The sequence below is a fragment of the Bombus pyrosoma genome, linkage group LG13 (genome assembly GCF_014825855.1).
Source record: "Bombus pyrosoma isolate SC7728 linkage group LG13, ASM1482585v1, whole genome shotgun sequence".
In the NCBI taxonomy this organism is placed as follows: Eukaryota; Metazoa; Arthropoda; class Insecta; order Hymenoptera; family Apidae; genus Bombus; species Bombus pyrosoma.
Genome location: NC_057782.1, coordinates 9,988,097 through 10,276,454, shown reverse-complemented (window position 1 = coordinate 10,276,454; position 288,358 = coordinate 9,988,097). Strand labels below are relative to the sequence as shown.

Genomic DNA, 288,358 nt, shown 5'->3' with positions numbered 1-288,358 from the left:
CTTCGGTTTCAAGTCTCGAACGAGTGCTGCTCGGCATTATCTCAATCATAACGTTTAAGAAGCGAATTTCTGAAATTATTTTTCCATGGGATACATCTCATAAAACTTTACGAGATATAAGGATTAGCATTTTTTAAACGTTTTATCGTGCAACTTAGGTAGGGACGCGAAGGACGAAATTTCCAGTATCCAATACCCGTAGAAGGGAATTTTTTTTTACAAGGATTACTTTACGTTTTATATGCGAGTTACGTACGACAACAAAGAACCAAAAGGTAACACTGTGCAGAAACTTGAATAACATGGAAAGTGATTATATCAAAGTTCACATACAACATTCAGGAATAATTTTTTAATACGTAAAAGAGTGAAATATCTTACGCTAAAAATCCACTGGTAGCCAAAAAATAATTTTTAACAGATAATTTTAACACGAGTCAAACTAAGTTTATGTAAAATAAGTAGAAATAGAATTATTCTCTCTCGCAGGATTATATTCGTAGTAATGTCCTCGAAATTTTCTACTACGCATATATGAATTTGAAAATATACATAATCTAATATTTTTCACATGCAAATTAGAATTTTCCGATGGTATATTTTTCGTATTCAGTCGAGAGAAATCGGTTAACGTAACGTCTGATTGCTGCTTTAAAAATAATAGAATATGCGTCTTTGAAATTGTTTCCTGTTCTTCGACTAACGTTTCTGCAACAATGGCTTACCTCGTTGCTCCTTCTCCTAACAGAAACGTAGCCAGTGGTCTTCCTCCTGGGACTCTCCCTCGTCCTCCTGTGCCTTCCATCGGCGCTCTCGCGATGCATATGATGATGATGATGATGATGCATATGATAGTGATGACTGCAGCTGGAATCGTCCGAAGTAGGAACATGGCCGCCGTCCTCAGCTTGTTCCACGCGCCAATCCTCTTTTTGAGGGCTCCTGGTAATCTGTTGTTGCTGCGACTGCTGCACCTGAACCGTTTGCTGCACAGTTTCGCGCTTTCTGTTGTTCTTGTGTGGGCTTCTGGCGCTCGTTGATTTTCCTCTCGGCCTATGACGATGGCTCGGCGTCGGGCTAACGTCGACGTTGTCTCCGTACAATTCTGCGCTGCGTTCAATGCCCGATGAGCTTCCAAGGAAGTCGAGGGTGAAGGTTTTCCTTCGTCTGCGACGCTCTTCTTCGGTCCAGCCGCGTAAATCTGGTGGAGACTCGGCGTAGCCACCGGAAGAGGAGCGGTGACCTTCCTGGAAGCGAGAGGTAATGAAAGCAGCGTAATCGACGTTTTAACCCCTAATTGGGTATCTTAGATAAATGGTAATTATTGACCTTACCAGCGATTTATTCGTTTAACCATTGAAGCAAGCAATGTGACGTATGAAACGTGTAAAATGTGTAACAGAGAAACGTATGGATTCGATTATTTCTAACCAAATAGGTATAAAAAAAGAAAAAAAATCCAGTGCGTAAAATATGTTCAAACGATCGATTACATTATCACCAGGTACGGAACCAAGACCGTGTAAAATCGAAATGGTATACGATACGATCCCAGCTGAGATTCGCGTTTAATCTTCCAGAGATCGTACCTTAACTGGAGCGAGACTAATTCGACGCCATTAACGAAGTTCGGAATTACTAAATCCTTGACGACTCTCTAATACTCCCTTGGAAAAAAGCAAATAGCAGAAATTCTCATTACTTATATATGATTTATAAGACGCCCCTGTATCTCGTTATTTTAGGCAAGAACATCCAGGAATATCAGGTTTTCTCTCGTAGAACTATCACGTTCTCCGGTCGGACGAGAATAAAAATTTGCGAGTCGTAAGGTAAGACACGATCGACAGATCGATTGGAATTAGCTTAATTATGTTCTTACGTCACGATCCAGTTCCGTCTCCGAGGTGTGTCCGCTCGGCGGTGCCGTCTGCTGCTCGAGTTCCTGACCTGGATCTGTCATCGCATCTTTCAGGTCGTAACTGCCCGAACTACTGCTGCTCGTGGACCTAGCTGGTGACGGGGGTACCTCCAATCCGAATGGACTTTCCGTTTCCTCCAATATCGGTGGTGGGCTGCATGGCTCTTCAACGACGGCCTGACGCGACACATCACGGAATTTCAATTTCGCATTCCGCAGTACTTAATACTTCGTCCTACGATTTCTTCGCTAGGTACTTACTCGGCGACCGAGCTAAACGCTTATTTCGTAGACAAAAACAAAAAAAAAAAAAGAAAAAAAAGAAAATTATACGAATTCGAATTTCGCCAACAACCTTCTGGCCATTGAAACGAACGTTCTATTTCCACGTAGAAATGCAAAGAACGCAGATGAATATAAATGCAAAGAAATTAATATAAAAGTTGTCGAGAAGTTGTCGAAAACTGACTGTTCTCGGTGCAATCGTATCGGACATGGAAATAGCAGCAATAAGTTGTGACAGCGATTGAGAAGAAACAGGGTACGAAGCAGACTTCCGGCGAGTCGTCTGTTCAACTTCTTCTCGAACTTCTCAACAAAAGGTCGCCGAGAGAAAGAATGGCGAAGCTTACCTCGCTGCGGGCTAGGCTATAAATCGAGCTGGCGCTCTCGAAAGAGCTTCCTTCCGCGGCAGTGGCTGTCGCCGAGGCCGAGGCCGCGGCGCTCGATGTTTGCGGGGGCTTCGACCAGGAACTGGTCGTTGCGGAAGTGCCTGTAGTGGTCCCAGTCTCGGTGGAGGTGTTGGCAGTGACATAGTCCTCGGTGGTCGAGGTTTCGGACAGGTCTGTGTTGGTTCGACCGCCCGAGTCCGTTCTGGTGAGGCTCAGGCCGAATTCGCTCGATGATTGCGATTGTGGCTGCGACAACGGCGGACCGGGACTCGGACGACGGAATCCGCTTCTCGGTCTGCCGTTCAGCGGCAACGTCACGGATGATTCGACGCTGAGAAGTAATTGCCTTTAAAAATCGCTTCAAATTTTACACGAGGTGTCTCTAGCACGGGCCGACGTTCGATGGGTGAAGAGATCGAACGATGAGGTGCTGCGGGTGATCTCGTGCTTTTACTTGGCGCCGGCATAGAATGCTCTTTGTGGCTTGTTTCGATGTTTTGTATTATAGTTGGAACGAAAATTATGCCTTTGATTTCTATGAAACCCAATGATTCGAAATACATTGAAAAATAAGATCTGCGATACGTTACCTTGGTGTTAAGGGTTGAATAGGTGTCGTCGGTTCCAGGCGTATCCTCGGGCTCGATGGACGTGACTCCATCGTCTCTTCGATATCCAACGCTTCGGTATCCATCGAGGAACGTTGCTGGTGCTGGAGAAGCAGAAGGTGCCTTCTCCTCGAGGACGGTGTCAAAAGAGCCAACGAGTCAGCCTGTAGAACCGTCGCCTGTGACTCGTTCCAAATTCCGTCGCTGTGGTCCCTCGTGACGTCGTTCGTTAACGAATCGCTCGATGCGAACGGAGATGTGATCATGCCGGTGATACTAGTTCCAGGGCCGAAGAGTAGCGGGCAAAGTCCGCTTTGCCGTAGTGGTCGTGTCGGCGACACGTAGTCCTTAGGGCTCTGTAAAGTCCTTCGTGGCGCTGCAATTTTAAGCATAATCAAGTGTCAATCCTGAGTACAAGAACTTTCAATTGAAAATGTTACGTAGTCCGAGTTTATTAACGTGAAGTGTGTAATAAATTTTCAGTACTTCGATCATCTTAAAGTTCATCGAATACGACCATTTAATAAGATTTCGAAGAAATCTGGTCTGAATATTTTAAGAAGAAATAAAATCGATCCAAGGCACTGTTGCGTCAGAATTTGTATCCTTCACTTGCTGTACGATTTGTTCTGCTAACCAGCCGGCTGACCTATACTTTCATCTTAAACTCGATAAAACTCATCGTAAAACTCATAGCTTGAAATTGGTCGAAGGTAACACAAGCGTAAAGACAGAAAGAGCGACTTAATTTTTGGAAAATCTCTCCAAACAACGAACAGACGAAAGGAACAAACTACGCAGAGGAACGTACATACGCGGTTGAAGTCGATCTATCCGTAAGTAGAATCTATCTGTTTGGTAACGATATAAACGAATTAATACAGTTGATCAAAAGTTTGTATTTTCGCATTTCTTCGCACATCTTTTTAAGCGCCGCCCAGTCTATTACGTTATTGTTCTGGTTCGTTCCTTTTATACAGATTTTACTTCAACAGTCGTAGAATTTTCAAAATATCCTACATAATTCAAAGAATTTTCGTTTGCAAACGTCACACGGTGCAATTTCTTCGAAACTGCTCGCGAGTGCATACATAATAAAAACATAGATCACATTTCGTACCTGATACTGCAGTCGGCGAGGTGGGAGACGTGGGAAGCGACCTCGGTAGCATAAAATCATCCGACGCCAAGCCCTGCACGCCATCCTCCAATGACACGCTTCTCTTACGGAACAGTCCTCGCCGGATAAGATTTTCGTGAAATTCCTAAAATAATATGCGTCGTACATTTGCACGTGCGATGTACATATCGAGAAAGAACATCGCGGTGACGCTACGTGAACTGGTTTTTCGACCGAACCCCGACGTTCCCGTTTTTTTTTTTTTTTTTTTTATTCTTTTCCACTTTTTCGACTCTGACAAACAGGAGAAAAATACAAGTTCGTTCGACGATTATCGATTTCTAGTCTCTTCGAGTTTCCAAGCTTTAAAGTCTTTGAGTAAGGTCGATGATGGGAGCCTGAGTAGTCCTCCGGCGTCCAAACTGGGAAATTTGTTCGAATTTTTTACGTCAGGGTGATCGAAACTGTCGAGGACCGAATAAATGTGATATTTTTCGAGAGCTTTACATGCCTCGTTGACAAAAAGTGTTTCGTTATTTTTTGAAGGAAATTGAAACATTTCTTTTTTTAATATGTAGATATTTTTGGAAAAATTATTTAACCGATCTTCGTTAATCGTAAGACTGTAGGTGTTAAAATCGAGAAGTAATCGAGAACCTGCTATTATTTCTGAGGAGGCGATCAGATTTTTTTATCTTCGCTTTAAAAAGTGGCTGTATATGTTCGAATAGGAAAAAAGTTACCGTTTCGTTCAATTAAAATAACTTTTCTGCGGGCTTGTTGAACCGTGATCGATTAGAATTCAAGCACCTTGCACAAAGCAGTGAATTCTTTAAGAACTTTTAATTAGTTCTACGATCTTTCAAGGAAGGAGAAAGATACATTCAGTGGAAATATTACGAAAATTTACCCTTAGAAATATAACCGAGGATTAAAGAGAGTTACGTGAAGTTAACGAGTAAAATATTCCTCTGGAAGAAGTACCTTTACCTCGATAGCAAAGAACAAAAACGACAGTCTCGTTTCATAGACTGCAATTGCAGTTGGGTAAATTTTAAGAGCTTCGGTTTAGTTTTAGATAATCGGCAAAGTTTTCTTAATGGTTTCGAAAATTTACGCCCGACCGACATTTGTTGATAGGAGAAAAGGGAATTAATTAATTAGGATAACAAAGGAACAACGATCTCAATTTTCTAATAAAAAGCTTTTTTAATAAAGTGGATCAAGGGTGGCTAAAAAAAAAAAAAAAAAAAACGAGAAGTAAATGAATTATTCAAACGAAGAGGTAAAGCCGAGTAGACGATCATTATCCAGGCGAAAATTTTTTTTAAATTCAAGCAATTAAGGCGGAGAAAAGTTTCAAAAGTGCTTAAATTCAGGATGCACTGCACACGTTATTAACTTTAAACTTCGATTCAGCTCCGAGGAAAGGGATCAGAAAAATTCAAGCTTTCGGTATTGAAATTTAGTTGGACTCGGAGTTCGTCGAACTTTTCGCCTCCTCGTTCACTTCGCTAATGTCTTCCTATCGAAAATCGAATATTTGTCCTCTTGACTCGAGTTTCGGTATCCTGCTTCGAAATGAAACGTAGGTAATATAAAATTACAATTTTTACGTCTGGAGGACTAATTTTTGAAACAAAAATAGCCCGAACAAATTGATAATAGGATAATGGCATTACGCGTCGGTTTCAAGGAGGGAAGAGTCATGCGAAAAGTTCGACAAATAGAGAGATTGGAAGATTTCGACGTAGCAGGAATAGAAATTGCACTGGCTCGGAGATTTAAAATGCTTCTGTGGCGGTTATCTCAGTGTTCCATACTGCGTTGTGCTTCCATGCAACGGTAGACGAAAGAATATTGAAAGAATTGCGTTCGATACGTGATCGTTGATAACAATTCTTTAACGTGACTCTACCCAGCTTTCTCAAAGTACTATCGGAGACATTGCATTTCGATAGCAATAGTACTTCGAATACCGTGCGACGTAAATTTATCTGCATGAGAAGCAAAACCATATTTATTTCCGACCGAGACCATCGGCAATTCCGTGCATTACGACTTAATGTCAGCCGAATATAAGAAATAGAAAAATCGAGAGGATACTTACCTCTTCCGGATGATCCTCTTGGGGCGAAGCGACCCTGAGCAGGGACAGATCCTCGGGGGTCGAGGAGAATTGGACGGTTGCTCTGACGGTCCTGCCCCACGAATCCTGATGATTCCTCCTGCACGTATGAGGGTAACTTGGCTCGCCGGCTTCGCCGATCAGCTCGCGTCTCTCCACGCGAATTTCACCGTCTGAAAGAGTCTTCTGTAAGGGCAGGAACCTTCGAGTCGTCTGGGACATACGGTTGAGAAGGGCGCGAGCGTCCGGCGAGACAGGCGCCGGCTTAAAGTCTATTAGGATCTCCTGGTCGTCCAAATCGACGGATCTTCGATGACTTAAGGACTGTAAAACGAAAGAGAGAACGTGACATTTTACGAAGCGAGTGAATAACGTGGAAGAAATATTCTACTCGGTCGACCTGGAACTTTTGTCGTTTTTTTTTTTCTTTTTTTTTTTCTCTTTCTATCAAACTCGAGCCAGTAAAACGTTTATAAACGTAATGCCAGCCTTATGACGCACGACACGTCGAAAATAATTAGATCGTGTACCTTCTTCCGGCGAGTCTGTCCATGCCAGTATATTAATTAAAATCATATCGTCAAAGAGCGACGAAACACGAAATAACGAACACACTGGAGGACGCGCACGCATTGGTGGTGAAACGATACGAAACGTATAATGTCATAAAACGATGAAACATCGATCAATAAGTTAATATCCGTAACGACGTTGTGTGTTCTTTAATTACACTCCACCGACAAGCTTTCGCTCTTTCACAACGTTTATTTTATTAATCAGATAGTAATTCGATCACACTACCATTATAATTCATTATAATCTACTATAAATAGCGTTAAAATTTGATCCTTGCCCGACCTTCTGGTTAATATAGCGTAAACGACTGTCCACAGACACTATTCGGATGATTTATGCGGGAAAATCCCCGAGAATAAATTAGTTAATCCCGTGCTATTTTATCTAACGCGTTAATTGCAATTTTTATTCGTTCGCATACGTGGACGGGATGGCCCGCTAATCAGTGATTTTTATCCGAATAGCAAATTGAAAAAATTGCAGTGCAAATTAAACGTGACACAGAATTTGGTCCAACTACGAAGGCAATGATTGCATAGACGTTAAACATTTATCTTGTATATGTTGCACGAAAATTCCATATGACAAATGGAAAATTTGTACGGAATCAAATTTCACTATGATAATCGTAAAATAACGTAAAACTCTATCGAAATGCGCGATTATACGTTTTGCTGTGCCGCGCCGTGGGATACATAATTCTGTTGTAATTGAAGAATTCACGGTTCACGCACGCTACAGGGTCTCGCGCATAAATTCGTCATTGACTGCGATCGATAAATCGTTGATAGTTAGATATAATTTCGTTGAATTGTCAACGAAGGATGTATAATAAAGTGCGGCAAAATTGCCAACGTTATTCTATTAATTGCTTTTATTCGCTTGCAGTTTCCACGTTATTCTCGAATATTACGATAAACGGGTTTCTCTCTTTTTCAATCGTCACGGCTTTCGAACGGCTCAGGTAACTTTAGTGTAGCCACGCACGCGAATCCTATACGATTTACGCTGTTCGAAACGTGAGCTTAAACTCGGTGAAAAAGCTGGATACACGTAAATCGGTATACTCGAGGATGGTCAGGTTACGTAGGAGACCGGCCGGAAAACCGAATCGTTGGCCGCCTAATCGATATCTAGGTCTCGCTACTATGACAGCGGTGAGATTTCATACGTGAAATTGAATCGGATGGAACGTCGGCGAGAGAGACGTTTGATGCTACACAGAAGCAAGCAGGATCGGCGAATAATTCGGCAGATTTTCGGACCGGTTGCTTAACCACCGTTCGAAATTGGAATCTGTAATATCTTCGCTGTCTCTGAATCGAGAGTGGCGTCAAGCAGTACCCTACAGCGATTCGAGCATCACGAGCCGAGGCCGAGTCCTTTCAACCGATTCCGCTGCTCTCCAAGTAGCAGAATCAATGCGATTCGAGTCGAATAGTGCACACAGAGTGTACCGGCAATATTCCAACGCGAATCTAGTCAACAGCTGCCTGTATGATTGCTTCGCTATCAAAGGAATTTCCTGTCGGGCACTTTGCCTGTCGAGCATCGATCAATCCACGGGGACAAGTGGCGCAACACAGGACGAAAGTCGTTGCTCGAGAAAAATTCAATTTGCCACAGAGGCGGATCGAGCGAGGATCCCGTGTCCTCTTTGTCGCGGTTATATCTGTAAAGAAAAGATCGTAGGACGCCTTGCGAGTGTACTTTTCCCGGGCTGTTGGTTTAGACGTCACGTTTAAGGGAAAGTTTTCTTTTTTTCTGTGTAACCCGAAGCGATTTTCAAGCAAACTTCCCATGTATTTTGATACGTTGAGAAAAGCGTCCGCGAGCTTTTATAAAAGACGCGCGAAGAAAATATCTAAACGAGTTATTTTTATCGCCGAAGTTAGGAAATACGTATTGCGCAAGTAAAACGCTACGAATGTTGCGGTGATTATCTCTCCAAGTACCATCTTTTTTTTTTTCTTCTCTCTTGCTACGTCAATTAACTTTTACGAGACATCGCACGAGCTTATAAAAGCTTCGTATCTCTTCTGTTAAATCGAGAGTTCTGTTTAAAAAACCGTACCGTGGCACGACCTAATATTTCGCACGTTATTCGTTTGTGAAATATTCACGAGGCAGGCTGCAAAGAGCTGCGCAAAGTACCGTAACGCAGTAAGTGCAACCATAAAAAAGATCTTTGAAAGAAAATAGTTACTTGTAAAAGAACACGGAATATAGCTTGTAATGCGTTTAATCTAAGAACTGTAGAGAAATATCAGATCATTATCCAAGTTTAAAACGCAACGCTATAAATCAGATTGCAAAGTTCTGCGAGCAAAGTTTCGACTAACGAACAAAGAAATAGTCAAGAGAAATTAAGTTATACAGTAGGCGAAGGAAATAACCAGGACGATCGAGTTATACAGTACATCCTGCGTTACAAAGCCGCGCCACATCTGTTTCTCACCGAAGCTTAGGACACATTGTGCTGACGCGTTGCGAACATTTAACTGGTTTATTGAATCATGATGACCTATCCAATCAATAGAATTCAAAGCGGGATTAACCGTGACACCGACTAATCGCTAAAATTTCACGTTACTAATTTTTTAATATTTCCAAGGAAAAATACCTCGACTAACTCTTTTACCAGTTTTTCATTTAGATCGCTAGCGAAAAAGGAAAAATGAAATTACTCTGAAAAATATTCCAGGATTAACGAAGAACCGAAAAGAATGTATAACCGTGACGACAAACAAAGAGGCAGGCGGAAATAATACAACGAATTGCATCAATAGAAAGAACAATTTGAAGGGTGATAATTATATTTTGGTCGATAGCGATATTTCGCTCAATTTTCTTTTTTTTTTTTTTATCGCGATCAATGTCTGTCGTATATCGCGAACAAATTCGATGTACTTAAGGCACCCTTTAACGTTCCACATTTTTCCACGACCCTTTAAATCCTCTTTCACCCTTCCGCCCCGAGAATTACCAGAATTCACGTATAACGAAATCTCCTGCGGGATTCACCGGTTTAAAAGACCAAGCAAATTCCGTGGTAACCATTAAAACTTATAACGCGTATCGGGCTATTACTCCATTTCTCATTTGGAAGAAGATCGATATTAGATTCACGGCTCGATACACGTACTAAATTATCAAGTTAAAACTAATAATTCATTTCGCGAATGAATGATTTCCATTTCCTGGCTATAATTATACTACTATTAAATTCTGCGGTGCGCTGGTTAAGCTACGTGATAAATAAATGATTTGTGCGATGAATAATACAAATAATAACGAACAGCTAAAACCTAGTCGTATCTAATATCTCTCTGGTTCTATTCGTGTTACGTGAATTATAAACTTGTTCTCTATTTAAAATTTTTAAATTGCCCTCAAACACAACGTGAAAATTATCGTAATATTTTTGAAAATCCGGAAGCGTATAAATATAGAAGCAATAAAAATTTATCGTCGAACGTACATAGTAAAAATTCTCCTTAGAAATCTCTGCAGCTGATGTGCAGTAATAGACGCAAATGAGTTGACATGTACGTCAACGTTCACATGGCTTTCGTAAAGTGGCTCACCACGAGTGTATCGCCCGCTTCGGACATTCCCACTCTCAAAGTTTATTTATTAAAGCCGGACGCACTTTGGTTACAAATTCTAGCGAATCGTTTAAAGTCAGAACGTACAGGAACTGCAGTTTGGACGCTGCTCGCTTTTATGAAATTGTGATACAGGAAAAGAAAATTTGTAGATTCCTTTATGAGATTGGATAGAAAAGTAGTCAGTTTTCCTAGAATTGATAACATAAGTCTTAGGTTTAGCGTCGATCGAGCAACGAACCCTTATATTTCACAAATTCAATTGCAACGTTGTGACTACAATAAGATCTCCATTATCCCACGTCTATTATCCAAATGTGCTACTATTCGAATCTTCCATTATCCGAATGCTGCATTATTCCAACTGCATATTCCCTTCATTGCTATAATATGAAATTGCTATTGCGCACTCCTCTCTAAAGAGAAACGTATCGTGTTAGCTGTTGATACAAAACGAGAGACGGAACTAGAGTAGAGAGCGAGTTTCGGCTCTTAACTTATTTATTTGCGATTAATCGTGTCGTGAGTTATACAAATTTAAGATTGACGTTGTGCTTTCTGAAACGCTATCAGGCCGTGAAGATACAGAATATGGTAAGCTACAAGTGAGAAAATTCGCATTTGGAATGGATAATGGCTATACCATAGCTTGTCTTTCCGCTTACCGTTTACCAATGTTGTACAAAATTTTATTTACCTATTAGATAATAAACAACAAATTAAAATAGTATTCCAATTGCTAATAAGAATTAAATTTCTTATTTAAATGAAAGTTATCTAAACCACGCCAAAAATATTACTCGATAATCGTCGCTAAACATTGATGCTCACCGCTTTATATAGATAAATACGCTAAATGTATATCTTTGTATCTTCACGGCCTTAAACTGGCTTTTTGCGTTTTCAAAGTTCAATCTGAACAATTTCTCAAACGAAACCACATCGCAACAATGTTCCCAAAGACTCACATGGCTCATGATAGGCTCGGAGATGTCCCCGTTGGTCAATGGCTCTTCTCCGAGTCCCTGAGGGGGTGGCGTATCGACGAGGAAGGGTGACCTCGGCGGTTCCTCGCTCTGCGTTCTGTGAAGAGGCTCGTGGTGCTCCGTTTCATCCTTTCCGTTTGCACCAGCCTGACCTCCGCCCAACGGTGTACCCAGTTGACCAGCCTCCGAGTAGCTCTTTGTCAGCTTCCTACCGTTGAACAGACCGTTCGTTTGCGCCCCTTGCGAGACCATCTTCACCCGGTGTATCGTCCTGGGGCTGAGGGTAACGGGGACTCGACCCCGGAACACGGCTGGAATCTCCGTCTGGGTCGCCTGGGTTTTCATCGTACCGCGCTTCGGTGGCTTCTCTGAAGCGAAATTCAAACTTAAGGTCATTTGTATTATCCGCACAGACACGTATATAGATATACACACAGTGAAAGCTCGATTATCCGACCTGATGTAGTCCGAGCCTATCTCGGATAATACGGAAATCGTACACGATCAAATCATAGAAAACATTTTGATAGTGTAATATTCTGTAATATTCTACTGTATTTAGATTTAATTCGTTATGTAATCGATCGAAACTTTGATTAACTGCTTTTTCAATACCTCACTATTTACACTTTCGTAGTCTTTGTATTAAAAATTCGGAAAAGATAAAGCTATGGTAAAGTTCAAAGCGCGGATAATTCAGATGATACGGAACGTTGGTTAAACAGAACTCGAAAAAACGAGACCGCACAGTACAACATTTTCATTCGATATTACATGTCTTTACGAATCACCTTCTGTTCACTGACTGATCGAATGCCAATGTATATGTAATCTGGATACTAGCGTCTGTGTCGAAATAATGCTACTACGAACAGCGATACCGAACCGTTCCATGTCGGGTACGATGAATATAAATCAACCTTAAATCGGCGAAATCGAAGGATAACGAGTGCTCCAGTCCACGGAAAAGACGGTTCGGTCTTGAGTCTGTGGAGGAGCGAAGGAAGAAAGAAACGTGGAAGAGGGTGGAAGGAATAACGAGAAGCAAGGGACGTGAACGGGAGGTGGTAGACGCGACAGAAAGAAAGGTGGCGTTGCTGGAAAAGAGCTTTGGCACAGAAGGTAAATCTCTTTAGCTTCGTTCGACTTTGCTGCTACTACGTTTTTGTCAGACCGAAGAGAGACTGCTGCTCTGTAGATGTTGTTCGAAAGATATGGTCTTCTTGTTGTTTGAAATGTGGTTTGGAGAATTGTAAATGTTTTTAATAGTTTAGTTTCAACGCACCTTTTTTACGAACGGCGAGGAACTCGTGGTACATCCGAAATAGGTATAATAATTCATCTATTAAGCGTATAAAAGGATTACGTGCTTTCGATTATATATCTATTACTTATTTCGTTATTTTAAATTCAGGTATAAAATGCAAAAAGTGATATCATCTAATTAATTGAAATGGGAAATGGTATAGCGGTGGATATTAACGAGAAATTGAATGGAAATTACAAAATTATTCTACCAGTAACACGTAACGGAATTTTCATGGAATGTTTCATTTCCGGTGTTCATTAAATGTTCAAACATTGTTTAATTAAACTAGTCGAATTTTTGATCGGTCGGTAGAGAATAAATGAAGATAATCGAGCAAAAATACCTGGCGTACTTTGAATATCGTCCTTTTTTCCTTCAAGAGTCAGTAAATAAATTAACATAATATAAGGAGATCGCGTCGCGTCGTTCAGATTACAAATCAAGCAATTTCAACGTGCTTCGCGTATCTCGTTCCCAGACGTAACATATTCTTGAGAAAGTCGTCACGCGGAGACGAATAAGAAACGGATATCCTCCGTCGTGGAAATTACCCTAGTAATATAATTTACATCAACGGTGTAATTGGACGTTCATTAGGAATTAATCGAGGAAGCGAAATTAACGCTTTCACCTATCTTGGCTCCGCGTAACTCACGAATCGAATCTAATGTCAATGCGACGAGACTACTCGAAGCCGTTATTATTTCCTACGAGAGTTCAATATCGAGTCTCATTCGACCGACTCTATATTGGCAATTTGTTCGCTAATATTGGACTAACAGCCGGATCGAGGGCAACAAGTTAATACCTCATAAGAGTTTCAAGGTCCTCCAGTTTACCCTGTTATTCGAATATTTTGATTCAGGATAAGGGTTTGATTGTGAAGTAGGCTTGGCTATTATTGCAACGAAATATTTTCATAACGATTACATAACTTATTCGGTTAAATGTTACATTAAAATAATTATAAACTGCTCGATTTGAATAAATAAATGATTTTTCTTTGAATTATTCTACCATCAAACTATCAACTTTTACTATTTAATTATCAAATAATTGAAATCTCTATCGTTAAATAACTAAAAATTTGTTTACTTAATCTTGATCCCAATTTTCTTACGATTTCTCTTATGCATATGTTTCGAAGTAGATATATTTATCATGGATATCAAATCTTAGAAATTTTATCCGAACATCTTCACGGTAATATCGAATAAAGCTTCCCCTTCAAAAATTCAATTCTCGATCATTAGAGTACACGATGGAAATATATAACAGTCGGCTGAGAAATAAACTCAATCTATTTCCCGTAATACAGGCTAAAATATGGATGATCACCTATTTGTAGATACCCCGTTCACGTCGATCTTTCTTTATTCGCCGTTTTATAGAAGAAAAATTGAATTTACGGTATTCTCTCGTACCTCTCGTACTTGCGATCATGCCCTCAACATGCAGCATGTATGTAACTATATTGCATTACTCTAGGAAAGAGAGCAACACCTCCCTCTTAACTTCTTCCATTGCACAATTTCCATATTGTTTTACGATTTTTTGTTCCGAGATGATAAAAACGTAGTAGCATTGTCTCTTCGTTGTTAATGGCGATGTATGCGCAATATTATTTTTCTCTCCGCGACATTATTACGTAGAGAATATAATTTTACGACACCTATTTTCCACGGCTTTATATCGCAGTTCGTGCTAGAACAATAGAACTATTTCACTTTGATAAGCTGTTTCTTAATCACGAATGATTGATGAAGTGTCATCAAGGTGTTCACCGACTTTTTCAAGATCTCCGTTCTCACTTCGTTCGAGAACAAAACTTGTGCTCGCGTTATCGTATATCGGGTTTCTCGTAATTATTAATAAACGAAAGGCAAGCTCCTCCGTTCTTAAAAATCTTTACAACACTTTGAACACTTAAAGTGGCAGTTTTATTCTGAATTATGGCGAAGCCAGAGAATAAACGAGAAGAAGAGTTTCGTGCTGCTACTTGCGAAACGGAGAAGCAATATAGGATGAGATTTCGTCGTTTAATTAATTTCATAATTAATTTAAATTCGAAATTAATGAATGATGGGAAAATATATATATATAAAGCTTCAAAACGAGTTAATAACGTTATTCAATAACAGAAAATTAGTTTGTTAAACTGTCTTTGCGCGTTTATGCTAGCACGCCACGCAATACATCAATATTTTCATAAAGTGCATTTATTAGCACCTTAATGAAATAATAGACATTTATTGTCTCGTACATGGACATATTAACTAAATATTACATTTCGTTGGACATTGGACAATTTAGTTGTACACAAGTACGATATTAATATCAGTAACGATATATAAATATGCGTATAAAATATAATAAATATCGAATATAAAATGGAGATTTTTGATCCAGATGCAGAGGTGTTGATCAATAATTAAATTTCATATCAAAGAGGAGGAGGAAGAGCTTTATTAAACTCTTCTCGGAAATTTCAAAAAGCTTCGGACAACTATTATTATTAATTCCGCTTCCTTAATTATACGAGTTCTAAATTTCATGGAACTTTTCGCTCGATGGTCCAGATGCGCGTGATTTCAGGGTAGAAAGATTTCAAACAAACCGCATCCTATTGAAACGTTTTCTCTAAAAGGCGCTATTGTTCCAATCTACAGCCTTAGCTTTAAGTTGCATCGTAGGGCGTATTTCGTTACATGGGGTAAATGTGTACGTGCTTCTGAAGGACCATCAAGCTTGCACAGTTCGCGAGAAAAGCGAGACGCGAGTAAGCCGTAAAAAAGTGTGAAAGCGTGAAAATTGACCTCCAAGGTGCTGTGCCGAGACTTGTGAAAAGTACGAGAAATTTCAATGAGACATTTTTATAGCACCGAATGCTGCGTATTATACAACAAATCATCTCTTATACCATCCCATGACAAGCCACTCGATCCTAGTTTTCGTTTATTTCAATCACAATTACCAAACGCTCGAATTATTTCAATTAGAAGTTCGAAATGGACTGAACGAAAGTTTATAACGAGTGTTTGAGCGTGAAAGCACTCTTCTGAAAATTTCAACTACCATCAAATTCTAAAAATATTCTATCACATAAAAATACTGTATCCTGATCTTGTACTACAAACTAAGGACAAATTATATTACTTTGATTAATTCACTTTACGTACGGTAAATACGCACGTAGCGAGTTACGTTACGCGCAATTACTGCAGGCCACGGCGTTAATTGCTGTATTTGCACGAGGGAAAAGGGACTCACCAAGGACAATAACTCGGGTCTCGTTGGCGGCATACGGGTGCATCAAGGGTAAGGCCGAAGGAAGCATCGCGTTCTGTATCGTTGGCTGCGAATCTATAAGGCGTTCCTGGTTTTGCGGCCTCGGAGGGCTTCTGCTCCTTGGAACGTCGAACGACGTAAGAGTGTGCGATCTCGCGAAACTCACGTGCTTCGTTTTTGGTACTTGCGTGGTGGGTGGCGGGGGTGCTGGGGGCAATACAGGTCGAGGACCCTCCAATTTCGTCGATTCTTCGTCCTCTGGAAGCCATGTGTACCTATAACGGAGAACAGTTTCAGAAGCTCGCCTCTCTAACGAAATAAAATGATTCGCGAATTATAAATATTCCCATATTTTTGTATCGTCTCTTTCCTTTTTTTTTTTTTTTTTTTTTAATAATTGTTCCGATTCCGAATATTCAAAAGTTTCATATTCATAAAAGCGCGCGTTGTTTGTTTATTGCTTGAATCTACGTAAACCCGCATTCACGGGGAAATTTTATTCACATTATTGCGAATGTATACTACGATGTATACGATTCTCGTTGGAAACGAACGGATTGTTCGACTCATTTGAATAAAATGATAGGATACATAAAAGGATACTGAAAATCAGAAATTTCGTAATTAAATGATAAAAGGGAACATCGAAATGTATCTCGTTATTCGAAATGACAGAAAAGTATATTACGTAATAGTTTGGTTAGTAGAATACATAGAACGCTGTTGCAATGGAACACAGAAATACCATTCAAGGTTTGCATTGTAATAACGAAAGCGAATTTACGTCGGGGTGTGAGCGAAGTAAAGCGCGAGTCCGCGATAAAACGAACGAATCCATAACTAAAAGATAATCAGATTAGTTTCGTGTTATTTGTTCGGGATCTTTACAAAGAGAAACCAAATACGAATCCATCGTGTCGTCGTCAAACACAACGCGATATTTCTTTTCGCAATTATACGAATTAGAGGGATGATGCCTCGTCTTGTAACAGAATTAAAAGCAGCAGCAAATGACATTACACACGCGTGTACGATGATCCAACAGGTGTCGCGGAAGAACGTTTCATAATCGCGAGACAAAGAGTGGGGCGCTAACGATCTAAAGAAAGCACGTCGCGCTTTTTCCACCGGATGACATTAGGATAAAAGCAGGCCGTTAGTACGGGCAGAAATTCCTTGCCGTGGATACAAGGCTTAATTAACCGGTTACTCGATAGACATTTATTTCTGCCCGGGGACATCAAGCTTTTTCTTTAACACGCGAGGGAGAACGCCATGCCACGGAGATATTGCCACGCACGCTGGTTACATTCTCATTTCCATTGTGTCGGCCAGAAGCCGATCCTCGCGCGTGACAGGTATTATCTTGGGGGAAAAGTGGGTGACGCCAACGTTGCTTCTGCGACACTGCAACAACGACCTAAATAAATTGCATTTAGACTCCAGCATGATGATCTCAAGGATACGTAGTAGTAGTAATCTTGCTCCGCTCTTCTTTTCGCTCAGATTTTAATAAAATAAATCTCGTTTCCACTTATTGCCTGTTCTTTTAAGAACCGTGTAATTTCATCTGACATGTTATATATCGCTTTCACGGTGTCGAGTGACATTCAAATTTACTGGCAACTTTCTTCGATACGCTGTCGGAGTATTTCAACTATCATTCTATCTATCATTTGTTGTAAGCCAAAGGCATTTGCGAGCACGCTTCGTGTATCGAAGTTGGAGGATTTTAAGTCCAGCGATCGAGTTGTCAATCAAAATGAGATGGAGCACCATCGTGCACGAGCCATACACGATCCGCGATTTCGAGTGGCACGCGTTCTAACGATAGCTCCAATTATCGAAGATAAAACAGGCGTGCACTTTCTGCGAATGCTAACTATAACACGTCGATACGTTTCCCTGCCATTAAGTTCCGTAATAATTTCTAAAATCGATCAGAGTCACGTGTCCACATTTATTTCCGCTTATCTTCGCATCGACGCGTAACTGAAGTCTAAATACGGTAGCGTGTACATCAGGGAACATAATTTTTCATCGATCGGTGACGGCCTTGAAGCAACGCCGGCGAAGGCTGCTCTCTGTACGCGGCAGCAATCAGAAATAAACCAAACCCCTTGAACACGCCATCAAACCCATAATCACTTGCCTTTCCCTTGCAACAATAACCTCGTTGGTAACGAGGTTTCGTGAAAGTGTCGCGTTAGATGGCTTGTTACGAACTTCCAAACATCTTCTTAAGATTCTATCGGAGTCTCCGTGTATTTTATGCGCAGATTCCGAGTGGTTAATTTCTCTCGGTGCCACTTCGGAATATTTACGCCGACGAATCACGGCACCGTGAACGATCAGATATTTCATCGGTGTGGTAAAACTCTTTTACGCCCTGAGAATATCATCGATGCTAAATTTCGTCGTACGACTAGATATTAACGAGTTACGACACGACGGACGCGTTCTTTCTCCTCCTTTTTGCTTTTGTCAGAATTTATGACAACTATACGAGTGAATGCTCCAAAGATTTTGCACGAACAACGGTTTACGATTGCCACGCAAGAGATATTTATTTTTTTATATTTTTATTTATATTTTCCTGGTTTGCATTCCGGATGGCTTGTGTCGGGTTTCGTTCTTTTTATAAAATGGCCAGCGCGAATGAAAATTAACGAATGTATCTCGACAAAGAGCGATATAGATAAACCGAAGCATGTAACTTGCATTTAGACATCGTTTCGTTATCAGAGGTGTATGAAGATCGATAGCCGCGATAACTCAAACTCTGACGCGTATAATGCTTACGAGAATCGAAAAACATGTAAGTGACAAATTTATTATTCTTCTAAAATACGATTACGCTAAATAAAATCTCTCCAGATCTCATTTTCCACCAATGTTTACAATGTTCTTGATTTTCAATTTTCTTCTGTTCGCCACCGTCGTCTCATCGTCGTCTCAACGTCGTATAAAACGTAACACGAACGACATCGTACCACGATGTATCTCAGTCGTAATATCGCGCGAGCGAAATTGCATCCTGAAATATCTCGTCTGCGAATATCAAATGTTTAGAAACTCACCTTTTTGGATCGGGGACGGTGCAGAAGGACCTGGGTCTGCGCCGGAAGTAGGAACTCTCGATCCAGTCGGCCTCGTCCTCGAAATCGTAACGAGACAAACCCCTCGAGTAGGTCGGATAAGGTTGACGGTACATAATCTGCAGGGAGCGTCGGGGGTAAGGGGCGTCACAGAGGTTCTCATCGCTGGGCACGCTTCTCACGCAGGCTGAGAGAATCGAGGTTCTCGCGGAGGCGCAAGGTGACGGGCCCCTGGTCGACAGGCATCCGAAAAACCCACCACCCGATTTCTCCACCGCGTCCAATTGCCGGCTGGTTATGCAATACTGCTCTTTAATGTCCTCGCGTGAATAAAGCGGGGTCGCCCTGCGATCCCAGTCGATGCTGATGCTGCCAGCAGGCGCCCCGAAACCACCGTGTAGATCCACCTGGGTCGAGACGTCCACCTGTCACCCACACAACGTTCGCTCTGATTAGTGGAAAATCGATGGAGGATGCCGGCTTCGATTCAAAGTGTCGGACCACGATTCGAACTAAGGTTAATTCGATATCATGGCGCTAGTTTTTAACGCGTTTGATGCTGTCGACGCATATGGTGCCTCTATTCAATTACAATGGCTATAAATAATACTAAAAGGTGGCCTTATTTTTCAACAAAACGTTCCTTTATCGAGTCGTACATTTCACGATAAATATAATGTTACGTAAATATGTACTCCTTATAGTCGCTGTATTTAAATATCGATCCTTACGTACTCGTCCACGCCTTTATACTTTTTTGGTAGATAAGAAACTAGCCATCGACGAGTAAAATGGCTACATCTTGTGACTGTGGTAAACGAGCGTTAAAGGATTAACGGACGTGCTGCATATCTTTACATAGAATGCCGACGCGAACGTGATATACTTTGAATAACAAGCTTCGATAAAAGCAATTTCAAGAAGTGATCGAAAAAGAACACAAACAAAAAAACGTTAAACGTCCCTCTTTCCATTTCATTGGGATCCGATTTCAGTCATTAAAACAGAGATCAATTAACAACTGACAATATCGATATTCAACTGACACCTCGGCAGTATTGCTCGTCCAGATTTATGAGCCCCATTTACGCCATCGCGAATTGCGAATCCTGTTAATTTGTCAAATCGATAAAACATCCCAGTTAACCACCAATTACGGTTCTTCTCTTCGTGTAAAAAGGGAGATATTTTTTTGAGAGGAGAAATTGTATCTATTTCGTTTCTCATTCAGAATGCGTTCTGCCTGTTTGCGCTTCTCATCTTTCGATGAAATTCGTGATATCACGTCGAGCTTCCGAAAGCCTGCGCACGCCGATATTCGATAGATCACCGATACTCGTCAATTTATAATTGACTTCGCAAAATTCCGACTTGCAGTTGCGTTGTGATTTTATTTCAGTTCGAATCGACAGCGTTGCAAATAACATACAGATTGATTCCTACGTGAAAGTTTGTTTGCCACTCTATATCGTGCATCGATTTCATCTCGATTTTCTTAAATCAAACTGTATGCTCTGTATGGTCGCTGGTACTTTCAGTGTTACGTTCGTAGGTTTCACACTCTTACACGTTTACCGCCGTACGATGATATCTCTTTTGACGTTGTAACGTCATTATCGAATTCCAGGCTAATCACTATCATCACACGTATTTCGAGCGAGCGCCGATACTCGTTAATTTTTAATCGTTCTCGTGGAAAACGGAAAGGGGCAAAAAGGAAAAAGAAGAGGAGAACGTTCTCCTATTCCGCGTTAACGCGTCTGTCCCAATTCGTCTCGTCCGAGCGTTCTATCGATTTTCCGGATAGATCGATATACCATGCGTGGAACAGAAACTGTAACGCTATTAACGTCACATGGAATATTGATACAGAGCGTGCGACTTAAAAGGACCGAGCGCGTGTTTCAAACGGCCGATGCGTCGACGTACCAGTGGCCATTCGAATAGGACATTTATATCGTTAGCGTGTCGACCCGAACGCACCATGTAACCTCACTCACTCTCTCTCAATCTCACTGTATTTTCAACGGCTGATTAAATTGCGAAACGGGCACGATGCGGGTCGGTTAATAGAGTACCTACACCACTACAAACGTTGAAGGTGGCTCGAGTGAAACTCGGTATGGAAATTGCATGGAAAAGTTTGGTAAAAGAGTTATAGAGATTTTGCATAGTTCTCATTCCATTGTTTCGTCTTATTATTGTATTATCGCTATATTATTTTACCTGGAACTTTCTATTTTACGCCGATATCCTTTGGAATTTAAACTGATCGTACTTTACGTACTACTTTGAGAAACCTTCTACGTACTAGAAATACCTATTCCTCGACATTTTCTTGTTTCTGTGTATAAGCATAATGTATTTGCAAAATGTTTCAAGCATAATTTTACGAAGTACAAAGATTGGAACAAACACGTTGTTGGAAACTCGTTCAGAACGTAGCCAATACCTTCGAAGCTTGCGTTTAATAATATAAAACGCGAAGCGATCTAAACTGTGTTGAAAGAGTTGCTGGCTCGAAGCTTACCCGTAACTCAGTGAAATGACGGGAGGAAAAGTAATAACAGTTAGGAAAGTTTAAACAAGTAGACAGTTGCTATCGTACCCTTTACGAATTCATTATTTTAATAAAAATACGAGAAAAATTAGCCGCGACTTGAGCTAATTATAGCAGGAAATTATAAACACAAAGATCGAAGCCTCGCGTTCGCCGATATTACAAATATCTGAAAACGTAGCGAGTTTTAAGTTAAATAAAATAAATTGCAAATATACGAGGAAAATTAGCTCTACTTCTGTTTTAAAACAAACACCCTGTATACCCTAAATCAGTAACACACACGTAACATTTTACCTTTAACGAACTTCACGGGAAGCCGAGCGTCGCGCAAACTTACAAACCAACCAATTCTCCATCGCTAAAGATCAATTTCCCATACCATTGGCCAGATTCCGCAAGATTAACGCAAATTGCAAACACGGAACGAGATTAACAGTAGCGTTTACCAGGGACCGATTGATCAAAGGTTAACAAGTTGATTGCCACTCGAACGACGAAATTCGATGCAACGGATTCCATTTTGCTGGAACGTTACCACGCTAAACGGCCGGGACAAAATCACCAAACAGAAATAGCGAGCGTTGGCGTGCCACGAAAGTGGCTACGTAGGGCGATAAAATGGATTTTCTCAGCGGTTTTCCAGTATCCGCTTATGGTCGATCGAAGGAAATTCGCTTCGCCGCGAGCGTCTTGAAAGTCTCTTTGTTCAAATGTCACAAAGGTCCCATTATTGCGGACCGAAAGAACGTTGCTTATCACGTTCAATGTCGGCGCATGTACGAACACGGCTACACACAGGATACCTCAGGGCAGATGATCATTTTATTAGGTCGTTTTGTAAGTTTCGTCGTCTTTGTTTTGATACTAAATTGTGAAGAAGAATTATAAGCTCGACCATCGACTTTCGCGATGTTCTTTCTCGTTTTCTATCGCACACCTTTCATTTGGGAAATATTTTTTTTTATAACCCAACTTACGAAATCTTCGTGATTTTACTTTGATCGGATATATCTTAGACAAAATTCCTCTGAACTTCGACAATCGATCTTTGACACTTTCTTCCGTCTAAACTTCGCGTATAAATTGAACTAACATTTTCCAAATTTCTTTAATTTGCAACTGAGGACGATTCATACTTATCGAATGGCATTAGGATTGCTTGAGAGTTTGAAAGGTTGCGGGGGAATAGGGCAGCTCGGAAAACGCATTTAAGAAGCTCGGGATGAAAATGCGCGAAAAAGAGCGAACGTGAAACGGGAGACGGGAGAAGTGGAAGAACTGCGGAGAACGGTGACCGATAAAAAACTTCTATATCGAATGAGGAAGTTAAAGTTCCTGGAAACAATAAAATTTTGAGCAAAGTTTATGAAAATGAAGGAATCGCAAGGGAGAAGCGAATCGACAAGTTTTACGTCGCAACGTGGATACAAATTTTTATAAAGTCGAATGGTAACCGATAAGGGTCCAAAAGCACATTCTATGCATCTCGGGATAATTTTTCAGTTACGCTGTTCTATAAGATTCAAGCGTCTAACGCGTTTCTTGCGTTTAACATTAAGTCGCCTTTCCACGAAATATCTACAACCTGTGTCTACTAAAATGATGTACAGCGACCGTAGAACAATACTTTACTGTTGACTCATCTTTGACCAAAACGTGCTATGGATCCTCATTCCCCAGCAAACGTAAATTTAGAACGTTTTGTTGTAAGAAACACAACATTATTCAGCGCGTATGTACCGAACATTCCGTGCAAGAAAGGGTACAAAAGCGACGACAGTAAGGCAAGAGAAATTACGCGAGTCTAATGCCGTCTCTGTTGTCGATTTCCGATAGGGGAACTGATCGTAATGAGCTAAATACGACAGCAGACTGTTTTGCATTTACGAACTTCACACGTATTAACTGGTTGGTGCTAATAATGGCGAACAAATTTTCGAAAAAAGAAATTATCCAGGAAACGAAATGCAAAACGGCATTTGTACTTGGGATATGTGTTACTTGAACAATTTGCGAGTGATTAATTCAGAAGAAAAAAGAATTAAAATAAAGTGGATTCGTTTATGCTGCGAGCAGCGTGCAAAGATTACACGTAATTCGTAAAAATTGCTTTTCAATGCCTTTGAAGATGTGTAATGAAATCGCTTGGAGCGAAATAGGCGTTGAACGTCATCTCTGGCGGTAGTTTAGGTGCACGACTTTTAACAGAATCGGAACGAGAGATCTAGAAGTTCGTTTTCAGTCAATGACGTTCGCCGTGTCGGGATTCAATTTTCTCGAAAATGCACAGAGAAAAGAGGCAACGAGGATGAGGACGGCGCGGCCCCTTAGCTGAAGATGTTACAAGTACACGATGCAAAATTGAAGCTTCGCGTTAATTCTTAATCCGCACTCCTTTGCTATCTCGTGCGCTCGTCGGATGAAGAGAAACGAGATTGTCGGAAAGAATATACGACGGATTAATACGCAGCTAAATGCTGTCGAACCTTCTCATGGATTAATTCGTTCAATTTAACGAAAGATATCGAGCTGTGAAATAATCGTTGGAAATAAACGATAAGTATTTTCCTGAACCAGCGATATCGGCCATTTATTATAAATTTAAGTTTTCAGATACCGTGCAGCTACTAAAACCAGAGACGACGTTATCCTCTTGCGTTAACGAACATCGAGGAACGACGACTAAATGACACAAACAGCCACACCGGCAGGACACGATGCAGGAAATTAAAATCGAGATACTGTACATATCGATGTGTATTCCACAGCTGCAATACGATGCCATTGCGTACACACGGACAGCCGCGTTCGCAGGACATTTTCATTTCACGCGAGACGCGTCGAAAAAACGATAATTGATCGTTAGGGACTAATTGAGAGTTTCTGCTTTGGTGGGTGGGACATACGAGTGGTCATGCTCGTTCCAATTACACCAACGCCTCGATCTTTAATTTTCGACGCCCGTGAAAACTGCGCATCGATATCACGCGAAATAATGATCACGATATTCCGGGCAAACGACCATGCGATGATAATGGTACCGCGTTGCAGAAACCTGGCCTGTTTTTAGACGCGTGAAAAATTCACACCTTCCGGTGACGTACGCTGATAATGCATCCAGCTGGAGATTCCGCGCGATTAATACGCGAATTATCGAGCGATTATCGAATGAAATTAACGTTCAAAGAGAATTTGGTTTTCGAAAATAGCCGAGCATAAGGAGGGAAAAATGATGGCGCGAAAATGGACCTACCGGTCTGCTGGTAAATACATTCAGATTTAACTCCGTTGCGGTTTTGAGTTAACTTTGAGCAATTGAACAATAACTTTCAGTTATTTTCAACTTTGTAGTCTTCTGTTTTCTTTACGTAAAGATTTGGCAAGTTTGTGGAAAATACAAAATAATGGCACGCTACATCTTCGCTTGAAAATCGTGTTCTGATCGACTCTCTAACTAATTGCAACAATATAATTTACAATACATCTTAAATGGGTGAAATTAATTGGGACAAGATTATGCAAAAATAAATTATTAAGCTTCTATTCTCTGCGTAATAATTGGCACGGTTCCAAGTAATTATCCTAAATGCTGTTGTCTTAAGTAAATGAATTGTAAATCGATTTTAGGTGCGTTTGTTACCAGCGCGTCGTAATATCTCTAGTATCTCTTAAACACAATGAAACAAATTTCATTTGGTTGCGGGCGTGAAATGTTTTCCGGTGAAAAAGTTACTATCGTTTCGACTGTAAAATGATGTACAGTTAATTACTTTCTGGGAAAAAGCGTCCTTATTTCGCCTTAAAGGGAAGGATAGGATACTGGTTTAAGAATCGAAAATGGCAAATTCGCTTTTGTCGTTTCCATTCGTTGGAAACAGCGTACAGACTTATTATTCTCTTTAAAATCGTTCCTCTGCTTTTGTTTCACAAAGACCAGACGCCGTGCTTCTACTCCAATAATTCTCTTTGTTGTTATACCGCAAAAAGGTGAACAAAAATGTTCCCTAACGAAGATCGATAATGCGATGTGATGTTCTTACGTGCACACCAAAGAAATTCTTTATCGACAAACGCGCCGCATTTTGCGACAGTTAATATACGGCACACGTGATTTAAAGATCACGGGACTCATTTTTTTCGTCGAAAAGTTCAGAATGAAATAAAACAATACCGCGCTGAACGCTACTTTTATATATCTCCCAGACGAATTTCTCATTCAGAATTTTTTAAATCCCTGGGAACCTTAGTTTTAATATGTTTCACTCGCTTATACGCTTCCACGCGATACACAGTGTGTTCAAATTTCACTGCTTTTAATTAAATAACGAAATATAAATAGGGTTGTGCTTGAAGATTGTTCGAGAGAAACATGATAAGTTCGTTTCAACGTATTCTCCGAGTTTGATGCTCTTTTCCTAGCTGAGACGGAAAACTTCGTTAAAAAGCATTTAAGAATTAAACCAATGCAGCCGATTATGATTTTATGCTGTGCTCTACATCTGTATATCTATACATATTTTTTTTTTTTTATTTGGTCATCAATTTACAAGCAATTCTCATTGAGAATCTTAAGTAACTTCATTTGGCATGGTACAGTAACTTGGATTATAATAATTATCTATACATATAATATCACATTTTCGCGAGACCGAAGACAGTGCGATAAAAATGTCTACATTTCTCTTCGTACGTTTCCTCGATCTTTTAACTGTCCAGAAGAGAAATACACGCACAACTCTAGATTTGCAGTTACGCGACGGAGGTTGTCAAGTGAGGAAAACTGTTTATATAAATGGACATTTTAAAAGTTACGAGTGCCCGTCGCATATGGTCCTCGAGAATACGCGACATCTTGCGAACATATACTTCCCCTCGTGACAGTAAAGCAACGTGCTGTTATGTGACCCAGTAAATCTTTGCCTTTTATAAAATATTTCACCTGTGAGAAAGGACATGACAATTTCAATCTGTATAAATATTTTCCCAGCTAGAGAAATTACGCTGCACAACGTTGTTATGCAAGATTTACGAATAAGCGGAATCGACCGCCTGTATGTATGCTCGGTCGTTTTAAAAACATCGATAAATAAATCACGGAGATCTTCGACTCTTCTAATTCCAACTACATAGAACGATGGCGGGAATCGACACAAGGTCATTGCTGATATTTCACTAGCGAATCGATGATAAATTCTGTTCCCGGACAGCGACACCGTTTTATTGAAATCCGTTTTATTGAAGATATCATCGATAAACGATGTTCTCTATAACCATACCGAGCATAATCTCGCGGCGGAGAAATTTTCTAATCCGCGGAAGATGCTGAAAATTCCTCGCCGCGTAATTCCATTTATTGGAATTCGAGCGTGAAAAGATCAACAAAAAGGAACCCTCGATGAGAAAATGGAACAAACCTCTCTCTCTCTCTCACACACACACACACACAAACACACACACACAAACACACACACACACACTTTATCATACGTTCGTCTGCCGCTCGCTCTCGATAAAACTGACCCACATTCGATCGGCGGGAAACGAGTCTTCGAGTGCATCATTGAGGCGTACCGTGCACTTATTCGAAAGACGAGAGGATGACACGAGGATGAGTTGCGAGTTTCGATTTGAGGTCATGCACTTTCCTATTCGTTGGGGGGTGAGTGGGCAAAGAGAAAGGAAGGGAAAAAAAGAGAAAGAAGAGAAGAGAAGGAGAAAAGAGAGAGTAGGTGGGCGAAGGCAGATGGCAGGGGTGAAAAGAAGAAACGAGAACTCCTCGAGCAGTAATCACGATTAATTAAAGGCTTTAAGCTAACTCGAGTTCTTTCTAGGCCTTTTATGACACTTTCAATGGTTGGCTCGCCTTAAGGCTGCCTTTCGAGAGATTCCTTGTGAATTACGCGGTATCATTGTTTATCGAATTTCCAGCGATAATTATCGATCCAGGTCGCACAGACCTTATTAACGAACAATCCTCTGCCGGGTTTGATTCGTCGCTACTGCGAGATTCCTGCTTGTAATTAATACTTACTGCAGGTTTTTAATGCGTTTGAATCTGTTGGGAAGTCGCTCGCAGGATTCATTACGACCAGGATGTATCTTAATTAAATGGTAATAGATAATTTTCTCTATTCCTCAAGTGCGGTTCAAAGTTAAAAATAAATTTCTGTGAAATTTTTGATTTTATCCTTTCGTATTTTCGAATAGTTTTGGAAGCTATGTACATTCCGTCAGCTTCTTCCGAATTCGAAAAATCTCCTAAAACGTTACATCAAATTTATCGTTGGTAAACACGTAGAATTGATAGTTTTATGTGTTATACATATAGAAAGGAAAAAGAATAAATTCGACTGCTGTCGAATGAAATCCAAATTCGTTTATACACACACACACATGCACATCGGTTTTCATTAAGCTGCTTCCACAATTTCAGCACGCTGAACGAAATTTCACAATTTTTTCCACAACTGAACGTCGAAATGGTTTCGAGAAACACCCTGCGGATATAAAAAATCCAATATTATTGGATTTTCTTGGGAATAATCGAAGTAAGCTTTGTTGTTTATCGAAAATGTTAAATGCATAAAAGGATACACGTCGCTTTAAACGCGATTCGGTCGGGCTATAGCAATCGAAGTAATTTAACAACGAATTGGAATTAGTCGAACATTTCGACCAGGTAAATTTAACGTTTAACAAATGTAAAACGTTCTACCGATAATTATGGACAAAGAACATTGTTCGAAAAAGAAGAAGGATAATATTAAGAATTATGAGAAATTAATTAGGAAAATTAATCGCACAGAGAAAAACCGTTTACGCCCTCGATAGCTAATATCGCGTATGTAGTTACAGTAACTGAGACGAATTAATCGTTCCTCACACTCTTCAGCCTCTGTATATATATCGTAGTATAGCAGAACTCTGGTTATCGAGATAGCTTGCAGCTCAAAATGTCTGGACAGTGTTATGAACTTTCTGGATAAATATTTCGACTCTTGATCTTGAGAACGCACTGTTTAATGTATAGACCACTTGCAAGTGATACAGACAGAAAACAGGTCGTTCCTCGTGAACGTAAAAGCCAGGTACATAAAGCATCTTGCTTCTGATTCATTATCTTTAATGAAACTTATCTTTGAAGATTCCTTTACTATAAATAATATGTACTACGACGGTCTCTATACATGATTATTTATTCGTTCAAAGTCTAAATAACGTTCATCAAGAGTTTGAGGTCATTAACAATATTATCGATGAGAATCAAGAACGCGTATCGAGTACGCTATTATCATAATTTGAATTTCCAACTCTTTGTGCGCGCTTCGATAATACTTCCCCTAATTATAAGGGGCTCTCGGTATTTTTACCAAGGGGAACAATATTTTTAGTGACACGCAGCTACATCTACGTGGGTACGGTATTAGGTCGAAACATAATAGATATTTCCAGTGATATTCATTGAACCGAATTTTAGTCAAGCACATGTATTTCGCGTATTCGGAAAATCGATCTTCTCGAGAACAAAGGCTAATAAATGTACGTGCGATCTTATTCTATATTTTCTTTTTCGCGTAATTGCTACAGAAATGAGTTGATAATTGGTGTTCGACGATAAAAAGTATATTCTCATTATTGGTAATGGTTAGTAATTAGAAGTAACCGCACAATTCTGTACTAATATTTATATAATTGTTGCATAAATGCATATACATTTAACGTAATATGATAACGATAAGCTATATCTATGGTGTATGAAAGATTTATAAATAAAATAAGAGCGTGAACAATGTAACTTGAAAGAATAAATTACCTGATCCGTATACGTGGATGGATATTTAAATGACGCGATTAATTCGCAATTTAAAATTTTCCTAAAGTTACATTGTTACACCGCACTATCTTCCGATCTTATCATGGACAAGAAAATATATCATACTAAAAGTTTAGTTTGTTTAAAAACTTATTCGTTTAGTTGTGGGACGCGTCGAAAGCTATTCAAGCTGTCTTACATTTTCACTAAAGATTTTATAATGAAATCCACGCGTTGAATATTTAAAGCATGATTTAATTAATTCCCCGGTATTTTATTATCTTCGAAGCTGTATTCTATTTGACAGAGAACATAATGGAATTAAATTTCCTAAAATTCTATTACGACGATAATTTAAATATCTTAAATGGCTAACCGTGTTTTATCGTAATTCTCTCGAACGTTTAATTTATTTTGCACAAATTACATTTGCATACCGTCAAGTTCAATTCTTCCCGTAATAAAGATCATCGTTGCATTCTCGTTTCGTGGCAATCTAACAGAATTTTTCATTTTTCTCGCTCATTTCGAATTCCGCTCAACGTTCGTTCGCATTTTCAACATCGATCGAAAGAAGGAAATACAAAGAATTAATCAGATTAATAGTCATCGATGAGTGAATTGCGAAGCGGAAATTGCAACATCGAGAGTAGCACAAACTGGCTCGTTTATGATCCGCTTGATGGCGATAATATTGAATTACATCGATAAAAAGAAGAAGAAGAAATAATCAAATAAGAGTATGGAACGAGAGGTCGAATAAATCAATGGATTTAAAAGATTACGAGTTTCTTAGAAAGGATCGCGGCATCCATTCATTCATGAATCCGCCCGCACGTTTTTCGAACCGCCCGCCGGCCCGACCTAATATCTCTTCGCTGAATTTAACAATAATTTATTTGCGACATCGAAAGCCTCTGGCGATCATTGAATTGCAAACGTTACGACGACAAAGGTGTGAAATGAAGAGCGACGAGGTAGGAGTTGTCGCTGTAAAGATCAAACGAGATTCTGCAAGAAATAAAGGAATAGGGTCGGTGGAGGCAATGCTCCGGAGAAATTCAGATCGAGCAATTTCGAAATCGCGTTACAACGCTCGACACCGGGCAAGAAATTGAATGGACGTTTGAAGGATCGAGCTGGATGAAAAAATATCGAAGACGCGTTAAATAGGACTCGAAATAGCACAGAAAGTTTAAAAAATCGAATCGGACAAGAAAAAACGACGGGGGGGGGGAGAAAAGAAGGAAAGGGATTTTCAATACGAAAAATGGGGTTAGATCACAACGAAGAGATAAATTTTTAGCAGTTTGAATTTTTATCGGTAGGTACGTAAATTTCGGTCAAAACGCATAGCGTGACAGTTTTTTGAAAAAGGATATTTTCCTGTAATTTTCAAAAATTGTTGTGTATGTAGTCAGAGTAATTCATTAACAGGAAAGCTAATACAATTATTGGAATTAAACATTAAATTAATGGAAAAGTAATTAATTCTACTTTTATTTTTTTACATCAATATAAAAAATTATTATTATTATCATGCGTATAAATCAAATAAAGGAAAGTCAAATTCCCCAAATTTTGATAATTAGAAAACAGTTAAAAATATTATTATAATATATATTATAAAAATATTATCATAAAGCAGCAGATACATGAAAGTTGGCTGAGTTCTAGAGGGAAATTTTGAAGATTCAAACAACATCTGGCAGCTGTTACTCTGTTTGAAAGACGCTCGCTACTTAATAGGCTTCGACTGATCTAATTATCTCCGCAATAAAGCATCGTAGTTAATGACGACGTAACCAGAGTCGACACTGATTAAACACGTAAACATGAAAAATTGAAGGAAACAAACGCGAAAAAGGTTGTAATATTGCCCTAATGATCGCAGAATTATGACAAATATTTGTCAAAAATAACTCTCCTGGTTCATTAACCGCAGTGAGAGAAAGGACAAAGCAAAAAAGAGGGTGACAATCGATCGACTGTTAACCATCATTACGCGTGTAATTTAAATAATCATCGTTTAATAAATTGAAACTCGCAATTACTTATCGAATAATCTAAAACAGAGAAATGGGAGTACAGCTGACAATAACAAGGGAAATAAAAGGATTATACAGAGAGACCGATTCTATAGAGCAAAAGATAAGAATGAAAGTAATAGAAACAGAAGATAAAGAAAGTAAATAAATAAGTAGAGTAAAAGCATCGTTCTTTAAAATCTTTACTTTCGTAAACTTGGCAATCATTAAGTCGCAGAATTCACCAATCAACGATAAAAGTAAATCTACAGAAATGGATCTTAAAGGATTATATCGTACAATCTTCTACAGGTCGAAACGTGACAGTAATTAAACCCGAGAAAAGGGAGACAAATATTCGACACGATCGACTCTCCTTTGAAACTCAATTTGCTCTTAATCAACGACCACGAAAAACAGCGTTCAAGCTTAGCTGGAAATGCGATTGAAAAAAATCGAAAATCTGAGTCGACACAAAGGGACGCATTGGCGGGGATACGATTCTCAGCGCGAAGAGAAATTGCCGTCGCAATCCCGACCCGTTCACCACACTCGGTCAAATTGTCTTCCTGTCGCGATACGGCAAAAAACGATCAAAACAAACTTCGCTCAAAGAACCTAACTTACATCGATATGGAAACAAGAAACAAATAAAGCAAACGAATCGCGCAGCGCATCGTTCGGCTCAACGGATCGCGGAACATTATCAAAAGCATCCCTGTGAGAAAAAGAAAAAAGAAGAAACAAAGAAAGGAATCGCAAAACGTTGATATACCTGAGAATGATATATAGAGGTGGCCTTGCCATCTGTTCGGATGCTGGGAGGTGTAGTGATGTTCGCGGTCGGCAGATTCCTCGGATTTATCGCGATTTCGGGGCCAGGGTGAATCTTCCTGATCCCCTGGGTACCGGCGGAGGGACCCATGGTCGGGGCTTTCACCATCGTTGGCCGCACCCCGTGTGCTTGGTCCTCGCTGGCCCACGGAACGAAATCCACGCAAGGAAAAGGAAAGCAGGCAGGCAAGCACGCACGCACCGAGGGGTAAGCAAAGGCGAGCAAGCAAAAGCACACTGGCCGCCGGTTCTATCGATCTGTCCTTTCTCTCTTGTTGTTTTCCCCGTTTCACGGTGGCAAAACGCGTGTCAAACAGAAGGAAAACCGAGAAATTGTCCCTGGTCCTGACGGTTGGACCCGAGGAGGACCCGTAACGGTGGCACTCACCACCCAGCGTCCTCGTCGACTATCACCACGGTCCGTTCCCTCCCTCGAACGTACATCGTCTCGTTTTGCCGACCTACCCCGGCCTCCTTGCCCGACGCTAGCGCCAACATGGTACATTCACGAAACTAGGCTAGATTCTCCGTCGACGAGAGAGGTCTCACCGCGAGCGGTGGCGAGTTCGGGGGCGGGCTGTAACGTCGGCCGGAGACAATTTCATACCCTCGTTTAATGAATGATGCGTGAATGTTATCGTTAATTCCGTGACGTGGCGAAAGATGGCTATTCCCGCGTAGACGTGTCGAATCTTTTGTATACACTTTTACACCGCTTGTTTCGGCCTGCTGCATGTCGTGAAGATTTAACTACTTTAGCGGCAGAATCTTTTAATCTCTGTACGTAAACGTTTGCAATTTTTACGACCCGGCACGAAGCTTTCATCTCTGTTTCAGATGGACTTCTTCAACTTTTTCTTTCCTAACTTCTTCTGTTCCAACTTACGTTAACTGGAAGGTGAAAATCTCAAGCCTGGCACTGCTCCTATATCTTCAAATTTCTTAAGTTTAAGAAACATATGAAAGAATCGCAACTAGCAGTCGTTCGTTTTCCTTATTCGCTTCTTTGTACAGTGTACTTTTGCACTGTTCATTTTTGCAATTTGTGGAGATCGAGAGAGCGTAGGAGTTTGCTCGTTAAACGGATGTCAGAATTTATAGGTTTCCGAATATGGGTGCGAAAAATTGATTGAGAAGGAAATTGTACAATTACACGTGGCGGCATGTGCGGAGTTACGCGAGACTCACGATCAGTTCGGAGACTGTTTCCCTTGCTTAAAATTTTATCCGCCTTCGCATCCAGCTTCAACTAAATTATTATTCCTATATCGGAATAATAATATAGATATCGAAAAAGTCGATAAAAATGTGCTGAAAAATAGAACAAAAATGTACGAAGCGTTGAAGTACGTATAAGAAAGAATTGATCAAGTATATATCTATCTTTGCTTCAAACAAATGAATAAAACATTAACCTATGAAGTTGCTGTATTTTTATTCATCATTCACTATCGCCCCCTTGCTATTGCCACTATCTATTACTTGCTTTTACATGTGTTCTCTTACATAATATACATACATAGGTTTTCAGATATTTCCTTATCTAACTTCCGCGTATCGCTTCACCTGTATCAATTGTTCCTAATCAAAATATTTTCGCAAGATGGAAAAATTTAAAACGGACGAGATTGGTTCGTTTTATCTCTCCTTCGTCGTTTTACAACGTCTATCTACGTGTAAAGTGTAATAAACCTGAAGGAAATATCTAAAAATTCATTTCTAAATGACATCACGCGGAAATATTTCCCAAAGAGTATGATTGGTAATCATTGAGAGATCACTATCACGGATGCGCTAGAACTTTTGCATAACTATATGTACGGACAGGTCGATTCTCTCAAATATTCCACTGTATAACGATGAATTTTACCCCCTGGCGACTCGCTGCTTCGAGTGTTCTCGACGAAGGTCGTGGGATGGAAAGGAAACGGAAAAGACCGAGAGAGAGATAGAGAGAGAGAGAGAGAGAAGCTTGAAGACTGATCGTCGCGGCGAGGGTGAACGCCATGTTCGTCCAGGGGAGAGTATCAGAATTAGGGAAGGGATGAATGGATGACGGAGATGGCAGTGGTTGCATGGAAGAAATTGAGACAGGCTATCGCGATGGCCGTTACCCGCCGACGGATTCACAGGGGGTGGAAGTCGAGCACGGGCTTCTCCGATTGCCTGTTTTCCTTTCTTTTGTGCTCACACACCCCGAATCGTTTACGCTGCTAACATTTTCGTAGTCTTTAGTTAGCGATAGAAGCTCGAGGGAAAAGTCTAAGGTTCGAAAGTTCCGAGCGTATTTAAGCCTCATCTAGCATCTTGATCTAACAGAGGATGCAAATGGAGCGCGAGTCGATATCATGCTTCAAGTACACGCTGCAATTATCGTGAACGCCAACTTTCTCGGAATAAGCATTCGCGAGATCAACTATACCGTACGTAGATTCCAACCCGATTGCAAAGTTTTAAACGCATCGCGAGCAAAGAGGATAGGGTAGAAACAATATTTTTAAATAATTTAGAATTTAGTCGAGATAGGTTCGAACGCTTTATAGATATTTTGAGACATGGGACAACATGACCAGGATGCAAGTGACATTTTTCTGATATCAGGGAAATCGAGTATTAAATTTCCACGTGTTTTAAAACTTTCAGGTAATATTTTCATAAAAATTGAGCTACGTTCCATAGAGAATAGATATAGAGAACACAGAAAATGGAATGAAGAATTGTGATACGAAGTAATGAAGCGAAACTTCTATATTTGAATTGATTTCGATTCGGGAGTACAGATATTACAATTAATTCCATCCTTATTTCCTAGTTGACTGTTTCCAATGTGTAATGGGGTAATTAGGGAACATTGGAACGGGTACTTTCTTGGGGAATGTGAAATTAACGAGAATCCGATTGATGAAGGAATTATACGAGGTATTGATTGTCCCAACAAGTATAGTATGCTTCTTAACACGTCCGCGCTGTTTTGCATTCAAGATAACACATACACTTTCATGCTATGCATATGATATAGACTCAATATATGCGGGACAAGTTAACAATCTCAAAATTTTGAAGGCGGAACAGAAGATCCATAATATCATGATTTAATTGGATACAGTATTATTATAGATAACATTCACAGTGATAATGAATGAAATCTATGGAACAAAAATTGTCTGGAAGAAAATTATATATCTTTCGATTCATCTAATGTCTACATTGACAAATTGCACAGATCAAAATAGAGAAAAAGTAGAGAAAAGATGCGCTATCGTGGACTATACGCGACAATAATATCTGATAGACTTGACAAACACGAGCCAGAAGTGCAAAAACCATTTGACTAGCGAACATCCGTCCCATGAAGACCTATACAATAATCCTCTTCTATTACTATTCTCTAAACGAAACCTTTCCAAATATCCGACGAACGACAAAGAAAGAGTAAAGGCAAGTTATGTCAAAACCTACATATACCTACACAACGATCGTTCGTCGCGATTGATTCGGCTTGCATCAAAGAAAGGAAAGTTTCTCGCTAACGACAACGTATCAACGTCATCGTTTCCCCACAAAAAGTACAGTAGGTACATATCACGGGCCGCCTACGAGCTGACGGATTGCCAATCTGGAAAAAAACCGTATCAGTCGAAAGATATTGCGAGGCAAGGGGGGTGGGAGAAAAAAAAGAAAAAAGGGGAAAAAACGAAGAAGAAGAAAGGATCGCGTTTTACGTCATCCAGCATCCGGAGGCAACAACACCCACGCGAAAAACGGCTGCGTACTAAGCCTATCAAAAAAAAAAAAGAAACTATTTTTCTATTTTTACAAAATAACTGTAATCAACATCCTGATAAATTAAGTTCAATACGAACCGTTAGATTAGACGATCTAAAATTTGGCATCTAAATGCTCTTGATAGCTTTTCGCTGCTCTTCGATGCCCTTTACTGACAGTAAAAACTCATCGCGTGTGCCCGATTCTAATTATCAAGCTTTCGTGAATTTATTAATCAAATGGAGATTTACAAACTTACCAAAAAGACCATGGAGCAACGGGTTAGTTATTGATATTGACATCGTCGCAAAGACCATAACTTTTAATCGTGTAATGGCTGTATTTCTTTCAACAATTCGTTTTTCCGAAGCGCGCTTTCGCTTACGTGATACATAGCGTTCAGCGAACCGACAGGCCATATTCTATCCTAGTTTTTGTGCGCCTGCGAGTAAACAACCCGGTCGCGTGTGTTCACAATTGTTCTTGACATCGGAAGATGCATCGTCTCGTTTCGTTGTTTTGGTCCAGTTGTTAGTAGCGGTCTCACGATCTCCGATAATCTTTTTGTAGTGCAGGATCTTCTGCATAGAGGTCGGACGTTTCGTGATTTAAAACGATGGTTGATAACAGATGTCGCTCAATGTATGTATCTCCACCGAATGTTAACGACAGAATAAACGTGACACGTCAGTGGTGACATTAAATAACGCTTTGTGTGTCACGTTCTGAAATACCGACTTGGAAAAAATTCGACGTGCTTCTTACGCCCTCTGCGATTTGCTATGGACAACATAGGAATCATATTCAACCGCAGAGGGAGTGTAGTGATTTGAATTACAGACGAGTTTGAATTAGAACCATTGCAATAAAGCATTGTTATAATACAGCATTAGTAGTAGTTAAAACTAAAACTAAATTTTCCTTTAAAATATGGGTAAAGTACAAAAAAGATACTTCAAGGTTGTAAACAAAAATTTAAGAATCTATTAAGAATCTGTTTCGCTGATCCGTATAGCAAATTATTTAATAGGAATTACTTATCTCCGTGACATATAACAATTGTATATCAACTGCTTATTACTCATGGTTCGACAAAGAAACAATATAAACGTATACATACATTTTCTGCATTTACTACAGCGAATCGAACACCAAATCCGTTTGATAGCCATCGAATTAACCATTAATTATCATGGCGTCCATAAATTTCTGTTCTTTCGAATTCATTTCAGTGATTGATCAGCTAGCTATCTGTGCAAAAGAGAACCAAATATTTGACATAAATGTGTAAAATTGAAAATGGTTACATTCAAATGAGACAATAAGCGAATCGACAAAAAGTCGATCGACAAAAAGTGAACCAACAAAAGTTCGAAAAACTAATGAGTTTCGGTACAATAATGTCTCATAAACCGTTAAACAAATGCGTATTAATTAAACGAACCTAATAGTAGCGTATAATAGGAACAGGATAGCGGTGGAAATACGACGTAGTTGAGGTGACGCGGTTGAAGCAGAGAGGTACATATTGACGCCACAATTTTCGACTGTAGAATGAAGTCCCGCGACGTAGCATCGCTTAGTCGATTCCTGATTGGTCGGCGCGCAACAGCGCCGCTTCCAATCAAATTCTCGCGCGAGATTCGAAATACTTATGCAGTGTTATATGGTAAAAATTGCAAAAATCAGTGATAATAACTGGAAGATAAAAGTATATATTTACTATTATTAAAACTTACTCGGAATTGTTATAACCGGTTTCGTGTTTGAAATATATATATATGTGATATGATATTTATACAATATATATGTTATATTAGAGTTTCGTAAATCCTTAAACTCAGTTACATAAGATGTATCTCGCGAAAAATAAATTACGGAGACAGCACTGAAATACTAGTAGACTATCGTATACCACAGAACTCTTTGATCTTTCATTAGTTTATATAACACCTTTCATGGTTTCTATCTTGCTCTTTCATCTCCTTCTTGCAAAACTCTGCTTATCGTCACTCCATAAAAGCGTACACCCTTATGAATACAATTTACACATTAATCGTATAATATATCGAACTAGATCGAACACGTTTACATTCGACATACCGAAGAATTTAATGGTTATCACTTAGTTGATTTTCACACGAATGAACGACATTTTGGAAATAAATATTTTTCAGTTCGTTTCTAAAATGGAACAGTCTCGTCGGTTCACGTGTCGATGGAACTTGAAGGTTCGCGACTGGCCACGCAAATAAACAGTGTCGAATTTATAGAACGAGAAATCGCGTTTGCTTCGTGGGTTATTCTTCTGCGTGAAACTCGAGTTCTTCGATCGACCGCGGTGAAACGATCGACATTTTCTCCACCAGTGGATCGTTCTGATCCTATGTGACTTTCAGTTGTAAAAAAATTCAAGTGTGAACAATTTTTTGGTCTCTCTTATACACTGCAGATAGATATAGGATATAAAATTGTACGTGTTATTTAAATCGTCGTAAAAATATGATCAACGGATGCGTAGTATATAATTGGTGAGGATTATTATTTTATCTTTTATTAAAATAAATTTAGTGGGGATATTGTATATTTGCCATAATGCTTGTGTATTTGTGCTTAATATGTGGAAACGATAATTTTACTAGATGCCTATTATCTGAAAGATCTGATTGAGTATAAAGTGCAGTGATCGTGTGTGTTCAAATCCCGACATATTTTTGACACCGCATGGAAAGCGCATCGAATTTCCTAAAAGCTAACTAACGCTATACTGTAACACAGCATACTATAGACTCGTATCATTAACATACAATTACAAAATTCAGTGACAAAATACTGAAAGAAAAAGTCAAAATTAAAATTCCTTCGAGTCTACAGAAAAATCATTAAGAAGATGTAAGGATTTTATGTTTGACTGAACGTGGTTTCGTTCAAATTGCACAGTTGACGGGCGGCTCGTATTTCCCCCTGGAACGGTTCTTATTTCCAACCTATTTTCCAATCAGTTTTTCCCGACGGCCAATCCTTCCCAAGGGTGTTGTAATACTCACTTCGGTCTTCTTTCACGTAGATTATATATAATAGAAAACTAGATGTCGAGTAATCAGTGGTCACGGCGAGCGTAATTGCGCGACGCTGCATTTGAAAACCTACCCCTTCTCATCATCGTAAATTTAATAACGCAAAGTACATATTGATTGCCTTCCCAACATCCTCGACTTCTATAGGAATATGAAAATATTGATCCAACGTCTGATAACAAGCAATAAAATAAGAGAATATGCATGCGTCTATGCCATCTTCTTCGATGTACAGGCAGATGCGTACATTGCGTTTTGTATATGTGTCCGGTGTGTGTTTGCACAGTGTGTAAAGTAAAGAACGAAGTATTTGCAAAATTTATCGATTGTTTGCAAAGTATCAGCTTTATATGGTTAATAGTATTGATAGACGAAATAACCACGTTTCTTACATCGTAACATCATGTACCGTAAACTGAGGGAATATCGGCAAATTTTGTTAACATTTTAGCGAGACTTTGTAAAAAAAAGAAAGCATCTTTGAAATTTACTGCGTACACTTGCGTCAAATTGAATTTTACGTTGGATCATTTTTACGGACGAACCTATTTGTGCCGATATCCCAAAAGTCATACCTTAAAAAATTGCATTGGAAGTCTATTCCATCGCTATTTCTTATCCTATATCAGCTACCTTAATTTAATTTTTCCGTAAACAAGCTTCTTTCACAATTTCCTTGACAAAGGAACCACTACGTAACAGTAGTGAAACAGTATTACATTACATCACACCGAAAAAGGAAGATAAAACCTCATCTTGCATCTTAGATAAAATATACATTATCAAGATTATGTAAAATTCATTTCCTTTTAGGAAAGCATCATATTACGTAAAATTCGTTTCTATTCAATTTGTATTATATAACGTCTCTCTGCGTCCACAAATTCCACCGCAACTGCATACATAGCAGTGAGAAAATAAAGAAAAGAAAAAAGAACAAAAAGATAGAAAAGAGAAAAGAAAAACGAAGATTGTTCAGCTATTTCCTTTACCAATACGATAAATTTTTATTTGATAGCTCTTACCATTTCGGCGTCTGATATCAATGCCGTCCGGAAGCCTGAGTTATCATTCGAGCTTTTCCTTCTACCATGCGAACCGTGGGAATCCAAAAGGATGAGAAAGCTAGATGACGGCAGATGGAACGACCGGGTGATCCTGAACGTAGGCGGTGTACGGCACGAAACCTACAAGTCTACTTTGAAGAAAATACCAGCTACTAGGTTGTCGCGTTTAACGGAAGCCCTGGTCAATTACGATCCTATTTTGAACGAATACTTTTACGATCGTCATCCGGGCGTCTTTGCCCAGGTGTTGAATTACTATCGTACCGGAAAGCTTCATTACCCGACAGACGTTTGTGGTCCGCTTTTCGAGGAGGAACTCGACTTCTGGGGACTGGACTCTAATCAGGTTTGCAATTACCTTTTATTTCAACCGCGAAACGACTTCGTTTTGTGTAAAATCCTACGTGATTACTGGGGTTATAACTGAATCAGGAAAGAAAAGAAACAGAAACAAGAATCGGTGACTCGCTATATTTGTTTGAACATTTATTCTAAAACTAAAATTCTAACGAGACACGAATACCACGATCAAAATATTTGATCGTTTATTCAGTCGTTTATTCCGACCGTTTATTCGATTCGAAACGCAACTGCATTATTTCATAACGTTTAACGATTCTGCATAATTAACGTTAGTTGCCTGCCCATTTTCCCGACTAGCAGCGCGAACACAAATATGCTTTGATATCGCAGGAAATGTCTCTTTCAAAACGCAGAAATCACGGGTCTGCTATCGAGTCACCGGGTTAGGAACGTTTGTCCGACGACAGTTTCTATTGCACAAACATCCAGCGTTTGATTTTCGGTTCTGATCGATTATACGCTTAAGTTGCGGCCAATTGCCAGACACATGACAAATTTGTTTTCAAATTATCGATTATTTGTCTAACGTGCTCTAGCGAGTATTTTTATTTCACGAAATATAAATTTAAGTTTCTATACTTTTCTACGCTGTTTGAATCATCTAATTTACCATTCGTAAGATATAATTGTGTAGCAAACGTGAAACACGGGTAATGGTAGAAACCGGGTCTTCTATTCGTTCGTTGCGCTTTCTTGCTTAATTAATGACGTAATCAATATCAATTAACCTTTTCGTCTTCGTCTGATCCTTTTTTCTCCAGGAGGATCCCACGAAAATCCGCTCACGCTAATTAAGGCAGCGTTATATTATAATTGATTATCTCTCGGCAATAACACAAAAAATTATCACGACCAAGAAATCGTTTCATATGTAACTCGAATACGAACTCTGTCTAGTTACGTGGTCTGCAATTAGCCAAGTTCTAATGATCGTCGGCGCGTATAATTTCCAATTATGCATACATTTCAGGTGGAACCGTGTTGTTGGAGCACCTACAGCGTACACAGGGACACCCAAGCAACGCTGGCAATTCTCGACAAGCTGGACATAGAGGGCGAGAAATTAAGCGACGAGGAGATCGCGCGACTTTTCGGTTACGAGGAGGAATACAACAGAGGGACCTTGACAAAATGGCAAAAACTACGGCCAAGGATCTGGGCTCTGTTCGACGAGCCGTACTCCTCAACCGCGGCCAAGTGCATAGCCTGTATGTCGATACTTTTCATCTGCCTCTCGGTTCTATGCTTCTGCCTCAAGAGTCACACGATGACGAAACAATCGAGAAACAATCAACGGAACGGTGAATCGTTACATTTCGAATCCAGCGGATACGCGGATCACGTCGATTCTTATCCGGTGCTATTTTACCTTGAACATACGTGCAACGCTTGGTTTACTTTGGAGATTACTCTTCGCTGCTTGGTACGTAGAAAATTGTCCTATTGTTGTTACGATAGCTGGGTAATTATGGTATTCGACAGCTTGAAACTACACTTCTTTCCCCGAGTAAAGGTATCGAAATAAAGTATTACTCTTTGAACGTTTGATGCCTAAAACCCTTGGAATTTCATTTCATCGAGAATTAATAGATAGCGTTTTCTCTCTTACTTTATGCAGTTTTTTTTAATAAATATTTATCGAACGATTAAATGTGCCGCAGCAGGCGAAAAGGTAAAGATCGAGTAATCAATCATTCTATACACGATCATACACATGTACGTGTATAATGTAAAGCGTACAGGATTATTTCCAACTAAACTGCAACGTAATCTGCAAGTGAAAAGGGAGAAAAAAATGTTGTAATTATAAAGGTGTGCTGTGGGCATTTTATTACATTTATCAGGAAATATCGAACGCTTTACAGAGAACCATTTGGTTAATTATATTACATATCTTGCTACGACACCATATACATTAAATGACATAAAATTATCATTAATGCAGTACTTTGCACATGAAGCTCTACGTTTCATTAAAATCAATTAATTGCCCTAGTTTCATACATGTTTATATCATATGAGATGCAATTACACAAAACCGTACTTGAAACGAGGAAATTGGAATTAAAATATTTCCCTTTCAAATTTTGATAGACAGTTTTTAACAGTTTCGAGTTGTGTTTAAAGGATGTAGAACAGCCAAATAAAACCTGGCTATTTAATGTAATTATTATATTATAATTAAATATAATCCAAGAAGGAGTGAATAACGAAGTAACCCCGCGATGTAATTACGTCCCTTTCAAGTGCGCGTGAGTGACAGCAGCAAAAGTGGTTCACCAGTGAAACACAATGGTACAACATTAGAACAAAGCACGTTTTTGCGCGTGCGACGTGCGGTAAACAAATTCAATTCGGTGCAAGCTAGTTCGGGTTAGCTTGCTAACACAGATAAATTAACGTGCCAGACCATTTCTTTATAAAACACCTTAAATGTGAATTGCCGCAAATAACGTCGAAAGAAAACATTTGCGAGAAAAGAATTATTGTTAGAAATAACATAAGGCATGATATTACGGTCGAAGAACGTGTTATGTTAAGCTTACAATTTTTGTTTTATTTATTTAATAATTTACATTCACAATTTGTCCAATTTGAACATTTGGTAGAATTTTTTAATTGTTTGATTATCATGTGGGTAGCTACCATCTTCGTGTTTGTTAGGTCGTATCCTTTGTGAGAGCTTACAATTGTACTTTTTTTTTTTAAAGATATATCAATACCGGAAAGACCAGTTGGACTTCTAACTTCCTGACTTTGTTTCTCCGTGTCCGTTAATAGATACACGATGTTTCAGATTTTTATGGAAGTAAATCAGCAAAAATCCCAGACTAGAAATGATTTACTGCTTCCAGCTAAACAACGTAACAAATCATTCGTTAATTATCCCTTTATCCAGGACTCGCTTTTGCTCGTATATAAAACATTATAAAAGTACTGTTTGATTTATTGGGTATCTGTATTTACTACTGTACTTTCCAACACGTTGCAACACGTATAAATTCAAGGAAATTGTAACCTGCCCGGTTTCACCGTGCGCCAAATAATATCCACTGCCACGAAATTTAAAAACCATTTATTTCTACCAAGAACTAAAGTGAAATGTCACGTTTGCTTTTAAACTGTCACATTATAATTTCATCTGGACGTTGATTAGTCGCAGAGTAATAGTTTCCAGCCGAGCAAGTCGTTGCTTTTAAAAATCAAAACGAATATTAGAACGAGATTTAATGACGCTGCACGCGACTCGCGAAACATCATTCCGTGTAATTTATATCTCGCGTGATGTTTGAAAGCCGGAATACGGATTTCGTGTATTGATTTTTTTCGGCGAGGAACGGTTGGGAACGTGCGAAAAATACCAACGATGTGGACAAAGTACCGAGGATTTTTCACTTCTACGCGAAATCCTGCATAAACCATACGCTGCGCAGTGATCAATAGCGCAATTATTGAATTCTCATTTACAATCTACAGTGGAACCCTCGGAATCTATGTGGTCGTTGGAAGAAGCGAATTTTCGAATTGAAGGAAACTCGTGTCCCTTTATTAAATTCGTATCGATAGAAAGTAACGAAATTTCCAATGTTGTAGCACGATCCGACATATAAGGTCTAATTCATTGATCGACTTAATTACAGGTAAGCCCAAGCTTGAAGAGATTCGCCGTGTCACCAGTGAACGCGATAGACTTAACCGCTACGTTGAGCTTTTACACGGAGTTCCTTACCAAGTCCAGCCTGTATCTTGAAATTCTGTCGATAGCTCGAGTCCTGCGGCTCTTCAAGCTGACGAGACACTCCCCAGGACTTAGGATTCTGATCCATACGTTCAAGGCGTCAGCCAAGGAATTGGCGTTGCTGGTTTTCTTCCTCGTTCTAGGCATCGTCGTCTTCGCCAGTCTCATCTTCTACGCAGAACGTCTTCAAGTGAGTTGATTGCACAAAAAGGAGAATCGACACCTCGAAAGTGCACTTCTCGAAAAGTGCTTACACTTGCTTTCCGAGAGTATACCAGGTGCAAGATTTCCAGGTTCTGTAAGTTCGACGATCGGAACGTAATAATTGGAAAAGGAGTTAAAATATTAAAGTACTACGAACAAGTTTCGCTCGGGAGAAGCTTTGATCTCCGAGCACGATCGATATTGAAACCTTCACTACGTGCGAACGTTTCAGTTCGAATTCCTTGATTACTTCTTTGAACAAGTTAATTTGAGCAGAGGATTAAGACCGCGTGTAAATCTTTGTTCATGGGATATAGTTTTGTAGGAATTCGAGCGAATATAAAACAAGTTCTCGTTGGGTTCTCCATACAGATATTATTTTTCATTTATCTTTGGCAGTAACAGCAACATACCGATGTATATTGTACTTGTAATAACTCGTTACTTTACCGTCAAATGCCAAGTACGATGCATTAACGTTTCACGGATATGTGGAACAATATCTTCGTGTTTAGAAGCGGTCCTTTCTCCCTTTGGAAACTGAAATATTCCTATTCAAAACTACAAACCTTAAAACGAACGTTCATACATCTTGTTTGACTGGTAGGAAAACCCGCATAACGACTTCGACAGCATACCGCACGGTCTCTGGTGGGCCTTGGTGACCATGACGACAGTTGGTTACGGCGATATGACACCAAAAACCTTTCCCGGAATGTTCATCGGGGGATTGTGCGCTATTGCGGGCGTTCTAGCTATCGCTCTTCCAGTTCCTGTTATCGTCAGCAACTTCTCCATGTTTTATTCCCATACGCAGGTTCGTACCACATTTTCAAAAGCTTACATTTCTTCTTTCTCCTTCGAAATACGTTATACATATATATGCAAGAATTTATACTGTGCTATTTCAGGACAGATAAAAAAAATGGAATGGGAAAATAAAATAAATGTATGGAAGGCTCGCCAGTACTCACTGACACAACGCAAGACAACACTCTTCATAAACTCTTTTAATACTTCTTCTTTAATATCCCCGCCTCTTTTAATATTCTCGCGTTAAAGATTACTCAGATTAAGCTACCTAAAACCTGAAACTACGAATCAAATTTAATTAAATCGAAGTTAATTAAATCCCTTATTTTGTACAAATTCGTGTCCCAGCCATAAAATTCTTTTGCCTTAAGCCTGAGCAACTTTTGCCCGAGCCATATATAATATTTAATAAACCTCGTGTCAGACACAGTTTCTTTCAACGAGACAGGAAGTTGACGCGAAGGTAACGCGCGAAGATTTTCCTTTTTTCATCGGATTAACTTGCCTTGGCTCGGGGACCAGTTCCTGTACACTGAATAACGTGCTCACCGAGAACACGGAAGCGGCGGTCCATTCAGCCTAGCAACATGCAAACTTTTGCACTTTTCGCTAGCCAATTTGAAACTTTCTATCCGGCGAAGAAGTTTCGCCCTGGTGTCAATTTTTTATGCCGCCATTAGAGCAACGGGGATACGCGTGCTCGATACGCGTGGCCGCATTGACGCCGCCATTCAATTAATCGACAACGGAATATTTTAAGCCCGATGTTGGCGAACTCGCGAGTCTATACATCGTACCGTTACCTGTCTAAGAAGTTCGCTATTAAACATTTTATCTCTGTCGAGATTAGGCCAGCATTCGCTACTTGAAAACCCGTGAGTTTAAGGAAACTCGAAAGTTTCGTCCGTGAGGGCGGGCATTCGGAAAGTTTTGCTGAAAACATCGTGAAAATTAAACGTTTCGAGATTGCACGACCTTTATTTCAGCCGCTTCGTAGATCTTTTCATTTTGACGAAGCATGTCCGAGGATACTGGCAGGAGAGTAATGAAAACACGAAGGAGGAAGAACGTATCGACGAAACGAACATGAGTCTCGCTGAAATAATTTGGAAGATAATTCTAATAAGAAGAGATCACAGTCGCGTTGGGTCGTCGATTTTTCATAGAATCTCTTTTGACGAATTTAAGGCAAAAATAAAGCAAAAATTGCGAAAATTAATTAAATAACGTAAAAATTGTTACAGGCTCGAAGCAAGTTACCGAAACAAAGGCGAAGAGTGCTACCAGTGGGAGTGCCAAGACGATCGAGATGTTTGAGTTACCAAGATGCCAACGATATTCAATCTCAACTTATTTCCAATACCTCGTCCAGGTCACTGAGACGGAGACCAGCAACCATAGGGTTGGAAAATGTTTTCAATCTGCAGGTAATGTGCTATACGTTGATAGTTTGAGGTGTGCGGTGATATCATTCTGTCAGTAAACCAGTAAATCGGTAAATTTTACAAGCGACAGCCCAACTAAAAGAATACCGGCTCCCTTAATTACTGTATAAAATTGAATTACATAATCCTCGATGCACCAGAGAACTGTCGTTAATGAATAACGAGACACTCTACGTTCGCGTCCATTTGATTTGCATATTGAGGAACCTGAATGCTCGTAAAGGTGCAACGAGATAATACAAACCCCGTTCCGACACGATTCATATGCCCGTGCAGTTAATAAATAAAGCTGCAACAAGATTTTAACGCATTAGACATTCCGGTGAGGGAAAAGGAAGTTTCCTTTTACAATTTATGAGAAACCAGCCAGATGCTGAAAGCAGCCCTCGCTAAGAGCTGTCTGAGCGTGTTTCGCAAAGGAAACAAAATGCAAAATGCAAGAGTACCGTGTAAAGACCGCCTCTACATTGAACACAAATATATTAATAACAATGTGTGTACTAATTACACTTTCAAAGCAACTTGTTCATGCTTTTTTGTTGGTATTTCCTCTTACACAGCCTAATATCGTGATAAATTTGCCGCAAGAATCCACCGTCACGGGAACCATAAATTCTGACAGAGTGGATTCTCCTCACCTTGCCACCACCAATCCCGTGAAAAATGGCACAGCAGTTGATGGGGCTACGTATGATACGTATCAAAGGGAGGAGGGCAAAAAGGCAAGTTGGTTTACAGGAACCTCCAAAGATATACCTCATACTTACATCATTGTGCCAGAGACGTTGGAAACGATGTAAAAGTTAATGCGCATAAATAAATTCGATTTAATTACTCCCCTCTATTTATTTTCCTATTAAATACGAGTGACACGCTTTCTCAATCAATTGGATTATTCACGTAGAATCAATGATCTCGTCAGAAAACCTCGTCAGAACTAGAACCGTTTGACTAAAGTGGCAGATTCACAAATCTAAAGATGGCACAGCCGCGTCTTCGAATAACCGACCTATTTACTGAATTGGTGATTGATCAATCGCGTTGAAATAAGAATGAAAATAGGCGAGAAAAGGCGCGTAATGAATAAGCAGTGAACGTCGGCGCGAAATCCTCGAGGTAAAATTCATTTAGTTCGACGCGACGACGCGACGCCTGGCTACGCATCGCTGTTTATGCGACAATGCTGGAAATCTTAATCCATTTCGCCTGAAATTATCTTCCCTTCGGAATAAAAGTTTCTTTCTCTTCTCCACAATGATACTCGATTCAATAGCGCGACTCGTATTTTACTCGGATTACAGCGGTGCACGTGTAAAACTTGATTCTCTGGATTCGTTTCTTTCTTACTGGAAAATCTTCTCCACGGTGTATACGCCCTTGTACGAGTGTCTATGCGATCCTTAAAATTTATGTAAAATACTTCTTCTCTTCCGTCGTAGTTTTTATCGTTGAATCGTAAATTTTATTAAATCCTCTGATTGACACTGTGATGCAATAGGGGATGGAATCCGCGTAGGAAGTTTTCGTTTTATAAGGTCCTTGGCTCGAAGGTAGAATTTATTTGATGAATCTCTATTAAAACTCCGATTAAGCCTCGGTTTAGTATACAGATGTGGCCAATTTATCGCAGAACGAATTTGGCCAATGATGAGACAAAATATCTTGAGACTAGAATTCTATCGATCATTTTGATCGTGCGTAGTGTAAAAAATTCACATTAATCAATACGCGTGTAAATCACTGTACACGGCATAACAAGTTAAAGAAGTGCATCTATCTATAACGTTTCGCGCAAAACTATTACGCGTGCTTGTAATTAAACCTTTGTACAAAATAAATTGACGCCCGAACACGCGAGCTCTTCTGCCACTTTGTTCCTGGTTCTCTCAATTACTCGTTCATCATTTTATAATTCTAAATTAGAGTAAAAAACGTTACACATTGTATATAAATTTTATAGAGATTTTAAATAAACTTCTTCGGACATTTCCTCTTATTGGTCGTAAATACTTCGAATAAAAACAATAAATCTGGCAACTAATCGTTCCTCTTAGGCCCCCGTCTTCTGGCATATGGCAATTAAACGGAATTAATTAAACCGAGTCTCTAAAATTCTACATTAAATTGTATAATTAACTCTGTGATTAAAGAAAAACTTCATGCGTATAGAAGAGAATATTTCTAATTTTTCTCGTTTCGTTGGCTTAACGTGCACCACGTCTGCTACAATTTTGTTGATGTGGTGAGTTAATTCTCGTTCGGCGGACGATATGGACGTACGTAAATACGTATGTATATGCGTATATTTAGTCCGTGAGATGCTTTATTTATGCCTGGAGAGGCGCGGTTGTGGAGTTTTTGCGAACGTGTCGCTGTTTCTTCCTTCTGAATATTTAAACGACAAAGTCAGTGAGTGCTGAAAGGATATGAAGACTTTAAAAAAGGGTAACTTGATTATACTAGAAAAGGAAAGGATTAGTAGGTAGCAGGTAGAAACATCTTTCGAATATTTATGCTATCACTTCTTTTAAAAGTTGCTTTGGAAATAAAAATACTTCTAGAAATTGTATCTCTTTTATAACTTAAATTAAACAATATGTGAAACCACTTGCTCGTGAACACATCCTTTTTCAAGCTGATCTTGTGTAAATATTAATAAAGTATCCCGTTGGCCACATGCTAGAACCTGCTCATTGATTATAAAGCAAAAGAAATCTTCGCCGTTTGTGAGATGAATACAAATGACGGAATAAAGAGAAAAAGGGAAGCAAAAACGTAGGGTCAAGGAATTTTTTCTATGAAGAAGTAAGAAAATGGCGAGTAACGCCAGCGATAAGCACGCAACGTGGCATGAGACCGAGAATGTTCTAAATCCTGAAAACTCCACCTATTATAAATAAAAAGTGCTTCAACGTTCAACGAAAGACTAATTGTAAATTTGTCGAAAAGGAGCAATTCAAACACGTTGAAAACTAGAGACCACCGAAAATAAGGATATGCCTGATTCGTATGGAAATGTACTCGTATGTATTCTATAACGTAATTCGTGTAAAACGGAGCGAAGAAAGTACAGGAACATCCCCTGCAGCGACGTAAAAAGTAAAATTATCTCGAAACAAGGGATGGTTCGAACAACGAGACGTTTACGAAATTAAAGAAGGGGCGTTGTATCTTAATTACAAACGCTGAGAGTTCTTTGCGAGAAAAACGAACATTTGTAGCCGAAGCAAGCCCGAAAGCACGAATCGAGTACGGTTCACGGTGCCCTTTCCGTCAATGAGAGGCACTTCCTGTGTGGCGGCAGAGTTTCCCTATCATCTGGCCGCAAAGGAAAACAGGGACGGCGGAAGGAACAAAAACGACGAAAGAAAGGAAAAAAGGGGTGAAAAGAAGTACATAGAATAAAAGAGAAAAATGAGGGAAAAGGGAAAAGGGCAGAAAACGAAGAACGGAAGCGAGGTGAAACTTTAATCACCGATTCAAACGCGGGGAGATTCACAGAGGGCGAAGGAAGGTTGACGAGAAGAGGGGGCGGCGGCGGGTATCAAGGCGCAAGCGTAAGGCATCGACCGGGTAGGGCAGTTTGCTCGGGGGTAGAGGAGGCAGAGAGAACGCCATCCCTCTCTTCGCCCTTTAGCCACCGTCATAGGCCCCCCGGGTATACCTTTGAACCTCTTCTAACGTGATGCGCGAGTAAACGTAGCTTCCTCTATCCCCGACGTGCACACGTATCGCTTCTAGCCTCGCTCCTTATGTCTCGGTTATTTTCTTCTTTTCCGCTCTCCATTCGCCGGTTCCGCGTCCCATCACGGACCCTGCGGCTGACCAGAACTTCCCCCGTAGACGTCTGGCTTTTTCTAAGACCGGCTTACCTTTTCGTCGCGTGTCTGTCACCGTGTCCAGATGAATTACGGGAACAAGGGAGCAGAGTCGGGGGCCAAAGACGGAATCGCCGTGATCTACCCTCCGTTTCGATTTTTCTTTGAGAAGCACGACGCTAGATCTGTCGTAACCATCCCTCTCTACTCTCCATATCCTCGTTTTGTTTTCTTCATCTTTTACCCTTCGAGATTCGTACGCTAGCCCGATATGAACACCTGGGAAACTCGATCACTCTGTCCTTTCTTAACGCTGCTAAGAATAGTCCGGGGGATCGCGGGCTTCCTCGCGGTGAATCTGGCAGGAGAATCGCCGGAGGTTAATTCGTAGCTGATTGTTGTGTAAAGAACGCGGACGATAATGGATTGTTGACGTTCGCTGATTTATTATACTCTATTACGATATGCCGCGCTTTCTCATAGGCTGATTAAGTTTCTTTTGAAATCAGAGGACGCAGAGTGCTTTTTATTAATTTTTAAGATGATAGGGAAATTTATTCTTATACAACGATACGATTCTTGAAGAATTTATCGTTGATATTAAAAATTATTTTAAGTCGTTCAAATTGCGATGTACGGAAGCTATCTCGGTCTCTCACTACTTCGAAAGCACGAAATAATGGATTCTTCCGCCATATTTTTCTCATCTGTCAGCTTTTTCTCCCTTCTCTTGTCATCTTCCAAATTACTAAGTTAGCCTCGCGGAGAAGATTCCACCGACCTCTTTCCCCGAAATGCATTCGTTTTCTCGCGAAAGCAAAGTACAGGACGTAGAATGCTTCGCATCTGTCTCTCGAAGTTCAAAAAGTATAATTTTCACTTTTGGTTTTAATTTTAACTTAGTGAGATTATAAGGGTGGGAAGATAGGTCTTGTGGCTAGGATGATATACAAGATAAGATAAAATATGGTAAATGGAGATGTAACCGGAAGCTATCCAAAGTGCAAATAAATAGACGTAAAAGAAGATGTAAGATCTAAAGATATGTCTAGAAATGTTATAATTTAAGGGCTATTTTCCGAATATTTATCTTGACACTTTTTCTTTAACTGTTTTTAATTAAATTCAATTTAAAATTAAATTTGATAAAATAAACTCTTGCAATTGATTAAACTCATTTTTAATTTTCTCCCAATTTTCGTTTTCACGCCATATCATCCTCTGTTATTTTCTTGCCGCTTAGCGTCATAATTCTCAAACTTTCGATTGTTCCTTTTGCACCGTCGTTCACAGGGAGACACTGTATGGACGCAAGGATAAGAGAAGGGTAAGGAGCTAAAAGTGCATTATTCATTGAAATTCACCTTCTTTTCTTCCTTTCTCTTCTGGCCACACAAAGGAAACGACAGCTTAAGATTTTGTTTCGTGCATACCTTGAAAACTTCCTCTCTTAACAAATCGTCCTCTGTGCGCGACACAATCGTGTTTTTATAAAGTCGTAATTTACTAAATTATGTCAAGGCAGCGTAATTTAATAATTCGGAATATGTTTTAATTTATTAGTACAGGTAAATTATTATTGCCTCGTCATTGTTATGCTATCAGAAATAACCACACGTTATTAATGTTTACCTGTAGCTAATCATTATATTCGTTGTATACTGTTCTGTATATTTCGTTTGTGTTCGTTTCATGGAAATGTGTTACTTATTAAATGTTTATTAAATGTCGATTATTAAATGCACTTCCTTGGAAAAGTTCAGATTAATGGATCTGTAAAATAACAGATAACAACTTGATGAAATTACGTTTTACGATCATCGATAACTTCTATTTTACGATGATAAAGTAACACACTAATGACCAGGAGCTTACTTGTCTCAAATGAATAACGATGCTGTCTTAAACGAGTAACGAGGCCAGAAGTCACCCGTTCTATCATTCTTATGAATATTATTTGTCTCTACAGCGATTTTTCACCGCTTCAATTTGCAGACGTCATCGATTAAACTTATTTATTTAACTGCAAATTGAAAGCGGATGAAAAATGTACTTCTCCATGCTTCTACTTTCGCATCAAATTTTCACTTCGCACATCATAGAATGGACAGTGCATTAAACTGTTCCGTGCAGCATATATGGAGCTCTAAATAATTGTAGGTATATGTATTTTAATTTGGAGTAGACCAGCTACCAGAAGGACTACTGTATGTATTTTAAACTTTAATAAAAAGAATGGCGTTAAATACACGGTACACGGTTAATAATACTCGCCCCTTCGCCGAATATATCTTTTATACAATTTCCCTCGCGATATTCCAAGATGATTTCAGTTATGGATTAAGAAAGAAAATTTACTTCTTCATCTTCTTTCACAACATTAATTAAATTCGAGGGGGAAGATGGAGGCGAAAGGTTTGAATACTTTAAGTGGACGATTCCTCACAGCCGAGAAACATGTTCTTCCCTGAATGTCAATTATTCAACACCGAACGAACGAGAATCCATTTTCTCGTCGCCGTGAGTGACAATTTGTATGTTTAAAAGGCTTGGAGGAAGCTCATTGCGAAACATGCGAAATGAAACGTACCTGTTCGAATAAATGATGAATTTTTAATTGACTTTCCAGGCAAGATATTACTCGCGGAGATAAAAATTGCAGGAGCTGCGTTTTTTTCGTTCAAGGGGACCTCTAAGTGGGTCGGATGAAATTTTATGTGACATTCACGAGTCTGATCATCGTTCTATCACGATCGGGACGTCGCGTGTGTACAGAGACGGGGGCAAACTAACTGTCGCTCGTTTCCGTCAGAAAATATCGATTTAACAAGAGCTGCAATTTCAAAGTATCTATGAACAGACAAGTGAAACGATTGTAATTACTCGTTTCCTATAAATCATCGCGCATATTTGTAGGCAATAAATAATACCGAATCGCGTACTGCCTTGAAACGAATTGTTAAAACGCAACGGGGTCGACGAATAAAAAGAGAAAGAATATCGCAGAATTTTAAATATAGTTTTGCAGATATTTGTTATTTTTAAAGAATGCGTGTGCATTTGTCACGTATTTTGTAGCGTTTATTTGGTATCGTCGTTCGTAAAGAAAAGTCCATAAATTGACAAATACTCGACTAAACCAATGGACGTTTATCAAGACTATTACGTTAGCAGTTCCATTCGCTCGATTCGTCATTAGAAAATACAGGTACAATTGCGACAGAAGAGAAATTTTTCACATAGGATGGTCGAGTAACGTTCCGTTTCGGCTTGTAATCGATTAAACGTTGCATTCCGCGTCGTAGATTGTCGGCTGGTTACACGTAATCGTCTATAACCGCGGCACAGATCCGACGGTTGACTTATCGACGAGTTCAGACGATTTCCATACATATTCTGGCCAGCTCGCCAGAGCACATGAATCGCTGATACACCCGGCAGTCGCTATGGGTTCGGTATTGCTCGCGAGGTGGTTCGAGGGTACCAGGAATAAAGCGTAACTTCGAATTGGGCATCAAATTCTAACAATCGGACGCAATTTAGGGACAAGTTGCGTTCATCGAGATATACTTTCATATGGTGGACATTTTACGTGTATTTAAATACTATTATGTTCGTTTAACATATTTTAATTTGTCTCGTTGGTTTGTTATTAGCGTGACACGATCGAGGTAGGGAAACTTCGGAAAAAATTGATTTGAAATCCGAACGTTGCTTCGACAGAATATCGATGTTCCGCTAGATTGTTACGTACAAGCCCGTATCCACCAGGTTTCGAATCGAATCATAGTAAACCAAGTCGAACGTCGACGTATTCGATCAGCCAAGTTGCGAATTTTTATGCGCTTGCTTGCTCGGTATTCAGCGACTTCGGGTTAGTTCATCGCAGTTCAGTGACTTCAATATAGCATGGTAATGTTTGTTTGGAAATACGCGACCGAACAAAAGTTCGAGACCGGTCGACTTATCGCTGTTCCTTTACGGCGTCTCACGACCAACACTATCAAACAAAATTGGTTTCTCTGGAGAACATGGAACGGTGCTGTGATACGGCTTTACCGCAACTAGAATTCGTAATGAATCAAGTGGAAGAAGATATCTTTACTAATAGTAGGAACAATTAACTTAGATATCGATATGTGCTTACGTAAAGCAAAATTCTAAAATACAGAGGTAATAATTGCCTGTATAGCAGAAATTGTCACATAAAGAAAAATGTCGCAAATTTTCTGAATAAATCTTTTCTTTGAATACGTCCATGAGAGATGATGGCTGATTCGTTAGCTTTTATATTACGAACGTAAGGCTAACGAAGTATAAAAATCGATGTAACAAAGTCTAGAGAATAATTTATCAGATTGCGTTGTGCAAACGCGTATGTCGCTCTAAATAATATAATTGTTCATTGATATCGATTCTGTCTTACGATACGGTAACACCCGCGGGCAATATCCTCGCTGAAGTAGAACAGAAGCATATTGCTTGTCACGATACCCTAACGTAATGTGTGTACGTATATGTATTGCTTCGGAATTGTGGTTTGGCAATTTGGCGCCATATGTGAAGCCAAAAGTGGCTCTTCTACAATAACAGGACACTCTAAATTAATTCAATATTTGTGACGTTTAATCACTGTTTTCCAATCGTAGCATTATATGATTGAGTAATAATTTTATTCAATAAAGTTCAATAATGGCAATAATTAACATTCTTTCAAGCTGAATCATGTACCTTTCTCTTAAACGCTGTACGCTTGTTATTTTGCACGGTCTGTCAACTACTAGGAAATTTTGTAAACAAAGAGAGATAATTTAATTTATAGCTCGCATAATTGTCTTTTTCTCCTTTCCATCTACTTTCGCTGAATAACAGCATTTCATTTGCCGTTGGAGCATTGCACAGTTTACATAAACAAAATGAAATATCCAGAGCGATGAATGAAGTTCTGAATTTAGCACGTATCACGTAATGCTAGCATGAATCTGTCATTACAATGCGTTAACACGCATCGAGTATGTCAATACACATGCGATGGTTAGCAACGGAATGCAAACATATTCGATTTAACCGTATGAGATACAGCTTTTAAGTATACTCATAATTTTCGTAATGCGTAGTCATTTTCAAGTCTTGCTATCGTCTCTTCGTCGCAATTTCCAAATTATTTGAGCCACGAACATTTATCTGTAATTTTCCTGCACATTACCCCTTTGAGGGATCCTCTCCCTTTGCCCAACAAACTTTCGATTCCCATAAGCCCGTTACAACATATTTATTCCTCTACGTAGAAACTAAATGAAATTTGACGACGTACGAAGGGACTACGATTCGTACGCTTTCGTTGTTTTTTTTTTTTTTTTGGAAGGATTTTACTTGGAAGTACCATAACAGTGCTAAAAGCACAGCTTCCAGAACTCTGGCGGTAACATCAAATTAAGGAAAGTAACCTGACGTGGGCGTAATAAGACGGTAGACTGAACCGCACTCGAACTCAACTGGAGACTGAGGAAAGGATTCGTTTGCTTTTCCTATCCTACAGCGCTTGTATGATGTAAACTGTCTGGGCTGTATAAATATGTTTTTAAACTACTATAAGTGTACGAATAATTATTCGAATTGACGGAGCTAAATTTGCAGAATGATTAATACGAGAATCTCGCGTAAAATGAGTTCGATTATATCGTCTAAACCGCTATTGTATCTGGAGTGTAAGGTAATCTCCTTTCTCAGAACATAATCGAAGCTATTTGAATACGATTCAAGTTCTCTGTGCACTGCCATAGAAACCGTACGAAGCGCCAAATCCTTGTAGAAGAAACTTAAAACCTAGTTTACGGAGACCATTCCCGTACGAAATTAACTATTGAAACTACTTTCTGTCTTATGAAACAATTAATCATATTTGTGGTTCTATCTGATGGGCTTTGGTCGAATTAAAGAAAAATCTACACATGTTCTTTTTCGCGATTTAATAAATTCAATTCGATAATTTCATAAAGTCTCAGAGTTTGGTAAGAATTTCCTTTCCATATACGTAGGAACATCCTTAATAAAATTATACCACCTTTATCGGATTCTTACTGTCGTAAATGTATTAGCTGCAATAGGGATTCATTCCATGTCTTCCATGCCAAATCACTTTTGGGATGTCCTAAATTCAATCTGAACCTTCTTGGGTTCCGAACCCCTGCTGGCCTCAAGCCATAAGGCACAGCACGCCTATTCTATCACTGATCAATTCGAAAAAGCGCAATAAATTTTCGTGAAATCATTCACCTTATTCTCTTAGTGCGTCTAATATATAGAGAGAAGTATTACGCGAATCTACGTAATCAAAACGTGTTTTGCAATTCTTTGAAAAGTTTAGGTTTAAGATAATTTACAAGGAAGATTATCGATATATATTAAATACAAATTATCGATCGAGTTAGAAAAATATGAATTATCAATTTCTTTTCTTAAACGCAAAATCGAAGATTCTCTAATTAATTTCATCAGACAACGATAAAATAATCCGTTGCATCCGCAAGATGCCATTATTTCCTTTGCATTCTTAGCGGCAGAAACGTGGCTAGCAATAAGCACAGAAGCTTTATTTCGCAAGCACATTTCCCGTCTTTCTGGACCTGATACGAAAAGAGCCTCGTGAATCGATCGTTGTCGCCCTCGTCATCGAGCAAGCGTTACTGGTAGCAGCCCCTTTAAGACGTTGACGCCTCGTTGGAAAAGAGAAGGGTTGGGATGGGAAAAAGCGAGAAAAAATGAAGGAAAGGTGAGACAAGTCAGAGAGAGATGAAATAACGACCCGAATGACGGGAGAAGATATGGAAACACACGTGTATTGTCGACTGATTTTAGGTTTCGAAGGGTAGACAAAAGATTGTAATAGCTCATTAGAAGAAACATTATAGATATAAATGGTGTAAGAAGAATACTATTACAAAAGTAAATGCGAGACATAAATATCGTTGATTATACATTAACGTATACATTAATTATGTAATTAACGCACAGGAATGAATGAATGAATGAACAAAGGGAAGCAAACGAAGTACGTGTCAATTAGTTTAATTAGAATTTTTAAGGATATAATTGAATATTAAAATAGAACTGGAAAAAGTAACAAAGACGGTTACGAAAAGAATTTCAAAAATACACCTCTGCAGCGCAAAAATAATATCGGTCTTTCCATTCGTACGATCTTTCTACACATTTACTTGCTGACGTTGGCATACTGTTATTATGAAATTCCCATATTTCCTTACGGACCTTCGTACTCTTCGTAGAAACGATCAAAACATGAAAACGAGTCAACGACAAAACGAAGATCTCATAATAAGCATATTCGCAAAGGTCAAGTTAATGAAAGATATCGGTACAATAGACGTGTTTCCAACTGTTCCACCTTCTTTGGAAAATTAGACCTTTCTGGCAGAATTAAAAAAATCATAAATTAAAAAAAATATGTAGAAAATCGAATACGATATACGTTAACTGTAGAAACGAGTCCTTTCCATTTCCCAGAAAAATCGGAGAGAATTCATTTCTGCACCTAATAAACCACGTTCGTCATTCATATTTTACTGCTCGGTATTTTACAATTTTGAGAAAGAATGCGAGAAAAATGTTCGTAACCATTTCTATAAAAATGTTATTGCTGAAATATAAAGTATAAAGCGTTACAAGAGGTTTCAAGCGAATAACTCGATTTGTTCTTTTGTTTTTACTTTTTAATTTCAGAAGACAATACTATTATCCATTTTCTGCCGTAGGTAGATACCACGATACAACTAGAAAGGACGCAATTAAAATACTGAACTCCTTTGTTCCTTAACAGGATCAAGCAAACAGTTGTCGGTTGATCCTTGACTCACCGACGACTGCACGGATTTACGAAAGATGGATGCCCCGATGGACAATATCAAGACAAACGTTAGCCTACCAGTAGCTACTTCGAACCGCTTTTGTATTTAGACAACGATTCAAGCTAAATACGAAAGGGTAAATGGTAAAAGAAATAGTAAAAGAGTAAAATCCGTAACAAAGAAGCTCGCGTTTCTCCACGCAACAACCGGCCGGTTTCTAAAACCGAAGCATTCCTTGAAATCGTTGAAACCCTAATTCCCTCGAAACAAACGAACATTCACGCGTATACATATACGTGTACGTACATACGTAGGTACGCTGATGGAAAAGCTGGGCAGAGGAGCATGTTGGGCAGAAGCAGGTTCGCGTAGCCACGGCTGAAAAAGATCTCACGGAACCCCGCACGAATGCCCCGCAGCCTGTATCGTTGCGCGGCATCCACGGCTATAGATATACCGCATAGAGCGAGAAAGGCAGAAACAAAGAGACATCACGAACGTAAACTCCGAAAAAATCGGCGCTCTCGCAGAACCCAAAAAATCCACGTCCCCTTTCGTGTTTAGCATGCATTTTTTTTATCGCGGTCGTGTTCGTGGTCATGCCCATCGTCTTTAGTCGTAGTCGTGACGAAGATAGTGGCGGTTGTAGCGACTACCCCAACGCATACGCACTCGGGGCTCTGCGCGCGCCACTCGTCCCACCACTGCGCCCTGTCTACACCCCCACCCCGCCCGCTTCGCAGTATCAGTTGGAAGACAGAAACGGCGGCTCGGTTCGAGGTTAGTTCTGTCCGCGCACGAGTCGAGATAACCGGAGAATTCGTCCTGATATCGTCACGGGACAAGTCGCGACACGAACGAGTAACGATGACCTTTCGCTCGTGTCGGGTGGTGGCACGGTGAGAATCAACCGGTAACCGAGTTTCCACTGGAAAGTCCAGATAAAACGAACGACGACTCGGTGGTGAAGAAGCGTATGCTATATCTGTGAGTAGAGGAGTTAGACGAAGGAAGAGAATAGAGAAAGAGAGGAAGAGAGAAAGCGACGGTGGACCCGGCTTCGTCGAGTGGTAGGTCGAAGCGAAAGAGCTAGTGTCCATTGTGCGAGTCAACGGTGTACTTCGACCAGCGCCATCGTCACTCGCTACCATCGACATGGAAGATACAGAAGCGGAATAGTGTCGTTGAGATGCTGTGAAGTAGTCCCGAGACATGAAGAGAGCGCGACCGTGGGTAAGTAGATTTCCCTTTACCTTTCACCCTTGGTGGCTGGATCGCTCGCGGAGTTATCCTAAGTGGATCCTCGCCTCGAGGGACTCTCTAGGCCAGCGTAACCTCAACCACCGGAGCGAACGTAGTTCGCCACAGCGACTAATTATATTGCCCGTGTTTTGTCGGCCGATTACTTTGCCGAGCAATCGCGGCCGACAGTTTCTCGAGTGCTTCAGCCACACCAGCCGTAATGTACGGATTTCATCCGTGTTTCGAGTATGTGTCTTGGTCGCGTTCTCGTTTTCGTTCTCCTCTGATTTCGTTCGCTATTATCTATATGAGAGAGACTCTGCAAAGGAAATTTAACGAGGATTTTCTCGTATCACGAGACCATTGTATCTCGCGTTACCCCATACCATTGTTGCGTCTCGTTCTCGCGTGTGCATATTTCCCTATTTCCTAGCGTCTACTCGGTCTACATTCCTACAATAAACGTACTGAAAAGTAGGTGGTAGGATTGTTCGATCAGGGACAGACTATTTTTAATATCACCTCTTTTCGTTGCTTTCTTTTGCTCCATCAAGCGGAAAATCCGTTGAAACGTGCCTTTAAGACTCTCCAAGAGTAGGAAGAGAGGATAGAGGGGCAGAAAGGGAGCGGAATTCCGCGAGTCGATCATTCTCTCGGTCTTAATCGCTTCTACCCTTATCAATCTTCGCGCAAAGCGCTGGTTCGATGCACCCGCCTCGACTAGTGCCCCTAACTTTCCTCGCCACCGGCGTCGTCGTATCCACCTTCTTCCGGTGCTCGTGTACGAGTATTTTCGTTCATTGATTTATCGGATTCGCTAGTTTCTCGTTTTCTCGCTCGATCGCCGTCGGCTGACCCGCACCACCCTCTCCGTTGGTTGCGTTGGTTCGATTTCGTTGCAGCTTCGACAGGTTAAGCCTAGCTCGAATTAGTTAGTCGAGTTACCTGAATTCGATCCACTTGATAAATTGCAAGCTATGATTTACTTAGCGCGTGAATGTTCACCTTATATCTTTTTACCAGCGCGGATCTGTTACTTACGCGACTTGAAATATCGCAACCCTAATCCAATTCACGCCTCTTTGCTAACGTTATTTACTCGACTTCAACTGCCCTAACTTAAATCTCACCTAAACTCCCTCGCTAATAACGATCTGTTATTTACTTGGCACACGTTTTCATCAAGCTTCGAGTAGTTCGCGTTCAAAAAATCTGAGACGCTTTACCAATGCGAATTTATCGTTCTCCTTCGTTCGAGATATTCTTTCGACTTTCGAGCTTCTTCAAGCTTTCAAGTTCTTTCAACTACGTGTATTCCTTGATTCGAACGAAACAACAGATATTAGGTAAGAGGTTATTTCCACCGTCGTGCTTGTTGATATCGGTTACCTAAACCGAGCCGACTGTTTTTCTGAACTTCGTGTTCGACCCTCCCTATACACAAAATCTTTCTTATGTTTACAACCGATACAGGTAGTGGCGTAATATGAGACGTAAAATCTGTAAGATGATACGCTTCCAAACAGCAGAACACATAATACGTACTCAAAAAAAAAAATAAAAATAAAAGCATTTGTATACATACTGAACTCGTATCTCGTTTCTGGCAGGAATACATTTACGCCACTTTTCTATAGCGTCCCGCAATCATAATACAACGAACGTTCGTGCAGATATAATCGCTTTCTTAGATTTTATATATACATTTTCCTTTAAGTATCCACTTGAATCCACCCGACTCGCATTCAGGTAAGTTGATTGATCCGAACGAAACTTTACTCTCCGCTTGTTTTTCTTCGTCTGACCCTCTCACCGCAGGATAACCTCCTTTCTTTTTTCCACCTTCGATCTTCTCCTCGACCAAGTTCTAAGCCTTTTCCTGATGCTTCAACATGGACGATCGAAAGAAGGAATCGCGATGGCAATGTCGTTGGGCGTACCGAGCGCTTATCGGCGTTTCGTGCACGCAGACTATCGATTCCACGCGACAAGAGGCCGCCCGCTACTGCCGCCGCTCAGGCTGACTTGTAAACCAGCTAGTACGAGCTCGTAGAACCGCCTCGTTCCGCTCGTGACAGCACGCGCCTTGTCTTTGCATACGCGCCTCCTCTGACTATCATGTTGCGTGGTCAATAACCTCTTCCCGAACCATGTCAAATGTATACACCCCCGCCTCTGGATCGTTGCGACGAAGAAGAGTGGTTGATTTGCGCGCTGGTTAACGACAGAAGAGTAATACCGATATAACGAGGAGTCGACGCGTCGTGATTTTCGTGATCGATGCCTACGTACGTAGTTGGCAGCGTGATTTCGGCGATCGTTATGGGATGAGGGGGGGGGGGATGGGAATTCTCGGCGGCTGCGGTCACGGATATATCGTAAGTTCCGGAATCTCGCGGTCACCTCGGCTGGATAGTTCCGCTAACCTGCAATTTCTGATTCGGGACTATTAATAACGCGGTCACCGATCATTGTTGTGTCGCTGGCTTTCCATTCTCTGAATTGATGATCGTTCCGTTGTGCCTCTAGATAGGTTTTATTTTATGATCGATGTTTTACGTCGTTGATCTCGTGACTTTGTCGAGTTTGCCGCGCTCGTTGTTTCCAAATTCGATATTTACGATTTATATCGTGTTCTGAATTTTTTCTTCCATGATTCACGTACTGTACGTACTAAGAGCTTCGTAAATCAAATTTATCAACGCTGTAACAACGTTACAAGGATGATTTACATTAACAACAATAGTTTCCCTAATTTCCATCGGGGATCAAGTAATGGTAATTACGTGCGTTAATCAGATTTTCAATTAATCTCCATGTACGATATCGGTACGATAGATTTCCAAGTATAATAACGCGTGCTATTTACTATCGCATAACCTAATTGGTTTGTAACCAATATATCGTATACTTTGTTCTGTAAAAATTATAATTTAAACAAGAGTTTCATTTTCAAATTACGGTAAGAAGAAAAAACGAATTGAGAAATAGTGATATTACGAATCCAATATACCAAGGAATATCCTGCTCTGCGAAAAATGTTCTTATACCACTTATTTTTTAATTCTACGCGCTAAGTACTTGCATAATCCTACAATTTCCGTTTATCCTCTAAACGTTTATTCGCCCTATTCTAATAGGCAGAATTTTTCCGTTTCTGAAGAGCCGTACGTCTTTCGTTTATATACCTGTGTTCGCGACCCTGGAAATTTTTTATCGGCTAACACGAGACAGAATTTTCAGAAAAATTATTTTTCACTGGTCGAACGCGCGTAGGGCCGAATTAACATGTAATTATTCAACGGTTCAACGTGGTCGCGTCACCCTTCCTCGGCATTAAACGTTTCCCTTTTTGTTAATTTATTCGTATGTGATGTTATTCTAGCCTTGGCCCGGCGCCATGCGAATTTCACAGGTAATATATTATCGCTTAGAGCCATTTATTGCGCTAATTACACAGATGCGCGCGCTTTCCACCTCCGTACGATACAAATTCGTCGTGGCAATATTTTTGCCAGCGATTTCTCAGCCTCAGATTTTTCATCAACCACCGACTTCTCTCATATGTGTCCGACGTTTAAAAAAGAAGACGCGATACGAGTTAAGTTGCTGAAAGCAGAATGACGAAATGTATCTCACTCGACCCCCAATTTTATCGTTAGTTCCCTTCTACCTAAGTTCGTCATCTTTTACTTTCGTCTGTTTTCGCTATTTTAAAAATACAAAAACGCACCTGGTGAGATATACATGCGTGTACGTTGGGATTCTAATGGACACATGCGTAGTCCTTCGCCGCGTTGCTCGTCCTTTCGAGCGTTAATTCAGTCAATAGTCGTTAATAACGTTCGATGTCGATGCGATTCTAAAGCTATAAATATAAAGGAAGAAAATATCAGAAATATTACAGAAATTATTCGATAGCTTTTGGTAAAAGTATCTCTACTTTAGAAGGACGCTGGATTTTTCTCTGTAGATTCGAAGATATTTCTTATTTAAGGGCAATCGGCCATTCTACGAATCAATTAAAATGTAATTGAGATTTATATCCCCTCTAAAGTAAATTTATCGAAGAAATCTGGCTTAAGAGAAGGAAATTGTCCGTAGAAATACTATAAACACGAAATTAGTAGAATAATTGACTCGTTTAGCAAATTACTACCTCGAGCTTCTTTTAAGGGTTATAAAGAGTTTACTTAATTGAGATGGCGAGATGTCTTTTAATTCAAAGCTGGTTAAAACGAAGTTTGATTTAAATGAACTTGATAAAGATCTGCTAAGTTTGTGCCGACCATACTGAAGCATACGAAAGTTTTTAATTTGTTTTTGATTTTAAATGGTCTCTGGTTTTAAAGCTACGCAACATTCAATACGAAATAATCATGTTCCTTCGTCATAGATCATTTATATAATGAGATGACAAACGAATATTTCGATGAAATGTATAGAAAATTAGGGTAAATTGCCATAAGAAATAGTGTCGTGGTCAAATTTTTCAACGACCAGTTTCAGTTCAATTATTATACATAAAATTCATTATCTCCCATTCCGTTCGAATGCCCTGCAGCAGTAGACAGAAAAATATTTTTGCGCGAGAAGTGGAAACAACACTCGGCGAGTTAAACAAGTCGACCAAATTGAAGTGCAATACGAAATCAACTTTAACTTATTTAGCAATTACTTTCCACTGAAAATTTCAGTTATCGAGGAACATGCGCCAATATTTCTGGTCAAATGTGCAAATTTACAGTTCGTTGTTCATTTCCACTGAGCTGCAATCGGTAAAAATCTCCATGAACCTGTCGTTATAACGGGAAACATGTTAATTCGTTAAAAAGTACGTTAATTGTATGTTGAATCGCAAGCGACCTATGACCATGGTCGCTTCTCGTTATTTCGCGCTTACACAATGGAATTTGTTATCGTGGGTTTCTTTTATCGCAAACATACGCGATTCGTCACAATACGCTGTGACATAGGTAACTGCTATCATCATCAATCTGTCCGCTTCTTCACAGTTTGCGGTCGCCTGTAATCCTCGTGGCGGATCGCTATTATAACTCCTTTCCTCGTCGCCATTATCGATCATCATTTTTCAGGCTGCCGCGCGAACTATCGTACAGCCGTGATGCAATCGAAGATTTACGTTTTCGTCCGAAAAAGACAATCGATGCTCGTGATATCTAAGAAAATATGGCCGTGGCGTGATCTCGTTTCTCATAAATATTGCAATCTTTTCTCGACTCTTCCTTGAGAAATACCACTATGAAAGATAATTTCTATGAAAATGACTTTTTCAATTTCCTCTCTTTTTTTCTCTCTGAACGAAACAGCATTTAGAGGGGAATTACTTTTTCCTAAAAAATTATATTTAGACACTGTAAAGATCAGATGAGAGGATGTATTTGTACGAACAAAATGGTCAGAAAGGATTTATCCTGCTGTTAGCGAGTATAAAAGGATCGTCACAGTTGCATTACCACAACCAATCGTGTAAACGATAATCGGCGTGTGAGCTACGTTTTGTTAGGTTTTCGACACTTGGATTTATGACAGGATTTCGCGTGAATCGCTGTTGCGTCTCTAATCCGATGACAACGAGAAGCGACGTCTATAAACCATTCTAGCCTAAAATTTTTAACCGTTTGAAAAGTCGATAATGGTTCAACTATCACGAGTCCGTGGAAGGCTGTGTGTCAGGTGATATACGTGTACACATCTCTGATATAAATCCGTAAGTCAGCAGAATATGGGAGGATTTTTCAAAACTGCGTATCAGAGCGTAGGAATCTTTATTTAAAAAAGCAGCTTGCTAAATGAAAGAACATAAAGAATCAATTCGAGATTAGCATCGATAGAATATGGAGTTCTGTTCAACAGTTAGGAGATAAAGTCGGTCGCCCGATTTATCACGATCAAGCGATTCGTACAAGAAACAGAGGGTCTCGGTTGATCGGCTAATAAAGATCAATTTCAGTAGTCCCGATCAGGGGACACATTAGTCAGTCTGACTCAGAACGCTCCAACAACCGATCTCATTCAGGAAACTCCCAGTCAATTAGGACTGGGTGGTCCTTCGGGTCCTAGACGGCACGTTGCCTCGCGTGCAATAGCCAAGGTCAGTAGGTAACAGGGTGGTGACCATGCCGTGTCTCCCTAGTAATAATTTTGGGAAGTCTTGTACAACTCTAGGTCACTGGGTATCTCGCATTACGTTGTATCCATTTCGAGGAAATACGACCCGGTTGACAAATACTGTCCTACATAGAATCCACGCGATATGCGCAGTCGGTCGCGTGTGTGTTCGTGTACGCACACGTGAAAATCTGGCACGATGATGACACAAATAGAGAACCGACCTAGAATTCGATCGCGCCACCGCCGTCGAGCCGGCCGCGTTTTCCGGCCACCTCGTCGATCGAACCTCGGCCAAAGCGGACCAGCTTTGGCGATCGTACATGACACGTGCACGCCATCGTCTAGATTTCCCTCGTCTATCTTCTATCGAACACGCTCGATCGTCATTCGCGATAGGTTCCAGTACGTTTCAACGAGTTTCGATCTAGGAAGTTGGAGCTCTGTTTTATGAACACGATAGGGTAGCAAGTTGGACATCTCGTGAACAGGAATTTTAGATTAATCGGAGATCGCTGCGTTAGTGTTTTGAGGGGCGATCGATACGAAAAATTTAAATTTAATTTATATGTTTGGTCGAATACGAAATATTAAAATACCTGATCTGCTTGGATCTATGTAAACCTCGGGTATTAAAGTTGATCTTTGTCGAGTTATTTGTGAAAGTAAACCTTCGTACGATGTTACGATATTGCACTTTCAGCGCAGGATTTCCATTGGCATCTTTTATATATCACATTATGAAAAGGAGAATATCGAGATGATAACCTATCGTTATAGATATTCGCTGTATATTTCCCTCGCTTGTCGAGGAGCAAGGAATTTCCCTTCGCCTTTATTTTTATCGAGGAAAAGGGTCGAGGCAGCTTTCCGGGAATCCGGTATTTCACTCTAAAAGTAAAACTCGATCGTCGACTTTACGATTCTGCGGAAGGCAGGCACGAAGTCACGTTGGCAGGTGGTTCGTGGCGAACGTTGACCGGGAACAAAGTAGTCTGCAACCCACTCGAGCACATTGGCTGAGGTTAGAACCACTTGTAGATTATTTTTTATCATCATTTCGACCGCTGTTATATTTGTTGTATACCACTGTTATATTCCAGTCTTTTAAAATTTGAATATTAATTTGACATTGAACAAATCGAATACCGAGGGTCTAGAAAATTTACGTCTCTTTACCTTATTGCTGTTATTTCGTTGGAATAAATTCGGGAGACTTAGAGAATGTTAGATTTATATCGCTCTTAATGCAAGAATTGTCAGAATTTTTTTTTTCGAATTGTCAGAAACCACCCTTTCCCGTTGGTTTTTCCATTTTCCTCTTTCGCGTTAATTCAAAGCGAACGCGTGATATAAATTGTTTCTCGCTAACCGCGAAAGCAGCATCTGCGATGTACAGACTAATTCTATCTCGTCAACGAGTTAAAAAGAGAAACAATGGAAGGATTGAGTAGAATTCAGTGAAAAGAATTATCACGCTTTATAAAACGCAGCGGACATATTTCGACAAAGAATTTAAAAACAAAAAACACGATCACTCCGCCACGGATGAAAAGAATTTGCGTTTGTTCTTACGGCTGTACGATATCTTCGGATCCGGCACAGTCATATTTGTATGCAATTTCGATGGAGCGAAGTTGCTTTCCATGGAAGGGGAAGAATAGAAGAAGATATCGTTTGCGTGGTTTGGATAAATCCAGAGAAGACACAATGGTCCCTCCGCGGAGGGACGAGGGTTTTCAAATTTACATTTAAAAAGTCAGTGTCCCAGATTCGAAGGGATAATTTAAATACCTTTAAAATTTTCGGCTAACGACCTTTCCATTTGTCAATAGGTTCAACCATCACGTTCCAAAGTGACGGTCGTTTTTCAGGATCATTAATATTCCGTTATCGATCCGCGTAATTGAAGGAAATTTTGTGTACAGTTTGGATTAACGCCGGGACTCTTCTTATGACAGGAAGGCGGTTTAAAGTTGTAAAGAAGGTGCGGAAATTTGATGCTCCATTTCAGCAGTTGAAAGTTTCAACGAGTACAGGAATACGATTTCCTAGTGTCATTTTGTAGAAATTGATCAAGTTAAGAGCATTGGGTCTTTGGGATATTCTATTTATGATAATTCCACTCGTTCGATACTTCGTAAATATGAAATTCCAATATAACTCATCTTACGGCGTGGTTGGTCAGTGTAAGTGAAACAGGTCAGTCATTAGTCAGACATCGATTTCGCTTTCTTCTAACGTTTAAATTTTCCAACTCTGTTGCATCATTTACTTACTTGACATTTTCTTATTCTATTTTACTCGTATACACCGACCTGATATTAACTGTCTGCCCTCGTAGTTCGGTTCTCCGAGCTTCATCGCTATACAGAGGCTCATCAAGAAGTCAGCGTTACACTTAGGGATCGCTGCTTGTTAAATCCACCCTGAAAATGTGAACCGCCAGGCAGTTAATTTACAATGCGAGTTTTGCGGCAATTAACGGTATCTCAGCAGTCTGTAACCACTTCCGAGCGCTGTGACTCACGTGTTCAGGTCGATGATTCTACAAGCTAGATTATAACAAGGCAATTGCTATTGAACAGGCGACGACCAAAGCCTAGTTAATTATTGGCCCTTCGCGGTCCGAATCGCATTCGATATTTCGTTTCAATTGGTTCGTATTCCAGTAATTTACCATCGATGACTATTTATAATTCGGCTGTGTAGTTTTATTATTTTTTATAATCGATCGCGTATCAACGTTTAGTATACACGGGGGAAATTGGGGCGGATTAATATTTCTCGAATTCGTATTTTAAATAACGCGAATATTTCTTTCGTCCATTTGATATTTATTCTAGAAGCTTTCGAGGATATTACGCAACGTATTTATTTCAAAAATATTGCTTGACGAATAAAGTTTTAATCGTAATTAATGACTCGACGAATACTTTCTACGATCGATTTATTTCATACGGGAATGCGAAGAAGTTAGAGTTCCTTGGTGTTTATGAGACAGGAACCGAGTAGTAATTTTCACATTTTTTTATTATTCCATTAATTGGATTACGCTATGTATTAGAGTTGCTCAATGATACAAACTAGAAACAGCGAAAACCTTCTACTAATATTTGCTTATCATTTGTGGGTTATCGTAATGGGCAGCACAGCCTTTGAGTCTAGTTTTCCCTTATCTGGAATTTAACGACCATCTACGGAGCAGTATTTCTCCCGTTCTCTATTTATACCTCGTTCGATCATTATCCGTCGTCTCTCTCTCTCTCTCTCTCTCTCTGTCTCTCTGTCTCTCTTTCTCTCTTCGTATTTCGTGTACTCTTTACTTTAGACATAGGTGTACACAGACACGGAAGAAACGCAAAGAAAGAAAGAAAAGAATGTAAAAATTCTAGCGGCTTCTTTTAAAGTTGAGAGCCGCACGTTAACCTATAAATCCGCAGTTGCTTGAAAGTGGGCATTGCGGCCGGGAAAAGGGGGTTGTGATTAAAGCGCGGCAGGAGCCACTGGAATCTCGAATTGTAAATCTACTAGGTAATCTGATAATTGCGGATTACGGTAATGAGATAGATAAGCGTTTAAGCAGAAAATAGGTTCAATGTACGGGTTAAACGTGTTGGAGTTCAGATCGCGTACATTGAGTTTCATGCTCGAGGAAGCGGTGAATATTTCAAGAGAGACTCGACCAGCCCACGAAAATTTCTGGATAGACTTCCGAATTGACTTTCAACCGTGTTAGCTACGGCTGCGCGGCGACATTTGAAATTGTAATATTTTAAGAATATTTGATACCCAGTACAAGTTTCCCAGGGCTGAACGAATAAAACGATCGAATAAATAACAAACCCGTTGAATGGCTTCTCGTTCAAGAGGAAAGTATCAAGCGCTCGAGGTAAGCCGCTCGTTAGACGTTTATAAGCAATTTGCTCTTTTCTTCTTGTTAACGTTTACAACGATTGCGAAGAGTGGATTTCGGAAGAAGAAAAGATTCAAACGTTTGTTATCGCGTTATGGAGATTAAAAGTTTGCACTGTACCTTTGTCGATGTTTCATTCCATAAGAAGTTCCTAATGTTTCCTGCGAGCTTTTGTTTGCGAATGAGGGCAATTTATATTATGTTATCTCGTTCGATCGGTTTCGAAGGAACCTAAGTGTTTATATTCAGTATCGTAGAATATTTGAAGCAAGGATTAACCTCTATCAGCATTTAAGATGTTTCAATTACAATAGTTAAATTTTAGAATTACGTCATTAGAACATTTGGACTATACGTGTTATGCCTTATATCTGCAACGTTGCTTTTAAACTGTTAACTATTTTGCACGATACGAGCACGAAATTCCATTACAGCCAGCTAATTCTGTATGCCCACGGTATCTAAAGTTTCTTACGATTTAAACTACGCGCTGAACTGAGAACCGCAGAAGCTGGCGGTCATATTGATTTACGAGGTCGTTTACATGTGGCAGAAAACCGCAGAAGATAATGAAAAATATAAACGAAAGGTAGAAGTTCGGGCCGAATACAAAATAATTTTTCGACCTACCCATTTACCGTCATTTATGCTGTTTACGATGTGACGTCAATGAAAATGGCGAAGTATAGTAATCGGGCTGCTTTTGTACTAAATTCGATTTTTACGAACAACGTAACAAACATTTTCAATACCGCGAAAAAATTCCATGTAAATAGGATTATCGTTTGCAATGCACGAAACAATTTGTAAAAAAAAATTCTCGTTGTTCTGCCACTGATGGTAGCGACGTAAAACGTTGGCAATAACCACGAATTCCGTATCTGACGAATCGCGGGCAAAGGTTAATTAAAAACGCACACATCGCTGTACCGTTCTATTGAAAGTTTAAAATATTCGGGAATATAGCATTAACAGCGTTTAAACCAAATTTATCCGAGCCGGAAGATTTTTTAACAATCTTACGTACGGTGTACGAGAAAAATAGCCTCAGGGTGCTTTTCTGTTGGCTACGGTGTATGTGCGACTCCTTTAAGAGGAGACACGAAAGCCCTCTCAAAGTTGCTGCCTGAAGAACACGTCGTGTCGTGAGCTGCTTTTCAGGCATTTTCCAAGCCAGTTGGAAAATACGGAAATTCCGTCTGCATTAAGGTACAAACTCGCGGTGATTACTTTCATATAGTTGAAGCACGAAAGTCGACTAGATTTCAAGTCGACGAGATGTTTCCTGGTAATAAAAAATATTTATCGCTACATTTATTTAATTACATTATTACTATTATTGCTAAAAAGACAGTGAAAATAATAGCTTTTAGGAAAAAGTTGTCAATTCAACATAAACGAAGACCGCCGCAGCAGTCAATTAGAATTTCACTCAAAATGCATTTTCGCTCGAACCATCCCCAACCTCTTCTTCATCCTTCGATCGTTTTATCCCATATAATATGTTCTTGGAGACTCCAATTACGTGTAACTGTACGACACATGCTCACCGAGACGATACAAGATGCTTAATCAATTCCTAGTTAGTTGTTCAAATAAAGGATCGATTCGGGGCTCGAAAGCTTGGAACTGCGAATACCTGGTTCCGTAATTGCTTCTCTCGAGCGAGCACGACGTGGTACGGACCGCACGAATGTCGTTATTCGCGCTATTTACAAAATCAGAGGTCCTTTTACAACGAGAAGAAAGAAATACTCGTAGGAAGGAATTGATTTCGAATTACTAGAGCAACGTTTCTTAAGCCTTTTGCATTGGTGACCCCAGTTATGTACGTAGATCGGTAATTAATCGGAGAAGCTTGATTTTAAACAATTCTTTGTTATATTTACTAGTCTGTCACTTATTTACCACTTACTAGAACGAAACATATCGACGAGATAAATATGCTTGTTTAGTTTGCAAAAGAATTAAATCTCGATTGAATATTTATTTGAATATAACGAGTTTTTACAAGTGCGTCTAGGGCCATTTTAGAAATTGCTGGAAATTTTGTACTAATTCGGAGTAAAAATCCATTTAACCGATCTTTTAGAAAGCTCTTATTTCGTATCTATCTCGATTGATAACTCGCTGAATTCTTCACGATCCTTTGGTAACAGATGATCGACATTTTTCATTTCGCTGGTGTAGTTCGTCGTGGCAGATGCACAAATTTTCACGGTCCGGTAATTCTGTTACGCAAGCCAGAGTTTAAGGAGCTCTGTACCGGAGGATCAAAGTTGAACTTTTACCACGGCCGTAGGTTGCATCGTTTGCGCCCAACAGTACCTCAATTAACTTTAATTCGATGAAACGACGGAATCGAATTGAGATAAAAATGGACGCCGACGCGACAGCTTTCGATGTGAAATATTTCAAACGAATCGACGTACAGACGTCGCGTCACTTCGTTTCGCACGGAATTGGATTAAAGCGAGGCCTTTCCTTTTTCCCTAACGAAAGTTCAGAAGAGAACGGAGAAAAAGTAAAAATCATTCAACGAATTTGAGTTACGCGATTCGCTTTTTGGCTGCTATCGGAAATCGCTTTTGATGCGACCTAAACACGGCCGAAGGATGAAAAACTGCGAGCTAAAGTAACACGCGGTGCTTTTCAAACTCGCTCTATGCGAAAGAAGAAAAATATGCAAACTTCGAGAGTTAATAATTTGATCTATGTATTTATTAGAATATGTTCCAATGATATTTCATTTTCTTATCGTATTCTTTATAAAAATTCTTCCTCAGGTGTACGTATTTAAGAAATCATATATCGGATCGGTCGACAGTTAATACATTAATCACGGTTGAACGGAATTGGAATGTCACTTCAATAGCTCCTTTGATACGGTTTCATGGAAACCTCCCAGAGATCCTGTCACGTATTATCAAGTCTGTGACAGTAATTCGCTATCGGCGGAGATCCCAGCATCCTTGATACTCCCTCGGAGATCTCTTCCTACCACGAAACATTAGTAGCAACGGAATTCGCTGGATTGGGAAAAAATTCGGGGCTCTTAAAATTGAAAAATTCAATTCGTATATTAATTTATTGTAACATCGTCGAGATACGATATAATTTCTTCCACGGTATATATCACGTTCAACAATTTATTCGTCAACGTTCGTGTGAAACGTAAGAGCGAAAGATCAAAATTCCGCATAATTCAAAACACCGAACCAAATACGGAATTGGTTATATTGAAGCTTCATCACGTCGTTGGTAAACGTCACGAGCTCTGAAGCGCATTCTCTCTTTCGTCATCGATCAATCCATTTGTCATGCGTTAGAATTAACAAACCAAATAATGTCACAATAGTTCGGAGGTTTCACAGTCCGTGCGAAACATCAATACTTCGATCATTTCGGAAAGCATTTGGTTTTCCATCGTGACGCTTGTCGGCAATACATTCGATGATCGTTTAAAATCATCGAATAAAAGAACGATCGTATCGTTTTCTTTAACGAGTTTCCATAATTTTATCTCTCGCGTTAACGTTGAAAATTGTACGTGCGATATTTAAATTAATTACGTAGCTTAGTTTCACCTTCTGCCTATTTATTCCCGTTGTTGCTTTTCCTATGCGAGTTTCGGAGATACCTATCGAACATAGCCACTTCGCTTTTGCTATGGCTATCAGCCAAGTTGGACTCATTTTTGTGCTAAATTAGACAGGGAGGTAACATGCATTTGAAGATGAGAATTTGGACACGATGCAGGAATAAAAAGTTTGTATTTTTAGTTTGTCCCAGTTAAGTGCAATTGTTAAATATGCACACGTCAATGGCGAAGTCACGAAAGCGTATAATTAGAAAATATTCGCGAGCCGTAAAGCTTCCGGGAAATTCGACATGTCACGGAGGAATATAAGAACACGTTACACGAGTCGTAAAACTGTGAAATTAAAAGAATCGAGACGACCAACTTGCAGAGCAATTTTATTGCATTTTGTCTCTCGATAAACTAATAACTTGGTATAAATACGATTATAAAAATACTATATCAAGTGAATTCGATTAATTTAAGAATATACTTTAACGCGTAGCTGAACGCTGCATCACAGATGTTTCTCCAAGCACCAACATATTTTATAATTCTCCACTGCTTCTTTTTCGTCCGAAACCAGAAACTCGACCAAGAAAGTTTAACCTTTGGATGAATTTCCCATTGAAATACGATGAAGTATACTGTGTACTTTGAAATGGATACTCTTTGCCGCTTCTATCTGCAGCAAACTATCGGTAATTGGCACAATTGGGTACAGGTTGATTCTGTGAGAAAAGATTAGGCGAAAATACAGAGTAAAATGTTTGAAAAGATTTTGTTCCATATTTTCGACTTGTTTTTTCTCGTAGAATCACTGCATAGTCAGTTGTACCATCAATTACGGACCACCCTGTATATCCGTTTACCTACAGTCCTATAGTCTATTGCAATAAAAAAAGAATAAAAGACGTTAGATGCAAATAAAATGTAGAAAATCTGGCGCATTAAAGTAAAGAATCGAGTATTACTAAAATGAAACTCACAGCTTGGAGAATGTCCGCAATTCTGCCATATTCCTAGCTTTTCGACGGAATCATCTATCTTCGCGACGTTCCATTCGAGGAGAAATATCGATATTCCGGTTGAAGTGTAGCCAGACAGTGAAAGAAAAAAAGGGACAGACGGAATCTTCATTTTCCACGCATTAAACACCTTCAGAATCGACAAGGCGCGGCTTTAACGTCGCGAAAAATGATCACAAATTCATAGCAATCGCGTCGTACTAGACGACTATACTCCGTGTGAAAAGGCTTGCCTCTCATTCACCGTGAAAAGAGGAGTACTTTCTGTCAAAGAGAAAATATCTTTGACTTTTCGCAAGTAACGAAAAATGGTGAGAAATTCGTTGGAATCGCGTCGCGATCGCCGATCATGGCCCGTTACCTCCTATTCACCTCCTATGGAAAAAAAGCTTGGCTCTCGTCGGCTCTGTGAAACAACGAAGAGTTTTCGACAAAGGGTCGAAGATTAAATTGCGCGTAATCGATGACCGATATCCCTATAAATCAAACCAACTGACAAAAAGTGCTTGGCGCGCGGACTTGCCCTTGATTCTCTGGTGGTCTCGTAAAGTTTCCATTTAACAGGGGAACGCGGCTGTTCGATATCGTAACGGCACGAATCGAACATGGGACAAATGCAAAGTTCCGTTTGTCGGAACACCGCGGTACTCGATAGAGAGTTTCGCTGGTTCTACCCATTCGTGACGATCGTAGATTTGCCGAACGCGTACGATTTTCTTATTTCCTTTTTGTAGCGTTCTGGCGAGAAGCGTTTCGAGAAACGTGGTTCGGTTGGGAAAATTGAAAATCAAAAGAGAAATTTGCTCGCCTTCGTTCTTTTTAAAGGGCCGTCCAAAAGGCTGAGCTTGTGTATATTGACATAACGAAGGTGGCGTGTGTCTATAGGCAATTCTTGTAATAGCGCTTTTCATAGCAGGTTGAACTTCTCTTGAAACGCGTGAATGAAAAATGATAGTTATTTTCGCGGAAATACCACGGCTATCTCAAAGGAAAGGTCGTATAGAAGATTGCAGTTAGAAATTATTTTATCTTGTGCGTACAGTAGATAAAATCTCGTATATCGAGTTGATGCGCATGAAATGTCGTTCCTCCTGAATACAATTTCGAAATTAGATATTTATATTACAATGCTAATGCATCCTGCACACGTCCCAAATTACCCAACGGTTGCCTTTTAGAAGCTCTTGGAAGTTTATGACACGTCGTTCGTTATTGACAAGTAGTAAGTAACTGTCGAAGGAAGTCATTTTCGAAACTCTAATTAAAATACGTAATTAACAAAAAATACCAAAGTGAAAATACAAATTCTTATCATCAAAAACGTCTACGAGCTTCTAATCGAATAGAAGATATTGTTCAAACTTTCAATCGGTTTGGGGTGACTCTGCTACAATTAGTAACTCAAATATTTTGAAAACGAATTACATGAGAACATCTCTACTCTACGTGTAAAAATACTTGTAAAGACGTAGAAAAAGATTTGTTTCGTTTAAGACTTCGTTTTCGAAAAAAATCGAGACATAAACATGTTCCATGGGAAGAGTGTTAATTGCAGATTATCCAAACTCGATCTTTTCGAGAACGAAGCCTGCAGGAAGAAAGATCCTTCCTCTTTTCTCGACTTATTTTTGCATATAGCATACGTTCTTACCATGTATTACCGACTATAAGCTTTTTCCGATAGCGAAAAATATACAGTAAAATTTAGAAGAAGTTTTCAGAACTGAACTTTACGCAATAACATCGGGAATAACGTAAAACGACAGCCTAGGACGTTTAAATTCAACAAAATTCCCTAGCCCGCCAGCTTCTTGCGATAGAATCACGATTTCAATCTCTTGGATTAGGCATCGTCATCGCAAGTGGCATTCGATTGTGCCATTTCGATGACTCTTGGCAACGATTCACGCGGAAATCGGCTTACACGGAGAATGGGGACATCGAACCTTACACAAGTGCCTTCTGGATTCGTTTCCAGTGAAAATGGGGAATGTCAGCAACGTTTCTATCATTTTAGTATTTGATCGAGTGCATCGAAAACAGATAGTTCTTTCATTGAATTCCTTTCGACTCTTGCAATAAGAGCGAAATGACGTTCGCCGTTTGACAGCGGATCTCGTTTCGACTGTCAAAATAGATGGAACGAAATGCGAAGTAGAAGATGTTTTCATTTGTCTAAGAAATAATAATACTCAATCTTATGAAAGAAATATCATAGCCGACAGTACTCGAACGATCTCAGTTCTTTGCTATAGTATCACGCTAAAATAAACAACGGTACACAAAATATGAAATTCCTTCTATTGTCAATATGTTAAAAATGCAAACAAAGATCCATCAAGTTGTTGGACATTGAACAGTATCAAAGATCTGAATAACTGACTGTAAGGTAGCAGATAGACGCAAGCCTATATAAACGAAAGGGGAATGGAATTGAAAGAAACGCTGAAGGGCTCTCCAGAGACAAGATATATATGTTCAAGGATGTACATAACTCGATAGGTAAAAGATTTTGAGTCTACCGGCAAACAGTCTCAGATTGGAGAGATCTTGCCTGTCCTCTTGCGTTAGTCAACGACGGATGCTTATCTTGTAAGTCTGTTTCAACGATTGAACAACTTGGTGACCGGAATTCTTTCGAAAATTATTTTCTTTTTTTTTTTCTTATTACGATAGTTTAATAATATAGATAACTACGTCCCTGTACAATTTATGATCGGAATTTAACTAGTTTATACGGCTTGGTGAAAGGCCGTATAAAGGTGAAGGAAAACAAAGACGACTATGAGGAATGGACTTTGCCAGACTGTCACAGACTTATGGTCTCTTGACAGACGTGAATCGATAAGCCATGGGAACCCGCAAACTGGCGCCCTATTGCGTGACGCGAGGAATTCCAAGCTCGTGGCTGAATATTCCACCCTCTTAGCACCGACAACAGTTCCATCAACGTCAACATCGTGTTTTCATTTTTCATTGCAGGCCGTGTGGGTTTCTCTGAGTCGGAACCGGCGATAGCAGAGCCGCGATCAAAATGAGTATTCTGAACACGGATTCGGAAAACCGCGTGATCCTGAACGTGGGCGGTATCCGGCACGAGACGTACAAGGCGACCCTGAAGAAGATCCCCGCGACCAGGCTGTCAAAGTTGACCGAGGCTCTCGGTAACTACGACCCGATCCTCAACGAATACTTCTTCGACAGACATCCGGGGGTCTTCGCCCAAGTGCTCAATTACTATCGCACAGGGAAGCTCCACTATCCGACCGATGTGTGCGGACCGTTGTTCGAGGAGGAACTCGACTTCTGGGGACTCGACTCCAATCAGGTGGAACCATGTTGTTGGATGACATATACCCAGGTATATAAGCATCGGCGCACATCTATCCAGCTTTCAGTTTTCTTTGTCGTGTTCACTTAGCTATTCGTAGATGCGGTTTTACCGATCGCGGGTGCATGATTAAGGGACGAAAGATCGTGATCTTTCAAATACGCGTTCGAGTTTAACACGTATCGTCGTCGTTGACGAAGAGTCAGCGGATTGACGGAGTTAAAATCGAGAATTGTTGGATTGTGTCAGATACAGTTCTACTTATCGATTAGAAGCTTTTTGAGTTTACGTGAATTTGACTCTACGTTGATGTTTCAGTGACATGATTTGTTGTGGTTAAATTATTCCCGATAGAACGAAGTAATTTGAAGGGACATGTAATTATCGTTTAACTATAAATATTGTTCCTTGTCCGTGTGCTTAAACATAGGAAATAGTACAGGAATATGATCGTATCGCTTAATCTGCATCCGCGATCGCACTAGTAAATACTGATTTCTTTACGACATAATGGGAATGTGTTTGTTACGTCTGTTTATAATATGGTTTTATATTCAATCTAGATCTATAATCGCAAATACGAAGCATTGCACTACGCAAACTATGTGACACAAGTGTCATCGATTTTATTTAATCATTAATAATACTATCGTTCGTTAATTAATAGTGTACATACACCAGTACATAGAAAATCACTGCTCGTATAATGCAATTTGTATAATATAATCGACGTGTATCCTATTCGTTTTATCGTATTATCGCTCGTTTAATCGAGAATTAGACACAGAACCACGATCGTGTAAATTTTCGTTTACACGATTCTAAATATTCGCCATTTGTCGGATGAATTTAATTTAATACCCTTAACAATTTTAAAGGAGGCGACAAATCGCATACACAGATAAAATAAATTATTTCTCTCTCTCTGTTGTCGTTATTTCGGTCAACCGATTCAGCAAAACAACGAGCCAGTCGAATCGAACAATTCCTACTTTTATAATGAAAAAAAGAATCATTTCCATCGATGAAATCGCAATGTCCCCATTTGTAAATTTTTTCACCATTTCTTGCTCCACAATTTCACCACTGTATATCTATCGATTTTACGAATATCAGTAACAATCGTGTTAATTTGCTGATGAAATTCGTCCGCTTTAACATCCCGACGATTATTACAAGTCAGACAAAATACCAAATAATATTATTTTAAAATCATCCTTCAAAATCATTCAGGAATTAATCTACTCAGAAACGTTGTAATACGTTATGAAACGATAGATTTAACATGGATGGAATCGACCCGCTTACGTGCTTTTTAGATTCTTCTCGTTCCTTTCTCCGTTTTAAATTCTACAGTACACGCACAATTATCGATTCGTGGAAACTAGCACACCGTGTACGAGGCGAGCGAATTGATGCATCCATTGTCGTGCACATTCATAAGATGCAAGCACGAAAGAAAATCGAAAGCTAGGAAAAATCTGTTAAAATTTCGTTGTTCCGGTCTACGAAATACCGATGCGTACCGATCGTTGTATGGAAATGAAACGAACCGATCAAATAAATTGCATTTTGTTTCCTTCGTCTCACTATTAACATGTGACACCGATATCAGATTCATGGCAAAACGTAATTAATTGTATTATACGATGCGACTATGAAACAAAATTGAATTTATCGGATCGCTTTACTTTTTCGTAAGTCGTACTATTTTTTCCTCCCTCTATCTCTCTCTCTTCTTTAATTTTTTTTTTTTTTTTTTTTGCGAAACAAATAGGAGAAATGTCAAAGTAAGCAGTCGGGCAAGTTTCCAAAGGATAGTAACTCGGTTATCATAATTCCAGCAAGTCTGAAATATTCCTTTTCGTTTTCATACCATTGAACTTCGCGAATCTTACTTCTTCACCGATGGACCGAACTATTACAAATTTATTCTCTTTCTCTTTGAATGAGACCGTTTCGTCGTCGTTCCTCTTTTTCTTGCCTCTCACCCTTCGTTTCACTTTCGATTTATACTATGAAGTAACTTACTTTCTCCTCGACTTCGTTCATTGAGTGTCTCCGAGCCTTATCCCGTGAGATTATCCATCTTGACCCATTTACGACGTCTGGACCAAACGGTGACCATTTGCAGCTTTGACCATATTCGATCCGTGTTAGTCGTTGGGTATCGGGAGAAAAAGATGAGGGGAAACGAGAGATTTATGTTGAGGCGTCTATAGAACGCAGGCCAAAGGACATCTTTGGGGTTTGATTAAACGCCATTGATTTGTGACGGTGGATATAAATAAAGTAAGAAGGTGCGATTTTTCCAAAGCACTGAATATTTCACTGGAATTTATATGGCTATTTGCTTCACGGGTAGTAGATCGCTTTTTTTTTCGAAATAATGGAGTGGAGGGTTTCTCGAAGATATCAAGACAACGAGGGCAAATAAATGTTAACAATGGGGGAAAGAATCGGACGTTAGGAGTTGATATTGTTACGCTATAGACGGAAAAATTGGAAGCAGTAATTTATATATGGGGTAATTACTACAAATAACTCTAAACTTTTGGCCGTTGGCAGCGTATGTACTTCATTTCTGGGAAAAAGATGCACATGTATCTTTCTTTTTGTTTTTATAGAGTCTTCCAATTATTGAAATATTGAAAAAGCTACTGATTCTAACAGGTATCTGTGAATAAAATTCTCACGTTCAGATAGTGTCTTAAAATAGTGGTTTTTTTAATAAAGTAGTTAAAACAACAGTAGTAAACATAATTGGTATAATATGCACATTATTATTTCCATCACACATGGCCATAAATCATGGCGACCACATTATCGTACGAGTGTGCACATGCAGCTGTCGTGACAATAGAAGATTAAGATATTATCTGTGAGTCGCTACGAATACGATAAAATCTCATCGTTCGTAATACGACACGTACGTAAACAGCGTTACCTTTGTGTGTGCGCCGGATAAATTTATTATTTAATTAGAGTAATGGAATTCATTTGTAAATGGTTGTCGAAACGTAAGCGTCGTTAATGTTCGTACAATATTGACGGTCCTCGGGAACAGTTTCCATTATTTCGCGATTCTCACGAAAGTACAAGTACAAATATCAAGTTTTAGACAGATATTAGAACCGCGACCCGATCTAGAAAGTTACTAACAATGTCTAAATTTCAAATATTAGTTAGGGTACTCTGAAACAGTAAAACATTAGCTTTGCCAGGAATTGTTTTTAAATTTTATAGTAGAAATCTTACGAATTCACCGTTCGCAAGCGAGCTGATTGTATAACGGAGATGTGTGGCCATTTTTAGTATTGTTAGCTATTAAATTATCGTGCAGAAGAGACCAAGAGAAAGGATTTTTATGGGAAACGAAAGAACATGGCGCGAGTCTCTGTGAAGGTTTGAAACGCGGTCCGTAGATCTATTGCGCTGTACGAGCGAGATTCGGTGAATCTCGAGATTAGATCCGAGAATATAATTTAGCGAAGAATCCCCTGTAACTCTGGCGAATTGCTCGTAGTTTTCCATTGTTTCGTAAATATTTAAAAATCTAACTGATCTTCTTAGCTGGCTGTTGCGACGTTTCAAAGACAAGCGTGCAAAATGCCTACTATGGCGGTGGACGCGTAGCAGCGTATGAGTTGACGATAATTCTAGAAATTAATGAAAAATAAGTTATATACGATAAATGTCAGATTATTAATCAACATTAGAATCAATCGTTAACGAACACCACGATCAAGCGAGGCTGTACTGCCATGTAATCGCTGACACGTTTCTCTTTAACGTATTTGCGCTTAAAGAGTTGTATTCCTCGGAGCCATAGAGAAAAGGAAGAAAGTTTTGATAAAAAAGAAAATCTTTTTAATTGCATGGATTAATATGGAATACAAAAATACATAACTACATAAGTATAAAGGTCCTTTTCTGCGACGTGAAAATTCGCGACTATCGCGAGTATAAAAGCGATAGAACAGAGTTCGTAAATTTATGAACACGTCGTGGGCGATTTTAATGATCGTCTAAAGGGATTTTCGATGTCGACAGGGGCGTTTCTAGCCGATTAACTGCACGATCGCGTACCCTATATCGTCTTCTAATCGAGGTCGTGTATATACGTCCTTCACGGTTTCCGGTTCTGATATATCGCATTCGCCAAAATCCAGTAACGACAAGCTTGCAGTAATATTCAAATGCTGCTCGCCACAATCGTAGCATACCATTCCACGAGTCTCTCGTACATTGTACATTATCCAAATTGTCAATCAGCGTGCAATTAGCTCCAAAGTAGTAATGGTACCTCAGAAATATTCCTGGAATTGCACGTCCGTGTTTGCCAATTCGATTATTCCGTTATCCGGTGTTTTCTCCCTACTTGCCTCGGGTTGCTCTGCATGTACGAAAAGCTGTCGTAGAGTTTGCATCTTGCGAGCTGTTATCATCCATTGAATTTGTTCTTACCGTAATTTATCATATCAATATTTAAGAAACAATTGAATATTAAACCATTCCATGGTTGGAATATGAAATCTTCTTGACCGATTGACTTCAGTTTTGCGGTGTAAACATCCGGTGCGCGTAAAATTTCTCAATTAATTCAGAAATTTCTACCGATTCGCGAAAGAGGCGCGTAAACGCTGATGAAAACCGAATAATATCCGCTGAAACGATAATTTCTTTGTTGCAAAGCGATAACGCGATACGGTCATAACTCGTAAAGCCGAGAACAGAAATGAAACGTGAATTATGGAAAAGTTAATGGGAAACTGTGAAACGAATTATCGATCTTCTTGCTCGATTAAGGCCATAGAACGAATCCACGGAGCTATTGTAAATAAGAAGATTTTGCGTCTTCTCTTTCCACGAAGAAATTCCTGCTACAATTTTTTACGTTACTTTTACATTAAAATGTTTCGAATTTTAAACGAGTATCAGAATATTGGAAGAAGTTGTTGGAATTAATGAATTTAATCCAGAAGTTTAATCCTTTCGTTACGATGGAATTAGCCGCCAACGCGCTTCCGCTGCAGGGAACAGTTCAAATTCGCGGAGCCGCAAAGCCGTTTTGACGCAAAAACAAGTATAACAACCCGCAAATTATTGGCTTTTTCGTGCACAGTGTTTCGAATTAATATATAAAGAATTATACAAACAGATGTACGTGTCAGATTAACCAAAGTTTAATTGAAATTGTTTAGCGCAGTATCGTACGGTAAATCTGAAAGCAAAAATTAGGATCGGTAGAAACTACAATTTCTGAACTTTTAAACGAGTGAAATTCCCAACGTCGTCCATCCTCGAAGCTATGAAATTAAATAAAGATAGCCAAGAAATCTACGTTCGTAAAGCAAGCAATTTAATTCATATTCAAAGAGTAGACCGTTAGTTTCGAATGCTCGTGAATACAAATAACATAAATAACGCAGAATCACTGGAATCTATCACCAAAGTCGTTGACTGGTGGACGATTCGAAAAAAAAAGACAGGCGAGGTTGGTTCCGATTAGAAGGTCGATCGGTTCCGCTCAATTAACGTAAACAATCTCGTCGATAGCCGCGGCGTGCAAACGAGCAGCGATTATAATCGAATTCCCGTTGGAACCCGACGAAACGAGGCCGGCCAAAAAAAGCGGCATCGAATTTCCCGGTGATTAGGATTAATCGTGAGACGAAGGTGCGAATCCCAATGGGGGCGAGTTCATTGAACGATGCGGTGAAACATGGCTCGTGCAACTCCATTTGCCTGGTCCGAGTTAATCTCGTCCCTTGATTTATCGAATCGCGAAGGATTCCCGTGATCAACGCGAAATACTCGTAATGCAATGACAAAAAGCTTCTTCGTGACAGTGTAATAAACGATAGCAGCTTCCGAGTTTGCTCGTACAGGAAATTTTTGCTAATATGACGCGTGTATGCTAAACGATGGATGAGCGTGAAAGTTCGCGCTTCGATGCAAACACAGGCGTAAACTTGGCAGCTTCGAGTATTTTGAGTTGATCTTTCTTTTTTTTCTTTTTTTTTTGCGCGTGGAGAAATCCTCATGGACACTCCGCTGCCGCTAATAACCGTAGCAGCAGAGTAGCGTCGGACTCCTACCGACTAAAACTCCACGCTGGCCGTCCTACGCGTATGACAGGGGATGCTCCAGGAACCTCGGGTGAATTACGTTTTGAGTTGATCTAACCGAGGTCGGATCGTCAATCTTTTCAGCGTAATACTTTATTTCTCCCTTATCTTCGGTTGCATTCACATTTGCAACAGTTAAAAGCAGCCTGATTGGAATTCATTTGTCTTTATTAATTTCGAATTTCGTAATTAAAAAGAGATTCTGGTTAGGGGACGACCCGTTTTAACAGTTTTTTTATCAGCCGGTAATAGGAACGTGGACCGATGATCCGCCAGGTGAAAGAGGAAACTGATGAAATCATGTGTCCCCTTGGGAAATCCTCCCCCTATCATTCAAATGTGCTGCTAGTTGTGAGCTACAATGAATGTTTGCGTATGCAAATTCGAAGCAAGGGAATTGGACGAGTTTAATTCTCGTGCTTCGATTGCACATTGTTACTTGCATTTGTTATACGTCCAATTTCTGGAAGAATTTGCTATAGTTCCAGGCTAGTTGCTCTACTAAGGTTGGATCGTCGTCGTTATCGCATCAAATGCGAGAATCAAATTAAAAACAGATACCAGATCAAGAGAGTAATTTAGATAGATGGGTGTATTCGTCCTTTATAGAGCAAAGAGATATTTCATTTTACTAGCAATTAAATATGATATGGTAAATTTCTAGGAATTAGATGAAACGCAAGTGACTTCGACGTGATAACGAATGTTGTGTAGTGCTTGTAAAGACGATACTGGTTTCGAAACGATCTTGTTTCATTAGGGTCTGGTCGAGAAGAAAGCATCGTTGGTCCGAAAGAGGGTAAAACGCGTATGAATTCGCAGAAATATCCACAGTCTGTCCTGTATCAACGATCGTAACGAATATCGTCGTTGATAGGGTCGTGCCTGGAGTACCCAGCACCGAAAAGGTCGATGATAAATCTAATAAAAGCCTCGTATATTCATTCAAACACAATCTCGGTCATAATTCCCCCGTTTCCTTTCGGCAAAATCCGGGACGTTATTTACAACCAATTTCGCGAAACGATCTGTAATCCCCCAATCTGTTGGCGAACAAAAGCGAGGCATCAAATTAGCAATAAGAAAGCGAAAGCTCGAACAAACGATACTTTATAAGAATCATGTCTTCATTGTCTCCGAGTGTTGAGTTGGTCCCTCGAGTCGTCGCCGCCCAATAAAGAAACACACGGCCGTATAATAACACGATGATTCAGAGCCAGGCGAAATCGTCCAGGGACTCCTTCGCACAAAGGAATCCAGGAAACTGGTGGGTTGGTTGGAAGTGTGCCGAAGAATACTCGGAGAGCCGCGAGAAGTCAGAGCGCAGTGCCATTTACCCTATGAAACCGGCAATTTCACGTGGCAGCCAGAACAAATGCGCCACGTGGGGTAACTCGAGACCACGATGCTTTCATCGGTCCTTTTCACCACCATGAGATACGTGCATATTCCGTGGCTGGAAACTTTGCTAGCGAAAGGAACGTCGGCCTCATTGGTCTCCATTGGAACGGGACTACCGTCCGTGACGTGACGTGACGTGACGTGACGTGAAAAATAGGGCACACGTATTTTTGCCATTGGCCAAATTTGTCATATATCTACAAATAGATCGTTTGGATCTATTGTTTGGAACAGTCGAGACACGTCTATGCCAAATAGAACAATAATGTCGTAGTCAATTTAAGTTCTGGTCCGCAAACGTTATTTGTGACATTCTTTCTCCTGTCGCTTCCTCTCCCATAACCGTTCACGTATTAGTATTTCCAATTACACGTTTCGGCATTCGAAATGGTGTAGCAGCAACTTTCCAGCCACGCATAATACGAATTACGGACGAGAACGTAATAGCGACAGAAGCAACGTAAAATAGAAATAACGAGATGTAACATATGGCGTGATCGTGAGTTTCGAAACCAGCTAGAATTTAGTCGTAGCCGAAATGTGGAATGACTTTCTTCTTCGATATGTGGACATTCACGTACGCTTTGCACGCGCTTTTTTATGTGTGTCCCGAGGAAAAGCACGAACAAAAAAAAAAAAAAAAAAAATACGCACCTTCGAGAGAACGAGAGAATTTCGCAGGTACGAATAACGATCGTTGTTGCATCCTTCCTCTCTTCCACCCCGACCCGCTCTTCTAGCATCGGGACACGCAGGAAACGCTGACAGTCCTCGACAGGTTGGACCTCGATACCGAGAAGCCGACCGACGAGGAACTGGCAAGGAAGTTCGGTTTCGAGGAGGCATATTACGAGGGCACTCTCACGTGGTGGCAAAAGCTCAAGCCCCAGATGTGGTCGCTGTTCGATGAACCCTACTCCTCGCTGGCAGCCAAGGTTCGTATACTTGTATTTTGTATATTTTGTATATTTTGTATATTTTTCATGTGTATACATTTGTTTTCTCTAGACAAGATGGACAATACGATAGAACTTCACCGATTGGAACAGAATTTTAATTAGTGCTGGAATAAAACTTCAACGACATTGATCGTATTAGATAAACATGTTGCAATGTGTAAACGTACGGTGTATCGATATTTCGGATGATACGTAATTTTAATAACGTCGATACATAACGTAGTGGTAGTAATCAATGCGTTTTCGATGTAGCTTTAAATTTCCAAGTGAAAGCAATTAATTGATTAAATGTTACATTAAAAGCGTTCGGTGCCGTCGAAAAAATGTTAAAGCCTGTAGTTAAGGGTTAACCGTGTTACGGTGTTCTAGTTTATACACCCGTTTCGATCTTGTTCTCGTTTAGACGAACAAACAGGATTTAAATATTTTATTTGGTATTAAATTCCAGATTGAAACGAAGCTTTGTTATTAAGCACGAATTTTAGTATATAAATGTAGGAAGAAAAGCAAAAAGGAACTGGTTTTGTCAGGTCCCGTTATTATGTTAGGTAGCTGTCAAAAGTTTGACGGTAACTTGTTTGACAGAAACCTCGGGCTAAGAAGTTTAAACATACTTCACTTTTGGTGGTTAACCAAGAAACGTAGTTCGTAAAATATACCCCAACAACGAACTATAAATAAGGTTAAAATTTATAGCGAAAGCTAGTCATTATTTTCCGTCGTGTATTTCATAATTAAACAGTCGACCCCGTTATATTTCGTATAAAAATTGTTGCTTTGTTATAATGAAACGTTCGTTGCGCAAATGCCTATGCTACATGTCATTCATATTAAATAAAAATCGTAACAAAATCTGTTTAAATATTCACAGGCGATTTACAAAACTAGGAATAATAGAACTGCTACGAAGAAACGAAACACGTATCTTAATTCTCGTGAAACGCTGAAGTAGCTAAACGTGGTTAATAAAGCAGTGGCACATTGTTACATCTTCTAAAAGTTCCATCGTAAAAACAGCTTTTCATTTATTTTCCCCCCTGTTGATGTTTATGACAAAGAGTGAGAAAACGAAGAAGTGGATCAAACTGAAAACTTTCAACTGTCGTACGCTGCTGTCAAAACGACAGAACTCCGCTGTAAACAGGTTTACGTTCAATGAAAAAGTTGTACACGATAGTAAACTTCTATCGGGTTTCCAATACGCGATTCATGATTCAAAAGGAATAAAATTTATATACAGGTTGGATTCCGGCTTCGCAATTGTAAGACCAGATAGTATTCACGGAATGGAAAAAGAAGATCTCAATAAACGTTTTCCGTTTCGGCTAAAAGCATCCTTGATCTTTGTTCTTTCGTTGTTAATAAAGGCAAGTAATTAAATTGAGCGGCGGAATGACAATTGGCTGTAGAAAAATTGTGAATTTGTACGTTGTGCTGAAATTCTATAGCCGTAAAACTTTTAATCAAACTCGGTAATAATTTACGATCTTTCGAGTGCGCGTCATCGTCGCAGGATATTCTCAAGGATATCTCTCGCTCCGTCGGTTATCGAAATTATTTATGATAAAAAGAGGAACTAACTCAACGGCAAAGAAGCGATTAAAGTGCATCCAGGAATTGGTAGTTGGAATTTACTTTTCATATTACTTTTCTCCCGGCTTTATTTTCATTTCATCTCGTCTTACCTGTGTTCTCTGTACGATCCCTTTCAACTATTATCGTCTTTCGCCTCTAGTTCTATTATCCTGTCCACGTGAAGTTGACGTGAAATTATTACAATACCTTTCTCAGTTCGTTCCTCAGGAACACGGTGATTATTTTAGATCACAATACGTAGCATTACGTCGGTACAAAGAAGCACAAAGGTAGCATAAAATGAATCGTGCGATAATTTATCCAGCTTGCTATTATCTCCGATAGGAATTCTATTTAACACGAGTATAGATTGCCTTTTTTTCGTTTAATTATGATTAACCAGTCAAATTCTCAGACATTTTGTAGAGTAACTGTAATGTTCGCGTATCACCAACCAACGTTAAATCGCTGCGTGACAGAATGGATCGTCTATAGCCTTCGTTAATATTGGCCACATTCAAAAAAAAAGAGTCATCGACGTAAATTCTCGTTCGCGTGGAAAGTTAGCGTAACTACTTGTTTCGTAGCGACGCTAAAAGCCGTTCCCAAAGAAAATCGATCGTAGAGGTAAGAACGTACTGATCACGCAGCAGCGCGTAACTTTTAACGTCGTTACAAAGAACAAAACACGGTGGAACCACGGTAACAGGATTTTCTATAAAAGTTAGTCGTGTGTTAGTACTCCTCTAGGCGATCCCCGCGATAATCTCAGTTTCATGGTTCAGCGTGATCCCTCCAGACATTTTATGGCCTATTCAGATTTTCGTGTAACATTGTCCACGTTCTGACGCTCATAATGAAAAGCAATTCTGAAACTTTAGTCACGCGTTAATATCTTTCTCGCGAGTAATAGCAGGGATTCGAATCACGTCCTCTTGACTCTTCGTTTCTTCATCCTTTTATCGCCGATCAATTTGTTGGAAGTGTTTGCGTTTAGTTTTAGGGCTTTGTTTGCGATACCCAAGAGAAGTGGGTACTTTCAATTATATCTTTGATCATAGTACGGTATGGATGATGCGTTTAGTTATGACCGTCTACGAGAAGAAGTTTTGATACGATGATAAATGTCTCAACCAATTCTCTAACACAATGCAAACTCGAACCTGACGATCAATCCATCTCTAATCAAATTATTCGAAATGCTCCACAGGTGATCAGCATAGTCTCGGTCCTGTTCATCTGCATCTCGATCTTGTCGTTCTGCCTGAAGACGCATCCGGACATGCGCGTGCCGGTGATCGTGAACCGATCGGTGAACACGGGGAACGGCAGCTCCTGGGCGGTGGATAAAACGCATACGAACGCTCACGACTTCTTTTTCTACATCGAGTGCGTGTGCAACGCCTGGTTTACTCTCGAGTTTCTAATACGGATTACCGCGAGCCCGAACCGGTGCGTGTTCATCAAGAGCTCGGTCAACGTGATCGACATGGTCGCTACCGTCAGTTTCTACATCGACCTGGGGCTACAGCGTTTCGCCTCGCATCTGGAGAACGCCGATATACTCGAGTTCTTGAGCATCATACGTATCATGAGACTGTTCAAGCTAACCCGTCATTCGTCCGGCCTGAAGATCCTCATCCAGACGTTCCGCGCGTCCGCCAAAGAATTGACCTTGTTGGTCTTCTTCTTGGTCCTTGGCATCGTGATCTTCGCCAGTCTGGTCTATTACGCGGAACGTACCCAGTACAATCCGAAGAATGATTTCAAGAGCATACCATTGGGATTGTGGTGGGCTCTGGTCACGATGACCACCGTCGGTTACGGGGACATGGTGCCGAAAACCTACATAGGGATGTTCGTCGGCGCGCTGTGCGCCCTTGCCGGTGTCCTCACGATCGCCCTGCCGGTGCCCGTGATCGTCAGCAACTTTGCGATGTATTACAGTCACACGCAGGCGCGAGCCAAGCTACCGAAGAAGAGACGCCGTGTAATTCCGGTCGAACAGCCGAGAGTACGGACTCTGGGTGCGCCGTTGGGAGCGGCCGGGGTTGCAGGCACTATGGGGCCACCGGGATGCACCCAACAGCACATGCAGTCGGGTGGACCTACATCGGGATCCGGTGCTCTAGCCCCTGGCCTTGGACAGACGCCCGGGGTCGGCTGCACTGGCGGCATGGGGCCTCAGAACAGACGGATGAACGCTATCAAGACCAATCATCCCAAGGATGTTTCGTTCGCCACGAAAACAGGTAAGTTCTCCATGCTTGATCGCGACACGTGTTTCTCGAGAATTAGGTTCGTCGTTTTCGTAAGTCCGCGTAAAAACGTATTTTACTCCGTCTCGACTGTCGAGTATATTTCGTTGTCTAGATAAAATGTACGTATTTCTTATCGTATTATTAGCGAGTACTGGTTAGTTACTAATACAAATCTATGGAAACGTAGTAATGGCATAAAAGGGAACAAGCGCTTGCCAGCGTAGAGTAAGATATCTTATCTTCGTAAAAACAGAATCCCCGCGACAATCCAATACGAAGAACGCAACAACGCTATTGTAGTAGTCGACTATTGACGGATTTCAAAGGCACTATCGTAACATTTTCCATCGCCCACTCGCGTTTTTATGGGAGGAAAATGGCATCGTAGGTTCGAGCGACGAGTAGCATTCCAATATAGATGGAAGTTTACCTACTCTTCGTCGATCAACAATTTTTTTTATCCTTTCTTTTGCATATATACCGTTTCGCGTTTAGAACGAAGGATATACTACGGAATACAGAGCGTAGAAGAATACTACAATAGTGGCTTCTTGTCAGTGGTTTGACAAAATATATAGATACAGACAAAGTCGTTGAAAGTTTTAACAGTTCCTTGCCACAGACACATTTATTTGCATATATATATATATTTAGCTTATCTGCACGCAATCCTACACGAATCTACGTACATGAAAACAACGTTCTCCTTCGTACTGCCCGCAAAACCTCCAGTAAAAGCCACCGACACACCTCCTCCAAACTACCTACAATCTTTCCCAAGCACCTGGAACGAGTCTTAAACCGCATCACAGGTGCACTCGCAGCGTTCGCCAGACCTACATTTCTTACTCGGTTGAGCCGAGTGTTTCTAGGAAGAAGCCGCGTGTATGTCCAGCAATTATCATGCACAAAGGCTGCTGGTGTACAAAAGGAACGTGAAAAGAAGGAAAGAAAGAATAAAGGTAGAAAAAGGGGGAAAAAAAGCGAGGGGTTAAACAGTGGTCTTGGCCAAGACGCAAGACAATTTTAGCTGTAATTGTCGCCCGAGCGGGAAGGTCTGTAGTGTCTTTGTTTTCCTGTTCTTCTTGTACGGTGGGTTCCAGAGGAGGACCGGAGGAACTCTAACCTGCGGACCAACGGGACCAAGACAGCCGGAGGTTTGGGTTAAAGCTGAAACCAACACTACTCTCCACCACTGCCGAGGCGCACTCAACCGGGGCGTCGGGACGACCTACCGAGCCGAACGGGAAAAACGGTGAGGGAGAGAAAGAGAGCCGGGGACGGAGGGGAAAGATTGCCGTAGGAACGAGCTCAAGACGGGTATCAAGATTGCATGGTCTATAAGGGAATATTAGATCGCTGCGGGTGAAACGTCGGATTTTTGCCGCAACCACTTGCGACGCCTTTCACTGCGACCATGCGTGGATTATTACAGCTGTCCTGGCTTCTTTTCGTTTCTCTTCGTTCCAGCACACGTATGCGTATGTATGTATGAGCATACGTTCGTAGCAGGGATTGGGAGAAATTTTGGCTGTGAAATTCTGGCTTGTTGCTGGCTTATAGGCAATCATTGGTATCTTAGTGGATGATAAATCTCTCGAAATTCGGCGAACGAGGGTTGCGCTCGAAAGGTTAGCAGGAGAATGTAAAACTGAAAGTGTCCTGTTCTTCTTTATTGGTGTTTTACTAGAGCTCGAGGATCTGGTGAATTTTTTCGTGATGTTTATGATAGAAGATGTATTTGACGTAATTTATCTTTATAACTTTTCAACTTTATAGATCTATAGATATATCCGTATGAAACAGGTATATTTATCACGTCATATTTATAGTATGTAATTTATAATTTATTGCGATATATTTAAATACATATTTTATTTATATATTTTTATACTGCTTTACCTTTAATTATGTATATAATATATGTATATAACTTAAAATGTGTACAGCACGAGAGAATATGTTTGACTAATGCGTTGGAAAGAGGAATTTTTGAAATTTCCAGAGATATTTTCTTGAGGTACGAACAGTCGTTGGATAGAAGAGAATATTTCTGGCAAATATACCGAGCTGCTTGTTTTCTTCTTCTTCGGAAGCTTTGTGAGTTCGTACGAAGCTCGAAATGACTAGATAAGTAAATAATCTCTGTGTTTTCATAAACATAGACGCACATTATATAATACACGATGGAAGAGAAGAAAACGAGAACTTTGTTGATATGATACAACCGAATTAGAAGATCGTAAATTTCATTTCGCCCTATTTTATTTCTACTAAGTGAAATTTATGAAGCATTGACGATCTGTTTAGTACGCATAATACGTATCGTGGTTAAGATACAAACGCGTGGATGTTCCATGAAATTATGCAAACATTATACGTTTCAATTTTGCAACAAACATTTCATGAAGTATATCGCATTAACATAGGACGAGTACTCTACTAATAAATGAGCAACTCTGAAGAGTAAACTGGCTAACTATACTATCTGAAAATAACTTAATTGTACCACGAGAATATATAATTATTGTTTGACTTTTCAAACCAAAATTGACAGCGACATAATTTCGTTTCTATGCATCTCCGATAAGGAACGTATCAGCCTTGCGTATCAGCCGAATTAACGTTTCACCTACAGCATGTGCAATCTTACGTTTTAATTACGAATCGTTTCTAATTACGTTTAACGTAGAAACAAGCAGCGTACGGTTTTCGAATCGTAAAACCGAAATGCTCGTGAAATTGTCAAGAACGAAGTACTTGCGTTGAAAGTGATAACGAAGGGCGTTCCAAAGCCTTAAAGCCGAACGCCAAAAACAGTGAGCAGCTTGGCCACCGGAAGTGGAGTCGCGTTTTAAATCAAAAGCTGCTGGAGGCAGCAATTAATTGGAGCTTTTAATTAAATCACGTCCGCACCAACCTGCTAACCTTTCAGAAAGCAACAAAAACGAGGAAAAGAAGCGAGGCAGGCGAGAAAAGAGGAGAAGAAAAACTTCACGACCAAATAAGAAGACAGCGGAGCGCCTTAATAAACGAGGCTGGAGCGCGTGCGCGCACCGAACATCCGACATTTTACCCGCACCGATCTAACATTATTCAGGGACTTCTCGCGATACATCAATTCAGCTAATGTATCTTTTTCACTTTCTTCGATCGTTTGCTCGAGCGATCGATCTCTCCTCTCCTCTCCAATTTCTCCTGTCCGTTCTTCATTCTCGCCGCAACCTCTTCACCTCCCTCCATTCTAGTAAACACCGGTCATTCGCTCGTATCATTCAGAAAACACCGAGAACGCGCCTGGATCAGCGAAGATCGCGCGTTGATTCTGCTAAATGTTGAAATGAGATTGAAACGAAAGAAAGATAGAAAGGAGAGTGGGGAGAAGCAAAGAAAAGGAAGTGGAGAATGCGAATGGGGTAAAGATAAGAGAAAGGAGGGTTGAAGGTGTACACGGGATGAATGCGCAGGGCAGTGTTGGGTGAACGAATGTTTGTTACTAGAATGAACTAAGAAAAGAAAGCCCGCTACTTGCATATTATTCGCTTTCTTTCAAACTATCCAAGCTATCCAAGCGTTTTCGGTCATTTCGCAAAGAAATTTTGTATTCGTCTTTACGCGCTATAAGTATTCTTTTCGACGGAGCAATGTTATTTCTTTTATTCGAAAATTTAGAAAGACGTTGACTAAATTCGTTTTATATGTTGTCCGAAATAATTGAAGCCCAACACTGGCGCAAGAACTCGTTTGAAACGACGAGGAATATTCGTCGATTGTCAAGTGGAAGCCGAGTGAAAGCCTCGTGTTGGTCAAAGTCGAATAATTTATAAATCGGAGAGCACAGGTTCGCTGCCAAAAATTCCTGAAAGTATCTGGTAAATGCTGCAGCAGCCGCGTAATGAGACTGGCGGCGTCTCGAGGAGCTTAAATATTTGCGTACGGAACGTTCGTAGGAATTTTTGTCAGGATTCGACGTCGTACCAAGAAGATCCCTCCTCCCCTTAAACGGATTCGACTTTCCATCTATGAACCGTCGTCGAAAGCGAATAAAAGGCCGCTCTTAATTTCTCGAGATTGCCGCTTTAAATATCGATGAGTGAACAATTTGCGTTTCTCATTTCCACCTTTCATCTGGAAACTTTCCTTTCCAAACGATATAAGGAGCGAAACGAGATAGCGAATAAAACCTCAATATGGAAAATCCTTGGAGAAATTTCGGTGTTCTTCTGCCTTTCGCTGCACGAAAAGCATAACATATTTATTTCCCGCCATCCTAATAACATCTCCGTTAACAATCATCGATCGATAATTAATCGAAAGAAAATACTCATCTTACTTATACTTATTGTTAGTAGCTGGTAAAATCCGAGCGTCAAAGTGGATATTAGTTGATGCCCTAATTGAGAGGACCAAATGTACACACGTGTCGCATAAAACGTTGATTGTTAACAAATTTTGATATACCATGATTTTACCCCTAGTAAAGTGTAACGTAGTGAGTAAAATATTTAATGGGCTGCCATTTGCCTCGATCGCCATCTGATCCTCTCAATTGGTTTGAAGATTAATCGGATAATCGTGAATATTTGCTTGCAACTCTTGTAATAATTTAACAAGGCTGCGTTAACTAGCGATGCATAATTTTCCAAACTAAATGCATAAAACGTTCCAACTCTGAGAAAGCTAATAAAAGTCTGGCGATACTCGCTTAACGCTAAGCGTATACCACCGATCGGAAATGAAGCAAGTAAAGGCCGAGCGTCGATTAAAGTCAATTGCGATAAAATTCGCTACGCTTGTTCGCGGCCGCTAAATATTAAGCGACGCTGTACTCAGCGGACGAGTGGCGAACCGAACAGGTTAAACGAATAAAATTTATTTCCTATCGAGACTTCGATGGCCAAGCTTTTTGTATATACGCTTCGTGCATATACTGCGTGCCGTTAATGTTGAAGTAAGTTTGTTAATAACGAGAAAACGACGATGCAACGAAAAGTTGAACATTTCTCCGGATTTTCCTTAAAACGTAAGATCAACAAGAAACGATTATAAAACTACTACGGTATTAATTATAGTGTATGTAATGATATAAAAATATCTTTTCGGGGATGAAATGCTGATAAAATTCGAGCAACTCGAGGACGAGGGATCTTTGATGTACACGCGCGTATACACGCACACAAGCCTCGAAACTGAACACTCATATACGTCCAAGTACGTGTAAATATTCGGATCAATCGCGATCCAAATACGAAAACCACACAGGCTGTTCTATACTCCTCCTTTGTTTCTATTTTCGGCTGTTTTCTGCGTAAACGATTCTTCGTTTCTTCTTTGTTCTTTGACGACGTGTATACACTTGCTTGCTACGACAGCTAAAATTTAAATTGAGATTTTTACAAAGTATGGGATCAATGCCAATTTGAAGTATCTTTTCCTCTAGTTATCTATTTCGGATATATTCTAACGCGTTTATTTTGAATCGAACAGAGAGAAAGCAGCCTTCGTCATTTAACGCTTAAGAAGCTCTAAAGTCGCGAATCGTCATATCGACACGATATTATTATCTTTAGGAGCAGTATTCCTTCTGAAACCAGTGATGTCGTTCCCGCGTTACATACAGCAAACCTTCCCTCGAACTTCGTGTCTACTTCTGACACGTTTAAAAAAGAAAAAGCTGACTATTTTATAAAAGAAAAAAGAAAAAATTGCGAGTAAAGAAGTTGGACGAGTCGTATGCACTTCAAATTAATCGAAGGAAACTAAAACGCTAAAGAATCGTTGAGATAAAATAAATTATATTCTTTACAATGTTTTCATAACGCGTTCTAATCGTAAAACTGTTACTTTAAGGTTTTGGAATATTTACAGTACTTCGAATGAATATTTGAACGTTGATAAATAAAATGAAACTGAACAATGTAACATGCTCAAAAATTGACTTAAGTACGATATACAATGTAACGGTATACTAATTTCTATAAGAAAATTCGAAATTAACTTCTCTCCTCGACACGGAATATCGTTGATTTCTCAAAATTATCGGTCTACGGCGTAGACTTTGTTTCGTCGTTAATACAGAGAAAATTGTACAATCGACTCAGTGCCGTCCATCAAGCTACTGTATTTACCTATGTACGTTACGTGTGTCTTTTATAAAAAAAAAAAAAATCGTTGTAACAGGTAAAAAGATAAAAAGCTAAGAAATGTAAAAAGAAATTCCGATGTTTCATGATAACGTTGTCATTCTTGATGGACGTTTAGCTCTCATAATTTTAGGATTAATAAAAGGCTTTGGATGGAGATGTTGCTCAAATGATAATAATTCGATACCGTTTTTTAATTACTTTCAATAATTCTACATGTATTCTATGATATTTTCATGTCTTTCTTTCATTTACTGTGATATCGTATACCGCGATCGAATACAAAAATGACATATATAAAATTCCTACCTTTAACGCGCCTATCAACTCAACTTTTAACGTAACGATTCTCCGTTCTGTGCTTTGACCAAATAACATGAATTTTTCTAATAATTTCATTTCCGACAAACACACGATCCTAGATACGAAAGACCAGAAAAGGAAGAAACGTGAACAAACACTACGCACCATGCTAACAAGAAAACAAGAAGAAAGTATACACGAAATCTAATCGAAATACGTCAACATGGAAAGAAGCGACTTAGGGATACGATAATCTGGTCGCGATGTTGTTAAAAATAATTTTCTAAGCAATATATGTATACATGTGACAATAATTTACTCTTAAAAACGGTTATTAAATCAACGGTTTTCTAAAAAGTAATCGATAGAAATGAAATAAGAAGATTAAACGAACGTAAAGTTAATTAGAATAATTCGTAAAGAACAATTGTCGAACTCTCAAGGGAGAACGAAAGGGTATGCCGGTTGCACCGATGAATAAAACTGAGCCATCCGACGTGTATCAACGCGAGACGATATCACTGGCGACAGAGGGTTCCCTGCAAGAACGAAAACATCGTGTTGCAGCGTTCGAGGCGCGTTCGAGGAACGATAAAGTCGAATTGCAGTCGAGGCTCGACAATTTCGACGCATTTATCGCACAAGTACACCCCCCACACACATGCATAGACACACGCTCGTCCACCTGTGACACATAGCTGTACACGTACAAACGCAAATATTCACCGACAGTTCATAAGTACTTAGCCATGCTGAAAAAATTACAGCGAGACAATACAAACCGTATTGTATGATACACGTAATACAGGGTGATTCTAAACGAAAATGAAGGGACGAATTGAAAGGCAAAGGGGATGAAAATAGACGACGAATGTCCGCTTCTTGTCTACATATAGATCAATGTCGACGAACAGAAAGCAGAACTAAGATTTTGGCCTCTTGGCTGTTATCGCTTTTTTTTTATCGAAATTAACAAACGTACAATGCGATTGTCAGGCAATACGATTATATATTTTTGGAATTGTATTTTCTGTTTTCTCGGACAAATACAGTTTCTTCGATTTTGCCGAACTTTTCCTTTCCTAATGTTTTCTATTGCTACGTCGATATCGGTTTGTAGACACTGCAACAGATGGGCATTTCTCGTCCATTTTTGTAACCCGTGGCCGTAATATTTATTACATTTTTAATATAAAAGCAGTTTAAGACGGTACTTGATCGACGTATGCTTTGTTAAAATATAGCGGATAATCGCGTCATTTCATTATCATGCTATAGCACATCGCTATAATATGTATGCTTGGCAAAAGACATTTTTTTACCTGCTAGAATGATATCGCTCGTTGTACATTCTTTCCACGATAACGTACCCGTTTATTCATTTAGATATAACGTTTAAACGAAAGAGAAAAAAGAAAAAAAGGCAAAAAATACCAGTCTCGAAAGCTACCAAAGAAACGTAGAAAATGTTGAATCCAGCAGAGCAAAAGTGATTTACAAGCCACCTATTCAAAATTGAAAAGGAGAAGAAAGAGTTTTCTAGTTTTCAATGCTTCGAACGAACATTGTATACGAAACTTCCGTCGCTAAATTTCAAGGCATTGTTATCTTCAGAACGACACATTCAATTACTACGAAAAAAAAAAGAAAAAAAGGAAAAGGAAAAGGAGGGGAATAAAAGAAGCAAGGGAAAAAACACCTAAAGCAGCATTGATCCAAGTATCCTCGCGTCGCGTTTCTCATCTTCCTCGAAGAAAACCTTCCGCATGCCTGCGACGTGTACGTCGCGGTGCAAGTGTTTGGACAAATAGTCGTGAACTTAAACCCGAGTAAAGATGCAGAAGCAAAACGACTGATAGAAAGAAAAAAGATAAAGAAATACAATCAGGGAAAAAGAGACTAAACGAGAAAACAAACACGAACAAAGAATACAACACGACAAGAACACACGACCAGGTTCACTTAAAGAAAACAGAAGTTCGATACGAGAGATCGAACATTCGTTTTTCCAGAGACACCAGCAGCATGTACATTCACGTACATGACCGTACGCATGTATGAAACGTATTCGTACGTGACACGCACACGATACGCACCCTGAATACCGCCGGGACCAATCGAACCACCCCCTGTACAACCCCACGCTGTACAATCCGTCTGACCTTCAAATTGCGTTTAAAGAAAAATTACACTGTCGTTTAGACTACGGAAGACGGAAGTGTAAGAAAGCGCTATTTGTATTTACGATTGTGTGTACAGGCGTTTGCACGCGAGAGAGAAAGGAGAGAGAGAGAGAGAAAGAGAGAGAGAGGAGGAGAGTTGAAACGGCGATATAAGCGGGGGAAGGGGGACTGACAGGGCCAAGTGGAGAACGTGGCAAGCATATCAAGCGACCAATAATAAGGCGCACTTTGATTCCTTCGTGGACAGGACCAGGTGTTTCCAGGATTTATGCGAGACTCGTAGGTCATCGGCAAACCAGACGAACAGAAAACCGCGAACCAGAGAAACGTGTTTGAAAAACATCTTTGTGAACGTCGGGGAGCGACTTTCATGCGCAAAGACGCGTGAAAGATCAAAGGAAGTCGAATATTTGCCCGCGAGCGAATCGTTCGAGCTGATTCTGATGCGATCAGCGAGGTTTGGTTGGAGAAACTGAATGTGAATCGAGTTTCGGGTGAATCGGAGGTGAAGTTGTTGGGGAGGAGAAATCGAGCAGAGAGTTGGAAGTTTTGTTTTTGTTGGCACTCCTGGACAGTTTTATGGTAGTGCCGTAATTTAGAAGGGGGTTGAAAATGGTTGGCGAAAAGCCAGAAAAGGGAGGAAAGTGGAAGATGAAGAATAACTGCGATATCTGCGAGTATCGAGAAATTGAAAATCTAGGGAATAGAATATGGACGTGATTTTATGAGTAATGACTTTTTAAACAATAACGAATTTTAATAAATAATGGGTTTATCGTTCACAGGAGATAATATAGTGGTCGATATATACGCGTTAATGGTTGAAGTTAAATGCAGCGTGACAAGAACGGAACGGGAAACGAAACTTTCGAGTGAATTTCTACTTCGATTTATTCGACATTCGTAAGAATGATTAGAACGAAACGAAATAATTATTTATCAAATATCCAACAAAGAAAATATCGTACAATGTGTCAAAGTTATATGCGAATACCTAATCGAGAAAATAATATCACTTTACTACTAGGTACTACTGCCAGAACCAAATATTAATCTCAAATAGAAAATATAAAAATGTTAAAATAAAGTTAATATTAAAAATATTAAAGTACTAACCTCGTAAACAGGAAGGAACATTTATTAAATGGTATGGAACACAAAAAAGAAAGTAATCCTACGGTACTACTAACTTTAGAAAGAAAAAAAAATAAATTATAATTTTTAATATGAAACGATGACAATTCGATTATCGAGCTCCCACTGTGATACGAATCGGTGACACTAAAAATTTCGCGGATATTCGATCGTACATCATCGGCAACTGGATAATTAACAACGTGTCTAGAAACGGGCAGAATTCTATCGTACGAACAACAATTTTTTTCGTTAAATCTGCCCCATGAACCGAAAACGTGATTAAATTCAGGCTCGATTCACTTCAGGAACCGTTTCTACGCGATTTGTCCGGAATTTTCCGCTCGTTGATCCGACGTTAATTAATTAGTGGCGAAAATTAAATGCGAGAGGAGTAAGAAGATACCGTGACCTACCCGGATGCAACGTTTTTCGAAGTTGAGGTAAAATAGAGGATATAGTGCAGTGGAAAAATGAAAAGTCACCTAAGGGTAAAATTAATTATATTTTACTTTTACGGTAAAACACGAACTTACGCTTGAACCGTATACTAAATATTTAGTAATACATTAATAAATATCGTTTAAAATATTGGAACAGTTATCGGGAAACATCGTGCGAAATTGTTGATCAAATTTGTATTTTTACGAGCACGACGGTTCGATCTTCTTTAAAGAACATCGCCATTAAACGTCTGCTTTTCAGCAGATACTTTTAATTTTAGATACAGCGAACTGGTTTAATCGAATATCGATAATTTAGCAGTGGGTTGTTAGCAATGCTGGGAGTGTTCGTAAATCAGCAGGTGAAAACGCGATTCGAATTAGTTGAACCGTAAGAGTCACTCGAATAGAATTTTCTTCGTTAGTTCAATGCACGTGAAACGACGATTTCAAGTTTCCAGGTGAGTTCAAGTTACCGCGGAAGACAAGGTGTACGATAAATTTCTTACATCTTCTTTTTAATCATTGCAAATTGTCTGCTGCAAAATACGGTGTATAAGTACAGGGCCTATAAATCAAAAAGCTATCGTTCATCGTAAAAATGATATGCTTCGTTCGATGAACAACGCAATTTTTTTTTTTTTTTTTTTCAAAAAATGGTACCTCAATTAAAGAACGTGAAATTCATATAATTTGTCAACTTAAATTTACGTCTGAAAATTTACAAACAAGGCCTACACTACCATTAACACTAAGTATAGCGTGTAACTGTTCATATTTTTGACGGAAGAGAATTGTTCTCGAAATCTTATTGTCGCACCTCGTAAACTAAAAGGTTAGTACGAATTGTTCTAGTCACAGCCGAGCCACGAATCTAACAAGTGGAACAAGAGAGAATCTGCAACGGTAAATTACTGCTGCTCAAACGTGATACACGAACCGCAAAAGAAATCTTTCAGCCGTGTGACACGAATCACCGGTGATCAATCTTATCTGAAACCTCTATCTATCCGATCCCTTTACGAGTCCTACGTGCGTGGATTACGCGTTGGCCACTCGATTCACCGCGAACAGATATAAAACGATACGTGACCTGTCGCCCGGACAGCGTGTACGACAATCCGCAAAGCATTCCCGATCTTATCTCTCTCCTTACGCGCCCCTCGAGGAACACAAAAGCCATAGAATATAGGCTGACGTTCTCCTCTCGCAAACGAGACTTCGCGAATCCGATATATTGTTCCGTTGACGGCGAATAAATCCGATCGAGGATCGGAAAACAGGTTCGACGCCGCGACAGGATTTCAATCGGTTACTATCGAGTCGGCTGTAATTGATAGATTTCCAAACGAGGAAATCGGAGAAACAAAGCGTACGGTGGCGGCACGACAGTCCGAACCCTTGTGTTATTAGCCGAGGATATGGGGTTGGTTAGGGAGAAATGGAAGGCAGGAGTTTGAGAAGCGGGTTTCGAGAGAAATGGAAATTATGAGCCTCGGCTGGGCTAAGGAGAAGAGAAAGGTAGGAGTTCGGGCTTCGTTAAAGAGGAATGGGAAGTTGAAGTTTGGATTAAAGGGAAGTGGAAAATGGAAGTTTTGGTTGGATTAAAGAGCAGTGGAAAATGGAAGTTTTGGTTGGATTAAAGAGCAGTGGAAAACGGAAGTTTGGACTGGATTAACAGAAAGTTGAAGGTGCAACTGTAGATTGTTTTAGTGCGAAGTGGAACATAAAAATTTGAGTTACGTTGTGTTACGGAAGTGGAAAACTAGAGTTTGGGCTGCATTAACGAGAAACGGGAACATTGGAATTTGGAGTAAACAGAAGTAGACAATGAAGGTTCGAACTGCAACAGGATCATGGAAAAATAATTTTAGATCGTTAATTTTATCTTGTTAGTAGATGAAGCTCCCGTTGAAGCGAATGATAAAACCAATCATTAATAATTACAATTAAACGGTAAACTTCCTACAGTTCCAAAAACGCTGATCTCCATTCGATCGTGATAAAGGTAATGATATGATAAAGAGATGACACGCATCGAAACGATTCTAAAAGTGAAACAAAAAGGTTATAATGAGATCCTGTTCACCGTAAAACGTCCAGTCATCGCTACATTGACGGAAAAGAAACCGGTCCGCGTTGTCATCCGTTCCAGTATTTAACCTGGTACGCGTTTATTCAAGTCCGTTAAAAGGAAACGCAGCTTGAGTTAAACTTTTTTTTTTTTGATAGTCGACCAGTGTCCAGGTATTATCCAAAGAAAAAGTGCTTCAAAATGTGCCGCGTGCAAACGAAGAACAGAATGACGGAAGCAATGGAAGAGCGTGAAAGAAAATACGAAGAAAAAGAGGGAAAAGATCGACGAAAAAAAAAAAGAAGAAGAACAAAATGAAAGGAATTGTACGCGTTTGCGGATGTGCAGAAAGAAAATAAAAGGTATCTCTACGAACGTATATATGTACGCGTTCAAACCGCTGTTGCCTGATATTAATAGTGAATCACAGCGACGGTACGCGTTGGCGAGAAAGATTTTCCAGGCGAATTGACGTTTTTCTCTTTAACACCGTTACTAATTGTCGTGGCAAAATTGTTCAAAGAAAATTGGAATGCGAGAAAATGTATCGAAGAAGAAACTACAGATGGAAAGAAAAAAAATGATCGTCCAGCGACAGAATTCCACGTAGAGACGAGTATCAATTTGCCTCTTGCGTGATACTACTTTTGTATAGAAGTTTATGAATTTGAAATTACCTCTCGACTTCTCGTCCAACGCAAATTAAATATTTAAAAGCCATGTAAAAAGTATCTCGATATTTAACAGCACGAAATTGTTACAAAGTGGATCATTATTTGAGTTTGCAATTAAAACGCGTTACCAGCATGAAATACCGAACCGGTTGATTTATCACGGTATATATGTATATATACTGGCATATTTAATCCATCGAGTCTTAGAAACAGCTCTTGTTATTTCATTTTCTAATGCGATAAGTACCAACTGTTAACACAGCATTTGTATTGTAATATAACGCATTGTGTAAAAGGCAGAATTCAGGACACAGAAATAAATTATTTCTGTAATAGGCTACGGTTACGATTATTATTCAAATTTATTTAACGTTGAATGTTGAACAGAAATACTCATAAAGAATGAAAATTTAAGATGTTAAAGATAAAGTTTTAAGAGAATAGTTATAGGTTTTATGGAATTTTAAGAAATATCATGATATCGATGATGAAAGAAAATTTGTGTAGAATAACATTTAGAACGAAACCTGGTTTTATTACATTCTCGCGCATAGTGTTTTCTTTTTAGATTATTTATTTTATACCAAGCGCAATACGTAATACGTAATATGGCTGAAAGGGCATAAAAGTTCTGAATATCAGATCGATCGATGCGTCGTAAATAAAAAGTTAATATCGAAACATTTTCACTCGTTGATGTGTACTTGATCACGATTCGCGTATAACAATGTAAGCAAAGGTTTGTCGTGAAAAAATGTCAAATGCTTTCAAATTTATGTGATAAATTTAAAAATCATCTTGAAACTTGCAAATTGTTCCAATTAAATTAATAACTTCTCATGCATGTACTTGTCTTGACGAATTTGTTTTGCTATTTATTTCTCATATTTTCTTTGGAAGGATTCGAACCAAACTATAATAATCTCAAGATCTCATGCATAATCTATCTACACGGCACTCTGAAGTAATGTTCGCCAGATAAAATATCTCGTTGCGTGGAAAAGGAAGATCATACTATTTTTCGTAGTTAAACGTAAAAGATGATATCTGAAATGTGCCCAAAAAGTTCTATTTTTCTGTTATCTGAGGTTCGTTCTCTTATTCGCAGTCTTGACGCTAAAAGTCGCTGTAGCCATAAAACAACAGAACATTGTGTCGAATGAATAATAAATACATAAATATCGGGCGCTTAAATCTACTACGTCTGTTTCTCAAAAAGGTTACACTTTATTGAAATCAATGAACAAATAAACAGAAATGTATGATATAAATACCGAACACGCATACCAGTCGTGCAACTAAGCATGGGTAGTAAACAAATTCAAATGAAGCCTATTCGACAAAAATAAAACAGAGACCAAGGAACTAGAAAACAAATACGATTACAAGGCAAACGTTCGTTTAATAAACATACCAAACGGCGAACATTTATTGAACAAACACACCACACTTCGAGTAGCTATTCAACGAATCAATCGCAGTATCGAACGTATACAATGTTTAAACAAATTTAATGGAAGATAAACATCCATCGAGCGAGCCTGTAATGTAACTTCAGAAGATTACAATTCAGTGTACCGAAGAGTTGGTCGTTCAAAGCGCAAAACGATTCAATTATCACCGCATTAAATCAATATCTCGAAGGATAATTTGAAAAACAGAAACAAAAAAAAAAAAAAGAAGACACGAAACATCCATTGAACGAAGCAAAATTAAGAAATCAGCTCACTGATCAAAGTTTATAGTTGCAACTACAAAGCGATTCAATCCCTCTACCTCCATGAATCGATATCAGAAAGGATAATCCACGAAATGGAAGTACAGAAAGCACGAAATATCACGACGGATAAACTAGAATAAAACGAAGATAAAGATAGCACATCGTAACAAGAAACAATTCGCCGATTCTTCTAAATAGTATACATATCATGACGCTTTAAAATAACTCGAGTACTTACTCTCTCAAAGAAAAGAAAAAAAAAAAAAAAAAAAATAAAGAAGAAGAAAGTGACGGGAGAGCTTTTTTTCTTTTTGTTTCATTAAGCCAGACTTCGAAGGATCAATCCAAGTTCCCGATAAGAGTAACCCATGATATAATAAAGAAAGGGAAAAAAAGGAAGGAAGGAAGAAAAAAAAGGGGAGAGGGGAAAAAAGGAGAAAGAAATGTACAGGAAAACCTTACTACGAGTTAGCGCAGTACGGTATCAGGGGAGCGACATGTGCTGTATCCAAGGACTCTGTACAAAGAAGAATACACAAACACACACGCATACACACACATATCTAAATCATACTCACACGCACAGACCTACATATGCACACACGTTCGTTGACCACCGCCCTTTTACACGTTTTATCGGTCTTTTTGACTTTGTAGATAGTGGTACGACTTTTCTTACACATGCCAGACGACGTCGACGACCTCCGGCCTCCGGAATACAGTTTTTGTCTATCGGACACCGGAAGTCATCGTCGTTCGATCACGACTACTGCTAATCTCGTTATTATTATTACTTATCATTACGGTTATATACATTTAAAGAAAAAGAGAAAAAAAAGAAGAAAAGGAAAGAACGGAGACGATGAAAAAAGGTGATAGAGGACTAAATCGAGGAACATACATAGATACACGACGATGATGAGGAGCTCGTAACGTCACGCCGTGTTCTGGTCGGAGCATCGTTTCTTTCGAAATTCCGGCGTGACGTCACCTTCATTATTGTATTTAATAGCATTATAATTTATTCTTGTAATATCATTATCGTTATCGCTGCGATTCCCGTGATCATCGTCGGCCACTTTCAACTTCCCAGCTCCAAGAGGGGGTGGAAACGCATTTCTCTCCCGGAGTTTAGAAACACGACGATCGATGAAATAACAAATTACTCGAGAGAAACGTAATACGAATGGGGGTATTTCCGCGAAGGAACGGACTCGAGGGAGGGTAGACTCAAGTTGCGTTTGCGATTTGGACTGTGGCGTGATGTGGCCGACGATCGTGACGCGTGATCGAGAGAGTGAAAGAGAGCGAGAGAGAGAGAGAGAGAAAGAGAGAGAGAGAATAGAGGCGAAAATGAAAACAAATTGAAAAAATGAAAAAGCGAATTATATATCTATTATTGTATCGAGAGTTGTGCGCTGCGTTTGCGATTTAAGCTAGTTCGTTTGTAAATAAAGACTATTTAACTCTTTGATATCAGTGTCTCTCGATCATTCTGAAACGATGTACGTTTCTGTCTATGGTTCTCTTTAATCCTCTGTAACTGGATACAATATCATGATCAGAGTTTGATATGCTTGCGATAGACGAAGGTTGCAGCGGAGGAAATAACATTTTCGAAACGAAGTCTGATGAATATAAATATTCCAAGTTACCTACGGCGTTATAGAGGATTAAAACGACTGCTGTCCCTGTAGGATATCTTCGTCGAAAAGCGAGGAAACCAGGATGACGGTGGATGAAGAACGCTGGATGGAGTCTCAGAATCTTAATTGGCCATTTCTGCAAGAAACTGCTAGATATTTGGGTTTATAATTGGAGTAGTCGGCCCACGAATCTTTTGATCCTCTTATACTTTTGCTCGCAGCGGAAGGTATCTACTTTAATTTCAGCGGCTTGCGACATTTTCTTTCCACGATGCGTATAAACGTACGAGCGGCCGAATTATGAGACACGTTTCTCCCCTTTCTAAATTGAAAAATTTAATTTCGTAGGAAATTCTGACCGGCATAGCTAGATAACAAACATCAAATCGTCCTCCTCAAGCATTAACCTTTGGATACCACGTGAATTCTCAACTTGTGTCACACCCCATACGTCTCGATTCGTTTCTCGCTCCAAGGCCATTCAGACAACGCAGGGTAGTTGCTCGTACACGAGACACATGCCAATATTGTCCTCGAGAGTGGTTCCCGTGTCCTGTCCAGGACCGAAAGCCACCCTAATACGAAAGGGCGTTGCCCAGGTCTCCACGCGGCAGTTACCTTCTTCGTCCAGCTCGTTTCGATCGCACAGAGAGTTGCCGCAGTGTTCAAGGTTGCAAATTCCGGCCTCGTTGTTGCCAGGCTGCAATAGGAAAATTCGTTGAAACGCGTCAGCAAGAGTCCGGCGTACGGCGACGTGGATGTCTACTCGGTTGAAGAAGAAAAAGGTTAGTCGAAACTCTATGGAAATCTCATTTTTAATTACCAGCATATTTTGTTCATTTTCTTTCCCTTCCTCCTTTGTTAGTATGTTTATTCTATTATTATTGTATTCCATGCAGAATATAATAGCGGAGAAAATTTGTTACACTCTGACTCTCTATAGATATATGTTGTTAATTTTTAATTACTTAAAATTATGATTTTTTTCAAGCATCTTTTTAGACACTCTTGTGACATAAGCACGCGTGAATAATATTTACGACGAGAAACGACGTTTCCCATTTTTCACACGCATTTTTAGACACGTGAGGCGTAATTTTTCGCATTGCAGTGCTTGCACAAGCTCGCATTGTGCCCGTCAGAGCTTTGCTCGTGTTTCTGAAAAATGAACGAAATTAAGAAAGAAAAACAGTATTTCCTATTTCTCTCGCCCTCATCGTGAAAAATTCTCTTCGTAATCTAGATTCTAATGCGAATAATTAAAATAATTGGTGTAATCGTAAATAGCAAAGTAGTTAATTTGCAGTCATACAAGTTACAGTCACGTAATTAAAAACATCGTAAATCTTTCACTTTCAAACATTTTTTACCACAGTTTTTTCTTTCGTGAGATTTAACTAGGTAGCTGATCCATAATTCGTGACTAAAATAAATTTCTCCGAGCAACATTTTGCAGCGTTCATTGTTGCATAGTAACAGTTTAAAACTACAAGACCAGCTGAACATGGAATCCGTTAAAAAAACTCGCTTCTCGTATTAACAAGGTAGTTGCATGCTCGTGTTTGCAACATGTTAGAAACTTTTCAATCGTCCAATGATTTTCCTACTTGCAAAAATTTGTTACGTTCACTCAAGCAAAAGTATCATGCACATCGCGAAATCAATTAAACATAGGATATTTTATAGTATCATTTCGTATTCCTATCTAGTAAACTTAAGATTGTCGAGGCAAGTTCCAGTTAGAACAATCGATGTCGTTCCTTTCAAAGAACAAAGACCACGGAACTTTCGGTCAATTTAATACTTCTCCTGTGAATTATTCATGTCATAAATTCAAGTAACTTTCAAATAGCAAGAAACAGTAACAAATCGTCCGTAAAGGCAAACGATAATTCGCAACACCGAGCAAAACAAGTTTAACAAGTACCGTTTCAGGCCACCGTTACCATAATCGTTAAACTGCAAAATTCGATAGTATAATCCACCGTGGTATCCGCCGAGTCCTTTGAATACTATACACGTTACGCTATATATACGATTTACCAAACCAAAGAAACAATCGAGCCACGATAAAAGTCAGCAAGACGATCTACCAAAGGTGTCGACCTACCAAAACCTAGAACCGACCTTCGAGATGTCTCGAGCTAATCAAATGCAACATCCCATCGACGGTCGCCCTTCGCAAACAAACTAAAAAACATTACCGTGATAAATTCCTCGAAGTCGCAGGGGATGAGCACCCTGTCTCGGCAACGTTCCTGTCCATAAACCGCTCCATTCGACGAACCGACTTCCTGTTCCATGGTATTACTCATGTTCATAGAGGTTCCACCTTCTTCCATCGGATTCGATCCAGATCCCTCGATATCCGTTCCATTCGTAGATTCTGCGACGGTCGTATTACGAGTAGTCGAGTTTGCATTAGGACCCTCGTCGATCGACGATCCGTTCAAATTCGTATTGTTCGTCAACAGCATCCTAGGAGGGCCGATCCGAAAGGAATCGGGTGAACAGGGTGTATAGGAGATTCCGCACATCTCTCTCTCTTGACGAATACACATTAGATAGTCTTGATCGGCCAGAAATCTTCCGTTCGACAAGAAGTTGAATGTTTTCAAGGTGCCGTTAGAACCTTGGAAGTATTGGAGGCAGCCGGTAGGTGCACGCTGCTCGAAATCTAACTGGACAACCCTCATCTCCCACATTCTCGATCGGAGATTGCTAGGTAATCGGAAGTCCAGTGTCAGGGACTGATCGTCCTCGTCCAAGTCTATGTATACTGGACGAAAAGGAAGAAGAACGAGTCTACAAACGATTGTCTTGCTTCCAAAGAGCTTTGTATCGGAGAAGATGGATCGATTCCTTAACGAAACTTAGTCAGGTCTTTCTAACGATATCGAGGGAAACTCATCGGATGGAAAGTATCGTCTTCCAGCGTACGATATCTATTCTTTTTTCGTACGTAGAGCTACAGTTTTGCAGACGAGATTGATTGTCCGGCGTAGTTCGGTGGAAATGCGATATCGGCGAGATTTTAATCGTAGTGGATTCCCCGCAAAGATTAATTACACGAATTTAATTTATCGATCTGAAAACCTTTGATGCAAACTATCATTAAGCAATTAAGATTTTTCATTCGTTCGATCGATTAGTCTCCGATACAAATGCGTAAAGATAGAAGAGAATATAAAGACGTTGATCGCGTGACGATATTTAATTTTTCCAGCGAAATTCTTTTTCTATCGTGGACTTAGAGATATGAAAGTTATAGTTTCGCCTAGTCGCGTGAAATGCCCTGTATATCGCATAACATATCCAAGGAATGGTATAAATTCTTCTCGAATAAAATAATTAATGAAAATTGACCTTAATAAAATTGAGCGTACAACTTATTTGAATATTTCTGAAACTCTTTTCACCGAGAAAACGAGGAAAGAAATAAATAAAAGCGAAGATCGAAGCACGAGATTGGAGCGCGAAATGAAAAGTTTTAACACAAAGCACAAAGGAACTCTTACTTACGATGCTGACCGCTGTTCCAACCGCACATTTGAAACACGCTCCTGCCATTTCTGATTTCCATGATATCTTCGTCACATACGCCAGTCCTGGGGTTGGGTTGACCCTACAACGATCGATAAGTCTCTTGAATGAACAAGTCGTGCAGTAAATTGCGGTCGATTTTTATCAGCCGATCAACATACACGCGTATAGCATGCTATTCGAATATTCGAATCAGCCAGTACATCGTGGCCGTCTTTGGTTCGCCATCTTCGTCGTTGAATCGAAGAATTCGAAACAAATTAATCGTCGTCCATAAATTTTTCCATCCGAGTATTTCCAATTTTGTTAAATAATTTGTTTCGTTTTATACATTTTCTCACAAGCATCTCGTTTCTCGTAATAATTATACGCGAAACATTCCAATGAAACTTTTGCTACTTCCGTTAATCGATCACAGTAAAGTAATGGTGGAATACTACGCATTTATCTTTTTCAAAAAAAATAGAAAAAGTTAATAAATCTAGCCAGATAATGGCTATTTCAAATTTCATCGCTTCTCCTATGATGTCCTGTTAACAAGTTTCTATACGAACGGGAAAGTGCTGCGATACACTCGCTTCAACTGGTTACTACAACACTATGTCGAAAAGAATGTAAAGTTCAAATCGCAAGCCGCTACGCTAGTACACGGTGAAGCTACGTTGGTGTCATTAACCCTCGGGGAACATAGCATAACCACCACGTACTACCAACGTACAATTATACTCTTTGCAATCTTAATTTTAATCTTCTGTATCGTACATTTTGTCTGGCAGCTTCTGTAGAATAACATCCCCTCGTGATATAAATCTAAATTACAAAGTAAAATTCTTCCATACAATAATCGTTGTTTCTCTTAAATGTGCATTATAATTTTATTGCGTGATCGTGACACCCCCATCATGACACCCCATGATCCTAATAAATATAGTTCACGTTTCGATATTTCAAAATTATTCAAACGAGCCATTGCCTTGCTAAATCATTTAACGATCAACGGAAAAACTAATCCCATTTCGGCTACACGAGGATGTTCCCATCGTCGGGATTACCACGGGAAACACATACTACAGCCGTAATCGGCATCAGCATAAAACATACCGCATCTCGACTGGCAAAGCATAAAAGAAGTCTCTCGAAACGATAGCTTCACCCTTAAATAACGCGAGGTTTTAAAAAATTCATCCCCCCTCTCTCTCTCTCTCTCTCTCTCCGTCGACCTCCATCCTGTCTCGCCGTCGACGGTTGCCCGGTTAATTTAAAACGTGGTAATCTTACACGTCAACGTAGATGAATTTTACAAGCGTGCCTAGATCCCCTGGAGACACTCATAAATGTCAACGGAGGGACGCTAGCTGGAACAGGGGAAACGTAGATATATATTCGGGTTACTGAACTTTTGCTTGAGTTCTCAATTATGGGTCAATAGTAGCACACGCCACCGTTCCTGTAGAAGTCGTGCTGCGTGTCCTGGCACTCCAATAGGTTAGCTTTTTGACACGAACCAACAACGATATCCAAGGGTGCGAGGCGTAGCGGAGAGAGACAGAGGTTGTAGTGTACAGTATGAAACCGTACATGGTGGGGTGAGATCGTAAATGCGTAGTATTCCAGGGGTTAATATGCCGTTAGTGGAGCAAAGAATGACAAAGAGCTGCGTGGCTTACTATGTTGAAATGGACGAAATCGATCCTGAGCTGGCTGACCTGCCTATCGATCTTCTGCACGACTACTGAACAGTTCATGGGCCAGTCAATGAGGTTGGGGAAACCAGGGCTGATCACGTAGGTCAGATTATTCTGCACCTCCTGCTCGCAAGTTGTCGTGACTTGTGACAGGGGAAAAAAGGAAGAAATGAATAAATCGCAAGGGGAACAGACAAACAGGGGAACGAAGAAAGCAACGGTTGGAGAAAGAGAGCGAATCGCACGAAGGTGGAATCGGCGAAGTAGCGGATATACACCGACAGCCAAGCTCTATTTCTACGCGCACGATAGAACTTGGTGCAGCATAAAGTATCTGTTGTACATTGTGTATATCGATTTGAAAATATCGATCGGGTTTTCGGTGTGTTACATAGCCGGAAAACAACGAATTCGAGTGCGTTCGTGCGGTGAGAAACCTTGTGTTCATCGTACGATGCGTTGATAACGATTCTTTCATTCTCTCCTTCTGCCGTGCCATTTTTAAATCGCTTTCATACCAGGTGAATCGTCCAATTCGCTGGTGACGGCAATTGGCAGAGATTCGGAGGTAACGACGATGAGCAAATAAATTCGTCGATTTCGACCGCTTACTTGGAATTCGTTCTCTCTTCATTTGAAAGAAATAATACGGTATAAACCAAAGGAAATAAAAACGGGCACGTGAATGTTATTTTTTGGCATAATGTACTACCCTAAACGATTTAATTAGGTATATTTTTTATTCCTTGGTGTTATAAACAAATTTTCCTGAAAAAGAAACAAGTAAAAGATTGATACTGTCGTAGCTATTTAACGGTAATTATTCGAGTGCCTTCACCTTTTTACGTGGTGTTTTTTTACGGTGAACAGATACGCTGGTATTTTTATTGCCATTAGGATTCTGCTTGATAACGGGTAAAAGCAGTTACTATACTCCCACAGCAGGGAAACTGTGATAACGGTACACGAATGAATTATGACGCGTGGTACGATACGCGGTACCTGTTTACGTGCGAAACAGGATATAAATTAATGCCAAGAAAGCAGCCGAAACTCGTATGTGGATCAATGGCTGTAGCGGGAAATCGAATAACAGGTATCGGGTATTTTTCCAATCTCTTCATACGCGAGTACGTCGAGAACGACACGTACAAGATATGCGATGTTCAAATCTTGATCTGTCTGTAACGCGAAATATCTTGATCCTACTGCCTGACTACTGAAAAAGGTAAAAATGGTTAATCAACCTTGGTCCTACTTTTGGCTGGCGCGTAAATTATAACGTCGTAAATAATTCATGAAGCAGTGAAATTTCGGGTCAAACAAATATGGAATTCAATATTTATCCAATTTATTAATTTATTATTAATACCAATACAGTTTACTAATTTATTATTAATTTAATTAAATATCTTTTCAAACGTTATACATTTAGCAACATTTAAGAAAATCATTCGTTTAAAATCTTGTAAAATGTAATTTACTACGTAAATTGAACTTTCAATAGGCTTACATAATGAGCATATACGGTAAAATAGTAAATTTCATTCGCGTGAGAAAAAAAGCTTTGTGCGATAGACTGTTAATGTTACTGAATGTGCTTGCACCGTGAAAATATTCGAGCTGCATCGATTTAAGCACCGTTAAATTGAAATAAATGAAAATCCAAAATCCAACATGGGAAAATTATTGTAGGGTGGAACAAATACAATGCAGATTATAAAAATAAGTAATAAACCGAGAAAACGAATATTTATTAAATAGAACAGGAAAATTGAAAGACGTAAAAATTGAAATTATTCGTTCCACTTCCATTTCAAACAAGTTAATATTTTTCATTAACCTTCTACTCGCGCGTTCCGTCATTTTTTCAAAAAGTTATCCAAAAACCGATCGTTCAGAAATTGAAAACGAGCATTTACGAAAAGTATCGACAAGAGAGAGAAAAGTGTACGAAAGAAATTCTTCATTCTCAAAGAGGAAAATATTTCTCGATAAAAAGAAATATCTCTGGATAGATGGAACAGTCGTGTAATTAAGATTTAACCCGTACGATGAATATGATATTCATCGGAAGAGTTTGGTGGTTCGAAAACCACTCGCCGAGAATTACAGCGGGTCATTCCAAGAAAGTTCGAAATTCCAGCAAACTATTTTTGAGGAGGGGGATTATTAATCGCGGTGTGACGGTCTCGTAAGCGGTCCCAAGCCCCGATAATGAGTTCTCATTCAGCCATTCAGCGGTCGTTTTGGAGTCACGGTGGTTCTATTCAGCTGGCTGCAACCCCGAGGAAATGGTTACCAGTTTCACGCAGACGTTTCTCGCCCATCTTCTCTCTCGGAAAACAACCAGTGGACAATCTTGAAAAATTCACGGAGCGGTGTCTCTGTGGCCGAACGATGTCTCGTTAAACTCTTAAGAACCTGACCGTTTTATTATTTGTATTCTTTCATTTCATTAGTTGCCTCATTTTTCGTTTCTTCTTTGTTCCTTCTTTTCTTATATATTTTATATATACATTATGTATATAAGAGGACAATGGAGTTATTACGAACAATAAAAAAATTAAGTGAAATCGGTGGAACTTGTAAGAGAGATGATAAAGTTAAGAGCGCAATTGAATTGTACAGAGACGTTTGTAAGAAATACTTTGTTGGGATAAAAGGAGAGCTTGGATGTAGGGATTTCTCGTAATTATTCTCTACTAATCCTCGTTAAAAGTCATTAATTAGACTAAAAATTCATATATTATAAACTATGTAACTGCGAATTTCATTTCGTTGCCATACACAACAAAGTTTCTTCGAAGCATTCGACTTTCTAAAACAAGACGTTATATCAAAATAACGCAGCGAGAGTCTTTTATTTTCAGTTTATAATATTCTAATCTAAAACCGCTTCTAGCGGATATGTTCTGAAACACACCAGACTCGCAGATGAAGAACGGCCTATCTGGTAATCAAGGCCACGGCGTTCGGAAACTGATCGAGGGTACGTACTCGTTTCTACGCAACATATTCCATATGCATCGCTCGACGTAAAACAGTTACTCCGATGGTCAAGATGTTAGTGACCGAACTGGTTGAAAAGCAATAATTCCCGAACGAACTGTTCTCCGACCGATAGGATAATTTCCCTCTCGCGTTAGGTCGATTTACAGAGACATAAAATTGAAGAACATCGAGATCTAGTGGAAAGATTGTATCGTCGCGCTATGTTTCTTACGTAGAATCGTTAATGAACGGCGTACTATCGGAGATGCAGGATTTCCAAAGTGTTTCAAAATACTCAGGCTGTCCCGTTGCACCTTGACCGTTATAAGATGTTAAGGAAAGTTTTTCGAATATTTACTTCACTGCTGGCTGCAATATTATCTTTACGCGATCAATCTGAACGCGCTTTCGATAGATATAAATACGATATGTAATACAGCAGAGAAATATTCAGATTGCGAGAGAATTTCATGGAGCGAAATTGATGTAAGTACGTTAATATATTCGATGACCGAAAATAAATTTCATAGACCGAGCACGGAGGATTTGGAATGCGCTGGGAACTTATGAATATTTATACAAGCTTGAGAAATTCGGGGTCGGGATGTCATTTAGGCGACAGCCTTCCTGACTCGACTACAGTATTTCTATAATATTCTGTTTTTCTCCTCTTGCAATGATCGTATCATATTAGATGGATATATCGTTAAATATCGTAATATCGTGAAAATATTTATATATAGTTTCCCGAAATATCGAAATCGGGGAGAATATTTATTCCCGTCGATATACTATTCCGCTATTTAAAACTGAAAACAAAGCACGAACAGACTTACATTGTCGAATGTCTGAGCGATATTATTCGATATCGCAATGCAGCGATCTTCGAAAACATTCAAATTTTCAGGTCACCGAAGTTTCCTCGTCGAGCTCGATTTAAAATCAATATATCACGGTCTACAAGACGATATGAACTACCACTTGCAAGCATTTCATGCGCTTCGAAGACGTCGGTTATATCGATAGAAAAACAAGAACGATTCAATAATTTATCACGGTATCGTAGAAAAAAGATAATTCGGTTCTCGAAATCGAGTGACCGAGTCGCATGATTGAACGAAAAAGAAAAAAAAAAAATAAAATTCAAAGTGTTTTGCATGACACGCGTAATGTCAATTACAATGTAAATTATAAAAAATGTTTGCAGTAGGTTGTCGTATATTTTGCCGAATCACGAGCATGTAACGAAGTTTGCATAGGATGCGGCGCGAGGTATCCGAAAGGTTTTCCTTCCGTATCCAACACAATATCGTCAACGAAACACGTCATGTACGCAACAAGAAGAGTCTATGCAGTTATCAAGTTATCCTGAAAGTAAGCACGTGCACACAATAAAAGAAGTACCGGCGTTTGTTTCACGAGTTTGCTCACGTATCACGTTCTCCTCTAAACGAGCAGCCGCTCTTCCGTAAAACGCTATACACATTTGATACGCCGAGTCGCCGAGCAATCGATCTGAATTCTATCAAAATGATACCGAATAATATACGCGATATATGCATAGCGTAAATATAAAAACCCACCTGCGCGTTTCTAGTAATTGCAAACGCGAAACCTCACTGCAACGACTATTGCGTTATTCGAGAATTCCCTCGTCTTACCGATCGTGTCCGCCTTGATTAATTCAGGTACCGTCGTGGTTCAATTTAAAATCCGATTCCTCACCAAGATAAAACTCGCAAGGTCTCGAGCGAATAGCTCGAGCGAGAACTACTTGTTTGTAGCTCTGGTAATCTCTATGAAAGTACGAGAAAAAGACGAGAGAGAGAGGAAAAGAGAGAAGACCGCGAGTTTCCTTCTCGCAACAGGATCTTAACGGGTAATCGACCGACGCCTTCGAACGCCATCGTCGAAAAAGAAATTGGCGGAAAGATTGGACGAAACGCGACTTGTTATGTGGGACGCGCGACCGAGATGGCAACCAATTAAATAACTGTATAACTTGTGCCGTACGTTCTTCCTTGGAGTTTGTAGCAAGTGTTCCTCTCGTTCCTCCAGTTTCTCTCGCGTACTCTTTCACCTGTTTCTTTTCTCTGCACGCTCGGAAACGGAGGCGCACGTTCCTCGAGATCGTTCCTTCGGACGTGCACGAGGTCTCCGTGATACCGTTAGCTAAAACCGCCGCACGATCTAACCGAATCGTCGACGACGACCTTCGAAACCCGAGAGCAACCCGATTAATCTGAGGAATGGGACCTTTACAGAGATACTTGTTGAGGGAATCTGGGGATAAACACCGAGTAATCCGTTGACATCGATGTAATTAATTGGACGTCGCTTTAGTTACATGGCTCGCGTTATACCGACTGATAGATAGGAATATTTAACCTTCCGTTGCGACACGCGACTTACAAGTATCTAGACGATCGGTATCACTTCTGCGATATTGTTTAAGAATGTCGATCTCTGTGCGAAACTTTAATCGAACGCGTTCGAAGGTAATAGAGTTATTTATGCAGAAAACGAATGAATTTCTTCCAAATCGGGAACACAATTTTTCCGCTCCAGCTTTTTTAACGCTTGACGTGAAACAACGATAATTCAAGCGATTTAGTGAAAATTATCAGATCCTTTTTATCAACAGCGGTATTAAATAATAGGATTAAAATCATATATCTCGTCAAACGACGTGCGAAAACATCGTGTCGCATTTATCAATTTCGTTCCCCTCGAGGAAACCATCTTCCCTGTCCTTTTTTATCGTAAATTACGCTACATTTCGTGTTTATATATCATGACGAAAGTTTCTAACCTGAAAGTGGTTAAAATCTTTGGGCAAGTTCGGTCTATCAATGTTAATAGAAGAGCTCATCGCGTGGTAAAGTTTCGTGCACGATATCCGCGAAACGTTCATGCGAACCGAGCATGGAACGCGTAAGTACTTTCATATCGAAGACCGAGCAATTTACGATTGACAGAACACGACGTGGATGGAAACAGACGGCGTAAATCGGATATATATCATTTTTGTTCAGACTCAAGTCTACGTAACCGTATTGCAAAATCTGTACCGAGAATTAAGTCGCGTGTTGCTCGGTCGCACGTGTAACGGGACTTGCGAATGTTAAAACGTAGCCGACGTTAAAATTCAGTGGACACGGTTTACACATGGCAAATTGTACCAAGGCAAATATCGAACTAAATATGTTTAGAGAAAAAGCTTGCTTTAATGGTATCGCTTTTCTAGTAAATCGACGGTACAACGCCGTTATTAACAGTTTTTTATCGGATTAACGGAAGAATCCAAGAGCTGTCACGATGGACATTGCCCGTAGAAAACGTTAGAGAAAAATCTTAGAAAATCTTACCCTAGGGAATTTTTTCATTGAACACAGATTTAATTACTCTCGTTCGAATACCCAACTTTGTATATTCTCACGAGCAGGACAGGCCTTTCATCCTTTGAAACTCTTGAAAAGAAAAACAAGTAGAAATATCTCCACTTGAAAATTTAACGATGTACCCTGGACGCGTATCAACGGTGCGCTGAAAAATGACGTGGTGTATAAAAAAGAAAGAAGAAAATAATATACAAAAAAAGCAACGAACAAAGCAAGGGGATGAAGAGAAAAAGAAATTAATTGCACGGGAGAGCAACGATCGTATCAACAAATTAGCAGTCACGGGGAACGGGCGCAAATCTCCGGAAATTTAAACACGTTCACGCACCGATCCTGTATTTCCCGGCTATAAAACTTCCACCACGCGGAATTTATGAAACGTTCGCACACTGGCTGAACCGGGAATAACAGGTCATAGCTTGAAGGTACTTACATATGCAGCATACGCCGAAACCGAGCGCGCACCGTCCATTCGACTTTCCTCGTTGAATGCGACACTCGTACGTGTTCATGCATATGCCCCGTCGTCGTTTGTCCTGCGATAGACACTCCTCTTGCACCGGGGTGGGAAAGAAGTTCAGAACTACAAGGGGATTACAAAGGAAAAGTCGAGCAAGATAACGAAACCGAGATAGCAAACCGCAAACTGGAGGAACACTGTCAGTAACGGGATAATAACACGGTCAGCTACGAGACCTTCAGCGAGATTTTCATATCTTTGACAAGAGGGTAGAAGAAAAATGAATGCCAGTGAACGAAGTAATTACGAACATGATTTATCCTTTCAGCGGTATGGCTGTGCATGTACAACCCCGCAGGTATCTTTTTCTCTTCTGTTCTCTTTCCTTTTTTTTTTTTTTTTTTGTTAAGACTATACTATTCAATATTATTTTTAACATTAGGTTAATTATATTTAAGAATTTGGTCAAGTTCCTTATTTCCACTATACGAAAGATATATCCTTTAATGCCGGTTCTATCTGGGCCAAATGGATATCGGTTCATTATCTAGTGAGTAAAGTGTGATGGATTTTTAGTCTGGAAAATCTATTACTTGTCGAAATTTTGTAGTTAATTTGATAATATGGAAGGACTGTAATATACGAAGAGACTAAGTTATTCCACCGTGTCTGCCGCTTCGTCATCAGGATCTTTGGTATGCGATTAATTAAATCTTCGTAGTGATGATTATTCGTGGAAAAACGTTAAGAAGATCTACCAATGCTACCCCAGTTTACGGTAGGTACAAAAGAAACTGGTTTGCCAGCGTTGAAACGTGTTTCTTTCGTCCTTGCAATCTGAAGAAAGTATAGCGATGATAGGAAAAGAATGGAAGGAAGAAGAAAATAGAACGCTGGAAAGAAAGATCTGCTTTTTTAACCCATTCGCTACAGCTGTCTCTGTGGAAAAGCAGTCGCACGATACGTCTGTACGAAGTTTATACGTAGAATGTGACCAAAGTTACTTTTATTTCCTGTAATGTTAAGCAGTGCAAGGCAATTCCAAAAATTTTCTTTCGATATCTCTCTCTGCTTTCTCGCACGCTGATAAGAGTTTGAATAACCCGTTCAGACGAGCGTTCGAGTATTACGTTAAGTATTTCATCACGAACAGTGGTGATTTAACGCGAACAAGAAACGTTTCCTCCGCGTTACATTTGTAATTCATGAATATTGTAATTAACGTTATACAGGTATCACACCTACGCGTGGACTGTGTGACTCGACATTCGAGTAGAAACGCATTTTGTTCAGAGTCAGAGCAATCAACACACGATGATGAACACGCAATTACCGCAGTAATTAATTCGTCGGTCTTTGGTTTCTCCGCGGTGGAAGGACTATCGAGTTACTCATACTTATCGTTACTGATTGCCAATTAACGCTTTGCGGGCTACACTCATAGGAATTTGCATAAGTAGTGGGATTTGCGAACTAGAATTTGACGAAATGTACGGGATAATCGGCAAAGGCTAGTATCATCGAATTGATTCATTCGATAAAACATTTAATTCTGTTAAATATTCCCGTGTATTAAAGATTAAAGATCCCTGTGAATGTTTAACTAGCCGGGCATCAAGAAAATATTTTAATTCAAATATTAAATTTACGCGTCGTATCTCGCGTTTATTTGTTCTGTTCCTGTTTAATAACTCTGAATATTTTAGCTATGATTATAATCATTACGGAGCAAGTGATAACTAATTTACTTATAAATATCAAAGCTGATTTTAATGATAATATTATACCCTGCATGTATGTATTTTAATCGTCGTTGGATTAATTTTCGAGCGACCAGCGAACACATATTTAATCTCTATAAATAGAAAGTAGAATAAAAGCTCTACATCTATTTCGATAATCAAATTTTCAATGCTATTATTGTAATTTAAATATGACGAATAAGGGACTATATTGAAGATAATATAGAGAATCCGTAAAGAAAGAAAGAGAGAAAGAAGGAAATTCGAGTGACGAATTAACTCGCTCGCGATCATTAACCGGTTAACGGATTCATTTTATTTGTGAGATTTTCGTCACCGTGCACCACGATAGAATGCCATCTCTTTCCAAAAAAAAAAAAAAAAAAAAAAAGCAGTTCCATTTTTGCAAACACGGGATGTAGCGTTGGTCCGTGAACGTCTTGGTGGACGCTAAAGAAACACGAAACGGCACTCCGAGAACTTACCCCTGGAGATTGGGTTTCCGCTCAAATCGAATCCATCGGAAGGTTTCTCGACGGTTTGGCCCGGCCAGAGATTCAAGCCGAGCAACGACCATTGCTGCGTGTTCGATGGAAAAACGATCAGAGTGCAAACACTGGACGACAACCACGACAAAACACTCCACTTTGCTTGCGACGCGAACGCAACGTTTGCGAGTAAAATCAATCGAAGAGAATAGATCGCGAAGCATCTGAGGATCATGTTCGACATCGGGGAGCGCGCATTCGCGCGTCTCGCAACAAGGATACCTTCAAAAGTACATCAACGGAAGACGATGACCGACTGACTGGCCTTATAACAAGCTGCTCGGATACGGCAACACGTGTTGGACCCCTTCTGCTACGGTTACTATTGCCGCGTTTACCGCTACCGATCCCTTTGATCGCCAACATCCTCTACAACACACCGGATCTCATCGATTTAACTCGATTAGATCGATGTAATTACTTATCTACCTTCGAATATAATATCAGCCTAATATTAAATCAACCTATTTTTCTGTCATACTTAGTGTGAATTTAATTGGGATTTTTTTTTAATTAATTCCAACTTGCAAAGCAAATGACGAAGCGCCGTTTTTCCAAAGTTTCCTAATTTTCATCAGGAAAGATACTCTCCAGCCGGCCCGGTAAATCGTAAAACTTATTACTAACGTCTTTCCGGAAACTGGATATTCTTCCAATTTGTTTTACCATTTCCTTTCAATTTATTTTTAATTCCTTCCATTAACTAAGGCATCCTAATTACGATGTTTCTTCAAAGTTTTTCAATCTCCTTCGGATTTTGTTGGAGTAACTCGGTTTCGATGCTTGGAAAATACTTTTAATGCGCGCAAATCGAAACGTCATATTTCATGGCAAATAAATTCGAATAATTCTGTATCGATAAATATCGTGCAGAGATTTATTTATTGAGACCCTTAACGCGACAGAGAAAGGTTACAAAGAACATTTCAGCGTGTTTCGGATTAAAAACAATTCCAACTTTGAAATTGAAAACTGAAAGAGTATAAAAGATTCAAATTTCACAAAGTTGTGACATAGTTTCTCAGCATCCGTTTACAAAGGCAAACATACCAAATAGCTTTTCGATATTTTTGATCTACCGATATATCTGAACTAAAATATTGGAAAACTTTATCGCAAGCATGGTAGCTCGGTAAATAATGTAGAGCTTTCAAATACGATTTTTCGCATCTTTTCTACAGTTTTATGAAAAATTGAATAACGAATGTATTATACTATCGTACATTCACATTTACATCTGTTTAATGAACGTATATACACATTTGTTGCTACCACATATTCGATACTACGAAATGCAATATTTTAACAGCATTATACAAATTTACGTCACTTCTATCGATAAGAAATTCAAATTGAAAACAAATGTAAGGAAGAAATGAAAAGGAACAAAAGAAACCTCTTTGATGGTACTTTTTTCCATATGTATTAACAGAATTGGAAATAGAATTAGAAATAGAATTTATTATTTATTTTATTTTCGTTTCAGATGTATAATTTATTTAAATATATACGTATTTAACAGTATTTTGTAGCATGATTCAACAGCGGTTTTCATTCAAATTGATTTAAAAATGGAAGCACACATCATTGACTTCGTCGGTATGCATACGCATAAATGTATATATTTATCGGATGTTGTAAAAACAGGAAAAAAATTCACGTTGGTAATAAGGTTTTCTACCAGCAATTAATTACCGAACACGACCTCTATATGCAGGCCAGTCATGCGCAGATCTTTGCTCGTTGAATATTTCTTTTTCGACATGGCTACCGAAAGGTTTTGTCGAAAACAAAATTAAGGAGCAAAAATCTACACGGGCGGAATTATTGAATATGATCATCGTGCATTGGTAATTTGGTAAGTCAAGCTTATTCTTTTTATTTCGATGTTATGAGAGGTTATAATTTAAGGGTAAAGTCATCGAAAGAAATGAAAAAAAAAAAAAAAAATAGCTGTGTAAAAGGGAGAATTAATTAAAAATCAAGGGTTCGCCATTTGGCTATGATCGCTTGATTGCCAAAGATTAGCGACGCGAGTGAAAAATACCACTGTATTATACTTTTATGGATTAAATCGATCGAACAGCTTTTTGGTTACCTGTATTACAGGTTGTTCCGAAATTTTCATCATGATTTTGTTATTCCTATTATGTTATTAGCAGCATAATTTGTTTAAGCAAGCACCGCTTAATAAAAAGACACACATTGTTTATATAAGTCTCGTTTATTCTCCTATTGACAACAAAACTCACAGCTTTATTCGTATTAGCTGTGTTCATTCTATATATAACATGATTTTATTTCAACCTGAATGGCTATGTTTTTCTCTTTTTATTATCAGTCGCAAAGTAATTTTAAATATTAACTTTGTGTGATGTTAGTGTCTTTACATGGTGCACTTTGTTTAATGTTTTGTGGTACTTGTGTATCCTGGAAACATTATTGGAAATATGAGGTTTCCTTCCTATCGGTAAGTAGCTAGGGATTGATTCCTATATTCCGAAAGAATTATAAGTAGTAGTAATAGTAATAATAACATAAATTACTTCTTATTTTAAAAAACAAATCTCTTTTAATATGAATTCCTTTAGGAGCCCAATTACTTTTTAGAGTTGTTAGCCTAAATATGTAAGTACATATATAAAAATTGATTTACTTTATGAAGTGTGTTATAAGAACTTGTTTAAAATGTATTTAAGTATTTGTGTTGTATTTTCTGTTGCTGAAATTATCTTATTCAGCAATATTTTACAGCACTTATAAGCAGTTAGCATTAAGCTATTTGCTTTCAAATATAAAGTTATAATAAACCTATTTAACATAAAATTTATTCAATGGAAACTTCACATTTAAATAATATTATATGTGTATATAAATTGTTTAAGTATTATAGTATATACAACACTAAGTGGGTAAGTATAGTTTTTTTAAATTTGTAGCCTTATTATAACAAACTTTGAAAAAAATAAATCACAAATGATTAAATGAAATTGCTGCTGCAGGGTTGGCTTATAAAATAACGTTATTACTCTGTGAATATATCGTTTCTACAGATATTAGCGAGCATCGACTATATGTAGATTACTTTTATAATTTCAAGTTTTCTTTAGAGTAACTATATATTTGTCTCCAATTTATTATTTATAATTAATCAAGAATTTATTTTTCTATACCATTAACTTCATGTACTTTATAGTAATTGTAATGCAATTAACTAATTCTTATACTTTCACGCCAGCCCTAATGCTGCATTGTTATCATTCTCAAACATGATAGCACTTTTATATTTTCAGAATACTCAGCAACAATTTTTCATAGACGTGGTCAACCATGCAAAACTTTGATGATCTTGATATAGAGGGACGCAATCCCTCTCATTTATCTGAAGCAGATAAAGAAAAGGTAATGCGCAATAGGAATTGTTTGTAAAAGATATTGTTATTTACTAGAATATAGATATATTGTAATACACATTTGCTAAAGTTAGATACATACAACATATCTAATCCGAAGCAGAATTCACAAAGGAAATCTGTGTTTCTGTAATAAAAAATCTTCTACTACTTTCATGTCCAAATTAATGTTATATATTTATATTCTGTGACATGTTATCCGCCCATTCTATAAAATGTTTATATTTCACAGGAAGAATATGATCGAAAACGTTTAATGAGGAGCAGTGTCACTGCCGAAGATGGCACTCTCAGACCTGTATATTCTGAGACAGAAGATGGTGATATATGGTGTCATATCTGTAATATCGCTCTATTTGGAGCTCATAAATTACTAAATCATAATATGTGTAGTCGTCACAAAATGAAATTAAACGAATGGCCATACCCAGTATTATTATGGTCCAAACGGTCAGATATTGTGAAAACAGCTCCGCCTGTTCAATCGACGGCTATCGGTGATGGCTTGGCACCTGGAGAACCAATACCACCTGGCATGGAAGATCAAATAACTAGAACAACTACAATTCAGATGAGTCTGGATCGACATAGAAGTTCACCGCTTGTTGGTCTTGAATATCTGCTTGAACTGGTCGATAATGACTCTTGTGAACCCAGTTATACATGTGTTTTGTGTGATAAACGAGGTGATCCTCGCACTGTTATGGCTCACATTACCAGCTATAATCACAGAATAACTTACCTAAATAGACATTTCCCAACAATATCGCGAGCAATTACGGAATTACCGCGTACTCCTAATTATAAGCGTGGAGCTAATGAAATATCTGTGTTAGTGGCAAAGAAGATCGAAGAACGATTTGGAAGATTACAACCGCAGCTGGTCGACAAGAATCAATTCGAAAAGAATAAAATGCAATATATCAAGAGGGTCTATCAGGATTATCATTTTAGGTAAGTCATGATATTTACCTTTCCACATTTTCGGCTTTCTATACGGTCGAACATTATACGAACATCGGTTCGCGTGATTTTACGAATGTTTATGAACGTGATTCAACAAGGTGCGCGTTAATGATCTTCGTAATTTAATTTACTTTTCCTTTAAATCAATGGCTGTTTCCTACGTGCAGGGAAACGCCAGAGTTAACATTTATGGATGTTTACGATGTGCGATGGGTAACAAACTTTGAAGAGAAGATGGCAGAAATGACTGGTAATAGTAGTTCAAAGAAAGGTGAGTATATGACAATCTATATCTTCAATGTATATCGTTTGTGTATTTACAAGTATTGAATCGTTCAATAATCTTGTATTAAGATTCTCAACCTGCCAATGAGAAGCAAGACAATAAACATAAAAGTGAAGATAAGAAAAATGAAAAATCATCGCCGAAGAAAACAGACTCGAAGTCAGATACTACTAAATCGTAAGTTAATGCTTACCTTTGATTACGAATTGTGTATATAACATTTTGATTTAACAGGATTCGTTTAATGTTTTTGTCAATATTTAATTTTTGACATTTTCTTCGTTTAAATAAATTTGACGAGTAATATGATAATCCAGAAACAATATAAATATATGGAATATGATCATATGCCTTCCTTCGTTAATAAAGCCACTCAAAATCAAGTGTTGAATTAATGTTTTGTCTTTTTTTAGGGGTTTCAAGATCCGTATTCTCACAAGGGATAAATTAAGTATTCGTAAACCCCTAGATAAAGACGAAGAGAACGTGAAAAAGTCCCCCAAACGCCCCTCCGACGAGACGAAATCTCTCTCGTCGCTTTCGAGCATATCAAGTAGCCCATCGCCATCGCGTTCGAGATCACGATCGCCTATTCGTAATCGTAAAGCCAGTTCAGTAGATAAAAGTGGGAAATATCGTAGTAAATCGCGATATTCGCGAGATCGTACGCGTTCTCACACTCGTTCACGTTCGCGTTCCCCAGAACCTCTTAGGGAGCGAGATAAGTGGGACAAATATCGAGAACAAATCAGACGTGCCGAAGAAACTCTTGATCGCGCGTTGAAGTTCCACGAGAAAAACCCAGAAAAGCATCCATCTTATCCCGACGAATGGAAAAAGTTTTGGAACAGGCGATATAAAGAATTACAAGCCGAAGGTAAAGATCCAAGCAAACATGACTTTAAACCGGAGTGGATCGAGTTTTGGAATAAACGAATGCGGGAAATTCATAACGAACAGCTGCAACAGCGGAAGGAAGAGATCAGGAAACGATTAGAATTACCGGAAGATAAGCCACCGGAAAAATGGATTCCATCGAGCAGGCGCGACAGATCGCCTAAAAGAAGTCGCCATCGTGTGGAGAGCGATGACGAAGTGGAGTATGTCGGTACGAAAACAATAAAGACGGATTATTATGATCGTCATGACATTAGGGAACGTGATTACGCTTACTCTTCATACATACGTGGAAGAGGAAGCATGTATAGAAGCACTTATTATCCTCGAGGAATTCCACCACGTACCAGACCGATACATTACGCGACACCATATCCGGTAACAGACAAGTCTCCGAGCCCTATACCAGACGAGGTATTGACCGAGGATTTAGAAGTTGTCGGTTTATTGCGATTGCTTACGGCACTAGAGGGTCAGTTAGGTTCTCTTGGGCCAAAGATAGTATCCCTTCTTTCGAAAGCGTTAGCAGCGGAAAAAGCGAAACCTAATTCTGCCGAGGAATTACTATATGACGAAGAAGTGTGTGTATTGTTCGAAACAGTTAAAGAAAAATTAAAAGGCCAATTATTCGCGGGAATGATAGAGAAAATGGCCATAACTCCAACAAAAACTGCGATACAAAACATTGCTCAATTGCTGCATAAGGCAACAGAAAACAAAAAGAAAATGGAGGAGGAGAAAAAGAAGAAACACGAACTAGAAGCTGCCAGATCGACGAGCTATATGCCTAGAACAGCTATCTACCAAAGGCCGGTTGAGATAATTACACCCGCCATTAAGTCCGAACCCGTTAGCGTACCTGGTGTCGGAACTGTAGATAAGGTGGCTATAGCTCAACAGATAGCAGCTGCTTTGGTAGCTCAAGGTAGATCTAACGTATCGCAAGAAGAATTAGAAACTCTCATTAACGCAGTTGTAGGAATGGCTGAGGCATCTAAAAATTCTGATAAACCAGTAACTACCGCAGATTTCGTTAAAGGACTATCAAGCGCAAGTAATACTCTACCTGAGGCTACAACGCACGCTGCGCCTACTGTTTCAACAACGGTGGATACAGTTGAACGCCAAACTTCTAGAATGGAGAGTTTATCGGATTCGGATTTGAAATCGCTTTTACAGAACTTTAAAGACCTGACCACTCAGGAACAACACGGACTTATTAATTTTTTAAAAAAGTTAGAAGTAACCGATCCAGTTCGAGTAGAAAAGTTAAGAGCGTTTGTTAATTTGGGCATGACGTCGATAGCGTCAGCAGTACCAAAAATAAAATCTCCAACGCCAGAAAAAGTGGAGATTACTTCCAAGTCGAATAGGAGTATTTCTCCATTCTCCGGACGTAAGGCAAATCAAAATCTCGTAGAGGAGGAAAATAAATGGAAACCTAAGATAGATATGTTCGCGAACGATGACGAGGAAGAACAACAGATCAAAAATGACAATGAGGATAAACAAAAGACGAAGTTAGATTTATCAGATGATGATGATGATTACACGTTTGAAGACATATATAAAGCAGCGGATAAAAATGTTAGTGAGAATGAAAAAGCAAAGAAAAAGTCACGAGCGTTTTCGAAATCATTGTCGAATTCACCGCGATCATGGACGCGCTCTCACTCACGTTCGAGATCACGTTCTCCCGTAAGATCGAAGGAATTAACGAAAACTAACGATCCAAATGCGATTTTAAACGAGACGAAGCGACTGATAGCTAACATAATGGGTGATCTTCCAAACAAATACGTGCCAAAATCGCATCTACCACTTGGAAACGATAATTCCGAGAAAAGTATGGTGAAACCGGTAGATACAATGTCTAACACATCAACAGCTTCAATGCCGAGTTTTTATAATCAAGAATATGTTCAAAATAATCAGCAATCTTGCTCCCGTCCACAAGGACCCTCTTTAAGTTATCCAAACATGTCCAGTCAACAATTCCAAAATTATCCTCAACAAGTTTATAGTGGTAATCAGGGTTACATGGACAATAGTTATAATTATCAAGGATACGGTGGTCTAGGGAATCAGGGTCAATACAGTGGACCGTCCATGACATCGAATCAATATCCGACTCAACAAAATTACGATACATCAGCTTACGTTGGACCGCCCACGGCTCATTCTTCCAGTTATTCACAGCAACAACAACAACCATACGGAAATTACGTGCAACAACAGCGTTTCTATTAACGTGATATTCGATTTACAGGCTACTGATAATATACAGAAATTTTACATAATTGTAAAGCTATTTACAATTGTTAGGGGGTTTTTACCTTAGACACTATTACCGTGTCTAATGTGAATGTTTAAATGTTACTAGTTCAAGAACTCTAATCAAGATTTAGAGATGATCAGGATTCTGTTAAGTTTATAATTTAACAAAATTGATGTAAATACGTTTTAATATAGCGCTCTTTTTCACTACTACGTTAATATAATAACTTTTTCACTACTACGCCAATCAGAAGTACCCTGATCATTTCTACAAGAAAGAAAAAAAGGTTAATAATACGCTTATTTCATTGTCACAGGACTTCCCGATATATTTCACATTTACATTTGTCGTTTCTCTTTGTGCAGAAAAATTTATTTCCCCGTCGTTTTTTATACGTTTATAATCGCGCATCTCTCCCTCGTCGGTAACGAGAAAATTAAATACATAAAAGAAAAAAAAACAATTAAATCTTTCTTAAAGTGTATCGCGTACAGGCGTGGAGTGAGTGTTTCTAAAGATGGAGTGTTTTAAAAAAAAAACGATCAATGTCAACGGGACGAAAGTAAGTAAAGAAAAAAAGAACTTGAAACGAAAAAACGACTACTCTATATTACAATTTTGTTATACTAATTTTAATTCGATCAATTGTTCATCGTTTTATAATTTAGCAGTTTCAGATACGTGTGATAAAATATCAAAGGAGTCGAAAATAATGATGTTATTTTTACAAGCACTTTTAATGTTTAAAAAATATATATATATATATATATATAATATCAAGGGTGACTATATGTAATTTTACAGTAAAAAAAAAAAAATTGTAAAAAAGTATTAGATTAAATGAGTAAACTATAATCTTCATTTGTAAATACTTTTAAGCGTGTAAGTTTTTCATGTATCCGCGAAACTACAAAGATACAAAAAATCCTTAAACTCGATAGTGGTACTAGCGAGATTAAAGCACATAAGTTTAATTGTATAAAGAAGGAAAAAAACACATAAACGAGTTATATTTCTTCTTACGTTTCGTATTTCTATTCTAACAAATACTACAAAAAAAGGCAAACAAAAATTACGCATTCCAGTCTTCATAAACGAATAGGAATCTGACTTGGACACAGAAATAATCGATATATTAATACCATGTGGCTGCACAGTGCACACTGACTAGAGAGTTACAAAGATGTCGGCTATTTCGTGCCTATCGATGCACACAGAGTACCATGTGTCGTATCACAACGAATCGTATAACTATATATATATATATATAATTATATTAATATATATAATTATATACGCATATATATATATATATATTAATCAAAGCTCACGATGCGGTTCGTACAATATTTACACGTTTCTTTACAGACCTTATCGGAACGTATTAAAAAATTGTCTACTTCGGTACGAGACCTCTCATCTTTGGATAAACCGGCGCTGGGATTTGAGGGATCTTTCCAACGCTTTTAGGTCGTATTTTCGCGGATTGTAAACGTGGTTTCGATCTAAGTTTCGCACTAGACGCATCGACGTCGATGTCTCCTTCGTCTCGCAACGCTTCTTCGAGAACAGCTTGAATCGTAGGTGCGATAGCGGGTCCTTGATAGTCTAGCGTTGTTCTAGCTGGCATATCTAGGTCTAGATTCAATATATTTTCACCCGCATAACGACTACCTCCTCCCATGGCTAGAGCAATTCGGGCATATTCCGAGACTGGCCTACGGGCACCAGGAATCGACGTGGGTCTCCTTATCAAGTCTACGCTGGATGGTTCCGTTTCCTTTACTACCCAACCGTCCTCTTCTTCGTCGAGGTGAATTCTCGATAGGATCTTATTCTTCTCTTCGTCGGGAATGAAATTCTCGATTATAAGATACTTTAGTTTTAGTTCCTTCATTAGCTCGTGTTGAGTTTGTTCTAAGTCTCTTCTGTCTCTGTTGAAGTCGTTAGTGACGTCTTCGAGTTCCTGCTTGAGAACTTGTAACTTATTGAAACATTTCCTCAGCTTCCTCGACTTCACATCCACTTCTTGTTGCAAGTTCGAATAAGTTTCTTTCACGCCTAGCATAGTTAGCTCTTCATCCTCCAGTTTCTGTTGCATTTCGACCTCTCGTTTCTTTCTCTCAGCAATTTCCGCGGCTTTCTGTTCCAGTGTTCTCTGTTGTTCGTTAGTATGGTCAATGATATTCTTACCACCGCAAAGCATCTTACTTTCTAAATCCTTTATTCTCATTATGAGTGCCTCCGTCTCTTGCTTCTCGGCTTTCAATTGTTCCGCGATTAATTTCTTATCCGTCTCTATTTTATTATCCTCTCCCCGGCTGTCTTCCGCTTCCGACTCTGAGTCCATGGCTTCGTCTCCCTTCTTTCTCTTCGATTTCTTCTTTCGTCTTTGCACAGTGCCCTTTTGCGCCAGCTTCTCCTTCAATCGGCCGATCTCTTCCTGATACTGTCTCAATAGCGCGTCCTTCGGATCTTCGTTTATTTTTGGCTTGTTCTTAATGTTCTTTGCCCGATTCGCATACCGTAGCGTTGTCAAAGACTCGTCGTAATTGTAACTAGCGGGCCCAATGTTTGCAACCATGATGGTCTTCGAGTTGCCACCTAAAGAGTCTTGCAGCAGCCGCGTTAACTTGGAATCTCTATACGGCACGTGCGTTGTCTTCCCGTCTACCAAGGCCGAGATTACATTTCCCAGCGCTGATAAGCTCAAATTGATTTTACTGGCTTCCTTGAGTCTCTCGCCAGAGGCTCCAGTCTTGCTTTGCCTTTCACTGCCCGCGAGATCTACCAGGTTCAGACGACCGACCCTAATCCCACTGCTATCATCGATCGAACCCATTTCAATAGTGATCAAAAATATCGCGTGCGACCTGGAACTATGTTCGTTCATATTAGTAGCGCCAATGGTTCTATTCTGATTTCCGGTGTTCATCAACTGCTGAATCTCAACGGCGCTCTTGCACACCGACGTGGATAGGTCTTTAACGAATACACCAGTGTCTGGTTTCTCCTTCAACTCGAATCTGAGACTCTGGTCGGGCTGCAGAAGGTCGCGAATCTCTTCCTGATATATTTCAAGGTAACTAGCTCTCACCAGGTATTGCATGTTCTCTGATCTGCCTATGTGATTAAAAATATGCTCGAACGATCGTGGAATTACACCGCGTCTCTCGTGATCGCTCTTCAGGCCCTCCATGGTGTACGTTTTGCCTGTTCCGGTTTGGCCGTAAGCGAAGATGGTACCGTTGAAACCGTCAAGAACCGAGGATACCAGTGGCCTGACCGTTTCCTCGTAGAGGTCTTGTTGGCTGGAATTCCAGTCATAGACCGCATCGAACGTGAAAACTTTCACATTGTCGGTGGAAGGATCGTCCCGCGGATGACGAATCTCGACCACTCCCCTCGAAGGGAATACGTCGACCACACGCGTATAACCACGGGCTAACTCCTTCTCGTCCATCGGTCTGCAACGCACGACCACCTGGACGCGCTGGGTCACGACGTCCGCCGAGCCGCTCGTCTTCATGCTCTTCTTTTTCCAGGTTTTCAGCTGGTTGTCCGACTTATCCATGTTGACGGCTGATACGGCTTCACCTGAGAAAAACGCAACGGTGAGACTCTGGACTCGAGCACGCACGCAACTACTTTGCAAAATCAATACTTAATCCCATTCGACCAATTGCAAAACCGGTGAAATTGTGAAATAACCGTATCGTAAAAAGTGATAGTTGATCTTGTAAAGAAAACGGATAATATCGTGTTTTATGAATTAATAAAGGTTTTATGCAAGTAACGTGACGTCTCGTTTGTTTAATTTTTGCCATTGTACGTGTACTTCTTAACAATTGTTGCCGTTAATGGAAAAGTGACGAACAAGACGCCGGTTGACGTAACTGTTTGTACTTGCGTGATCTTTAGTGTGTAGGAGTAGTGTGTAGGATCCGCTGCATGGTCGTTGATTAACCGAAACACAATTGTTTTATTCCCCCGAGGAAAGTTAAGTATCCGTTTTTTCGTTAACGACAAGGAGCGAGAATACTCGTAAGCATCTCGTAATTCACGCATATTCCGATTTCTTTTTAATTACGAATTAGAATTAAGCAGAGAAATCGTAAAAATTGCGTTGGAATGCGGCCGCGACTTTGTTAACGTTTAGCGAGAAACTTTCTTGATTTTTCGAAGCATTCTTTGACTAGATGCTCTGTTATTTTTAACGGGAGAAAAAGAAACGAAAGTACGTACACGTAGTACACCTTAACCAAACATCGCGTGACACGTTCTACATAAATGTCTGCACTGTATATTTTTCCAACAATACACACTTACCTTCTGAAGTTTCTCAAGACAATAAGCACACGCACGTACAAGACACGTTACTATAAAGGTACGACGATTTTTCGTCGTATCCGCATGTTACCCTTATCCGCAAAGTATTGATCCATTATTTGCTTTCTAGGATTTACACTAACGCGCGCTCTTTTTATTTCCACTTGTTCGAACAGTTCTAATTCGTGGCTTGGTCTGAGTTCCTCCTTTAATCAGAGCACGATGCTCGAGCGAATCATTAGAACGACTGACGATGCATTGCGATAAAACGCAGAAACAACCGCATCGTATTTTGACAGGAAAAACGTATTACAATCAAGCGTGCGCACTGTACTTCCCTCACTCGTTTCCACGGACTTACTGAATCGATCTCTCGTTTAATCACTGGATATATTTCTCAAGGTAGTCGTGTCGATGTTGGTATACGAAAGTTTGTAGAAAGAAATTTACTTTATCGACGAATCGCATTTTCATTTTTTTAAAACCTTGAAGGAAACAATAATATTGGTATAAGTTATTTAATTCACGTTGGAAAAGTCAATCGATATAATATTATCTGAAGAATACTATGACAGTAAAATAATGACTATTTTTATATAATTTTGTGTTCTTTTAATTAAAATATGTGAATGTGGTCGTATATATATGCATACGTATACATATATATATATACGTATATATAATTGTTTTATTCGGGAATTATTACGTTATGCATAACAAATATTTCACATTTGGGAAATATTAAGTAAATTTCATAAATTAAAAGGCAATTAAAATATTATTCTTATCTATAACAACGATCTTTTGATCAAGGAAATGACGTTTTAGTTTGTAGTTAGCTTCGTGGCGTGCAAGTCACCTCGAAAGGGTGCTGTGACAGTGTTATTACAAACATTATTACATTTAATTAGTAACTGGAATCAATGTTGAAAAGTTAGAAGAGTTTTATATAAATTTTCAGTGAAGTTAGTGTAATACATTAAATTGATAGGAGTAAACATTCTCGTTGTATAAAATCATTCTACTAAAAGCTTTTTCAAGCACTTCGTATTTTAGCCTGAAAATATAATTTTTGGGGATTACTTTTATATAATTATTTTAATAGCAGATTACTCGAAGTTACCCGTTTCAAACGGAATAAATATAGGATTATATGTATAATTTTTTTTTTTTAGTTTATTGTTTTAATGTCCTAACTCTTTGCTGCTTTCTCTGTTTCAGACAAAATGAAATTGTGGTTAGTTGTAGTTCACATCATCTTGGTTGCAACCAACATATGGGTCACAGCACATTTTCATGAAGAGCTTCCCGAAGACAATGAATTTGCAGAGTTTGAAGATTTTGAAGAAGAGAAGCCAGCTCAAACAATCAATGATCATAATATAGAACACCTTAAAGAATCAAATAATAATCAAGATTTCGATGAGGAAGATGTTTTAATTGTGGATGGTGATAGTGAGTTTGATCATTTCCAAGATGAAGAAGAATTTGAGGGATTAGATGCAGCTGGAGGAAATGCAGGGCCAAAAAGTGATGAACCTTCTACTTTAACAATCACAAAAATACCACTTCATCTGCGTGCAAGATGGGATAGCTTTTACTTAGAGATACTAATGATTATTGGACTATTAGTATATTTTATCAATTATGTAGCAGGACGTTTTAAAAATGCCCATATAGCAGAGGTGTGGCTCATGGAGCATAAGCAGCTTTTGCTGGATAATTTCTCTCTTGTTGGAGATACAGGAAAATCAAGCAAAGATATGTCTGAAAGTGGTTTGGTAAAAGAAAGTCAGTCTCATTATAGCTTGTATTGTTCAGGGAGAGTTGGGTGTGATTCCATGTTAATTGAATTGAAGTTAATTAAGAGGCAAGATTTGGTTGCGGTACTAGCGCAGCTTGTGAGGCCTCAAAATGATCAGGCCCATATACGTGTAGAATTAGCAAAAGATGAAACAGATAGTTTTGTATTAGCAATAGCTACGAAAAGGACTGCAATGCATTTAGTACGCGATATGGCTGATATTAGTGTTTATTGTCCAGAAAAGAGACCAGGGGAAAAATTTGGTCTTCCATCAGGTTTTTATGTAATGTCTGAAATTGCTGAAGCAGCATCAGCTATTTTAGATACAAGAGTTTTACAAGCATTTTCAAAGTTTGCACCATATATAGATTACATACATATTAGTGATCAATTTAGTGGTCCAAAACAACAAGAGTAAGTATTAAATATGTTTTGTTTCAAGAATAATGCTTTTCTTGCTTCATGTTGTGATACCTTTAATTTCACTTCAGAGATACTACTCAGCTAACAATGCCTGAAGTGAAAAGAGTTTTACTTGTTGGACTAAATATAAGTATTAAAGGACGTACCACTAATGCAGAAGGTCAAGAAAAATTAAAACTCCTTTTACAATTAACCTTCTATTTATTAGATAAATTACGTCGTTTTAAATTATCCAAAGAGGTTTGAATATATATACATATTCTTTTAAAATTATTATCACTATTCTAATTTATACTGTTGTTTTATTCATTGAAATTTCATCCTATTTTTAGGGTAAAAGCAAAGCGGATAAAAATAGATTAAGAGTAGAGGAAGCATTTTTAAAAACAACTCATGCAGCCAGAGCTGAAGCAGCTGCACAGCGAAGAGAAGAACGTCGTAGAGCTGAAAAGGAACGTATATTACAAGAAGAAGATCCTGATAAACAAAGAAAGTGGGAAGAGAAAGAACAACGAAGACTGGCTAAAAAACGAGCACCTAAAATGAAGCAGCTTAAGGTGAAAGCATTATGACCAAATAAAACTAATTATAGAGAATTTGTTAAAACTTTTGAAGAGCTATAAGTTGCTCAATTGAACTGCCTTCTTAATTTAACTCATATAGCAAAGCTGTATCATTTCAACCATATTTACGTATTTCTTACAACTATCAAAATTTCATTAAATAGCTTTAAATTGTCACAAAGGTATAGGAAGTACATATTACATACTTAAAATCGACCTCTGTGAGATAAAAATACTTTTATATTTTTTATTTGTGATATATATCTCCATTTTGTTTTCCTGTTGAAAATATATCTCATTACTGTTAGATATTTATTTTGCGTATAATTATTATAACTTGTCAAATAAGCCATAAACTCAACATAATATGTTATAAAGATCTTTGACTTGATAAAAGTGCAGCAACATATTATGGAGACAATATATATAATTGTTGTTTTGAACTGATATTAATATTACTTATTGCACAATTTTTGTCGAAATCCACCCTTTTATGTTATGACCTTCTTATTAAATATTTATATCATAATAGTAGACCATAACTATAACAAAATTTTCACGTATGTATGCTTTCAATCATATTGAAATATGATGCTCGTAAATCATATTGAAATACTTAAAGCATATTCTTTTGATTACTTAAATAATGATATATATATTAATCAAAGCAGTTAAAATTAAATAGAGTAAAATATAAGTGAAAAATGGAACAAAAATATTAAGAATATAGGATATAAGAATAAAATATTAGTATGAAATTTATATTGATTTATATAAATTAAATATTTAATAATAATGATATGATGTTAAATACTATTTCAGTGTGCATGAACTGAACATTTAAACGTGAAACTTTATTCACTATTTTTTAATCAATTAGCTAAATGTCATAAATGTTATTCTTAAAACATTTTTTCATCAATACTTTTCAGGCAAATCATTGTTATTTCATAGTATTATATTTATATAGATTAAAAATTATAAGTAAGGAACATACTGCAGCCATTGATATTATGATGTTATTAAACTTTAGAAGTTATGCGAGGGTTTAGAATAAAAATGAAATATTTAGATTTTCAATAAAGTAACGTGAACATGAATTTATTATACTATTTATTATATATACAGATACTTCTTTAGAAGTAAAATAAATTTTCCATTGAAAATGTATGATATAAGAATATCTTTAAAATAATTTTTCACAAACAGATTGCATTGAAATCGTAAATTTCATATTCAATTTGTATATACATATGTGCATTCGAGTACAAAATATTTCACATGGAATATTGTACATTGAAATACAATTTTTTATTAGTATCGATGACTGTCTTACAAAATAAAAAGTTGTGATCAGATATAAAATCAGCTATAACGATATTTAAGCCACCACGACCAGGTCGTTTTTTATTTATCCACGGAAGAATTGCTTTTTGACACGATGGTACTAAATCTCTCTGCAATGTACCGCATAGATGTTTCAATACATAAGGAATATCAGGTGTTAAGAGGCATTGTGATACGAAACCGATTTGTAATGGTCGCGTCTTCAACTCGATATCTAAAAAGTTTATAAGCTCGTTGACGTTAACAGTGTTAGGCCACGGAGTGCGCCACAGTCCACTTGGCCATAAATTTTTATAATTTTGTGCATACTCGTTTCTGTATATAACAATGACTTGGTACTTTTCCAGATTAAGCCAATGTAATGTGATGTGATTAAACGTAGATGCCACGGGGCATAATTTCGTTTGAAATATTCGGAAAATCGTCTCAACGAGATGGTGATGATCCATTTCTGAGAATGAATAAAAATGTTGAAAATCTAGGATTACGATCTCGTTATTGTGATAAGACAACCATTCTGCTATTTCATGGAGTGGCTGATATATTTTCGATCCGTACAAGCCATGAACAAAATAGATATTCCCATCCATTGGCTTCGTCGCCACGCGTAAGTCTAGATATCGAATTCCACCATCGAGCTGATCCTTGATGCTTTCATGTTGTGTAATGGACCAATTAAAAATAACAGGTTTTGAAACGAACGAACAATAACGACCAAGAGCTCTGATATATCTTGGCTCGTCGGGTCCCACGTCACTGTGCCGATTTATGGTATAAGTCATCGTATCATGAGAACCTATTAGAAGTTATCAATTTATATTACATGTACTAATTTTATAATTTTGAGGTCAATATAATTGTATGAAGCGGGATCAGTTGAAGTTTTTAAATATATCGAAACATATAACTGACAATGTGATTCAAAAATTTTCATTTTACATAAAATTTTGTGTACGTCGAAAGAAATTCTAAATTTGATATTAATTAATTCTTCTGAATCTAATAAAATTAAATGATCTCATTACAACTTCGAAATATAAATATTATTTTTCTAGCTTCTAATATAGATTTTCATAAAACGAGAAAATATTTTGAAACTTACCGGGTATCGCCAAACGTATTATGGGAAGGCTTTTCAAAGCTTCTGGTAGCCGAGTCATCCAGTATTCTAGTTCCCCGTCTACAGTGGAGTTCTTTCGTTTTGATCTGTGTGAAAAATTACTGACACCTTTAATTTCATATTCCATTTTATTATATATTTAGTGTCGACGTTGTAGAAAATTTCCTGATGAATTATTATAACGAAAGGACGGAATGATGTAGGTGACGTACACCTACTCGTCAAATGACTCGTCAGTAGATGTTCTCCATGCTTTATATCGCTTTTTCAAATTAACGTTCCCACGGTGATGGTGCATTAATCACCTCGCACCTTCTTCCGACACACAACTGGACGGTACAGATTCATAAAACCTAACCTCATGGTCATTCGGTTATTCAGCGTCCCTCTTTCTACAACCGAGAAGTTAACTGCGGGAATGAGTTTATTAGAAAAAAAAAAATACTGTTAACGATACGCTATCATGATATTTATTTATATAAAAAAATCTTTGAATGCTCTTTTTTATGAATTATTGTAGTATTCTCAATATGTACGATTTAGAAAGAAGTGTTTGACACAAATAGTACGATTATATTAAATAATTCTAAAGATAAAATTTGGAGAATTAATTCAAAAGTCTAAATAGTGCATGTGAAATTTTATTTTTCATTGAAATTTAACGAGAACAGCATTTTATTTTATGGAACTACAAACGATTATTAATTATTGGACTAGGAGCATGGTATCATGTCACGTGTTCTGAAATACAGAACGGTAGAAATATGGAATTCTATATATCCTCTACAAGAGTAATTTACAATTGCATAATAACACCACGGACGAGGCACTAGGTAATGTAATTTTGTGTATCAATATTCATTGATAAATTCCATTCGACAAATGAAATTAGAGAACGGATACCTTATTTTCTAAGACATCTATATTTCAAACTTAGTATTAACTTTATGCAATGTAATATGATATGTGCATCAGGCTTTTCTAAGGATTTGACGATTCGAATTTGGCGGATCGATTTTATATGTTTCCCGCTCGTCAAGTTAAATATCTTCACCAATAGGAAATCTCAATCAATAGAAATTTCCACCAATAGGATATCCGCTAGATGACGCCATGCCACGAAAGTCAAGTTGTTAGTCAAATGATGGAAGTTGTAGCGGTTAAATGTACCACTTTTGCTTTCTATACGGTATAACAGGTAATATGCATAACTTAATCTATTAATTAAACAATATTCCATAGCTATTTTATTACCGTTTTTACATTATTATTAGTTTCGTTAATTGATACGTGTATGTTTAAGAATTTATTGAACATTCGAGTATCTCGATTAGATAATTATTTGAATTCTTTCGCTCATTTGATAATTCGATGTGGCGGTATCTTACATTATGAACTCTTAAGACAGAATTTTAATTGGGTTATTGTTTCATTTTAATATATGTAATTGATATGGAAATACTGATACAATATTTCGTATTTTGATAAAGGTCAATCACAGTTTCTACTTCTCCCTATCTTCTGGAGAGGATATACCGATGCTTCAAAAGCCAGAAATGTAAGTATTATTACACGTTATGTTCCCACTAATTTTATTTTAAAAATAAATTATAGTATTCTACGTTTTGCAAACGCACGATAAAAGGACTACTTACTTGTAAATTGATATTTCAGATGATAGATCTTGAACGTACATGCGTAAAAAGAGGGTGGAGGAATTGCCAATTAGTATTATTTGATATACAAATACTAATTTCATCACTGCGAGATACAATTATGAATTTTATAGCAAATAATATATGACTTGACTGGCTGCAATCGTTATTACGTTTTTGTGTAAGTAGAAAATTTACTCAGTACTTAATTAACGTCTGTTTAAATTTTTATTAATTACATATAATTATTACAAAAATATAGTATCATTTACAAATAATTAAGTTGGGCTCTTTTAAGTTCGGTGTACTGTCCAGTTTAATAATTTGTAATAAATAACGAAACTATGATACATGAAAAATATTAATTTTTCTATTAATAATTAATAGTTTGATATCGCCTCATGCAGAGTCTCTTCGATTTAACAATGGGATATATAAATATGTATATATATATGTATTTATTTATTTTGATATGTATGTATTCCACGATTTTGAACTTGGACGTGAACTTTTGTTTGTTACATTAGTTTTACTTCCTTAAATTATTATACATATAATATTTTATTTTTGTAATCTTTGATAATTTATAATTAAATTTATATATATAATAATTTAAGAAAATAAAATTAATCAAAAGTTCAAGTCCAAGTTCAAAATCGTGAAATTACGTATCAAAAATATTATAAGATTTGGTACTAACTTTCTACTTTGATTAACTTTAAATATATTCCTCCTTTCGGCGCTAATAAGAAAGCAGCTGGATCAATTACATATGGAATCATAGTTTTCTCGCAAACTTCAACTTTATGATTGCGAAGTATCGTTATTAAACCAACTTTGGATTGATAAACTGCAAATCGAGCGCCTGAAATATATTAAGTATGATGTTGAATATATCGCAGTACTTCTTAAAATTAATGTAGTATCTTTGCAGCATTAAGAAAAGATAACTATAAGATAAAATAGTTAAACACGTACCAATACAATTTCTTGGCCCGTCACCAAAAGGCAAATAGTGCATGGAATCTCGTGATGCAACGGCGTTATCGTTAAATCTTTCAGGAATAAAAGCATCAGGATTTGGATAAATATCAGGGTTATGATGAATCGCGTACAATGGTATCCATACGAATGTCTTTTCCGGTATGGAAACTTTAGTGTTATTAAAAGTATAACTGCTCACTGACTTTCTTAGTATAAGCGGTCCAGCAGGATACTTTCTTAACGTTTCTGCAATAGATTTATGCAATAAAAATTAGTTTATGGTTATTAAACAAATGTGAGTCAAAGTTACGGTAAAAAACGGATAACGCAAGTTACGCACCTCGAAATACTAGATCCAGATATGTCAAATCTTTTATTTGGTCATATTTCAATTCACCGTTGTTTTTCTCAAAGTGTTCTCTAATTTCTTGCCGCAATTTATCTTGTATCTCGGGGTTTAAAGCTAATTCATAAAGGGCATTGCTTATAGCTGACGAAGAAGTCTCAAATCCAGCAACGAAGAAAACGAACGCTTGAGCCGTTAATAGAGTGTCCGTAAGCTCTGTACAAGATGATTAAAGGATAACGTGAACTGCTTATCAGAGACAGCTGTCGTGGGAATTGCTTAAAAATTGCTAATAAGGAAAATTTAAGGTACTTACTAATATTTTCTAATTTATCTGGATGTTTCTTAAGTTCCATAAGCATATTCACAAAGTCAGGCCTCACGATGTTGTTGTCATCCCTGTACTTCATCGTATCAACGATTATCTTCGTGAGGAACGTAGTAATTTCCAGTGGTGCCATTATGGAACCGAGTAAATTGTAAAGGCGAGGAAATATTTGTCTAAGTCGAAATCTCAAAATTTGCCCAAAGGAAGTGGCAAACACTTGTTTGCCCATTCGACGAAATTCGCTATTTTCATCGGATAACGCGTTCATTTCTATACCAAAGGCACAGCTACCTATTACATCCGTCGTATATTTGGCTGTTAATTCGCGACATTCTATGGGCTCGTCTTTCGCTACCAGGCTATCGAGGTACTGTTCCAAGTGTTTCGAACATTCTAATATCAGAGGAAACATCTCTTTGAGCTTCCCAGATGTAAATACTGGCGAGAGCCTTGTTCTTAATGGACGCCATCTCTGTGACTCCAAATTGAAGAGATGTGGAGATAGTGGTTCCGCCTATGATCATTTTTTAAACTGGTTCGATATTCGACAAAAGTAAAAAGGTCGCGGTATGTCATTAAATAGTTTAAAGAAGCAGTGTGCCATGGCACAGTTAAGATTCACGTCTTACCAGTCAGCTCATTTACCTTTTCGTGAACAGGAATCCCTCGGTCAGCAAATACAGAGAAATCTCTTATTAGGACATCTTTTATGAGCTCCGGATCTTGAAGAATTAGTATAGGCGTTTTTCTTGTAAATATTCCGACCATTGGCTCATCTTTGTACTCATCCCACAGTTTCTTCAAATACGCGCACATCGATGTCCTTAGCAACATTACATCTTTAATGTTACCGAACATTGGTATAGGTTTTGGTCCAGGTACTCCGCGGACTTTCCAAAAGTTGAAAGTCGAGGTAAGGTAGTAGTAGAACGCGAAAAGCAGCGCGATAATTCCGCAAATAATTTCAAAGTAGGTTGCCATTGCGCTACTCGTTGCTTCTAATCTGATGGACAAACGATGACTCATAAAAGTAAATTTTCTGCAAGATATTCTTACTACTTATATTTTCATAGTAAATTCAAAGTCGTAAAAATTATATGTTAGCAATGTATTTGACAATGTATTTTGGGGTGAAAATCAATTCTCAATTAAAGTTGGACATAATTGAATGAAAAGAATAAGATTAAATTATTTTTAGTTTCGACGTGTAACGTAATCATTTTATGTATTAGATAATTATCGTTCTTAATTTGTCCGGATGTAGAACAAGTCTATGTCTGTCGTGACATGTATTGATGAAAACAAAACTTATTTGAAACGAGGAAAATAATATCACGAATTTTTTAATTGATATTCTTTGTTTTTCGTACGTTAGTTAACAAAATTTACATGTGATGTATCTATTATAATGTAAAAATTAAGTACACAATTTTAACAAATCATTAAATTATTTTTTTTTTAATATCTTTAGTACACGATATTGGAGTTTTGTCGATTTGTCAAATTAAAAGGAAAATAGAAAACTCGTGCAAAATTAAAAAGCAATGATAGACATATATATATATATATATCATTATTACATTTGCAGACAAACTCATACTACTCGATCATTAGCAGCTTGAAGCTGTGTTTCAAGGTCGACAGGAAACACAACGGGAGCATGGAAGAGAATAATAGAGTGATTCATTGTATATATTATACTATTATTTTGCATATATTGTATAACAAGATGATTGTATGTAACGCGCGATAAACAAAATGCTTACGACACTTGACACGATGTAGAAATTCACTGTTTGACACTATTTCGGAGGCACTACCGCAACGGAATCTTCTCAGTGGAATGGAGTGTGCATGATTCGATAAAACAACGGGATGCGCAATCAAAATGAGTTGCATAAACGCAACGTTAATGACTAATAAAACAGTCACACAGGTCACATGTAGCTAGCAGATCGGCATTTTATTTGAACAGTATTTAATACGGGAAAGATAAGTCGATTAATGAAACGTAATATGTATCTATTTTGCCTGCGGTTATACTCGCTTGCACGTTTCTACCAACTAACCGTCTAGGAAGAATATTATCGCCAGAGTAGCGGCTTTAACTGGATCTGATCGATGCGCAGTAATGCGCAGCTCTGTAGGTGTCGCCGTCAGTATTGGATACCTACTGATTAAACAAAATACTATTGTAAGGCAATTAAAAATGACTAGAATACGTAGTAACAAGCAACTACAAAGCAAAGAATGGTAATTCAGATATTTATTTTGAGTAATAGCTAAACTGCTGCCTACAGTAGCGTTACAAAATCCGTTAGTAGATCAGACTCCTGGATGTCGACATTTTTCCTACTAAACCCAGATTCCATAGCGTTTATCTAAGTGCATATCATGAAAAAAGAAAACGTCATTCTCTAGGGGTAAAAACATTTCCATAGTTGGAAATGCCCAGTCTTTCTATTCCCATTAATTTCTCTAGTACTATAATGTGATTCTGGTAATACGATATGTATGGATTCGTCAAATTCTCCGGATTTTTGGAGAAAACATTTTTCTAATATTTCATTACATTGTTGAAATAGATCCGTTATAGATAATAAGCTTGTAAGATAATAAGATTAATAAGAAGCACATTTACTACAAATTATAGTAATCATTTGAATTAATTATTAAAAAATATTTCGTATTTACAAATACAATGGCATAAATAATTAGCATAGTAATAAACAGTGTTATTATCAATTTCTTCGCAGATAAATGATTAGAAGAAGTCGAAAGCTTAATTCGTTTTTATAATCTTTTTTTATTATAGAACAGTCGAAAAGTGCAAAATACAAAATCTTGAAGCGACAAGTAAAAAATATGTTACGTTACGTTTGAAGTTAAAATCTATGAATAGCTAGAGTTCAAGTAATAAATTCAATTTTCTACTTTGCTTATTTTCAAGTGAATTCCACCGTTGGGAGCCAATGTAAGGGAATTCGGATTATGTACATAAGTAGTTATCGTCTTTTCACAAATATCAACTTTGAACTTGTGTAATATTTTTATCAGTCCCATTTTAGTTTGATAAATCGCAAAACGTGCTCCTGAAACAATAATTAAATTCGTTACGTGGACACAAAACAAATCAAGAACAATTATTTAATTCAATATCTCTCTTTGCTTTACCAATGCAATTTCTTGGTCCATCGCCAAACGGTAGATAGCACATCGGATGTCTGGCAGCTACTGCGTCTTCGTTAAATCTTTCCGGATCGAATTTCTCAGGATCCGGATAGATATTGGAATCCCTTTGAATCGCATACACGGGAATAAATACTCCGGTACCCTTAGGAATCGTTACCTTTGTACCATTAAAGGTATAATTAGCGTTGCATTGTCGCCTTAGAAGCGTTCCCGCTGAATACTTTCTAAGCGTTTCTGTTTAACAAAGGCAGATACGCGCAATTTTAATACGCGGATAGATATTTTTATTTCTACAATTTTTATGGCGTAATTTTAATATTTAGTAATTGATTTCACGCGCTAATTTGGAGTTAAATGTATGAACATTCGCAGTTAAATTATTAATAAAACGTTTAACAACAACGTACCCTTGAATATTTTGTCCAAGTATTTCATTTCTTTGACCTGTTCGTATTTCAGGTTTCCATTACTTTTGACATGGAATTCTATTATTTCTCTCCGAAGTTTATCCTGTATAGCAGGGTTCAGGGCCATCTCGTACAGTGCATGCGATATTGTCGTCGAAGACGTTTCGAATCCAGCCGCGAAGAAGACGAAAGCTTGCGCAGCGAGAATTGTGTCCGTTAACTCTATAAAATTTCGTAAAATTTGATAAAACATGAAATATATATTGTAATGAATTAATTATTATACTACTCTAATTAATAATTCATCAGTATTCTGCGCTACAATGTTATCTATATTAAACGTAGTAATTTGCGTAATTAAGCAATCGAGTAATTAAAAACTCATTTAAAGATAAAATTAATTACCGATATCCGCTAATTTTTCCGGGTGTTTCTTCAGTTCCATCAGCATGTTTATAAAATCCGGCCTATTGACGTTATTTTCTTCTCTATATTTCATCGTATCCGCGACCAGTTTTGTAATAAATGTACTTACTTCCGATTGTGGTATCAAGAACCAAAGAAAGTTATACAACCGTGGAAAAGTATCTCGAAAGGTTAATCTGAGGATCGTTTTCAAATTTTGATCAAAGATTTTTCTTCCTATTCTTCGAAATTCACTCTCTTCGTCTGACAGTGCATTCATGTTGATACCAAAAACGCAGCTTCCAATAACGTCAGTAGAGAATCTCGCTGTTATTTCGCGGCAATCTATAGAGCCTCCCTTTTCTGTAATCTTCTCCAAGCATTGTTCCAAATTTTCGGCACACTCCAATATCAGGGGAAACATTTCCCTTAGTTTACCGGAAGTAAATACTGGTGAGAGTTTCGTTCGCAAAGGCCTCCATCTTCTCGCTTCTACGTTAAAGAGATTTGTAGCCAATGGATCAGTCTGCGATTAAAATTAAGTTGAAACGATTAATCTCGTGGAATCTTGATAGGAGAGTCTCGGAATATCTTTTTTATAATAGAATTATCAGAATTTCAAGTTTGCCGATGCAAATTATACAGAGTACCATTAGCTTAGAAGGTCTTTCTGAGTAAATGATAGATTTGCGAAAAGAATGAACAACATTTTTTTTATCTTTCACGATAATATCCTAAAATTTCGCTGGTTATAATCATATTTACAAGTTATCAAGATATTCCTACAACGTCGTTCGTGAAATACATGGACGCTATGTTCGATTACTATAAACGACATATGTATATTAATGTGGAATCGCCTTGTATCGTGGGTCATTTCACGTGTGTTTTTGCAATTAAATTATACTATGTTAAAAAAGATATCAATGTCCATATACCTTTGAACGATAGTGTACATTGTACATACCCGTTCAGGAACATTCAGTCCTCGATTGTCGAAGGTAGAGAAGTCTTTGATTAAAACGTCCTTGATGAGATCTAAATCGCAGAGAATAAGCGAAGGCGATCCTCTCACGAATATTCCAATCATTGGTTCGTTTTTATATTTCTCGTACAGGCGTGCTATATAGTCGCCTATACTGATTTTTCTCAGCATAACATCTTTGATATTTCCAAAACCTGGTATAGGTCGGGGCCCAACAACGCCACGATCTTTCCAAAAATCAAACGTAGATGTTAAGTAATAATACACAGCGAGAAGAACTGCGACGATCGCACTTAGTATTTGAAAATAGTCAGCCATGCCGATGTGCTGTCAACTTCTGTTCAGACGAAGGTTCCGTCGTAGACTGACGTCGTTAAACGAACTGCTGTGTAATTCTCTACCGAGAACACATCACTGTTGGAATTTATAACGCTGGCAAACGCACATTCGTATCAAATGTGTACAGACTAGATTTTTAGCTCTTAATGCTTACAGTTCACATATCTGTCACAAAAAGAACGTGAACTTGCGTTTTCTTGGTGTTAAGTATGTTAAGTAAATAGAGTTAATCAGGCTGAATCATCTCACGCAACATATTTCGATATGACTTGTATCTACATAAAGTTCTCCGAACATGACGATGGTTTTATTTATTTATTCATTACTCAAAGATATGGAAAGTTAATTTTATAAATAATCACTTATCTCTCCGCTCGTTATCTTGTTAATTAATATAGAAGCTATTTTTCTACGAATTTTAACAAATATTTGTCTCCCGCGTGTTTATAGTGACAAGATTTGTCATCGATTCTCCGTTTCTCCAAAGACGGTCGTTAAGCAAATTGTAATGACTTGCGTTTACGATGTCAATGCTCTGTTGTGTAACTTTCCTTCTAAATATACAGGGTGTTATACAAAAAAAGATCAATGTAATTAATGTAAGCCTTAAAATCAATTCTTTCCACGAAAAATACGGAAATTTTTCACGCTTACAAATGATATTCGATGCGTCTCCCCTCCACTTCAAAAGGAGGCTGTGTAACGAGTTTTTTCAAGTATTCCCTCTGTATCTCGCTTTTCATCATATACAATCTTGTATTTATCGTCATGTTATCTTCTATTCGTTATACATACTCATATATAATAATTGAAGTAAAACCATCTAAATACATTGAAACATGTTGTGATGCATGGAACAGTATCAGTTACGCTAATGCAGAAACGTATTATGGTCATGAAATAATATCTGTATGACTTCGCTCATTAATTACGCATGGTGACTATATAATGATGCGTAATCGGTACTGATGTTATTTCAACGTGTGTAGGCAGCTCAATCCCAAACACAAACGAAGTCCCACAAAGGATGCAAGACAAATGTAAATATTATTTCACGTTGATCGAAGAATCTGGTGGATTTGATTTCACATCGAAAATATTGATTGTATGAATGAAGAATACAGAATACTAGAAACTACGAAGTCTTGGATGCTTCTTTTTATGATTATTTCTTATCATAGATTGTACACTTTTTCTATCTCTCTGCTTCTAAATTTATACAAGGCCACGTTCCTTTATTAGATGTTTCACATTTGACATTTCACAAAATCTTAATCAAACTGATTTTCTTTTAATACATTGCACATCATCTTCTTGAAAACGGGAATTAAAGATATTACAAGAAATGATAACAAATATTCGTGGAATTGTATCGTTTACGTGTAAAATACAAATACACACGTTTCATAATCTGTTTTTCATAATTACGTAGGTACCGTCAATAAAATTGAAATTCTCTTTGTATTTTTCATCGGTTCGTTTTGTAATTAAAAGCAGTATCTTTAATGCATTCAAGATGTCATTTCTTTTCAAATCTGTAGTATGTATTTATATACAGAAAACAATGTTATATAAACGTATAGATTGGAATATTTAATAAAATTTGAGAAAAACACTGAATATTAGTGGGACGATATCGAGGCTCTGCAATTGAGTTCATGTCACTAATCTTATCTATAGAAAATTTTAGAAGGGAAAGCGTGTGTATCGAATTAACACATCCTGCGAATTGATAAGAAGAAGTGAGTCATTCAATAAAGGGAATTAATGATTCGTTGTGGTAGGACATTGGACTGGATTTCATAGAACAAGAAGTTCATTTTTACTACAATTATTAACAATTTTGTTATTGGCGTTATTTACGTCAATCTAATAAATCGCTTAAATAATATGTAATACGTAAATATAATTCTCTTAAATAATGATAATAACGATAGCAGCCACGAGTCAGTTTTCCACCTTCTCGTATTTTATATTTTTGATTCTCAACTTTTTAATAAATTGCCACGGACGCACAATTATCGGTATGTTTGGGATGTTAATTAAAATTTCTTCATTAAAATTTCTTCAACACGCTCAAAGATCGTCGAAATAGCTGAGATGGATGAGATATCGATATTTATCAAATAATTTGCAAGATCAATTATTGATTTGCATGTTTCAAATTTTTAGGAATTCCTTAAAATAGGCAAAAACACTTAGTTATTTAGTTATTTAGTTTATTAAAGGCACTTGCAAATCTTTTAGATTACAATTTTCATTTACATTAATAACGGTATAAGTTATTTAATCCTAATACTACTTTATAGTTAAGTGTGAAACAATGGAAAAATATGGATATATAAATAGATGTTCAAATTTACAATAAGAAATGAAAATTTATATATTACTCGAATAAACAGATTACTAGAACGATGATTCTAATCTAAATAACAAGAATACCCATATTTATTTCTTTTGACTAGAGACGACTTTTTTCATGTCCGTAACACGAACTAGGTTTTTGCGAAATTTACATAAATATATGTTGCTTGAGCAGATTTAAAAATTATCCAACAGAATTTTTCAGCACTCGCTTGATATTTTCGTTATCTTCAAGTATATTCCTCCTTTTGGTGCTGACACAAATGCACCTGGATCAAATTCGTAGGGAATTACCGTCTTATCGCACACTTCTACCTTGTAGTTACGAAGAATCGTAATTAGTCCAACTTTGGTTTCATAATTTGCGAAACGTGCACCTAGAAATCATACAGTACGAAAAATTGATTAATAGTTGTGATCATTTGTAATTCATCGAGGAGTGAATTTAACAGGTTACAGATGAAAGTAGAAAGGAACAATAGATTATTATTATTAAATATTTTTCATTCTTCTTAACCAATCAATTCTAAACTTTGTAAATCATGCAATAATAAAAATGGTCATCTAATTTACATACCAATGCAATTCCTTGGACCATCGCCGAATGGTAAATAATGCATGGGGTGTCGGGCAGCCACGGCGTCTTCGTTGAACCTTTCGGGATCAAATGAATCAGGATTCGGATAAATATCTGGGTCATGATGAATCGCAAACACTGGTATCCATATCAGTGTTCCCTGTGGTATCGTAACTTTCGTATTGTTAAAGGTGTAGCTCGATTTCGTTCTCCGCGGTATGGATGCTCCTGGCGGATACATTCTCAACGTTTCTGTAAAAAAAGAATAAATCATTAGAATTCGTACGTTTGTTAAAAAATGTAAATCCACGAAAATGTGTTAGAGCTGTCGATCGCTGTGTATCAAAATTATGGTAATCTAATGATATCAATGGTGCTTGTATAAATATAAAATTTCATTAGACATGGTAGATATATCGTATTGATTGGAAATAGATTCGATTAGATAAAGTCAGAATTAAAGAAGAATTAAAAATACCTTTGAATATTTTCTCTAAATATTGCATTCCTTTGATATCTTCGAATTTCAACTCTTCATCATTCTTGCAACAGTGGTCTCTGATTTCCTCGCGAAGCTTGTCTTGTATGTCTTGATTCAAAGCTAATTCGTAAAGAGCGTTGCTCATAGTCATAGAGGAAGTTTCAAAACCCGCTGCGAAGAATATAAATGCTTGCGCTGTGAGTAGCGAATCTGTCAGTTCTGGAAAGAATTGCGATCACGCGATCGATTTACATCGATTAACAAACATTCATCCGTTTTAAGTCTATTTGGCAAATGAATCATCGTTATAGAATTAAATGTCTGTGAGACGTACCGATGTTTTCAAACTTCTCCGGATGTTTCTGCACCTCCATCAGCATGTTGATGAAGTCTGGCCTGACGATGTTGTTCTCCTTCCTGTACTTTATAGTGTCAGTCACAATTTTTGTAAAGAATGGTGCTAACTTTCGATCGGGTATTATATAACCGAGCAAATGGTACAACTTTGGCATGAATATTTTCATCTTCTGTCGTATGACGTTTTCCAGATTCACAGCGAATACTTCCCTGCCCATTTTACGGAATTCGCTGTCTTCGTCCGCCATTGCGCTCATCTCGATACCAAAGACGCAGGTGCCAATTACGTCAGTTGTGAATTTTGCCGTTACCTCGCAACATTCGATGGGCTCTCCTTTCTCCACACGCTTGTCCAAATACTTCTCCAAGTGCTGCGAGCACTCGATTATAAGGTAAAACATTTCTCGCAACTTGCCGGATGTGAATATCGGCGAGAACATAGTTCTTAATGGTCGCCATCTTTCAGATTCCAAGTTGAAGATACTTTGAGATAGCGGTTCCGTCTATGGATTAATCAATTTGAAAAATTAAGTTATACAATAAATCGAGCTAAAATTGGACTTGTTTACTGCACGAAGGATTATATTGATATATTTCTGAAAATCGGACTTATAATTTCGCTTACCCTTTCATAGACATGGAATCCTCGGTCCGCAAATTTTGGGAAGTTCCTGATTAAAATGTCCTTGATGAATTCTGGATCTTGCACAATAAGCAGAGGCGTTCTTCTCATGTACAAACCAACCATTGGTTCGTTTTTATAGGTATCGTAAATTTCCTTGAGATAGCGAGGCAGTGATTTTCTCGCGAACATAAGTTCATTGGTGTTACCAAGGAATGGTAGAGGTTGTGGCCCAACTACTCCGCGATTTTTCCAGAAATTGAAAGTCAATGTGGCATAGTAGTAGAGAACGAGAAGCAACGCGGCCATGCCGCATAGAATCTCGAAATAGTTCGCCATTTTGCTCGATGATCTGAAATCAGTAGTTGCAAACTATTTTAGAGATGTTACGTTGAAGATTTCTAACGATTGTTATATCATTTTATATAGAATATGTATAATACGGTGTATTAACTTTTGTAAAATGGATAACTGTTATTAGACTTAATATAATAAGTAACATGTACTTGTATGAAAAATTATTTTTTCTTTTTCGTAGTCAAGTAGATAAATAGCTCTTTAAGATAAGTGCGAAGTGAAGAGTATTTATGTTTGAGAAAATGAGATCAGACAGATAGCAGAATAAGTCAAACACCGATCGGCGCGAAAAATGTTTGAATAATTGAGGTACTACCCATATCATATCGAGCAAATTAAATCGTTTTAACTCTCTAGTTTATAGAGAATGAAAGAAAATGTTTTAAGCAAATGATGCTAAATTTGACGGCAACAATTTACAAATAATAAAAAATTACTACGAGTCATGAATTAGATAAAACAGTGAGAACCTCCTCCTTAGGAACAGCATTTAATTTTGAAAATAATGTAATAAATATTTCTGTGTGAGATTGAGTAATGTACATAGTAATTAAAATGCAGTGAAATTATTCTAAAAATAGGCAGGTAGATATCACATTATTCTAAAAATATCTTATGCAGATTCGACCGTCTAGAAAAAAAACTTGACAAGTTAGAGTGATAAGTACTTTTATATTTAGAGTACTTAGCTTTTAGGAGATAATGTTTGTGTGATAATAATGGTAATTGTTTGAAGTAGTGCTTGTAGTATTTAGATCGCGATAAGGACTTATGATTAAACTTGACAAATATCGATTTTATGAATAATTGTTCGTTAAATATATATTTATTAGCAAATTTTTCGGTAAACAAAATCGAAGAAGCAAGTCGATAAATGAATTCCTAGTTGATTTGAAATGTTAATTAATTTAATATTAATTTAAGTTTTATATTATATTCCTGCATTCTTACATTTTATATTGTTAGAGTTTCTTATTTTATATTTCTATTTGAATTTGTATGTTATTGAGGTTTAAAAGAAACATAAGAGAGTTTGAGTGAGTAGATTTTAAGCCTAAATGTTAAATATGAGAGATGTTAAGCTTGATGATTCGAAAAGTAAACCATAAATGTAAATCAAAGAGAAATGTAACTGGAAGTTTAACAAATTACTTGAGAATGAGAGAAATCTTATGTTGTTTGCCACACATATCGCATAATAAATTTACAACTAAGCAGAAATATAAATCAACTTACGATAAACACACAGTCTTGTTATTTGTGTTATTCGGTAGAGAAAGAGAAAGTTAGGAAGTTGTTTCTTGAACACGTTTTTATAAGCAACTGGCTCCTGCAGTAGAAAGTCTCTTAGTCTTATACCTACACCGTCCTTCCAGCTATCGTTAATGGTGACTTGCAAATGTTCGTAGTAATTTGTTTCCCTCCCGGTAGTTTCTGAAAATGATCGCGGCTAACGGCACGTTAGTCTGCTAAATCCCTTATCGCTGCTTACATCCTCATTACTGTGATATGCATTAAGGAAAACGTATTTGTTTGTCAATTGTGTTCATATGTGATTACGTTGCAATTATAACGATTTGATACATCACCAACTAAATTATTAAATGTATAACTTAATTGAATATAAAAATAAACTCCTACTTTGAGAAATTTAAGGAATGTAAAACTAAGATCTGAGTATTTAGATCTGAGAAATGTAAAAGTAAGATCTGTGTATCTAACGACACTTGGAAATATGAGTTATACCTAAAAATATTAGATAAATTGCACTAATTAAGAAAAATTCTACTTTCTCCGGTAGAATGTTTATGAATAATATTTCGGAGAATATTTTATCTGTATAAGGCAGAGATACAGAGAGAGAGAGAGAAAGGGAAATTCGTTGCTTCGAGAGTCCCTTTCTTTGGTATCGGTCAGATTCGAACCTATTCATTGATTCTAATGATATGGTAGATTATAGTCGGTTATACTTTATACTGTCGGAAGGCACGTAAGTACAGTGCGGAGATAGAGAAAGGTCCTGTGGAAGGAATAAGGGCTCGATTGGTTGTTTTTAACAGACTCGACACGATCGGTGAGTTAAGCACATGTATCGGTGGAAACTGCCACACACACAAACAAAATATCATCGTGCGACTGTGAGCGATAAAGAGCATTATCTTCCTTGTACCTGTGCCATATCGCGATGCATGCAAAACGTGATGGGTTTAAGGATTATTATACTACAGATATATGTATCGCTTATTTATTGTTAAAATATAAATATGTAAAATTATAAAATCTAACTACATAAAATATAAAGTATAAATTAATATATAATGTATTATAAACTGCTTTGGTACAAAACACACTGGATACCGATTTTAATTAGACGATTAGAATCGATATATTTTAAAAAGTCATCGTAATTTTCAATTACGTTTATATTTTTGTTATCTTCAAACAGATCCCTCCTTTTGGAGCTAGCAGAAATGCACTCGGATCAAATTGATAAGGGATCATGATCTTCTCGCAAACGTCCACTTTATACTTGCGAAGAATCGTGATTATACCCACTTTGGTTTGAAAAACAGCAAAACGTGCACCTAAAAGAAAAGTTTTATGTGCGTGTTTGAAATTTGTATCAAGTCGAAATTCTTATCGCTTAATAATTTTGGTCGTCGTCAAGTAAATATCATTGATCTAACGTACCAATACAATTTCTTGGTCCATTGCCGAATGGTAAATAATGCATCGGATGTCGAGCATCAATGGCATCTGGAGTGAAATTTTCGGGATTAAAAACATCAGGATTCGGATAAATTTCGGGATCACGATGAATCGCGTATACGGGAATCCATATCATCACACCCTTCGGTATACTGATTTGTGAGTCTCGGAAGATATATTCAGAATTTGATTTTCTTGGTATCAGAGTTCCTGGTGGATACATCCTTAATGTTTCTATAGGAATAAATTGAGAAAAAAGCTATTTTATTCATTTTTCATTTTTCTTCTCAAAGCAAAGTTATACGCATACCTTTAAATACTTTGTCCAAATATTCCATATCTTTAATATTCTCGTAATTTAACTCTCCGTTGTGTTTCTTATAGTGTTCGTTGATTTCTTCGCGTAACTTCTCTTGAATTTTGGGGTTCAGCGCGAGTTCGTAAAGTGCATTGCTCATTGTCGTCGAGCCAGTTTCAAAACCAGCAGCAAAGAAAACGTAAGCTTGTGCGGTTATAAAAGAGTCTGTTAATTCTGTAAAATACGATTTAATATTGTGTCATGATTTTACCTTTTATCTAACAAATATCTAATGTACATATTTTATCAAATTTTTCGTAAACTACACAATTAAACGTACCAAGATCGTGTAACTTTCCTGGGTCTTCCTTAAGTTGCATAAGCGTATGTATAAAGTCAGGTCTATACACGTTGTTCTCTTTTCTGTATTTCATAGTATCTGTGACGACCTTGGTTAGAAACGGAGCAAGTCTTCTGTCTGGCACAATGTAACCCAACAAGTCGTACAGTTTCGGCATCATCAGTTTGAATTTCATTCGTATTATCGCCTCTAAAGATGGTTCAAAAATTTGTTTGCCGATTTTACGAAATTCGCTCTCTTCATCCGACAGTGCACCCATGTTGATCCCAAAGGCACATGATCCTATCACGTCCGTTGTAAATTTTGCTGTTATCTCACGAAAATCGACAGCTTCTCCCTGCGCAACCATTTTATCCAGATATTTTTCGAAATAGTTTGCGCATTCAATGATCAGATCGAACATATTTTTCAATTTGCCAGATGTGAACACAGTGAGCTTCGATCTCAATGGACGCCATCTTTTTGCTTCCAAGTTGAACAGATGCTGCGACAATGGTTCGGTCTATAAACAATTTATAACGCAATTTGAAAATTTTGACTATTCGACTAGCTATTAATTTTATTATTAAGAGAACTATTATACATAATTATATAACAATATAAAGTATAATTATGTTAATATATTTTAATGGATAATGATATGTAAATAAATATAAACATAAATATAAATATAATATAAATATATGGATAAATATTGTATAAAGGTTAAACGGTAACGTAGTTTTTACCTTTTATTTTCTTATTTAAAAACGTATCTGTTATTTAAACTTTTCATTTTAGTGGAACAATACTGACAGGGAAACATCGTGCTATAGCTATAATTTACTATATACATATGTTTGGTAAAAACGGAACATAAGAATTAACTCTAATATTACCACATTTAAATCTTAATTACTTATTGATATAGTAAAATTTCGATATTAAGTATTCTCTCCTCTCTATACTTAGCGTTGTGCTTTGTAGTTATGTGGTTGATGTGTATATATGTACTCCTGACAGCAAGTGTAAAATTTAAGATCCGTTTTAATTTATGTTTCATAAAGTTAAAGTCGAATTAATAAATAAGTTCATGTATGTTGGTTTAATATATTGATCGTAACAGATACACGTATCAGACATTCGAAATGCTAATTAACAACACTGATCTAAGATAGAATTCGTATAACGTATACATTGCAACTGATTTAAACAGAAAAGATATAATTACATGCAAATGAAGGAAACGTAGGACGAAATAGACGAAAGATACTTAGGTATTTGTCACCTAAAACATAACATTTAAGTTGGCCCTCAACTGAAAACCTCTATCAACACCTCCACGCCTCCTCGGTAGCTGGCCACTAAGTCTTTCAAGTTTTGTCTTGCTAATTGACCGCGAATACTCAGAAATAATAAAATGAGAAAGTTGAAGGTCCTTACATAATCCAAAACCTAAGAAAGATGTTACCAAATTGTTTCTACCCGTATTATTTGGGGATTATATCTTATGGACAAAACATCTAAATATGTTAAAAAATTTTATATTACTTTGCTCGCTGTAATGACTCAAAACGTATCCAAAAGTTCTAAAAATAATTTTCATACGTTATACGTATGTATACATACTCTTTCATGGACATTGAATCCTCGGTCGGCGAATTTCGAGAAGTCTCTGATGAGGACATCCTTGATTAACTCCGGATCTTTTAAAACTAGTACGGGCGTCGATCTCATGTATAACCCAATCATTCTATCCGTATAGGTTTCGTAAAGGCTTTTAATATATTGTGGCAAAGCTATTTCTGAAAACATGATGTCTATGACGTTTCCAAAGAAGAATACTGGTTTTGGTCCTGAGACTTTGCGCTTCTTCCAGAAATTAAATACTAATGTATAATAATAGTAATAAGCTAGAAGTACTGCAACGACACCGCATATTATTAACAAATAATATGCCATGGTTCTCTGTTTCAGTTACTGATTGGGACGAAAAAAATGATCTCCTGAAAAAAGAAATGCGTAATGATAATTTGGTATAGTCGATGTTCTCCTTTCGTTCGACACTTTTCAAGCCGATTCGATTATGAATATTACAGAAACTTGCCTTAATAAAAATTGGAAGAATAGAATTATACAATTTTTATTTATTTATTTATTTGTTTACTTAAGCATTGAATAATTCCACTTTCTATGCATCTACTTGATAAATATATTGATATTCATAAATACATGAATTTATATTTATTAATTCAAATACTTTGATCTCTTTTGTACTCGTCTTTTATTGACGTGATTCTGCTTTACTTTGTAATGATTCTCTCGCGACGGCTGAATTAGTACTTCAGTGCATCCTTAACTACAGCATCATTATATATCCCCTTCATGACGCAAAAATTTCTCTTGGAAATTTATAATGACGTACGTTTCCTTGTTTACTGCTCTCTGACGTATTTTCCCTATGTACGATTACATACATGCAACATTGTTAAATTGGTTCCTAACTTAGAACACGATACATGTTTTGATTTTTAGCAAAACAACTCCTAGCTTTCAGTGCATTATCTTTTCTTTACAGAATCATCAGAAGAGATGTGTTTTTACGACGATCGCCCAGAAATTAATACCTGTTTTGAAATAACAACAATACAAATGCCCTTTAAAAAGATCTCTCGATTTGTAACTTTGGCTTATATACTACGCTATTATTCGATACAACCACCAACTCTACTTGAACAGTTATTATAATGCTATACGAGTTTTTATATACTTTGTTAAACACTCCAACCACCAGTTTATATGGCCATCGTCTTGCATACATTATGTACATGTTTGATTTATACACGTGATAAAATGTCAATGTTAAATACTTAAATACAAAATTTTGTATGACTTTAGTTAATACACGACTGAAGCTAGTCGGCCTTCTATAAGTATTTTATTTGCATTGTTTTATATGGTTTCTATATGTAAACTGATAGTACTTTCTGGACGACCCTCGTATTAATAATAGTTGAACAAAACAATGTTTCCTACAATGGAAAAAAATTCATTATTCAAAGAATTAATTATTCTTCTCTTACAAATATATCTAACCTGGCCATGGTTATCTGAAGATCAATTAGCTAGTATTACCAATTAGCTAGCCTTATTAATTATTGTAATTATTGTAATATAAATTTTTGGAAGAATTATATTTTAATTATTAAAGATACTTGACGCGTACGTTTTTTCATCGACATTCATTTTAAAGGCAGCCTCTAAACTATTAGATTTAGAAAAATGGTTTAAATGTAAAAATTGCCCGTTCTTAAACGAAGAATTTAGCTACGTAAACAACATTTAAAAAAATCATTTGTTTAGAGAATATAATAAGTAATTATAATATACTATGTTTCGTTACATTTTCTTCGAGTAAGCGCAATTAGTACTCTACATGTAGCGATCGTGAGCATGAGCAATATTTTTCCAAAAATTACATCATACATAAAGATTTATTAAAGTGCACGATTTACATTTTTTGAGAAAGCTTGTTAAATCTTTACAATCATGGAAACGCTTCAGTAAAAATTCCATTCTTTGCGAAATTGAATCATTATCAATCAGGTTCGATAATGTACATTATAGGACGCAGAATGCTATGACTCATGAAATCACCATAAAGAAGATATTCCATTGAAGTCATGCTTTACGTTACTTTCGATACATAAGTGATATCCGAACATTTATTCACTTTTGACGGAATTCAATTTAATTGTTTACCATTATCATTGCGGATTATAAATTATAAATGTGGAAGAATATTATCATAAGCTCCGACATAAAACAAGTATAAAACTCATGTTTCTAGTTTAAATATTTATAAATATATATAGTAAATATATTAAAGGCAGCGATAGATTTGACATGAAATATTTTATTTAAAATGTGTACATCTACTATCAATAAAAAAAAAAGTCAGACATCGTATCTCGTAATTACGTATAGTAAGGATAGCTCTCTTCTTTCTTCTTTCTCTTTCTCCTTCTTTGCTTCTTTGCAGAAGAGGCGGCAGAGTGGTCATTCAACTGTACTGAACAAGTTGTATCCGCGCGAATCGGGTCAAATACGTAATTGTGGTAGGCTTTCATACATACTGATTCTTACGAAAGTTTCTTTCGTCATACATCAATTTTTTCGGAATAGTATCATATTTGTAGTTTCCGGTATGCACATATACGTATATATACGTATACCAAAAATTGTACATGCACAAAAATATATACAGAAAACATATTGGGGATAGTCTGTATGTAGCGGAAATCTTTAGGGAGGAGAATGTAGATTAGCTTCCACTGCGTAAAATTTCCACGATAGCCTATTTTAAAACGAGGAAAACTTGGAGAATTTCAGTGAAATACATGAGGATGCTATCGCAGAACAATATCTTGACACAAACCGAATATCATGTTGCATATGTACCGTTCGTACTAACTTTTAAACGTTAAATTCCATTATATTTGCATGGCAGAGAACGAAAATTGTCATGTCACAATTACAAAATTTATTTCGCAACACAAGCATAGAAAAATTTGTTATTCGGCGCTAATACGATTAAAATTAGTCTCTTTAAAGGATGTCTCGCTTTGAAATTATGCTTCTAGTTTCGTTAACTTCAAATATATGCCCCCCTTCGGCGTCAGTAGAAACGACGACTTAGTAAACTCGTATGGAATCATAGTTTTGTCACAAACGTCCACTCTATAATTACGAAGAATCGTGATTAGACCGACTTTGGTTTGATAAATAGCGAAACGTGCACCTAAGAATAAAAATGATGCAAATTGATAAATTGATCATTTAAACAGAAACAAACAACTTCAACAGAAATGCTCGTATAATTGAACATACCAATGCAATTTCTTGGTCCATCGCCAAATGGCAAATAAGTCATCGGGTGACGAGCCTCAATGGCGTCTTCGTTGAAATTCTCTGGATTGAACACGTCGGGATTTGGATAAATGTCAGCATCATGATGCAACGAATATATGGGAATCCATATCATTAAATCCTTCGGTATACTGACTTTTGTGTTCCTGAAAGTATAGGCGGAAGTAGATCTTCTTGGCAATAGAGATCCTGGTGGATACATCCGTAATGTTTCTATAGGAATAAATTGAAAAAAAACCTACTTTATTCATTTTTCATTTTTCTTCTCAAAGCAAAGTTATACACATACCTTTAAACACTTTGTCCAAGTATTCCATGTCTTTAACATGTTCGTATTGCAACTCTCCGTTGTGTTTCGCAAGATGTTCCTTGATCTCTTGACGTAATTTGTCTTGAATTTCTTGATTTAGGGCGAGTTCGTAAAGAGCGTTGCTCATTGCCGATGACGAAGTTTCAAAGCCGGCAGCAAAAAAAACGAAAGCTTGCGCAGTTAATAAGCTATCTGTTAATTCTGCAAAATACAGTTCGCTTGTGTTAATTAAATCATTACGTTGTACTAAGAAGTGAGTCGTATTATTTTCGTCCTAATTATTCGCCAATACGATACAATGTGATTGTATTTTCCTGGCATAAATTACGATGCGATATTAAAATTAAGTTGTTGCTATAAACTTACTAATGTCGCCCAATTTCTCTGGATGTTCTTTCAATTCCTTAAGCATATGTATAAAGTCAGGCCTGTATATGTTATGCTCTTTCCTGTACTTCATAGTGTCTGTCACGAGCTTGGTAAAGAACGGAGCAAGTCTTCTGTCCGGTACGATGTAACCCAACAAATCGTACAGTTTCGACATGTACAGTCTGAGTTTTAACCGTATTACGTTCTCTAAGTTCGTAGCGAAGATTTGTCTGCCGATTTTACGAAACTCACTGTCTTCTTCTGATAACGAGCTCATCTCGATTCCAAAGGCGCAGGAACCAATCACGTCGGTCGTGAATTTCGCTGTTACCTCGCGAAAATCTATGGGCTCTTCCTTCTCGGTCAATTTATCCAAGTATTTTTCGAAATGGTCTGCACATTCGAGGATGAGACCAAACATGTCTTTCAGTTTGCCGGATGTGAACATTGGAGTGAGCTTCGATCTTAACGGACGCCATCTTTTTGGTTCCAAATTGAAGAGATGCATTGACAGTGGTTCTGTCTGTGAACAGTTCGCGATATCAGTTTAAAAATCGATAAAATATTTTCCTTCAAGCGAACAGTACAAATATAATATTATCGCTGGAGAATAGAAGATTAGAATTAGATTCCTTCGTTAGGCAATGAATTATCTAAAAGATCTATTTTTATGTCTCGCGTTATGATAAAAATGTTTGTTTACTTCGCGATCGCACTATTAATAAACCATAACTATGAATAAGGAATATGGATAAAGAGCACGAAGTGGCTATTAATACTTTATCGCTCATTTTTTCACTTACAAATGCAGCGTAACATACCCTTTCGTGAACAGCAAATCCTCGATCGGCGAATGTCGAGAAATCTCTAATTATGACATCTTTTATCAGTTCCAGATCTCTTAGAACAAGAACCGGCGATCTTCTCATGTACAACCCAATCATTGGCTCGTTTTTGTACACTTTACAAAGATTCTGTAGGTAATTCACCATTGATATTCTTCCAAGCATCAGGTCTATGGTGTTTCCAAATAAGAATACAGGCTTCGGTCCTTGGATTCCACGACTCTTCCAAAAATCGAAGGTTGACGTGGAATAATAATAAAAAGCCAGAAGTAATGCGGCTAACCCGCACAAAATTTCAAAGCCACTCATTATAATTTCTCTTCTGAAAAAGAATTTATAATGTCGTGCTGTAAAAATTCTATAAGACATTTCTTTACGCCGTAGAACAAAAGAAGAGGGATTAAATTATATCGTTAAAACGGTGCTGGTCGAATGTTGGACCCTTGACGATATTTTCCTCTAATTTAAAGGTGTATTTATGATGTTGATAGAGATACGCGTGAATACGGTGATATTTTTGATGATTTTTGTTCTGAACAAACGCGCGTACAAGTCTGCTTAGCCTCGCCGCGCGTTTAGGGGCATGTCCTTGTTGAGCAACATATGTCGAATTATGAATAAAATATATTGTCTTATTTGAGTTGTTAATATAAGACATACATAATATATGAACAATGTCTGACTTGTTTGTTAATGCTAATTTCAGCGTTATTGAATATATTCGATGATTACATAGAAAACATTTTTATTCTTTGAAACTTTGAAACTATAAATTCTTATATACATCTGTTATCATCACATGCATATTGTATGAAAATGTTCTACTTTTATATTTTAGAACGTTGTTGTTTTAAGAAGTATTGAAATACGACGTGAATCAAGCAACATTCTTATCAACCAGATTATCAGACGCGTGAAGCTATCTGCTGCATTACTCGCAATATTTTTTCCCACGCGATATCAATATAATTGATATAATATTCGTTGCGTATAAAAAATGAGAAATATATGCATGTCAACGCTATTCGTTTTATTATTATGCTATTTAAAATTAGTCAAATTATGTATATTTACTTATGTAGTAGATTTCAGTTGTTAGATTAGTGTTATCCGTGCATAATTACGTTGAAATTGTTATCAGTGTCGTGTTGCATAATTTTTGACGTAAGTAAAACTAACATTGAAACTAACATTGAAACTGTTTGAAAGTATTATCCTGAAATATGCATATACATACACAATATAAAGCAATAGAATTAAAAAGTAGGTTTATAACGTAGTTAAAAGCGTTATATACGGTTCGATATAGTACTTACAAAGCAACTGATATCGCTTCTCATTATTTTTCCAGACGCACATAAGTACGTATGTATATAGATGTCTTATTAATGCCGGACGATATATTCCTGAGTGGCGAAAAATAATGTTTTCCCTAACATGATGTAGAATAGACTGGTGTTAATCTACTGACGTTTTCGATCTTTAAACGCATACTCTGATGATTATCGAAGATATACTCATGATGACTTGCAGATAACGAAAGTATTACGTCCGGTGATTCTACACAAATCAGACCCCACGCCGCAGGCAAGATGACAACCAGATGTCACATACCTTTACCGCTCATCCTCAATAGTCTTAAGGATCCACCATAAATCTTGGCATTTTCATACTTAAGGTCCTTTAGACTAAACAAATATTTTTTAGTTCAAGTGTTCATACACAACTCTCTACTAGTCGCCTAGTCGCTAAATCGCTGAACCGATCTCTCTGTTCAGATTTTACTTACTGACTTTCCATCCTTTGATCAGTCAACATTTCTCTACTAATCGCCTAGTCGCTGAATCGTTCATATCTAGGGCCATGTATAATTTACTAAAGCAACCTTTATCCGACTCTGATTTTTCTTAATTTATTTTATTCAATGGTAACAAATTGACAACAATGACAAACGATCAGTATAATAAGAAGTACGGATATATATTAATTCTTTCATTTAGCATTCTGTGCATCCAGTGTTCATTCGTAAAAGCTCAGAAGAGTATGTCGATACCAAGGTGAAAGTAGTTAGATTTCTCAGTTCTGGCGGAAATTCCACACTGTAACCGTCGCATCCTTTCCAAGGTATGTACTAAGAGAGCTGGGAGAGAATGTCAGCGATGTAATCAATTGGTCAGTTAAAGACTCCATCAACTAGTGCAAGTTTCTTCGTCAGTTCAAGTAGTAGTGATGTACCGATTAGGGTTTTGGTTAGCCGTCTAACTGGTTAATCGATCTCGATTAGTCGTCTGTGCCGATCACTTTCAAATACCGCAACAAAATGTACAAATTTTTGTCATATTTATTTTATTTAAAATTCTTTTTAGTATAATATAATAATATAATATATATTAATTATATATAATAAAATAATATAGAATGATAGTAATATAAGTATAAGAATAATTATTTGTTTTATGCCTTAGATATTTTCAAATACACTCCTCCTTTTAGCATCGTTAAAAAGGCACGATTGTCACTTTCAAAAGGAATCTTGGTTTTCTCGCAGACATCGACTCTGTGGTTACGGAGAATCGTTATAAGTCCAATTTTGCTTTGATATTGCGCGAAACGGGCACCTGCAAATAATTATAAAAAATTATATATTTATTTGGCTTGAAGGTTTGGGTAGGAAACTTTTCGCAGGAAATTTTGAACAAATTCCAACTCATAAGGATTTTATATATTAAAGATAGAAGAGATGCTTTCTAAATGGGAGATGATAGAAGGTAGGGAAAAGATGTTGACGATTTATCTTTTCCATAATGTCATGCTGATTGAAACCAACGATCCAAGCACATGCCAACGATTTGATACTTTATTATTTTATTATTTTATTAGCATACCAATACAGTTCCTTGGTCCATCGCCAAAAGACAGATAACTCATAGGATGCCTGGCAGCGACAGCATCTTCGTTAAATCTTTCAGGATCGAATTTCTCAGGATCCGGATATACATTTGAATCATTTTGAATGGCATATATCGCTATACATATATTTGTTCCTTTTGGTATGGAAATTTTCGTGTCTTTAAACGTATAATTTTCCATCGCTTGCCTATTTAGAATAGGCAATGGCGGATACTTTCTTAGTGTTTCTACGGAGAAAAGGCATAGAAAATATTACCATTCGTATTAATAAAATTATATCTGGATATTTCAATAATTTTGCGAGTTTACCCTCTACTACGCACCTTTAAGCACTTTGTCCAAGTATTTCATTCCTTTGATATCTGCGTATGTCAAAACTCCATTATTTTTATCGTAGACGTCTCTAATTTCTTCTCTTAGTTTATCTTGTATTTCGAGATTTTGTGCTAACTCGTAAAGAACATGTGCCATCGTTGCGGAAGATGTTTCGAATCCACCGATGAAAAAAGCGAAAGTTTGCGAAGCAAGCAACGCGTCTGTGAGTTCTGCAAAATACAACAAGATTTGTTACTATGCATTATTATGATATCGCAATATTGCAATATCTGCTGTTACCAAAGATCTAATTTTATTCGAAGCATAATCTTAAACTGTATTCTCATCCTCACCAATATTGTTAACTCTATCCGGGTGTTTCTTCAGTTCCATCAGCAAGTGCACAAAATCTGGTCTGATTATGTTATTATCCATCCTGTACTTCATCGTATCGATAAATAAATTTAGGAAAAAATCGTTGATTTCTTTTGGTTGGAGGTAAGAACCAATTATTTTATACAAGGATGGTGTAAATTCTCTACAAAAATCGCGAATTGTCTGTTTTACGTTAACTGCAAAAATTTGTTTGCTCATTCGAAAAAATTCAGAGTTCTCATTCTCCAGAGCATTCATGTTTAGTCCAAAAACACAGCTACCGATCGAATCGATCCCGAATTTTGCAATCAACTCACGGCACTCCACTGGTTCGTCCTTCTGTGCTAATTTTTCCAAGTGTTTCTCCAATTTTTCCGCGCATTCTATTATAAGTGGGAACATTTCTTTGAGCTTGCCGGATGTGAATACCGGCGAGAGTTTAGCTCTCAACGGCCGCCATCTTTCAGCTTCTAACATGATGAGATTTTGTTGTATTGGTTCTATCTACGCAAGAAATTGCAATAATAATTAGTTACTTGAAAAGTGTATGTAACGCAGGAACAATGAAGTTGTTAATTACTTTTTCATCAAATACTTTAAATCCTCGTTCAGCGAATAAAGAGAAGTCCCTGATGAGAACATCTTTAATCATATCTAGGTTGTTAGGTATCAGCAATGGTGATGTTCCTATGTATATTCCAAAAGCTGGTTCATTCTTATATTGGTCGTACAACTTCTTCGTCCAATCGGTTAGCGATTCTCTTTTAAGAAGGACGTCCAGAAAGTTGCCAATGAAGATTATCGGTTTTGGTCCAGGTATATTGCGACTTTTCCAAAAGTTGTAGCATGAAGAGTAATGGTAATAGATCGCAAGAAGTAGTACGGAAATGCCACACAATAGTTGAAAATAGTCCATGTCGAACGAGATTTCTTTAATTTCAATGAATAAGTATCAGTGTTTGTAGGGTAGTTTTTAAATATAGAGTGTGCAATTAAAAACGTATTCTTAACTATTAATGAAACGAAAATTTTGTACCTATATGATATTGTAACAGAATGAACATTCAGAAGGATAAAAAAATAAATAAATTGTTGACGGACAAGCTGAATACGACTAATGAATTTTGATTGGTTTTTAAAAACTTACCTCAGTGGATGAGATATTAATTATGGTGTAACATGTTGTCTCTATACTGTCTCTATATATTCCACAATTGTGATGAATGAATCGCAACAGCATGGAGTTTACATAATGATATTGTCAATAGGAAATTGAAAGACATGCGCTTAGGATTAGTGACGATACGACGCGTCACGATGGCAACGACTATTTCAAAGTAGATAATGATGATCGCGCTCGGACGATCAGTAGTACTAGCAATGAATCATGGAACGTACTTACTTGATGTTGTTTTTGCTACTTATACTCTATAAAACTTTTAATGAAATAAAAATATTTATAGCATAAATCTAAAAAAAATTTGTCAAATGTATAGCGTAACTTTAGAATGTTCGTGGCATTTAGTCGAGTTTCGGACAAGTAATTTGCTATTAAACTAAGAGCACTATCCGCATGTTTTAAAATTAATTGTACGAATTAGAAAATTGCACATACAGGGAGACTCTGTTTATATAAACCTAACCCCATCGACGGACGATTTGGTTCATACGACCAGGTCGTTTATATAATAGAAATCCATCTATATATTTCTCTCTATCGCTAACGATTTTTGGTTCGGTTAATAAGAATACATTTTCTCTTAAATACACAATAACGTTGCAAGCCTCCATCAGTCGTAACGCATGAGAACGTATCACACAACGAGCGCACCTATTATTTACATATTATAATTAGACATTGATATACATAACTGAATTGATGCGCAGCGATAGTTCGGATTATAGGAGCTTACCTAAAGTTCATTTAATCAGACACTATTAAAATGGCGTACGTAAACAAAGGTATCATAGAAACATAAACTAGGAAACTCTGTTTGGTGTCATCAGTCGAGTGACTATAGTGACTTGTCACCAAACTGATATTGTTATGGCAGATATTTTGCAGCAGATAAACTACGAAAACAAAAGTTCAGGAACACCGATGCCGACTGATAAAGATTTGATAATAACCTATAAGTAGCTAATATCCGAAAAAACAAATTAATCATTTTATATCCAGTTATAAATGACAGGTAAATCAAATTTTATCATAAAACTACGCTCTAATAAATTCTAACTCTTCGTTTAATAATAATTGTCATCACTGATGGAATAATTTACGTAGAGTATAAAATAAAGTAAATGATGCTTGTGTGATTATATACAGATATTTTCTGATAATTAATCTCGTTTCCTGATAATTCATCGCGACAAATAACACCGTTGCGTGTAATAAGCAAAATTATTACTACGTTTATTTGAAATAAAATAACTATCGCATAAGTCCGTGTATCATTTGATGATAAAAGCAAGGAATATGATGTTAACCTATAGAACATAACCTATATATACGTTATCTAACATTTTAACTTTGCGATGTATTTTTGCTGCTACGCAATTGCACAATCTGTATTTATAATCAACTACACGCTATATAGCCTACGTATTTTGCAGTAATGTGACCGTAAAATATTGTACACTTACTTGTTGAGATGGATAATTACATAAAGATGAAATCTTTCTGCATGAAAGAAACTGTTTGGATTGTATCTACGGTCAACGCCAAACTATACTGACTGAAGTCGCTTGTGCCAGAAATAATATGAATGTAAGTTTGCTTCTACCCACTCTCCACATGGAGCGGTTGATAAGTAGTAATTGGTTAACGCCTTGTTCGTACGCCGCTTACACGGCTTATTTTTTCTTACACTTTCTTATCTTCGAATAGTCGACAATTGTGTGGGAAATTGTCGATTGTATCGGATTTATTCGGAGTAATTTTTTAATTACAATAACGATTCATTTTTATGTGCTAACAGAGGTGGTTCTTTTATCGTTATCTTTATGATACAGTATAAATGGAAATTCACGATAACCGAAATCTATAATGATATTTGCGTCGAAATTTTGTTATATCCACGTTTCAAAAGTTTCAAGCTTTATCAATGAAATATTTTCGTTCTCTGATACGATCGTTTCTAAACAATTTGTACATAATAATACAACTTAATTTACGGTAATTGCAATATTCACGATGTAATAGCATAATTAGATAAGAAATATATTTAAATAATTATTTACATTAATTTTGTACTCTAGTTATCTTTAAATTTACCCCGCCGGTGAGCGATAACAAAAAGGCCTCTTTGTCTGGTTCGTATGGAATCTTGGTTTTCTCGCAAACATCGACTTTGTGATTGAGCAGAATCGTTGCAAGACCGACCTTGCTTTGATAATGAGCGAATCGGGCACCTGAAAGCAATTTTTAAAAATTACATCGATCCGGTGTCGTATAATTAATCGTATAATTATCATAGTATTAAATAATGGCATTATATAAGAATAAGGGAACAGGAAGATACTATATTGCGAGTACCAATGCAGTTTCGCGGCCCATCGCCAAAGGATAGATAGCTCATAGGATGTCTGGCAGCAACAGCATCCTCGTTGAATCTTTCCGGATCAAATTTCTCAGGATCTGAATAAATATTTGAATCGTGTTGGATACCATATATTGGTATCCATACTATTGTTTCTTTTGGTATGGTGATTTTTGTGCCTTTGAACGTATAATTCTCCATCGCTTGCCTGCTTAATATCGTCAGTATTGGATATTTTCTTAGTGTCTCTATGGAGTAACAAAAAATATTTCCTCCGTAAAAATAAAGCACGGGTTTTATTCACGAGAATCGGATCTATTCTCTCGTTTATAAGTAAATGATCTTTCTACTATCTTATGAGTAATCAAGTGTTTCCTTCTTTTTGTTATAAATTCTTATTACAGATTTCATTAGGTAGACGTACTTTAATATTCTTTGGCACACACCTTTAAACACTTTGTCCAAATATTTCATTCCTTTGATACCTTCGTACGTCAGAGTACCACCATCTTTGTTGTACGCATCTCTAATTTCTTGCCGTAATTTATCTTGTATTTCCTGATTTTGTGCTAACTCATAGAGAGCATGCGCTATCGTCGTCGAAGACGTTTCAAATCCAGCAATGAAAAAGACAAACGCTTGCGCGGCAATTAAGGAGTCGGTTAGTTCTGTAAAACACACAATTTTTTGTTATAAATCTGTTATCGATATATGTATTTTTCACGATTTCATTTGAGATATACTTTCAAATTCCCTACTCACCAACATCTTCCATCTTTTCTGGATGTTCTTTCAGTTGCATCAGCAGGTAAATAAAATCTGGTCTTGTTATATTATTCGTCTTTTTATATTCCATTGTGTCACGAACCAGATTTATGAAAAAGTTGTTCATCTCCGTCGTTCGTAAAAAGTAACCGACTACTTTAAACAGAGATGGTACAAATCGTCTGCATAATTCTCGAATAGTCTGTTTTAAATTGGGAGCGAAAATTTGTTTGCCCATTCTTCGGAATTCGCTGTTCTCATCTTCAAGAGCATTCGTGCTGATCCCGAATGCACAGCTCCCGATCACGTCGGTCGTGAATTTTGCAGCCAAATCACGACACTCTACTACTGGCACGCCCTTTTCTACTACCTTATCTAAATATTTTTCTAAATTTCCCGCGCACTCTGCTATAAGTGGGAACATCTCTTTCAGCTTGCCGGAGGTGAATATTGGTGATAACTTCGTTCTCAGTGGCCGCCACCTTCTCGCTTCCAAAAGGAAGAGATGCTGCGACAATGGCTCTATCTACGCAAGAAGTTATACATCGATAAATTTACAAACACTTTGATTTCGGGATGTTTCGCAATTGTTCCGTATAATAATTTCCGAAAAATGTTTGTACGATTATTTTATTATTTCCAAAACATCTCGTATATCTTTGAACTCAAGATGCTTTTCACATCAAATCAATTCAATAAATCTGTTTTCAATAATATTGTTGCGCAGAGCAATCAATCAAGGAAATACCTTTTCAAGTACTTTGAACCCTCTGTCGACGAATAAAGAGAAGTCCCTGATGAGAACATCCTTGATCAAGTCTAGGTCGTTAATAACAAGAACCGGTGATGTTCCTTCGTATATGCCAAAGACCGGTTCACTTTTGTACTCGTTGTAGAAATTTCTCACAATTGTGGCCAGGGCCTGTCTTTTAAGGAGAATATCCAAAAAATTGCCAACAAACATTGACGGTTTTGGCCCAGGCACGCCACGATTCTTCCAGGTGTCATAAACCGAGGTATAGTAATAATAGATCGCGAGAAGTATTGCAGCGATGCCGAAGAGAAGTTGAAAGTAGTCCATGTTGTAAGGTACTAAATTTCAATAATTAAAAATCACAATCAATGACTGCTGTCGTTCCTCTATTTTACTTATTTTTAAATGGTTTTACGTTTGATTTCAAAATTATCAATCTTCAGTTTATTATGACGGATTGGTGTTTGAGAAATATTTTTCTCCAATAATCGTATTCTATACGATCGTATTGATAACAAATAAGTGGAATTATTAGACAGTCTTTCGGTCGTATTTTTATTTAATTGCTCTCTGTCAAACAGAAGCAAGTATTTGCATACTTTTGAACGATAGTCTATGGGTATGCGAGGAAAATGTACTTCCGATGTAATGTAGCGTTAGTCAAGTAATAATTTTCCGTGATATACCTGAATTACGAAATATACTTCGTGTTGTTTTTATCATCTACGTGCACTGTGACGAATTCCCAATGTAGTGTAAAAAACGAAGTTACTCTTATCACGTTACCAATATCAAAAAGTCAGTGAAAAATCAATAAGTTATGCTTGATCGATAAGAACATTTAAATTTTACTTTTGAATTGTAAATGAAGTAATTAGTTGGTTGAATAATAGGTACGAAATATTTAAATTTACAAATTAAATTTCAACTTGTTGTCATACTTACATGGTTGTTCTTTAAATAAAGCTTCTGCTAAGTATGAAGAAACGTACCTGTCCGTATCTCACGCAGAATATCGAATGACGTTAACGATGATGCTTCAATTTGAGTTAGCTGAGCTACAGCAACAGTATCGTCTAAGCTACTATCGGTATTTTGTAGTCTGGTGTCATGCAACACACGCTATTTGTACGAAGGCAGGGATCAAAAGGCAGACTAACGGAAACTAATTTAGATTTTGAAATGAATCAAGCTATCGATATTATTTTCACGAAAAGTTTCAACTTCTTTTCACCGCCGTGAATATTCTCCTTCGCCTATCTAGAAAATACGTATATATATATATATATATATATCAATAGTTTGGATGTCATATTATTTTATCACTTTTCTTGAGAGGAATTTGATAACAAACAGTGACACAGCGTTAATCCATTTCATTATATAATATTTATTTGATTTATAGAAATATGGCCCGTATGACCATTAAATATATTTATAAAACGTATAAAAAATATGAAATATCACAAATGACAAAAATCAGTTTAAAGATATAATAGAAATAATGTAGGGAAGCTGGGTATATATATGTATATATAAAAACAGTATTTGTCGAGAGTCATTCTGATTGATTGCAGCGAAGTCCTTGACAGAGATTTACTCGTATCGTTTACGTAAATCATTCATCATTGTGTACCGTCGCCATGTGGCTTGCGAATATAATTACGAATTTACTGATACATATTGGATCGATATATCAATTATCAACAGCCTTGATTCAATCTTTTGCCAACTCATTCTGACAATGTAACGTGTCATGAATATAAAAAACAATGTTTATCTTACTTATGAATTAATTTATATGAATGAATATATTTACTTATAAATTAAGTAAGAGTAGTAAAATGTTAAGCGAATGAAAAATATTAAATTACTGTAAATGGAACAATCTGCCTTTGCCACTGATGTAATGATAGAAACTATTTCGCTCTAAGAAAACTGTTCAAGGGTTTTGACGTGTTAAATAGCACGGAAAATGTTCAAACAGACCAGACACGGAAAACGAGAAGAGTGAGAAATAAATTACCATCGGTAGTAAGCAATAATACACATTTTGATTAACGCAAACTTGTAATCGATACTGTAACTTTATTATCAATTTTAAGAGTCGTCATAAATGGCCGAATTAAAATTAGCTAGATATGTACATCATTGTGTATAACAATACAATTCTTTGGTATATTAATTCTCCATTTTGATTATTTTCAAATGCACACCTCCTTTTAACGTCAGCATAAATGAACTGGGATCACTTTCGTAGGGAATCCTAGTTTTCTCACAAACGTCGACTTTGTGATTGCGAATGGTCGCTAAAATGCCAACCTTGCTTTGATACTGTGCAAAACGAGATCCTGAAAGTAACGATTAAGAAGCTACCGTCATTCATGCTTTTTTTTTGTTAGAGGTAAAAGATACTTTGCTAGTGCTGCGCAGATTTTCTTTTCTTTTGCTTATTTTCATTAACTCACCAATGCAATTTCTTGGACCATCGCCAAAAGGCAAATAAGCCATAGGGTGTCTAGCAACAACAGCATCGTCGTTGAATCTTTCAGGATCGAATTTCTCAGGTTCCGGGTAGATATCTGCATCTTTTTGGATTCCACAAGTTGGCACCCACAGTTTCGTGCCCTTTTCTATGCTGACCTTGGTGCCTTTGAACGTGTAATTTTCCGATACCTCTCTCATTATAAACGGTATTAGCGGGTACATTCTCAGCACCTCTACATAGAGAAGAGTAAATAATTTATGTAAATCATTGTCTCGAATGTTGGAACAACTGCTTGAATAATTTCCTTCGGAAATCAAAGTTTCGTTTTAACATTGTAACGCACCTTTGAAAAACTTGTCTAGATATTTCATCTCTTTAACTGCTTCGTACGTTAAAACTCCTTGATGTTTGTCGCAAACCTCTCTGATTTCCTTACGTAATTTGTCCTGTATATGTTGGTTTAGCGCTAGTTCGTAAAGAGCGTGAGATATCGTCGTTGAGGAAGTCTCGAACCCAGCCGCGAAAAAGACAAAGGCTTGCGAGGTGAGCAATGAATCTGTTAGTTCTGCAAAGGACAATATCACCGACCTTTTATAATAATTTCATCCGATTAGAGTTATCAATTAAAATTGGAAAATTTCATCTAAGTATTTCGATAATGGAAATCAAATTTCGAAGCAAAAATTCATGGCTTCCTTTTCAATCTTCTGCACATTCTGCACATTAAAATTTATCAGAAATGGACAAATATTTGTAATCCACCTAAAGAAAGTCACAGAGGGTTGATTTTAAGCTGTATACCTATATTTTCTAATTTCTCTGGATGGTCTCGAAGTTCCATCAGCGTGTTGATGAAATCTGGTCTGACTATCTTATTCTCTCTTCTGTATTTCATCGTGTCTCTGACCACGTCTATTAAGAATTGGTCGACTCCTGGAATTTGCAGTAGATGGCCAAATATTTCGTAGATGTTTGGCAGGAATTGCCGACAGATATCTCTGATTTGCATTCGCCTGGTCTGTGCGAACAATTTTTTGCCTACTTCGCGAAATTTGCTGTTCTCATCCGAGAGAGCGTTCATGTTGATCCCAAAAGCGCAACTACCAATTACGTCGGTTGTGAATTTCGCAGCCAAATCGCGGCACTCCACTGGTTTACCCGTTTGGGCCACGCCGTCTAAGTATTTCTCCAGATTCTTCGAGCATTCTATTACGAGAGGGAACATTTCTCTCAGCTTGCCTGACGTGAATACTGGGGAGAGTTTTGCTCTCATTGGTCGCCATCTTTCCGCCTCCAGGGCGAACAGATGTTCTCCCAGTGGTTCTGCCTGAATAAAATCTTTTTCTGAATTTTTCTTTCTTTCGAGAAGTCAATATTAATATATTTCTTTTTATGCGCCAAGTGGCGTAAAAAGTATCGGGGAATCAACGAACATAAAGATAGAAATTAATTAAATTAATTATAATTTTCACGTACCTTTGAAAATAAGCGGAAACCTCGGTTAACGAATAGAGGAAAGTCCTTGATGAGAACATCTTTGACTAATTCTAGATCTTTAATAACGAGGATAGGCGTCATTCCTTCGAATATTCCAAACATTGGCTCTTTCTTATATTCCTCGTATACTTCTCTCAGCTTATCACTTAGCGACATTCTTCTAAGTAAAATATCTTTGAAATTGCCAATCAAGACAGTAGGTTGCGGTCCGGGTATGCCACGAATTTTCCAGTAGTCAAAGGTTGAGGTATAATAATAGTAGATCGCTAAAAGCACCATGCCAATGGCACAGACAAGTTGAAAGTAATCCATGTTATATCCGCTTTCTGTAAAAATCAAATTTCACTGATCAGAATTTATTGGTTACAGTAACTTTTGCTTCCTATAAAGTGAATGTTTAAAGCCGCACTTTAAACGCAGGAAAACAAGCTAACAATTAATAACTAGCAGACTGATATCTGCGATCTGTCTATGTGTATAATCAGCGATTGGTTATCGACTATCGGAGTCTCTAACGCTAATTTTCTTTTATCGCAAGCGTTAATCAAATAATTTTAAGTTTTTTTATCGATTATTAATTTTTATACCGTATCTAAGAACAATTGGATATCCACTCAAGAAGATCTTACAAACTAAAACTTAATCCCAGTCTTCTTTGTCGATATTTCTTCCTTCGTAATAAGGATTTGCGCTGTTTAACAAAATTATAGCCCCTTATCTTCTCGACTTTTTGTCAATTTGTTTGTCAAGTTGCTCGAATATGTAGCTCAATAATTTCTATGACGACACTGCTATGTTCCTTCCGTCGTTCGTACTGATGCTTACTTTTGTCGTCGCCCTAAAACAATTTCCATGCACTTTTCTTGTTACTGTCGTCATCCAATTTAAGCAGCTATACATTCAACTAGTACGATCGTTTCTTCTTCGCATGTGTCACACTTATTTGTCTTCTCGGTCATTCTAAGGTCGACATACACTATCGAGCGAATGTTTCAATCAATTTATAGATATCATTTATCTAATACGAACCTCTTTATTGAATTGACTGAAAATGTCCTTCTAAATTTCGACTTAAGTACGAGATGCAAGTATTTCGGGGCATACGCTATAATGTTAAACAATTGTAATATAGAAATAATAATCAGAGCCACTTTAACGTATTCTTAAATCTCTATATCGATGTTTTCATTCATTTGAAAAATACGTACCTTTTATTCCATATTACGCGAGATTAAAATTTTGTACTGGTAAAAATAAATCATTCGTTTTGGTAAAACTTTGATAGCTAGTTGTCAGCAACAAGCACTGTAACAAGTATACAATATTTTACAGCATTCATGTTCGCTTCCTCGTCTATCTTTATTTTATTCAGTATATAAACATGACTCACAAGGAAATATATTTCAATCTCATCCGTAAGACAGCCAAGATAGAACGAAACGATCGCGAAGAGAAAAACTAAGGTAATCAAATTGTCAAACCGAATGATGAAGCTAATCTTCAATGACTTTGAATAGCCGTGAACTTTAATGTAACGTAATGGCTTTGCTTTATTGAACGTAACGATTCTAACAACTGTACAGTAAAGTCACAACTGACTATTAACTAAGAAAATAAGCTGCTCCCTGCTTTTGGTCCGCGCCGGTTTCTGATATTTGATTATTTGTATTTGTTCCATTGGTCGAATTCAACAGACGCAAAATATTTCTTCGATGAATAGTTGTTTTGCTCAACCAACTCCATCAATCGATAAAGCTCGTGACTTGCAAGGGCGTAAAACTGTTATCTCATTATACACAATGTAAATTATGATTATTTTGTTACATCGAATACGATACTAATAAAGATGGGCGTTCTTTCCCGCATTTTAAATAAATAAGTACACAGACTGGTGTGGGTATTGTAGAAATGTAGAAATAATTATGCGAATTGTTTTGAAGCCCACCGAAACGCGTTGCAAAAAGTTATTTCTATTCATTTTGGTCAAATTTTGATACGTAGCTCTCTTAAAAAACGTAACACCTGAATACGAAATGTTTTTGCAACAAACAAATGTTACAACATTTATTTTCCATCTCTTTGTCTACCTTTACTTTATTTATAAATAATTTTAAACTGTTTGATAGATTTTTTATGATTACATGCGTATCTTTTAGATGCACTTTAATTAAATGTATTTACAAAGCTTATGGAACGTCCCATTTGTAAGCAGATAAGATTGCAGAGATAACAGTACTTGTGTAACGAATCGAAACAATAGCCTGGTTGTAAACAACTATTGTTTTCCCAACTCTAGGTGCACTACTTTTTCCACAAATGTATTTTTACGTGAAATTACAAATAATAGTAATTTGATTACATTTTGCAATCACATTGTATCGTGGTATAACACAAAAATGTTGAGATTACATTGAATGGAATGTTTACGTTCGTTCCCTTAGACAATGAGGTCAAACAATTGATACGAGGCAACCTTGAACGAATGTGACAATGAAATTGAATTATGTAACATTAGAGATAAAAAACAGTCGACATGATTATCGTCTAAATTTACTAATTATATACATTGTAAACGTATTCCATATTATAAACTTTAAAAAGAAAATTAGCTTGTTTCTAAAAATGAATAAAATAAAAAGGTAAGAATTTTCTCCGAACTTCTTGATGAATTATATACGATTAATTGACTTGTATGTTGAAAAGTAATTGTTGAATTAGAACAGTTTTTCACATTCATTCGCAATGAAGTTTCCTTGATACAAAAAGATCTTTACACATTGCTACTACTTACGTAGCAATCACGATCCTACGAAAGCTTGTTCCGGGTTTACGTTTGTTGTGTATCGTGGAAGGATGTCAACTGATACTGCCAGTTGTTGCGTCCCTTCTTAAATCGTGATGCAATTGAAATAAAATCATGCATAAATGTATAGTAACAGAGATTATACGTAAATACTTCTATACTCTACTTCTCTTATTTTGCGTATCACGATCAATTATTACCAGTGGTCAAGGAGGAGATTAGCATATGCGCGGAAAAGTACAGATTAAGAATAGCAACACATCCAAACCGGCTGGCTGCGGAAACGATCAACACAAGCATGTAAAGAAGACTGAAAAGGAAACACCCAGCAGATCTCACAAAGGATATAACCTAACAAACACGAAGATGGTACCCCGCTGGGGGTAATCATCCGCATGCTATGTATATTTAAGCTATAATATTTTGCCAAATGTCCTACTGGACAAATTGTCAAATTTAAACAAATAATAGAAAAAAAACGATCAATTATTACGCTACTGATATCGAATAAAACTAATCTTTACTGTGTATGGTACGTCGTACATTACTGTGTATTGTATAACTTACAAGTAATTGCTGAAATTATTATTATTCTTGTAAAAGCGATTATTTCAGTTTAACTCGTGCAATTAACTTGATCTAGAGAGAGAGAGAGCACGAAAATATGGTAGAAATTGGAAGTCACGAAACCCCATAGTGAACCATTAAATAAAACTAATTAATTTGCTCTTTCCGTAGACACAGACTGTGAATATAAAATTCATTAGCTGATAAATAAATGCATGTAAAGTTTTATCTTCGCTTTATCTCTTCTGCTGTTTAACGAGAATTTCATGTCAGGATCATAATAACACGGTTCCTTTGACTCTACAACCAACGATTGTACGATAAAGTTTTTACCGAAGAAATTAAAATGAAAGGTACATAAAAATCTATATGTATGCACAATGAAACAGAAAAGACAAGCTTTTACTTTTTAACAATCGGGACAACAGATTGCTAGGTATTTCATTTATTCTTCAAGAATTCTAAATAATGCTAAACACTGCTAAAAATGCTAAACAATTCTAAAGCTGCTATGGAAGTAAACACACATGTAACATTGTTTTGCAACACTCGCTGACATAGCCAGTGAAGAAGAATACTAATAGCAGATGGATATCGAAGAATCAATAAAAAGATTGTACGTGATAGAAAAGGAGCATAAACTGTAATATACTATTTATTCAAGTGGCTTCATTAAAGAAGAATTAATATTCACTGTTTATATATATTTATTATATACGTATATATTTCTATGATATTATTTCTATGATAAAGGAATTACTATAAAGAATATCATATTTTCATACCAGGTACATGCAACACATGAACATTCTGTATTGCTCTCTTATGCAGATAGAAAATTATTTCGAAAATTAGTGAATTTATTTTTGCTTTTAATTATGTTTAAATATAATCCTCCTTTCGCGGATATTATAAATGCAAAGGGGTTTAACTCGTATGGAATCGGTGTCTTCTCACAAACATGCACCTCATAATTATGCAGAATCTTAATTAATCCGATCTTCGTTTGGTAAATTGCGAAACGTGCACCTGAAATAAAAATAAATGAAAGAAGACAATGTCAGTGCCATTTGATGAAATAATAATTCTATGGAAATAAAGTATAATCGTGTTATAAACGTGCCAATACAACTCCTTGGACCATGACCAAAGGGCAAATAGTGCATAGGATGCCTTGCATCTACTGCTTCCTTGGAAAATCTCTCAGGATCAAACTTATCTGGGTCTGAATAGATATTTGGATCCCTGTGAATAGAAAATACCGGTATCCAGACTTTCATGCATTTTTCTAGTGATACTTTCGTGTTCGAGAAAGTATAATTGTCCGTTGTTTCTCTGGATATGAATGCCAAAGCTGGATATTTCCTTAATGTCTCTATAAACGGAATAAAAGGAGAAGATAAAAGTATTGATATAACGAATAAATTACGAGAACAGATTGGTAAGTCTTCGGAATCGCCGCTAGTACAATAGTTGCTATTTGTGATTGTTGTTTTCATTCCGGAAACTTCTCGCTCTGCCCTCGTATTGTAGTAAATCCGCGTACTAAAGGAGTCGATCCTGTTACGTCTCAACCTTTAAATACTTTGTCCAAATATGACATCTGCTTTATAGTCTCGTATTTCCAATCCCCGGCATTTTTCTCATCGAATTCTTTTATTTCCTCTCGCAGTTTCTTTTGTATCTCTTGATTCAGAGCCAACTCGTACAGAGCGTTGCTGATCGTCGTCGATGAAGTTTCAAAACCTGCCGCGAAAAATACGAATGCTTGTGCAGCAAGCAAAGTGTCCGTCAATTCTGAAAGAAATAATCCTGGTACAATAATAGAAACTATGGATAGATTCGTGTATCAGGATATTTTATAAAGCCGCATGTTGCCATTTGCAAACGAGAAAAATCAATGTCAGCAAAATGATAATTTCGACGCGATAATGACCCGAAACATTCCTCTAAATTAGTTAAGACTTTCCTTTCTTTCGAAAGAAAATGTTAATATAATTAAGCGACCGAGTCAACCTGCTGACTCGAACCCAATTGAACATTTGTGGGAAAGTTGAATACTTTACATATGAAGGTGAACTAATGCAAAAAATTATACATACATGGTGTGAAATATCAATTGCGTGTTGTGTTCGATTAATCGAATCAATGACACACAGAAAGTACGCGGTCATAAAAAATTATCCAATATCCTGTTAGATTAATTTTTGTTTAGCTTTCATTTGAAATAATTGTGTAATTGAAGCAAAGTTTATCTCAATCTTTTAAACAAATTTTTATTCAATTTGTTCATCCGATTCGTTATTAATCGTGGACCTTACGCGAGCATAATTAGAAAAAAATAACATGTTGCAACTTCGTACATGGTCTGTTATCTCTTTATTATCTCGCTATTTTCAATTTCATCCGATGCATTTCGGAAGATAAAAGATATACAGCATTTTCCAAACAATCAATACGTACAATAATTTATAGGACGAATAATGGCCTTTGCTAAAAACTTACTAATATCCTTTATTTTTTCGGGGTTATTCCGAAGTTCCAACAACGTATTCATGAAATCGCGCCTAACGATGTTGTGCTCTTTCCTGTAGTTCAACGTTTCGATGGTGATCCTCTCAATGAATACGTTCACCTTGTCTGGTGGAAGGATATAACCGAGCAAATCGTACAACTCTCCCATGCACTCCTTCATCCTGAATTTCAGAACCGCCTTCCAGTGTGTAGCAAAGATTTCTTTGCCCATTTGGCGAAATTCGCTTTCTTTATCCGACAACGAATTCACATCAATCCCAAAGGCACAGCTACCTATTACGTCGGTAGTATACCTGGCCGCAAGTTCTCGCACCTCGATAGGCTCTCCTTTCGCTATCGATATATCTAAATAGCTCTCGATACGTTTGGCACATTCGAAAATCAGAGAGAAGATTCCTTTGAGTTTACCAGACGTAAATACCGGGGAAAGTTGCATTCTTAATGGCCTCCATCTTTCTACTTCTAAAGAGAAGAGATGCTGCGAGAGTGGTTCCGCCTATAGCCATTGAACGAATTCACAATATTCGGAATGTTATATATTCGAAATATTTGGTACTTATTATATTATTTATCGTTATTTGTTATGTCTTTCATCGCTTATCAAAAGAATAATTATCTAAGAAAGAGATATTGAATAAAAGAACATAAAAATACATAAACTTTCATTCGCTAGATGTACTGATTATCAGTTTATTTTCTATTTTGTTTGTCAGCCTATTCTAATAGTTGCTTACTGTGTATAATAATTTCGTACTGTTACTAGAAACTTCAATTTAACACGTTGAAATATAAACACCTTTGCATGCGTTCACTTACTATTTCTTGCTTCAAGAATCCGCGATTCGCGAATTTGGAAAAGTCTTTAATAAGAACATCTTTAATAAGCTCAGGATCCTGTATAATAAGATAAGGCGTTCTTCGTACGAATAATCCGATCATAGGTTCGTCTTTATATTCGTTGTGTAGTTTCTGCAAGTATTCTCCAATCGATATCTTGCCAATCATCGGCCAGAATATATTGCCAAACACTGGTATAGGTTTTGGACCTCGAACTGACCGATCCTTCCAAAAGTTGAATTTTGCCGTAAAATAATAATACAACGCAATGAACACCACTGTCACGTAGCATAAAAGTTCAAATGCCATCTTATCTTATCGTTATTCAATCTTTCGTTGAGAGAGATCAAAGTTCAGCAATCTGCAAAACATCAATTTATCGTAAATCGTAATAACAGTAAATGATATAGGATTACTTAGAAGTATTAGAAATTGGAATTATTTATTCAGAAGTATTAGAAATTAGGATTTCCAATGGATTAAATTTATTGATAGATGGGGATCTATTTACAGTGGATTCGAGAGAAAACGATGGTTATTTAACGCGGACTAAATACAGTAATGTGATATAACTAAGAAAAGTAAATTGATAATTCGCAACTCACAACTAATAATTTACAACTCATAACAATTCCGCAATTTTCTTTCGACTCGCAAGTAATTAACTCCTCACAACTCGACTCTCCATTAACGATTCCTCACAACTTCGACTCTCAGTTAACGACTGCCGATTAATTCGTCTTTCTCCCTTAAGCATCCCTTTGTCTCTTCTCATATCCCCAACACGTGCGTGTTTCGTAATCGACTTACGTAATCGATTATGATCACATCGGCCTTCCTCCACGTAACTGTTCGACCGACGACACAGTGATGAGTCATTGAAGTTCGCAAATATTAACTTGATAGCCTGGACGAGAATTATGCTCATCTACCGAATATATCCACAGAGCTTCAAGTTGCTCCGTCAAATAGTTGTCGACATACAGTGGGGTTCTTAACCCTTGTCGCGGCAAGTACGGAAACGAAACTGTTCGAATAGTGGAATTTCCAGATAATAAAATAATTTATCTGACATTAAGTTATAATTCTTTCAACAAGAATAACTGCATGGAGTTACATTCTTTTTGTATATCAAACTATCGAAGCTCTTTTTTGAATGCCACGAATCCTCCGACGTGAGAGAGTAACTCTTCGTTACAATTTTCGTTTGCCGTTTCCATCTTTGTCAAATCGCCATTATCATCGTGTCTTTGTCGCAATAGAAGCATTTCATAACGTTAATGCGATAAATGTTCTTCTATCGTTGCTACCCTCAGGATGATCTACGCGATTTAAATAATTCTAAACGCTATACTTTTTACTTACAATGTCTGCGATTATCGTTTCTTCCAAAAAGCATGCCTTTTTTTCGGTAATTATGCAAATTTCTTGAATAAGTTTGAAATATGTTGTTATAGTTAACATTCTGAACAAATCTTTCCAATACACGTAACTGTCGCTCGGTCTTCGTTTACGAGATATTCGTAAAAATCTTCAATTAAATTTAGTTTCCATTACACTTCATTCTCGTACATAGATGGTACGCACTTCTGTATGCAAATTGCATTAAACTCTGCGAATTCCTCGGAAAACAAGGCCAGGCGGCGATAACATGTTTAAGAAAAGGTCATGCAGATTACTGATACTAATTGATACGTTTCAAATTCGTCAAAATCGATATCACTTTCGACTTTTTTAATCATGTTGTATTTTCTTTCGATAGTTAGAACGCTGTTAGGTTCATATTAAATTCTTACGATCATAATTCACTCGATCGACTAAAGGAAATAGTAGATAGACGAAAAATGTTATCTGTTATTGGGAAATACTATGTCTCGGTAATAGAACGTTCTCTATAGAAACTCTACTATTTCGCGACTGTCAATTACAAAAATATCATTTTGTGGGAAACGCATTTGGAGTTTAGTCTATTGAATGAGAGGTAAGTAAAATATAAAAAATCGTACTTACATTTAATTAATTATTGCAGCGCGATCACGGAACACCTTCTCCTCCTTTTCGTACAGTCTCAGTTTCGTACAGCAAATTAATTCTAGTCTCTTTGAATGTTACACTAATGTATGCGAAACATTACTCTTACTCTGCGATATAGCAATTTTCTTTAAATCCGTTTCTCTTTACTGCTTTTGTTAGCATCTACTTGCCACGAAAATCAGAAGCGTACTTGTATACCATTCGCGAGGCACTACGGTTCTATTACTAGCTTATCAATTTATTTAACGACCTTGAAAAGTTCTGAGAAATATTAGGATGCTTAGATTTCTATAAGTGCGAAGCCAATGTTTCGTAACGAAGCCAATAACTTCATTGATATTACAAATTAAGGCTTTAAAATGTTAAAACTCTGAAGAAATGCAACAAAAAGATTTCGTCACGCTAGACAGGCCACTTGAACTGTAAATGTTTCCTTATTTATCTAGAGAAGAAGCGGTAATACGATAATTGCAATCTCGTGAGAATCTAGCTTCCGTCATCTTCTATCTTAAAAACTGGAGGAAACAAAGATACTTGAGAGTACCATAAATTAAGCTCTCTGCCGCGTATACTGAGTCGTGTGTTAGCGAATGTAACAGTTTTCCAACTGGAACATCTAGTCCAATGCAGTTTCAATGCCAGGCAGCGCACTTCCAGACGGGCAAAAAATCTGGTGATACGAGGAAACAAAGTTGAAACTCGAAATCGCGAATTGATTATGACACATACATTATGATGAAACGAAGAAAGGACGCTTGTAATAAGAGTTTAGCCTCCTCGTTAATTACAGAATCATACATGTTATTTAGTGCTTATAGTTAATTGTTCAGTTCTGAAACATAATTCTCCTTCCTTAAGATGTGCTATTGTTACTTCGCACCGCCGATTTCTTTACGTCCAGAAAGCCTAATATCTTTCCGTATGGTCGATGATCTAACGGCGTTGAGCTAGGACATTCCATCTAAATCAGTTACGCAAGCCTCGAGAAAGGTCAAAGTCAACGTTAGATATCTATTATTTTCCATGTATTATTTATTAATAAAATGACAATCTCATTTTTCTTAATGTTATATTCTTAACTACCCTCGGATTTCGATGATTTTTGGATGTATTGCAAAACAACATTTTGAACAATTTTTTCCTATATATAAGGGGGCGGACTCGCTTACTTGCTGAGGTATTTACGAAAAACTACCGATATCACTGCAGCGAATTCTGCTTATAATTACAGCACCGTACGTGTCAGGAGCATGTTTTATTTGTAAACAAAGATTACATGAGATTACAAGTCCCGTGCGTGTATACGCGTAGATACAAAAAATATCTGCTTGATATAGTCTTTTTTTTTAGCACGGACAACCGACGCTATGATAACAAATTATATAAACATCAACAATGTTTTAATTTGATTATATCGATATATGTAACGAAAATATGGACTACTTGTTTCTATGAGTAAAATACTTGTAAACTACTAGTAAAAAAAATAAAAACAATATTCAACAGAACGTGTACCGCACCCCAATATTATATTAAATTTCATTTGTTACATTCCGACAAACGTTCATCGCATTAAATAATACGTCTATAAATTAAACAATTTTATAAATGCCCAAGTATACGCTAATAAATAATTTTATTTGTGTCAAATGAATGTTAAAATTCTGTTAGTCCTCTACCCTGGTTATCGTCAAATACAAACCGGTTGTAGGTGCCAGAACGAATGAAAATGGATTATATTTATAAGGAATCGGCGTTTTGGAACAAACGCTAACCTTGTTTTTATGCAGAATTTTTATTAATCCAATTTTCGTTTGGTAGATCGCAAAACGTGCACCTGGAATAAATTATCGAATGTCAAATGTAAGTAAGTTCATTAGTTGTATTTTTTAATATATGTATTATGATACTATATATACTACACGCAACTTTACTAAGTGTAATTCTATCAATTCTAAGTCTAACTTTCCGATGGCTGATGTATTGCGTTACGTTCGTGTAAAGTTTTAAGTAGCCAAGCCTACTTTTTTTTACATCTCGATCTTAATCGCACGATCTTTCCGCTTGCATACTCGACGCATAAAACTCCGCAATTCGTAATAATTGTTACAATTTTCATTTCCAGAAATATGTGTTTTTACCTATCCTCGTTCGAAGGATAAAATCATTTAAGGATATATTTCGTTTCATATCGCCAATGTCGATCAATTATTTGATAGTTGTGAAGAAAGAACCGATCGATTTTTTGCTAAATACGTACCGACACAATTTCTCGGTCCATGTCCAAAAGGTAAGTAATACATAGGATTTCTTTCTTTCATCTTATCCTCGGAAAATCTTTCGGGATCAAATTTTTCTGGATCTGGATAAATCTCTGGATCCCTGTGAATGGGAAAAACTGGCACCCATATCAACGTTTCTTTGGGAATTGTTACTTTCGTATTTTCGAATGTGTAGTCTTCGAGTGACTCTCTGCTTAAAAATGGCAAAGCTGGATACTTCCTTAGTGTCTCTGTATATGAAATAAGAATGATAATTACTGATATAAATGTAGGAAGTAGAAGATAAACAGGTAACAGCAATAATGAGAATTAATAGTATGATCATGGTATATAATAACTCTGAATTAATCCATCTAATCCACACGTGTGAATCGACGATCAAGTTCGATCTTAGACGCGAGCGTTATAATATTTACCTTGAAACACTTTGTCCATATATTGCATTTGCTTTATAGTTTCGTACTTCCACTCTCCGTTATTTTTCGCCGCGAACTGTTTGATTTCTTCGCGCAATTTCTCCTGAATGTCATGATTCAAGGCCAGTTCGTAGAGAGCGTTGCTGATGGTAGTCGATGAGGTCTCGAAACCAGCCGCGAAGAAAATAAATGTTTGTGCGGCTAACAAATCGTCCGTCAATTCTACAAGCGAAAAGATATACATATTATGGTATTTGAAGCGTGTATTTCACTCAGCAGCGATCTGAAGATAAATTCTTAGAGATATCCTTATCGCATCGAAGCTTTTTTGCAAATTATTTACGCTACTGTACTAACCGATATCAGCGACCCTTTCAGGATGCCTTTTCAGCTCCATGAGTATATTCATAAAATCAGGCCTGACGATCTTGTTCTTCTCTCTGTATTCGATCGTCTCTCTAGTGATTGCCATAATCATTTTCGTTTCCTCGTTATACGGCAGTACACGAGCGAGAAAAACGTGCAACGGTGGCAGGATCTGCTGTATTCTCATACGCAATATTTTCCAGAAATCGGTAGAAAAAATTTGTTTACCGATTCGACGGAAGTCGCTCTCTTTTTCCGAGAGCGAATTCATCTCGATGCCAAAGGCACAGCTGCCGATTACGTCAGTGGTGAATCTGGCAGCAAGTTCTCGCATATCGATAGGATCTCCTTTCTCTATCATCACGTTCAAATAACTTTCAAGATGATTAGAACATTCTAAAATTAAGGAGAATGTTCCTCTAAGCTTGCCAGAGGTAAACACTGGAGAGAGTTGAGTTCTCAAAGGTCGCCATCTCTTGGCTTCCAAGGAGAACAGGTGATTAGACAATGGAACTGCCTGTGTTCGTTAAAAACATTATACGATACTCATCACGGTTGCTTAAAAGTGATTCATAGATTACATAAGACTAAAATTAATTTGTTTCTGTCTCTATAATTCTATTTCTTTCGATTTAAATTACTTGCATTCTTTTATATTTACGCATACCCACCGGTTGGCTTTTCAAGAATCCTCGATTCGCGAATTTGGAAAAGTCTTTAATTAGGATGTCTTTGATGAGATCAGGATCTTTGACTATTAAGACGGGTACTGTTCTTAAAAATATCCCAACCATTGGTTCGCTCTTAAAATCATTGTAGTTTCTCGTTAGCAATTGTGGAAGCGATTCCATTCCAAACATTGACTTCATAGTATTACCGAAGAGGAGCGTGGGCTTCGGTCCGGGTACTCCACGGCTCGTCCAAAAATTGTAACGAGTCGTTAAATAGCAGTAGAGCACAATGAGCGCTAATGCGAGCCCGCAGAGTATTTCCAAGTTGATAAACATTGTAAATTATACGTCGATAAGAAATTATTTGCTACAAGATATAAATAACTTTTAACGATGCGCGGAATAGGAATCAGGAAGAAAATGAGTTGTAAAAAGGAATGCAAACTTCATAAAATATACAGAAAATATAATTTATACCTACTGAAATTTTTGATTTCAGATGAACTAAGCAGCTGATATATCAATCGGATTTCGCGGGGCGTTCTAGTTCACGGACAGCTCAAACATTTTTCGAACTGAAATGGAATCGAACTCGACAGAACTGAAAAAATTTATGAAAAGTCCAATACAAACATATAAAAAGTCTCAGATTAATTAATTTCATAATTCCTCTAATTAAAAAATTCCAAAAAGGCGATATTATTTATGTAAAAAGAAAAAGAAAATAAATTCTCCCCTTAACTCTAATTAAAAAATAAAATCTGGCTGAAGAATAACGAACACTCACGGTTTAAAATTTGAAGTTGAAAATGTGCTTGTATCACTATCAGCGGTATAATACGTACTGTTCGTGCTTTTATTTAGCAAAAGATATACATTTAATCGCAGTGCGCATAATGTACTGAGTCATGTTGACAAGTAATAATTCCTTAGACTTACATGATATCATTTCTTACCTCATGATATCTGCGAGCCCACCACAGTCTTTGTTTCTCTTTTCCCCCTTTTTGTTTAAATATACATGGCCCGAACGAGTAGCATGTAGTTCAATATCTGATATGATAAATTTAATAGCGTGTAATAGCATGAAATTTATCATACGCACGTACTAGGCCGATTTTTAACTAAATTGTGTTCAAACCCTATTTGCTTGAAAATAGAGTCTTAAATGGAAAAATGTATTGTACATTTTCAGCTTATTTTCGTGCGTAGAATGATATCCTGTCGATTATTTAGTCTTGTCCAGTCTGAAATTAGCCGCGTTTAAGTATACTCAAGATACAGAGATCATAACGTGCTAAAACTGAACATTTCGTGGATTAAAAATTTCACCTTTGTCCGAAGACTATAAACGATTCATATAGCAACGATAAACGATGTGAACGCTTTATAACACTTAATTATTTCTTTAGATTTTCCAAAGTTTCAACTTTTCTTCGACTGTTTGGTCTGTTATAAAGTATTATTCCTTAGTGATGTGATATATCGAGAAAAGACGTTCGCGCAATAAACAATCGTAATTGTTTCTCGATAAAATTCATTGACAAATTTTGAATAAGAAAGAAAAACAGATGAAAATCTCAGCACTGATTGAATTACGAAACGAACGTTATTCAATGCGTGTGAAACTGTGAAGCTGTTTGTATACAATAAGTTACTAAATTCAGATTCCTTTCCCCTCCTCTTCCTACACCTCTCAAACCGGTCTCGCAGTGAAAATTCGTTGAAAAGAACATAGTGAGATGTTACTTTTAATATTTTATTGATATTTTTGCTCTACTTTATGACCTTCATTAGACTACAAATAAATTAATAATTAATTTATTTCGATTAATACATTAAACATAGGTATAAAAAGTTATTTATTTCATAAAATAATCTTATAACAAAAATACATTCTTCTTTCCCCCTAGTACATCGTCAGAAAATATTTACAATAAGTTTACCTAGTCTGGTAATAATTTCCAAAGGAAACAAAGTGATATATTACGTTGAATATGATAATAATTACAAATAAATTATGAGAATATCATTAAATATTTTCCTTTGGCTTTCCGCTATTTTACTGTCGTTAATAACTGATTCTTAATAATTGATTTCTTTCAAAAATCATAAAGATCATTCATAAAAATGAAGCTTTATGCGAAAGAAAATTGCTGTTGAGTACAGACTATGTGATTTTCGTGGATTTTATCGAAGAGACATAGTCTTATTTTTACAACAGCTAACTTGAATATCGAAAGGGTTATAAAGTATTTTATTAACTTTCAACTTTTGTAACTTTCAGATCGAGTCCGTGTTTGGGTATTAGCGTGAACGTACGTGGATCATTTATATACGGAATTTGTGTTCGTTCACAAACATCAACCTTATAAGTACGGAGGATTTTTATCAGTCCAATTTTAGTCTGGAAGATAGCAAAACGTGCGCCTACGAAGAAAACATGATACGACATTAATATATCGTATTATCTTACAATTGGTAATCAATTTCAATAATATGCCTTACATAGTAGGTTTATCGATTTGTAAAAAATTTGCTTTCCAACGAACAACTGCTTAACAAGGTGATACTACATACCAACACAGTTCCTTGGGCCATCGCCAAAAGGTAGATAATGCATCGGATGCCTTGCCGCTACTGCATCCTCCTTAAACCGATCGATATCGAACACGTCAGGATTCGGATAAATCTCTGGATCGCGGTGGATACCGTATGCAGAAATAAAGATCCTAGTGTCCTTTGGAATTGTGAGCTTTATATCTTCAAAGGTATACTCCTCCGTATTTTTTCTCATTATGACGGTCACCGGTGGGTATTTTCTTAACGTTTCTAAAGATAAAGAACCTCTGTTAAAACTTGCAATTTTCTGCAATTCTATTAGCTCATTTTATTATTAACGCATCATTTTAGTCTACGAGCATTTATAAGAAATGTAAAGATTCATATATAAAATATCCAACAAACCTTTAAACACGGCATCCAAGATTGGCATTTTCTTAATATTTTCATATTGCCATTTTCCATCGTTCAACTCGTGATGTTCCTTGATCTCGGCTCGTAATTTATCCTGTATATCTTGATTTTGCGCCAATTCGTAAAGGGCATTGGCTATCGTTGACGAAGAAGTTTCAAAACCAGCCACGAAGAAAAGGAATGCTTGTGCAACTAGCAAAGGCTCGGTTAATTCTAAAACGAGAGAAACGGCATTTTCATTATATCACTGCCTTAAAGTAGAGAAAATCGTTCTTAAGACATCCTGAACAGTAACGTTTTATCACCGGTCTCGGTTCGTGTACTGTTCCCTAATTTTCCTCAACTTTTCTCACCAATTACTCGCGACAAACGATCACACCAAATTTCTACAACGTCGAAAAGTATACACACGTACTTATGCTCAACTTCTCAGGGTGATCCTGCAGATCCATAAGAGTGTTAATGAAGTCCATTCTAACGATCTTGTTCTTCCTTCTGTGCTCTATCATATCCAAGACGGCGTTTGTGAAGAAAATAGTGGTTTCGTCTCGTGGCAGTATGTAACCCAGAAGAGTGTACAATCTTGGCAAATTCTCACGAAGTCTGTTTTTTAATATCTGCTTCAAGCCAGGACCGAAGAATTCCTTTCCTATATCGCGGAATTTACATTGCATGTCTGACATGGCATTCATGTCAACTCCGAAGGCGCAACTGCCAATTACGTCGGTGGTGAATCTGGCAGACAGTTCTCGTACTTCGATGTAGCTTCTTGTCGATATCAATGATTCCAAATATTTCTCCAGAGTGTTAGAACATTCAACGATCAGAGAAAACATGTCTTTTAGCTTGCCCGATGTGAAGGTTGGCGATAGTCTTGTTCTTAGTGGTCGCCATCTTTCTGGTTCCAAGGAAAACAAATGTTGAGAAAGTGGTTCTGCCTATATCGAAAAATTCGAATAATCGAAAATAAATAATATAGAACTTAAAAAATATATATAATATATATAATTAATACATATTCAAATATATTATTGTACTATATTATATACTGTAACATATTATTGAATTTCTAGAATTCTATATCCATATCTACATTCGATATCTATTCTTAAGGATCAAATGTATCTGTTAACTGTATTTCTAATTTGATATGAAATAAATTAATCAGAACATTATATTATGATTAATATCGAAGTTTATCGTTTAATATCAGTATATAACACTATCTATGAAATCGGAATTACACATTAGCGATTATACGAATTATAGATAGTGTGCAGAGTGCAATAGTTACTTTCACTGAATTCTCGCTAACTTTATTCGTGCAACCTTCCTTACTTTGATCTTACTTAATTCTTACACAAAATTACTCCTTCGCGTACTTACCACTTCGTTCACAGCAAGGCCACGATTAGAGAATTTGGAAAAATCCCTGATAAGAACAGTCTTGATTAAATCAGGATCATTTATAGCCAGGATACGTTGCGTTCGTATGAACAACCCAAACACAGGCTCATGTTTGTACTGTTTGTAGAAAGACGTCAATCGATCACCTATGGATACCTTCCCAAATATCACGGGAAGAAAATTTCCAAACAGCAATTGTGGCTTGGGTCCAGGTATTCCGCGCTTCTCCCAATACTCATAGGGCTTTAGTAAGTAATAGTAAAAAGCAAGGAAGAACACGATAAATCCGCAAAGGATTTCGAAGGCAGCCATTGTCTATAAATTTTCGCCAAATTCTCAGGCAATCAAAAATCCACTGACGAGAAGCTGTAAAAGATACAAAATGTGATCTACGACCGTCGTTATTATTATAACTTTCATTTTTACTAACCAAAAAGTGTGCAAAACGTTCTCTGATCTTTAATCTCACTCACTTTGGAAAATTACAAAGGATATAAAACACTAACAATGTAACTAATAATGTGTGACAAAAATATGTACGATGCAATGACAAATTTGTAGAGCTGGTCTCTCTTCTATCCCTCTAGATCGTTAGATTCATTCACGTATTACGAATAATTTTACCGAATTTTTCGCAAACAATAATACCTCGTATAAAGGAAATAAACGAGACACTTAAAAAGTGGATGAAAAGAAGCAATATTGAAATACGCAACAAACACGTAAATGATGAACAGAAAGTGAGGAGAGCGCGACAATTTCTTTCAAATGCTCAAAGAACGAAGTTCTAAAAATTATGTACATACATGAAACACTGTAAAATTGTACTCTTGGATTGTCGAATAGAATCACTACGACGATTCGAACCGAACTAACTTCCTACCATTATCTACATGAAATTATATACTTCCCCATATATAACAAAACTATCAGATACAATTGCGTCACAGCACTCTGACGATGTCTATCATTCATCCTTCGATAAAGATAATATACAAATCAATCAATATGATCGTTGAAACCATACGATAAGATAAAAAATATACCATTCGATAAAAATTACATACGTTTTTTGAACGGTTTTTATTGTGTGCCTGTCCCTAATTTATTTAAAAAAATAATCGAACGAGTTAGAAACAGTGGCGTTTACGGAAATGCCGAATTCGGGTGGTTTCACTTTGACGTTCAGTTGACGATTGTATAAAGAATAACCGAGTACATTCGACGTCGCAGTCGCGAAACCGTTGAAGCTTGCTAACCCGTACGCTAGCAAGGGAGAGAGCATAATATACGGTACCCTTAAATGACTGCTATTTTTTTCTAGAACCAGAGATGATGGAACTCGGGCAATCGCTACGTGCGTTTGAAGGGGTCGCAATCAATCCCAATGGCATCTTCAAGCGTTGGCGCTTTCTCTTTCTACAGTCGAAAATGACGAAGGCCAGATGACTGCCCCGTTCGAACTTCCCATTTTCTTATACCTGCACGATAAATTAATAATTCTCTAAAGTCACATTTACGTTAAGCAACTACAGCTTAAATAACTTGTTCGTTTAATCAAAAATATTAATTTGTCAGGAGCGATTGGATTGGCCATCGGGAGTTTGGAAAAGTCCGACTAGGGATTTGGGCCCGTAGAATGTTTTCCTACGAAAACAGATATGAATAAAATTACAGTTGTAAATTATTTCTAACTGTCGCAAAAATAACGAGAAAACATGTATACTAGATATTTCCGATATTGGGGCTATTCGATGTAGAGTTTAATTAATGAACTGAAAGTAGAAGGCCAGTCAAAATTTATGACCCAAACCGTCCCTGACCGTATTTCATTAACAAGATATATAAACAATCCTTATCAATATTTCCATATCATTTTTTTTAGTTGTAATTTTCATGGACGTTCGAGCGAATATGACATTTTGACATTTGCTCGTGATATGCAAGATTCCGTACAAGAATAATAAAATCACGTTAATTCTCATTAAAATTATACTTAATTAAAGAAGATGTTAGTAAATAATATTAAATTAATCGGAATTTACTTCACGCAGATTTTAATGTCCCTTTTATTATTGGGTGATTAAAAGTTCAGAACGTCCCAACCTTTTGTAAAAATTAATGTATAGAAACTTAAGCGTTAAATGCATAAAATGGATGGTAGAAATGTAAAACTAACCTTTCTTTTAAAGTTATTACATGTATTTAATAAAATAGATTATCTAATCAACACTGTTTCCTTTTATTATCAATATATGCATTCTTTCAAAGTGCATAGTTTTTCACCTTGTACTACTTGATATATCATAAGAAAAAACAAAAACGTATTAGCGACCAATACTTAACAATTTAGTTTTATTAATAAACAATGTACTTGACTAGTGGAAAGCTTTGCTTTGATTGAAATTTACATTACGATTTAGCTTATTCCGCCAATATTACGACATTTTCAGATAGAATTGAAAAATAACTTCTTAGGTTAACTTACCTTCTTTTTCTTCTTATTGATATAATCAATTCAGTTATTAATGGTTCCTTCAAAATTATTGCCATCTAAACATCATTAATAATTATTAACAAAACGTGAAATGTTGAAGTATTATGATTAAGTTTGAAACATAAAGAGTAATCGAGAGTAGCTAGTTTCATTATAAATATTTATTCAGAAAAGTAGTCTTTTTTCGAATGAACTTATTATCCTACTATTGCTCGAACCTTTGAAAATACGAATAACGATTGGAACATAGTCATTCATTGACAGTGCAAAACCATGAATGGACGGAGACCATGTGAATTTTAGAATACACTACTCGTATAGCGAGTACTACTATTTGGTGACGTATTAATTGTGTGTGCAATATCAAGGTTTAACTGTACAGTATGAATTCAAATGTTTCATTAATATGATTCCTTATATACATACATACATATATATTTTACATAACACATTTTATTAGCAATGTAATAAAAATGTACTGTATCATTAGGTGCAAGATTTAGTTTGTAGTATGAAAATAAAGGCTATGTGTATTTTTCGTTCTTTCTGTGGATAAAATTAACTAAAATTTCATAATATTGTAAATATTAGGAACTATATCTTGTCAGCTTATAAAATACTTATAATTTGTATGTATATCATAAATAAACACATTTTTGTATTTTACAAAAGGGGCTGCGTTAACAAATTGATGGTATATTCAAGGAATTGTATATTAAAATTTATTGTAAAACGAAAGTTGCCGAAGTATGATTTAGGCATTTGAATGTTTAAAGGAAAACGAATGAAGAAAAGACAATATACTTAAAATATTCGTATGGAATAATAATTTTCGATAAACATCTAACATAGCTACATATATACATATGTGTGTGTATTATTTTATGTACGGACGTAATTTATCAATTTTATTCATTCTCGTAATCTTTAATCCCTATTTATAAATGAACATACGAATCTTCATAATGTCTCAAACAGTTAATGGCCGATATCGAAGTGACAATTGTTTTTTAAAGTTTTCAATTGTACACTTGTTAATACTTTCGTACCATTTTGCTTAAAAATTTTCAGTTTTTGTTATCCTGCTTTTTCTATGTAACAAAACAAATTCAAAAGGTGTTTAGGTAAATTATTAAATCAGTATTTTAGGCATAAAAACATAAAAAACATGCGCAGTTTCATACAAATAAAGTAGTACAATCTACTTTTTTAGGTTATCAATACTTTTTATCATATCATGTGTTTCTGTGTTATTGTTCGATTTCTACTCAATTAATAATTGCTACACAAAAACAGTATGTATTGTCAATTAGATATTAAGAACATCGCAGGTATTATTGTATTTTAGTATTTATCTCTTTTATCTTAATAATATATTTATTTATATACATCATTGTTATCATATATATATATATATATATTACATATACAACTGTTACTGAAAAATATGTATTTTGCAACAAATAATAAGATATATATGTTAGGAAAGGTTCGCATCAATCATTATGTATATCATCTGTAAGAGGAAAGTTACTATTAAGATTAACCTCTTAAATTGAGGAATGGCTCTTGGTATTTTGCAGTTTGCCTACAGGAATTTAGTCAAGTGCCCATTAGTTTCCACTATGGCTACATCAGTGTCAGTTGATGAACGTATGTTAAAAGGTATAAGAAAAATAATTCCAAATCTGAATAATACCAAATATAAAGGACAAGATGGTAGAATTGGAATATTTGGTGGTAGTATCGAATATACTGGTGCCCCATATTATGCAGCAATGAGTGCACTTCGTACTGGATGTGACTTAGTGCACATATTTTGTGTGAAAGACGCAAGCATTCCTTTGAAATCATTTAGCCCGGAACCTATTGTTCACCCAGTTTTAGATCAATATGATGCGATTAAACAAGTAAGACCATGGCTTGATCGTTTGCATGTAATCGTTATTGGACCAGGTCTTGGCAGAGATGATAAAATATTTAAAACAATTGTTGAATTAATTTCAATTTGCCGTGATATGAAAAAGCCACTAGTAATTGATGCAGATGGATTATTTCTAATTAGCCAAAAGCCTGATATTATAAAAGAGTATCCAGGTGTAATTCTTACTCCTAATGCAATGGAATTCAGTCGTCTTGTTAAAGGAGTACTGGACAAAAATGTTCAACCTACACCAATGGTTAAAGCTAACGATGTTAAACATTTAGCAGATGCATTTGGCAAAAATGTAGTAATTCTGCACAAAGGAGCGAAGGATGTAATTGCAGATGGACATAAAGGTACAGAAGCTGTGTCATGTGGACTAGCAGGTTCTGGGAGAAGATGCGGAGGTCAAGGAGACTTACTATCTGGCGCGTTAGCTGTATTTTGGTGGTGGGCTATTTGCGCAGGAAGTAGTGAAAGTGCTTTGTCACCTCCAATAGCTGCGAGTTATGCTGCATCTAGATTAGTAAGAGAATGCAATGCATCTGCATATAAGATAAAGCAAAGGGGAATGCTAACATGTGATATATTGGAACAAATACAGCCAGTTTTTGCTAGAATTTTTGAAACTCATTGTAACAAGTGAGCTACTTAGCTAAAATGATTATAATTCTGATGTAAAATATTTTTGTATGAAACAAAATTGTTTTTTCTTTAAAAGTTTTAAATATAAAATCTTTATGTATATGTTGTATAGATCAGTTAATAATAATTGATAATAATATTGATATTGATTATAGAACATCTTCATTCAATGGGAGAAGTCGAACACGAAGCACTGATTCCTGAATTATATTTATAATTCCATAATTTTTCATTGTACATAAAAATTTAGTATATATTTGATTTTTATTAAATCATAAAGTGATAACATTAGAAAGGAAAATTATATAAATTCAGGAATGCAAAAATCACCATGAATTTATTATAACTAATGATAGATCTTTTTAATGTCATTAAATGCATTACAAAATAAATAAAACATTTTATAAGCTTTCATAGACTTAATTCTACTAATTGTTCTTCTTTTCTTAGTTATCTTTATATTTACAAATGGTGCATTTCAGCAATATTTTACTGTGAACAAATTTTCATTTACAAGTTTATACAGAAAAATTATCGAATTTATGTTTACAAAATGAATCGTTGATTTAATTTAGAAATTAAAGAATGAAGTGTAATAATAACTTGTTCAGTACTGAAAATTGTTTACATTATTTTAGTGTCAACTAAATAATCCATGAGGCGTGATTTAAAACAATTCACAATTAAGTTTTGTTCTGTACTTTGTTTATACATAACTAAAAGTTATATGAAAACAAAAAGAATATTTCCTATTCGAGCATCAGTAATAACGATAATAATTAATGATCAATAATAGTTAAGTACTGTATTATTAAGTATCGTGTTATTTAAAATAAAGAATACTTTTGTAAAAACAAGTGAATCGTATCTTTAAGCATTTATATAAGTTTTCTATGGAATCAAGAATTTCAGTAACAAGAATTTTCTTAAGTAGGTACATAGTTCTATAATGAAAAAATATATTACTGATGAGAAGTAAGAAATATCTCCTCCTTCGTTTCTTAAGTATAATACTATACATTTAGATCAGTTAAAAAGACGTTAACATACGAAGTACGTCATACTATTATTAAATTATTTAGTTATACGTCATTAAGTTCAATGCATGTTTAAGAAGTCCATCGTATTCAATGAAAATTTAAATTCTACTTTATCTGTCTACTGTATTATATGTTAAAGATAATCGTGTTTATTATCATATAAAAGTCATTGATCGCTAACTAAATAAAACATCTCCACGCTTCAAAGTACAATACATTCTAAGAATAGTTGTAGTGTATATTTCTTCATTAGCGCGTCCTAGAGTCCTATAAGTATCAAAGTTATGAGGCTATTATTTATTGATAGTCCCATATATTGTTGTCTTTCATTTCTACGTTAAAATAATCTCGTCAGCAAGTACCACCGGGCTTGACGTTTAATGAATACTGTATAAAAACGAAAACAGATCGTAGTATCTATATAACTTTTGGCATGAATATACCGAATACTGTCTGTCCACATCAGAAGATGTCTTTGCTAATTGCGTAGACGTTTTCATGATGTTATTCAACGTAAATTCATCTAGATACTAAAATTATATTATTGTTTAAGAATAATGTCGGTGAACTACGAGTAAAACGTTAAGACAGAAGTATGATTTCCGCGTATCAAGAGCGTTGGTGGCATATCCTTAGTTAAAGCTTCCAGCCATGCCATGTAAAGTGGGGCTGAAACCGCTCCCTTTCTTGGCATTGGCAACGACCTGCAATTTAACAAGTTCATTTGTAAATAATTACTTGTTTGTTTGTTTATTAATTTTGTAAGTCGTCTAGTAAAACATGCACTTACATTACGACCAACGTGGATTGACTGGAATTCTCCAATAATAATTCTCGCAGTCTGAGTTGTCGGTACGTCTTATCTTTCAAAGACTGAAGTTCAATTTCTGTTACACAACATTCTGCAACGAGATATTGAAATTATCATTTCAAGTAGTCTGATAATTATTGACGTTTGAAATATTATCATACTGATACATTTGCTTCATAATAAATAAATGATCTTTTTTCAAATAGGATAGATATGTATATGTAATCTGGTAAAGTACCTGTATCGTCAGGCTCGTTTTTTCGGAAGTCAGATATAAGTTTATCGAAGAAATCTAACGTTTCTTGCTTTGGTTGAACGCTTATGTCGTCTACCATTTTCAAACTGGTATATCTTATCCTGAATTTTGCCATTATCTCGGCCATTCTGTAAATTATTAATATACATGATCGATAACCACATGGATTATTTCCAATTAAAGTTATTTTTAATTAAGAAATTTTTTTTCTTTTTGTTGAAGATACGAACAAAAAATCAGTTGTATTTAATCTACTCGATTATACGTATAAGTATATAAGTTTATACGATTATAAGTATATAAAATCTAAATCGAATCATACTTGTTTTGGACATTTAACTTACTCCTTCTCTTGGGCCACTATATCTTGTTTATGATTTGCCAATGCGAAAATTCGCATTTTACAATGCTCCCAATTTGAGCGTGTACTGATTATATACGGAAGAAGAATCGTCAAACCTGTTGAATAAAAATGTCTACCACTTAAAAATGAGTACACCTAATTGAGAAGTTAAGTAAATATTTTAGAGCAAGTAACGTGGTTCATTGAAGATTTTTGTCAAAGGCATCGGATACAAAAGCGACACGTTTTTAATACGTTTTTGATACTGCGAAATTATCAGAAGACTAATTATTCGAAAATTAATATTAGTCTCATTCATTTATCTGCTGTGATAAGTCAAAGGTATTTGTTGATTAAATCATTTAGATGAAATAGAAAGATATCTATATCATATGGGTTAATTAAATATAGGCTAATTAAATACGATCAGATAGATGTATTGATTAGTGATATTATTTGCAGACACATGTAAACATTTTGTGAATTACCTCCGTCGTCGTACAACCACCACACGTCGATCGTACCATTCTTGTGCTTTCTTTGGAAAATCGCTAAGCGTTCAGGAACCGGTATCATTGCGTGCCGTTTCTCCCTGTAGAGGTAATTTAAAATGTAAAATAACATTTTCTGATTAACACAATTATCAAAAATACAGACGTAACGTCTGCAGATGCTCATTGAAATTAATTTTTCACCTACATTAATTTTTCTATCGCGTGTTTTCGTTTGTTCTTCAAATGGTCACGAGCACTTCCGTGAGTAGGCGAATCTCTAACAATTTGTGGAGCGTCTATCGGCACGAATTGCGTCCCTGAAACAAAATTATATCGATCGGTATAATAAATTTCAAATGAAAAACGCTTCTAAACATCATGATAAAAGTAGCTAAGGAAAAGGAAGAAAGATTTTTTAACAAATCTAATGATAACCTAATCAATCAAACTCATAGATACCTATTGTTGGCACGCTTTGCACTCTTGGGATTTGGCTGGACATTGACAAATTGCTATCCACGTGCATCAAAGTGCTTCCAGTCAAATCGTAGCTACTTTGCGCTAAAACACCATGTTCGTCATCCCCATTCGCGGTTGCAACTTCCGAACAATCTAAGCCCTCCGCAATTCGTAACATCGCTACCGCTAACTTCTGATCGAATGCGTTACTAGAAACGGTACAAGGTTCCGTTATATTCTCATTATCGTGAACACCGTGATAAACGCTATCTAACTTACTGAAGAACATTGAAATATTCTTGCAGATCCTTGTGGTTACACGTTGACCAGTGTGTTTTGTAACCCATTAAAACAACGTTCGGTGCCAGCTTGCCGACACCTGTTGCTTGCATCAAAGCTGATGCACCCCGCTCGAAGCTTAAATCCTCCACTACATGGTAGAACGACTTTATACGTTGTTGGTGTAACCATGCGTAACCGTTTCTCAGTCGCATCGATCGTAAACGGTACGATAAACGAGTCTGGAAAGAGATGAAAGTCGTTTTTGTTAACCTTGGGTGTTTGAAAATCCAAGTTAGATTCTCGACACTAGTATGACAGTAGAAGATAAAAGTATCATCAGAAAATAACTGGTTGAAAAAATGTGGTTACAACGACTAATCGGAAACGCAGTATTTTAGGAATGTTTGAAAGTTAAAGTGCCTAAATCCACTTATTTGGACTACGTACTGGGTGTATTTCACAGGAAATCAGTAGCGAATGGTTTTTCGTGATGAGATTTGCCAGATGCAGTAACGCTGGTCTGGCGCCAGGAGCTCCGCTCAGTGCCAAAATTTGTGGAGCATAATTTTTGACATGTTCGTCGATAGAATTCAATCTGTAACATTTAATTTGAACGTACATTTGAGAATTATGTTATATCGCGAGGGAGTTGAAAATAGAAAGTACGACGTCAGATAAAATTGGTAAATAGCGCACTTTAAACGTGTCTATACGAAATGGTAACATCGCGTGCATGGTACATATTTGAATTTGAGTAGCTCAAGAAAAATAATGGAATTATAATAATATTCTTACCGATAAACGATAGAAAGCGCAGTCTTGTAGGTTTGTGCTTGCGTGCTGCTACCCCAATTCACGTCTGGTTTCCGATACACCACTATCAGATACAATGCGAAGATGATGACAAACGTGACCAGCGAAGTCACCCAATCAATGAGGAACATTATGGACACACATGTAATAAAACCGAACAAAGACAACCAGGTGTTGTAATACTGTAAAAAAGAAGCTTCACTGAATTTCCCTCCTTGTTTGAACGCCACTGATTGTTCAAGATGTGCTCGTAAAATATCTTTTTACTTTGGTTACTCACCCTGAATGTGGGTCGCCATCCGAGCGGCCGAATAAGCGCCGCGTGAAAGGTGCAAAAATTAATTAACGCGTACGATGCCAGATAAAAGTTTGAGATTAGAGGCGCGACCACGTTCAAGTTTGCTGAAAATTGAGATAATTTGTATTACTTTGCTATTTTTATTTAAAAGTTGCAAGTCTAATATCGGTAGTTGCAAATTTGTCGATACCTATCAGGAGGAACAACGCTGCTACGAAGAACGTGAGCACGTAGCCACGATAAGGTTCACCGTGTTTCCCGTAACTTTTGCTAAAGTAAATCAAACCGGGATAAATTCTGTCTTGTCCCAGCGCCTGTATCAATCGTGGTACCGATAGCAAGTTTGTCAGCGCTGTAGAGAGGGTTGCCGCGAAACAGCCGGCGTAGATCAACGGACCCCATACCGACATAAGTTGCATCACCTGCGAGCAAAGAATGTAAAACCAGACTGTAAATTTATTCGCTGGAAGTTCTTAGAAAAATAATAATCGGCTCACCCTGCGATCTATTTAAGAAATACGAAACTTCAAACTAAAGTCAGCCGAGTGATAAATTCGTAATTTAAACAGATAGACGATAGCAATTTTTCCAACTTTCATTTTAGTCGGATTTCATTTTAATTTCTTTCTCCATATAGTTTTGATTTTAATATTCGATTAATATTCGATTAATGTTAATGTGTTTTAAATAGTTTCACTGGAATTCCGTACCGAGTAACTGTTGTGTAATCCGTAAGTGCAGTTGACGTTCGGAATGCAGTTTACGATGGTATCATTTGCACTGACAAGCCCACTGGCATCCCTTAGGGCCGCTCCACCAGCGAAGAAGACAAAAGTGACATAACTGAGCATCGAGATTAGCAACGCAAGAAGCGTTCCGATCGGTATGCTGCTCGCTGGATCCTTTAAATCGCCGGAGATATTGGCGCCAGCTTGAATTCCCGTTACAGATGGAAAGAAAATGGCGAACACGGAGAAGAACGTTTGGTTGCTGTTCTCGGAAAAACGATAATCCGGGCCCAGGTTGTTCATGAATACTTCAGCTGAGAATTTAAGAAACCATTCGTTTAGAGATAACAATGTATAAATAGGTTTTTGTGTAATATACACTCTATAAAGTAATCGTATTCGACGTACAGGAAAATCCGAGAAATCCATATGCTTCTTGCGTCGTGTTCTTAGGTCCTATGATAGTACCGATCAGAAAATCGAAAATAGCTGCGATGATGATGGCTATAAGGAAGTTTTGAGCCTGAAAGAACTCGCTTTATCAAACATCTTAAAAAGAAAAAATATTTGGAAGTTACAAGCATTAAACTATTTATTACGGTAAAGCAACGAAGAGTGTAATACAGCAAAGCGAAACACGGACTTGTACGACACAACGACGAAAACGATTAATTTTTCTATCGCGATTGAGATACATAAAATAAATACCTTTGACTCCCATTCCATTCCAATCGCGCAAATCATGATCATAACGATCAACGCGATTATTCCAACGATTCGAACGTCGTTTACCCCATTGTCAATGATTTGCATGTTATGCTCTCGTAACAAATCGTTCAGGGAGTCGCAGAAACCAATGGTATTCATCGATGCCGAAACTGCATTTGCAAATGCAAAAACGATTCCTACCGAGGCTCCAAATTCCGCTCCCAGAGTCCGTGATATGATGAAATATATACCACCTATAGAAATTTCAACTTATACGTCATTGAACTTAACGATTTATTTAGAAATATAGTAATAGGATTTTCTTTCGTTTCTATGGAAGTAAATGCGTGTGTGGGGGGGGGGGGGAAGGGGGTAAATGAAATTCGTGAGGAGGAAAGAAGTTTCTCCTGAGAGTTTTTACGCGAAGATCATCGAATTAAGATTTAAAGCACGTTACATACGAAAAATTTCGACATTGATTTAAATATTAAAAATCTAGTTTCTTTAAACGTATAAATTTAAAAATGATGGCTCGTATTAGAATTCTGCCAGTTCTAATAAGATCGGAACGGTATTCCATAAAGGTGGATAAGACAAATATTAGAACAGAGAGAGATCTATCGGTGGGAAATTTCTCATAATGTACATATTTGCATTTTTATAGGCAAATCGTTGCAACTAGGATATTGCGCGGTTATTTTTCAAGGACGACTTTCCACTTCGTGGAAAAACCAATTGTCAATGTGCGACTCTGGCGAGGCGAATGTAACGACTACAAAGTACATGGCACCACTCCTTGGAAAAAGGAAAAAAAGAGGACGAGAAAGAACGGGGGACCCGTAACACACCTCCCTTTACTTCCCCATTAGTACTAATTGCGCTCAGGCTAAGCGTTGTGATGACGCAGACAGCTGCCGATATTCCGATTATGATGATGCTCTGCAGTATGCCCGCCTGTGCTACTACCCATGACAGTCGCAGGAAAAGCATTACACCCCATATATTGAGCAGACATGGTATGAGGACACCCTGGATCCATCCTAGTTTTATTCCCGTGTGTCCTTGCTGAGTTACTCCGATTTGACCAGCCTCTATATTCGGCTCCTGAAATTTCCAAATTCATCTCTCTATTGCCTAAATCGGTGTATACGAGGTGTCATTCTTTTCTATAAAATTCTAATCGCACATAATTTCATCGAGATATCATATTCAACGAAGTTCAATGAATATTTCCAAATATTAAATAATTAACTAATTTGTAATTCGTACATTTTAGGACTTGCATGTTACTTCTCCCAAATTTAAATCAGTTAAAGAGGGATTCTCGTGTAACAAGACTGAAAAATCGATTGTTTTTTTCTTTTTTTTTTTTTTTTTTTGATAAATCAATGGTACAACACTTGGAAAATATGCTCCTAAAATGTTGCAGTCGAATTCGAAGAAATTACGAATAAATAAGCGTAGTTGACGTCTCGTTTACACAAGTCGAATTTACATTGTTTCACTTTGAGGGAACAGTGTAAATTCGGCTTTAGTAACACAATAATATGCCCGCGATGTTTATGCAATACAATATTGAGATGGATGGACAACGTGATAATCTGTACGTATGTGATCGTTGTTTATCTTTGAAGATTGCGACGTATGCGATAGTCTTCGCAAGAGGATTTGGCAATACAGAGACCGATCTTGATAATGTTTCGAGAGTTCAGAGAGTTCAGAGAGCTGAGAGTAGTTCTACACGGACGAAGAGGATACCGACAATTGCGTACAATTTGCTATAGCGTTTAAAAGAGATAAATAAGAGAAATTTTGTTAGTCTATGAATGTATCTTTGTACCCGAAAAATAATAATCTCTTAATAATTTGCTGAAGAAAAATATGGATAAATAATAATCGGATAAACGAATTATGTCGCGTTTCATTATCGAACCTATTGCAATGACCTTCGAGAACGGCGGGGATTTCAAGATTGATATCTTTTCTAATTTCTCTCGCAGCTGGTATTTACTGCTGTGTAAACTTAATATACTGTCTCCCTCGCGCCTCTCGTTATGAGTTCGATCGTCCTTGCCGAGGAAGGCAGCTCCTCCGGGTGTTATTTGACTCTACGACGAACGAGTTGAGATTAGCTTCATCACTTCTAACGCACGCGTTATGCAACGTTTGTTTCATTTCCTCGAAAACAGTACGTCAATCTAAGAATTTGGAGTGTCTCGTATAATATTTCGCAATTAACTCTCCTCGCGTTGAAAATACCTTTATCCTGTTCGTTAGTGAGCACCGAACAGGAATTTTATCTTAAGTGTATAATGGAAATGCAAATGAGAAGCGGAGCAGTACGAGAAAATAGTTCATCAATAGTTCGAGTCTTTTAAGGAACACGACGATTCTTTAAACCGATTGTGAGTCATCAATGAAAAATACTCGTTTTCTACGAAGAATTGCACGTATATGTATCAAACGAGTGTTGTTACATTTGCATTTCTAATCCCTTCTCTGTCGCGCGTTTCATTCGCACATTTGCAAATGGGATACGTGACCTATATTCCTGCACGCGTTGTTAACACTTGACCGACGTGTATAAATTTACGTATTTTCGATTATGTCGAAACACGAAGCCGACCATACTATTTCATCCCCTTTATTCACATTGCGTTAAAGCGTTTTCTATTATAATATTTGTAGCAACCGTCGTTAATAGCGTTGACGTGTATGCAATTTAATAATACAGCGTTTTACGTTACTTGGAAACAAACAACAGATGATGGAAATATATTACAAAGAATAATTCTGACACGAAAGAGGAACGGAAAAATGGACGAATCTGTCGCCAGATCAAATTTATAGAATTTTATGTTCGCGTTCAATAATGACTCCGTCTTCCCGTTATGATACTTTGGAAACTGCAGATCATTTGCCGCGGAATTCTCGTGCGATCGATGAGATACATTATCATCGAATGTATTCTATTCTACGAATGAAAAAATAATTAACGCACGGTTACGAGAACCTCGACAATTAGGAGATATTTTTCGATGCATTCGATGATATTAGAAACGAGGGGTAGTACGACAAATGTCTACAGGGTGTGGCAATCTTACCTTTATAAGATTTCCTTCGTGCAGGGTGCTCAGCGATGGCCTCTTAGCACGACGACTCAATCTACAAACAGAAACGTGCCTGTGAATTTCGGTAATGGTATTAGTGAGTCTATAGCGGCTAATTAAGTTGGGATAAACTGTTGGACGATTTGAGGAATGGACAATTAGGTAATGTTCGGCAGGAGAATTTTTCACGAAGTTGGGAACAGTATCCGTAAAATCGTGGAATAATTAGCAAGTTGTCCCGTGTATTATTAGTAGCGTGTAATATACCGTACGATGTGAAAAGTACCTTTATCTCTTGCGTTTTATTATAATACCAAATATGTGGATATTTTTGTAGGCTAATAGTTCAAACGAGTTGACTTACTTCCAGAAGTATATCCATTGTTTTATCGCAAGCGTTTAAGATTTAATTTAACAAGAGTTACAAATTATAGTTGTGGTTGCAAGACTGCCATAGAAAGAAATTACAGAAGATCCGAGATATCCACTACTCGGTGGTCGTACACTTTCTGTCAACTTTCAAAGACATTAAGGACAAATGCTACGCGAGGAAATCGATCTCAGGGAAAAAATTTGTCGCAACTGAGAGGAAAGCACGTAGGAGGCAAGTACGTAGTAAGTGATACTAAAATAGACAGCGAGAGTTCCAACCTTGTTGAAAGCATATTATTGTTTAATTTTTGAAGATGAACATTTGATAGGAAGAACGACATACTTTAATTTGTTACGGAAATAATCTGAATTATAGAATCTTTGTTCGAATGAGATTTTTACTCCGTAGAGAATAACGGCCAGATCTTTGAAAACTATGAATTAAATATGCCCAATGATTTTTATTATCCGCAAAAGAACGAATTTAACGATAGGGGGATAACTAAGTAATTTTATTGTGTCGCTAAAAAAAAAAAAAAAAAAAAGGAAAAAGCAAATTATTTCCTCGTTTAGAGGAAACGAGCCTTTAAATAACGTTGCAAGAAATAGCTAATTAGATAGGAGATACGTTCCTCCGACCGATATTGAGAAATTAACTGTTTCGTTTCGTCAACAAAGTATCGGAAAATCATTAATCTCTTAAACGTGAAACAGAAAAAATAAATAAAGGTTATTGTGAAACATGGAAATAACTTTTTCTCGCTGGGGCAATAATAATGGTAAAATTACAATAAATTGTCGCCTGTCGGACAAAGAACGTTCGCACTGCATCCTTTAATTTAAAGTCGGTTCTAAACGCGTAACGTTATTTTCAACGGGTCACTGTGCATCGTTTCAGAATTCTCGAGGATTTATTTTTATATTCCATGTTATAATCCTTTTCCTCGGTTTCTTCGAATAAACGCATACAGGTATTATTTTTACAGTATAGTTTCGCACGCGCGCACACACACATACACATACCTGTAATGATCCAATCGCGGCACCACGTCCCACAACCCGCTAACGTTTAGGGTCATTGGTGATCTCTTGTTATTTTGGCCTCCACTAATCACCTCATCATCCATAGTTTTAAGTAAAAATCAACTGCGTCTGGTTGAATCTGCAATGATAAGGAAAAAGCGCTTTTAGTTTCAATTATAAGCCTTTATAACGAGATGCTTGTATCGCACAATAGACGCAGATAAAGGTGAGAAAGATGTTTGACAAATTGACCGAGATCGTGATCATTTTGTGTTACGTAATTTACGCCGTTGATGTACATTCTGTACAAATCTAATAAAAGATTTGTCAGATTGCTGGGACAATGCCAGTAGAATTGTAACCGAGTGCGTGTGTCGTTTGAGTGACGAAAATATGATCACCTGTGAAATCTAAAATATTTGGCAAATTGTCATGATAAATGTGCCAAAGAGCGAGCGTGCGACGATAAGTTTATTATCATTCCCGGAAATAGGAAATTAGCAAAATCGAAATGTTCCTGTAACAGTAGCGTAGCGCGTGCACTTAGCGGATCAACTTAATCGTTTGAAAGGAATTCGCGTTTCGTCGAATCGTCGAATTTGACCCTTACTCGCTACCGTGAATCAATATCAATGGAGTTTTCAGGAGACGTGAAAAATCAAAAGAGCGTTTTATTCTGCGGCGTCGACCAACTACGTGCAAATTCATGCAATACGAATACCGTGAAAAGTATTTTCTAATTGGCATGATTCTTTGAGAAAATCCTAGCATTATCGTACTTCCTGTTTAACGTCCGACGAACATTAACGCGAAAATTTGCAAGATTATAGCTCTGTGAAAATCTACGTATCCATATTAAACGAAGAACGATCGTTTCAACATTATATACTACGGCCATTTTTATCTTTCTGAAGATGGAAAATGTGAAAGGGTCGAAGAAGTTCAGCGCTCCGCGCGTTCCAAGCGTCGCCATCGATCAACCAGAAATCGCAAAAACGTATCAGTCAGAGTCGAAGAACTCGTGATTCACCGTTTCTCCTCATCATCCATTATTCAAATCTACCAGCTCGCTTTTCTCCTGAGATAATGAAAGAGACGAAAAAACAGAAACAGGACGGTGCGCGCATACTCGCTGGTTCCGCCGCCTGTTTACCCGCTCATCCTTGTAGCCTTCGCGTATTTTTGAAGATCGTCAAGTCAGAGAGGCAGAAAGTGGAGTCGCGTGTGCGCGGAGGTCGACGGAAAAATAGATTTTCGAAGAAAGCCGCATCCGTTGCCTCCAAGTTCGAGGGAGCGAAAGCGTTCGAGCCCTCGCGAAATACCTCGCCTCTTCCGTTCGTCGTTGCGTCGTCGCGAGAAATTCTCTCGAAACTATTTGGCCATGATCCCGGAATTCGTAACGCCTCGCGAATGGCTAAACTCGAGTTTCATTCATCCTGACCCTACCGAGAATATTGACGCTACGTTTTCAGAAAACTGTCCTGAGAACGCAAGGCTGGCGCCAATAAACGCCAGCACACGTTTCTAAGTCCTGTTTAGATGAGGTATCGTCGAATCGTTAAAATCCAATCTGATAATCTTTTATAATGATTTATCGACGCGTACAAAGACGATTACAAATAGCACGATGTTCCTCCATGCAGCTCCATTGACAGTTTTAAATATATACAGATATAGAACCAAAGGGGATGAAACCACGTTCGAATGAAAGTCAGTTGCGCGAACTGAAGGATCGAGGTAAAATCGACATTCGAAAATAATTAAACGCTATCAAACGACACGGCACTTGAATTTTTTTAAAAGTTAATGCTTAAAGAACGTTCGTAATTAGTTCAGTTATTTGAAACAGGCATGCAGCCTGTTGTATATATTGAAACACAAGTGTCGCAGGCGAATAATTAAGCAACATTATCGCTACTTTTAACGCATATCTTTGCGCGTCATTTGCACATTTTTATTCATTACGATAGCGAGCTCAAAATATGATGACGCATACGGTGAGTCATTTGAAATTACCATGGATAATTTCTGAATTGGATAATACTGAAAGAATTACTGTATCGAGTGCTAGTTACTCGTCTTGATACGAGATATTTATCACGCGGGTTTCGTCTGAGAGAAATTTTTAAGAACGCCGTATCCCTAATATCAAATTGATCTACCATTTAAAAACATCTATTAATTATGTTGCTTCGCTCAGTTATAACTGCACGGTATCATATGGTTTCTGTATCTCCGTATATTCAGTAAGCGTCTTTTACATCTACCTTGAATCGTGTGATGCGTTGCGATGCGATGCCAAAGCAAATAAATTTTCGACACATTTTTGCTGCCGTTTTCTAACTTGCTATCTAGAATTTTGCCAAACAGCTCATGCCCATGACCGTGATCGTGAACGCAAACGTCAAATACGAATAGAGAAATAAAACGTATTTCAAAATAAGGATAATTTGTATGTATGTCTGGCCCGTTGCGTTAAATTTAATTTCATTACCGTTGTTCCTTCATGTTCCATGAAATATATATCTATACTACTGCAACGTAAGTTTATGAAATGCAACAGATAATAGCGAATTATCTTCAAACCTAATCTTTGCAAGAGTATCATTCGATCGATCTTCCAACACACTGTTAGGCTATTGTTTTTGCGCTTTACAAAATTCTTTCGATCGACAACTCGATGTTGCTTGTCGTTTCAACTTTTCAATTGTGCTACTCTTTGTACCGCAAATGGAACATGAAAACAATCTGTATCGTTGCGTCGTAATTCGCTTTCTTTGTACAATCTTCCCTTCGTCCATCTTCTGTACCATAAAATATTATAATTATCACAAGTTCGATGGAACGATAGCATCGACCGATCAATTCAAATTCATTCGCAGCAGTCGAACTGAATAATCGAGTAAAATCAGTAAGCGTGAACGAAAATAACGTAACGTTAAATGATGTTGTTGATCGAAGAGACTTTATCATCCCTTTCCATGATGTTTTCACAATCCTTATCAAAACAATGGAATGCTGAGCTCGAGTGTCTGGAAAGGAATGCCATCTAATCAATCGGAATAATAGTGCAATGATTAGGATTTTTAATAAGTGTGTCATTTATAGGAAATTTCTAACGGATGATATTGATCCGATAAATTCGAACTTGAAGAAAAACAAGTTTTCTTACGCACCGATCTGATGATTTGATCGACCCCTTGATGAAATTTGAAAAAAGATAACGTCGATAATTAGTCATCGATATGATCGATCATACGTGAAAATAATATCGCGAAAACAGTGCGAGGTCTTCTCGAGGAAATCGTAATTTACCATATCGTTTTGTCTCGCAAACTGTTGGTGATTACTAGCACGACAGATAAAAATAGTGTCGCACTGTTCAAAAGCATTATTTAACAAGTCAGAAATTCAAGGCAAACTTCGGCTGTAGCAACGATATCATCTACAGTTCGCTGTATATTTCTACGTGAAAATGTTGTGAAATTTCTCACTGAAAAATATCTAAACTCGATCTATCCGCGTTATTATTTTCGTCGATATTCTAATCTATCAAAATTTTGAAGCTTCGAATTTACGTATGTATTATGTGTGAAGACGTTTCTTTCGACGAATACAAATGCTGGAGTTTCTTGGCTTTCGAATGTCAAGCATCAAGTTGAATAAAATTAAGCAAGCCAGAACCAAAACCGATCGGAAATTTGGCTGATTGTGATAGATGGAACTGATGGAAAATCATGATATTCGTAAAATTTGTCCGATCCTCTTCGAATTTCATCGGAATATAGATACAGAGATAAGAATTTAAAAATATGGAAGAAATGGAAGAGAACGTGGAGACGACAATGATATAAATAATAACGATAATCATATCCGAGGAAGAGATATAATTACGGCAATACAGAGACACGAAGAACTGGAATTAAAATTTGAAGAGGCTGGAGTTAACATGTGGGTTAAAATTCACGGATACCGTGGCAAGGAAAAAGTTCGTCAGATTTCTTATTCGAAAGCATAACTCTGCGTTTAGCAACACGCAGATAACAGTTTACGCTAAAAAATTCTTGATTACGTTACGTTCTCTATGTATGTACGACCTTGTATACATTGTATACAGACACGTCGGAGGGTTTATAGCGAACTCAACTAGTTTCGAGTCTTGGTTTAAGTGCGTACGCCTGCAACTCAACTTCAAAGTTGTGTTTTCGTATACGAAACGTCGTGAAATAAGAATTAACACTGTAACATGGACTTATTTTTCTTTGGTAAATCGTTCTATTTTCGTTCCTGCCATAATTTTCGTTCGACTTCGGTATCGCTGATCGCGTGGGCGTATAAGGATTCTGTTCGAACTAACCCCGTGTAAATTCGAATGAACGGAGTATATTTATTTTAGCAACGTTGCTCGCTTTAATTGAAATTCGTAATTTCGTTCTTGTTACTAGAATATTAATTATAAACTGCTATTACCAATTTTATAGAATAATAACTAGAATATAAAGTAAGTAGAATTACGATTTGATAATGAAGAATTGTATTCCAACGAACGTGACGATTGTTTTCGCTGTAATGTGTCAAGTGAAACCAAACGTAAAATAATAATGATAACAATTGAAATAATTTCTTACGTTTCTCGTGCGATATACAACGAGTTTGAGAATATTCGCGACAAACGGAAGCGACACTTTCATTTAAAACGTATTCACGTTGTTACAGTGTACAGTTATCGAGAATCAAACCGAGTACATAAATGGCTCAAATTAGCATCACAAAGTTACCTTGTCCCACAGTAAGAACATCTAATACGTAAACCTCTTCGCTGTGAAAGTAATCGGGAATTATATTTTACGCAATCTGTAACATTGTTTGATCGTAAGAAGAGATAAGAGCTAAGCTGAGTTAATAAATCAACGAACGCAAAGGAGATTTCAATATTTATTAGGAATCGTAAACTAACTTGTCAAATGGCATTAACCTAAATATCATAGGTGAATTTCTTTTTCCTGCTCTTCAAAATAATTTTTCCTACTCGGGATTAACGTATTCACTGGATACGTTCCTCTTACGCTCGATTGTTCTTTTATTTGCGTTATACTTTACGATCTTAAAAAGACACTACGCGGTGTTTGGATTAATTATAAAAGTCTAATTACGTAGACGATTCTTTCTTCGAATGTAAACCTAGAGATACGCTCTCGGACGAACAACGCCATTTTACTTATCGATAAATTACGTGAAACTGTCGCAATAGAAGAGCACCATACACCTGTCCACGTAGCCATAAGAGATTTGCACGTGTACAAAGAACGAATAAAGAACAAGCCGCATCCTTTACGTACTTTCCAGCCAATTTTCACCCTGTTGCGAGGCACTATATCGGGTATCTCTCAAATATCTTAATAACGTTAGATCTACGATGGATCGTAAACTCAAAATTACAAAAAAAAACTGCGATATCCCTCTCACTTGACAACGTTCTATAAAGCCGAAATTCGCGAGAGAGAAAAAAGAACGAAGCATCCCAGCGTTCAAACTTCCACCATTTCTCCTCCGTGCACTATGAAAAAATTGAACGTACACGTTCCAAACGGTTTACGAAACGAACAAAAGAGCACAGCACACTCGTCGATCTATCCGATCGCATGCAAAAGCACAGTGCACAAAATCTGTGGCAGAAACGCGTGAAAAAAAGAAGAAAAAGGAAAATAGAACGAGAAAAAAAAAGAGAGAAAGGGTATCCTTTCGAAAACGGATGGCAAAACGGAATTGTCACTCACGGGATGCCGAGGCTGGCGATCGAAACGGGAGCCTAGGAACACGATCCACCGATTCACGGATCGCACGCGATCCACTCGGCGGCGGTAAGACCGATCAGCGGAGATCCAACGCGAGCCACTGAACACACCGTGCAACACTCGAATCCCTCGAGCCGGCCGACATTAAGGAAGGAAGCATGCGTCGTGCTTCCCTTTCCCCATAAAATTCTTTCAAACACACGCGTGCACACCTACTTAAATACACACATGCGCGCGCGCGCGCACACACACACACCAACGCCACCACGACGCTGTGTAACACACGTCATACGCGTGTTCACACGCGGGGGCTTCGGCTTCGCAAACGCGCGAAAGAATAACGCGCCCGCGGAAAGGAGAAGGAGAAACTCGGTTTATTGGCAAACGAGTCAAAGACCCGATACTTCGAAATCGATTCTGTATCAATTAGTAACGTTGTATCGGCGTCGCCGAACTTCGCTAGAATCTCGAAATGAAGACAGGAAGGATGAGGCTCGTGTCACATCCGATCAAGGATAAAGCAGAAGGGAGTGGAAGTGGAGAGTCGGGATTCGATTTACCGCGTAGAGGGTTCTCTTTTCCCTGGCAGCTTAGGGTTGTTTGGGCATTGCGGAGTGATTGACATTTTTCGAGGGTGCTACTGAAGTACTTCTTCGTGAGCCGAATGTCTTCGTTGATCCGAACCTTTCACCCCGCTCTTTCTTTCTAGGGTTGTTCCTTATATACGATACTATCGTAAGGTCGGATTTATTAAGATGAGAGAAATATCGTCAATTCTTATATTTGAAGTTCGTTTTAGGACGCAGGAGGCCAGTTATCGGTAGGCTGCGCATTTTTATGCGTTTAAGGGTAATTAAAAGACGCGAGAAGATACAAAATTCACCTAGTATACAGAGATAAAAATTAGATATTCAAGGTCAAGTAGCTGTTTCAACATTTAACGGGCGAAATAAATCTTTACGCCAATTCCAATTATTTATTTATGCTAATAAGGATATTAAATTCCATAAAAGTGCGCGGTATAGTTGTCAGGTATTAGTTAGCTAGCTGGTAAACCGTGTTTCGTAAACCTCCACTGGCGATATAAAATATATCGATTCGATTGCGTAAAAAGATGCTGGATATTAATTACACGGAGAGGCACTAGGCGAAAGTTCGATAAACGCGTTGTTGTTGACGCGTTGTTGTTGGCGCGTTGTTTAAAATACGTGGATCGTTTCGTGATACGTGCTCCGAGCGTAAGTCAGATATGATGCGATGAATGGAATATTGTTTGTGAAATTTATGGGGGTTCATTTTCAAATATCATAGGATGTTGTTTGAACGTAAAAACAACATTTAAAACTTTCGAGGTTATCGCGTGTTGGCGTTGATAGTGGCATAACTTAAAACAGAGTAAACATCTTAAACATTTTCGAATAAACCTTTTATAATTTACATCTATTAGTTTTCTACGTGTACGGTGAATGATATTCGAGGTGCGGATGACGGAAAGGATAACGTATCTAAAACGCGTTCGTTTCTTTCATCCCCTGTTCGTTCTCAACGATATTTTGATACAAAGCAGAATTTATTTGTCGAATAAAGCTGTTTACCCATAAAACACCTGGTTCTACGTTCAATCGATAAATTTCTAGACATCCTAGACGGAGGATGAAGCATTGTGAACGCAAATTGTGACGTTGAGCCTTAACAGGAGACACACCCACGCTTCTAAGTCGACCTTGAAGCGATACGTTATCGAACCGTAGTAGAAACATGAACGTAATAGAATTATTTATCATGGAAGAGGACCGATCGTCGATTATCTTTCCACGAGTTTTTTAGTTCATCCTGACACCCAGTTTCCCTGGTGTAGATTTCTAAATTGTCCGGGCTACTTGACCGGAAACCGTTGTTTGGCTAACGCATCCGGACGGCAATCTCGCGAATTTCGGCAGCGTTAAACATCTACTAAACTAGACTTATCGCAATATGTTTCGCGATATGTCTGACTGATAGTAATGCAATTCGTTTTCATTCGATAACACTTTGTTTTGTTTTCTTATGCTAATCGTTTGATAGCGTCGATTTACTTCCTTCCATGATAATACACAGTCACGTGTGTCACGCTTTGTTATCGTTTATTCCAATGTATCTTTATAAATAAAAGAACCTTTTATTAAATAGCCGGTATGAAATGTAATTCTGCGTATCTCGTGTCTCTTTAAATTTCAGGTTCCGATAGATTCTCTCTGCGAAATTTTCAGCAACGTCAAACGATTCTTGACAAAATTACCTTCCACGAGAATGAATTTTCAAGAGGCAATGTCTAAAGTACAGAAGCTAGTGTTTAATATTTTACGACCGTTTAACTATTTCGAACGTAGCCATAACGTTCGAATGTTACTGTTCGAATCAATTACGCAACGCCTCGGTTTTCTTTGAAACTGATAGACAGAAAGTCTGTCAAAACTAACTCTTCGATCGATACTTTTCTTAATAAGCTGTTTTTTCATCTTCGATTCTACGTAACGATTAGTTTTATATAACTGTTTTATCGCTTTCATTTTCCAACGATGGGAATCCCAAGTTATTGTTGTAGGAAAATTCATTGACTAATAAAACGCAAATTGATCGTCTGACGGAGAATTTGCGAGGTCTTCGACGGCCATCGTCTTTCCCGTATTCCGATATTCTTATATAAATGATACGAATAAAGAATCGAATAATTTATTATTATAAAAGTCGTAATCTTCCAGCGATGATCGCTAATAAAATTAAAGAATTCTTTTCACGACGTGACTACAAAATAATCGAAATTAACACGTCGATCACTTAGCTAATTAAATTTCTGTCTTCTTTGAACTTTCGGTTGCACAATCTGTCGGTCCTTAAAATTACAGATATTTATCGTCTACGTTTATTATACTCATCTTACGAAACTTTCGCTTATAAAGGAATTAAGTTCGAATCGATTAAAATCGACTGTATGAAATCAACGGCGTGTCGATCGTCGCGATTAAAAATAGAATTTTATTTCAACGATCGTTGCGTTTCACGACGATCTTCGCCTCTTGCAAGTATCGCACAGTTGCTTCAGAGGATACGATTAACTTCGTTCGGAGAACGAATGCCACTAATTGGCATATTTTTGATACTTTTGGCCGAGTTCCCTTTTTTCTTGAAAACGTAACGTACCGTCATAAACGATCTTCTAGCTACAGAGATCAAGTAAAATTCGTGCAAGCATCGATATAGACGCGTTCGCGCGATACGTTTCAAGTACGTACAGCCGTACAACTAACACGATGGAAGATGGACGAGAACGTTAGAGCGTGGCTCGAAGCAGAAAGAAAATAACCGAATATTTCCGGTCAGAACCGATTTCTGCACAAAGATGCACATGCCAGTAACTTTTTATTTTTTTATTAGCCAAGTGATTCGCATATACTAGCCGTGACTTCATCACTTAAGTCGTTAACAACCATATTTATAACGTCTCCATTCCTTGCCTTGCTTAAAACTATTGTCAGAAATAAGAATAAATTGCAAGAATGCTAGACCATTGCTTGGAGTAATTAGACATTGTCGCGTATGAAGAATTATTCACGCTGCGACGATAAAGCGAGGGTAGAATCGCGGTAAAGCAAAACACTTGTTGAGATGAAATTTTACTCGGCGCCGCGATTTATTGAACTTTTGCCGACCCCTTGTCATCGGAGCTAATGCGGTTATACAAACGTACACGAATCATTTCGATAAACATAGACGTTTATGATCTTTTTTAAAAGAATCGAGTATAACTCCGTTAAAAAATTACAGATAGAGAGACGAACGTGGCTGTGAGGAACATTATGGTTTACGACAGGTCACTGCCATTTTTGTATAAAATAATATAAAAATAACGTTATTAGAAAAATTGTAGTCCGCCATACGTAATATCGTTCTTTGAATAATTCTTTCTTCCGTGATTATTTAATTCGTACGTCATAAATGAGATAGGACAGATTATCCTAAATTGATAAACAGGTTATCGTTGTTAGATGCTAGAACGATGCCATTTTTGTATAAAATAATATAAAAATAACGTTATTAGAAAAATTGTAGTCCGCCATACGTAATATCGTTCTTTGAATAATTATTTCTTCCGTGATTATTTAATTCGTACGTCATAAATGAGATAGGACAGATTATCATAAATTGATAAACAGGTTATCGTTGTTAGATGCTAGAACGATGCCATTTTTGTATAAAATAATATGAAAATAACGTTATTAGAAAAATTATAGTCCGCCATACGTAATATCGTTCTTTGAATAATTCTTTCTTCCGTGATTATTTAATTCGTACGTCATAAATGAGATAGGACAGATTATCCTAAATTGATAAACAGGTTATCGTTGTTAGATGCGAGAAACGATAAGAGCATCAGGTATACGCAAGACAGTCTAAGCCTTTTAGTAAACAATTGACATTTATAGTGTATCGTCTGCGCAAGAAAGTGACAAGTGTTGCGTTTCGTCGCTAATTTATTCTGTCGTTCATTCGTAAACTTTTAATAACATTCGTGTACCGTTACTGTAGTTCAGCGAACTTGAATATTTACAAATTGCTTTCTGCGCGTTACTACTTGCTGCGATCGAATTTAATTAGCCGAGCGTAAAAGTCTCCTGCTTTAAGTGGAGAACTGCGAATAATAGGGAAATCCAATGAAACCTTATTACTATAAATGATACGATAATTCAAACTGTTTCGTCTTTATCTCTTTACTTATCGATTTATATATCTATCGAAAAGGATTTTGCGTTTAAAAAATGAACAAAAGTCATTTCGAAGCAACATCGAAGCACACAGAAATTAAGTGGAAAATTCACCTGAAACGAACACCGATCTCTTGATAGTCACCGTCGATTCGACTGCTGCCAAATTGTGAGCCGTAAATTATCGTACTTGTCAATGGGTAGACTCATCTCAAACCTCGTAGAGTTCAATCGTCGCTACGCGCGTCACCAATTAAAAACCAGTTGTCTGATTCCATCGGTCGCCACGAATACATTTACCGGACAACGAGAGATGTCGTAAGTTAGAACGGTCGATTGTTCTACCGGTTAAAACTGATACGTACTAGTCTATTATCGTTTGAAAGTCAAAAGTATTGTCCTCGATCACACTCGACGATAACTGTTCTTCTTTTTCTTCTGTTTTTTTTTTTACACAAGTTCTCCGGTCAACTGCTCTTTGTCTTTGTCATACGATCCTCGTTAATCCTTTATGTTTGTTTCCCACGACTTGACGATACGTATCTTTGGTGCCGTGTCTCCGATCGGTTGCGATCTCGCTCATTAAACTTATTCATCGTTGCAATTACACGTAATTAATCCGCGGTAACGCAATTCAGAGTATAATTATTTAACGCTAACATCGCGCGTGCAAGTTACCGTCCAGGCCGATGGATTCGTTCGGTAACTATTACGTTACTTGCAACCAACAGGCTTGATCGTGCGTTGTGTAATGGAAAATTATTTGATCATTGCACTGTTTACTTGGAAACATGAACGGCAATTAGATTACAGTGTAAGATCTCACACCTTCTTTTTGTCTCAGACGATAATTACTGGCTGGTTATGCGGTAAATAACGCGAAAGAGTATGTATATCGTACGACTAATTATGCGAGTCGATGTCAATATCGGAAATTCCGCGTTACGGACAAGATTTTCATGCGGCGATCGGTTGAAACGAACATCGACGATCGACCGTTCCTTTGGACAGAGGGGAATCGTCGTTTCTATCTAACGATTCGTTATTATTTAAATCGATGTTAATAAAACACAGCGTTGTTTCTTTCTGCTTCTTCGTACAAGTTATTCGATAAAGTAACTCTGACATAATAATAACAGCGTGCAAAAATAACCGCGTCGATTACGAGTGCCATTCTCGTTCTCGTGTCATCGGTTAATCTGGACATTAGAGGCAAAGTTTCGTTCGATGACGCGATTTAATCGAGATTAAATTTCCCAGAAACCTCCAACCCTGCCGTATAATGGAGATCACGAGCACGCGTTTGTAGACAAGCCAGAAATACTCGTTCGATCAGGCCGAATGGTAATATCCGGAAAATGTTAAGCGCGCGGAGGGTAGGTACCGCGAAGGCCGGATATGCGGAAGTTTGACGCGTTGCCAGTAACGCGAAATTGCCCGCTGGAGGAATCCTTACGATTCCGCGAGTGCTCATTAAAATTAGCCGCGCCGGAAATAGGAAGTCCACTGGTTGCGTTGTTTGTCACCGAGTAGGTTCGCGAATGATTCATAATGCACGCGAGGTCACTATGCCAAAAATTTGCCTCTGGCGCTCGTGCCTTAGGAAACGATAGATAGACAGACAGATGTCCGTTTCCCCTCGACGCGCTCCGTATTTGCTTCGGTTCTTCGGATTCGAGATGTTCGAGGTGGGGCGATATCGAGCGGAGGAAATTTTCGAGTTCGCAGAATCTTCTCGTTGAAGCTGACACATTTTCGGAAATCCTTCGAATAGAGCTTTTTCTACGCGATAATTTCATCGGGCGAACGGTAATCGTCAGCTTTAACGAGTATACAGAAAGAGATACGCGCGTACATAAAGCGTGACGACTGGGTATATTTTGTGATGTCGGAGAATGTTAATAAGGCAAAGTTGAAATTCGTATTTCGATGGAACAACTTTCCCACTAATCTGATCCTTTACATATTTACATAGAAAAATATTATAGTATTTCGAGATCGTTAACCTCATTCGTAAATGGAATTCATGAATGTAAATGCGAGTCTATAAATTTAATTAACGACGAATTTAGTATTTATAGTTATAAAAGGTGAACGAAGGTCCTAGTTGATGGGAAAGCGATTGTATCGGTTCAATAGCCGAGAAAACGATTCAGATCTCGTCCTTCGTCTCGTATACGTTTTGCAATTAGCCTTTTCTCTTCGCTATGTCCTTCTTATGTTTTAAATGGTAGCTAGAGCTTCCTCTTTATATTACTTTTCCTTTGCCTCTTTAAACGATCTTGCGTAGTTACAGTCATTGAATTCGTCGGAATGCGAAAGTTCGATTTGGAGGCAAAGACCTGTTCGCTGTTAGAAAAAATAAACTCAACAGAAGAGATAGTTCGCCCAAACGCTTCAAGATCGCAGGTTAACGTTTGTTCAACGTCCAAGGAGAATTAATCGCCTGGATAGAAGAACTCGTGGTGGATATGTATCGCGGATTAATTAATAATAATTAATAATAATTAATTAATAATAATCGGACGAGAAATTTGTGTTGCAAATATTTTCGTTCGGAGGGATGCACTTGACGAGCGATTGCAACGGGGACAAGCTTGCGGATAAATGTTTAAGCCTCTTCAACTTTATGCTCGGTTACGCGTTTAAAGTTTCTATGTACACATGGCCAAGCGCTATGCTCGTTTTATGCGTTTTCGAGGGGATTCTAAATAAAGCAGAAGGAATTTGGTATAGCGAGTTTAGGTTGTTCTTTCATAAAAGACGGACGCGCCGTGTTCGTCGTGTTTACCAGCGCACGTCTTGATCCGCTTGAAGGTATTGCTGACTGCATCACAGTCAGGCATTTGTCACATCCGGGAAAAACCTCTGGATGGAAAATTTTTCCGTGCAAACGGCAATAATTTTTACGATATGTCGTTACGCTTGTTGTTTTAATTAACGTATTAATTTCGTAAACGTGTGCATTTAGTCACTGTACGTACGTACTAATTTCACAGGCAAATATATTCGTGAGCAAAAGATAGTAATTTTTTCCTAATGTTAATCCTGGTTACGTGAAACCACGCGATTTTAGAAGTTTTTAGCTATGACTTTTAAATCAATCGGCCGAGTCGAAAGAAAGTTAGAAAGTTTGCAAAATGTATACATTCTATAAATATATATAATTCCAAGCTGGACAGGGCAAAGTAGACGACACGGAGGTCACCCTACGCGTGAAAATCTATCCTACGTGCCGAGAACGTAGAATATCGCATTTCGCGAGACGCTTTGTTTCCGAGAAAGAAAATTTGGAAATTTATCATACGCGTATACCAGACTTAACTAAACGCCTTCAACCTGCATTTTCTCGAACACGAAGCCTTAAACGTAAGATTACGTTGTTCTATGTTTTCGATTCGGAATTTGTTATTCGACCGGATCGAGAAGGTGGCAAAGTTCCTTTCGAAAATTTCAGAAGAGTAACGTTAAAAACAGAGAACGCTCGTGTGAATCGACAGGCTCGAATTTGTTCAAGCGTTTGTAAAACGATAATTTATAGAGATAAGAAAGCGGCTGTTGTAACGTAGGAACATATTTGACCGTACGTGTGACAATACGATCGATTTAACAAACGGTTTCGCAAATAGATGAGATAATGGCACGCGTTTTAAGCATCTTAACGCGCGTTTAAATTAAACTCAATTTGGAACTGGCAGAAACCTACTCGATCTAGAACTGATTCGAGTTTCATCTGGAACTTGATGCTCCGTAATGAAACCGTATTTAACTGCGTCTCGTGGATGCCAGTAAAATATAAAACACATTTTCTCGCTTCAGCTTGACACATTTTATACGATAAAACTGTTTCAACGATATTGTTAGAAAGTTTAATAGATTCGAGTTTTCATATCGCGGACAGTTTAAATTCGTATCGCAACGAGTGTTGCATCGACAGAGTCCTCGGCTACGTTTATAAATAATGTTTAGTGTAGCGCTCACTTGAGAAACGCGTCGATATTAAATCTCACCTGTCGGGACTGGTTTCAGAATTAGTCGAAACTGGCCCATATTGCCAACCATAGTTCCTGGGAAGCGATCACTTTGAGGAAAACTGAAGAAAAACTGAGTTACAACGCGACGTTCCGTAGCACATAAGACGGGTTATAGCTCAGCGAACATTGGTAGAGGAAGAAAGGATTAAAGTTTGAGTTTGCTTTGCTATAAAAGCGTCGCTATAAAATAACACGTGTTGCGAGGATCGACTGTCTTTGCTTTCGTATTAAATTTCAATCGCCTTTTCTTTCTTCTTTCATTTATTTTACAAAATATCCTGCGAAACATTTCGAAAACATTTGGAAATCTATTTGAATGAAGTAACGTTTTCTATACGTGGGTAGCATATGCTTAAAGTTACGTTATCCTTCTTCGTTTCTATCGATAATTGATCAATCTTTTTCATACTGCGAGAAATGGAATTACGTATTCGGTTCATGGAAAAGTGAACAGTTAGCGTAAACACGTTAATTAATCGACTGATTTCGAGTAACGCGTTACGTTATCCGCTCAGTATTCGCAAGTAACGTTTCAGTTTCGATAGAATTACCGTAGAAACTTCACGCTATGTAGTATCAAGGGTTGTGATCCGAATGGATAAGCATCGAATCTCGATCTATTTAAAGAATGCTGAAAAAAGATTGGCATCGCGTAACGCATAACCAGATACTGCTTGGGCCATGGTTGTGCATATAAACGATACTAATAATTGCGGAAACACAGACGTTCGTATAAAAATGCGTCAGAAGTTTAACATTTGCAATTTGATGAAAAGAATTGGCAGCAACCGACGTCTGAACCATAGCTTCTGCGTAAACGATTATTTCGCGAATACGCGCGGATCAATTTGCGAGTATATATTTCCTTCTACGACCGAGCAAAGTAACCCGGACATCTCGAGATCCAACAGCCCCAATCCAGTTCGAGCCAGTCCGATCCAGCAGACGATCTTGTAGACCACCTGGATAAGAGAGGGCTTCGACTACGATAAAACTTCGATGGACTCTTCTCTGATAAATCAAACGCGTGACTATAACAAGCGGAACTAGTGGAGCATGATGACGATGCGATGACGATGGCAACAATGCGATATCGTACATCGTTGATCGTCGTACGATACGTAGTGGATAGAGCACGATGGAAAGAGCGAGAAAGATGGCGAAAGAAATGAAAGGAAAAGAGACACGCACTTGGGATACTTTCATCGTAGGCGAGGCGAGAAACAAATATAGAGGAGATTAAGAAATTTCTTTAGCGTACTTGTATTTACGGTACACGCGGGCAAATTATAATTTTCGTTGATCGTTCGATTTAAATCGGTTAATTTAGTTTCGCTCATATTATTCAACGATAATGTACCGTATGCTTGGACGTGTTGTAAAGGGAACAGGTATACGAATAATATCGCGATATTTTACATATTACGTTCCGTATGGTGGCAGGAGGAAAATTTCAAGCGGAAAAGCTTTGTTACAGACAGCGTATTGGTCTAGAGATTTAGATTATTCTTCCACGTTTATGACAGATTTTCAGCCAGTTCGGATTACGAAGACGATTTTATTTCTTTGAAAATGACACGCGTGTTATAATTTCGCGATACAAGATACAAGATATGCAAGGTCGAATGTGGAAGTAGCGTGTAATTTAAGAATTTCGTAACGCTTTTTACTGGATATTGTTCGGAGAAGATGAAATTGCGTGAAGCGCGTTGGATACATCGTTCGATGTTACTCGCTAACTTTGTAGCGTATTATACAAATCGTAAATAATTTTTTCCAACGTTTGTTGCATCCTATCTATTACATTACTCGCGACTTATTCAATTCGCGTGATTTAAGAGATAACTTACTGATCACTCTAATCAAACTTTGCGTACGATTGTTAGAAAATGATATCTGGCGATATTAGACCATATATTTCCTCGTTCCTTAAACTCGCATCTTCCGAGATTTTTATTTGCAGATAGTTTTTTTATTGGAAAGTGGAAGTCCTACGTACTTTCAAATAAGTTATTTACCATTCAAAGGTGAACGAATGCATAAATAAACGAATGCGTAAATAAACGAACGCGTAAAATGATGGAAGAACCACGGCATAAATTCTCTTAACTTTTTATCACATTTCTTTTCACGTATTCGTTAAAAATAGTTCTCATGGTATTGATACGAGTAGCGGAGATGTAAGAACAACGAAAATTAAATTTTAAAAAGCTGTTGCAAGTTAAAGGACACAGTCGACGATCAAATGTAAATTCAATATTAAGATATCTAATTTGAATATTGTGTGACTACGAGGAAATTGTGTCATGGCGAGAATAATGTCTCGACGAGAACGAAGGTTACAGATTTAAAGACCTCCGCGAGTTTCGTAAGAAGTATTTACAATCGCTTATTTTAAATAATTTCACATGTATTTTATACCTCTATGTTAATTTATGTTTACAGGATCATCCTTTTAGCTGCAAGTGTTTACTAATAGCGTATTATATAATTAATGCTTACGTATCAGCGACTTTTATCGTACCAAGATCTTCGGACAATATTTGCATAGTGAATCTGCTACAACGAAAGATTTTCGCCTGGTCAATTAACCGGCAAAGCATTTACCCAAACTTTGCTTTATCTTCGTGTTCTTCTATTTCAACGTAGCGTTCGCTTATTTTTCGATAAATCGTGAATTCCATTGTGATCTCTTTCATCCTACGTTAGAGTCTAGGATCGGATCGAGAAGAACGAGAACGACCATGAAAAAATAGATTGCAAATGTATTTCAGGCATAATCGTTAACTTTTTGATGTTATGGATACTTCTCGGTGTCTGATAAACGTCGTATTTGGGGCATAGTCTGTGTTGGTTAAAAATAGCGCGTAAAAAAACGTAGCTTTCAACGTACTGTAAACAGTACTTCTAGTTACAGCCACGAACTTTCCTCTTTCGATTAATGGATTTTCAGTATATTTACTGCTTGATTTTTTGTTAGTTTTGCAAGTCTTCTTGGAAAGAATAACTGCACCGAGACTTTTGCAAACATTCACCTGTTTTTCCAAACCGATTGGTACGCAAAAGAACGTTTCTCCTGTTTCTGAGATTCGAGACGTCGTCCAGATTTCTACGTTACCTAGGACAAGATAGAACCATACAGAGTGTCTCTAGTAGTCGGGACAAGCTATGAGTTTGTTCCAAGCGAAGTTGGAGAAAAGCCATCGAGGCAATCTTTGTACTGTTTCTTCTACAGCTTCCTTCGCGGACGCAGCGGTTCGACTACAAAGCGCAGACGCGCTCTTTCTTCCTTTTTTACTGCAACTCTATATTTTTTTGCTCTATAAACCACCCGATGCATTTTTTCATTCTCTGGAAAAATATTTCGAGATGGTCGAGTCGAGAAATGATTTATTTAAAAGCCGTTTCATACGTCGTAGTTTTGCAAAATTTGATAAAGAAGGAAAAGTTTCCCTGTCTTTCGTGCGCTGAACTTAGTGAAATTAAAATTGAGATATCCTTTAAACTAAGCACTTTCTGACCCGAGTACCTTTCTCGCGGAGGATTAAAGCATCCATTTGAAAGGAAACAGTGCGATCTGCACTGCTTTGCAACTGCACCGGTGCGTTTGCGAGGAAACTAGTACGGCGACGTGATAGAACGTGTGAAACAAAGCAGAATTTACCTCTGCGCTTTTTCGCTGCTTTCGTTAAAGCCTGACCCATTTACTAGAAACACGAAATCGGCGTAATTTACACATTTTTGCTGACTATTTGTGCTTTTCACGTCTCTCTTCTCGCCCTCGACGGCGATTGATGTACCATAAATTCGTGAAATCTTATACTCAGCAATCTCAATAGACGCATAACCCTTCGAAGTCCCTTACATGGTTGTTCGTTCCGCATAGCAAACTCGGAGGGTGCGTGTACTGCGAGAAGGGAAATGGTTACAACACGAGGACCGTTCTTCTTGCGTTAAACATTCTATATTTTCTGCTTTAACCCTGCGAGGCTAACAATTTTTCATTAAATCGCGGACAAGATATGGAAGGTTTGTCTCATCGTTGAAATTTATATCTGTACCAATTGATTTTCATTATAGATCTGCTTCTATCGTATGGAACAACAAAATTATTTATCAGTTTCTCTTTAGAATGCGATTAGCGCACGAAGCTTAAAATGTATTCTCTGGTTAGAAATTGTATATACACGAATCTCGCCGGAAGTTTGTATATTTGTACTGTAAACGAAGAAGAAGAAGAAGAAGATCGTACATAAACTAATTTTCATTAGAGGTCTATTTTTATCGTACAGAAAAAAGAAAATAGTACGTGAATTCCCCATTAGAGTTTGGTGCTTCGTTCGAACGTGAAAAAGAACGTGAGATTTATTTTATTTCCTTAGAAGTTATACGCGAACGAAGTTTCGTAAGTTCACGTACGTGTATCAGATACGAAAAGGATCTGTTGTACACGAATATTGTACATCGGTGGATTCTTCGTTTCTACGTGAAATAAGGCAGTTGAAAGAACAAAACGATCGTCGAACAATTACATTTATTTTGTTGGTCCAGCTATGCAGGTGCAATCGACACAGCTGTCGCGATAACTACGCGACCGAACACCATTAATTATCGTGTTTCGTTCATCGGCTTTCAATCTCTGCGATATTATTACACGTATAGTTTTATATTGACACATGCACTGGTTTTCCCATTAATTCTACACGCTCATTCGTCATCCTCGAAGGTATCGTTACGCGGGGACATTTTTCTCTAACTTTCACCAAACGGTCTAAACATACATATTCCTCTTATAGTATCGATACTGAACATTTATATTATAATCGAACGTTTAAATTCTTTTTTTTCTTTTTTGTTTTTTTGGTACGTTGGTTTCACGCATTGCATCGTGCTGTAAATCTTGTCCATTTTGTTTCTTAAATAACTGTATTAACTTATTCGAGATATTATCTCTCTCTAATACTTTTCTACTATATTATATTAATTGAAGTAACGGTTAAACTTTGGCAAAGAGATATTCGTAATAGCGGTAGCTTAAAATATTGTTCGACGAAATCCCCTTATAATGCGTAAGGTAAGTGTTGGGGGATATGTACGTCATTCGTACCGATAAGATATACGATATTGATGGGAAAAAAGAAAATATTTTAACCGCGATCGACTACGTTTTAAACGTTATAAAATCCTCCGATCTTCCGCAAACTTTGCAAACTTTAAAAAACAGTCCTTTGAATGTCAGAAATCGAAGCTTCCAACCGAGTTGTCGTCGTTAAATCGAAAGAAGAAATGGACGATATACTTGTAAAGAACAATTCCTCCCAAGAAACCTCGATATCTAACGATTAATATAATTAAATGGGATGTATATTTGGCGCGTTAACTGGTTTTGTGTAGGTCGGATATATCTTAATCTGTTGGAATTTTCAAGTGGACAATTCCTTCGGCTTCCACATTCGATATTACATAAAACGATATCACACACAGAGTCTTCTATACGATTACGACGATTGCCAGTTATTAATTAGCGGTTATAACATTAAGTAAGACAGAAGTCCTAACGTATATCGATTACGAGATATATATTTTGCTCCATTATATAATACTATTCGGGAAACAGGGACGCACGTCTTTCCAACGCTCGAATACAATCGCATGGTTCACGCTGGAAATAACTTTGATAAGAACCATTCTCGTAATTAATAATGGCGTGGCGCATGAAATTTCTCCTTCGCTCACATCGAACAACTATCAATCGAGAATTCACTTCGTTCCAAGCATCGGCAAATGAGATCATTGCGCTTAATATTCCTACTTTCTCTTCGACTATGTCGACTATTTTTAATCTCTAGACACCTAACCGTCTTAATCCTTTATAAAGGTCCTCTAAATGTAATTAATTCGAACGTTTCTAATCCTTTACCCTATGGCAAATGTTTATGCATTGTTACACCGACGTACAGTAATATCGTGCGAAAGGCTCAGGCTGTTTCTGTGAAAAAATTATATTTTATTTTTCATTTCGCAGAGACTAAAACTGACTAAGCGGCGTTGCTTCGAAATTTCCACGAGAGAGGCAAATGCTTCGGAGGCAATCTTTCGCACGAAACTGTACGAAATGTTTCTTTTTCTTTTCTTTTTTTTTTTTAATATTGGCGGGAATCTCTGTGCCCTTAGACGTGTAAATTGTCATTGTCGTTTAATTCCATAAACGTGTATGTTCGATGTTCGTCGCGTTCCTCGCTGAAGCGTATTAGATTTACAATTTGAAAAATTTCTATCGTCTCTGTTCGATGATATTCTCGAAAGATGATGTACCATGAGTTACGTACTCTGTAGCCTCGACTATACGTCGATTCGTTTACCATATTACAGTACTATTACAAAGTTAGTTATTATGGATGTACTATACGTATGTGCTTAAATAGCGGGCTCGATAGAAGCTACGAAATAACCCTGTATTCCTGGTTTTGTTTTCTCACACGCAGCTTAATTTCAGCTCTTCGTTCCAGTTCTTTACGTGACGTTTCATACAAATTGGCGAAGTCGGTCAATCTCGACTATCGGTTGGGGGAGTAGAGGGGGCAATTTTCGTATAAAATTTTCTTTCATACGGTTCATGACACTGATAGTATTATACCAAAAATTTTGTCGATTTAACAATCATCTCACGATGATTTGTAATGGATAAAAAGCCAGTATATACATCTGGTTTTGATTCTCTTTGATTTGATCTTGAAATTATTTGATCATTTTACAAGTTTATTAGCCTTTACGTTTAGAGAGATGGTAAACATAACAAACGGTACATTGCGTGTACATTTACATAATATTAATACGAAAAATTGGAAAAGTAGAATAGAAATAAATTATTATTTTGGTTAACAGTTCGCTGACGTTAAAAGATATTCTATACAAATAAAAGACGAAACATTTAATTTCAACAAAAGTCGCAGTTACTCCTGTACATGTATAATTGACATACAAATTGGTTTAAAAGATACACGGGATGACGGAAATTATATAATTCGCGTGTTTCGCAAAAGTAAATTAATCCTTGACGAAAGAACCTATTTCTTAAGGCACACTCAGAGAAAGATCGTCGGTCAAAAATAACCGGTCGAAATGAATCATTAATACGATTGTTTACGTTCGTCGCATCATCTGATTGTTTTCAAATGCTGAAACAAAAATGCCTGATGGTTCACAGAAGCTAACTTTAACAGGGTTTAACGAAACCGACAAAATTTATGGGACAATTCGATGCGCTCCTGAAACGTGTTCGAAGTCTCTGAGAAAAATGGCGTGCGACTACGAACACGCTCGTGTAATTCGACGAGAATTCACGACACTTCCGTGTACGAAACGAACGAAAAATCTAACAGAATCTAACGATACAATTAATCTTTCCGTGTATTATTCGGGTTGGTTTCTATGTACAATTATAGAGAGCAACCTGCTACGAATCAAAGTATCTGTACAATGACAACAATAACAATAACAATAACAACAATAATACGGTAATATATATGTATATATATATATATTATGTATACATATATCTATAGCTGGGAAAAGAAGAGAGAAAAAAGAAGAAGTCGATCGTGCGATCTCTCTGAATCCTTACAAATATAACGTACGTGGTGAACGATTGCAATACTAAAGAATAATTAACATATTTTGTATACATACATATATTTCTTTTTACATCTTTAAGACGACACTAAATACACGCACAGAATTCTCCGAGAAAGGTCTCGCTTTTTTCCTTTTTTACTCTCGTTTAGTCATACAATGTTTGTATGTATTCCGGTTGCGGAATATTTTATCGTAAGAAATAATCCTTCCGTGATTGCCATATTCCGGGATAACGCTATTGACTACGAAGTATGACGCATCGACATTAAATATTCAACTATACCTAATCGTCATCTTATTTATAAATATATGTACGCAATACGTGTAATATATATACATATGTATATTAAAATATTGACAAAAAGAGACGAAATCTACGGTAAAAAAAGCTTTACGAAATTGAATAGGCCTAAGAAATACGAAGTTGAATACCGTTGACGGATGGTCCGGATATCACAAATTAATTTTCGCCTCTTCGTTCTTCGCTTGAACACGTTACCATCCAATTTGTCTCCTCCTCTCAGTCATGACGTATTTAGAATACAATATCGACTTTAACGATACTCGACTGGTAGCGTTGGATCATCGCTGATTGCTTCACGTCTCATTCCGATTAAGTTACTTAATTTTTCGACTTAAATTAAGTAAGCCAATAAAATTGTTATGGCTCATCCACGATACGATAATATGAATTAAGAATTTCTTACTTGCAATTAAATTCTATTATTCTTTACACACTTTAAAACATTCTGCTTTCATACGTGGACGAAATACCATGCAAAATTTCATTACAAATTGACGTATATTTGACAAATATTTGATGGCAACGTTCTCTTAAGAAACACCGAAACGTCGATCGAGAGAGGTAGACGAACGGATGGTAAGAAATGCTTTGAATTTTCTTGGCGAGATTGTCGGACATCGAGAGGACCAAACAAAGGTCTCGAGCGAAATACGACCGTCGCTATGGTCCACGTATCACAAGTTAACTTCCTTCGTTCGATTTTCATTAGCTTCCTGTCCAGATAAAACTGGCATATCGTACGTCGTACAATCTCGCGGTTTCTTATCGTCTTCGGTGATGTTTATCGTTCACAGATAAAGCAGTTCTCTGCTACGACTTAGACTCGACGTCTGAACAGACGTTTCTTCGAAATCTCGAGCGGTTCACGTAGATTCCAGCACACCGCCGGCAAGTTTGGTCGCGTACAAATTTAATGCCTGAAAAAGTAAGATTCGTATTTATCTGACAAAATACCTCCTCCAACCAATCTCTGAACAATACAGAATAATCTTGATAGATAATTCGTTTTTAAATATATTTCATTAAACAAACGAATCGTACGTAAATATCTTCCGCGCGCAATTGTCACAAATTTCTTAATGGAAAAATCGAGTATCTCTATGATCCCTTACACGCGATCAAATACACGAAACAACACAATTCGTCGAGGTAAGCAAACTCGAAAACAAAGTACAGGCAAGACAATTTAAAAAGCAAATTACCTTGTAAATGAAAGCGTATTGTTCTTTCGTCTTGACAGCTCCAGCACGGTCCCGTCTGATAGTGTAAACGACCCTTGGCACGTCCACAGTCCTCGTAATCTCATATTGTCTAATTCCTAGGTCAAGAGCTATTAACGTTCCCGTACGTCCAGTGCCAGGACTACAGTGGACCACAATAGGTCCAGGGCCACCCCTTTGGAGTGCCCTCGCCTCGAGAAGCACAGCTATTAACCCGGCACCGTCCGACTGCACCCCGTTCACCGGCCACAGATACCAAATATGATACACTTCTCGGAACGTGTTCTTCTCCAAATTCTGTAAAAGTCACGTTTCGTGTTAGCTTCGCCTCTAATTTTTACTTGTAGCAGTCGCATCTCTAAATGGTCGACTTCGCGACAACGATGGACCCACCGATCGACGAACGCGTATACCACGTTAAAATGGTTGAGGGAAGAACTGCTACAAAGTGTTACATTTAAGAACTGTCAACGACCAAAGCATAAATCTTGCAACAAAGAAATCAAAAGGAGAAGAATATAGGGAACCATAATTTTTATAAGTTCGTAACAATCTTTGATGTTCCTTACGTTTAAATGAAGCGTGGAAATGGCATATTTCTCTTTGGTTTCTCTCTTTTTCAGAGTAACTTGGAAGTCACCGTATAGCCGGCGACAGTCGGTAACTTCGGAGGGTGGGATGTACTCGGTGCACTTTTCCACCCCGTTCTCCACGAGATCGGTCAGCATGATGATGACTTTGCACTGTTGCTCCCAGATCATTCTCCAGAAGTCGGTAACGGTGGACTCCATCGGTGCTTGGCAAGCGACGTAATATTTCGTTGCGTTCTTCGGTCCCTGAAAATCATTTTCGTCACTCGGTTACAACGAACAGTTATGCTCTGCTGGCTGACATAAAAATTATAATATTTATATCCGTTTCCATCTTTATCGTTTCGCGTCTATTTTAGCGTCGTTCGTCTAAGAAGGAAACTCATAACTGTAACGCAGAATAATTACATAGGATTGGGATTAATTAGCGAGATGTTGATCAACGTTAGTTTGAAATTAGTTCTGGGATAGAATTCGCTTATTTCGAGCCGAATCGATCGCAGTTAGAATCAATTAACGGGCGCGATAATTGCGTTGCGCCTAGGATACGATATCGATCGATATTATCGATGAGGAAGGAACAGTCCGGCGCTAATTGCAAGTCCGAGAACGTTGCCCTCGGTACGTTCAATGTTCGTCAATGGTAGCATGCTGTGTAATTGCAACACGCGCAGAGTGGAAACGTTGAAAATGTTGGACCGTCTGCATCCGTTGGTTAAAGCAATTCTAATGAACTGCTTGTTATTTCTCGAAGGACCGTAAACGGTCTTTGAACGGGACGTTACAGGGTAGGATGACGAGACGACGATAAGATTTTAAGTTGCTTATAAATGGAAATCGGCTGTTTGAACGTGAAACGTTGGAATAGCCGATGAACACAGAGTGTTTGTACTGTTATGTAACAGTACTAACTTCTGGAAGATGATAAATAAGCGACACAATGAGGAATAGATGAAGTAATCATAGGCAAGAGCGCGGTCAACATACGTATGTACGTACATGTGTCTGGCAATATGAAATCTCATTGTGTTTTCATTCCATCTTTCAAGAACGAGTGGACTAATTGATTTAATTAGCAATATTACAATTAAAAATATCGCCTGCTTATTCTCAGAGCAACGATCAACCATCGCTTTTCTTGGTACAGTGCATTTGTTTAAATGCTCTAGTAGTTCGATGGAACAGAGGTGTTGACGTTCGTCCTGCTTCCGCGTACTGCCGTGCTTCGAGCTTACGCAACAGTCATTCGTGTTCTTTGTAATGCATTATGCAACATCCTTTTTCTCACGCAGACAAAACGCTGCTTTAACCCTTACTCGCGTACGATCAGATCGCTCGAGATACGCAACCAAGTGTTTTTATCAAGCTGATTTTCCGAGATCACGCGGATGATTTGCTCGCTAGAACAAGAATGAATGAACAGGGCGCGTGAAGTACTCGCACGAATGAAACGTAAGAGCAGAATGAAAAGAAACGTTTCCTCGTAACGAGATTACATTATTTCCTTCTCACCTTTGCTCGATATACCATAGAATCTCGTGGGCAATTGGTTTCTTGCAATCGTAAGCATTAAAATCTACTTAGGAATCAAAGTAATATTGGAACCGTGGTTAAGGCAGCTTACCCGAACGTAACTGGCGTTGATGTACTCCGTAAGAGGATCGTTGTTGATTTTTTGTAGGAGCACTCTGGTCTCCGGAAGCGGTATCACATTCGCGTATCTGTTCTTCACTTCCGCCCCAGCAGGCAATTCGTCTATCTTCGCTGAAACTTGTGGAATACCGGAGAATTCCTCGTTGATTGCGTTAACGTCGTTACAGAAGGATGAAAGGGCCGCGAAGTTCAACGGGTGAGACGGAATGGCGCTCTGCAACGAGGACACGCGTTTTGTAGAAACATGATTTTCCTATATTTTACTGCAACGTTAACCGAATTGAGCGGAGTCTCGTCCGAGCTTTCGGACGTTCTAACTACCATTCGTTTTCATCCCCCATTCCCTCGTCAATTTCAGTGAAATTAATTTCCTTCGTTGGTTTAATCGTTTCATCCCATCAAAAGATGAATATGCAGAAGAAAATTTAATAATCAAGAACTAACGATTTAAGAGACGTCGCATCCTCCATACTCTCCCTCCAACTCGATTAACGTTAAATGCTCGACGATACTTATTTCGTTTCTTACAACGCTACTACACAGACTTTTATCCTTCGAAAGGTTTAAACGTTTGTCAAAGATTACATACAGTACATTACTTTTCCCTTACAAGGGTGTAGTTCTCTAATTGCAACGTCTAAAACGACGCTACGTTATTTTACGATAATTCGGTGGGAAAGTACTACGGAGAGACAATTTTGTATGTGATACCTGGAGAGTTAATTTCTATTTACGAGAACGTGTTAAACGTATGCTGCAAAGAAAGAGAGACACGTTTGGCTAGGACACGTTGCATGTAAGACGGTACAAGATTGAATAATCGATCTATTTTGGTTGGATAGAAATGACTAAACTATTTCGTTTTGAAGATTTTAAACGATGAAATTCCATTTACCCGGAAGTTTTTAACGGAAAAGTGGAGAAAAAAAGGCCGCGCGAGTAAAATATTCTCAATTTATTGCTGTCCTACATTTCGAGTTACGACACGAGCATAAGTCTGTCTTCGTTCTGGTTGATCTAGCTAATAGAAAGTTGAGTTGTAAGAAAACAAACCAGTTCGTTTTTTACCACTTTAGCGTGGGTAAGTAATTGTACCATTGGTTTCCTGCATTTGCTCTTTTATGAAAGGAAAACAAAACCTTTTAAACGGAACCATTCGCATTGATACTTTTATCCGTTTGCCGTTTCGTGCAATATGTACTTTATTTCTTAGGAAATACGTTCTTCTGTTTAACAAAAAGTCATAAAAAAAATCTTACCGAATCCTCGAAAGTTGGATTCCCATAGCTTCTTTTCGAAGATCTCGTCACACCTTTGCGTCTGACGCTGTTGTAAGCGGAAACACTGTCAAGGCTGTAAGCGTCCAAAGACACGGGACGACATCGTTCGCCATAGTTGAACCTCGTTTGCCTCTTCCTCATGATAAACTGCAAATAATTTTCCACCGAATTAACACATCTGCTCTCTGAACTTCCCTGAGAAATATGATTCTATCATTTTGCAAACTAACCACTCGTGGAACAAAGCGTTCGAAAGAAGGTGATTTTAGCGACAGTACAAAATGCACTCGAAATTTCTCGCGAGTTTCTGGCGTTAGAGTATGAAAACTTTTATTCTCCGATCGTAAGCTCGCGGTCACGGAGTTTACAGTAGCCGTTGTTCTCTACCAACGAAGAATATTACGTTCACTTCGAACGAATATCATGAAAACAATTTCCAAGGAAATTCATAGAAAGTGCAACAAATAAATATCTCCGTTTATTAACAAGTCTCGGTAGAACTCGTTTTCGTTGCAATGGCGATTGTCTCGTAATTTCAACGTTCTCCGATATCAACATGCTTCGTCTTAACATCAGACATAATCCTGTCATATCTTAAAAACGATCATCGAGAAGAACGTTATTTTGAACGAGACATAGAAAACCGAGAAATAATATTTGCCGATTCCACAGTGGACCTTTCTAATGTTAATTCGCATTGTTCTTTACGTGAGAAGCAAACAATCTTGAGACATCGTGCAGCAAGCTGTGTGTTTCTTCTGTCGAAACACGTCCCGACGATCGGTTTCGACATGGAAACACGCGTGAATGAAATACACGAGGCGAAAACCAATGAAGCGGTGATGGTTGCTCGGTCTAATAGCCGATTCAAGGACGAGCATCGTGTCTTTTGTAGCGAACAAGCGACGAGGTGCATCGTGTTTTTCTCGCGGTTGGAACCGCAAATGATTTTGTCCATTTTTTTCTTTTTCTTTTTTTTTTTCCACGACGAATTTCACGCTCTACCGGAAGCAAATCTTTCAAATACGAAATTGAAACGCGTTTTCGCGATTTCTTTCCCCTTCCTTTGATCTTGAGCGATCGTAACATCGTAACCGATCAAAGTGGCAGAGTTAGATTGATATGCAATTTTCTTGTACTATTCACGAAAGTAGCACAGTTGCCCTTATTTGCCAAGACAAGATAAATTATCCTCATCTTCGTTACGCTCTCATTGCTTTTTGTATTTTTACTTTCCCGATAATTTCATTGTGAAGAATGATTTATTACAATTTATCTCAAAATCGTGATTCCATCTTTCGTACACATAATTCTAATACTAATAATGATGCTACTAGCTGGTAGATGATGCAAAGATCTAATTCGCTGTAGAAAGGAATATATCTCTCTCTTCGATCGCAAAGATTTCTAAGAAACTTCGCGTATCTGTAGTCATCAAGTCCGGTCTACAGCTTGAAATGTGTTACAGTAGATGCATCGACGTTTAAGATTCGCGAAATTCGCATCGATACCAACGTCGAAACGCGCGTTTCAAAACGTCTGATTTTTCCAACTCCAGTATTATTATCGTTAACAGGGGAATTATAAAAAGTAAAAGGTCAAAGACTGAAACTGATTTATCGAGGAAATTTAATTCAATTCGATATTCTGATGCCTGCATCGATGCAAATTAATTAAACAGATCCACGTACATTGCGACATGATCCTTTTTACACAATTGAAAAAGAAAAAAACGCTGTATCTTTGCGGGAAAAAGCGGGACGAACACGGACGTACAAGTACAAACACTCACACGCACACGCACATATATTTATCATTAGATGTTACGTACACTGGAAGTAAATCACAAGTATGGACGGATGAATACGTAACACGATGCGAAATGAGCTTAATGCAAGCACGAGGAGGCCTTTTTCAGAGAGTATAGATCTTTGCTGACCTGCGTAACTGGGAATCTCGTTTCATTAGTCTCTTTTCTTCAATGATACTTTTTCGTGCGAGTGGTGCCAGCCGATAAGCGTGCGACGAATGATAACATAGTTTCGCGTTCTTTGACTCGCGAACGAGATAATCATCGATTCGACGTGAACGTAAAGGAATGACTTGGTTTTGGGTGAACAGGATATTCATCCGTCCGAAGGTGACGGCAGATCGTACAGTACGAACGAGAGTGTTTAACAAGCAAAACGAAAAAAGCCACTTGTTCGTTAATTATCGTTAATTATCTCGAGCTAGAAAAAATTGAAGAAATAAACGAGATTCGGCCGTATCGTAATCGACAAGGCGCGAATATCTCTCCATAGAATTCGAATATATTATCGAATATTCAAATGAGAAGCAGAGTGCGTTTTATTTATCTTCGACGAAAGTAAAAAGTATTGATTAATAAAAGAAATCGTTACCAGAAGACCAGTGAGAAGAACCAGGCAAATCAAGGCAACGGAGGAGACCACGACGACCGCTATCGCGTTCCCGGAATCTGGACCCTTTTCCTGTACCAGAAGAAATCTGTGTATCTGAAAAGAGTGGGTCAATCGGCGGAGCACGTTAACTAAATTGTATTATGGGCATCGGTTAATTATCTACAATGTGATGCTCGACACTGAACTCAAATTTTGTTCACTTTCGTCCAAGAAGACGAGTATTGTGTGTATTTATACAAGTAGAAATAAAATTACGCCGTTCAAATATAAGATCACAAAGTTCAGAATCGTTTTTCTGAGAAAACATTAAGATTTTGACTCTGTATAAATCATCAACGACAGATATATGCAAATACACGTTGTAAATTTTTATCGACAGATTTCTTACGGCAGATAGAAACTTACGGTAATCGGGAACTTGATGTGGTCCCGCGAATCCTCGTACAAACTGGGCAACATTTTCGTCATAGTGCTGTCGAACTTGCCAGCTTCGTCGACGACGTAAATCAAGATGGTCATCATGGGCATGTCGGACGACGATGGCGTAGTATTCGGTGGCTCCTGACACGGATTTTGATGGAAAATAATTTGTTTGTCGGATACTGGCCTGTAACGGGAGACGACGAAGATACTATCTGTTAAACGTTAAACATATATCGGCAACGTCGAGAGGAAATTATAACGTGTATTAACCTCAAAGCAACGCACGGTTCCGGAAACTCTCGGCTACGTGCCGCTGGTTATCGTGAGATTTACTTTAGACCCACGATACTGCGAGTTTCTTTATAAATAAATTTACTCTATATCGAGATACCGATGAAAATCGACTAGGTCAGGTACTTTCTATGCTCCGAGTCTCCCTTATTCGACAAATTTATCTACTTCACGTGCACTCGATTCGTTGCTTCGTGATTCGATTCGTAACTCTTCCTTGCGATAATAAAAAATTGACAAATTTATTCGACAGCGGGAGAGCTCTTTACTTATCGAATAAATAACGAGGAAGAAATTTCAACACTCACTTTTCCATGCCGGACGTCAAAATGTTCGCCAGGGTGTGCCTCAATTTGTCCACTTGTGGGCACACGTCGAACCAGGTGCCTTCCACGTCGATTCGAACTAGCGACGTAATCTCCTCCTGGTCTGGTAACACTGTGGTGTCGTGCGCCGTGACCGACGGTATGTCGGAAACGGTTGCTGGGCTCGTGCTACTCGAAACCGGGGTCCTTGGCTCGAGACCGATCGGGACAAAGGGGCTGGAAGTAGCCACTCGCGTGGCATCTGTCGTGTAAACGTTCGGTATCGACGTGAATTCCACGGGGGACTCGGTAACGTTCGCCATGAAATAGGAATCCTTGGAATCCTTTGAAATCGTCTGTTCCGTTCTAATCGTGGTCGTCGCGACATTCTCTTCGCTCGTGGAGCTCCAAGAATCCGTCACGTCTATCGTTTTCTCAACTTCGTCCAGGCTGGTCGAGCTGCTGCTGTCAGTTTCCTCGTCGACGAAACTCGGCCGAGTCGTAAACTCGTCCTTAGACTGTATCGTTTGGCTCGGTATCGACGTAGGAACGATCGTCCGGTCCGTCATTGGATTACTCGTGGCAGGAATTTCAGTCTCGCTGATCGACGATATATTCTCCGTGGTCGATTCGTTGCTCACCGTCGTGGTGCCTTCGTTGGGCGTATTTTTTGCGAGTAAATCCTTAACCGTGGGCACGACGGAAGTTTCGTTTGGTAAATCGCGACCCTTGGATGGTTCCTCGGTAGCGTTCCGCCAGAGGAAAGTGGTCGAGTCGGACAGGCCAACGAACTCGAATTCGACGCTGGTAGTGGTAGGTACGAAAGTTTCCTCGGGGCTGAGAGTGCCACTTACACCGGAAGGGATTTCGTTGGTTCCGTTAGCGTCCGAGACAGTTGGTGGTTCGGTGACGTTCCCTACGGAAGTTTCTTCGATGGTGGTCGTGGGCAAGACGGTGGCACTGTCAGTTGCTACTTTGACGGTGCTCGTGTCCGTGGGTGAAGTGGGGTATATCGGCAACCTCTCGTCAGAAAAATTCCCTTTGATCAGTGGATACTCGGTGGAGAGCTCGGTGGCGTTGAGCGTGGATCGTATCAGCAGAGAACCAGCTACGTTCGTCTGCACGTCCGCGTTCGAGAGCATTCCGAGGTCCGTTTGCGGTTCGACGGGTTCCGTTGTTAAAGGTGTGGGCGTTGTCCGAACCGTAATCTCCTGCAAGGAGGCCTCGTAGGTCCGTTTATCGCCATTCTCGGGCTTCACACTGACTTCCGTTATCCCGTTTCCAGTCACATCGACGTTCCCCATCCCAGAGGTCTCGCGGCTCTCAGCCCACCGAGAAACGTCATTTCCCGCGCTCGTCGATTTTTCTCCGCTCTCGTCGATGCCCTTCTGTTCGCTTGATTTCTCCACCACGGTCCGATTCGTCGGTTTAGTTTCCTCTAATCTAACCAAAGGCGCGGTCGTTATTTGAACGGACGGGCGTACCTCCGTGCTCGAGATGGTCGATGATTCGTTGCTTACTTTCTCGTAATAGTTCGGCTTAAACTGCTGGATGCTATTCTCCAAGACGTCCGAACCTTCGGTTACGACGAACTTTTCTTCCGACTGTCCCTTGCCGATCGTGTTCTCCAAAGCAGACGCTTCTTCCGTGGTGACGTCCGGCTGGTTACTGGCGTTACGGAGCGACTCTTTGGGCGATTTCGTGTAAGGATAGGGTTTCTGTTCCACGAACCTGTCAGTGGCGTTCTTCTTCGCAACGATCGTTCTCTTCGAACTTGCAGACTCGAACGCTATAGTTCTTCCTCTGGGAACCGGACTGGAAATTCCTTGAACCGTGGAAGATTCTTCGCTCGTCCTTTCGGTGGTAAGCCGCGCCAATTTCTCCTGATTTTTTTCCTCTATTTCCTGCTGTTTCTCGTGACTGGTCTCGTTAGCGTTCGCAGAATCGCGCAAAAAGTCCTTGTCCCGATTCGACGTTCGATTTAATTCGTTGGCAAGGCCAGCGTCCTTTGACGTCGAGTTTTGGGATTGTCGATCGATAAACCGCTGGATCACGGGCTGAGTCACGTTCCCGACGACCTCCACCTCCTCTTTCGGATGCCGCGACTCGTGAGTCACCGGAATCTCCTCGGTGATAAAATTTGTCGCGTTTTCGAGAGACGTCCATTTGTCAGCCGAGTCGGTCTCCACGCTCTTCTCCGTCGAGATTTTCGAACGGTGGCTGTAGTTGACGTACGTGTCATTGATCAACGAGACGGACACGTCTTCCTCTTTTCTCTCGTCGGCCTCCTTCAAGTCCGGGACTTCCGAGTTCTTCACCGGACCCTCCGCCTTTTTCTTCCTCTGCTGAAACTCTCCGAGGAAACGAACTTTTTCCGGAGCTGACTCGTTCTCAGGGTTAAACGTTTCTGATTTTAGCCCGGAATCCGTGCTCGCCTCCTTCGAGGAACTCGCCGCTTCTTCCTTCGTGTCTGTCACGCGTTCCTCTTTCAGCTCCAAGCCATCTTCCGAGGATTTCTTAGTTTCTCTTGGTTCCTGCCTCGAGGTATCGTTGGAGCGTTCAACGAGCTCGGTTTTGTTCTTCGTCTCGTCGACTTTCGATTCCTCTAGCGCTGGTTTCGCGGTTACCGTGGTCAAATCGTTGGTTCTGGATAGCCTGTAAGCGTCCTCGGATATCGTTTTCGTGCTAGAACTCTTCCCAGAAGTTCCATAGACGATTTCCTCGAGCTTGGATCCGCTGTTGGCTGAATCTACGGTCGATAATCTGTCCACTTGATCGCGCGACCTGATTCCTTGCAACTCGGTATCCTCGTCGATCGACATTGGCACTTTCTCCTTGTCCACCGTTTTGGCATCTTTTACGAGCTTATCGTCTACCGTTTCGAAACCTCTTTTAGTCGAGTTGTACGAGCCGACGGCTTCGTTTTTCGTCTCTGCTAAGAGAAACTCCGACTCGTCTCTCGATGGTATTTTGTTTAAGATCGTCTTGTTCTGTTCGAATATCGATGTTTCCGATACGTCGGGGGTGAGAAGCTTCTCCGAACTCGACGGTGGGTCTTTCGTCGCGTCCACGGCGACCGTGCTGAAGAGTAGCAGGAAAACACCTGAAACACACATCGGTTAATATCGGACGATCAATTTTAAATTGTTTGGAAATTGTCGAGAATGTTTGTAACTTTAAAATGTGTAGATCGCATTGTAAAATTGAAGACATTGATTTAGACAGCGTTAGGTATCGAGGTTACAAACGAAATGATATCAAAGTAAAAAGAGAATTACACCAGATCAAATATTCTGCCACTGCATCGTCTATCGAGATTTCCAAATATTCGCGTAAATTATTTTGTTATTAACCAATGCCAGTGGTATTTGATTTTCATATTTGTGTTATCTACAGCAATTACGTAAATCAAACTAGTAGCGTGCTGCAGTGTATACGTACGCATATGAGTGACTGTGATTACAATCACGCTTATGGTTACTGTAGTTGAATTAAACGGGATAAACAGGAATTACAGTAAAATAATAACAAACTGAATGGAACTGGAAGATAAGAGGTTGCGCGTAAATTTCGCGTAAACCTTCGCTTAAACTGTCTTAAATCTTCACAGCAGACATGTTTAAGCGATTAGTAACGTCGCTAAGTATTCTTCAACAAAATGTGTTAAATGGTTCGGACGTGTCTGCAAGGTATATCGAAATTTACGCCAACATTATACGTAAATTATATTATCTTCTTTCTTAAACGAAATACCGTTTGTTACGATAAAGATCAGATGTTTTAATAACAATATCAGCAACAGAATGAGAATGCGTACTTTTAGCTTGTTCGCAGTTATTCATGACGTTACTGTTACCTTATTTTTAGATTTACGAACATTTGAAAAATTGCTGGAAAGAACGTTCCACGCAGTCAAACGTTTAACGGAATTAAATTATTTTTTAAGGAGAACTATGAACGAAGGCACTGCCACGAGTTCGTTTCAAGAGCGACTGGATTCTACAACCGATAATTCTAGTTAAGTATACGTGGAGTTAATTGCTATGAAATTATCGACCGTTAAGGGTTAATCGCTACTTTATCTTGAATCCAGTAAACGAGGGGCTGATTGTTGAATCGGTGAACCGTGAACAGTGTCGCGGACGATCGACGTATCAGCGATGAACACGTGCAAACGCCGAGCCAGGCGATGGATATTGACAACGGTGACTGGTTCTCACAGTGAGTTGAAATAAAAATGACCGTGGAGAGCGTGGACGAAGCTCTTAATGGATCTAAAAACCGGTTGGCCGGGAATTGCTCAGCCAGCCATCGAGAAACGATTCATGAACCTCTATGATGTAGTTTGCCGCGCATTCTACGCTACGACGGATGGAAAAATGTGTATGCAACGCGGTGTGTATGTTCGCGTGCCTCTGAATGTTAAACAGACCACGGGATTATGCAGAAGATTTAAGTATGCGCACCTGACCTCTACCGATGTGTACAGGTTACGTGAAAATGTGTACATGGGCGGGTACGATTACGAGGTTTCTGTCGCGGGTTTCAATCGTGTTCGATGGCGTTCTTTCAGCATCCATTTCAGCAAGACGATCGAGTGTTGCGCAGTTATAGTTGTAGAAGTAATTCTGTCGATTCTGCGAATTCCAGCTTGAAACTTGCTTCTAACAGAGGAGCGAATAACGAATGAAGTGTGAAATGGCAATGAAACTAGGAAATGTTGAGGCATATTCTACGGTAGTTGGTTGGTTCGATGCTTTGGAAACTCGTGATTAACAAGCAATGAGACGGAATAAAGTAAAGTAAATTAGAAGTTACTCGCACACAGATAATTCTATTCCAATTATACGCACAACACTGGTGAATTATTTATCTCGCGATTGGATTAAATCGCTCTTGACAATTAGAAATTAGAATATTTGGAAATTAGAAATGTTGCTTTTGTCAGTGAACGTTCTTCGAAACGGTCCAAAAATCGTTCTAACGTAAGCATCGAACCACGCGCTTTCTAATTCTTTAAATGATTCGATTCTCGTTTTGCATTCTTCGCGGAGTCATCAGTTCGGAACGGATCATCCGGTAATAATACGGATTCGGCTGGAAACGCCGAAAGGAAACTTTCGATTTCGATTTGTATACAATGAACGGATATAGGAGACTTTCGATTTCGACACCATTATTTCTTTTTCACGTCGATCCCGCGATCAACTTATTAATCGGTGATTACGTTCGTGTAACTTTCCCTCATACGTACGTATAATCTCCTATTGATAGCCAGCTACGTTTTCAAAAATTGCTCGTTTCAATCTTTGAGAACGCGATATGAACTCACCGGGCACCCGGAGGAAAGTTGAACGACGTGGCTTGGTTCGAGCGCAACGGTAAATTCGTATTGTCAAGGCAAGTGTTACGGTTTCAGCCTGCAGTCCGGCACGGCATGGCGATTCTAACAGTACTTGATGGCCGAGCAGCGTGGTTCGTGCAGTCGCCCTCGATTGCCAGCCTTTACGCGATGCAACAGGATGCATTCGAGCGATTCGATTCTCGGTCCAACGGAAACGCGGATCGTGCAGTTACGCGCGCGTGAAAGTTATGACGAAATCCTTGCTGCGCGACCATTTATTTCTCAATCGTGACAGATACGCTCTCGCGGAGCTCCGTAGAAAGCGCTAGATTAAGAAAAATCACCGAGGTTAATGAAATCTTGATATTGCAAGAGAATCGTTTCCGACAGAACGAGTACGTGCTTAGCTGTCGTTCGATCGCATAGAAATAACAATCTCAAATTGGTAATACTGATAAATTACCTGTGCAGCCTGTGTACGTTTCTGTTCGCCTATATTCTATCGCACTGCACATGAATCAGATTTCGTACAGCGTGTCGATGATTTTTAGTATCAGAACTATCGACAAATGTAGCGTAAAACTTATATTAAAAGATATTAAGATGGCAGGTAATTGGAAACGTACGTAATGCAAGTACACGTTATGCGTTTAGCGGTTAATGAATTACGCAAATCAACCGATCGATTCAGCCTTGTTACGTATCCTTACCTGTGCATACTCTTAACACGAGTGGCACTCTTCTTCTTCCAGTCATCTCCACCGTTCGTTAGACCTCCTCGCGGAATCTGCAACGAAAATTACAGTTCGATTTACACCTACTCGCAAACGACGTTTTACCTTCTGTATTATTTATTCTAGCAATTGGAGGATAGCGTGCTACCCGTTACATACTCATATTCGATAACGCGTCGAGTGAGAAGCTGAGAAGCGTTTAAAATCCTACATTGAAATCTTACTGAATGTTACTTAATGATAGGAAACGATCCAAGTGGAAACGTTGTAACGCGAAGAACGATTAAATTCTTCGTTCGCTTCTGCTCAAAATGCCTCGCAGTTTATAGTTTCGCTGATAGCTATCCAATCAATGGTAACGAAGATGAACGCTTTGTGGTTTCTCGTACCGGTAGCTCTGTGGTTTCCGGCAAAAGTGGCGCGATTTCAATCTCGCAGAATGCTTACTGCAACAAATTGAATTCTAAACGTTCTATAGAAACAAAATGATTCGTGCGAATGACTAGCGAATGCGTGCTCTACAGCATTCGGTAACGATCGATAAGAGCGATTCGCGGGATAAAGCGTGAAGTAAAATCTGACAGACCCAAAATCAGCAGCGATGCAAATTTTCGTCACGATTTCCATGAAAATCGTCGGGGAAAAAAGAAGAGAATAGTTGCAGTGGAATGCAATGTCGGAAGTAAAATTCGAGCGGAGCTTCTATCTCGTGTCTCGTTCATTCAAGTTCCAAAGCTTCTATAGTCGAATCTTCTCTAATTTGACGTCGGAATTGGAATAACTAGACGTCGTCGTATTCGTTACACAAATCCGATGTCCCTCCGATTATCGATTTATAAATCGTCGTGTCCGTGTCACTGCCACTCATCGTCATTGACCAAATGATTGCCAGACCCTCCTACCGACGGCGCGTGCGGCCGCTCCGATCTGATCACGCCGTCACTTTCTACTTACACGCTATCGTTTCCGACGCTCGTACTGCATTTTCCTTTGCAAAGATTCATTTTTAAGCGCTGCACATGCTGAGGCGGTAACCGTAATACAACCGGGCAGTGACTGATTTCACCTAAAAAAATAAGTAGAAAATATGGAATACAATTTTTCTACGGCGCTTCGTTTCTGAAAAGGTCCGGTTTGGAAATTTGTCAAGTATACTTCAACTTGGCTAGATGCCGGCTAGGTAAGAAGAAACGATCAGCAACAGTTTAATTACGAACCTTTTAAATTGATTCTTCCCGATAATGAAGCATTTTACGAAAAGATGTTATTCTACGTTTTCGACTTATTTTCAAACGTAGTTTAACACGAGATTGACAAAATTTCAGTATACTTGTCAAATATTCAAAGTCGATTTCCTCGAAAACGAAGTCCCTGCCTGATCGTCCTACGATAACGGCATCGCCTCGCGTGCAAAGAAATCTACGCTATTCCTTTGCCTCGATATATTTTTTATGAATAAAATGACAGTTACAGTTATAGCTTAGGGACATACCTCACAGACGAAAATGTTCGTACGATTTCGGCGATCTATTGTCCCTTTGAAGATAAAGCTCGAGCGAAATGTGGGAGGAAAAAGAGAAGGAACGCGGATACGTGTGACCTGGTTCGCGACACGATTCACCTCGCTGGCTTTAATCTATATACAGTTGAAGAACCAGCTGGAATGTTTTATAGAAGCATCTGGCGATCGTGCGATGAGTTTCCGCCCGATTTCGACTTTACATTCTGGCGCATAAACCTTGGTAAAAGAAATTTTAGTTAAAGCCTTATACTTGGCAACGTTAGTGGATTAGAGATCGAATTCGAGCAGATCTGAGAATATTTCGTGGTATCTCGAACGGAGGTAGAGTTTCGAAGCGACGCTGATTAGGCAGGAAATGCGAAATCATTCGGAGAAACGTCGTGAAAATTGTCCGCTTCCTACGTTTGATTTTATTTATTCGCCGTATGTTTCGAAGGCAGCAAGACCGTTCGCGACATAAGTCTCGACTTTCTTTTTCTTCCTAGTTCGTTCTAGCACTTGACACTAGGTACTCGTCTCAACACCGGAGCTTGTTTTAATTCTGGACGCGGTCATTTTGACTTTCCTTCGTTTTTTTTCCCCCTCATTATTTTCCTACCTTTAGTCCTAAGACTTTTATGACTTCAATGACTTTCTCATATTTCCGTTGGGATGCAGTATACGCTGCTGTGTTTACTGCAAATATTAAGCAAAATTTCTCGATTACAAGCGAACGATATATGCGATAAGACTACGTAAGCGTAAATTTCCAGCTTCGTTTCTGTAACGTCGTATGAAAAACGCCTGTCTGAAGTACGGTTAATTGGCATTACAAGACACATGCATACTACCGTACGTGAATGAAGCGGCACACACGTGGACGTGTACTATACACGAGCAATCCAGTTTCTTTGCCCTCGCCGACCCGTATCTGTCCTCCCACACACGAGATCGTTACTAATTAAGAATTCGTGAATTCAGCCATGCCACGACGACCAACAATAAAGGACATTGTGTGAATTTAAAAGAAAAAAATGATGTCAGTCTGAAAAGCTAATTATATTCGATTGCGGTTAGCTACTTAAGGCTATAGGCGATTTTGTCGCAAATAAATATCCCACCAAATACGACTACGCATACACGCGTATCAAATTGTAAAATGTCGTTTCTTGAAATATATAGGTATAGTACTTTAATCTCGATATTTTACACCTATAGTTTGCACCTGACACGACATTCCGCTGAATTGTGATAGATAAGGTTGGCTATCGAGATCATAGGGTTTATGACACGGACGCCAAACTAGGCTATTTTCGAGGAAAACGTTAATCAATACTTTACAGAAGACTGTTCGAGCCAGATGTCAGGGGCCTAGAAATGGCTTTATGGTCGCGGAGTGTCAGCATTTCTAGGTACTAGATGAACGGCTGGGCTGGTCTTGGCGTTTGCACCCTCGGTAACGATGGACGTGTCATAAACCCTTGAAACCGCGCACCAGTTCGTAAACACGAAAGCCGTTTCTCCTTCGACCTAGTCACTCCATTCACTTGCGCTACCATCTTACTAAATTTTCAGTCGTTCTAAGGATCTAAGGATCTAGTCAAACGTGAATCGTTAATTTCTGGTAGATTTGTTCTTTGACGTGGATAGTAATTTGTTGGTAATAGAAAATTTAGAAAATAGCATCGACCAGTCAAGTTCAGACATGGAAGAAACGACATTTCATATGCAGATCTTTCCTTGAGACGAAAGATCGTCTAAACTATGAATTATTTTCAAACTAAACGATTTTGAACATTTTCTGGGACAATGAATGATTCTCGATGCAAATAGTTAAACAACGAGTACACGATGGAATGCAATTAAGAATCGGTTAATTAGAGTACATTTACAGACAGTGAACGCAATGGGAGCACGTGTATACGTCGATACGGTGTATGTGTTGAAAGCTTTCGCACCGTCGTCCGTATCGTTTATACCTGATGACACGATACTAAATGGAATGTGAACCATTCGACGTTTCGTCATTCGACATTTGTCACACTCTCCTTTTTCTTTTCCCTTTTCCTTGTTTCATTGGATTCTGCGTTTCTTTTGCCGCTCTGCGGGGACAATCAAGTTTTACCAAGTGTCAGGAATGCTACGAATTCCTGATATTTGAACGTTTCCACTAACATCGAGAGGTTCTTATAAGATTTAACTTTGTAAGATTTCCATCTTTTCAGTGTGTCTAGGTATATAATAGCGTTAATTCTTGAATCCTTTCGTTTCCAAAATTACAGCAAAATAAAAGTTCCTGGTGTTTTCTACCATATTTTGTAGCAGGGAATGATTCATACGCACACAAGCTACATCCTCAATGTACCTCGTAGGAATCATTTAGACGGTCGTTCAAAGGAGGTCGACCTCGAGATATGTCAATTAAATTAATACAAGTTAGACCGGCCGGGGAACGAGCTCTCATTTCGTGCGACGTTCTCTCGTACGAAGAATTTTATTTGCCTTCTTGATCTGACAAACAAGATCACTTTTCATTTGGACACATTTCTTCATTACGCTACGCGACGTATATTTCACAATTTGTGACCCGTGTATCTCGGCGCTCGTTCCACTCTTAAATTGGTTGATTATGCTACGCCTAAGTAACGCAGACGCCAAATTTATTTGTTATTTTATGCTCATCTCATTTCATTTCATTTGAAGAGCATACGAAAGCCAGACCCGATTAATTTATGATACGGGTATAAAACGAAACGAAAGCAGCAGGATTGCTAATAAAGCACGATTACCTTTTATTCCTCTTTTTTTTTTTTTTTTTTTAATGCATTGAAAATACTCGCTACCTGCTACGGTATATCTTTTTATCGTTTTCGTTTGAAATTCAAACTCTCGTTACGTTATTACGTTATTATATTATATCTTCATAATTAAAATTTTATTATACATTGGTTGCACACTTGCTACGTTAACAGATAAAATCTTCTCGCTATATGGAACACTTCATTATGTAAATTAGAAACGCTCTTCGTATTTTATGTCTCAGCAAGTATCCCCTGATTCAGTATCTTTTAATTTTCCTCTTAACGGTGTTTTCCTTCGTAGATGGATGTTACAAGCTCTTCGAGCGCAGTTATTAATAAAGATATATCGATAAACATTATCGTTAATGAAAATATTCCCCGCATTATGGAAACGTGGAAACAAAAGCTCGAGAGGAAATAATGTTCTCGTATCGTCTCTTATTTTAGTCGAACGATTACGTTTTTCGTGGAAGTTTAGAAAGTGCATTGTTTGTAACACGACTCATATTTTCGACGAAGATACAGCATTCGGTGTTCCCGGCCAACTTTTTTCATTTCGGCCAGCTGTAGTTGCACAACAGTCGTCATTGTATCGGATAACTGTTCAATCGGCGTGCTTGTGAGAACTCTCGACTTAGAAGCAGCGCATTAAAAGCTGCCTTTTCCGCCTCCGCCCTTTCACTTTCGCGCTCTTTGTCCCCGCCGATTGGATTGCTCTTCTCACGATGATAGAAAAAACCATTGCATTCTGAGCCTGCCATTCACTGCCGGAGAATTGGGCCACAGTGGCATTTATTTCGCAGCCTCTTTACGAGAAGTGCGAGCCTAGTTTCGTGTGTGTCTCTTGTTCTCTAATTTGAAATCTAACGAAACTTATCTCTCTTATTTTACAACTCGTTTCATTTACGAAGAAGCTTCTTAATTATGCACGAAACGCAACACCTGTTATTAATAAATTCTACACGTTATTTATTCCAGAATACCAGCGGCCGTATTGAATTGAAATACAACGACGTTGAAAACGTTTTGCAAGGAATTGCAATGTCTGTTTAACATTTTTTTTTTTTTTTCTCTTTTAATTATTTTTCCCAATTTGTTCGCAGCGATTCGTTTTCCATTTATACAAAACGTTTCTATTTATATCCGTGAAACTGCAACGCACGGGATATAAAGCAAGTGGTTCGCGTGATTAAAAGAGAGAAATATATCGGTTTTCAATTAGCTCGAAAAATATTGTTCGTAATACGCACGGCGTGTCTGTTTTTCTTCATTCTGCATCGAACGGGATATCCACGCAGCGAATAGAATTTTTCCACGGTCGGGCTGAATTTCATCGCCAGATCACAAAATTCAGCAGCTCGAACCGATAAATTAACCGAATGCATTTTGAGTAGACATGGAATAATAAACAAATGGAGAATTTCCAATCGATATGAATTCGACTCTGACGAGTGTATCGTGTCGTATCACGCAGAAATGGAATTCAATGCAATTGAAACAGAGCGCCGTTCCTTCGAATAAATTCGACGATGATAATTAAATCACGATGTGATCAAGGGGGCTTATTAACCGAGATACCGATCGCGATCCACAGAAATTAATAGCGAACGAACAAAAGAATTCTCTACGCGAAACGTATGGTCTATTGAAGGAAATAAGAAAGTAGCATGCACGAACGATATTATTATTATTATTAGCTATACTTCGGTATAATTGTTGAACACGGCTATCAAAATCAGGGTACAGTTATCCGAAACAGCGAATCACGCGTGTACAATAACGTCTCGTGAAACACGTGTCACCGTGATCGCATCTCGTCCCCCTTTTAACTCTACTTAATTATACGCCTTTCTTACTGTCGCGATACAAGATAATACTGCAACGTTGAGCCACTATTTTCTAATCATTCTTCCACGAGAATTTATCGAATAAGCAAATTTCAGCTCCCATGTTTTACAAATAATAGTGTTCGTTGTTCGAAACGCGCGGAAGAAACCATAATAGTCTGCGTGTGAAACTTTGATAGCGCGATTAAATAATTTTTATGAAATCCAATCAATTCAAACTGAATCTTATAGTTTTACTTTTAATTCCGAGTACTTGTATAAATAAAGCAATCCAGGTACAGGATAATGTTAATTAATTTCAGTTACACGTTTCTCTAGAATATCGCAACGCTTCGCGAATCTGAAACGGTGTACGATAACATAGAAGGCAATTAAATAACAAATGACGGACGATGACCACCACGCTAGCACGAATAAGGATGAACAACAGTTACGAGTTCGTTCTCTACAGGTTTACGAGAAAGAAGTGCACGGTAGAACGGAGCGCAATTCAATTCGTTACAAAGCGACGCGAGCTTTATTTGCCGTGAAACGTTTCCAATTTGTCGCTGATAAATTTGTTTTATAGTACTTATGGTAAAGTGCGTGGCCATTTCATCGCGCTTTATTCTCCCTGCGGAACACGTTCCCGCGTTTTCACTTAATTAAATTTATCCATCGATGCCGCCTTAAAAAAAAAGAAGAGAAAAGGAAAACAACGTGCCAATTCCATTTCGTTGTCTCGGCAAACGATACGAACGCGTCAGAGATATCTGTTTTATTCGCCGTTCTATTTCATATTATCTATTCAATGTGCGGAAGTTTCGGAACGCGGAGCCAGACGATCGATAAAACCATTGTAAAAAAAAATTGTTATAAAATCAGAACGAAATTAGTAGCTCGCGTGATTCTAGCACCAGCTATCGGATTAATGGCCGTGATGCTATTTTTTGATCCGTACTTTTCCGCAGAAAGTTTCTCGTTCTAATAAACCGGTTTACTTCGATCTCCTTTGAATATGCACAACTCTCTCCGATACACTCTTTTCATTCAGCTTTAATAGACAATAAACTTAGTCATAGACTATAGGAAGCAGGGGAGAAACAAATTCGAATAATCTCAATTCCCAGCCATTCCTCTTTCCAAACCCGTGACGAATCCCTTGAAAAGTCTGAACCAGAGTTTCAACGTAACACGTACAACACATATTTCTTTCATTCGTGTATCGACAGGTATGGAATAGCCTGAAACGATCGCATTTTGTCACGGATATTCCGAGGCGAGAGAAACGCGGTACTCTCTCTCTGAAATGCATCCATGATGCACGAGGCAAAGCACATTCATAGCCAAGATGGCGTGTCGATACGTACGACACGTCGATCGATGGGTTTCTCGTCGAAAACACTGTGTACCTTACATTTTTCCTTATCTCATTCAACTTTTATACGCCTGTATCGCTAATCTTTTTCCCTTCGACTCGAGTTTCGCTATTCTTTCCGTTCTGTTTACGACCTTCCTTCTCCGCTCTCTGCGCCTTCGTTTTTATCTATCCCCGTTCTATTTGTTTCCCTCTTTTTCTTTATTTTCTCTCAATTTTTATAATTCCACTTTCTTGACGAATTCTACTTTCTTGCTCGTGTCGATATCGCTCGCAGTACCTGCTTTGCATAATAATTACTTTACACGCGTTTCTCCTCGTCCTTGTTTACTTTTTCTTGGCAGATCTCATTCACGGTTAGACGTATTTTCTTATATTTTTAATTCAATGGATCGAGTTGTATAACATCTTCGCGACACTTTCATCCTTTTTTTTTCGTTTATAGCTATAATATTTTACCAAATGTCCTACTGGACAAACTGTAAAATTTAAATAAATAAATAAATAAAATTATCATTCGTTCGTTCCACGCTCGTCTCGTTTTTCAATGTTTTCTAAAAAGTATTCGCGTCGTTTAATTATTCATTCGCGTCTGTTGTTTCGGCTTCCTCTATGCCCGCTCACTCATCTTTGTAAGCAATTTTTATATCTTCCAAAAGTTCAGCTCTTTCAAAGAAACGCGCCCCTCCTTTGCCTTTCGCGCGGTAAATATTTTCTCTTGCATTCTATCCACCTTTAGCCCCATCTTTCGTCCCCCTCCGTTGCTTCTTTTTCATCTTCCAGCTTCATGCCCCGTCTCTTTTTTATCGTTTATTGCAACAGTGTTTCATCTACGTACGAATCATTAATATTTATGTCTCCGATATTTAGACTCTTCTTTTTCCCGTTTTCTTTGTTACGTGACCAACGAGGTACGATAGCTGTACTATAGACGCTAGTCATCCAGACTTGTGCAGGTATTTTCCGACCATTGTAACTCAGGTCGCCCATGTCTAGCGCAATAAATCGACTACGAAGCTGACGCGTCACTCGAAAATGTACGAAACCCCGGAAATCCGACTCTCGACCATTTTTTGGCGTCCAAGTGTCGCGCCTAGCCTGCCTAGAGGTCTAGATTCGGCCAGGCACGCGATAGCGCATGCAGAATGTCCTGGAGATGGCCGGCATCTTCGTCAGTTTCTCTTTTCCACATTTCCATGAATCCGAGGACGAGAGAGGAAAATTTGCTTCGAAAGGAACGCGCTCTCGAATCTACCGCGATTCCACGCTCTAACGTAAATCTAATTACGATCCGAGTCTAGTTCTAAGTCTAACTTTAAACCTAACTACGTAAAATCTAAAGTTAATTACGTAAGTAGTTAATAAGCACCTTTAGGAATAAACTTTAGCTCCGGCACGGACACTCGGACCGACCTTTTAAAAAACTTTCTTCCTCAATGCTGTCGTTTCCTGTCCAAGTTCCTATATCCCAGGATAAACCCTTCGAATGGATCGCGCCGAAATAAGAGACACAATGTTACTACGGTGCGTAACACTCCGATTGCGTTTACATAACGTTCTTTAGATAATAAATCGATTGTATTATAATTTCATGATACTATTTCATTTCCTATCTTAAATCAGAAATGGTTGACGAACGTCGATATACAATAGGCGTATGCATATTTAATTTTCCAGGTAGCTTTGTCCAGCTAGCGACTGAAATTCTCGGTATACATAGTTGGAAGGGTTGGTTTGTGAAGTGACCCGTAACGTCACAGCTTGGTGAATGTGAAATTCTTAGCTACAGAGTGACGGTGTGTTAAGGGCGTGGTGTCACATTCTCCCCGAATCTCTAAAATTTCACTTCCATTCTTCTACCTTCACTTTCGCTATCTTCTCTTCTCATCGCGATTCTCCCTTACTCCTCCACTTCCTCGTGTTCCTCGTTATTCCACTCTACTTCGCCTTTCTTCTTCGTACTCTTCTTCTTCGTTTTCTTCTCTTTCGAGTTGCAGCTTGCTCTGTTCGTTCTGTCGTGTTCCGTCATCTTTCTACTCTCTTTCTGTCCATCTCTCTCTCTTATATTTGCTTGCACGCGGTGTAGAGCCGCGTTACTCGACTTCCTCAATTTGCATGCTAATAGAGGCGCAGGCGAATCGCGGATAATTAAAGGCCCATTGTTGCATGTCGCGGAGCAAGCTCGCGCAACCGTGTAAATTTTCCTGCATTCCGTCAGCACACTTTCGCCCTAATCCCTCGCCATCGCCAAACCATCCGACGTTCGTAGATGTTCCATGATTCGTTCGATCAACGTCGAATCACTCGCGCGCGTCCCATTAACGATTTGGTTGTTCATAACAATACGAAATACGCGAGAGAAGACGACCGATGTATCTTTCGTATATCGCGTAGCTGGCTCGGTCAAATACAACGTGCGTGTTCCATAAAAAATCAGCTTGTAGAAATCGGCATCGTTGTATCACGCTATGCCTACTGAAGCTACCTGCAACGCTGATAAAACGTCCAGATAAAATTCTTAATGGCCGCGGCTTAACACTCCGGAAGCCTCCAACAGCAGTACGTACTTGCACGGACCCAGGGCGTAAAAACCAACGACTCTTTATCCTCTATAAAACGGGAAAATGTCGAGAAAAAGGGAAGAAATTTTACTGTTTGCTACGACGAAGTTATCTCGTTGTGTCCAATACCTCGTATCCAGTTACGTAAAACACTACATGCGCAGCTTGCTAATACGAACTTTTCTGCCCTAGAACATAAAGAGTAAAAAGGAAGGAAACTTTCTTTCTTCTCTCTCATCCAACCGAGTTATTTTCCCTCCTTCCTATGTACCCACTCCGTGTCATAAAAGCAGTCATCGTCGGTTCGTTTATTCTTTTACAACTTTTTACAACTTTGTCGCGGTAATAGCCGAGCACTCGAACGAGACGATAAAAAATATCGGAGATCGTAAATTCGGAAGGCACCTTGCGCTACCTTAGCCTAGTCGCTAAAGGTGCATGATGGAAGATCAACGGCTCGTGACCACCTGTTCCACAATGGTGTTCCATTGTTGTGTTCGTGGCAGGCCAGAAGTCGCAGTTGTTGGCTGGTATGGTGTTTCGCCGGATACGGGATGCGGCTACATGCTCCACTAACTTTTCCGACGTCTTTTACCATCGCGGCCTTTTCAAATACCGATACTCACCCAAGGGCTATTTACACGGAGATAAAAACCATAAGCGTTGCTTTGGCTACTCTCGCGACTTATTGTGGTATGCGATTATTGTAACATGGTGTTTCATTTTATGACCACACAGATAATTAGATTTCCTCGTACAATTTCGTTAAGGAACTTTGTACGTCGTCCCAGTTTCCTTTAACCTTTTCTAACAGTATTTATGTATCGTATAAATGACGACGATACGTTTTTAACCGAATAAATATGATCGCGTTATCAACGTGTTTCAGGTGTCGGAGCTCGTAACAAAAGTTGAATAAACCGATCTTATGCGAGTAAAACCTTGATTCAATATTAATTATAACAGACCGGATGAAAGCGGTAATGGAATCTTTATGAAAATTTAATTAATTGATTTTGTGCGAGATGGGTATTAAATTGAATGAATATTAATTAGATAGCTAGTCAACTGGAAAGCGCTACGTGCTAACCGAAAGCAATTAACGAGAAGAAGAATAGATCGACGTTAATTATTTTGAAAAAATAATAATACCGATAGATCGACATTGAAATATTTGACCAATCGGGTAAATCCGACAGAGATGGGCAGCTAAGAGAAGCAAACCTACGTATATAATTTCGAGAATATCCACTAGACGCGCGATGTGTCGACGTTACTCTATTACAATGAACGCGAACAAGCGTTTTATCTAACTTTGCTGAGAGTTGCTATTTTAATATCTGGTAAGCTAATTCTTTTTACGTGATTTATAAGAAAACGACTAAATTTCCTATTTGAGTAAACATTAACTATTCCTATAAGTATTACGTTATAAATATTAGCTATTCTCATAAGGACTCTAATAACACATAATTATGCCACATAGTAAAATATAGCGGTATATAATTATGTTATATAATCTGCTGAAAGACGAATTTCTACCAGTAGTTATCCCATCAGTCTTCTAGACCTATTCGCTTCCGCGCTATCGGTGGCAGCTATCATCTTTCTCATACGAAAGTCCGCTTTCTCGAGATAATGATATTCGAAGAGGAAAAGGCAATCCTGTCGCGACACAATTCTAGTCGAACGCCGACGAAAAGGGTTGCTCGAGCCTCGAGACGCGATCCAATTACGACGCGGAACAATAGGCGAAGAAATTGGTCTGAAATTTTGATGCGTTCCTGTACCCTTCTCGTCCGGTGAGACAGACCGGAAGAATCGACAAAGGCTACCGTTTAAAAATTGCAAGAGCTGCGAGACTACTGGCTGGCACAATACGTTATTGTGAAGGGCGATCGGAGAGAAGAAGCCGAACAGCGGTAAAGTTCAGGGAAACCATAGCTACTCGGCCAGCGAAACGAAGGCAATCGAGTGCACAGCCCAACCAGCTCCGACTTCCGACTTCCACTTCCTATATAAATTATTGTGAGAGCGCTTCTAAGGGCCCTCGCTTTCAACGGAATTTGCGAACTCGAGATCGCTTTACTTTGATTCTCTTTTCACGTTTACAATTCGCCGTTCGCGTGAATTTTCGTCCGGTGCATAGATCGGACGATTTTGCGAAAGTTCAGGTCTATGATCGAACTGCGAATGGCATGCAAATGCAGTGGGTGTAGAAAATATTTGTACGGTCTTCAGGAAGGAATAAATTTTCTTTTTTAATTCGGCTGAAGGATACGAATGTTTTTGAGAAGTTGGGAAGATTAGTTTACTAGGTGAGGTGGGTGAAAAGAATTTTGGAAAAGTTGCGGGTGATCGAAATCGCGAAGAAGAAAGTAACTAAATCATGGTTGTAAGTAAATCAATAATGAAAATGAGAATGAATCGGCTTGAAAATCCAAGGACGATAAATGGGAAATCCCTAATGTGAAAGAAATACTTGTTCGTCTATGATTGTACAATTAGGGAATAAAAGATTTAATCGATCGCAGCTTAAGTCGCGTGTAATCGATCGTCCTTGTTACTACAAGAACAGGCTTCACAATGCTTCGAAATAAAAGCCGAACTAAGCGACCGACAAAAATAGTTGATTAATGGATTCTTGTTACATGGATTCGTTGTGATGTAATTGGTCGCGTCATCGCGATGGAAAACCGACTATACACATCATTTTGGGCATGCATTTTCTTCCTCACGCATCTATTATGTAACTTGTTATAACGTAAGAGAAAGCGTTTGTTCTAATTTGATTAAATCGAATTGTCTTAACACGATTAGCGCGGCTTTATCGACCATACATCGACTCTCTATGGCAGCTCAAATGTTACAGCTTCTTTGCTCACACTCGTCTAAAATTAACTGAAATACGTCACGTTAAACAGTAAGACAGAATCGCAAGATCTCAAAAGAATTTATCGATCGCGGGACATAAATGAACGTTTGAAGAATTTTAGAAATTCTGTACAGTTTGTAGTAAAATTCTTAAATAAAATTCTTTCAAGTACCGAAATATTAAACGACTAGTTTTTGAAGAAGGATCATCAAGATCTCTTTGAATATATACAATTATCCATTATAATATTATAAATGTGATTCACGTCCGATGAATTATGAAATAGTATTGTCGACAAAATTATTTTCATTCATCGAGAATTCCCCTAGAGATTGAAACTTGTATCTACAGATTTATCGTTAATCTAGCCTATAAATTACTCTAACTCGTCAGTGAATGGATGTGTGTTAGCGGTGCGTGTAATTATTATATTGAAATGTACACTCATCTACTACTAATTAGTAACTATACATCAATGAAAGATTAAAACCCGATACTAAAGTTTATCCATCTAACATTCCTACATAATACTTCTGTGTTCCATCTTCCTTTTCGCAGAATTATTATATAAAATTGAGTCTTCTTTTACGGAAAAAATTACCAGACAGATGGAAGCTCGTTGGTTTGATCTTTTTATCCAAAAGGTTAATAAGAAGAAAGCGAGATCCGAACATCGATATGTTTAGCGTCGTTAACATCGTATGGATTTAAGGGAGTTTCCAATATTAGCGGGAAAACGTCGATGAAGGAATCACTCAAACGTTCTTTTTCACGAGATGACGTAGATGTTTCGTGGAAAAAGGATATTTCATCTCCCTTATTCCGGTCTGGAACGCGAAGGGGAAGTTCTTCTCGACAAGTTCTCTTTTCGAACGCGTGTAATTGACGCCGTTTCACGGAAGAAGTTCGAAAAGTGGCTGGAAAAGCAACGATCGTTCGACCAAAGGAACACCCATCGATTTTCCATTATGTTTGCTCTTTTCACCGGAAACACGTTCTCCGATGGTGGAAAACTACGCGCTATTTTCTCGGTAGTTTGGCCCGGCGATCCTGCAGTTAGTTACATCACCGAAGAACCGATGTAACGGCGGCTTTATTCACTGAAACGTCCAACTTGATCTCTTTCTATTTACCCATCAGTGGGCTCTTTCAATTGCACGAAAAATTCCATACTTTTTCGCTGCCGATTCTCGGTATCAATTGCAATCAAAGATATCGACCGAAACGGCAAGAACTGGTTAGGGTTATCGATGTATTAAACGACTGGTCCATTTGACTTGGTGAATGCAGCCATTTAATGCTCCGGCATTTGCCCTTTTTTGCTTGGAAATTGGACGGGTCTTTCGAAAAAGTGGCTTTGACGGAGAGCACTTATTTAATTATATTTGAAATTGTTTTAATTCTTTCCAATTAAAATTAAAAATCTTTTTTTTTTTTGGAAAGAATAATTTCTAAAGGCGAACGAAAAAATGTTGTTCGATAGCAACGTGTAGATGCTGCAATGAATGGAGAAGGCGATAGATATTGGGAAGAGAGTAACAAAAAGGTATGTAAAATTTGTGAAGAAAATGAAGAAACATGGCACATTCGACGAACGAATGCAAAGTAACGAGAAGACTAGGTAAAGACGAAGGAGTAATATGAGGAAGAGGAGATGGGTTAAAATGGACGTTAAAAACAAAGATAATAAGGGGAAGGAGAAAATAAACGAATAAAAGAATAGAATAGTAAGAAGAAATATCCCGAGAAGGGAGTCATTATTTTAAATCAATAAAAAACAAAAAGCTGTAATTATAAATTGTAATTATACGTTCGATTTGAGATAATATCCAATAATTTACGGGGCAAAGTGTAATTAACTGTTTAATTTATGTGCTTTGGTAGGTTCGCGTGTGAGCAAATAATGATACCGGACGATCATTATACGAAATTCAATTCCCCGTGTTTAAAACGCGCCACAGCAATTAACCATTAAACATGTTATCACGATACGACAAAAGCAAATTAATTATTAAAAATGCAGAAAGATGACACGCGTCAAGCTCTTAATTAAATGAAGCGGCATTTTCCCAGATACTCGATGCCCTACATTTAGCGAGGACATCGACTTCCATCAAATTCTCATCAAACTGATCAAATTTTCCTCAGAAGCATTGAAGCTTCCCTACTGCATAATAATAATAACAACGATATTAATAAATCGACTTTATCGTGCGCAAAGAGAATCATCGGCAAACGAACAGGTGAAATTAAAAGGAAATAGGACGCGAGGACGAAATTCGCTTCTAAAACCTGCCCTAAATACATTGCTTGACATTTTCATTGGCCGATAGCTTTTGTTGCGAACAATATTTTGTTACGACATATATATATATATAAATATATACAATGTGGTAAGATGATAAATAGCGAAGAATGTATATGGCAAGATGTCATCATTGGTAATCCCCGTATACATTTGTATCCACCTAACAACGCAGACTTTGGACTTACAGAAGCGACACTAAGAAAAATAAATTTCATATACGTATATTCGTGTATTCACATATATTACTATCACATATATTGTCCAGGATTATTACGATATTATAAAACAACGTCGAAGAAACAGTACATTTCTTCATACGAAATGAAATCCGAATATTTTATTTCAACAGTGTCTTTAGAAAGTGCGGCTGTAAAAAGAAGAAAGGTACTAACGCAGGGCAAGTAAACTGGCTGAAAATATGCCGCATGAGATTATGCAGAAATGCTCCGTATACAATTTCGTATAAAACGTCGACGGAGGAGAGCGACTATAAAATTCTAGATTTATCGTCAACCGGTCGAGCGAGACGAAAAATTTGTTCCCAATATTTGAAAACATCGCGTTAACATTTTTCTATACAAATTTTAGATCAATTACACGCGAAAAATATAAGTAGACATCCTCATCGGGATGTGTCGATCGATGGAAACGCGAACGTTTCAATATCTCGAAACAAAGGAAAATTGGCTCGTACCATTTTTAAAATAAACGGTCCATTCTTTACTCACTTTCAGATGGCCCGAATATTTGCATCAATTAAGACGGCTATCGTGATCACGTTGATAAAATTTGAAGCCAATCTGTGAATGTATATCGGATCAGAATCGACGTTGCCGCGAACAAATCCGTGCTCATCTTCGAATTGTCCCGTTATTTAAACCTAAGCAGTGCGTTGTTGTGAGTGTTGCGCTGGTGGCTCCAGTTCGAAATCGTTTCGAGCCATTATTCCATGAAGAGCGTTGCATCAGAGAAACATGCGTGGCTATGAATACGAATATCTGCCGCGGGTGCAACTGTCACTGTCCAATTATCCAATGACGAACCACGGCCTTGTCGCGCCTTTTCGAACAATGACGTCCTATTACGCTGTTTTAGTTTGTTTGTCGTGGAACGACGACGTTTCGTTTTGCCCCGCCCGTTTGCTCGCTCCCTGTCAAAGTCGTCAACGATCCAAAACTGCGAGTTCACGGTACGAAAATTCGCAAGAGATTCACATTGGACTGATTCCTGTACGCCAACTCGGCAGATCGATTCGATCGAGAAGCGAGAACGGTAAACGATGTCAGCGATAGAAGCAAAGATTTCCAATTAAATCAAAAGACGTATTTTTGTTAAGAGACGGCTTACTCGGGACTTACCGCTTTAATAAATTCAGAGGGACAATAAAATACAGATTGATCTGTAACGAATTAAATATCCCATTTTCGACAATTTTTGTTCATCGATTTTCTATAAAACGCGAACCGAGCCATCTGCTATACCTTCGAAATCAACTTCTCTTACGTCCCGATCGATCCCAACGTTCCCAACGTACGAAAATCATTCACGGTCGTTTTGTTAAGGTTTCTTCCCTCGCGATTCATAATCTCGTCACTTTCGCTCCTTCTTGAACGCACGTACACTCGCAAACGTTACGTTATACCGTTCGAGGGTCCGGGAACGCATTGTGTCAGAAGAAGCCTGTGAGATTACGTCGCGCGGGGCCAATTGCAAAACGGCGCGATCCGCTCGCCGAGAATTATTCATACGGTGGTCGTGTGGTTATTGTTGTCTGGGAGCGGGCCAGGTAACGAGGCGCGAGTCCGTGGAAATCGTTCCGCGAATATTTCCACGGCTACCAGAATCGTCTGATTAATCGCAACGCGTAATCGTCCCGTAGATTTGTCACGGCTGATAAATCTTGCTAATTATAGGCCGGCGCGTTTCGCGCCAGCTAACCTCTGGCAAGAAACTGTTCCGACTGTTTTCGACCGGTGCGCTAATTAACGGAACAAGCTAATTACGCGGAAATTATAATCGATCGGACCGCTAGTGTAACCTGCCGATTCAGCTTGCAACGATTCGGTTGGGTCACGAAAGGGTTGATGCAAGTGATTTAGTGACGCTTGCGTCTGTCTGTAATCACGTCGGATAGAGAATTAACGGCGTTACGTTACGAGAAGAATTCACAAGTTGATATTATTATACTTTATACAATCGATATATGGTATACGTTATACGATCAAGAGTTTATAACTCGCATTTATATCCCCGGTGACTAATGTATCGACAAACGTGTCTCAGAACGTGGATAGTCCTTCTGGGGTTTTGAACGTCTTTGCCACTTAAAGTTGACAAAGTAGTGGTGTAGGTCAACGTGGAGACTAGGCCCAGAGGGAAAATTAAACCCGTATCACGAAGTAGCGTGTCACGAGTTTACAACGCGTCTACTGGTATCCAGTGTGCGGATACTGCAGCTCGCTTGCTCAATAACTTACCAACTAATATTTTATGTTTGATATTTTTCATGCGCCAAAAGATACTAACAAATGCAACGAATCAAAAAATGACATTTAAATATTATTAGGACGTGATTGGTTCGTTTTCTTCTTTACACAGTCACCGACACAAGATTGAAAAGCATGAATCATGCATTATGTGAAGCAGCGCATCCATTATGTAGACAATGCGAAGTGTCTGCTTTAACTTGCTGCCGGATTTTAATTTTATTTATCAGTTACGGCCTACACGGAACCTAACATTTTTACATTTATTTTTTTTTTCCTTTTACAAACGCGTTAATTTAAAAAGTAAAAGTAAAAAGTAAAGTATCTGCTCACGATTCGTATCTTTCGTTCAATTGTTTGTCCAGAGTGGCAGAGTACTTTTATCCGAACTCGGTAACTGATTGCGTCACGTGTTTATCACGTAATCAAAGTTTGATCGTGAATGATTTATGCTTTACATAACGAACGTTTAACAAAACCAGCCAAAGGAGAATAATGGAAGCATCGGAGATGTTGACGCGTTCGAAAACACGGAAGCTGTAATTCAATTGTTGCGATATGTAAAAATCTCTGCGCAGATTAAAAGCTAATACGAGGAATCGCGTTATACGGTAACCTGTCAAGCAGCTGCAAGAACAGTGTCAAACAAATGTGTACATTAGTCGTTCGTAACGCATTAACAATGCGGAATAAAATTTCCACGTTGTTGGTGATAAAAAAAACAAGCGTGTTGTTACAGTCAAACATGGATCGACGTCGTACGTATTGTGTCGCAATGAATTTTCAAATGGTTTTAAATGATCTTCCTTCTTTTGTGAGCAAATATCTTTTATACCATTGAAATGTACATCCTTCTATAAAAATTTATTCACACAGTTACTTGTTTGATAATGCGAAATAATATCTTCATAAAGACAGAAATTACTTGAATAATAAAGAAAGTATCTGATCGCGGAATAAGAAAATACGATCGATGGATAAGCAAGTCGCTTTATATCGTCGTACCATTGATATTATATGACGAAATAAATAATTTAATTTATAAATATCGGATTATGGAATAATAAGACGCGACAGAGCAACGGAACGGTGTTAAAATATAATTTACATCATATTTTGCGTTACTGCCTTGCTAGTAGATACTCGAAAACTCGAATAGGAGATATATTACACAAACTAAGTACCACGGGACACCATAAGAAAGACCGCTGTATCGAAAAATTCAAGCCCTTTTATGCAAACTTGACTCGGTCATTGCACTTGAGAGCTAAGTTCTCGGCTCTGGATGAACCGCAGTGTCTAGTTGATGTATCGACCAATCGTTCAACAACCAAGTTGCTGTTTATATTAATCTTCAGGATATAGAAGCTCGAAATTTACAAAGTTGCGAAATGTTCGGACCGCATCGTGCAACGAAACCAATTTGAATCGCGAACACAGCACGAAATTTGCGCTAAATCCTAAAGCGTAACGTCGTAGAACTTGAAAAATTTATGAAATTAAACGGAGGATCTTAGCGAAATAGAAAAGCCTTTAATATTTCGTACTGCGATAACGATTTCGCGATATCTCTGTTATATCTGAAGAAAGAAACACTGATAAGAAGATCGATTAGACGCGAACATCGACGCATTATCGTAACAATTGCATCACGAGTATCGTTATTATTTGTTATTACGATTATCTGGTTTAATTGTGGTAAGAAGAAACGGAATGGCGATCGGCAATTCGATATCCAGTCACGGAATTGTCGCGATAAAGTCTGCATGATGCGGCCAATCTGCGTGACTTTGGAAAATTAATCCAAATGTTGAACGAATCGATCGAAACGAACGCGTAGACGAGCGCAGAGCGCGTATTTTATCGCAAAGTATAGGCATATCGTCGAACTGAAAACACGTATACTCTGTTCGAAAATTTACATGCGGTAAATGAGCCGATTCGCAGAATTATATAAATATCGTTTAATAATTTCTCTCCGAATAGAAATCTGCAAACGAATGATCAAGTCAAAGTTTTTATAATATTCCTCATAAACTTTCCTATTAGCGTCTTATTTTTGTACTTGAAAATTGCAAGTTTGCCGGATGAATAACCGTGATATCAGGTGGTGGTGTACGAATTGTAGAAAGCAATCAGGTTTCAAAAGTTAGTCACGAAGAGTACAATTTTTCCAGCCAAAATAGGTTAATTGAGCAAAGTAATAGCGCGAGCTATACTACGAAGTGAAAGGTCCGGGTTCGAATCACAGTAGAACACACTGAACTGTTATTTTAGATTTACCATTATCCCGAGTTATAGAATGCAGAATGAAATAACTAGACGCAATAGAAAGAAACTACGGTTTCATTTCGTTCGGCTTATTATCCGTCGCGCGCAGTGGAGAGAAGCTTTTAACGGATCGTCCCACTTCATTCTGGCCATTTACATATTTGCATTTATTACCGCTCAATTTATCATGCGGAGTTGAAATTGTTAATCTTCCTATTTACATGCATGCGATTAATTTTCACGACTTTACTGTTCAACAACTCCGCTTCGTTTTACATAATCTTTTTCTTTCGATTTTTCCTCTTTTCGAAAACTACTGTGAAGTTGCGGTATAGCGGAGTTACGCAATGGTCATTTTTATGATGCATTGGGAAAACCTGGATAACGCGATATCGATCATGTTCTTACTGAGTAAATGATGGAATATGATACTTTATGGTTTCGTTGGTACGAAATCCGAATTACGTTTTGTACGTGAAACACGATAGTAATAATATCGATATAACGATAGTGCGTTAATTTTATCACGAATATCAAAAATAACGTTGCTCGCTGATACACTTGCAAGTTTTCTTTGAGAAATTCTTCAAGCGTAATTACACTTTCATAACGAAATAAAAATATAACTCTATACAATTTCGATGAATATTTTAGCAACTGTGTATTTTGCGGTTGTTTCTTGTTTCATAAATATTCGGATCTCACTCGCGGTTAATCTTCGCCAATGCTAGAGTCAATAGAGTTTATGCCGTTTTTAAAAGTGGCGGATATTGAGAAACGGACGAAGCAAGAAGAAAAGTAGGTAATTCGACGCTTGATAGAAATTGCCTGCCGGGGGAAAAAAGGGGGAATGAAAAAAAAAGTTTATGTCATGACTCATAAAATATCGACTAAACGGCGAAGAAAACTTGCAGAAAATCGTTTACGGCGGTTTACCATAAATTACAAAGTTGCTTAAACTATCTACCCACTTGTCTTTTCTCCATAGAACGTAACGCTATTTTCTCCACGGTGCTTCTAAAATGAAAATAAGAAGCTAATTGAAGTAATTCGTTATTTCAATAAATAAATCATCGCGAACGTATTCTTTTTACCTTAGAAGCGACATAGGAAAATTTCCATTAAGAAATCAATCTTCCGAAGGTAATTTTAAACAAGATCCTAATATATAAGAAATAGTCAAACCTGATCTTTATCACGACCTACTATGTGGACATGAAAATAGATCGATGGATCCGATAAGCAAAGAGATACGATCGACCTGGTTACGCTATCGATGATTCAAGGTGTAGCAGTCATTCGAGTCACTCGATGAATTGAGAACAAGTAATCGCGTTAAAGGCTGATAGATATTCACACGGTAAATCGACGATGGAGTCTGTTTTCGAATTGTGCGCCTCTGATACAGCGAATTGCCGGACGTGGTTGACGCGCGCGATTGAAAATAGACGCTTCCGGTTTCTCCTGGACACGTGCACGGGATTCAAGGCACGTAATGTGTGCCACGGAACTTGACCGAACCTCACAAAGCGAGAGTTCAATTGAACAGCCGTTTGCGTTCTTCGCGCGATTTGCAGCTGCGAGCAACCGGCACCGATTACGAATTCGTTTTCAACGCCTCTCGTCTCTCCACTCTATTGTTAATAAGTGATGTTCATTTCCTCTATTAGGATTGGAAAGCGAAACGAAGCGATCCTGGAATTGTTCCCGGACTCGATGCAGTTTCGCAATTACCTTTCTGAAAGATTCTACGGAGAGAGAGAGAGAGAGAGAGAGAGAGAGAAAGAGAGAGTGAAATACTTGAATAAACTTTTTACCCAGATTCTTGGCACAATGAGCCATTTTCATTCGTATTGCTGCGTTGTTTGTATAATAATCGTGTTGCTGTTTGTGGGAATAATTATACGTAATTATATATAATTATCGTACACGATTGTTTCAATTTCTTTTATGGATTTATTATGTCGTTCCACGATCTCCGTGTTATTTTTCGACGATATTGACCTCAAGATATTTATTATCAAATAATATCGATGAACGCGCGAGAAAACTTGCATATAGGAATGATACGAAAAAAAAGTTTCAATTAATTTTATCTCTCGTCTGTTTATGCAAAGTTTGGACAAATACGTGTTAAAATATGTCTTATATCGATTAAAAAAACAATCGTTGCCATTCTAAATCCGAATCGTCTTTACATTTACCTATGTTTCTATCTGCCATTAAGATGAAAATGAAACAGTCCTTGAAATAACATGGACGTAGTACGACGGACTGTTCGAACGAAAGTCACGTTGAGCAAACTTGCTAATTCTATTTGTCGTATCAAGGTAACCAGAGATTGGTGCCAATGAAAAATCGGATACGCGTATCGACGAGTTGACAATTGGAAAATTGCGAATGCAGAATGCTTTCGTATTAGCATTGAGAAAATTTGGAAGAATTATTACTTGTTAACATACGATAAAAATCCTATCAGCCGCGAACGTGTTGAACAGCTTTGTGACGCGGTTGGCCTTATCTTATCACCATGGCCGTTGTGACGTTTGCACCTCAGTTCGTTGTTGAATCTCGTAAGCTTCAAGACACCGATGAACCGAGCACCCGGCCGTTACGTTTCGAGAAATCGCGACTCGCTTCTCGGAAGTGAATGCAGTGCAAGAAGGGTGAAATCAACTTCGTTGATTGCTTTTGATATAACAATGACTATACTATATATGGAACATAGACTCTTAAATATAAAGAGGATAATGGTTCTCTTAATTCTTCCTCTGTCGTATAAACTGTGAACGTTACGTAACGCGAAAGGCACTGTTCTAAATAATATGGAAAAATGATGCCAATGGTCTGTAAACTCGAGATTCTTACATTACCATGGTAATCTAAATTCTGTGCAAAAGAAACTAATAAAACTTACCTAATATCTATGAGAGAAAATCTCAATTTAGAAAATATCTGTGTCATTTTATCCAACGAAGCGGTAACTCTACTTATTATACTTATCACGCACATATTTTTACCATTTGCTAGATGTTTATTGATATCTACACGACAGGAATAGATATCGCGTTTCTCTTTTCTTTTTTTTTAACGTTATTCCGGAGACTTGCAAATTCTAATTGTTAAAATTTCGTTACTAAACTACATGCTACGATAGTTTTGGTACAGTTAAGCGCTATACAAATATTTTTCACACCGATCGTATCTTTTTTCTCATTGTAAAGAAGCAGCGAAAAATAGAACGATGAAGCGGATACCAATGAAAATCGCAATGGTAGTACAGGTTCATTCACTGGAGTCGCGAGATTATAACTTTATTTCGCTGCTATTTGCGCAACAGTGTTCGCCGGTCGTAAAATCGCACGGATAACATTTAATGGATGAAAATGTTAAGCAACGGAACCTGCGATCCTGAGAAACAGTAGGGAATACACGCGCGAGATTACACGGCGGGTGTTCGATGGAAAATGTCAGAGTTGGGTGCGCCGTGGTTTGTTATGTGTTTGTTTGCGTGCTATTGTAACACCGTGCAATGTTAAATGCGAACCAAAGGGACAATCCCCGGGGCGATTGTTCGTTCTGGAACCTTGGTAATCACGAGATTTCGTGAATAAGCGCTCTCCTGGGAATAATTAGAAGCACAGCGAATCCGCGAAAACGGAGAAATATTTTAACGAATCTCGGGAACACTGGCAAAGTTCGTCTTCGACTCTGCTATTATCTACCACTAATTATACCGGAGATCTACCACGAGATCTTCGAAGATCGAGAGAGATCTCGCAGAGACTGTCAAGACATGTTGTCTAAAGCAATCAAGGACAAAGCGTATCGATGTGTATGGAGATCTTCGAATGCAACAAAGGAAACAATAATCGACTCTTCGATTGTTTCAACGTCTCTTCAAACATCTCTATTCGTATAGCTGCTAAACGCTAAAGGCAAATTCGATGGTTCGAAACTCGCGTTTCAATCCCAGTTGACAAACTCTACGGAGAAGTTGAAACCATTTCGAAGCTGGATTGTACGAAAATACCGACGTGTACCAGTCTACAGCTACAGAATTCAATTAAATGGGAGACAGTACGGAATTGTTGGGCGCAAGCAACGGCACTCCGGCAGAGAATGGCAAAGATCTAGGTGCGCTAAAGCGTCTGCGGTGAAATAAAGTATACGTAGAAGGACTGAAACCGTAATCCGGCCAAGCGAGCCAGTCTCTTGACCTGACATTTAATGCTCTTACACAAGTTGCAACTACCCGTTGCTCTTTGTCCGCCAAGATGGTGCTATTCATCGAAACGATACGAGTAGGCCAAAGGGAGGGACGGGCCAATGATTTTATCGTGTCGCGTTTGAATGTGCTCGACGCACCGCAATTTGCTATTTTCCACGGTATATGTACCGTATCAGTTGCGAAATCGATGTTGGTATTGTCTTGTCAGCGGAGATTCGTTGGAACAGACTTTTGCGAATACGACTAGTGACGGTTATTATCGTTATTAGCAGAATCGGATATGAGAATTCATCGAATACGCGTGCAATAAGCACCCTATATAATCAGACACGTGCGAGTTCCACCGTGAAATTGAGATTTCCACGGTTCTAGAGGCACGGCAAGCAGATATGGGAAACCTCGCCGGTTACAACGATGGATTGTTCGCACTGGCGAGTCGTGTTCGTCAGGGATTCCAATTCTGAAATTGATTAAATCGTTTGACTTGCGGTGGTACACATCCGGTGCTTACCACCAACTACAAATCCGAAACACTTGCTAACTTTGATAGATTCGAAATCGAGTTTGACCGGAACAGAATATGTGCGACGATGTCTCGTAGACGTACGTATACGTTGTACAAGGTTTAATTGGAGTTAAGTGAAAAGAATTACTATGTGGTAAACAAATTAAGTATAGTGGTGCCGATGTCACGGCACTGGCTGATGAAGGAAATCGAATAACTGGAGAATGAAAAGAGACAATTTTAACCTGTGTTTCTTCGCGATACAGAAGAAAAACATGAGAATTAATGGTACGATGATTCAGAGTGTGTCCACTATCTTTAACTGCTGCTCAGCAGCGAGACCGTTCTCAAAATATTTAATTATACGACCAGTAGGTGAGGCTGCTTTCAACCGTGGAATCTTTTCCAAGTTCTGGCAAATAATCTTTCTTTAAAAACAAGAAATAAAGTGGATTCCTATGTAAAGAAGCTTTTCAAAAAATTATCTTCGAGAGATAAGTAATCTAAGCGACTGGTTAACTGGTGCGCGGTTTAATGGGTTAACGGGTTTCGTTCGATGCGACGACTTTCGACTATCGTGGCGAATCAACGATCAGGAGAGAACCGAGTAACTTGCAGGATCAGAAATGAAACATTATGATCGCACGGGCCTCGTGTGTTGCGTGGGTCATTGAGAGTGTCACGCGTGACGTGGGAGCGTGTGTACGCAGAGGTATGTCAGAGAAAATACGGCGGAAACACGCACCAGCCGGAGGCACCAGCCAGGGAAAAGAATGAAAGAGAAGGGACATCGTCGAGGAGAAAAGAAGACCACGTACAAGCCAGACGGCAATTTTTCTAATTTGTTGCTATCCTCAGACAAGTAGAATTATGGCATGGGAGAGTCTGCTACTAGAAACCCACTGAGAATATACTACATTTATATCATATTAGTACAGGAAAATATTATTTTATTATATGATTTTGATACTTGAATTTATATGCTGTTTGGTATTAAAAGAGTCGTTATTATTGAAATAACGATCAATCGGTATTAACTAATAAATGAGATAGAGACAAGGTAATGGATAAAACAAACGATTCGTGGAATGTATATACTTTTTCCAAATTTACAAAATACTTTGTACGTTTATCGCTAGTTTCCTGAATTATCTTTTTATTTACTACGAGGGAAATGTGCAATGGTAGTTATGCTCGCTGTAGAATAATTTTATGGCTAGGATATAATGGAGAAATTGAACAAAAGGATCGCGAAGGACGACGAAGAATGCATTCCATACATTGCTTCGAAATGACTCGTCTCTACTTCTTTTATAAACCACAGGATTTTCTCAAACATATCGGCTTAATGAATCTTTGATCGGTCATTGCGCCTATGCTAAGAAGTATTTCTAAAAATAACGTGATGTTACTTGAAAATTATGATTTTTAAAAAATAGGAAATACGTTGCATTATGCTTGCCCGAATAAAAATTTTTAATTTCCGATAAATGAGTAAACATCCGCGCTATGACAAATGCAGTTCCTTGAAAACTACGAATTATAGGAATCCAATATTCCACCTGCCAACTGCATTTTTCATCCACTTCCTACAGATACCATTTTGCTTTTAGATCCATACACTGGAATATATGCACACACATACTGAAGGATGGTAGAGGACCAAGCAGGAGAAAGAAGTAAACGTTGCCGGCGAGTCGAAATCTTGTATTCGCTGGACTAAGCCGAAGATATTTATCAGCAGAGATTAAAACGGGACTTTCCGTGTGTAACTGCATAAATTTAACTTTCCTGCTACGTATACGCACCAACACATATCCAGATACCGTAACTTTTCGGTCCGGTCGACGAGTACCACGAGCAGCATCCACGAGACAAGAATTAATATGACAATCTCTGCGACTTAAATCTCGAATCGTCCTCGAATGAACAATATTCGAGTATATTGCAAGCAACACAAAATACTATACTATACTATTTATAACACAAAAGATATTAAATTATATTACTGCGTTATTATCTGTATTCTATATATTCGTAAGCTCATAGTTATAGAATTGAAACGATTAATACCTTTGATGATTCATATTCTAAAATGTTTATCAACGGGGGAACAATTTAGAATTGTAATTTACAGTTCGCAATTTATATTTTACAGTGCAATAATTTATCTTAACTCGATATGTCGTTTATTATCGAGCAATTTACATGCTACCACGTGTGTATGACTCAGAATCGAACAGAGCTTATCAAGGTATTCCTTTTCTTTCCTGTCGTTATCGCGATTAATTGTTTGTACAGGCAATATCAGTTAATAAAACATTCCGACAGATGCTTAACTGCTAATATCGCTCGTAAAGGCGTTACAAGTAAACGTAAAGATTCGATTTTACGATGCTATTAGGTTTAGAATTAAGGAAGCAAGTAACAGGAATTATAACGAGGATAATGAAAGGCGTAAAAACAATCTTTGCCTATCAGATACGATTCATATAATGTAATAAGCAGAAGCGTAAATTATTTAAATTCGATTTTTCGCGATGTTTGTGCAGAAAGCGAGCGGAGGATTTCATGCATTAAACAGCTGACAGTTTTGTATCAGCGATAAAGCTATTCTATCTGATAACGATAAACGAAGGTTAGAAGAAGGATTTCGACGATGACGAAGATACGGAACTTCAAAGGCTTGGAAATATTCAACAAATATTAAGAAACAATCGAAAAGTTAAATACGAATAGTACGTTCCCTTGGATTATATTAAAATTTCAGCTGGAAACTCTTTGGTTTAAATATGCAAATCTATGTTTAACTACTTAATATTTACAACATCTACATAATGCTACTTTTCGAAAATATTATCGATATGAGGGCGGGAATAAACGAAAATCTTTTGAGAAGATATCGCTCGCGAATATTTTATGTCATTCGTGAGGCGCAAGTTCAATTATTTATGACTTAACAATAAGTATCGTCCAACAAAATCTCCATTAGTATAATATCGAAATCCTTGAAGGAATATTCCTCGAAATTTCAGGAAACTCCGCAATTTATAATATTTTAATTCCATTAAAATGCCATTAAAATTCCATTAAAGTATTATAAATTCATTCTTCGCTCATAATACGCTCACACATAAGTTCACTCTTTTTTGCAAGTATTTCTACTCAATCCATCACGAAACAACAGCCTGCATTAAGCTTCTAGTTGAAACAACCCAGCCACGATAAGATCATCACATGTTAACGACGTTTAATCGCCATACTATTAATCTCCGCGTTTACGACGATCGCTAAGAGTTTAAAGCACGGTCGAAAACTTTTGACCACGCTATCGCTTTCGATGCAGTTGCCAACACGATAGACTTCCCCTATATTTTCTCATTGAGTGTTGCATATATAATGTATACATACGTGTACGGCCACGGAATCGTTCCGCAACGATGAGAAAAAGCGGATGAGTCAGCTGCTTCTTTCGCAACTTTCTAACGTCATTTACACGCTCGCCAATCCATGTCCGATCGTTCACATGCAACTCCACGACGAACACAAACTATCTATGCAAAACGAACGCGATTCCATGTTTTCGTTGCACGAGAATTGAAGTTCAGGTACACGCGTCATTGGAATCGAAACAAATATTCAAAATCTTTGGTCCGTTCCTCCGAATATCGGCGTAATATTCGAATAAAATTCGACACAAATGTAAAGTCTGCAATGTTTTATAAAACTAGGAATTTTACGCGAGTATTGCGACAATTTTTCGAAAATAGATCGGATGACACAAACGTCTCTCGAATAAAATATCGTGACGAAGTGTCGGAACCTTGTGGCTCGCTATCTGTGGAATGCTACCGACTTAATCAAGCCAACTCGCCTTCGGATTAATGTTTCATAATGAAATTTATGACTCTAAAATTTCAATTGTATCCTAAGGATTCGCGAGAGTTTCATTTCTTGAAAAATTAAAAGGTCGCTAAAGTCCTGGATCGCTTTAATCGCGTTACCTTTGAATGCAAACTGCGAGAAAACGCTACAAAACGTTTCGCGTAATGCCCATGGCAAAACCGGTAACGATCATTTTAAGTCCGAGTTTCGAAGTATCTTGAAATAATTTTTAGAATGTAAATTAATTAAAAAAAAAAAAAAAATCGTACGATTAAAATAAATGCGCTCGTCGTAATACAGACGTTACAAGTAATTTAAACGTTTCTTTCTATATTCTGTGCCTCTATATTAATTAAATAAACGAGACATTTAGAGACGCAGTAATTTATAATCAAAATTCTTCTTTAGAAGTAGCAACTCTATAAAAGACTTTTTGTATTTTCTTTTCCTCTCGTACGTGGCACTCGAGCGGAGCAGGTCGAGTTTCATCAAAGAAAATTGCTGCTTTGATAAAGCCTCGTTTTTCACGTTTTCCTAACGCGCCATTCAAGGCATGAACTTGAAATAATCCAATTACGTTAATTTGACGACTCTCTTCATACAGAATTTCAATAAAGAGGATTCTTCTCCTTTTAGCTGCCTTTTCACAGTCCTTTGAATCTGAAAATTGGACATTATTCCGTGACAACGCCACGAATTGACTTTAAATTCCGTCCGAATACCCAGACTAACAAAAATAATGCATCGAGAATTGTATATAAAATATAAAAAAAATAATGGAACTTTGATCTCTTTCCTTGCTCACATAAATTCACTACTCAGGCTAAGACGCTAGAAATTATGCAGAGAATACTGTCGTACCTTCGCACTATTCTCGATTAAAGTGCTGCTACAAGTTGAACACCTCGCATATTTCAACGCTACAACTACCAACAACTAAAGTATAAACTTGTACCAAAGAAATAAAAAATGAAATGCGAAAAGCCACTCTAGAGACACTATGGAGTTCTATGAGCTCTAGAGCATTAATACGACCTATCGATCACAAAGAAGATATGCAGATAGAAACGTAACGGTTTATAGCGAATTGTCACGGCCTGTATTGTACTTTCTATTGACCGACTACAACCAACTGGAAACATTCTTGAATATATCGGGATCATTTACATGCATCCAGTTCTCTTTTTACGACAGATACTCGCGATTAACTTTGTGGTTAATTGCTCTCGTGGTTCGCACCATTATTATTTAACTTTTATTTCGTCCAAGGAACCATTTTGACTCGATATATACACCACCAGAGATCAAGTCGAACGGTTTCTTGGATACCTGGTCGGGACTCGGCGAAGCGAGTCTAACGAGAGACCCTTAAACTTTAATCACTCTGTTTACCGATACTGTATTCACGTTGTTTGCATGCGTATAATAAACCGTGAATTAAGTATTCGAGAGGAATTTGCAATGTCGTTCAAATTTACTTTTCGCAATTTTCTCTTTAGTAGATTTGGATCGAAGAGTAGTTGGAAGAAATAAAATTTCAGTTTTCGTCATTCCGACCAATTGCAACGTTCCCGGAGTTTCTTTACGCGTCATCCAGTAAATCAATCCTCCTAACTTCTCAAGAAAGACTCATTGTTCGATCCAATTCTAAAAAAAACGTTATTCTATAGTTTAAAAAAATGTCCGAGTATTAGTGAGACAGACTGTATGAAAATGTTACAGTAAGTACAATGGTGAGCAAGTATTAGGTTGTCCGAAAAGTGTCTTTCTTTTACAGACCCGTCTTTCATAACGATGCATCTGTATACAAACATGAAACCTAATCTGTCGAACGTTGTAATCTTTATTTTGATGGAACAAAATGAATCATAAGTAATTCGATAAGATAATATAAAACGGAAAATGTTGTGCATCCATTATTTCCTTATAAAACGGAAGAAACTTTTCAGACGATCTAATACCTTTTGTAGCCATTGTAAAATAGCCATCTACAGTCTGGTCGTGTCATTTGTTTAATCGTGGTCATAAAAATTTGTATTTGCATAGAGATCTGTAGCCTCAAGGACGCATTGTCAGATACGCGAAGGATACTGATTTTTCTGTACTTACTACGAGCAGATCTGAACGTGCTGCTGATGAAGGCGGAAGCAACGAGTCCGCATTATTCTCCCTCTTTCTCTGCCCGGCTCTCGCTGCCCTCTCCTCGACGTGACGGCCACGAGAGAGTAGCCTTTCGAAGTCTTGGCCGGTCACGCTTGTCCACGCGTTCTATATCTTCCTTCTTTTTCTCCCGTGCCTTTCACTCTTTCCCCTTTCTTCCTCTATCACGTGATCTCTGTCCCTCAGTTTTGTCTCTTCCCTTCGATTACGGGGTTCGCACTCTACACCCGCGAGCCACAACACACGGTACCCATGGCGACGCGTTCTCTCGCCATTTACGTTGTCTCTCCTCCTAATGTTCTTCCGTTGCCGATCTACGAAATCGTTCCGTCTCTTTAATTCATTTGCATCGAACGGTATGACACACAACCGACGACCAACGTAGCTACAGAAGACAAAGAAGGTATATACTCGCGAGGTTAAACGTGAACCGATGCGGAATATGAAAATTATGGAGAAAATAAGTAAATATGTTAATAAAAAGACGATATACCTGTTTTACTGACACGTAATTACACCTATACGCCAACTTTTTTAATTACAATGAAATACAGGAAAGTTTACACAAAAGTATTTCTTTGCATCATTACAAACCATAACAAACGTTACTTGTTTACCGAAAAATTCTGCTTCCAAGAAACATTTAGAGCTATTTGGTAATTAGCTGAAGCAGTTTATTACGTATACAGATATTGGTCAAGGTTGCTTATCGGTTTACCGAATCCTTTCTAATATATCAAACAACTTTAACCATTAATCGACCGAAATTTTCGATCCGATCGATCGATTATTTCTTACGACTGGAGAGAATCGATCGTGATCGATATCGAATATATTTGACCGATAGTATATATCCTTCGCACGCCATTGTCATAGCAGTTTCTTTCTTTGTTCAACATTATTAGTCAGCGATTACCGAGTGAACGCTTATCGAGGAGGAAAGTTTTCTGTCGAGGGAACTTGTTGCTTGATTATTTAAATCTGTGAATTTCTTACTTCGATAGCTATAGCGTGGTATCGAGGCAAGCGTTTCTTTCCTCGATACGCGTGTTCATCGAACGAGATCACATAGAAATCGATACTCTAACAAATAGATTTGCAAGCAGGAAAACGTCGGTAACAGATCGACGGACAAACGGTTTAATTATCAAAATGTATCGCAATTATCGACTGAATGGAACAGAATTGCACGGCTGATTGTTAATCATACACTCGTCCGAGTACATAGCCAAACGTTGGATTTCAGACTAACAAGTGCATATATAAGTAGCTAAAAGAGAGAAAAAGTTTCGTTGATGAGAGAATAGCCACTAACAGCGCGAAGAATTTTTTTCGTTAGAAAGCGAAAATTGAAAAGAATTCTTAAAAACTTGCTATGCTTGCTAACTTCGATATCGATACGACACTTAAAATGTTCTAAAAAGGCTACTATATCATTGTAATATTACTTTATTTTATTATTTATAATATTACTTTATTTTATGTATATATATAGTAATTACTACTATTATAACATGATATATGGAATACGACTTGTTACTACAATATCGTGATACACTATCGCATACGTCGGTACGGCAATATTATTATTGACATATAGTGGTAATTACGCTATGGCAATCATAACATCACTACCTTCGTTGCTTCTGTAAACATAATAGTAAGTTTCTGAAATAGCCGATATACTGTGGCAATATACTTGTGGCAATCACCAAACTATTCTCAAACAAATGCAACAGATGAAAATTAAAGAAAATACATCTTTAAAATGTTTCTACGATTTTATGAACCGATAAAAGTCGTCATCGGTAGAGAATCCTGAAATAATCGAAAGAAATACTTTTCGAAAATTCTAGGTATATCAGAGAGAAAGAAAGAGAGGGAGAGAGAGAGAGAAAGATCATAGTAAACATTCCTGAAATAATAAGAAACAATCGTGACGCATATCCGAAATCCATAGACGGAGGTCGACGCAACGTGAAAACCGAGAGACATCGATAATCAACACGCTGCTGACCGAAAAAAAACAATGCTCGCGATTTGGGTTAGGTTGCACAATGAGGCTTTTGTCACAATTCCTTCGTAAAAACAGATAATAAGCTAACCTTCGAAACGTCTGTGCTTGTTGGATGCAAACGAATTAACGATCTGTTGACTTTCGTCTGCTCTACGCAAGAACCGTCACTGGTCGTCTGTCATGTGCACACGTTAATATCGTAGTTGATTTCGTAGTTGGCGGAAGTTTTCAAATTCACTGGTTCGAAGCGCGAACGATATTAAACCTCAACAATGCGCACTATAAGACGCTCGGCGCGAGACTGACTACGCGAGTCGTGCACGTACCCTTGCTGTTTCGGAGTGTCGCGCCGTCTACCAATCAGTGCCACGGATTCCTGCGTAGGTATGCGTCCGCGCATGCGCAACGACGCGTCGAGCGGTCGCTTGCCGATCGCGAGCCCGTGATGCCACTGTTAAGGATAATAGTACTTTCTGAATTATGTATACATATTGCGATTAATAGATCATAATTTAATAGGCCGTATGAGATCTAATATACTAAATAGAAACTTCCATATCGATTATTACCAAAGTTTTTCTTTCTTGTTTATTTCCTTTGTTAAATGTTCCCAATTCTCGAGTACGATCGATTACAGCGGTGTCTCGATTATCGAACGATTGATATGGGCCGAACATATCTCGAATAATCGAAAACTCGAATAATAAGTCGTGCAAGAAATCTGTAAAAAGCATTCGGATCGTTTGTACAGATATTTAAGTTTGATTAGTTATTTAATTGATTGAAAGTTTGATTGCCTTGACAATACCTTGCTATATACACTTTCGTACTCCTTATATTAACTTTCGGAATGTTACTTTCGGAAAAAATGGACTCGAATAATACGAAACCTCGGTTAAACAGATCTCGGATAACCAAAATTCCACTGTGCATTCTTTTCTAAAGGTTTACAATGAACCGTGTGGATTTCGATATAATTATCGGCAGTCACTGGAATGTTCTATTGCTGCTGTATGTGTGATGTGCAATGCCTTGGTGTGCCAGCATGAATAAATCTCTGGAGAGTGTTCTCTTAAGTCTTCTTGGTAAGTTTAATCACCAAATTTATAATATATTCGTCTGAACTTAATATATATATATATACATGAATATATACACAATATACATGTATGATATATTAATTATTATAAAATATATAATATATATATTTTTTATAATACATTCTTTCTGCTTGACTTTTGAAAAATTCAAATAGTCGTAGAAATTAATTTTTAGAAGTAACAAAAGATAAAGGTAGGTGCAACAAAAAATTAATGAGTCCCACCTTCTGCTAGGGACAGCTACTTAAATTAAGTAAAAGCATATTTTTATGCGTCCCGTTTATTAATTACGTGCCACATCACGGACGTAATTTAATCACTCTCTGTCGTGCAATTTTCATTATAAGGAAATAAATTTTCACACACTAAATGTATCCTTTCATGACCAAACTTTCTTTCGGATCACGGTTGTCTTAACGTGTAATTTTGAAACACTCGTACGATTCACCGTGTTATCATCGCGTCGTTCTTTGGTGATTGATGATAAAGGTGACAGAGAGAGAAAAAAAGAAATTATTTTATATCCTTGAAAAATGTAAATAATCGACGAAGAAAGAATTATCGACGAACATATTTCACGTACGCTTGACGTACAGGTTTTTGAAACGAGTATAGAGGACGGGCGCAGGTACGTATTATAGCGCAAACAAAGTTATAAAAATAGTGGAACCAGAAACTCTCTGGAACAGAGTGGAAAAAAACACCGTAACCGTTTCAAACGTTATATCGTGACAAATTTATCAGATATAAATGCAAAGGTATTGCTAGAAAATCGAGGAGCGATCATCAAAATCATTCGTTGAAATATTGCAAGTGACGACAAAAATACAAACGTACGTTTGATTTGTCCGTAAATCGAATTGGAGCAAATCGGATAGATTGTATTTGATTAAAGGGATTGCAATCCTCTGCCAGTGAGAAATTGATTCTGGCCCGCAAGCTATAAAGGAATAGCAATTCGAGTAATTTGCAAAACAAATTAAACGTTTTCGCTGACTATACTTGCTGTGATTTATTATTAACAACGAAAAATTAGAATTACAAGTGTGATAGAATTACAACGATGACTTTAATCTCTCTTAACCTGTTAAACGTGTTGAAAGTACTACTATCCTTTAATGATACTTAATCTTCTTTATTATCAGTCGCGAGTACTCGGAGGATGTTTATAACTAGGAGCTAAAAGTCGTTCCGATAATTACAGTGACTGAAGGTAAACTGCTTAACTGAAATTACTTCTTTTTTTGTACAAATTCTATAGTCGATATTTATTTTCTTAAAATAGAAACAACGTAACAGCTCTAGATTCTCTGAAGGGTACTTTCCGAAGGATTTTTTAAAGATATTGGTTACTACTCATTATAGATACGTTCTGTCCTACTTACGATTAGCGTTCTCACCATGGTCGCTAATAACCTTACAAGGTGCATGTGACCTTAAAAACACGTAATGAGAATAACAACGAAATAGGTGAAAGAACATCGTCACTGTATTTTAATAGTTACGCGATGATCCGTATTTGGATAAATCACGAATTAAGGGTTAATGAACGAAACAAATTGCCGATGCGAATCGACGTTATGCCACGGTTTGGTGCTTCGACGCGAAAGTACGGAGGAGGATGCGCTTTTCCGCATGTGCACGCACGTGTATCTAACAAAACAGGAAAATCTCCGCACCACGGTTCACTACGGTATACACGATTCGCCTCGTTACGTAGGATGAGCCCGAAAATTGTGTTTCCGTAGCAATGAACTAATTACCGTAATAATCAGCGCTGATTAACTTACATAAAATCCTTTCTCTGTAAGCTCGAGCAGCATGGATCGCGCGCTCTTCGCTTCGATTTGATTTGATTACGATAAACAGTCGGTTGTTTGCTTTTCGCCGTTCTTCTGTATTTTCCAAGAAAGTAATTGGTTCAGACATCGTACAATTTTAGGTTACTGTTAGACGGAGAGTGGCCAACATCGGAGAAATTAGAACGACAGCCATGTTTTGGCTGTTAACGCGTTGCTTCGTGCTTGTAATAATACTTTTATTCCGTTTGCTAGATTATTTCATATCTTTAGACTCAAGGTTCTAGAGACAAAAATTATTGCGAGTTTTTATTTGCTCCAAATAGCTGAAAAATTGAGGAAGCGAAACGGAATTGCGTTAACTTGCCTCGTCCTCATGGAATTTCTTAAAAAAACGCGTGGCAAAGTTTAAGAAAAATTACGAGGTTCTATATTCTTATGGAATTACAACCTGATGAAATAACATTCGTCGATAATATTGATTTATTTGTGCTAGAGACCCTTAGTTCGCTATGGCTTTCATAATGCCGTAGCTGTTGCACAACAAAGGACATCATCATACGTGCAAACCGAACTTATACGTACAGATCGATGGTACGTTCTCATAAAGAAATGTCGTCGTCGTCGCGATGCATATTTCATGCCTCGGCTATGCTTTTCCGCAGCGGAAAATTGACGTGAACGAAAGTTCGCGACACAATGTCGCTCGCGTAAAATTACAGGCATGGAACTAGAATCTAGAAATATGTTTACGGAACGGAGCGTATCGTCACAGAGGAAAACATTACTGGACGGATGTCGAGGTGTATTTTGCCTAATTTTTATACGATGTTTTTCCTTTCCTTCTTTAGTATTTTCTACTTTTTTTCACGTTTTAAGGTCTCCGCCTTCTTTTCTCTTAATTGGCCGTCCAGACGTATTTACCGTTCCATCCATAACGTAACAATTACTATAACGATGTACTGGCAACTCGACCAAAATCATCGCTTGGGTTCCACAATTTTCCGGTTCCTTTTAAAACCTTTCGTTTATTGGAAAAACAAACTTTATCCAACTGTTCTGCTAAAAGTAGATTAATCCGTTGTTAAATTCCGCCTTTCATTAAAAGCTAGAAAAGAATTCGAAAGCACAATGTTTGTTTAAAATATTCTTAAAAAATGGTTTCACGTGAAGCCACCGTGTTTAACGACGGTGAAGCGGCTGTGGCCATTGTGACGCTTAAAAAACGATTCCGCGTTGATTCACATAAAGTGGCTTGAAGTCGTTTTCAAACCTGAGACCCCTGTGAATGCGGGAGAAAAAGGCTTCCATACGTGTAAGGGTTCCATGAAACGAGATCTAGCCGGCTGTATTATAACTTATAATGTAGGCTGTTCTCCGGCCATGATACACCACGTAAATTTCGAACGATGAAAACAAAAGCCACGTTGCTTTGTACGGCGCCCGTTGTTTCGTATTCCACGGTGCTCTCTATGTACCGGTGCGTTTTATTGTGGCTGAAAACGTGAATTACTTGCATAAATGCCGTCCCTATGCGTGCAACTTTAATGACAATTAAAGAATAAGAATAAGAATGACCGGCGTAAAAGAATCATTCTTTGTTTTCCGTTTCGTGTGTATCGTAACAATATGTGCTTCCGTACCAAAGCATAATACGTATAATATTCTTATACTACCAACGATATCTTTTTAAAAAAGCATATTTTTTCGTTTCTTTGTAACATTTGCGAAATGTCTGGTCTGCCGTGAACTTTGCCATTATCGTAATAAATTATTGTCGTGGATATAAGATACTGCTGTTTTTGAATATGAAAGGAAAATAATGGAAAGCAGTTCTGTTATCCGATTTTGCGTGAAAGTCGCCGTCAGATAAAGCAATATGGAAATATAATGAACAGAAAATTGTATCTGGTAATGCTCTTTGACGGTACCCGGTATCTTTCAACGCGATCGCATGTTTTTGTAATGAAAATTATTTTTAAAAAAGAAATTCTAAACGAGTAAATATTTTCGGTCTTTGCAATGTAAACGATGCATACTCGAGAAGCGTTATATTTGTATAGAGAATATTTTTAATCGAAAACTAATACGAATATCTTTAAAAGTGGATGGTGAATTGAAATCTACGAATTTTCAGCTTATAAATCCAATACGCTGAACATTCCGTTGATCACCAATAGGAGATAAAGTTCGTCGTTTTGAATGGTCAATCCTCGTCTCCGTCTTTCAAAACTTACAACGAGCCTTCGTAGAAATAAGGAACGCTCGTATGATCCCTCAAATAGCTACCTATTTATTATATCGAGATTGATCGAATCTCAAGTTTCATTCTTGTTTCCTTTTGCCATTATTAAAACTTGACTGATAAATAATCCACGTTATCTTACTTTCAATGTCATTTGAAATTTCTATTTATGCATTTCAAGATTTTATTCAATACCCGTTTATGTAACCACTCTATTGCCACACTGTACTCCGCAATCTGAAGTAGATTTCACGCTTTCACGGTGTCATATTGGCGTTATTAAATACGAAATATCAGTGTCGATTGTAACCGCGCTGTGATGATATTTTTGTTTTGTATTTTTTTCTTTTTTTCTCTTTTTTTTTTTTTTTTTACACAGACGGGATGCAATACACGTAGCAGAGAAGTTTCTTTGGCACATATCGAATCAATGTAGCGAAAAAACGGATTTCTATTCGTATCGAAGCGGGTTTGTGGTTTTATTCGATATAGAAGTAGATATTACACATAGTTTGTGGTAAAGTGAAGTTTGATACCGGTTAATTCTGCATAGTACAAGATACGATGTTAAGAACGATAGAGCCGTGATCCTTGTTAGGATTTTAAAATTATTCCACAGTATGCTACGACACGCACCACCGATATCATAAATATCTTTATTTCTTGAATAACAGAAAACTCGCTTACTTTATCAACATCGGTTAAGCCAGGAGTGATGGATAAAATAAACCTGTAGAGATGTATAAAATACTGTTTTCATACACAATTATCGTGGAACATTATGGTTTTTTACACGCTTGGATATTACACTTTTAATGTAATTCATTGAGTAATTATGTGTACATGAAAGCAATCTCTCTCTTTAAATTGACTCTTTGTTACTCCATTATCATAATTTATTCATTAACTTTACTTTAATAGAATGATCAAATAATTTGCACGTTGATAATTAAATTGCATTTAAAAGTGCTACGAAATATATTCTCGTACATGCTAATAGATAATAAACTCGAATATTTTAACAAATAAGTATGTAAGGGATTACAGAGGAATTAGATAGAAATATTTTTCAAATTCCTTTGACGTTTTCTCGAGGTTGTTCAATCGAATTATATAAACCTTCTTAAAAGCACCGGTCGAGCAAATGAGTCATAAACCTTGAAACTTGTTGACAAAATTAGTCTTTTAAAACAATGATAAATTATTCGCTCATTTACAGAAAATGAATAAACAATAATTTAGCACCATGATAAATATTTGTTGAACATTGAAAACGACATTCCAAGAAGTCGTTGCAACTGGAATATTTTCCATAATCCGTCGACAACAACATTCTTTATCGCATGTTTTCTCATTTTTGCAGCACTTCTATATATATTTCCATATTTATTTCAACTGTCTGAATCGAGAGGATAAAATAAAATATTATTTTAGTCGAATAATATTGAAAAGCCATTAAATCATCCGCACATGATATCTGCTTGTTCTTTTAATTAATAAAACATCGTCATAAATACATCGGCTATAATAATTTTATTCGAAAGCCGCTTAAATCTCCATTTCTTCATCCCCCTAACTATCCTCGTTCGTCCAACTTGCTAGTGAATTTTCATTCTTTTTCTTCCTATCCTTCGAGTAGGATTATTAAATTTGTAAGAAGAATTTGCAGGAAAAAGCTTTACCCACGATAAGGCTAGAATTCTACTGCAAGTTATTATAACACAGATTTGCTCAGCTACGCTCGCTCCTCGTATTGCCTTTATCCTTTACAATCATCGTATTCACGCAAGCAAAACGACACGCAAGCTTATATTTGCCGCATCACTCTCGATTACTGCATTCGTGTAAATCAAACCTAATTATTCTAAACGAACGATCATTAACATGCTACTGACCGATTTATCGAAACAGGGCTTCGTCGTCAGTTTAGTTTGCCACTAATATTTACAGAAGAATGGCTTTCGATGTATAAAGTCTCGATATAAGGCCAGAAAAGTCTGTTTGTACGTGTATACGTAAGCCTCTAGACGATAAATTAGTAATCCTGTCGAAGGTTAATTAAATACACAAATATATAGATTAATATAACTGATAGTACAATGATATGGAAGGATTGACGTTCATTGTTAGTGTTGTCATGTTATCGGGATTACGATAGAGACGTGTACTTTACTGTACAGCTTTCTCGCAAAGGATGTTCGACAAAGAGAACGTGTTGATAAATCTTGTAAATCCAATCTTCCACAGTCAGACAGTGCGGCCACCGTAGCGTTGGAAAACGAGTCGTTCGATCGATTTCGCTGTAAACTTGGACGGATTTCCTATCGGACGAATACATTTCGGATCCCGTGGGATTCTTGCTGGCAACCTCAACAATACCTTGCACCCGTTTATTGCGCTACTCGTTTCGCTCCATTAATTATTTCGCACGGCTATTTAGCGGTTTCACTTCGTTATTTAATCGTAGTATTCGAACACCGGTACACCGTCTTGAAAGGGAGATTATGCGAAAAGTTCTTGTCGCGTTAATATTGATATAGAGTACCGAAGTACCATCTGCCTCCCTTTTCCCTTTGAGCGAAACTTTAATCATGTAGACACTTTAAACCAGCATCCGCTTGATTAAAATAATTTCCGCGTAGTTCTGCTTTTAGAGTTTCCAAGGACAATCTAATATTTTATTCTTCTAGAACTAGAGTTCTATTCTAGAACTTTAGCAATTAAGGGCTGAGAGAGGGTTGCGTCTATTTAAGGAATCTTGAAAAATCGAACGGATCGCTAAACTTCTTCCCATCGTGTTAAAAATAGCGTTTGCATTCGCTGATAACTTGCTCTTAATAGTTCTCTCCCAAGTTGTCTGAAAGGTAAATGAATCATCCGAGAAGATGAAGTGACTGAGAAGAAATTCCATTAGTTAGAAGGATGAATTTCTGGCTTTATCGTTTGCTGTAGATACGCTCTCCTTTTATCCACGTGTTAACCGACAAAAGGAGGATATTCGTTACAGCTTGACGCGTTAACAATTGTTAAAACATTTACGAAAACCCTATTTACACCTTGAAAAATACATCAAATTCTTCTGATAATCCTCCGTCGTTTACGGAAACGTTTATCACGAGGCAATGTTTTTCCTAGTATTTAGCGAAACTACGATAAAATCCTAATGGATCGACATTATTACTACGAATGAGATAAGAAGAAGATAATAAATTACCTGCATTCACAAATAGAGGACTACCTCTAACAACGTTACTACTAACCTAATAAATAGGAAGATTATGATACCGGTTTGATACCACAACCTTTAATCAGGTTAAAATATGAACATGTACGTAGTTCCACGGTCTCTCTACGAAACTAGAATTTATCGAACTTTGTCAACAGTTGACCAATCTCGAGTGATTTCACACGATGCTCCGTATAGTTTTACTTTTAGTAAAATTGCAAATGGAATATTAATATCTCGTAGGGAATTTAATATGTTTGTCGAGTACTTTTTAAATAGCTTATGGGATATCATAATTTATTGCGAAACGAGTTGGACCAACCGGTTCAATTTGTCGGAGTAAGAATTCCAAGTAAATGTAATCAGCTGCACGCCCCTCGTAAGTTATCAACACATGCGATAGATAAGCGTTTTTCTGATAATGTGAAATTAACGCTCGCACGTTGAATTCTGCATGATTCACTGACATTGGTATGCACGAGCATCGATGAAAATTTATTGATCCACGCGAAGTATAAATATTGTTCATATTCGCTTCTTTTACGACTATCTCGTTCTACGAATTGAACAAATCGTCGAACGTTCGTGTAAATACGAATATAAACGTTAAAATTGACCAAAAATCAAGATCGCTCCTGTTGCATAATTTTTCTATTGCGAGTTTCGTAAAAGACATGAAATTTATTCCGAGAAGGATAAAACACGAAGCGCATATATTCTTTAGGATTTAGCTGCTACCATCGCAGCACGTAAAATAAAGTTGACATCGATCGCCAATAATTCTTCATAGCGATCAACGCGTTGGTCTCTTTTCGCGAATTAACCAGACAGGTAATCGGCATTTGAAAAAAGATTCGCTTGCCTCTTAACGCTGTCAAAGATCGGAACGAACGAGATCAAGGTGTCAGCTTCGAGCGCATACGACGCTAAGCAGCGAGATTAGAGAGAAGGTTAAAAAGTAACCGGATATCCTTGACACAATCGGTGGCGAGAAACGCGAGGGGACGTTGTTTTGCGCGTCGAGCAACGCGGAGTCGCGAGGACATAAATTACTTTCCTGTTTCGGTGCTGAACTGACCCTTAAGATCCGAGCAACATCGTCGTCGATGGTCCCGATTAATTCCGGACCGAGGGCACCGCCGCTTCCAATCGAGTTACAGTCGATAGGATTATGGAATTACAAGGTTAAAGCCGAACGGCGAGTTCGACGCCGATAAGGTTAACGGATGTAAAACTCGAGACCAACGTCGAATGTCGTTGGCAAAAATGGACTAGGTAACGTGGAGAAGGTAACGTGGGATTACATGGGCTACCCTTAAACGATTTTTCAAAAATTATTGAGTCGATTTGGCGAGATACCGCCTTCGCCGAACAGGAGTCGTTCGGGCAAAATGCAACTTTTAATTGGGAAGGGAGGATGATAGAAAATGATAGAAAATTTGTGGTGGATCGGACGCTAAAAATATTCGAAGAAAATGTTCGAAGAAATTATAAAAGCACAATCTCTTTACCGGTCATATAAGGAGAAAGTTGAAAACGAAAAAGTTAGTAAAAAAGAGTGGCCAAAGTATGAAGCGAACAGAGCGAAAAGCTGATAGTCTTGAACTTCAAATGATAAGATAGCTTTGTAACGAATGGATAAAGTTGAAAAGTTCTGGCGCTATTTTCTAGATAAAAGGGGATATTTATATTATACGTGAGAAATAGTTGAGAAAAATAGCTGAGAATTTCAATGTAATTTTAAATCAGTTTAATATACAAGTATCCTTTCCTGGTAATCTTCTCTTCGTAAAATTAAAATATTGAAGAGTGACATCATAACTGACAACGAGCTGTCTATAATAGTTCAGATAGTGTTTCGCGTCTGGTTATCAATTTCGATCATAAATCACAAACGCTGGAAAGTGTCACGATGGAACGTACACGTGGTTTTCCCTCGCACGAAGTCCATAATTTATGACGGTGGGCGTATCATCTGGTTTTTCATTCTGATCGAAATAAAATCGTACGATGTCTACGTCTGGTCATACGGCCGGAATGCTTTTAAAGTTGCACGTGGGTTCACGATAAAAGAAAATATCGCAGAGACGTCGATCGCGTACATATTAATTAATTGTTTTATGATCGAGATACGGCCGTCAGCAAATAGGAAAACTGAAATTTAACAAACGCGACAATCGATCAGTGTTCTGCGAATGACACGCCGAAATTACAGTGTTTGCGAACAACGTGCTCGAGAGAGCGACGTCGACATTTTGCGGTAACATCGATCGGTCAGTATACATGCACTTTCCAGACGGTTTTGCTACGAATAAAATATTTAATCGGATAGTCTACGCTACGCGATAGCGTAACTTACAGAAAGGGTCGACAACCTTTGACCAATAACAATCGATTTGCATCTCTAGCTTAATCCTTCGATCGTGAAAACGCGAGACGGTTTAACGCGAGCCGCAAATGTCTCTGTCAATCTTAATTTCGATTATCATTGGAACGAAAGCGTGATTACACGTGATCGTAATAACTTTGCGAGTTAAAAAATCTGTTACACGATCATTTCGTTACTTCTGTAATTTCTAGCGTACTTGCGCGTGTTAAATTACAAACGGTGTGATTATTACGTGTGAATAACTGCGGCGACATACCTGCTCCGATGAAAGGAAAAGTTCCGCACGGCAGCATGACGCGTTTTAATGAATCGTGTGCTCCAACTGCAATTTCCTCCATAGACAACGAATCTGTGTGTTCGTCGTTAATTTGGAGCGGCATGATAATAAGACGAAAGCAAACGGTGATTGCGATGAATTACTGCGAACATTTCATTAGCGTTATTAATTACAATCCATTGTACTGGCTAATGAAGTCGTTAAACACAGATTATTAGCTACGGCTTCGGCTTGTTGTATCGTTACCTCTATTACGTGCTGTATTCTGTTATATTATCTTAATTCCGTGTAAAGGGAACACGCTGTTACCAGCGAACAGCGCAAGCAGATACGTCGTGTACGCGTAACTTTCATTCGCGTGATCTGTCGAAACAGTAGCACCGAGAAAATTAACTATTTATTTATTTCGCGTGAATTCATAAATGCAAACGAAGAATGTAACGTTGAATAAATTTTGAAACAACATCGCCGATTCACTCGGTTAATGTTCTTAACTTCTTTCGTAAAAACAAGATGGAGATAAATTATACCGTTTCGTAATATTGGCGGATGAATCACCATCTGAATCTAAGTAATTTTCTACAACAAACACGCGCACGATATTATGCAAATACGTGTACTGGATGGTAGCGCGATTTACAGACAATTTTCTTTTAACGCCCCGAACCTTCTCGATTTCTCCTTCCGCCCCGTTTTCTCCCAATCTGCTCTGATTTCCTCTGTTTTTCTTCTTTCCGTCCAATCTTCCAACGCTCTCACTTTCCAGCCATGTCTTTTTCCTTCCCCTTCGTTTATTTCTGTTACCCGAGGCCGTAATAAGAGAA

General features: G+C 37.9%; 17 protein-coding genes across 60 annotated transcripts in view; 4 read left to right on the top strand and 13 right to left on the bottom strand.

Moving 5' to 3' along the window:
* LOC122574494 overlaps nt 1-37,895 on the bottom strand; it is a 63,197-nt gene extending 25,302 nt beyond the window's left edge. The window contains exons 1-13 of one of the 7 annotated variants that reach the window (XM_043742160.1): nt 37,760-37,895; nt 37,436-37,566; nt 36,575-36,896; nt 19,296-19,738; nt 16,198-16,490; nt 11,601-11,986; nt 6,431-6,772; nt 4,321-4,465; nt 3,183-3,576; nt 2,554-2,938; nt 1,883-2,098; nt 726-1,247; nt 382-393 (exon numbers count right to left, since the gene is read on the bottom strand). In XM_043742160.1, the coding sequence (XP_043598095.1) occupies nt 382-393; nt 726-1,247; nt 1,883-2,098; nt 2,554-2,938; nt 3,183-3,576; nt 4,321-4,465; nt 6,431-6,772; nt 11,601-11,986; nt 16,198-16,490; nt 19,296-19,738; nt 36,575-36,586 (3,150 nt within the window). In that variant the 5' untranslated portion in view covers nt 36,587-36,896; nt 37,436-37,566; nt 37,760-37,895. Of the gene's footprint in view, nt 1-381; nt 394-725; nt 1,248-1,882; nt 2,099-2,553; nt 2,939-3,182; nt 3,577-4,320; nt 4,466-6,430; nt 6,773-11,600; nt 11,987-16,197; nt 16,491-19,295; nt 19,739-32,491; nt 33,057-36,574; nt 36,897-37,435; nt 37,567-37,759 lie in introns of those variants that run through there. The other 6 variants (XM_043742154.1, XM_043742156.1, XM_043742157.1 and 3 more) reach the window with 6 other exon arrangements.
* The window catches only part of LOC122574495 (potassium voltage-gated channel protein Shaw-like), a 61,762-nt gene extending 13,905 nt beyond the window's left edge, over nt 1-47,857 (top strand). For 2 of the 6 annotated variants that reach the window (XM_043742164.1, XM_043742163.1), the window contains 6 exons: nt 40,411-40,805; nt 41,793-42,245; nt 44,464-44,751; nt 45,373-45,582; nt 46,823-47,005; nt 47,584-47,857. In XM_043742164.1, coding sequence (XP_043598099.1) covers nt 40,509-40,805; nt 41,793-42,245; nt 44,464-44,751; nt 45,373-45,582; nt 46,823-47,005; nt 47,584-47,823 — 1,671 coding nt within the window. In that variant the 5' untranslated portion in view covers nt 40,411-40,508 and the 3' untranslated portion in view covers nt 47,824-47,857. Of the gene's footprint in view, nt 1-37,120; nt 37,250-38,560; nt 38,847-40,410; nt 40,806-41,792; nt 42,246-44,463; nt 44,752-45,372; nt 45,583-45,676; nt 46,691-46,822; nt 47,006-47,583 lie in introns of those variants that run through there. The other 4 variants (XM_043742165.1, XM_043742161.1, XM_043742162.1 and 1 more) reach the window with 4 other exon arrangements.
* An 11,584-nt stretch (nt 47,858-59,441) lies between these two features.
* LOC122574089 (potassium voltage-gated channel protein Shaw) lies at nt 59,442-94,068 on the top strand. Of its 3 annotated transcripts, XM_043741229.1 has the most exons (6): nt 59,442-59,939; nt 77,587-77,965; nt 86,208-86,402; nt 89,212-90,253; nt 91,366-91,517; nt 93,983-94,068. In XM_043741229.1, the coding sequence occupies exons 2-5, from the start codon at nt 77,639-77,641 to the stop codon at nt 91,428-91,430; spliced, it is 1,629 nt and encodes a 542-aa protein (XP_043597164.1). In that variant the 5' UTR covers nt 59,442-59,939; nt 77,587-77,638; the 3' UTR covers nt 91,431-91,517; nt 93,983-94,068. The 3 variants fall into 3 exon arrangements, with proteins under 3 accessions (XP_043597164.1, XP_043597165.1, XP_043597166.1); XM_043741230.1 differs by lacking the exon at nt 93,983-94,068 and having other exon boundaries at nt 91,356-91,488; XM_043741231.1 differs by lacking the exons at nt 86,208-86,402; nt 93,983-94,068 and having other exon boundaries at nt 91,366-91,499.
* Nucleotides 94,069-107,054: 12,986 nt separating this feature from the next.
* LOC122574090 lies at nt 107,055-121,190 on the bottom strand. The gene is made up of 6 exons (XM_043741232.1): nt 120,893-121,190; nt 118,639-118,788; nt 111,793-111,953; nt 110,105-110,207; nt 108,787-109,361; nt 107,055-107,282 (listed from the first exon to the last, which is right to left on the bottom strand). The coding sequence occupies exons 1-6, from the start codon at nt 121,137-121,139 to the stop codon at nt 107,064-107,066; spliced, it is 1,455 nt and encodes a 484-aa protein (XP_043597167.1). The 5' UTR covers nt 121,140-121,190; the 3' UTR covers nt 107,055-107,063.
* Nucleotides 121,191-122,667: 1,477 nt separating this feature from the next.
* LOC122574405 (PAT complex subunit CCDC47-like) lies at nt 122,668-141,079 on the top strand. 8 transcript variants are annotated; one of them, XR_006319028.1, is made up of 8 exons: nt 133,888-134,057; nt 134,346-135,342; nt 135,420-135,591; nt 135,684-135,908; nt 139,475-139,579; nt 139,872-139,939; nt 140,056-140,217; nt 140,971-141,079. XR_006319028.1 is itself a non-coding variant. In XM_043741971.1 (6 exons), exons 2-6 carry the CDS (start codon nt 124,286-124,288, stop codon nt 128,765-128,767), a joined length of 3,741 nt encoding a protein of 1,246 aa, XP_043597906.1. In that variant the 5' UTR covers nt 122,679-122,813; nt 124,249-124,285; the 3' UTR covers nt 128,768-129,007. The 8 variants fall into 8 exon arrangements, 7 of the variants coding, with proteins under 7 accessions (XP_043597911.1, XP_043597906.1, XP_043597907.1 ...); XM_043741971.1 differs by lacking the exons at nt 133,888-134,057; nt 134,346-135,342; nt 135,420-135,591; ... (3 more) ...; nt 140,056-140,217; nt 140,971-141,079 and adding exons at nt 122,679-122,813; nt 124,249-124,357; nt 124,601-125,322; ... (1 more) ...; nt 125,689-125,797; nt 126,034-129,007; XM_043741972.1 differs by lacking the exons at nt 133,888-134,057; nt 134,346-135,342; nt 135,420-135,591; ... (3 more) ...; nt 140,056-140,217; nt 140,971-141,079 and adding exons at nt 123,937-124,357; nt 124,601-125,322; nt 125,502-125,605; nt 125,689-125,797; nt 126,034-129,007.
* On the bottom strand, nt 128,740-139,426 carry LOC122574408 (kinesin-like protein KIF3B). 2 transcript variants are annotated; one of them, XM_043741983.1, is made up of 2 exons: nt 138,364-139,426; nt 128,740-132,392 (listed from the first exon to the last, which is right to left on the bottom strand). In XM_043741983.1, exons 1-2 carry the CDS (start codon nt 138,506-138,508, stop codon nt 130,192-130,194), a joined length of 2,346 nt encoding a protein of 781 aa, XP_043597918.1. In that variant the 5' UTR covers nt 138,509-139,426; the 3' UTR covers nt 128,740-130,191. The 2 variants fall into 2 exon arrangements, with proteins under 2 accessions (XP_043597918.1, XP_043597919.1); XM_043741984.1 differs by lacking the exon at nt 138,364-139,426 and adding an exon at nt 133,125-133,495.
* Nucleotides 140,246-143,884, bottom strand: LOC122574411 (cytochrome P450 6a2-like). Of its 3 annotated transcripts, none has more exons than XM_043741991.1 (6): nt 143,764-143,884; nt 142,340-142,697; nt 141,683-142,208; nt 141,361-141,582; nt 141,015-141,266; nt 140,246-140,901 (listed from the first exon to the last, which is right to left on the bottom strand). In XM_043741991.1, exons 2-6 carry the CDS (start codon nt 142,673-142,675, stop codon nt 140,732-140,734), a joined length of 1,506 nt encoding a protein of 501 aa, XP_043597926.1. In that variant the 5' UTR covers nt 142,676-142,697; nt 143,764-143,884; the 3' UTR covers nt 140,246-140,731. The 3 variants fall into 3 exon arrangements, with proteins under 3 accessions (XP_043597926.1, XP_043597924.1, XP_043597927.1); XM_043741989.1 differs by lacking the exon at nt 143,764-143,884 and adding an exon at nt 143,461-143,757; XM_043741992.1 differs by lacking the exon at nt 143,764-143,884 and adding an exon at nt 143,275-143,318.
* A 596-nt stretch (nt 143,885-144,480) lies between these two features.
* LOC122574410 (probable cytochrome P450 6a13) lies at nt 144,481-147,178 on the bottom strand. The gene is made up of 5 exons (XM_043741988.1): nt 146,666-147,178; nt 145,699-146,224; nt 145,294-145,515; nt 144,869-145,120; nt 144,481-144,786 (listed from the first exon to the last, which is right to left on the bottom strand). Exons 1-5 carry the CDS (start codon nt 146,999-147,001, stop codon nt 144,617-144,619), a joined length of 1,506 nt encoding a protein of 501 aa, XP_043597923.1. The 5' UTR covers nt 147,002-147,178; the 3' UTR covers nt 144,481-144,616.
* A 2,046-nt stretch (nt 147,179-149,224) lies between these two features.
* Nucleotides 149,225-157,456, bottom strand: LOC122574387 (probable cytochrome P450 6a14). Its single transcript, XM_043741904.1, has 11 exons — nt 157,235-157,456; nt 156,757-157,133; nt 155,128-155,650; nt 154,800-155,021; nt 154,472-154,723; nt 154,212-154,365; nt 151,427-151,775; nt 150,779-151,304; nt 150,442-150,663; nt 149,964-150,215; nt 149,225-149,763 (listed from the first exon to the last, which is right to left on the bottom strand). The coding sequence occupies exons 2-11, from the start codon at nt 157,087-157,089 to the stop codon at nt 149,588-149,590; spliced, it is 3,009 nt and encodes a 1,002-aa protein (XP_043597839.1). The 5' UTR covers nt 157,090-157,133; nt 157,235-157,456; the 3' UTR covers nt 149,225-149,587.
* A 1,567-nt stretch (nt 157,457-159,023) lies between these two features.
* Nucleotides 159,024-163,076, bottom strand: LOC122574413 (probable cytochrome P450 6a14). The gene is made up of 6 exons (XM_043741998.1): nt 162,897-163,076; nt 161,557-161,902; nt 160,733-161,258; nt 160,346-160,567; nt 160,018-160,269; nt 159,024-159,928 (listed from the first exon to the last, which is right to left on the bottom strand). Exons 2-6 carry the CDS (start codon nt 161,887-161,889, stop codon nt 159,759-159,761), a joined length of 1,503 nt encoding a protein of 500 aa, XP_043597933.1. The 5' UTR covers nt 161,890-161,902; nt 162,897-163,076; the 3' UTR covers nt 159,024-159,758.
* An 841-nt stretch (nt 163,077-163,917) lies between these two features.
* On the bottom strand, nt 163,918-171,392 carry LOC122574386 (probable cytochrome P450 6a14). Its single transcript, XM_043741903.1, has 12 exons — nt 171,184-171,392; nt 170,233-170,576; nt 169,482-170,010; nt 169,166-169,387; nt 168,716-168,967; nt 168,434-168,591; nt 167,311-167,320; nt 165,761-166,110; nt 165,159-165,684; nt 164,814-165,035; nt 164,466-164,717; nt 163,918-164,198 (listed from the first exon to the last, which is right to left on the bottom strand). The coding sequence occupies exons 2-12, from the start codon at nt 170,563-170,565 to the stop codon at nt 164,035-164,037; spliced, it is 3,018 nt and encodes a 1,005-aa protein (XP_043597838.1). The 5' UTR covers nt 170,566-170,576; nt 171,184-171,392; the 3' UTR covers nt 163,918-164,034.
* A 914-nt stretch (nt 171,393-172,306) lies between these two features.
* LOC122574412 (cytochrome P450 6a2-like) lies at nt 172,307-177,125 on the bottom strand. Of its 5 annotated transcripts, none has more exons than XM_043741995.1 (9): nt 177,015-177,110; nt 175,432-175,528; nt 175,253-175,328; nt 175,049-175,183; nt 174,203-174,549; nt 173,528-174,053; nt 173,070-173,291; nt 172,707-172,958; nt 172,307-172,589 (listed from the first exon to the last, which is right to left on the bottom strand). In XM_043741995.1, the coding sequence occupies exons 5-9, from the start codon at nt 174,533-174,535 to the stop codon at nt 172,420-172,422; spliced, it is 1,503 nt and encodes a 500-aa protein (XP_043597930.1). In that variant the 5' UTR covers nt 174,536-174,549; nt 175,049-175,183; nt 175,253-175,328; nt 175,432-175,528; nt 177,015-177,110; the 3' UTR covers nt 172,307-172,419. The 5 variants fall into 5 exon arrangements, with proteins under 5 accessions (XP_043597930.1, XP_043597929.1, XP_043597928.1 ...); XM_043741994.1 differs by having other exon boundaries at nt 174,811-175,061; XM_043741993.1 differs by having other exon boundaries at nt 174,853-175,061.
* A 1,157-nt stretch (nt 177,126-178,282) lies between these two features.
* On the bottom strand, nt 178,283-183,609 carry LOC122574409 (probable cytochrome P450 6a14). 3 transcript variants are annotated; one of them, XM_043741985.1, is made up of 6 exons: nt 182,976-183,609; nt 180,945-181,326; nt 180,099-180,624; nt 179,169-179,390; nt 178,717-178,968; nt 178,283-178,622 (listed from the first exon to the last, which is right to left on the bottom strand). In XM_043741985.1, the coding sequence occupies exons 2-6, from the start codon at nt 181,272-181,274 to the stop codon at nt 178,417-178,419; spliced, it is 1,536 nt and encodes a 511-aa protein (XP_043597920.1). In that variant the 5' UTR covers nt 181,275-181,326; nt 182,976-183,609; the 3' UTR covers nt 178,283-178,416. The 3 variants fall into 3 exon arrangements, with proteins under 3 accessions (XP_043597920.1, XP_043597922.1, XP_043597921.1); XM_043741987.1 differs by lacking the exon at nt 182,976-183,609 and adding an exon at nt 182,331-182,472; XM_043741986.1 differs by lacking the exon at nt 182,976-183,609 and adding an exon at nt 181,571-181,735.
* A 404-nt stretch (nt 183,610-184,013) lies between these two features.
* On the bottom strand, nt 184,014-192,041 carry LOC122574385 (cytochrome P450 6a2-like). The gene is made up of 11 exons (XM_043741902.1): nt 191,924-192,041; nt 191,097-191,483; nt 190,126-190,648; nt 189,702-189,923; nt 189,315-189,566; nt 189,000-189,164; nt 186,735-187,069; nt 186,055-186,580; nt 185,698-185,919; nt 185,260-185,511; nt 184,014-184,836 (listed from the first exon to the last, which is right to left on the bottom strand). Exons 2-11 carry the CDS (start codon nt 191,427-191,429, stop codon nt 184,667-184,669), a joined length of 3,000 nt encoding a protein of 999 aa, XP_043597837.1. The 5' UTR covers nt 191,430-191,483; nt 191,924-192,041; the 3' UTR covers nt 184,014-184,666.
* A 2,539-nt stretch (nt 192,042-194,580) lies between these two features.
* On the top strand, nt 194,581-196,615 carry LOC122574417 (ATP-dependent (S)-NAD(P)H-hydrate dehydratase). 7 transcript variants are annotated; one of them, XM_043742010.1, is made up of 4 exons: nt 194,581-194,738; nt 194,828-194,909; nt 195,198-196,180; nt 196,339-196,615. In XM_043742010.1, the coding sequence occupies exons 3-4, from the start codon at nt 195,240-195,242 to the stop codon at nt 196,385-196,387; spliced, it is 990 nt and encodes a 329-aa protein (XP_043597945.1). In that variant the 5' UTR covers nt 194,581-194,738; nt 194,828-194,909; nt 195,198-195,239; the 3' UTR covers nt 196,388-196,615. The 7 variants fall into 7 exon arrangements, with proteins under 7 accessions (XP_043597945.1, XP_043597944.1, XP_043597942.1 ...); XM_043742009.1 differs by having other exon boundaries at nt 194,828-194,945; XM_043742007.1 differs by lacking the exon at nt 194,828-194,909.
* LOC122574407 (bumetanide-sensitive sodium-(potassium)-chloride cotransporter) lies at nt 196,502-221,596 on the bottom strand. Of its 5 annotated transcripts, none has more exons than XM_043741982.1 (19): nt 221,468-221,596; nt 206,921-207,059; nt 205,520-205,580; nt 203,264-203,519; nt 202,416-202,669; nt 202,116-202,230; nt 201,690-202,021; nt 201,170-201,401; nt 200,962-201,083; nt 200,664-200,863; nt 200,316-200,463; nt 199,866-200,107; nt 199,587-199,795; nt 199,333-199,444; nt 199,122-199,225; nt 198,635-198,749; nt 198,273-198,418; nt 198,014-198,125; nt 196,502-197,927 (listed from the first exon to the last, which is right to left on the bottom strand). In XM_043741982.1, the coding sequence occupies exons 2-19, from the start codon at nt 207,022-207,024 to the stop codon at nt 197,792-197,794; spliced, it is 3,000 nt and encodes a 999-aa protein (XP_043597917.1). In that variant the 5' UTR covers nt 207,025-207,059; nt 221,468-221,596; the 3' UTR covers nt 196,502-197,791. The 5 variants fall into 5 exon arrangements, 4 of the variants coding, with proteins under 4 accessions (XP_043597917.1, XP_043597914.1, XP_043597915.1 ...); XM_043741979.1 differs by lacking the exon at nt 221,468-221,596 and adding an exon at nt 217,572-218,109; XM_043741980.1 differs by lacking the exon at nt 221,468-221,596 and adding an exon at nt 215,896-215,984.
* A 4,415-nt stretch (nt 221,597-226,011) lies between these two features.
* Nucleotides 226,012-276,787, bottom strand: LOC122574404 (mucin-17). 5 transcript variants are annotated; one of them, XM_043741968.1, is made up of 12 exons: nt 276,587-276,787; nt 274,431-274,795; nt 244,648-244,759; nt 243,670-243,746; nt 237,619-240,718; nt 237,002-237,203; nt 236,576-236,689; nt 234,153-234,320; nt 232,865-233,107; nt 231,220-231,486; nt 230,633-230,947; nt 226,012-230,347 (listed from the first exon to the last, which is right to left on the bottom strand). In XM_043741968.1, the coding sequence occupies exons 4-12, from the start codon at nt 243,713-243,715 to the stop codon at nt 230,294-230,296; spliced, it is 4,509 nt and encodes a 1,502-aa protein (XP_043597903.1). In that variant the 5' UTR covers nt 243,716-243,746; nt 244,648-244,759; nt 274,431-274,795; nt 276,587-276,787; the 3' UTR covers nt 226,012-230,293. The 5 variants fall into 5 exon arrangements, with proteins under 5 accessions (XP_043597903.1, XP_043597900.1, XP_043597899.1 ...); XM_043741965.1 differs by lacking the exon at nt 244,648-244,759 and having other exon boundaries at nt 274,431-274,866; XM_043741964.1 differs by lacking the exon at nt 244,648-244,759.
* Nucleotides 276,788-288,358: the final 11,571 nt, after the last annotated feature.

What these genes read in the sequence shown, in the direction of transcription:
- LOC122574089 (XM_043741229.1), top strand. Translation starts at nt 77,639, where the DNA reads ATGAGTATTCTGAACACGGATTCGGAAAACCGCGTGATCCTGAACGTG. An exon ending in GTTGGATGACATATACCCAG is followed by an intron (nt 77,966 to 86,207) that starts GTATATAAGCAT and finishes CCGCTCTTCTAG; the next exon opens with CATCGGGACACGCAGGAAAC. An exon ending in ACTCCTCGCTGGCAGCCAAG is followed by an intron (nt 86,403 to 89,211) that starts GTTCGTATACTT and finishes AATGCTCCACAG; the next exon opens with GTGATCAGCATAGTCTCGGT.
- LOC122574090 (XM_043741232.1), bottom strand. Translation starts at nt 121,139, where the DNA reads ATGTCGAACATGATCCTCAGATGCTTCGCGATCTATTCTCTTCGATTG. An exon ending in CGGAAACCCAATCTCCAGGG is followed by an intron (nt 118,789 to 120,892) that starts GTAAGTTCTCGG and finishes ATCCCCTTGTAG; the next exon opens with TTCTGAACTTCTTTCCCACC. An exon ending in TTTCGGCGTATGCTGCATAT is followed by an intron (nt 111,954 to 118,638) that starts GTAAGTACCTTC and finishes CCCTGTCACAAG; the next exon opens with TCACGACAACTTGCGAGCAG.
- LOC122574405 (XM_043741971.1), top strand. Translation starts at nt 124,286, where the DNA reads ATGCAAAACTTTGATGATCTTGATATAGAGGGACGCAATCCCTCTCAT. An exon ending in TAATAGTAGTTCAAAGAAAG is followed by an intron (nt 125,606 to 125,688) that starts GTGAGTATATGA and finishes TCTTGTATTAAG; the next exon opens with ATTCTCAACCTGCCAATGAG. An exon ending in AAGTCAGATACTACTAAATC is followed by an intron (nt 125,798 to 126,033) that starts GTAAGTTAATGC and finishes GTCTTTTTTTAG; the next exon opens with GGGTTTCAAGATCCGTATTC.
- LOC122574408 (XM_043741983.1), bottom strand. Translation starts at nt 138,508, where the DNA reads ATGGAATATGAAATTAAAGGTGTCAGTAATTTTTCACACAGATCAAAA. An exon ending in AATACGTTTGGCGATACCCG is followed by an intron (nt 132,393 to 138,363) that starts GTAAGTTTCAAA and finishes CGTTTTTCTCAG; the next exon opens with GTGAAGCCGTATCAGCCGTC.
- LOC122574411 (XM_043741991.1), bottom strand. Translation starts at nt 142,675, where the DNA reads ATGGCAACCTACTTTGAAATTATTTGCGGAATTATCGCGCTGCTTTTC. An exon ending in GGATTCCTGTTCACGAAAAG is followed by an intron (nt 142,209 to 142,339) that starts GTAAATGAGCTG and finishes AAATGATCATAG; the next exon opens with GCGGAACCACTATCTCCACA. An exon ending in TCTGGATCTAGTATTTCGAG is followed by an intron (nt 141,267 to 141,360) that starts GTGCGTAACTTG and finishes AATCTATTGCAG; the next exon opens with AAACGTTAAGAAAGTATCCT.
- LOC122574410 (XM_043741988.1), bottom strand. Translation starts at nt 147,001, where the DNA reads ATGGCTGACTATTTTCAAATACTAAGTGCGATCGTCGCAGTTCTTCTC. An exon ending in CTTGGACAAAATATTCAAGG is followed by an intron (nt 145,121 to 145,293) that starts GTACGTTGTTGT and finishes TTTGTTAAACAG; the next exon opens with AAACGCTTAGAAAGTATTCA. An exon ending in TGGACCAAGAAATTGCATTG is followed by an intron (nt 144,787 to 144,868) that starts GTAAAGCAAAGA and finishes TTATTGTTTCAG; the next exon opens with GAGCACGTTTTGCGATTTAT.
- LOC122574387 (XM_043741904.1), bottom strand. Translation starts at nt 157,089, where the DNA reads ATGGCATATTATTTGTTAATAATATGCGGTGTCGTTGCAGTACTTCTA. An exon ending in GATTCAATGTCCATGAAAGA is followed by an intron (nt 155,651 to 156,756) that starts GTATGTATACAT and finishes AATTGTTTATAG; the next exon opens with ACCGAACCATTGTCGCAGCA. An exon ending in TTTGGACAAAGTATTTAAAG is followed by an intron (nt 154,724 to 154,799) that starts GTATGCGTATAA and finishes TTATTCCTATAG; the next exon opens with AAACATTAAGGATGTATCCA.
- LOC122574413 (XM_043741998.1), bottom strand. Translation starts at nt 161,889, where the DNA reads ATGAGTGGCTTTGAAATTTTGTGCGGGTTAGCCGCATTACTTCTGGCT. An exon ending in GATTTGCTGTTCACGAAAGG is followed by an intron (nt 161,259 to 161,556) that starts GTATGTTACGCT and finishes AACTGTTCACAG; the next exon opens with ACAGAACCACTGTCAATGCA. An exon ending in AGAGAAATTGGGCGACATTA is followed by an intron (nt 160,568 to 160,732) that starts GTAAGTTTATAG and finishes TGTATTTTGCAG; the next exon opens with AATTAACAGATAGCTTATTA.
- LOC122574386 (XM_043741903.1), bottom strand. Translation starts at nt 170,565, where the DNA reads ATGGACTACTTTCAACTTCTCTTCGGCATCGCTGCAATACTTCTCGCG. An exon ending in CTTGGACAAAGTGCTTAAAG is followed by an intron (nt 164,718 to 164,813) that starts GTGCGTAGTAGA and finishes TTTTCTCCGTAG; the next exon opens with AAACACTAAGAAAGTATCCG. An exon ending in TGGACCAAGGAACTGTATTG is followed by an intron (nt 164,199 to 164,465) that starts GTATGCTAATAA and finishes AATTATTTGCAG; the next exon opens with GTGCCCGTTTCGCGCAATAT.
- LOC122574412 (XM_043741997.1), bottom strand. Translation starts at nt 174,535, where the DNA reads ATGGATTACTTTCAACTTGTCTGTGCCATTGGCATGGTGCTTTTAGCG. An exon ending in TCTAGACAAGTTTTTCAAAG is followed by an intron (nt 172,959 to 173,069) that starts GTGCGTTACAAT and finishes TTCTCTATGTAG; the next exon opens with AGGTGCTGAGAATGTACCCG. An exon ending in TGGTCCAAGAAATTGCATTG is followed by an intron (nt 172,590 to 172,706) that starts GTGAGTTAATGA and finishes CGTTACTTTCAG; the next exon opens with GATCTCGTTTTGCACAGTAT.
- LOC122574409 (XM_043741985.1), bottom strand. Translation starts at nt 181,274, where the DNA reads ATGGCATTTGAACTTTTATGCTACGTGACAGTGGTGTTCATTGCGTTG. An exon ending in CGAAAAAATAAAGGATATTA is followed by an intron (nt 179,391 to 180,098) that starts GTAAGTTTTTAG and finishes TATTTCTTTCAG; the next exon opens with AATTGACGGACACTTTGCTT. An exon ending in TGGTCCAAGGAGTTGTATTG is followed by an intron (nt 178,623 to 178,716) that starts GCACGTTTATAA and finishes TTTTTATTTCAG; the next exon opens with GTGCACGTTTCGCAATTTAC.
- LOC122574385 (XM_043741902.1), bottom strand. Translation starts at nt 191,429, where the DNA reads ATGGCTGCCTTCGAAATCCTTTGCGGATTTATCGTGTTCTTCCTTGCT. An exon ending in CCCTGAGAAGTTGAGCATAA is followed by an intron (nt 189,924 to 190,125) that starts GTACGTGTGTAT and finishes CTCTCGTTTTAG; the next exon opens with AATTAACCGAGCCTTTGCTA. An exon ending in GATTCTTGAAAAGCCAACCG is followed by an intron (nt 186,581 to 186,734) that starts GTGGGTATGCGT and finishes TAACGAACACAG; the next exon opens with GCAGTTCCATTGTCTAATCA.
- LOC122574417 (XM_043742005.1), top strand. Translation starts at nt 195,177, where the DNA reads ATGGCTCTTGGTATTTTGCAGTTTGCCTACAGGAATTTAGTCAAGTGC. An exon ending in TTTGAAACTCATTGTAACAA is followed by an intron (nt 196,181 to 196,338) that starts GTGAGCTACTTA and finishes TATTGATTATAG; the next exon opens with AACATCTTCATTCAATGGGA.
- LOC122574407 (XM_043741982.1), bottom strand. Translation starts at nt 207,024, where the DNA reads ATGGATGATGAGGTGATTAGTGGAGGCCAAAATAACAAGAGATCACCA. An exon ending in GCGCTTTCTATCGTTTATCG is followed by an intron (nt 200,464 to 200,663) that starts GTAAGAATATTA and finishes TAAATGTTACAG; the next exon opens with ATTGAATTCTATCGACGAAC. An exon ending in AAACGAGCCTGACGATACAG is followed by an intron (nt 198,126 to 198,272) that starts GTACTTTACCAG and finishes ATCTCGTTGCAG; the next exon opens with AATGTTGTGTAACAGAAATT.
- LOC122574404 (XM_043741965.1), bottom strand. Translation starts at nt 243,715, where the DNA reads ATGACTGGAAGAAGAAGAGTGCCACTCGTGTTAAGAGTATGCACAG. An exon ending in ACATCAAGTTCCCGATTACC is followed by an intron (nt 236,690 to 237,001) that starts GTAAGTTTCTAT and finishes CACTCTTTTCAG; the next exon opens with ATACACAGATTTCTTCTGGT. An exon ending in AATACGCTTTCATTTACAAG is followed by an intron (nt 230,348 to 230,632) that starts GTAATTTGCTTT and finishes TTACTTTTTCAG; the next exon opens with GCATTAAATTTGTACGCGAC.